The sequence below is a fragment of the Elephas maximus genome, chromosome 5 (genome assembly GCF_024166365.1).
Source record: "Elephas maximus indicus isolate mEleMax1 chromosome 5, mEleMax1 primary haplotype, whole genome shotgun sequence".
Classification (NCBI taxonomy): domain Eukaryota; kingdom Metazoa; phylum Chordata; class Mammalia; order Proboscidea; family Elephantidae; genus Elephas; species Elephas maximus.
In genome coordinates, this window is record NC_064823.1 from 156279896 (window position 1) to 156568253 (window position 288358).

At 44.8% G+C, this 288358-nt stretch overlaps 1 protein-coding gene across 1 annotated transcript; it reads left to right on the forward strand.

Moving 5' to 3' along the window:
- The first annotated feature begins 44081 nt into the window (after window positions 1-44081).
- Window positions 44082-235133, forward strand: SLC2A9 (solute carrier family 2 member 9). The gene is given in 14 exon segments (XM_049885313.1): window positions 44082-44107; window positions 44939-45138; window positions 47873-48036; window positions 76173-76221; window positions 76224-76332; window positions 89067-89191; window positions 118367-118494; window positions 119116-119124; window positions 151358-151366; window positions 168707-168740; window positions 168743-168838; window positions 190841-191027; window positions 209759-209870; window positions 235029-235133. Coding segments are annotated over 14 exon segments (1353 nt in total).
- Window positions 235134-288358: the final 53225 nt, after the last annotated feature.

Below are 288358 nucleotides of genomic sequence, written 5' to 3' on the forward strand. Positions count from 1 at the left end.
CCCCCAGAAAAGATATGTTGAAGTCCTCATCCCTGGTACCCATGAATGTGATCTTGTTTGGAAATAGGGTCTTTGAAGATACTATCAATTAACACAGAGTCACACTGAGTAGGGTGAACCTCAGCCCAATCTGAGTGGTATCCTTAAAAGAGAGAAGAGACACGGAGATACACAGAGGAAGACTGCCATGTGGAGAACAGAGGCAGAGATGGAGCTATGCTGCAGCTACAAGCCAAGGAATGCCTGGGGCTCTTCGAAGCTGGGAGAGACAAGAAAGGATCTTCCCCTCGAGCCGTGAGAGAGAGCATAGCCCTGGTGACACCTTGAAATCAGACATTTAGCCTCCAGAACTTTGAGACAGTCGATTTTGTTCTATAAGCCACCTACGTTGTGGTATTTTTATTATGGCAGCCCTAGGTTTGTGCTGGACTGCTAGCCTAAAGGTTGGTGGTTTGAACTCCTCCAATGGTGCTGCAGAAGAAAAGTCCTGGAGATTTGCTTCAGTAATGATGACAGTTAAGAAAACTCTACGGAGCAGTTCTACCCTGTAACACATGGGGTAGCCGTACATCCAAGTCAACTCGATGGCAACTAACAACAACAGCAACAGAGGTAACTAATATTGGGGACAGTGGGGCTCAGTGGTAGAATTCTCATTTTCTGTATGGGAGACCCATGTTTGATTCCCGGCCAACGCACTTCATTCATAGCCACCACGAATCTGTCAGTGGAGGGTGGTATGTGGCCACGCTACTGAATAGGTTTCAGCGGAGCTTCCAGAGTAAGACGGACTAGGAAGAAAGGCCTGTCGATCTACTTCCAACAAACCGGCCAATGAAAATCCTATGGATCGCAACAGTCGCTCCGCAACCAATTGTGGCGTGATGCAGGACCGGGTGGCATTTCGTTCCCTTGTGCATGGGATTGCCATGACAGCAGTCAACAACACCAAGGTGAAGAACACAGCTATACAGAGTCTCCTCTTCCTGAGGAGGGCAAGTAATTAGGTGAAGAGCATGAGGCAAATTCAAGGTGGAGCCACTCTGAAGAGACAGATTCTGAGATAGCGCATTTTCCAGTTTGAAGTAGGTCAAAAGAAATGATTTTAGAAGCCGCAAGTTCAAGAGTCCTTCGAGTCATACATTCAGCACCACCCTTGGAGACAGCAGTTTGTAATGTGTTAATTATTGCCAAGATGTGAAAGTATGTCGTCAATGCTAACAATAAGCTTTCTTCATCCAGGCCTCCTCGCGTGGACTTTGTGATACTCCTGGTCAGAGGCTGAGCTGCAGTTCGTCTTTTTATTTAACTATCTCATAAAAAGGTGTCGTCATTATTAAATATTTAAGATTTGGTATTAGCAAAGCATATCTGAACATGTTATACCAACAAAAATTATCGTCATGGGCTCCAGAGGATTGTGGAGCCAGTAAAGTGCAGAAATGACTTGGCGAAGACTTGGGAGGCGATTTGGAAACCGCACATTCTTGTAATCACCTTATTTGAAAATAAAGTTTAGTTTTCGTTAGAAAATAACGTATGTTTATGATTGTTATTGTTGTTAGCTGTGGTTGTGTCAGCCCCCGACTCATGGTGACCCCACGCCCAACAAAACAAAATGCCGCCCCGTCCTGTGCCATTGCCATGATTGGATGCAAATCAGACCTTCGCAATCCACAGGGCTTTCGTGGGCTGACTTTCAGAAGTAGATTGCCAGGCGTTTCTTCCTAGTGCATCTTAGTCTGGAAGTTGTGCCGAAATCTGTTCAGCAACACGCACGCCTCCATTGATAGACAGGCAGTAGCTGTGCTTGAGGTGCATTGGCCAGGATACGAACCTGGGTCTCCTGCATGGAAGGCGAGAATTCTACCACTGAACCGCAAAGTTCAGACAAGTAGAAGGAAGCAAAACCAAACATATTCCTGGAAACTACTCTAAACATTTTTTCCATATCTTCTTCCTAATGTGTGTGTGGTTTTTAATCTTCGGTTTATTTTCCAAACAAGCTGGTTGCCACAACTGAGTAAAATGGATACACTACCCGTTACAAACCACAGCACCTATTCATCACAGCCACTGCCTTGCAGAGGCTAACAAAGGAAGGACTATGTTTGGGCAGAAAGAAGTGGTATATCTCTAATAGTTTTGATTCATATTACTCAGGCAATTTCGACAGCTCTCCAGGCTGCCTCACTTCCGCCCTGCCCATATTGGCCTCCCTCACCGCTCTTCTCTCTCGCTCATTCTTTGCTTCCTTGGGAACCAAGCAAAGGGAAGTCCAGCTCCTGTGTTTGGCACAATTAGTCTGGTTTCTTTTCTAATAAAAAGCCTAAGCAGACGTTTGCCAAGAACCAGGACCGGGAGCCCTTGGTTGATTTGTTCCTTGGTCTAAGAACATTAACTCCCAGTAGTCCTGGTGAGGAACAGCAGATCCCAGGGCTGGAACTCCCAAAGGAAGAAATGATGGGCAGAGCTTTGAGTCTCCAGCATACAGAGACAAGTGCCTGACTTGAAAACCTGGGCCCGAGATGTCACAAAGTTAAGATTTTACTCTGTAAGCATTTCCTTCCAGAAAGGACGGTAGCTCCATCCCACTCAAACCACAAAGGTAGGATAACTGGAAGCGATTTTACTACTGGAAGGGAGAGGTTGCGCTGTGATGTTTTTCATGGTTAGGCCAGCAGCCCCTGGATACTGTATGTAATACAATAAGTCTGCTGCTTAAAATGCGTTCAGAATGCTCCTGACCAGTACAGCGCAGTTGATCTAGGGAAACCCGTTGCTGTCGAATTGATTCTGACTCATGGCAACCCTATGTGTTGCAGAGTAAAGCTGATCCATAGGGTTTTCTTGGCTGTAATCTTTACAGAAGCAGACCTCCATGTCTTTCTTCCACGGCACTGCCAGGTGGATTTGAACCCCCAACCTTTCCGTCAGTAGCTGAGGGCAAACCGTTTGTACCACCCAGGGACCGAGAGATCATTTTCTCCCTTTCCAGATTCTTCTAATGCAAGGATCTCTGAAAGGCCAGAAAGCCCATAGGAGATGCTGGTCCCCAAGACCCCCAGTGTCTCCCTTCCCCCAGCTCTTGTGAATACAAGTCTGTAAAATTCAGAAGTGGAGTGCGGCTCTGCAGTGCTACCGTGTTGATGGAGAGAGAGCAGAAGCAACCATGGTTTAGTTTCTCTGCACCTGAGGGCAGCCTTGTTGTTGTTGTGAGGTGCCATCAAGTCAGCTCTGACTCATAGCAAACCTATGTATAACAGAAGGAAACACTGCCTGGTTCTGCGCCATCCTCACAATCATTGTTATGCTCTAGTCCACTGTTGCAGTCACTGTGTCAATCCACCTCATTGGGGGTGTTCTTTTTTGTTGACCCCTTACTTTACCAAGAATGATGTCCTTCACCAAGGACGGGCCCTTCCTGATAGCATGTCCAAAGTATGTGAGACAAAGTCTTGCCATCCTCTCTTCTAAGGAACATTCTGGTTGTCCTTCTTCCAAGACAGATTTGTTCATTCTACTGGCGGTTGGCGGTATATTCGTTCTTCGCCAATACCATAATTCAAAGGCCTCTATTCTTCTTTGGTCTTCCTTATTCATTGTCCAGCTTTTGCATGCAATAAGGATCACTGTGACAAGGATCACAATAGAGAGTCCTGGACAGAGCTGGAGAAAAATATAGAACAAAATTCTAACTCACAAAAAAAAGACCAGACTTACTCATCTGACAGAGACTGGAGAAACCCTGATAGTATGGCCCCTGGATACTCTTTTAACTCAATACTGAAGTCACTCGTGAAGACTGAAATCAATCCAAAGATTAGACTGGTCCATAAAACATAAAGAGACTAAGTGAGCACCCCAGCCCAGAGGCAAGGACGAGAAGGCAGGAGGGGACAGGAAAGCTGCTAATGGGGAAATCAAGTTTGAGAAGGGGAGAGTGTTGACACTTTGTGAGATTGGCAACCAATGTCACAAAACAATATGTGTCTTAATTGTTTAACAAGAAACTAATTTGCTCTGCAAATCTTCATCTAAAGCACAATTTTAAAAAGTGTATAGAGTATCGAAACACCATATAGAATTATGTTTAGAGTGGAAGAAAACAGTAGCATGGTAATAGTTGTCTTAGTTATCTAGTGCTGCTATAACAGAAATACCACAAGTGGGTGGCTTTAACAAAGAAAAATTTATTTTCTCACAGTCTAGTAGGCTAGAAGTCTGAATTGAGAGTGTCTGGTCCAGGGAAAGGCTTTCCCTCTCTGTTGAAAGGTCCTTCTCATCAATCTTTCCCTGGACTAGGAGCTTCTCCACAGAGGAACCCCGTGTCCAAAGAACGCCCTCTGCTCCTGGTACTTCTTTCTTGGTGGTATGAGGTCCCCACTCTCTGCTTGCTTTCCTTTCTCTTTATCTCTTGTAAGATAAGAGGTGGTGCAGGCCACACCCCAAGGAAACTCCCTTTACACTGGATCAGGGATGTGACCTTATGTTATAATCCCACCCTAATCCTCTTTAACATAAAATTATAATCACAAAATGGAGGACAACCACACAATACTGGGAATCATGGCCTAGCCAAGTTGACACATATTTTGGGGGGACACAATTCAATCCATTACACAGCGTTATCTAAGGATGATGAACACACATCCCACCACCATGGGTTGCCACCAGGTCGACTCTGACTCACGGCAACCCCAAGTGTGTCAGAGCAGAACGGTGCTCCATAGTGTTTTCAGGTCTTCCTTCTGCGGCAACTCTGACAGTATTCAAACATCCAACCTTCTGGTTAGCAGCCAGGCATGTTAACAATTTGCACAACAGTTTATTGATTTGTTTTTACTCTGTCAGCACCGTGCTGAGAAATTTCTTACATTATCTCTTTTAAATTTGATACAATTTTTTTTAGTCAGGTAACAGCTTTTTTAAAATTTTTACAGATGAGGAAACAAATACTCAGATTTTAAGAAAACTTGTACAGGGCCATGCAATTTCCAATTAGCTCTAATCTCTGTGCTTGTAGAAGTTATGCTGTATTTCCTTTCTTTAGTGCAAAATTATGAAAATCTAAAGGATTGGGTTAGTTGTGAACACTGGTCTAATCGTCACAGCTAGCACTTTTCAACAGCGTGCCCCAGTGCAGTCACTGAGCTGAGCCTTCCCCCAAATTCATTCATTCACTTATTCTTCTCAGCCAGTCCACAAAGTGGGGCTTATTGTTATTGTTCCATTTTTCAAATGTACGAGAAAGGGTCAAGGCCAAACATCTAGGAGTAAGAGGGGCAAGCCAGGGACCCCTGCGGGCTGACCTCCTAGACACCTAATGTTCCCCCAAAAGGCAGGAGTGTTTCTGAGCTGAGAGTGTACAAAGGGCCCAGGGCAGGGCCATGGGAATCACAGCTGGCCGGGCACAACCAGGGGAGCCCCAGGCAGCAGGCGGACAAGGGAGGTGAACTTAACACTGCCTTCTGATGAGTCAGTGGAGGGAGGCCCAGCCCAGGACCAAGGGCGCCAGGACCAGGGATGACACAGCAGAAGGAGCTGAGCCTGGGTGCTTAATAAGTCACCCCTCAATGCTGCCAGGCCTTGGCCCTCAGAGAGTCTCATGTCAGCAGTGTCCTTCAGGGAATGGGGCCAAGATGTTAAACGCAGTGAGGGCAAAAGATGTTGTGCAAGAACCAAAACAAAAAATTCCAGTGCCGTCAAGCTGATTCTGACTCATAGCGACCCTATAGGACTGAGTAGAACTGCCCCATAGAGTTTCCAAGGAGTGGCTGGTGGATTCAAACTGCTGACCCTTTGGTTAGCAGCCGTGGCACTTAACCACCATACCACCAGTGTTCAGAAATTCGTTGATTGATGGTGTTCCCACCGAGGCTGATGGTGGAGCCCTCATCAAAGCGATCCCAAGTCCTGCTGGATCAAAGGTCATCAGCAATGCTCTAGCTTTCCTCTCATGTGTCCTGGTTCCATGTCAGGCACTAAGAAAACCCTTCTCCTGAAAGCCAGTGGCCTCTAACACACCTAGAGCAAATGAGGCAGAGGGAGCTGGGCTCAAATGTTATTTGGCCTCTTTCTTACCTTGGGCTAATTACTTCACCTCTCTGGGCCTTGATTCCCCACTTGTTATTGAGCATTTCTAGTGCCAACTGCTGTTCTCAATCCTCACAACACCCCTGTGAGGCTGGTACCATCGTTTTTCCCCATGTACAGACAGCAAACAGAAGCCCGTAGGGGTGAAGGCACTTGCCTCAAGTCATTGTGAACAAGAGGGGCCAGCATTCCAGCTCATGCAGTCTGGTCCAGAGTCCTGTGCACCTCACAACCACCAGCAGTTGCCCTTGAACAAAGACAAGGGGGTTGTGATGATGAAGGCACATAAAATGCTGAAATTACTGGCTCTGGCCGTGGTCTGCATAGTCACCACTGAAGTTAAATGTTGGGCCAAGTTCCCTGGCATCATCAGAAATTCTGAGTCTGTGCTGCTTCCCACCCCCACAGGAGACACTGAAGTTCCCTGTGTGTCAGAATTTTCTGGGCTGAAAGAAGAGGAATCGCGGAAGGGCAAAAGGCTCATCTCTGTGTGAGTCAGAGATGACTCTATTTCAACTGAGTCATGTACTTTTACTATCTCCCGTGAGTCCACGATTCCTCTGCTTTTGTTATTTCCCATACTCCACGTGTTTCCCTGTGGAGACTGAGAGAAAAATCTCAGTAGGGGAAGGCTTTGTGTGTAGGTCAGGAGTGGCAAAAAATGGAGTAGATATGTGTGGAGGTGGGGGGGTGGGGCATGAAAGACTTTTGAAGGGAAGGGGTTATGGAGGAGAAAATTCTCTAGGGATAGCGTAGGAGTGAGAGGTGGGGAAGAAGAGAAGCAAATGAGAGAAAATCCTTGAGAAGGAGGGCAGGATTCTGGGTGAAATGAGACCTAGGGTTTAAGGACAAGAGGTTTGTGTAGCTTGTCAAGGAAAGAACATGGTGGATATGGCCTCATCAGCAGACATCACAGTATGGGCAGATATCACATCATGGGTGGACATCACAGTATGGGCAGACGATACACTATGGACAGACAATACACCATGGGCAGACATCACACCACGGGCGGATATCACACCACGGGCAGATATCACACTATGGGTGGACATCACACCATGGGCAGACATCACACTGTGGGCGCACATCACACTATGAGAAGACATCACATGGGCAGACCTTACAGTATGGGCAGATATCCCACCATCGGGAGACATCACACTATGGGAAGACATCATCGGACCATGGGCAAGCATCACACTAGGATGGACATCACACCATGAGTGAACATCACACCATGGGTGGACATTACACCAGATTTCAGAGAGCACCACGAGGATGCCAGCTCCATGAGGACATGGACCAGACTGGCTTGTCCAGTGCTGTGTCCCCGGCCCCAGCCCTGTATGTATTTGTTGGTATATATTTGTGGAGTGGATGAGTGTAGAGACCTGGTTAATGGAAGCAGGGATCGGCCATAGCTGGATAACCAATAAGGAAAGAGTCAGCCCCTCCGAGACGGAGAAAAGGTGTAGCCATCGAGGAGCATTTCCACACTCATATTTTAAGAATGCCAGGCTTTCAGATGTGCCTGGCCTCTGCTGATTCGGGTAGCTGGACTTCATGGTTTAGAAGCTCATCAGAGACAAAATTGATCCTGTTTTTATTTCTCCCTCTTCTGCTATTGTCACTGTCTCTTATGATTAAAAAAGCAGATCAATATAGTACGAGCCTACGCTTTTAAATTCCCCCGAGTCATGGAACATTTGTGAGGACAAGATGCCAGCAGCCCGAGGGGCAGAGCTCGAGGGTAAGATAAAGAAATCGTGATTTCTGCCTGGGTGCAATGGGTGAACTTAGAAAGAAGGCACGTTTGAATTGGGCACCAGTGGACCAGGTGGAGATGGCAGGGAAGCGGAAGGCTGCTTTGGACAGAAGACAGTGTGGGAAAATGTACAGGGGCTGAGACTGCACCATGCTCATGTAACATAATGGAGACAGCAGTGAGCACAAGCCGGTTGTCCCTCATTTGGCCACTCAGATCCCTGGGCCACAGTGAATGCTCGTTGTGCTGAGTTAAGAAGGATACTGAGGCAGTGTGTGGTTTCAGCAGGAGTAAGTGCTATGATAATTAATAATGTCTGCCATTGTTGTGGGAGAGGAGAGTTACTAGTTCAAAACTCTGTGTTTGCTATTTCTTGGCTAATATATGCTAGAAAGGGATAATGAGCCCATGTGATGAAGGCTGCTGTCTACTGTGCTGAAAAATTTACAGTTGATTGTGAAAGTTGTTAGCAAATGCTAAATCAGCCCCTGACTCTTGGCGACCTCATGCACAATGGAATGAGATGCTGCTGGGTCCTGCACCATCCCCGTGATCAATTATGGATCAGATCATTGTATCTCATAGGGTATTCACTGGCTGATTCTCAGAAGTAGATCTCCAGGCCTTTCTTCCTGGTCATGCATATCAAGGGTTTTAAGCTTAGTTTCTCCTTTTATAAAACAGAGAACCTTATGGTTTTCCCCCATGCATCTGTCAGTTTGTTGAACTGTGGTGGCTTTCATGTTGCTGTGACACCAATATTCAAATAACAGCAGAGTCACCCTTGGAGGACAAGTTTCAGAGTAGCTTTCAGACTAAGACAGATGAGGAAGAAGTCTACTTCTGAAAAGCATTAGCCAGTGAAAACCTTATGAATAGCAGCAGAACACTGTCTGATATAGTGCTGGAAGATGAGCCCGCCAGGTTGGAAGGCACTCAAAAGATGACTGGGGAAGAGCTGCCTGCTCAAAGTAGAGTCAACCTTAATGACATGGATGGAGTAAGGCTTTTGGGACCTTCAATTGCTGATGTGCTGTGACTCAAAATGAGAAGAAACAGCTGCAAACATAATAATTGGAATGTGGAATGTGCAAAATATGAATCTAGGAAAATTGGAAATTTTTAAAAAGGAAGTAGAACACATAAACATCGATATCCTAGGCATTGTTGTTGTTGTTGTTAGGTGCCGTCAAGTCAGTTCCGACTCATAGCGACCCTATACACAACAGAACAAAACACTGCCCGGTCCTGCGCCATCCTTACGATCCTTGTTATGCTTGAGCTCTTTGTTGCAGCCACTGTGTCAATCCAACTCGTTGAGGGTCTTCCTCTTTTCCACTGACCCTGTACTCTGCCAAGCATGATGTCCTTCTGCAGGGACTGATCCCTCCTGACAACATGTCCAAAGTATGTAAGACCCAGTCTTGCCATCCTTGCTTCTAAGGAGCATTCTGGTTGTACTTCTTCTAAGACAGATTTGTTCGTTCTTTTGGCAGTCCATGGTATATTCACAATTCAAAGGCATCAACTCTTCTTCAGTCTTCCTTAGGCATTAGTGAGCTGAAATAGACTGGCATTGACCATTTTGAATCCGACAATCATATGGTCTACTATGCCAAGAATGACAAATTGAAAGGAATGACATTGTATTATTCGTCATCAAAAAGAACATTTCAAGGTTTATTCTGAAGAACAATGCTACTGAAGTTGTCAAGGATTTCATTTTACTTGAATCCACAATCAACACCCATGGAAACAGCAGCCAAGAAATCAAATGATGCATTGCATTGGGCAAATCCACTGCAAAAGATCTCTTTAAAGTGTTAAAAAGCAAAGATGTCACCTTTAAGACTAAGGAACACCTGACACATACCACGGTGTTTTCAATCGCCTCATATGAATGCGAAAGCTGGACAATGAATAAGGAAGGCTGAAGAAGAATTGACACCTTTGAATTATGCTGTTCGTGAAGAATATTGAATATACCATGGACTGCCAAAAGAAAAAAGAAATCTGTCTTGGAAGAAGTACAGCCAGAATGCCCCTTAGAACCAAGGATGCTGAGACTATGTCTCACATACTTTGGACTGGTTATCAGGAAGGATCAGTCCGTGGAGAAGGACATCACGCTTGGTACAGTACAGGGTCAGTGAAAAAGAAGACTCTCAACAAGATGGATTGACACAGTGGCTGCAAGAGTGGGCTCAAGGATAACAACGATCGTGAGAATGGTGTAGGACTGGGCAGTGTTTCCTTCTGTTGTACAAAGGGTCACTGTGAGTCAGAACCAACCTGACCAAGGCAGAACCAATCTGCCTTGGAGGAAGTACAGCCAGAATCCTTCTTAAAAGAGAGGATGATGAGACTTCGTCTCGCTTTCTTTGAACATGTCATCAGGAAAGACTAACCACTAGAAAAGAACACCATATTTAATGAAGTAGAGGGTCAGCCTAAATGAGGAAACACTCCATGAAATGGATTGACAAGGCAACTGCAAAAATGGGCTCAAACACAGCAAAGATTGTGAGGATGGTGCAGGACCAGGTGACGTTTCGTTCTGTTACACGTAAGGCTGCCGTGAGTTGAAGCCAACTCAATGACAATTAACAACAACAACAAGATTTAGAGGGGGTGGTGGCGGTTCAGTGGTAGAATTCTTGCTTTCCATCCAGGAGAAAAAAATTCCTGGCCAATGAACCTCAAACACAACCATCACCCATCTGTCAGTGGAGGCTTGAGTGTTGTTATGATGATGAACAGGTGTTTCAGAGGAGCTTCTAGACTAAGACAGACTAGGAAGAAAGGCCTGGTGTCATGGACTGAATTGTGTCCACCAAAAATATCTGTCACTTTGGCTAGGCCATGATTCCCAGTATTGTATGATTGTCTACCATTTTGTCATCTGATGTGATTTCCCTATGTGTTGTAAATCCTATCACTATGATGTAATAGGATGGATAGTTGTTGTTGTTGTTAGGTGCCGTCGAGTCATTTCCGACTCATGGTGGCCCTGAGTGACAGAGAACAAAACACTGCCTGATCCTGCGCCACACAACCATTGTTATGCTTGAGCCCATTGTTGCAGCTACTGTGTCAATCCATTTCGTTGAGGGTCTTCCTCTTTTTTGATGACCCTCTACTGTACCAAGCATGATGTCCTTCTCCAGGGACTGATCCTTCCTGACAACACATCCAAAGTATGTAAGACGCAGTCTCATCATCCTTGCTTCTAAGGAGCATTCTGGTTGTACTTCTTCTAAGACAGGTTTGTTCATCCTTCTGGCAGTCCATGGTATATTCAATATTCTTCACCAACACCATAATTCAAAGGCATCAATTCTTCTTCTGTCTTCCTTATTTATTGTCCAGCTTTTGCATGTATATGAGGCGATTGAAAATAGCATGGCTTCGGTCAGTCACACCTTAGTCTTTAAGGCGAAGTCTTTGCTTTTCAACACTTTAAAGGAGTCTTTTGCAGCAGTTTTGCCCAATGCAATGCATCTTTTGATTTCTTAACTTCTGCTTCTATGGGTGTTGATTGTGGATCCAAGTAAAATGAAACCCTTGACAACTTCAACCTTTTATCTGTTTATCATGATGTTGTTTATTGGTCCAGTTGTGGGGATTTTTGTTGTCAGAATTAGACTGTCGGGTCCTTCTTCCTAGTCTGTCTTCTTCCTAGTCTGGAAGCTCAGCTAAGACCTGTCCGCCATGGGCGAACCTGCTGGTATGCAAACACTGGTGGTGTAGCTTCTAGGATCACAGCAACATGCAAGCCCCCACAGTATGACAAACTGATAGAGATGTGGGGGAATGAGATGGATTAGTGGCAGTTATACTGATGACTAGATAGTGTCTTAAGCCAATCTCTTTTAAGATATAAAAGAGAGAAGTGAGCAGAGAGACATGGAGACCTCATACCACCAAGAAAGCAGTGCCAGGAGCAGAGTGCATCCTTTGGACATGAGGTTCCTGCACTGAGATGCTCCCAGAACAAGGGAAGACTGATGCATCACAAGGACTTTCCTTCAGAGCCGACAGAGAGAAAGCCTTCCCCTGGAGCCAGCGCCCTGAATTTGGACTTGTAGCCTACTAGACTGTAAGAGAATAAACTTCTCTTTGTTAAAGCCATCCACTTGTGGTATTTCTGTTTATAGCAGCACTACATGACTAAGACACATGATGATCCACTGAAAAATCAACCAGTGAAAACCCTATGAATCACAATGGTCTGATCCCATTGTGCATGGAGTAGCTGCTGACAACAACAAGGTTTAGCGGACAGCCCCACTGCGCCCGACTTTACTTGCACCTTCTTTCATTGTAGCACTTGGCCTGCAAAGAAAGATTCAAATTTCCCTGTATGAAAAAATAAATCATGGCTCAGCATACTTACATAATTGGCCCAAGGTCACGTGGCTACATCATCAGAATTAGAATCCGGTGTGTCTCTGAAGCCAAAGTTCACTTACAATCTACTGTACTACAGAGAGAGTTCCTGGAAAGTTTGAGAGAGGATAGGTCTGAGGGCAGGGCAGGCTGGATGATAACAGTAGCTGACATGTCCTTCTGTTCACCATGCACCTGGATTATGACATCTCCTACGATCCTCGGAACTACCTTATAAGCAATGTATTATCACTGGCCCCACCCTGGAGTCCCGGGGTGGTGCAAATGGCCTCAGAGGAAATGTCTGGCAATCTACTTCTGAAAGGTCAACCATTGAAAACCCTACAGAGCACAGCTCTACAGCTCTACTCTGACACACATGGAGTTACCACCATGAGTCGAAGTCAACTCCATGGCAACTGGTTAGCCCCACTCTGGTCTAAGCCTTCTTCAACTCTTGTACAGTCTTCTTGCTTCCTCACGGACACCATCCAGCCACCTCCCCCAACCCTAACAACCCAACTCTGGAGAGACCTTTGTGAAGACTTGACACCATTATTCCCCTCACATCGACCAAATTTAGAAAATCTGAATACTTCCCAATGCTCTTAGGATAAGATCCCACAACTCTTACCTTGTCTACAAAGCAGCCCTTGCCCTACTCCACAGCTGTCTTTCCCAGTCTCTGGGCTGTAGCCACCCTGGTCTCTCACGCCCTCATGCACCAGCCCCTTCTCACCCCTAAGTCTTTCTCCTTGCTGCTCCTTCTGCCTGGACTGACCACCCCAACCCTCCACCTCATATCCACACATACCAGCCAATTCTTCCTGTTCTGATAGGTCAGAATCTCCCCTCCTTGTATTGCCTCTCATACCACTTGTTATAGATTGAATGGAATCCCACAGAAATATCTGTCAACTTATCATTGTTCTTTGTTAGGTGCCGTCAACTCGGTTCTGACAGAACAAAGCATGGCCCGGTCTTGTGCCATGCTCTCGATCGTTGTTATGCTTGAGCCCATTGTTGCAGTCACTGTGTCAATCCATCTCATTGAGGGTCTTCCTCTTTTTCACTGACGCTCTACTTTACCAAGCATGATGTCCTTCTCCAGGGACTGATTCCTCCTGATAACATGTCCAAAGTATGTAAGATGCAGTCTCGCCATCTTTGCTTCTAAGGAACATTCTGGTTGTACTTCTTCCAAGACAGATTTGTTTGTTCTTTTGACAGTCCATGGTATATTCAATGTTCTTCACCAACACCACATTTCAGAGACATCAATTCTTCTTCCATCTTCCTTATTCATTATCCAGCTTTCAAATGCATATGATGCTATTGAAAATACCATGGCTTGGGCCAGGCACACCTTAGTCTTCAAGGTGATATCTTTGGTTTTCAACACTTTGAAGAGGTCCTTTGCAGCAGATTCGACCAATGCAACGCATCTTTTGATTTCTTGACTGCTGCTTCCATGGCTGTTGATTGTGGATCCAAGTAAAATAAAATCCTTGACAACTTCAATCTTTTCCCTGTTTATTGTGATGTTGCCATTTGGTTCAATTGTGAGGATATTTGTTTTCTTTATGTTGAGGTATAATCCATACTGAAGGCTGTGGTCTTTGATCTTCATCAGCAAGTGCTTCAAGTCCTCTTCACTTTCAGTAAGCAAGGTTGTGTCATCTGCATAATGCAGTTTATTAATGAGTCTTCCTCCAATCCTGATGCCAAGTTCTTCATATAGTCCAGCTTCTTGGATTATTTGTTCAGTATACAGATTGAATAGGTATGGTGAAAGGATACATGCCTAATGCACACCTTTCCTGACTTTAAACCACACATTTTCCCCTTGTTCTGTCCGAACAAATGCATCCTGATCTATGTATAGGTTCCACATGAGCACAATTAAATGTTCCAGAATTCCCATTCTTGCAATGTTATCCATAATTTGTCATGATCCACACTGTCAAATGCCTTTGCATAGTCAATAAAACACAGCTAAACATCTTTCTAACATTCTCTGCTTTCAGCCGGGATCCATCTGACATCAGCCATGATATCGCTGGTCCACGTCCTCTTCTAAATCTGGCTTGAATTTCTGGCAGTTCCCCGTGAATACACTGCTGCAGCTGCTTTTGAATAATCTTCAGCAAAATTTTACTTGCCTGTAATATTAATGATATTGTTGGATAGTTTCCGCATTTGGTTGGATCATCATTCTTGGGAATAGGCATAAATACGGGTCTCTTCCAGTCGGTTGGCCAGGTAGCTGTCTTCCAAATTTCTTGGCATAGACGAGTGAGCACTTCCAGGCTGCATCCATCCCTTTGTTGAAACACTTCAACTGACATTCCGTCAATTCCTGGAGCCTTGTTTTCCACCAATGCCTTCAGCTCGGCTTGGATTTTTTCCTTCAGTACCATTGGTTCCTGATCATATGCTGCCTCTTGAAATGGTTGAATGTCGACCAATTCTTTGTGGTATAATGATCCTGTGTATTCCTTCCATCTTCTTTTGATACTTCCTGCATCGTTTAATATTTTCCCCATAGAACCCTTCACTATTGCAACTCAAGGCTTGAATTTTTACTTTAGCTCTTTCAGCTTGAGAAATGCTGGGTGTGTTTTTTCCTTTTGGTTTTTTATCTCCAGCTGTTTGTACATGTCATTATAATACTTTGTCTTCTTGGGGCTGCCCTTTAAAATCTTCAGTTCTTTTATTTCATCATTTCTTCCTTGTACTTTTAGCTGCTTAATAGTCAAGAGCAAGTTTCAGAGTCTCTTCTAACATCATTTTGGTCTTTTCTTTCTTTCCTGTGTTTTTACTGACCTCTTGCTCTCTTCATGTATGATGTCCTTGATGTCATTACACAACTCATCTGGTCTTCGGTCATTAGTGTTCAATGTGTCAAATATATTCTTTAGATGGTCTCTAAATTCAGGTGGGATACACTCAAGGTCCTACTCTGGCTTTTGTTGACTTGTTCTAATTTTCTTCAGTTTCAACTTGAACTTGCATATGAGCAATTGATGGTCTATTCCACAGTCAGCCCCTGGCCTTGTTCTGACTGATGATATTGAGCTTTTCTGTCATCTCTTTCCACAGATGTAGTCAATTTGATTCCTGTGTATTTCATCTGGTGAGGTCCATGTTTATAGTCACTGTTTATGATGGTGAAAAAAGGTATTTGCAATGAGGTAGTCACTGATCTTGCAAAATTCTATCATGTAATCTCTGGCATCATTTCTATCGCCAAGGCCGTATTTTCCAACTACATATCCTTCTTCTTTGTTTTCAACTTTTGTATTCCAATCACTAGTAATTATCAATGTTTGATCAATTTAAGACTGCAGAAGTTTGTAGATTGACTTCCCTGTGTTGTAAATCCTATCACTATGATGTAATCAGATGGATTAGCGGCAGCTATATTGTTGAGATCTACAATGTTGGATAGTGTCTTAAGCCAATCTCTTTTGAGATATAAAAGAGAGAAGTGAGAAGAGAGACATGGGTACCTCAGACCACCAAAAAGCAGCACCAGGAACAGAGTGCGTCCTTTGGACCCAGGGTCCGTGCCCTGAGAAGCTCCTAGTCCAGGGGAAGATTGATGACAAGGACTTTTCTCCACAGCCAACAGAGAAAGCCTTCCCCTGGAGCTGATGCCCTGATTTTGGACTTCTAGCCTACCAGTCTGTGAGAGAATAAACTTCTGTTTGTTAAAGTCATACACTTGGGGTATTTCTGTTACAGCAGCACTAGATGACTAAGACATCACTGGACACTACTTTCTGGGATTTACCAAAATTGTGTGTATTGGATGGTTGGTGCCTGTCTCCCCACTCAGGTGTAAGTACCAGAAGGGCAAAGACTTTAAGGTCTGGGTCCATGACGCCTAGAACAAGGTGGGCCTGTCACAGAGTGGATGCCCAATGCTCACTATTGAATGAACAAATGGATGAATGATTGAATGGGCAAACATCAGACAACACAGCCTCTGTTAGAGCAAGAATACTGGAATGTTCAGTCTCTGCCTGTGCCCCCTTTCTCCGCACACATCATGGTGTATCCTGCCTCCAAAGTAAGAATAAAAAGCCAGTTGCCGTTTAGTCAACTCCCACGTGAGGCAACCCCATGCGTATCAGGGTACAACTGTGCTCCATGTGCTTTGCAATGGCTGATTTTTCGGAGGTAGATCACCCGGCCTGTCTTCTGAGACAACTCTGGGTGGACTTGAACCTCCAAACTTTCGGTTAGTAGCTGAGTATGTTTACCATTTGCACCACCCAGGGACTCCAGGAACTAAGCCTTATTCATCTCAATATTGGCAGTCTTCAGAACCCAGAAGGAAGCCAACCTCAGGACACGTAGTATCTTCCTCCAGCTCCACTAACCAGCCACCTTCATGCTGAGTCTCGTTTCCCAATTTCTAAAACAAATGAGTTCTGAAACATGATTCTTCTCGTTCCTTCATTGCTTGGGCTCACAGTCTGTGATTTCATAACTGAAAGTATGCCTTTTTTTTTCTTTTTAAATCTAAAATAAATCTTGGGTATTCCTTCAAGCATCGTACTGTGCCCATCAAGGCTGTGCTTTGAAGCCCCCTCCAAGGGTCAACCTTTAGTACAGAGTTGCTTTGGGATGCTGAGAACAGGCAGGCCTCCTTGATCACTCTGGAGAAGACATTATGGATCTCGTTGCTCTCCAGCTGGTCTGTAAATTTGAACTAATTAGCTTGGATCGGTACATACATGGCCTGTTTTCAAACTGTGCACAGCTTTCAGGCAATGAGGCTCTGCCAGGAATTAAAGGTCAAAGGCCAGCCTATTAGCCATGCAAATGCTTGAATAATGAAAAACCTGGTCTTTGTAATGCTAATTACAGCTTGGCTTCCCTGATGGTGTGACTTGTTAGGTGCCTATGAGTTGATTCTGACTCACAGTGACCCTATGTGACGGAGCAGAAAGAACTGCCCCATGGTTTTTTTTTTTTTTTTAATCTTTATGGGAGGAGATTGCCAGGTCTTTGTCCATGTAGAGCCGCTAGGTGGGTTCAGACTGTCACCTATCGGTTAGCAGCTGAGCGCTTAAATGTTGCACCAAGAGGGCTCCTTCTCTGATGATTTAAAAAGCAAAACAAAACTGATTGCCGTCAAGTAGATTCCGACTCATAGCAACCCTATAGCACAGAGCAGAACAGCCCCATAGGGTTTCCAAGGAACACCTGGTGGATTCAAACTGCCTTTTGGTTAGCAGCTGTAGCTCTTAGCCTTTGCAACTTTATTCCTTTTTTTTAATCTTGGAAGAAACCAGAGGGAGCTCATGATCGTGAGCATGGTAAAAGCAGATTGTTCGCAGAGTGATTGCTTACCTGAACACGCTGGGTCCCTGAAGCCGGTGCTTTGGAAAGTCTCTTCTTGGCTGCTGCTACAAACCAGCACAAAAATAGAGTCCTGTTGCCCAGGCCTCGATTCTACCCTGCTGGGGGGCTGGCACTACTCCCTCCTCTGTCCCTGACGTAGCAGGAAAAGTGTGAGTTTTAGAGTCGAGCACCTCTGGGTTTGAGTTCTCTGTAATTTCTTAACTCTAGAAGATTCAGCATAAAAGTACCTCAAAGCCTCAGTTTCCAGATCTGTAAAATGGGTGTGACAATGCCTTCCTGCAGGGTTGCTGTGGGAGATCACGAGATCATACCTTGAAGGAGCCTGGTGAGGTCTACTATACAGTAGGTACTCCATAAGAATTCTGTCTTTTGCTAAACTTGGACCATAAAGGCTGGAAAGCCCTTCATGTCTAGTCCAGGGTTTTTCAAAGTGTGGAACCCAACATGGTTTTTGCTATGTTTTTGTTTTTGTTGTTAGTTGCCGTTAAGTCAATTCCAATTTATGGCGACCCATGTGTGCAGAGTAGAACTGTTCCATAGGGTTTTCAAGTCTGTTATCTTTTAGAAGCTGACTGCCAGGCCTGTCTTCTGAGGTGCCTCTGGGTGGGTTCAAACCGCCAACCTGGCTAGTAGTCAAGCACTTAACCATTTGCATCACCCAGGGACTCCATTTTTGGTATATATATTTTCAAATGTGTAATATTTCCTACTCATATGCACGTGAAAGCTGGACAATGAATAAGAAAGACCGAAGAAGAATTGATGCCTTTGAATTATGGTGTCGGTGTAGAATATAGAATATACATACCATGGACTGCCACAAGAATGAACACATCTGTCTTGGAAGAAGTACAGCCAGAATGCTCCTTAGAAGCAAGGACGGCAAGACTTTGTCTCACATACTTTGGACTCGTTGTCAGGAGGGACCAATTCCTGGAGAAGAACAGCATGCTTGGTAAAGTAGAGAGTCTGCAAAAAAGAAGACCCTCAACGAGATGGATTGACTGCAATAATGGGCTCAAACATAACAACAATCGTGAGAATGGTGCAGGACCAGGCAGTGTTTTGTTCTGTAGTATATAGCGTCGCTATGAGTCAGAATCGACTTGACGGCATCTAACAAGCCCCCAAAGGCATGCTTCTTTCTTTCTCTTAAAAAAAAACATTTATTGTGATGAAATATATGTAACAAAACATTTCAACCATTTTTACGTGTCTAATTCAGCGATATTAACTACATTCACCATTTTGTACAACAATTGCTACTCTCTATTTACAATGTTTTTCACTGCCCTTAATGAAAACTCAGCACCCCTTAAGCAATGGCTCCCATCTCCCCCTCCCACCCGCGTCTGATAACCACTAATGAACTTTGGTCTCTGCATTTACCTATTCTGAATATTTCATATAAGCGGGATCATATGATATTTGACCATTTGCAGAGCCCTGGTTGCACAGTGGTTAAGAGCTTGGCTGCTAAGCAAAAGGTTGGCAGTTCAAATCCACCAGCTGCCCCTTGGAAACCCTATGGGGTAGTTTTACTCTGTCCTATAGGGTCATTCTGAGTCAAAATTGATGGCAATGGGTTTGCTTTTTGGGTCTGACTTATTTCATTCGGCACAATGTTTTCAAGGTTCATCCATGTAGTAGCATGCATCAGAACTTCGCTTCTCTTTATGGCCAAATGGTAACACGTACAGATTTTAATGTCTCTTAGATTTCATGCATATCATTGTTTAAGGCAGCAGTCCTCAACCTTAAGGACACCTTACATTTATCTGCTCAGGGAGGTTTTGAAAATGTTCCCATCCAAAGAGGTGGCCTGCCTGCGGGATGATACAACTTTCTCCACTTGCTGTTAACCAAAAGGTCAGCAGTTCAAATCCACCAGCCACTCCCTGAAAACCCTATAGGGCAGCTCTACTCTGTCCTGTAGGGTCACCATGAGTCAGAATAGATTCAACGGCAAGGGCTTGAGGTCCAAATGGTGTTATTTATTTAATTCCCCAGTCATCCTGCAAGAATGCACTTTAATGGTGAGTTAAGGGGTCTGCTCCTAACTGAAAGGATGGCAGTTTCAACCCACCAGCAGCTCCATGGAAGAAAGAACTGGCACTCTGTTTCTGTAAAGATTACAGCCTACAAAACCCTATGGGGCAGTTCTACCCTGTCATCTGTGGTTACTATGAGTTGAAATCGACTCAACAGCCCACAGTAACAACATTGCTTGTTATAGTACAAGCTTAAGTCAAGGGTGACAATCACTGACTTAGGGGAAGCTAAGTAAAAAATTAATTGTGCTTAATTAATTGCACTTAATTGTGCTCATGAGGAATCTGTACATGGATCAAGAGGCAGTCAAAGACCACAGCCTTCAGGATGGATTACACCTCAACATAATGAAAACAAAAACCCTCACAACTGGACCAACAAACCACATCATGATAAATGGAGAAAAGATTGAAGTTGTCAAGGATTTCATTTTATTTTGCTCCACAATCAAAAGCCATGGAAGCAGCAGTCAAGAAATCAAAAGAGGCACTGCACCGGGCAAATCTGCTGCAAAGGACCTCTTTAAAGTGTTGAAAAGCAAAGATGTCACTTTGAGGATTAAGGTGTGCAGGACCGAGCCATGGTGTTTTCAATCGCCTCATATGCATGTGAAAGCTGGACAAAGAATAAGGAAGACTGAAGAATTGAAGCCTTTGAATTGTGTTTGTGAAGACTATTGAATATCCCACGGACTGCTAAAAGAACGAATAAATCTGTCTTGGAAGAAGTACATCAAGAATGCTCCTTAGAAGCAAGAATAGCAAGACTTTGTCTCACACACTTTGGACATGTTATAAGGAGGGACCAGTCCCTGGAGAAAGACATCATGCTTGGTAAAGTAGAGGGCCAGCGAAAAAGGGGAAGACCTTAAACGAGACGGATTGACACAGTGGCTCCAACAATGGGCTCAAGCACAGCAACAATTGTGAGGATGGTGCAGGACTGGGCACCGTTTTGTTCTGTTGTGCATAGGGTCGATATGGGTCAGAACTGATTCGATGACACCTGACAACAATAACAAGTAAAAAATATATTTAAAAAACAAAAAAAACTTAAAGTGTCACCAAGGTGGCAAGTGAAGGCTGAGGTTGGGAAACACTGATAAGCTGATGGTTTCCTTGACGCTTGCCCCGTAAACTCACGGGGTGGGAGGGGGCAGTACTTGTTAAAATTCAGATGCCCTGGCCCCACAGGTTCCTGGGTGGTGCAAAAGGCTTGCACGTCACTAGTAACGGTTAGCGGTTTGAACACCCCCAGTAGCACCACAGAAGAAAGGCCTGGTGATCCGGTTTCATAAATGTTACAGCCAAGAAAACCCTATGGAGCACATGGGGTCGCTATGAGTTGGAATTGACTCGACTATTTTTGTTCCCCCCACCTCAGATTAAATGATCCCTGGGTGGCACAAACAGTAACCACTTGGCTACTAACCAAAAGATCGGCAGTTCAAATTCACCCAGAGGTGCCTCAGAAGACAGGTCTGGCAATCTGCTTCTGAAAGGTCATAACCTTGAAAACCCTATGGAGCACAGTTCTATTCTGTACACGTGGGGTTGCCATGAGTAGGAATCGACTCCGTGGCGACTAATAACAAGAACAGCAACCGCCAGGTTAATTAAATCAGAATCCCCACCACGTAAGAGGCTGAGAAAAATCCACGTTGTTATCAGCCAACCTGGCATTTAGGAGCCACTCCTTTTACAAAGATCAAGGCCACACTTGGGAAGAAGGGAGACACCCCGGGGGTCTGTCCAGCCCAGGAGACAGGAGGACCTGGGCCAGCCGAGGGTGTCAGCTGACGAAACTTGGACAACTGGGAAAAGTTGGGCCAGCCCTTCTCCCCAGGGCAGAAAGGGAACAGAGGCTGCAGTCCTGGGTGCCCCAGGGGCTCCTCTTCGGTGAAGTTCTGTGCTCCAGGCCGTGATGGAAGGCTGCTCTGTGCATGTCCAGCCCGGTTCCTTAGGGCAGGAAGGACACAGAGATCCTGGACAGACGCCCCTCCTGCATTACAGTGCCAGGGTGAACTTGGGAGGAGTGTCTGCTCGGCTGAGATTTGTGAAGCTTTGTGTTCAGACAGACTGTAGCATGGGGAGTCACTCCCATGTCTAGAATCTTCACTGCTTGCAGCACAGGACAGGTGTGAACATCTCAAGAACCCCACGCTTTCTTACCACTGTGCCCCTTGGCCGTGGCCCGAGCCTTGGCAGACCCAGAAGTGCGGCTGCTCACCCTCGGAGGCTACGGTGACGTAGGTCTCCCTCTGAACCCAGGGCTGGCTCTCCACCTTGAGAGAAGTTGTCCCAAGCCACAGAAATGGCCGTTCACTGGCTGGAGCAGAGTGAAGGAGAGAGTCTGGCGTAGCTGACGTTCACTGAGAGGTGCTTCTGCTTAGTGAGAAGGGCCGCTGTTGCTGGAGAGCCACTCTGTGTTGGGTTTCTCCCTGAGCTGGGTGAGAGTCTCTGCTTCACTGGGCAGAGGGTCACCCTGAACGCTGCGTGCACAACCTGAGAGTACATGCAGCCAAGCAGGAAAGGTGAGGTCAGCAGCTGGGGCTCCAAGGCCCGGGGGGGATCTCAGAAACTTCATCTATCTCGATGGGAGGAAAGTCCTGGGATCCTAAACCTCAGGGTAAGAGCCACAGCATGGAGACAACTAGAGACAGGTGCCTGCTCAGAACTGTAATGAGCATACAGTTCAGAGGGACCCATGGATTCTTCCATTGTTTTGCATTTATGCCTTCTACTCATTCGCTTCAGGAGCCGCTGTGTGATGCAGATGGTTAACGTAATCACAGAAGTGTTGGCGGTTCAAGTCCGCGCAGAGGTGTTTCAGAAGAAAGACCCAGAAATCTTCTTTCAAAAGGTCACAGCCATCAAAAACCTTATGGAGCACAGTTCTATTGTGACACACATGGGGTCGCCATGGGTCAGAAGCAACTTGATGATGGCTTTTTTTTGTCATCGGCTTAATTCATTTGTTTCTTCAAATAAACAAACTGTCTCGTTGTTAAAAATAATCAAAACTCAATGAAATGTGAACGTAAGGTTTATTCTGAGCCGTTATTCTGTATGCATAGAGGGAGACCAGAAAAAGCAAACGGCTTGAAGAAGCTAGGTACAGTGAGGCTTATAAAGAGAAGAGGAGGGAGAAATACAGAAGATTAACCACTGGCTGATCTTAATGTGACTGATTGACCCTGACCTCCCCGCTTTACTGGCATCAGGTCACAGGAAAGTCTCTGGCTCTCCACGCAGCCATGTCTCTTGACTTCAAAATTCAGTAAGCCTGACTTCGTACAGGAAAGAGGATTTGCAACTTTGGGTAAAAGAAAAGCCGTTGTTGGATTAATTTTGGTCAGGGGTTTCTTTAAAGTGAGTATTTGTTTTCGTGGGTCAGAAAACTCCCAAATCAAAGCAAGGTATCTGCTATTAATTTCTGTCTTTGACAGTTCCATTCATTCTTCTATTCATTCCTGTGAGTAGCATATTGATTTCTTCCACCTTTTCTTCTGCTAGTTAATTATTTAAAAATATTTATGGAGCCCCTGGTATGTTTCAGGAGCTATTCTGGGTGCTGGGGATGTATCAGTGAACACGAAAGTCTGGGCCAGGGCTCAGGAGAAAATAGGACATATCCCAGGTGATTTGAGAGGGAAGACCTAACAGAAGGTGACCTACAGACAAATGGGGAGGGGCCAGGAACACACAAGGGATGGCCAGGTTCCCAGTGATAGTGAGAAGCCATTATTTCTAGCACTAAGAAAGCAAGGGGAAGAAATAGTGTCTGGAGAGCCCCTTTAGGGTTGGAACCATGGGGAGGGCTGCCTGGAATAGTTGGAGTTAGTGAAATGCAGCTATTTCCAGAGCTGCTGCATTGGAGCAGGGGGGAAATACCTGATCTCTTTCTCATCCCCTCTTCTGATCTCCTGCCAGGGCTTCTCCCTGGCTAGCTGCTAGGGAGTCAAGTGATGCAGTCCTTTGGAACCAGCCCCCACGGCAAGAGCAGGGCTGGGAACGGTGGATATGGAGCCAGGGTAGCAAGGAGAGGAGCCGGCACACAGACCAAACACCAGCCCTCTGTGCTTCTTCTCGTTGGAGGAGATATTCACACAAGAAATTAAGTATGCACCAGGTGGCTATTGGTGTCATTGTAATGGTGAAGCAGCATAGATGGAGAGTAGGCGGTTGTCATTTCAAAGCACGTGGTCTCTAGTGGGTACCACTGGAGTGGGGACTGGAGGGAGGTGAGCAGTGAGCCATTTGGACATCCAGGGAAGGTGGCGGGCACATGTTCCCAGCTGAGCAGCAGCAGGTACAAAGGGCCCTGAGACAAGGGTGTATTAGGCACGTTTGAGGACAAGGAGGAGACCAGTTGGCCAAGATGAAGTGGGAGAGGAAGGATGGGGGGACTAGAGGGTGGAGAGAGGGGCAGGGTGTGAGTCAGTGGGCTCAGATCCTGGAGGCTTGTAGACCTTGCTAAGAACTGAGGACATCACCCCAAGAGGTTGGAGCCATGGGAGGGGTCTGAGCAGAGGAAGACCCTGATCTGACATCAGTTACAAGAAGCACTCAGGCTACTCTGGGGATCAATGGTGGAGACACTCAGGAGGCAGGAGAGGGGGAAGGAGACCAGGCCAGAGGGGTGGCAGCAGCTCCGCTGACAGCTAAGGAGGTGGCTTGGACTAGGGCGGTAGAGCCGGAATTGATGAGAAGTCATCAGATGCTGGATGGATTCTAAGGGCAGAGGTGGGGTGTTGGCTGCGCCATTGACCTTGAAGAGGAAAGCTGTAGAAGGAGCAGTTCTGGTGGGGAGGGAGAGAGTGAGAGTGCTTTGGATGTGTTGAGTTTGCCATATATATCCTCCATCCCAGTGGAGCAGTTGAGTACAGCACAGATGGGCTGCCCTGGCTTTAAGCGGACAATTGTCTTCAAGTCTTTGCTCTTCCAGGAACTGATTCTGGGTGAGCCATTTCTACCCCCTGAGCCTCAGTTTCCTTATTTCCTCATTCCTGTCTCGTGGACACCAGTAAGAATGAATTTGGTGTACAGTTGTGCACAAAAAATTATTACTGATGACACTGTTGGAATTTAGCACATGTTTAGTCACCCTCCCCCCATAAAAAGCAAAACCCATTGTTGTCGAGTCGCTTCCGACTCATAGCGACCCTATAGGACAGAGGAGAACTGCCCCATAGGGTTTGGTTACCACATGGCTTAAATTTCAGAGAAGTGAATGACAAAATAAGTAACTTTTGATGGGGGAGAGGAAAGGGACAGGAGGAAAGTATGCAGAGAGAAGGCAGGCCCTTGGAGGAATCCATGAGAAGCCTTGGTGGGGTAAGAGAAGAAAGGCCAGGAGGCCCGGCTGGGAGCAGAGGGGTGGGGTGGGAAGGTATGCGGACAAGGGTGAACCACCAGGGATGCAAGATCTTAGGAGGAAGGAAAGGAAGCCACGTTTACTGAACTGCATGTGGGTATTTCACATGATGATTTCATCTAACTCTCACTCTGGTTCTGGGGGCAAGGAATTATTACATTTATTTCATATTTAAGGAAACTGAGGCTGAGGGAGGTGACATGACCAGGCTCAGTGTCATGGATTGAATTATGTCCCCCCCAAAATGTGTGTATTAACTTGGTTGGGCCATGATTCCCAGTATTGTGTGGTTGTCCTCCATTTTGTGATTGTAATTTTATGTTAAAGAGGATTAGGGTGGGATTGTAACACCCTTACTAAGGTCACATCCCTGATCCAATATAAAGGGAGTTCCCTGAGGTGTGGCCTGCACCACCTTTTATCTCTCAAGAGATAAAAAGGAAAGGGAAGCAAGCAGAGAGTTGGGGACCTCATACCACCGAGAAAGCAGTGCCGGGAGCGGAGCTCGTCCTTTGGACCTGAGGTTCCTGCCCTGAGATGCTCCCAGAACAAGGGAAGACACAAGGACCTTCCTTCAGAGCCAATAGAGAGAGAAAGCCTTCCCCTGAAGCAGGCACCCTGAATTCAGACTTCTAGCCTACTGGACTGTGAGAGAATAAACTTCTCTTTGTTAAAGCCATCCACTTGTGGTATTTCTGTTATAGCAGCACTAGATGACTAAGACACTCAGAATTCTACTTCTGGTCTCCAGAACCTGTGCTCTGAGGGGCCAGTATAATTTCTCATCTTGGCCCCAAGTTTCTATACCAGCTGGTGTTAATAGAGGGGACCAGGTACCCAGCCTGTCCAAGTCTCCATCTCTTCCTCAGCACGGAGGGGGGTGTGTGTGTGTGTGTGTGTGTATAGGCGGGTGAGCACCCCATACCCACCAAAATAAAATGTGAAGGGCCTGTATGAGCAGGCCCACCATGCTGCACTAGTAGGATCACTGTCATTGTCATCGTCATGTTTGTTCATGGTCCTCCCATGGACCCTGAGGAATGCACATCCAAGTGCTCCATACATTGTTTTGGGGATGGGATGTAGCTCTCCGCGCCTATTCTTGGCTGTGAAAAACCAGTGTAGCTCATTCCGCCCACCCCCAGTTTTCACTCTTGTGTCAATAAGACTTTGCCCAGCCATACTCCCGTGGGAAAGGCCTTTCCCCTTTTGTGCTTAAGTATCCCCTCCTCCAGGAAGCCTTCCTTGAATTGCTATGACAGGTGTACAGGCTGAACCATGGGCTTAGCTACTTATTAATTTTGTGGCCTCAGACACATTGCCAAACTCTCTATGCCTCAGTTTCCCTCTCTGTAAATGTGGATCATAATAGTACCTGCCTGAGGGCCGGGGTGATGCTTAATAAGTACATACGTACAGGTGCCGCTCGGTAGAGTTAGCTACTGTTAGGATTATCATGATTGTCTTTATCTTAACATGTCACGTGGTTCTTTATGAGTCTGTTTCCCTCATCAGACCATGACTGTGGAGCAGTAACATCTGTTACCACCTCCAGGGGAAGAGTCCCACTAGCATGGAGGATGGCAAAGATCATGGCAACGCCTGCCACCAGGAGCAGTAACATCAGGATGCCAACACACTCCATGGCTTGCAGATGTCAGGGTCGCCAATAAAAACACAACTACACACAGGCACTGGATGGAACAACGCTTCACTCGTTTAGAAAAGAGACAGAGTAAGGTCAGCTTCAACAGTGGGCATCAGTCCCCCTTGGCCAGAGGGTCTCACTCTGCAGCAGCTGATGCACGGAGATGGTCTGCACACACCCCTCTTGTGCAGCAGGAGAAGGACCCTCCTTCCTTCCCACCAGGGATGGACACAGAAGTGGGGTTGACCACTTGGTGTATATAATGAACACACTTAACTAAGCAGTTCCTGGGAATGTTGACGTGTGCTCAGGGCAAGAGCAGAGGGGTGTGCTGGTGGCCCACCAGCTGCCATGAGACATGTTTTGGGTCAAGATGCCCCAGTGAAGGGAGTCAGCCCACATTTTATCCCATCCCAGAAGCCATGCTGATGCTTCTGGTCCTGAGCACAAGATCACGGTGAAAGGCAGCAGGCTGCACTCAGACCACCAAGTCCACAGTGACCATCTGACCCCTCCCTGTCTTCTAAGTCCCTCCATCCTCTGTATGCAGCCTTCGGTTCACCAGAATACATGCTCATCCTCCCTGCACTGAACCACAATGGACACCTGACTCCACCTGGTGCCCACGTGTGGTTCTTCCCCCACTGGGCTCCGAGCAACACAGTAGCTCAGGTGATTTTTTCCAGATCTAAGGGAAATTCATCGAGGTCCCCAAACTTTTCCATTGACATCTTTACTGAGGCTGAGTCTCCCTGGGAATAAAAAAAGTCACCGAGGCCCACTCCAGGCCGCTCCAAGGCTGCTGTGTGCTTGTAAGGCCGCTCTGGCCAAGCTGAACAGGAAACAGGGAGAAGCTCTGAATGAGTTGCTAAGTGTAAATATTTATCTTGGACCTTCTGAATTTCATGAGTGATTGACTTACGGATGTTAAAAATGCTCTGATTTGCGAGTCTCCGCTAGGTGTTGGGTGTTACGTCCACACATCATTATTAACCCTACGCAGGGACATGTTGTCGCTCTTGTGACACCAGTAAGGAGACCGAGTTTTCTTAAGGTCGCACACTTGGTTGGTGGCAGAGCCAGGATTTGAACCTGGGTCAGCAGGGGTTGCCAGGGCTTTGCTCTTCCTACTTAAACCAAACCAGTGAGCAGGAAGGAAGATAAGCATCTTAGACCATCCAATTCTACTTTTAAAATCACTGAAACTCTTGGCAGTCTTGACTACTGCTTTGGAGTTCATTGATTTTTCCCCATCAAAAAGGATTCATGTTATTCCCAATTGTTTTTCCACCAAGTTGTCAATAGTCCCAGAAACTGCTTAGCTAAACGGGTACACTAGATGGCACCTGGCCTATCCCACTGCTATAAAAACCAAAACCCGTTGCCGTCGAGTCGATTCCAACTCATAGCAACCCTATAGGACAGAGTAGAACTGCCCCATAGGGTTTCCAAGGAGTGGCTGGTAGATTTGAACTGCTGACCTTTGGGTTAGCAGCCAAACTCTTAGCCTCTGTGCCATCCGGGCTCCATCCCACTGCCATGCAGAAAAGGAAAACTCTGTTCTTGGTGGGGAAGAAACAACGTCCTTCTCCTGCAGCACCAGAGGGGTGTGCACAGGCCATCTCCCTGCGTCAGCTGCTGCAGAGGGACACTCCCTAGCCACGGGGGACTGATGGACCCAAGGTGTCAAATCTGTATCAGAATGGACCCAAAGCAAAACTGCCTGGTGCTGTGGACTGCCTGGTCCCACCTCTGTTTATAGCTGAGGAAGCTGAGACCGAAAAAACCAAAACCAAACCCGTTGCGGTGGAGTCAATTCTGACCCATGGTGACTTCATGTGTTACAAAGTATAACTGCTCCGTATGGTTTTCTCAGCTGTAATCCCTACAGAAAGAAGCCCTGGTGGCACAAACAGTTAAGCGCTCGGCTGCTAACCAAAAGATTGGTGGTTCAAACCCACCCAGCCACTCCATGGGAGAAAGATCTGGCAATCTGCTTCCATAAAGGTTATCGTCAAGAAAACCCTGTAGGGGGCAGTTCTTCTCTGTCGCCTGGGGTCGCTATGAGTCGGAATCAACTCAATGGCACCCACCAACAACAATCTTTCCAGAAGCAGATTGTCAGGCCTTTCTTCTGTGGAGCCACTGGGTGGGTTCGAACCACCAACCTTTAGGTTAACAGCCAATCAAAAACTGCTTCTGCTGCCCAGGATCCGAGCTGAGTCCAGAGAGGTCTGAGTGCAACAGCTAGAAGGAGCCAAGTGGTCCAGCTGGATTCCTGGTAACAGGGAGCTCAAACAGACCCTGACAAACTCACGTAGAAAAGGAATTTAATGAGACAATAATGGGAGGCTGAATATTGCATATACCACGGACTGCCAAAAGAGCAAACAATCTGTCTTGGAAGAAGTACAACCAGAATGCTCCTTAGAAGCAAGGATGGTGAGACTGCATCTTACATACTTTGGGTACGTTATCAGGAGGGATCAGTCCCTGGAGGGTCATCAAAAAAGGGGAAGACCCTCAATGAGATGGTCTGACACAGTGGCTGCAAAAATGGGCTCAAGCATAACAAAGATTGTAAAGATGGCGCAGGACCAGGATGAGTGTGAGGACGGCGCAGTGTTTGGTTCTGCTGTGCACTGGGTCACTATGAGTTGGAACGGACTCACCGGCACCTAACAACAAGTGGGGAGCTTTCAACAGAACCAGCAGGGAGGCTGCAGGTCCTGGCTCTGGAAGTACTCAGACAACACGGGGATCCAGCACCAAGAAGAAAGTTTGGTTGGGGAATGCCTGACCCATCACTGCTGGGCACTCGGTGCAGTGCCACAGACCCACAGGCTGTCACCTCTGCCACCATGAATGCTTTCTTTGCGTCAGACTCAAGCTCCAGTGCTGGGCTGGACCATCACATGGCCGAGTGTAGTGGCAGTGACCAAGGCTAGGGGCAGGTTAGGGAGACAGCATGGGCCTTGGACCCAGGCCGGTTTTGGTTTTTTTTTTTTTATTTAATTTTTTGTGTGTGCTTTAAGTGAAAGTTTACAAATCAGTTCAGCCTCTCATACAAATATTTACATACACCTTGCCATATACTCCTAATTGCTCTCCCTCTAATGAGATAGTACAGTTCTTCCCTCCACTCTCTCTCCTCGTGTCCATTTGGGTAGCTTCTGACCCCCTCTGCCCTCTCAACTCCCCTCCAGACAGGAGATGCCAACATAGTCTCATGTGTCCACTTGATCCAAGAAGCTTGTTCTTCACCAGTATCATTTTCTATCCCCTATTCCAGTCCAACCCCTGCCTGAAGAGTTAGCTTTGGGAATGGTTCCTGTCTTGGGCTAACAGAAGGTCTGGGGACCATGGCCTCTGGGGTTCCTCCAGTCCCAGTCTGACCATTAAAAAAAAAAAAAAAAAAACATTAAGTCTGGTCTTTTTATGAGAACTTGGGGTCTGCATCCCACTGCTCTCCTGCTCCCTCAGGGGTTCTCTGCTGAGTTCCCTGTCAGGGCAGTCATCGGTTGTAGCCGGGCACCATCTAAGTTCTTCTGGTCTCAGGCTGAGGTAGTCTCTGGTTTATGCCATCCTTTCTGTCTCTTAGGCTCATAACTACCTTGTGTCTTTGATGTTCTTCGTTCTTCCTTGCTCCAGGTGGGTTGAGACCAATTGATGCATCTTAGATGGCTGCTTGCCAGCATTTAAGACCCCGGACACCACTCTCCAAAGTGGGATGCAGAATGTTTTCTTAATAGATTTTATTATGCCAATTGACTTAGATGTCCCCTGAAACCGTGATCCTTAAACCCCTGCCCCTGCTATGCTGGCCTTTGAAGTGTTCAGTTTATTCAGGAAACTTATTTGCTTTTGGTTTAGTACATTTGTGTTGACCTCTCCTGTATTGTGTATTGTCTTTCCCTTCACCTAAAATAAAACTTATCTACTATCTACTTAGTGAATACCCCTCTCCTTCCCTCCCCACTCTAGTAACCATCAAAGAATATTTTCTTCTCTGTTTAAACTGTTTCTCCAGTTCTTGTAATAGTGGTCTCATACAATATTTGTCCTTTTGCAACTGACTGATTTCACTCAGCATAAGGTCTTCCAGATTTCTTCACGTTATGAAATGTTTCATGGATTCAACATTGTTCTTTATCGATGTGCGGTATTCTGGGTGTTTCCAACTTTTTGCTATTATAAACAGTGCTGCAATGAACATGGGTGTGCATATACCTGTTTGTGTAAAGGCTCTTATTTCTCTAGGATATATTCCGAGGAGTGGGATTGCTGGATCGTATGATAGTTCTATTTCTAGTTTTTTCAGGAAGCGCCAAATCAATTTCCAAAGGGTTTGTACCATTTTACATTCCCAACAGCAGTGTATAAGTGTTCTAGTCTCTCTACAACCTCTCCAACATTTATTATTCTGTGTTTTTTGCATTAATGCCAGCCTTGTTGGAGAGAGATGGAATCTCATCATAGTTTTGATTTGCATTTCTCTAATGGTTAATGATCGTGAGATTTTCCTCATGTACCTGTTAGCGGACTGAATGTCTTCTTTAGTGAAGTGGCTGTTCATATCCTTTGCCCATTTTTTATTGGGTTATTTGTCTTTTTGTGGTTAAGTTTTAGCGGAATCATATAGATTTTAGAGATCAGGCGCTGATCAGAAATGTCATAGCAGAAAACTTTTTCCCGGTCTGTAGGTAGTCTTTTTACTCTTTTAGTGAAGTCTTTGGATGAGCATAGGTGTTTGATTTTTAGGAGCTCCCAGTTACCTGGTTTCTCTTCAGCATTTTTAGTAATGTTTTGTATTCAGTTTATGCCATGTATTAGGGCTCCTAACATTGTCCCTATTTTTTCTTCCATGATCTTTATCATCTTAGACTTTATGTTTAGGTCTTTGATCCATTTTGAGTTAGTTTTTGTGCATGGTGTGAAGTATGGGTCTTGTTTCATTTTTTTTTGCGGATGAATATCCAGTTATGCCAGCACCATTTGTTAAAGATACTGTCTTTTCCCTATTTAACTGACTTTGGGCCTTTGTCAAACATCAGCTGTTCATATGTGGATGCATTTATGTCTGGATTCTCAATTCTGTTCCATTGGTCTATGCATCTGTTGTTGTACTAGTACCAGGCTGTTTTGACTACTGTGGCAGTATAATAAGTTCTATAATTGGGTGGAGTGAAGCCTCCCACTTTGTTCTTCTTTTCCAGCAATGCTTTACTTATCCGGGGCCTCTTTCCCTTCCATATGAAGTTAGTGATTTGTTTCTCCATCTCATTAAAAAATGTCGTTGGAATTTGGATCAGAATTGCATCGTATCTATAGACGGCTTTTGGTAGAATAGACATTTTTACAATGTTAAGTCTTCCTACCCATGAGCAAGGTATGTTTTTCCACTTCTGTAGGTCTCTTTTGGTTTCTTGCACTAGTGTCTTGTAGTTTTCTTTGTATAGGTCTTTTATATCTCTGGTAAGATTTATTCCTAAGTATTTTATCTTCTTGGGGGCTAATGTAAATGGTATTGATTTGGTGATTTCCTCTTCAATGTTCTTTTTGCTGGTGTAGGGAAATCCAACTGATTTTTGTATGTTTATCTTGTATCCTGATACTCTGATGAACTCTTCAATTAGTTTCAGTAGTTTTTTTTTTTTAAGATTCTTTAGGGTTTTCTGTGTATAAGATCATGTCATCAGCAAATAGAGATACTTTTACTTCTTCCTTACCAACCTGGATGCCCTTTATTTCTTTGTCTAGCCTAATTGCTCTGGCTAGGACCTCCAGCACTATGTTGAATAAGAGCGGTAATAAGGGGCATCCTTGTCTGGTTCCAGTTCTCAAGGGGAATGCTTTCAGAATCTCTCCATTTAGAGTGATGTTGGCTGTTGGCTTTGTATAAATGTCCTTTATTATGTTGAGAAATTTTCCTTCTATTCCTATTTTGCGGAGAGTTTTTATCATGAATGGTTGTTGGACTTTGTCAAATGCCTTTTCTGCATCAATTGATAAAATCACATGGTTCTTGACTTTGTTTTATTTATACGGTGGATTACATTAGTTGTTTTTCTAATGTTGAACCACCCCTGCGTACCTGGTATAAATCCCACTTGGTCATGGTGAACTATTTTTTTGATATGTTGTTGAATTATATTGGCTAGAATTTTCTTGAGGATTTTTGTATCTATGTTCATGAGGGATATGGGTCTGTAATTTTCTTTTTCTGTGATGTCTTTAGCTGGTTTTGGTATCAGGGATATGCTGGCTTCATAGAATGAGTTAGGGAGTATTCCGTCCTTTTCTATGCTTTGAAATACCTTTAGTAGTGGTGATGTTACCTCTTCTCTGAAAGTTTGGTAGAACTCTGCAGTGAAGCCGTCAGGGCCAGGACTTTTTTTTGGAGTTTTTTGATTACCTTTGCAATCTCTTTTTTTGTTATGGGCCTATTTAGTTGTTCTACTTCTGTTTGTGTTAGTTTAGGTAGGTAGTGTGTTTCTAGAAATTTATCCATTTCTTCTAGGTTTTCAAATTTGTTAGAGTACAATTTTTCATAGTAATCTGATATGATTCTTTTAATTTCAGTTGGGTCTGTTGTGATATTGCCCATCTCATTTCTTATTTGGGTTATTTGATTCCTTTCCTGTTTTTCTGTACTCAGTCTGGCCAATGGTTTATCAATTTTGTGAAATTTTTCAATTGTTAACTCTTTCAATTGCTTTTTTCTTCTCTAATTCATTTAATTCTGCTCTAATTTTTATTATTTGTTTTCTTCTGGTGCCTGACGATTTCTTTTGTTGCTCTCTTTCTATTTGTTCAAGTTTTAGGGACAGTTCTTTTACTTTGGCCCTTTCTTCTTTTTGTATGTTTTGGTTATTGATATAAATTGACCTCTAAGCACTGCTTTCACTGTGTCCCAAAGGTTCTGATAGGAAGTGTTTTCATTCTCATTGGATTCTATGAATTTCTTTATTCCATCCTTAATGTCTTCTATAATCCAGTCTTTTTTGAGCAGGGTATTGTTCAGTTTCCAAGTATTTGATTTCTTTTCCCTGGTTTTTCTCTTATTGATTTCTACTTTTATGGCCTTATAGTCTGAGAAGATGCTTTGTAATCTTTCGATGTTTTGGATTCTGCAAAGGCTTGCTTTATGGCCTAATATGTGGCCTATTCTAGAGAATGTTCCATGTGCACTAGAAAAGAAAGTGTACTTTGCAGCTGTTGGGTGGAGTGTTCTGTATATGTCTATGAGGTCAAGTTGATTTATTGTGGCATTTAGATTTTCCGTGTCTTTACTGAGCTTCTTTCTGGATGTTCTGTCCTTCACTGAAAGTGGTGTGTTGAAGTCTCCTGTTATAATTGTGGAGGTGTCACCCTATATCGCCTTGATTTCTACTCCATATGTAAGATCTATGCCTACTTTATTTAGTCCCTGTTTGTTGATTACTGTCTTCTTTTACATAATGACATCAATGATTCCCTGTTTTGAGAGTTTTTTTTTCTTATTAATCTTATTTTATTTTCTTGATTTCCCTATCTGAGTTGATATCAGGATGTTCTCTTCTGTGTCCTTGTGTTGTGTTGATATCTGATAGTATTGATTTTCTGACCAAAGAATTTCCTTTAGTAATTCTTGTAGCTGTGGTTTGGTTTCTGCAAATTCTGTAAGCTTTGTGTTTATCTGTAAATGACTTAATTTCACCTTCATATTTGAGAGAGAGTTCTGCTGGATATATGAGTCTTGGCTGGCAATTTTTCTCCATCAATGCTATATATATGTCTTCCCATTGCCTTCTTGCCTGCATGGTTTCTGCCGAGTAGTCCGAACTTATTGATTCTCCTTTGCAGGTGACTTTTTGTTTATCCCAGGCTGCTTTTAAAATTTTCTGTTTATCTTTGGTTTTGGCAAGTTTTGTGATAATATGTCTTGGTGATTTTCTTTTGGGATCTACCTTGTATGGGGTTCTCTGAGTATCTTGGGTAGATATCCTTCCATCTTTCATGATGTCAGGGAAGTTTTCTGCCAACAGATCTTCAACTATTCTCTCTGTATTTTCTGTTATCCTTCCCTGTTCTGGAATTCCAATCACATGCAACTTATTCTTCTTGATAGAGTCCCACATGATTCTTAGGGTTTCTTCATCTTTCTAAATTCTTTTATCTGATTTTTCTTCAACTATATTGGTGCCAATTGCCTTATCTTCCACCTCCTCAATTCTGCATTCCAGTTCCTCAATTCTGCTCCTCTGACTTTCTATCGAGTTGTCTAATTCCGTAATTTTATTGTTAATCTTCTGAATTTCTGATTGCTGTCTTTCTATGGATTCTTGCAGCTTATTAAATTTTTCATTATGTTCTTTAATAATCTTTGTAATTTCTTCAGCTGCTTTATCTGTGAGTTCCTTAGTTTTTTCTGTACATTGCCTTATTTCATTTCCGATGTCATCCCTGATGTCTTGAAGCGTTCTGTGTATTAGTCTTTTGTATTCTACATCTGGCAATTCCAGGAATACATCTTCATCCAGGAAAGATCTTGATTCACTGTTTGGGAGCTTGTAGACACAATTATGGTCTGCTTCTTTATGTGATTTGATATCAACTGCTGTCTGCAGAGCCATCTATAACTTATCGTAATAATTCTTCATTTCCTCCATCCCCAAATACATTACTTTCTACGTTTTCTCTAACTCAGTGAATGATAGCTGCCATTCATTGGACACCAAAGATTTGCCAAGTATCTCCCGGGGCTTTTTACATACATTATCTGTCACCTGAAGGAGCCCGAGTAGCCCAAGTGGTTTGTGATCAGCTAATAACCTAAGTGTTGGTGGTTGGAACCTACCCCGCAGCTCTGTGGAAGAAAGGTCTGGTGATCCACTTCCATAAAGCTTATAGCCAGGATGACCCTATGGAAGAGTTCTACCATGGGGTCACCATGAGCCAGTGACAAATTTGATAGCAGCTAAAAACAACAACAATGTCCCTCACACGACAACCATAAGGGAGTGATAATTATCTTCAGTTGATTTATAAGGAAACCAACCCAGAGGTGAAGTCACTTGTCCTGGGTCACAGTGGCAAAGCCAAGAATAGGACTCAGATCTCTTGACTCCAACAGCCTTGCTCCTTCCGCTCTCCCATGTCTTTTCAAATCTTGTCTCTTGACTGATAGTTTGGAGATAATCTTCATCCTCAGGTTCCTACAGGGATACCATGTTGCACAACTCCAGGAGGACATTTCCTTTTTACCTGTGTGAACGGTACTCTCATGAATTAAGTAGTGGAAGCCATTCACATAGACTAAAATGGGAATGCAGCCCTTGGAAGTAGACAATGTGGTGGTTGTGAATACCACCATTCTGGCTTCCTTTGTCCTATCCCATCCCAAAGGCATTCATCTTTCCCCTTCTCTCTCTCTACACCTCGCCATTCTGGTTACTGTCTGCATCCTCTGGCCAGGCACTGTGTTGTACTCTGTGGATAAAGGGATGAATAAGCTACAGCTCACAAGCTTGAGGAAGTCACAGTCTAGGGTGAGCAGACAGACAAGAAACAGATAGCCTATGCAATTTGATTCTTGCTAAGCTAACGGTATATATTATAGGGTGCACAGGGAGGAGTCATTCCAAAAGGAACAGACAGACAACCAGAAGAGGTAAACTTTGAAGGTGTGACAGAGAGAGGTGGAAAGGTATTCTAGGCAAGATGGCCACCTACACCATGGCAGAGAACCCTGAGAATGCACATTGTTTCAGGAAAATGGAGGTCCAGTGGGCTGGAGTGTACTGGGATGAAACAGTTGGGTTTCCTTGGTGAAGAGCCTTGAATGTCACACTAAGGTGCTGGCTACAGCAGCTCACCAACCAATATTCTTGTCAGGCCAGCTAAAATGACTTCAGGGTCTGAATCAATAGCTCAGAGCGTATCACCATATGTTGTTGTTGGTTGCCATCGAGTCAGCTCCAACCCATGGTAACCTTACATATAACAGGAGGAAGCGCTGCCCAGTCCTAAGACATCTTCATGATCACTGGTATATTTGAGTCCATTGTTGAGGCTATATGTCAATCCATCTCAAGTGTTTTTCCTCATTTTTACTGATCTTCTACTTTACCAAACATGATATCCTTTTCTAGTGATTGGTCTTTCCTGATGACTTGTCTAAAGTTGGTCAACAAGTCAAAGCCTTGCCATTCTCATGTCTAAGGATCATCCTGGTTGTGTTTCTTCCATCATCCTATAAGAATTGTATAGTTTTCCAGAATTGTATTTAGGAACCAGGGTATTCAAACATTACTTCTCGTAGGTTACTCAAGACCTATAGGGCTTAATTCTTCAAGTATAGATATTTTTTAATTAAAAAAAACTGAAATAGCTTATTTTACTAATAAGAGTATTTTTTTAAGTTTAGAAGATTGGAAAAGTATTAAAAAAAAAAAAAAGGATAAGAAAAAAATTGTTTAAAACACCACTGCCACATAGTAACTGCTGTGGTGTTTTGCTCTATTTTCTCCAGTCTATTTTCTACGCACATAAATACGTGATCTATTCTCTCTCAATCTCTACAAGCTGGTTGACCTCCAGTTGCCCTCTGATTGTGTACTGAGCTAGCTCACTCCTCTTCAAGATGCTCCCTAAGCAATCCAAAAGCTTTTATTCAATCGTCTTCCCTCCTAGAAGGTAAGCTCCATGAGGGCAGGGCAAGGCCTAGCTTGGTCAGGATTGCATGATCTAGATGTTTCTGTTGTTAGCTGCCATTAAGTCAGCCCCTGACTCATGGTGACCCCATGCATGATGAAATGAAGCTCTGCCGGATCCTGATCCCTCTGCATGGTCAGCTGCAGATTCAACCATTGTGATCCACAGGGTTTCCATCGGGTGATTTTTGGAAGTAGGTTGCCAGGCTTTTCTTCTTAGTCCATCTTAGTCTAGAAGTTCCGCTGACATCTGTTCAGCCTCACAGCAGCATGAGAGGCACTACTGAGAGATATGAGGTGCATTGGCCGAGAATCGAACCTGAGTCTCCAGCATGAAGGCAAGAGTTGTACCAATGCACCACCACTGCCCCCATAACCTCAATACTAACAGCTTAACAAATATTTGTTGCATAAATAATTTATTGCATAAAAATTATATTTTAAATTTAATTTTCAATTAAAAAGCACAGACACATTGTTTAAATACATCTATTCTTTAATAATGAGCATCTATTAATAAGTACATCTATTGTTTGATGTCAAACAAGATATATTCTTTTATATACCTTTCTCTTTTTCTCAAGTAAGAATATATTATTTTTCATGACATTAAATGTTAACATAGATTTTTAAAAATGATATGAGTTTCTGTCATAGGATGTAGCATAATTTAAACTTTCTGGTTAGGTTTTTACTATTGTGAATACCATTTTTCTAATGTGAAAAATGCTGTAATGAAAACCTTGGACTTAATTTTTTTTCGCAAGTTCTATTCCTGCTTTAGGATAATTTTTTATAAGTGGCATTTTTATAACTGGCATTAGTATTTTTATGACTTTAGAAACATATTTCCAAATGTACCTCAGAAAAACAGTACAATTTTCTACTTCTGTCCTGACTGTGGCTGGTGTACAATTTGGGCAATTTTTTCTATTTTGACAGGGGAGATAGAGTTTTAATTTCACTGAGTTTAAATCACTGAGTTTTAATTTCACTGCTTTCATTTTTACATCCTTGGGAACAAAGGATTTCCAAAACAATTCCCATCATAAGAATCCCCACCCGAATGCGAATATTCCAGGGAGGGGCCTGCATTTTTATTAAGTCATGCAACATGTGTGGAAAACAGATGGAATCCAACTCCACCATTTTCACAAATGGAGAAACAGAAGCCAGAGGGGGCTGGGATTTGCCAGGTGTGTCCAGGGGACTGGTGGTGGAGTGAGGGCTCTCTTGTCCCCTGACCTGGAGCCCTGCCAGGGCCCCTTGCAGCAAATATGTCAAAGGCCATTCTGGGTTACCTGCCTGAGTTACCCGTATGTGACAGCACACATCTAATCACTTCTTCCTTTTTTCTATTTCTCAGGAAAAAAAGACAAACTCCTCTCAAATCTGAAAATTAAACCATGAAGCTCAGGGACAAGGACCCCAGGAGATGACAAATAAAATGGTTCAGCAAAAAAGAAATTGGTCAGCTCTTATTTCCTCATCTCTCTCTCGTATGAGTCTTCGGATGACCCTGGGGCAGGCCCTCCTTGTCCCCCTTTCTCCCTCCCTCCTCCCGGGGGAAGCAGGGGTTAAGGCACTGTCAAGCAGAATAAAGAGCAGCGGTGGAAGCAAAACGATATGTATGGGGAGGAGCCCTGTGAACTGCAAAGTATCTCAGGTGACTGAGGGTACTGGTAAACTGACCTGCTGAGACTCTCTGGGCTTGGGGTCTCCATTCTGAAGCTCGTTGCTCACTGAGGGGAAGTTGATGTTAAAGGTGATTACGTCATCAACCTTAAGGATATGCTGAAACACATTCCCCTCCCCAGGTGTCTGGGTGGCACAAACGCTGAAGCACCCAACTACTAGCTGAAAGATTGGGGTTTGAACCTACCCAAAGGTGCCTTGGCAGGAAGTCCTCGTGACCACCTTCTGAAAGGTCACAGCCTTGACAACCTTACGCAGCAGTTCTACTGTGTGCACATGGGGTCGCCATGAGTTGGAACGGACTTGATGGCAACTAACGACACCAGCATTCCCCTCCCCACCACAAGGCCTAGTCTGGCTGTCCCCTCCTTCATGAAGTCCTTGACAGCTAGAAAGGCTCTCCTCTTCCTCAGGACTCCAGATACCCCCTCTTTACGCCAGACTAAAAGCCAACAGCTGGGGAGCTTGATCTTTACACCTGTGCCCTTTGGTTCTCTTGATCAAATCAAGGTGAAAGTATCATGATTCCCATTTTACCGCTGAGGAGCCAAGGCTCGGAAAGGGTTGGAGACACTTGCCCAAGGGTGTCTTAGTCACCTAGTGCTGCTATAACAGAAATACCACAAGTGGATGGCTTTAACAAAGAGAAATTCATTCTCTCACAGTCTAATAGGCTACAAGTCCAAATTCAGGGCATCAGCTCCAAGGGTAGGCTTTCTCTGTGAGCTCTGGAGGAAGGTCCTTGTCACCAATCATCCTGTGGTCTGGGAGCTTCTGTGAGTAGGAACCTCAGGTTCAAAGGGCACGCTCTGCTCCTGGCACTGCTTTCTTGGTGGTATGAGGTCCCCTTGTCTCTCTGCTAGTTTCTCTTTTTTATATCTCAAAAGAGATTGACTTAAGACACTATCTAATCTTTTAGACCTCATCAATGTAACTGTCACTAATTCACCTCATTAACATCATAGTGATAGAATTTACAACACATAGGAAGATCACATTACATGACAAAATAGTAGGCAATCATACAGTACTGGGAATCATGACCTAGCCAAACTGGCAGATACTTGGGGGGACACTATCCAATCCATGACATAGAGGTTAGGATTTACAACGCAGAGGATAATCACATCAGATCTCAAAATGGCGGACAACCACACAATACTGGAAATCATGGCCTAGCTAACTTGACACACATTTTTTGGGGGTCACAATTCAATCCATGACAAAGGTTATGCAGCCAGTACAAGGTGGAGCCAGTCTCAAACTTTGGCCTTTCTATCTCGAAAGCCCAGGCTTTTTTAAATTATTTTTTAAATTTTATTTTGTTGCTGTTGTTAAGAATATACACAGCAAAATATATGTCGATTCAACCATTTCTACATGTACTGTTCACCAACATTGATTACATTCTTCGGGTTGGGCAATCATTCTCACCCTCCTTTTGTGAGTTGTTCCTCCCTCATTAACATAAACTCACTGCCCGCTAAGGTTCTTATCTAAACTTTGCAGCTGCTATTGTCACTTTGATCACATATAGATAGTTCTTGAAAGGCAGACACTATTGTACTAGTTAAGCTAAACTATTGCTTGGCTTTAAGAAGACTTCAGGGGATATTTTTGCTTAAGTTTTAAATATTATCTCAGGGCAGTAGTCTCAGGGGTTCATCCAGCTCCCTTGGCTCCTGAAAATCTGGAGTCTACAGAAATTTGAAATTCTGTTCTACATTTTCCCCCCTTTGATCAGGATTCTTCTACAAAATCTTTGATCAAAATGTTCAGTAATGGTAGCTGGGCACCATCCAGTTCTTCTGGTCTCATGGCAAAGGAGGCAGTTGTTCATGGAGGCAATTAGCCACACATTCCATATCCTCCTTCTATTGCTGACTCTTCTTCTTCCTCTGTTGCTCCAGGCAAATAGAGACCAATTGCTGTACCTTGGATGGCTGATTGCAAGCAAAGCCCATGCTTTGATGGTTGCACTGTGCCTCAACTCCTGTGATGGGTGTGGAGGCCACCATGACCCAGAAGAAACATTGATAGTAAATTTATATCCACATGCCTACTTACCAAACTGGCAGGCAACTGTGAAATGGACAGGCTGAGCCTCACCATCACCATCACACAGGTGTGCACTGGAGGTCAGGAGGCGAAGCCACCTGCCTCGGGTCATGCAGGGGCAAGTCATGTTAAGTGCACAGTAATTCCCTCTAACGGAAGCTATCTATTTTTCCTGGTGCTGAGTCAAGGTTCCACTCTCCAGGCTTTTGGCGTGGTGGAGGAAGGAGTGAGTCATTTCAAATATTCTGCTGAATTACATCCAATAGAAAATTCACCCTTTCCCCCAAACTTTCCTTACTAGAAAATTTTTACCTTGTCCAAGCTTACTTTCTAGCATCATCCAGAGGTCAGTTTGAGTTCGGTTCCAGAAGTATCTACTGGGACCCTTCCATAAAGGGCAAGAAGAAGGTGCGGGAATACACAGATTCTTAGGACCCGTATGGAATGCGAATGGTTAACACATTCGGCTGCTAACTGACGGTGGGAGGTTCGAGTCTGCTCAGAGCTGCCTCTGAAGAAAGGCCAGGTGATCTACTTCAGAAAAACCAGCCACTGGAAACTCTGTAATAGCACAGCTCTGCGCTGATGCACCCGGGGCCGCCCTGCGTTGGAGGGGACTCGGTGGAAACCGGCAGGACGCGCGTAGCCCCTGCCCTCAGGGAGCTCTTGTCTAGAGCGGAAGGCACACGTCAGGACAGACACTTGCAAGAAAGGGTGAAGACGGCTGGGGCAGACAGAACAGCACACGGAGCCCAGAGGCGGGCCAGAGAGAGGTCCAGGGAGGCTTCCTGGAGGGGGTGGTGATGGAGGCCAAATGAAGTGAAGGGTACTGAGTCACCAGGAGGAGCCGGAGCAAGGCCAGGAGTTATAATGAGGTCGCGTATGCCCAAGAATCTGGCATGATAGGAACTCGATAAATATTTGATAACAATGCAATAGCGAAGAAATAAACGAGTGAAGGAGCAGGCTGAATGCACCCAGCCCCGGAACACCTGAGCAAGTTTGTTTCACAACCACATCCGTGATGGCAGCAGGTTTTCCTAGGATCTACCTGAGTGCGCCACCACCTGTCAGCTTGTTGTACTGGGGTGCCTTGAGTGTTGCTGTGATGGTGGAAACTATGTCACCAGTATTTCAAATGCCAGCAGCGTCCCCTGCTTAGCCAGGCTAAGACAGACTAGGAAGAAAGGCCTGGAGATCTACTTCGGAAAATTAGCCAATGATGACATGTACAAGGTCCCTCAGGGCAGCACAGGGGAAGTCCTGGATGCACAAGGATGTTGCTGTCCCTTCCCTCCTCTGGGCCTCCTGCACTTTAAGTCCCAACCACGCAGAGCTATTTCATTTCCCACATACACCACAGCGTCCGGGCCTCCAGGCCTTGCTCAATGCCCTCCCACATCCATGCTCATCTCCGTGAACTTGTTGTTGTGTGCTCACAGTGACGCCACGTGACAGAGGAGAACTGCCCCACAGGGTTTCCTAGGCTGCAATCTTTACAGGAGCGGATCACCAGGTCTGTCTCCTGGTGGGTTTGAGCCGAGAGCTTAACTGTTGCGCCACCAAAGCTCCTTTCTGTGAGCTTACTACTCATCCTTTAAGAGTCTGCTCAGGAGTCACCTCTTCCAGAAAGTTCCCAGTTTGTCCAGGGAATGCCTCAGCTGTGGCGGGTCATACCATCACCCTGTGTTTCCACACGTGATTTCTGCTCAGGACTCAGCTCAGTGCGGGAAGCAGACCAGTTTGCTGGAAGTCAAGAGATGGCCAGTTCTCCGAGATGTATCCCTGAGCGGTCAACATGCAGAATGATTACTGCGGAACAATTCACTTGCTCAGTACGTGTTGTTTTTTCAGTTGCTGTCAAGTCAATTCTGACACATAGTAACTGCATGTGTTACAGAGTAGAGCTGCCCCATAAAGTTTTCTTGCTGTGGTCTTTACAGAAGCAGGTTGCCAGGCCTTTCTCCCGAGGCGCTTCTGGGCAGGTTCAAACTGCCAAACTTTCAGTTAGCAGCCGAGTGCTTAACGCTTTGTACCACCAGGGCTCCTCGTTCAATACATAAACCCCAAAACCAAACCCATTGCCGTCAAGATGATTCTGACTCATAGCGACCCTACGGGACAGAGTAGAACTGCCCCATAGCATTTCCAAGAATGTAATCTTTATGGAAGCCAACTGCCACATCTTTCTTCCACAGAGCAGCTGGTGGGTTCGAACCACCAACCTTTCTGTTAGCAGCTGAGTGCTAAACCACTGCACCACCAGGGCTCCTTGTTCATATACACATAGCCTAATTAATGAGTTTTTTGGGGGATGGGGAGGAGGGGGAGTTTGGTTCCCCACTGGTTCCTAGCCACCACTTTGGCACACCTGTACGTGGTGGGGCAGGACGTGTTCATGTGTATTTGACATTGCACACACCCAGCACTTCTGCTACGTACCATGTCTTGTACTATGATTGGTGCGCTTTCCATTCAAGCCGAGGTGTTGCTTCTCCCCCTCTTTTTTGTGGACTTGAGCCCTGCCCTTGCTGCCGAGACGTTCTGCAGTTTGCGAGCACGCCTTTGCTGCCGCCCCAGCCTCTGCACCTGGGAGCAAATGGCTGAGGTGCTTCTCTGATGTTTGGGATGTGTGATGGAGGAGGGGAACTTGCAGCAAATTAATTCTGGGGGTGATCTAGACTGTGCCGAGGGGACTAGTCTCCTTAGTGCTCTCCTACTAAGCACATAGCAGGTATTTGCTCAGGAGTCCCTGGGTGGGGCAAGCAAATGGTCAGCGCACTCGGCTGCTAACCAAAGCCTGAAGATTCGAGTCGGCCAGAAACACCTCGGAAGAAAAGCCTGGCGATCTACTTCTGAAAACCAGCCACTGAAAACCCTGGGGAGCAGAGTTCTACTCTAACACACGTGGGGTCGCTGTGAGTCGGCCATGGCTCAGCTGCAGCGGGTGGTTCTGTAGGCGTTCGCTCAGCACGTGCTGGATGAGCGGGAGAGAGCAAGGGCCAGGTGGCTAATTCTTTCTCTTGCAAACCTACAGTCTCCCCGCCCCCATTTGTTCTAGAGCTGAGGGACAGACCACGGACACTCCCTACAGGCTGCTTGGGGCTGCGCGGTTCATAGCTGAGCCTCAGAACAACGTTCTAGAACAATCAGGGCAGGGATCAACAGCCTCATTTACGCGGTTGTGGAAATGGCAGTTTAGAGAGGGTAAATGACTAGTCTGGGGTCACCACGTTAAAAAGGGGTGGAGTCAGGGTTGGAACCCCGGGCTTGTACTGCTAAGTCAGGGACCTTCTTATCCGTCCAGTCATTAAGGAGGCTTTCCCGGGTTTCCGCCCGTCGTCCCCCTCCATGCACCAAAAAAAAAAAAAAAAACACAACCAAACCCACTGCCGTTGAATCAATTGCTGACTCATAGCGACCCCTATAGGACAGAGTAGAACTTCCCCACAGAGTTTCTAAGGAGCACCTGGTGGATTTGAACTGCCGACCTCTTGGTTAGCAGCGGCAGCACTTAACCACTACGCCACCAGGGTTGCCCCCTCCATGCACACTGGCCTGTTAAATAAAAATAAAAAGAGGCTAAAGAAGAAATGCAGACCCTGGGTCATGATTCCCAAGAGCACAGGCTTCCCTTTCAGGACTCGTCAGTTGCTGGAATAGGGATAAAAAATGCTGCCCCACATCCTGTTCGGACTTGATAAAAACCACCTCATTGCCCGATCAGGCAGTCCTGCCCTCCTTCCCTGGGGCTCTGCCTCCTCATGCACCCAAATGCCCTGGCAGAGCCAGAGTCCCCAACTTGCTGCAAGCTGAGCTGCCAGCCAGGCCACCAGGGCCAGGCTTACGGGAACAAAAGCATGGACTCCAAGGAGCTGAGCTTTGCTCCGCTCACTCCTGGCACCAGCAGCTCCAGGGCCCCAGGGAGACAGCCACCCAAACGGGAACACCTGAGGAGCAGGATGCCAAGTGGGATGAGAAGAAAGGTAAAAACGTAGCAAGCTGGCTTCTTCATGACCTGGAGGGTTATGGGTAGTCCTGGTGTGGGTAGCAGCCAGCTGGGGCTGTTCCCACTGAAAGGCAGTGGGCTATGGACTCAGGAGGCCTGAGTAAGAATCCTGGCCTCACTTGTGTCATCATCTGGGTCACTTAGGGCACGCTGCTCCAACTCGTGGAGCCTCAGTTTACTGGGATAAATGGCACCTACTTGCAGGGGGGCTGTGCAGATGGAATGACATCTTGGGGAAACCTGCTGGCACATGCTCAGAGTGTCTTTTTTCTTCCCCTCCCCAGGGCATTGGCACAGGCAGCCAACACCTCTGTCAGCTGGACATTTCTGCCTGTGGGGCCTGGTGGTGAAGAGGTAGTGGGCACAGGTGGGCCATGCTGGGCAGGGGCTCCCGGGAGAGCAACTGAGGCAGGAGGAGATGGCCCCCACTTGTTCCTTCCACCCTCTGGCTGGGGGTCCTCTTCAGGAGCTCCCCATCTGAGGGGTGGGCAGATAAGGGAACAGGCTATGTCCTCCAAGGTGATGGGGGCCCAGAAAAGATGCCCAACACAGCCTGGGGGTCAGGAGGTATGACATCTAAGCTGAGACGAGAAGGACAAGTTTAAAGCAAAGAGGTGACAGAGGACGGGAGTTCTCTGGAGGACTTTACCTGCTTCAACACCTTGCTCTCACAGAACAGCCTATGAGCTGGGTGCTATTCTTGCGCCCATTTTATAGACAAGTAAACTGAGTCATAGAGTGGCTAAGTCACTGGCTCGAGGCCACATGGTTGTAAATGGTGGAGCTGGAAGTCAGACAAAGTTGTATCAAAGAGATAAGCATAAAGGGGGTAGGTTTTCACAGAGGATTTTCAAAGGAGGAAACATTTGTAACTAGTCTTAGATAAGAAAGAGTCTCTAGAAAGGAGGATTTCTGGCAGACGTGGCACCACGGGCAAGGTAAAGAGAGATCTTGGCACGTTTCTTTGGGCAGCGGCCATCCTTATGGCTGGGCCAGAAGTGGAGAGAGAACACACAGAGTAAGCACCCTTCTGAGCTCACACTTCGTGCACACATCCCTCTAAGCCTCCCCACCCAGTAACGCATTGACTCCCCAACAGCCTTATCCAGCGAGTACAACTGTTAAGGTCCCATTTTACAGCTGGGCAAGCTGAGGTCTAGAAAGGTCCAGTAATTGGCTGAGGTTTCCACAGCTGTGTGGTGGAGCCCATGCCAGAGGAGGCTCAGGAGGTCAGGAGGTGGGCAGAGCAGGGAATTGGCTGTGGGGGGTCCCACTTCTCTTTCCAGGCAGCATTGGACCAGTTCAGTTTCCTGAACTGTGGACCTCACCTGTTTTGTTCTCTGCTGGGTGCCAGAGCTTTGTCAGGGCATGGCACCCAGAAGACACACACACACACCACATTGGCTCATGTTAAGTGATGATAGACAAAGCTTCTTCCAAGAGCCCCCAGGGACTCCATCTGGTGAGTGGCCACATCCCCTGGCCAGCCAGGGATGCCAGCTAGGGATGCCAGCTGCTCCTGCCTCTGGCCCCTGCCAGCTGACCAGCCTTTGCCAAGAAGCACGGATGTTCCTGTTCTGTAGCCCTGCAGTGGCTGTGTCCATCCTTGTAGGGCAGGATTACATTGAGGCAGGTGCAAGCCAAGCCCTGTACCTCTTGGCCTGTAGCTCCTTGTCCTGAAGTGCTTGGAGGGCACTTGATGCCTCAGCCTGGAACAGTACACGTGTGTGTACGTGTGTGTGCATGTATATGTGCGTCGATGCATGTGCACATGTATGTGTGGATATGTGTGCATGCAGATCACATGTGAACATGCAATATGTGCATGTGGGCATGTCTGTGCGTGTGTGTATGTGTACACTGGTCAGACACCTGGGCTCCAGTCCCAATTCCAGACCACACCAGGAAACAGCTCTGTGCCTGTGTTTCCCTGTAAATCGGGATGAAATGGTACTATCTAATAGGGTCGCTCTGGGGATTCAATGAGACCATACCTGGAAAGGGCTTAGAACAACGCCTGCCACATAACAAGTGCCGGCTGCTACTGCCGGCAACGTCGTCTGGCTTTGCTTTTTGCTCCCCCCGGGTCAGAAACTGGCTGAGCTCAGCTAAAAAATAGTACGTAGCTACCCAGAGAGCATCTATCAAAGGCTTTTAACCAGTTCCTGCGGAGGAATCCCCACTCCTGGCGGCCCCGTGTGTGTTAGAGCAGAACTGTGCTCCACAAGGTTTTCAACGGCAGATTTTCTAGAAGCAGATGGCCAGGCCTTTCTTCTGAGACACCTCTAGGTGGACTTGAACCTCCAGCCTTGGAGTTAGCCCCCACTGTCAAGTAAATTCTGACAGAGGAGAACTCCCCACAGAGTTTCCAAGGAGCACCTGGTGGATTTGAACTGTCAACCTTTATGGTTAGCAGCCTTAGCACTTAACCACTATGCCACCAGGGTTTCCTTCGAGCTAGCAGCCGTGCGTATTAACTCTATGCACCATCCCAGGGCTCCACGAAAGGCGTTAGGCGGGCATTTCATCATCCTCACACAGCCCCATGGCGAAGGCAACGCCATAGCCGCCTGAATGACGGTAAACTGAGGCTCGCGGGGGTGAAGGTTCTGCGTAGGCCGGCAGCCTGCACGCTGCGGACCTGGGACGGGAGCCTGGCCGGCCGGCTCCGGCCTTAAATTAGCTTCCCTCCACCTTCTGCGTCTCTGCAGCGGCCCAGGTGGCGTCGGCTCTGCTCCCGAGTGCCGGCTCTGACATGCCTCCGTTCTTCCCCCAGGACTGGTCCTGCTCGCTCATCGTGGCCTCGATCGTGAGCGCCTTTGGCTTCTCCTTCCTCTACCGGTACAACCTGTCGGTGGTGGACGCCCCCACGCCGGTGAGTGCCCCGCGCCACGGGATCCGCCAGCAGAGGGCGCTGCGGCGACGCGGACGACTTCGGTCTTCCCCCGGCTGGGGGTGCTTATCCCCGTTAGCAAGTTTTGCAGGCCCATCTGTACCAGGCCCTGTGCCAGGCACTGGGGACAGAGAGAGTGAGAGGCAGGGAGGCAAGAGGAGGTGCAGCGGATAAGGGAGGAGCCTGCACTGGTACCGAAGGAAGTGCTGCACCACGTGCACTGGCTTGGTAGTAGGCAGTTCCTGGTGGCTGGAGTGTAGGTGTTCCAGGAGAGTGTCTGAAGGTGAGACGGGGCCAGAGGGCCTGAAGGCCTCAGATGCCAGAGCAAGGGGCATGGGGTCTATTCGACCAGCATCAAGGAGCCACTGAGGGGCCTTATGCATGGAAATGTGTGTGTGTGTGTCCCTTGGTGTCGACTCATGGTGACCTCATGCGTGTCAGAGTAGAACTGTGCTCCACAGGGTTTTCAATGGCTGAAATTTTTTGGAAATAGATTGCCAGGCTTCTCTTCCAAGGTGCCTCTGGGTAGACTCGAACCTCCAACCTTTCAGTTCGCAGCTGAGCATATTAACTGTTTGCACCCCCCAGGGATACTCAACATCAGGCCTTATAAAAAAAAAAAACCAAACCCATTGCTGACAAGTCGATTCTGACTGATGGTGACCCCATGCATTACAGGGTAGAACTGCTCTATAGGGTTTTCTTGGCCACAATTTTTATGGAAGCAGATTGCCAGGTCTTTCTTCCACGGTGCACTGGGTGGGTTTGAACTGCCAACTGCTTGGTTAGTAGATGAGTGCAAACCGTTTGTGCCACACAAGGACCTTATAGAAAAGTGTACATTTTCTTAATTCACTCTTTTGATGTTGATAGCTTTCAGTCATAACCAGAGGCCACCCAGGTACCTGCCAGGTAAGTAAGACTCATTGCTGGTTTTTGTTCTAGCCTGAAATTAGGTTATGTGCACTTCTTTGGCCTCTCTTAGCACCAGCCTGCTGGTTTGCAGGTGAAGGTTTGGTCCCCCCCTCCACCTCATCCTATTAGGTTTAGGTGCTACACCATTCCGGTGGGTGGTGGCTTCTGCTTTGACCTACCTCCACCCTTGGGGTTATGTGAGATGGCGGTATGCAAGGGGAGACTTCCTGGTGGAGGTGTCTCCTGAGCTGAGTCCTGAAGGCTGAGCAATCAGTAACGCATTGTGTTCCAGGTGGAGGGAGCAGCCTGAGCAAGGGCATGGAGGCCTGAGGTGAATGGCACATTTGGGGAAATGCAGGCAGCTGGATGGGGTTGGAACACAGGATGTGCTGGGGGGACCCGGAGCTAAAGGGCAGGTGGGGGCCAGACTGCAGACATTGCCTGGGCGCTCTTCAGGCTTTTCCTTGCTTTGGGGTCTAGCATCACTGTGAGCAAAATGAAGGGGGAGGCTAGACCAGGGGATCTCCAAGGGTTCCCAGGAGCCTTAGGAATTTGCAGAAGTGCCTTAGGGTCTAGACTGCATTTATGCCAAGAGAGCTCTAATTTTATTCTTTTGACTCTTTTGCATTTCAGAGTTTCCAGGTAAATTTATTTGAAAAATTAGTTCCAATGCTAAAAATAGTTTGAAAACCAGGGACCTAGGTGGTTTTAACAGACTCTTGCAGCATCAGTGGTCTTTGATTTTGACATCCTAATATCATCCCATGATGGGGATCTGCCTTGTCCATATCGTCTTTTAAAGAGGACTGCAACTTGGGAACCTTGCTTCCTCTTGGAAGTTCAGCACCCACCAGAGAGGGTGGAGAACGTTTGCACTCACGTCTTGTGGAGTAAAGAGACGTGTACAACTTGAACCTGGAGTAGAATTGTGGGTGGAATCATACAGTTTCAACCAATGAACTATAGAAAGATGAGGAATGAGCATTTCTGTCATTTCATTCAACAAATATTTATTGAATTCCTACCACATGTCCATCACTGGGAATCAGAGATGGCAACCTGGAGGAGGTGGCATTTGGGCCGAGCCACAAAGGATGGCTAGGATTTCCATAGGTGGGATAGGGAGAGACAGGGAGGTTCAGCATACCCAAAAGCCTGGTGATGCCAAAATGGTGGCTTGTTGGGAACAGTTAGTACAAGTGTGATGTGCTGGTATTGTTAGTTGCTGTCAAGTCAACTCTGACTCATGGTGACCCCATGTACAACAGAATGAAATGTTGCCTGGTCCCAAACCATCTTCACAATCATTGGTATGTTCAAGTCCATGGTTGCTGCTGCTATTTCAAGTGCCTTCCAATGTGGGGGCTTATCTTCCAGCACTATACTGGACAATATTTTGTTACAATCCAAAAGGTTTTGATTGGCTAATTTTTGGAAGTAGATTGCCAGGCCTCTCTTCCTAGTCTTTCTCAGTCTGGAAACTCTGCTGAAACCTGTCCACCATGGGTGACCCTGCTGGTATTTGATATACTGGTGGCATAGCTTCCAGCATCACAGCAACATGCAAGCCACAGTATGACAAACTGCCAGAGGGATGGTGGTCAGGGGACATAGGGAGATTGAATGGAGGAAGAAGTGAAAATGCAGAGTGGAGTCAGAGGAAAGGAATTAAATCTTAGGCTGAGGAGGGGAAATTTTAGTCTATAAACACTGGGGAGCCATTGAAGCTTCATGAGGTGTGGGTGATACAACTCACTGTCTATTACAAAGACAATTTAGGTATCAGTGGGAAGGGCAGGAAGGGTCAGGGCTTGGAGGAGGGAAGGTTTTTAATGAGAGAGACAGTGATGAGCTGAGTGGAGAGTGTGTAATCTGCCATCCTTCCATGTCAGGAGAGGAGGATTTCTGAAGACCTACTCAGGTCCAATGTGGTCTTTCCTTCCTTAATATTAACAATAAATATGATAACGAATACATGGAAAGAGCATGTATTAGGTGCCACCCCTTCCTCCAAAGGAGCTCTAGTGGCACAGTGGCTAAGCACTCGAAAGGTTGGCAGTTTGAACCCACCAGCTACTCCATGAGAGAAAGACATGGCAGTCTGCTTCTGTAAAGATTACAACCTTGGAAACTCTATGGGGCAGTTCTACTGTCCTATAGGCTCGGTGTGAGTTGGAACTGACTCGATGACAGTGGGTTTTTTGGTTTGTCTTTCAACCACTTTCCATGCACTAGTTCATTGCATCTTCATGACAACACTATGAGGTATGTATTTTTATTATCCCCATTTTACAGATAAGGAAACCAAGGCACGTGAGCTTACCTAACTTGCCCACAGCCGTACAATGAGTGGGGAGTCAGGTATGCCCTGGGCAGTCTGCCACCAGGGCCGGGGCTCTTGGTTATTACCAGTGTTTTAGGTAAAGTCTTCTCTCTCTGTCTGCTTCCATGATCACATCTTTCTTATCTCTGCCTCTTCTGCCTCCCTCTTTTAAGAACCGTGTGATTACATTGGGCCCATTTGGGTAATCCAGGATATTTCCCCGTCTCAATACACTTAACTTAGTCACATCTCCAAAGTCCCTTTTGCCATGTGAGACAATATATTCACAGGTTCCTGAGATTGGGACACAGACATCTTTGTCATTGTGAGTTGCCGTCAAGTTGGCCCCGACTCATGGCGACCCCATGTACAGCAGAACAAAACACTGTTGGTCCCGTACCATCTTCATCATCGTTGATATTCCTGAGTCTGTTCTTGTGGCCTCTCTGTATTTTGAGTGCCTTCCAACCAAGGGGGCTCATTTTTCTGGCAGTATTTCAGACAATATTCTGTTGCTGTCCGTAAGGGTTCATTGGCTGATTTTTAGACATAGATCACCAGGCCTTTCTTCCTGGTCTGTCCTAGTCTGGAAGCTCCACCGAAACCTGTCCACCATGGGTGACCCTGCTGGCATTTGAAATACCAGTGGCATAGCTTCCAGTATCACAGCAACACGCAGTCTGCCACAGTACGAGAAACTGATGGACAGTGCTGGACATCTTTGGGGGCCCATTATTCAGGGAACCCCAGAGGGTAACAAGGAAAGAGCAGATGGGGTGGAAGAAGAAAGGGAGGCACAACGCACCCCTCCCCAACAGCATCTGGACTTTCTAGATATCACCCAACATCAGCATAACCCTAGGGGACATTCCCACCTGGGTCGAACTGGGCTAAACCCTTAAGGCCAAAGAATTATTAGTGCTCAAAAGGTGACTGGGGACCATTGCAAGTCACAGGTGAGGAGCCCGATGCCCAAGGTAGAGACATCAGCTGGCAAAGCCACGCAGCACAGGGCTTTAATGCTTTGGGGGCTCCCGGGTCTGCTCATGCCCCCTGGCTCCCCTCCCCCACTGAGCACCAAAGAATCATTAGGGTCAGAGATGCCTTAGAAATGATCTGTCTCAATCCTCTCACTTCACGGTAAGGAACCTGAGCCTTGGGGCGGTGAGTTACCTGCTTAAGGACACCTGGTACAAGGGGAAGAGTGGCTCTCTTTTCACTCTACCTGCGCCTCCTGCATGGACAGGGACCTCACAGGCCCTTTGCCAGGTGAGCCCCAGGATCACTTGTCCCTGCCTCTTTCTTTTCTCGTCTGTACAATGGGACAGTGGGATCCTGCCTGTTCTTCTTTCCTCTTCTTGTCTCCACGAGGGCAAGGATGGTAGCCGTCTTGTGTGGGAAGCCCAGTCCCTGTCCGGGGGTTGTAGCACCTAATCAAGTAGGTGCTTGTACACCTGTTCACCAAAAGGACGGGCATATGAGCAGCTGCTACCCGCTGTTCTGGCCTGGCTCCTCCTTTCCTTTGCCACCTAGAGTTCAGCACGCTACCTTCCTCCTTCGCCAACACCACAATGGTGTTGAATACACTGGACTGCCAGAAGAACGAACAAATCAGTCTTAGAAGAAATACAACCAGAACATTCCTTAGAAGGGAGGATGGCGAGACTTTGGCTCCCTTACTTTGGACATGTCATCAGGAAACATAAATTGCTATAGAAGAATATCATGTTTTATAAAGGAGAGGGTCAGTGAAAATGAGGGAAACCCTCAGTGAGATGGGATGACACAATAGCTGAACAATGGACTCGAACATACCAATGATCACGAAGATGGCACAGGACCAGGCAACGTTTCCTTCTGTTACGCAGAAGGGCACCATGAGCCAGAGCCTCTGACAGCAAGTGGTGATTCAGGAATGCTTTCGGCAGCCCTCATGGTACGTTTGCCTCGTTTGCATCATGTGGCTGGGTGCTGGGGGTAGAAAGATGAATAGGACACATGTCCCTGTCTTCGAGGTGCCCTCAGACCAGCAGCAGTGACAGATGTCTCCAAATAATGATGAGATAGAGAGAGGCCTGCTGTGTGGAACTATGAACAAAGAACTGCAGAAGGACTTTACCTGGGGAGGTCGGAGGGTCCCCACTGGGACTTGTGGGAGAGCTCAGGGCACCTGGGAATGGTGATGACTTGGTGGCTGGGTGGTAGGGTTCCAGGGATGGTGGGGGAGGAGGCTGGAGAGGGGGCCAGGGGCAGCTGGACAAGGGTCCTGATGCCAGAACCCGAGCACAGATCTAATAGTACTCAGTCCATGAGCACCAGATGGGGGCTAAGCCAGGGCTTATCCTGGGAGGTCTTCCCAGGGCTGCAGCTGCCTCAAGCCAGAGCCAGGCCACCCTGCCTGGGAATCCCAGTCTGTGATGGCTAATGTTATGTTTCAACGTAGCTAGGCCATGATTCTCAGTGGTTTGGCAGTCATTATGTAATCATCTTCCCTTTTGTGATCTGATATGAGCAGCCAATCAGTTGGAAGGGGAGTTTCCTCCTGAGTGTGGCCCACCTCCAGTATATATGGATGTTCTGGCAAAGCTATCTCTCGCTCGATCCTGCATGTGACTCGTCATCATCTGACCTCCAGTTCTTGGGACATGAGCCAGCAGCCTACCACCTGACCTACCAGTCTGGGGCTTGTCAGCCCCTACCGCCATGTGAGTCAGGAGAAGCCTCCAGCCTGCTGGCTGACTCAAAGATTTGGGACTTGTCAGCTTCCACAATCACATGAGCCACTTCCTTGGAATAAATCTCTCTCTATAGGTACTTTTTTTTTTTTTTTTTTTTTAATAGATACATAGAGCTCTGGTGGCACAGTGGTTAAGTGTTTGGCTGCTAACAAAAGGACAGGCAGTTGGAATGTACCAGCCGTTCCTTGGAAACCCTATGGAGGAGTTCTACTCTGTCTTATAGGGTCGCTATGAGTCAGAATCGACACCACAGCAATGGGTTTCTTGGTTTGGTTTTGGTTTGGCTTCACTGGTTTTGCTCCCAGCCTAAGACAGAGCCCCACCATGTAGATTCCAGGGGCCATGGGCAAGAGCCTGGCTCTCTCTGAGTTTCAGCTCCCACATTCACAGAGTGGAAATCACAGCCCCCTGGTAGAGTGGCAGTGAGAATTAAAGGAGCTGCGGCATTGGAAGAGTTCAGCTGGTGTCCAGCAATCACTCTGAATTCATTTGCAGTGGGCATAGGGATAGGTAAGAGAGGCAGCCCCAGGATCAGGAAGACTAGGAACAGAGCTGTGACCCCTGGGAATGGGATTTAACCCAGGCAAGAAGGGCCTGAGCTGGCCACTGGCTGGGATATAGCAGTCAGACTTTACCTGGAACTCCAGCCTCTTGTCTGTCAATTTGTCATACTGTGGTGACTTGTGCGTTGCTGATACGCTAGAAGCTATGCCACTGGTATTTCAAACACTAGCAGGATCACCCATGGTGGACAGGTTTCAGTGGAGCTTGTAGATTAAGACAGACTGGGAAATAGAACCTGGTGATCTACTTTTGAAAAAACTGAAAAGCGGCAGAAGGTTGCCTGATATAGTGCCAGAAGATGAGCCCCTCACATTGAAAAGTGCTCAAAATACAACTAAGGAAGAGCTGCCTCCTCAAGTAGAGTCGGCCTTAATGATGTGGATGGAGTCAAGCTTTCAGGACCTTCATTTGCTATTGTGGTATGACTCAAAATGAGAAGAAACAGCTGTAAACATCCATTAATAATCAGAACATGGAATGTACAAAGTATGAATCTAGGAAAATTGGAAGTCATCAAAAATGAAATGGACTGCATAACATCAATAGCCTAGGCATTAGTCAGCTGGTATGGCCATTTTGAATCAGACAATCATATGGCCTACTATGCCAAGAATGAAAAATCGAAGAGGAATGGCATCACATTCCTAACCATAAAGAACATTTCAAGATCTATCCTGAAATACAACACTATCAGTGATAGGATAATATCCATATGGCTACATGGAAGACCAGTTAATACACCTATTATTCAAATTTATACATCAACCACTATGCCAAAGATGAAGAAATGGAAGATTTTTACCAATTTCTGAAGTTTGAAATTGATCAAACATGTGATCAAGATGTATTGATAATTACTGATGATTGGAATGGGAAAGTTGGAAAAAGAAGGATCAGTAGATGGAAAATATGGCCTTGGTGATAGAAACAACATGGGAGATTGCATGATAGGATTTTGCGAGACCAATGACTTAGTCACTGGAAATACCTTTTTTTTTTTAGCAACATAAACTGTGACTGTACACATGGACCTTGCCAGACAGAATACTCAAGGATCAAATCAACTACATCTGTGGAAAGAAACGATGGAAAAACTCAACATCGTCAGTCAGAACAAGGTCAGAGTCCAACTGTGGGACAGAAAATCAATTGCTCATATGTAAGTTTAAGGTGAAGCAGAAGAAAATCAGAGAGCCAAAGTAAGACCTTGCATATATCCCACCTGAATTTAGAGACCATCCCAAGAATAGATTTGATGCATTAAACACTAATGACCAAAGACCAGAGGAGATGTGGATGACAACAAGGAAATCATACATGAAGAAAGCAAAAGGTCATTAAAAATACAGAGAGGAAAAAAAGATCAAAATGGATGTTAGAAGAGACTCTTCAATGTAGAGTAGCTAAAGCGAAAAGAAGAAATAATGAAGAAAAAGAGCTGAACAGAAGATTTCAAAGTGTGGCTCAAAAAGACAAAGTAAAGTATTATAATGAAATGTGTAAAGAACTAGAGTTAGAAAACCAAAAGAAAAGAACACGCTTAGCATTTATCAAGCTGAAAGAACTGAAGAAAAAATTCAAGCCTCGAGTTGCAATAGTGAAGAATTCTAAATTGAATGATGCAGGAATTATCAAAAAAGATGGAAGGGATACACAGAGTCACTGTGCCAAAAAAAAAAAAAATTGGTTTACATTCAACCATTTCAGGAGGTAGCATATACTCAAAAACTGATGGTATTGAAGGAAGAACTCTAAGCTACACTGAAGGCATTGGCAAAAAAATCAATTGAAATGTTTCAACAAACGTATGTGATGCTGAAAGCACTCACTTGTCTATGCCAAGAAATTTGGAAGACAACTACTTGGCCAACCAACTAGAAAAGATCGTTATTTGTGCCCATTCCAAAGAAATGTGATCCAACAGGATGTGGAAATTATTAAACAATGTCATTAATATCACACACAAGTAAAATCATGCTAAAGATAATTCAAAAATGGTTGCAGCATTACGTTGACAGTGAACTGCCAGAAATTCAAGCGGGATTCAGAAGAGGACATGTAATGAGGGATATCATTATTGACATCAGATGAATCTTGGCTGAAAGTAGAGAGCACCAGACAGATGTTTACCTGTGTTTTATTGACTATGCAAAGGCATTTGACTGTGTGGATCATAATGAATTATGGATAACGTTGTGAAGAATGGGAATTCTAAAACACTTAATTGTGTTCATGCAGAACCTGTACATAGGCCAAGAGGCAGCCATTTGAACAGAACAAGGGGATACTGCATGGTTTAAAATCAGGAAAGGTGTGCATCAGAGTTGTATCCTTTCATCACACTTATTCAATCTGTATGCTGAGCAAATAATCTGAGAAGCTGGACTATATGAAAAACGGGGTATCAGGACTGGAGGAAGACTTCATTAACAACCTGCACTATCCAGAGGACACAACCTTGCTTATTGAAAGTGAAGAAGACTTGAAGGCACTTATTTAGGAAGACCAAAGACTACAGCCTTCAGTACTGATTACACTTCAACATAAAGAAAACAAAAATCATCACAACTGGAACAATAAGCATCATGATAAAGGGAGAAAATATTGAAGTTGTCAAGGATTTTATTTTACTTGGGTCCACAATCGACACCCATGGAAGCAGCAGTCAAGAAATCAAACGATGTGCTTCATCGGGCTATTCTGCTGCAAAAGACCTCTTCAAAGTGTTGAAAAGCAAAGATGTCACTTTGAGGACTAAGGTGCACCTGACCCAAGCCATGGTATCTTCAGTCACATCATAAGCATGCGAAAGCTGGACAATGAATAAGGAAGGCCAAAGAAGAATTGATGCCTTTGAGTTATGGTGTTGGTGAAGAATATTGAGTATACCATCAACTTCCAGAAGAATGAACAAATCTATGTTGGAAAAACTACAGCCAGCATGCTCCTTAGAAGCAAGGATGGCAAGACTTCATCTCATGTACTTTGGACGTGTTATCAGGAGGGATCAGTCCCTGGAGAAGGACATCATGCTTGGTAAAGTAGTAGGTCAGTGAAAAAGAGGAAGACCCTCAATGAGACGGATTGACATAGTGCCTGCAACAATGGGCTCAAATATACTATTGTGAGAATGGAGCAGGACCGAGGAGTGTTTTGTTCTATTAAACATAGGGTGTCTATGAGTCTCAACTGACTTGGAGGCACCTAACAGCAACAGCAACACTTGTCTCTCAAAAAAGAGAAAGGCACTCTAGGAATGCAGGAGATGCAGACACTGGGGGCAGGGGTGCTGCCCACCAGAGGTAACAGTAGGCCTTCTCCCTCCATTTGACTTGCCTCTTCATTAAAGGATATCAGTCATGGGACTGACTGAAACAATGCCAGAGATCGAATGATAGAATTTTGCAAGACCAACGACTTCTTCATTGCAAATACCTTCTTTCACCAACACAAATGGCAACTATACATGTGGATCTTGCCAGATGGAACACACAGGAATCAAATTGACCACATCTGTGGAAAGAGACGGTGGAAAGGCTCAATATCATCAGTGAGAACGAGGCCAGGGGCCGACTGCGGAACAGGCCGTCAACTGCTCATATGCAAGTTCAAGCTGAAACTGAAGAAAATCAGAGCAAGTCCACGAGAGCCAAAATATGACCTTGAGTACATCCCACCTGAATTTAGAGACCATCTCAGGAATAGATCTGACTCATTGAACACTAGTGACCGAAGACCGGACGAGTTGTGGAATGACATCAAGGACATCATACATGAAGAAAGCGAGAGGTCGTTAAAAAGACAGGAAAGAAAGAAAAGACCAAGATGGATGTCAGAGGAGACTCTGAAACTTGCTCACAAATGTTGAGCAGCTAAAGCAAAAGGAAGAAATGATGAAGTAAAAGAACTGAACAGAAGATTTCAAAGGGTGGCTCGAGAAGACAAAGTAAAGTATTATGATGATATATGCAAAGTGCCGGAGATAGAAAATCAAAAGGGAAGAACATGCTCGGCATTTCTCAACCTGAAAGAACTGAAGAAAAAATTCAAGCCTCGAGTTGCAATAGTGAAGATTTCTATAGCGAAAATATTAAATGATGCAGGAAGCATCAAAAGAAGATGGAAGGAATACACAGAGTCATACCAAAAAGAATTAGTCAATGTTCAACCATTTCAAGAGGTGGCGTATGATCAGGAACCGATGGTACTGAAGGAAGAAGTCCAAGCTGCTCTGAAGGCATTGGCGAAAAACAAGGCTTCAGGAATTGACGGAATAGCAGTTGAGATGTTTCAACAAATGGATGCAGCGCGGGAGGTGCTCACTCATCTATGCCAAGAAATATGGAAGACAGCTTCCTGGCTATCTGACTGGAAGAGATCCATATTTATGCCTATTCCCAAAAAAGGTGGTCCAACCGAATGCAGAAATTATAGAACAATATCATTAATAACACATGCAAGCAAAATATTGCTGACGATCATTCAGAAACGGCTGCAGCAGTATATCGACAGAGAACTGCCAGAAATTAAGGCTGGATTCAGAAGAGGACGTGGAACCAGGGATATCATTGCTGATGTCAGATGGATCCTGGCTGAAAGCAGAGAATACCAGAAGGATGTTTACCTGTGTTTTATTGACTATGCAAAGGCATTCGACTGTGTAGATCATGAGAAATTATGGATAACATTGCAAAGAATGGGAATTCCAGAACGCTTAATTGTGCTCATGAGGAACCGGTACATAGATCAAAAGGCAGTTGTTGGGACAGAACAAGGGGATACTGAATGGTTTAAAGTCAGGAAGGGTGTGCATCAGGGTTATATCCTTTCACCATACCTATTCAATTTGTATGCTGAGCAAATAATCCAAGAAGCTGGACTTGATGAAGAAGAACGGGGCATCAGGATTGGAGGAAGACTCATTAACAACCTGCATTATGCAGATGACACAACCTTGCTTGCTGAAAGTGAAGAGGACTTGAAGCACTTACTAATGAAGATCAAAGACCACAGCCTTCAGAATGGATTGCACCTCAACATAAAGAAAACAAAAATCCTCGCAACTCGACCCATAAGCAACATCAGGATAAACAGAGGAAATAGTGAATTTGTCAAGGATTTAATTTTACTTAGTTCCATAATCAACAGCCATGGAAGCAGCAGTCAAGAAATCAAATGACAGATTGCATTGGGTAAGTCAGCTGCAAAGGACCTATTTAAAGTGTTGAAAAGCTGGGATGTCACCTTGAAGACTAAGATGCGCCTGACCCAAGCCATGGTATTTTCAATCGCGTCATATGCATGTGAAAGCTGGACAATGAATAAGGAAGACCAAGGAAGAATGGACGCCTTTGAATTGTGGTGTTGGCGAAGAATATTGAATATACCATGAACTGCCAGATAAATGAACAAATCTGTCTTGGAAGAAGTACAACCAGAATGCTCCTTAGAAGCAAGGATGGCAAGACTGTGTCTTACATACTTTAGACATGTTGTCAGAAGGGATCAGTCCCTGGAGAAGGACACCATGCTTGGCAAAATACAGGGTCAGTGGAAAGGAGGAAGACCCTCAGCGAGGTGGATTGACACAGTGGCTGCAACAATGAGCTCAAGCATAACAATGATTGTAAGGATGGCGCAGGACCAGGCAGTGTTTCATTCTGTTGTGCATAGGGTCGCTGTGAGCCGGAACCGACTCAACGGCACCTAACAACAACAACAGCAACAGTCATGGGATTTAGTACCCACCCTAATCCAATATGGAGCCTGGTGGCATAGTGGTTAAGAGCTCAGCTGCTAACCAAAAAAGGTCAGCAATTTGAATCCACCAGCCACTCCATGGAAACCCTATGAGGCAGTTCTACTCTGTCCTATAAGGTCGCTGTGAGTCGGAATAGACCCAGTGGCACAGAACAACAACTAATCCAATATGACCTCATCTTATGCTGATTGCGTCTGCAAAGGTTATATTTCCAGATTAGGTCACAGTCACAGGGACCAAAAAAAAAAAGCCTGTTGTTGTCAAGCCTATTTCGACTCATGGCAACCCTAAAGGACAAAGTAGAACTGCCCCATAAGGTTTCCAAGGCTATAATCTCTACAGAAGCAGAGTACCACATCTTTCTCCCTTGGAGTGGCTGGTGGGTTCCAACCGCTGACCTTTCTGTTAGTAGCCAAACACTTAACCGCTGTACCACCAGGGCTCCTCACAGGAACCAGGGTTTAGGAATTGTACGTACCTTTTTTAGAGACACAGCTCAACACACAACGACCACTATCTACAAAAAGAATTGTGAGTGTTTTACTCTTATAATGAATTACTCACCCTTTCATTGATTTCTAAGTTGGCAAACATTTTGTCTACTCTCAGGGGGGAAAACAGAATCTCACCTCCCTGGTATTATTATTTAAGCCTGAGGTTTCAGTACAGCAATTCTTCTGACTCCCCCTAAATTTTCAGCAGCAGCAGTAGATTCCATTTCTTTCTTCTTCCCTCCCACCCCTGGGGCAGGCAAACAAATGGTGGTTAAGGGATAAAATCAACATCTCTCTGTATAAGGTAGAACTGCCCCAATTAGCCACAGATGTGCAAAGCTGGTCCAAGGAAAAACTCAAAGGAACCCACAGAGAGCCCAGAAGTGAGTCTGGCCCTTTCGATTAGTCCCAGCGCATGCTGGAGTCTTGCAGACTGTTCTGGAAGCCCAGGTGCTCTTCAAGAAGCATTTGCATATGGTGGGCTCCTCTGTGTGGCCCCGGGCCTGCCCTCCAGCCAGCTGGGAGGAGATGATGAGAACAGCTGTGCCAGAGGCCTCAGCTCCGGTCGGGCTGATGGGGAGGTACCTCAGGTCTCCACGTGTTGGCAAGAGGGCTGAGATTTCGGGAGGAACTCCCACATCCTGTCGTTACAGAAACAACTAGCCATTAACTTGATGAAACGGAATCTCTGGCTGATGGAAGCGTGGAACAGGACTGTCTCCGATTTGGAGGTTGAAAGTCTCTTTTCGCCCTTGCTCTTTTTTTTTTTTCCTTCTTTCTTTCGTTTTCTTTTTGCCTCTCCTTGTATCATTGGGGAAACCCTGATGGCATAGTGGTTAAGGACTATGGCTGGTAACCGAAAGGTCAGCAGTTCGAATCCACCAGGTGCTCCTTGGAAACTCTATGGGGCAGTTCTACTCTGTACATAGGGTTGTTATGAGTAGGAATCGACTCGACAGTGGTGGGGTTTTTTTTTTTTTTTTTTTTGGTTTTATCTCACTGGGAGCCCTGGTGGTGCAGTGGTTAAGAGCTGGGCCACTAACCAAAAGGTCGGCAGTTCAAATCCACCAGCTGCTCCTTGGAAAATCTGAGAGGCAGTTCTACTCTGTCCCGTAGGGTCGCTATACATTGGAGTCGACTCGATGGCAATGGGTTTGGTTTGGTGTCTCATTAGCTATAAAAACCGCTCAGGCTTCTATTAGGAAAAGTGAACACCACAGACAAATTTGAAAATACAACAACTACTATGAATAATGTTTTCTGAATCAGTGGCTGTATCTCACATTTATATACCCGCTAATGAGATAATAACCCATTTTACAGATAAGGGAACTGAAGGGGAAGAAATTGAGTTACCTGCACAAGGGCACCGAGGGCCTGAACATGGACTGTGAAAACCTTCATCCCACCCAGAGTCTACTAGGAACACTTATCATCAAAATTCACTCTTTTCCCACACAATGTTTTGTATCACCAAGGTCATTTATATATGCTGCTCCATAGCCTCTCTTTGTGTTTTGGCTTATTGTTTATACTGTCAGCATCTTCCCAGGGTACCGACAGCTCTACACCACCAGGATTTTGAAGAGCTGGGTAGTGCTGCATCGTGGGGCTGCTCCGCCTTCCTAACTCGGGCCTTTTGGGTTCTCTCCAATTGTTCTCTGTTATGAGATGCTCCTGCATTTTTTAAATTGGGAGCTGTGAGTCATTGTTTGGTTTGTTTGGTTTTAATCAGAGCTGGCAGGGCTGCTCACTCAGAAGAGGTGGGGGCCTTTCCAAGCCTGGGGTCTGGGTGTCTGGGTGTTCCAGGCTGTGGGTGCCAGATACCCTGCCCTGCTCCAGTGCCTGGGGACCTTTGTATATTAGAGTTGGGGAGCCTGTATCTTTGATTCAGAATCTTCTCATTTCATGAAATTCTTCTGGGGGAAATATGTCCTAGTGGAACCTACTGGGGAAAGGACCAAGTCTTGGGGAGCTTGACCTAGAGGGTGGGGGCAGAGGCTGTGGCAGCCAAAGAGCCTGGGAAGGCCCTGTCTGGTGAGGGGGCTAGGGGAACAACGTGGGAGGTGCTGGATGGAGGCTGCTGTGTGAAGAACCCCAGCGCTGAAGGGCTGCATTGACAAGTAAAGCCAGAAACATTCTCTGACCATGGGCAGGGAGTGGGGGGTGTGGGGACCTGTTGCTGCCGAGTTGATTCCGACTCATGGTGTCACAGAATAGAACTGCTCCATAGGGTTTTCTGGGCTGTAATCTTTACGGGAGCAGATTGCCAGGCCCTTTTCCATAGCGCCTTTGGATGGGTTTGTACGGCAAACCTTTAGGCTAATAGTCAGGTGCAAACCATTTGCGAGAACCAAAAGGACCTGACCACAGGGAAAAGGCACTGAGATTAACTCAGCACCTAATGTATGCTGGACATTAAGCTTGGGACTTCACACACCCTCGTTTAGTCCTTCCAGCAGCCCCCTCTGCAAGCTTCCAGTACTCAGTGCCGTCAAGTCTGCCCTGACTCATGTCGACCCAGGTGTGCGGAATAGAACTGTACTCCCCAGGGTTTCCAACAACTGGTTTTTTGGAAGTAGATCACCAGGCCTTTCTTCTGAGGTACTAATGGGTAGACTTGAATCTCTATCCTTTTGGTTAGCAGCTGAGCGTGTTAACAATTTGGCCACCCAGAAACTCCATCTGCAAGCTACCCATTGCTGTCGAGTCAATTCCAACTAATAACGACCCTCTAGGACAGAATAGAACTGCCCCCATAGGGTTCCCAAGGAGCGGCTGGTGGATTCGAACTGCCGACCTTTTGGATAGTAGCCAAGTTGTTAACCACTGTGCCACCAGGACTCCTATCTGCAAGCTAGAGGTCAGTATTTCTGCTCCACAAATGCTTTATTCCAGAATCAGAGCACACGACCACCCCCCTGAACTTGACTTCATCTGATACCCTTCAAAGGTCCTGCCCACCCGCCGACTGAGTTTTAGGAGCTGTGAGCAATTTGACCTGTAATGAAAACGCTCATGCTTTTCATAAACACAGCTATGCAATCTCTCAAAGGAATGTTCCAGGCAGAAGCGAATAGGAAGGATGTTGGGAGTGTATTCACTTCTCTGCTCCTGCCTGGGGCCAATAGAAAATGAAATCTCTTCCTTTCTGTCATGTGTAATTGAAGCCCAAGGGGCAGCTGGCCCCACATTACAAAGGCTGTCGACGGGGGATCCCAGAAGGTTCTGAAGCCTTACTGGCCTGACTATTCCAATTGATGCGGCTTCTTTGAGAGTGTCCAGCTTTCATCCTGAATGCCGGCTGTGGGAGCAAATATTCTTGGGTGTTGTTGCTGATCGAATTGTGTCCCCCCAAATCTGTGTTGGAAGCCGAGCCTCTACACCTGTGAATGTGATCCCGTTTGGGAATAGGGTTTTCTTTGCTTCGTTAACGAGGCTATAGCAGTGTAGGGTGTGTTTAAGCCAATCATCTGTGAAATACAGAAAGGGCAAATGTAGGCACAGAAGCAAGGAAGCACAGATGGGGAAGGATGAATGTCACGTGGCCATCGCCTAGGCCCAAGGACGAGAAGCTGAAAGGGACAAGGGTTTTCCTCCAGAGTAAACAGAGAGCCTTCCCCTAGAGCCAGTGCCCTGAATTCAAACTTTTAGCCCCCTGAACTGTAAGAAAACACATTTCTGCTCACAAAAGCCACTGTGACATTTCTGTTAAGGCAGTACTAGGAGACTAAGACAGGTGTCTGGGAGTACAGGGCCTTTTTCCCACCCAATGCCAGCCAAACCCTTCCAGGGGAGTCACACAGAGGGGACAAGAAAACCCCCACCAACGTGCAGACTAAATACCAAGTCCGGTCAGGATGGGAGCCAGGCATTTTCCTCAGGGCCTGGGAGGTGTGTCAGGGTCCCCAGGACCACCCCCCAGGCTCAGCGATTCACTCAGACGACTCAGCATATAGTCATACTCTGTGATTTATTCCACTGAAAGGAGGCCAAACAAAATAAGCCACAGGAACAGTCACACAAGGTGAGGTCCAGAGGGAACCAGGCTCCCGCTTCCAAGGGTCCCCCTCCCTGGGGATCACACAAAAAACTAAACTAGCTGCCATCGGGTTGACTCCAACTCCTAGTGACCCCATACACGTCAGAGTAGATATGTGCTCTGTGGGTTTACGATAGCTGATTTTTCAGATGCAGATCACCAGGCCTTTCTTCTGAGGCATTTCTAGGTAAACTTGAACCTCTAACCTTTTGCTAAGCAGCCCAGGACAGCCACTGTTTGTACCACCCAGGGACACACAGGGTGCACTTAATTCCCTTAGCAGTAAGTTGTGACGGCTGGTGTGAAGTGTCATCTGCCAGGAAAGCCCACTGGAGACTAGTGTCCTGGGGTTTCACTGGGTACTAGTGATATAGGCACCCTCTGCCTGGCTCCTACCAAAATTCCAGACTTCCAGAAGCAAAATGGGTATTCGGCATAAACCACATTGTTTGCACAAACAGTTGAGGCACTCTTATCGTTTAGAGTAGTGAGAACCTTCCCAAAATCTAAGTTCCCAAACTCCAGCCCAAGGCTAATCATTGCAAGCAGGCCTTTCTAAGGACACCAGCCTCAGATCTGCTGTGTTAACTCTTTCTGCACAGGAGGGCTTAGCTCTGAGAGTCAAGTGACATTCGGTGGCACAGCTGGGCTTATGGACTTCTGTCCCTGTGTGATCTTACTTCAAAAAGCCCGTTTGGTGGAGGGCACTTGTGTAAGGACGTCCACTAGTTCGGACAGTAGTCACAAATCCTGAAGGTGTTATGGGCATGACTAGCCCCATTATGCAACCGTGTGCGTACTGGAACCCATCCACAAAAGGCTCCCGTTTACGTGTCTTTTGATAGCACTCCTGGGAATGATGTTAGATGAATTCACGACAGGCTGTGTGTGAATCTGTAAGGGCCATTTATATCGTAAAACAGGCTACGAGATAATTTGTCTCCCACCGTCTGGCAATTTCCTGCCATCGTGTGGAAGCGCTCTAAGTCAGCCTTCCTGGCTGGGAATTGCAGAATTCAATTCACTGCTAGAAACTTGGCCCCTGATTTCTTGGCTGGAGTGATAGTACTGAATTATTCATGGACTTGTGGGCCTGAGAAATAAACAAACGTTGTTGTTAGGTGCGGTTAAAACGGTTCCAACTCATAGCAACCCTGTGTATAACAGAATGAAACACCGCCTGGTCCTGCACCATCCTCACAGTTGCTATGTTTGAGCCCATTGTTGCAGCCACTGTGTCAATCCATCTGGTTGAGGGTCTTCCTCTTTTTTGCTAACCCTCTACTTTACCAAGCGTGCTGTCCTTCTCCTAGGACTGGTCCCTGCTGATAACATGTCCAAAGTACGGGAGATAAAGTCTCACTATCCTTGCTTCCAGTAAGCATTCTGGCTGTGCTTCTTCCAAGACATATTTATTTGTTCCTTCTTCTGGCAGTCCATGGTATATTCAATATTCTTCGCCAACACCGTAATTCAAAGGCATCGATTCTTGTTGGCTCTTCTTTATTCGTTGTCCAGCTTTCATATGCATATGAGGCGATTGAAAATACCATGGCTTGGGTCAGGCCTATCTTAGTTCTTAAAGTGACATCTTTGCTTTTCAACACTTTAAAGAGATCTTTTGAAGCCGATTTGCCCAACGCAATGCGTTGTTTGATTTCTCGACTGCTGTTTCTATGGGCATTGATGGTGGACCCAAGTAAAAATGAAATCTTTATTTCATTTCAGGCCCTTATTTTATAGATATGGAAATAATGACATCTGCACCACCAGTAACAACCACTGGGTTGTCTTGGCACCCCAGCCCTTCTCGGCTTCCTGCTATCTCAGCACTTTTCACCCTGTATGATTGTTCTACGTGTACTCGGCCGTTTTCTCCACTAGCTCTTGAGTTCTTGAAGGCAGGAAACAGCAGAACTTACGTCTAGGAGATGGGATGGGAAACTAGGTCCTTGGAATTAGGAAGCAGGTATGTAGAGAGAGGTAGAAAATAGACACAGGAATGAGCCTCCTCTGGTAACGTAAAACATGGAATCCACGAATAAGATATCCCAAAGGGGCCTGGAGACTAGCTAGCACAGGGATCTTAAAACTATTTTTTACTGCGGAATGCTTTCTTCAAATGCAATCTTACAAGTTCCCCCAAAACATAGAAGGAAATCTCTAGTTGAGGATTCACATATCCAAACGCTACTCATCCTTCATCCCTTTTTCTAAATCTATTCCTCCTTCGTCAAGTCTCCAGTCGTAGCGCAGTTGTCATGGCTTGGGTTTTGGAGTCAGGTTGATTGTGTTGGAATAAACTAGCTGCTATAACAAGGGACTTCTAAATCTCAGTGGCTTAACACAGTGAAAGTTCATTTTTCCTTCATGTCACCATCCGGTAAAGGTAAGCAGGGGTGTTCTGCTCCACGCAGTCACCCAGGGCTCCAGACTCCTTCCATTGAGCAGCTTCATCATTCCCTAGGGATTCAGCGCCCTCTGCTGGTCTTCTGAAAATGGTCAGCTGTCAAGGAAAGAGTGTGGAGAAGGCACATCCACTCTTAATACCCCAGTGGACCTGACACACATCACTTCCACTCACATTCCTTAGGATGCAAGGGAACTGGGAAATGTGGTCTGGCGGTATGGCCGGGAAGAGCAGGAGAGCACAGACAGAGCACTAATGGGGTTGGACATGATCCTAGCTCTGCAGTTCCAGGAGATACTGTGTGGTTTGGGATGCATTTCTCAACTCTAGTTCACTGCAATGTGTGAAACTTCATGGGATGACTACAAGAGTGAAATGAAATAAGGTATGCAAATATCCCGCCACTTGTCCATCACTTTGTCACATTGTGGTAGCTTGCAGTTTGCTGTGATATAAAAAAAAAAAAAAAAATGCTGTAAGTTATTCCACTGGTATTTCAAATGCTGGTGGGGTCACCTATGGAGAACAGGTTTCAGCAAAGTTTCCAGACTAAGACTAGGAAGAAAGTCCTGGCAACCTACTTCTGAAAATTAGCCAGTGAAAACTTTATGGAGCACAACAGAATATTGTCTGATATAGTGCTGAAAGATGAGCTCACTAGATTTGGGGGAAGACAAAACAAAAAAAAAACCGTTGCTGTCAAGTGCAACCATCAAGTGCCAACTCATAGTGACCCTATAGGGCAGGGTAGAACTGCTCTACAGAGTTTCCAAGGAGTGTCTGGTGGATTCAAACTGCCCATCTTTTGGTGAGCCGTCATAGTTCTTAACTACTACGCCACCAGGGTTCCCCTAGGCTTGAAAGCCCTCAAAATATACAATGGCTGCAACAATGGACTCGACCATACCAACGACCACGAAGATAATGCCGGACTGGGCAACGTTTCATTCTGTTGTACCTGAGGACATCATGAGTCGAGCCAACTCAACATTAACTAAATAACTTAGAAATGTCTGCTGTACACTTGGCAGTCAGCCAATAGTCGTTCTCTGTCTCTTCTTCTCCCAGGTGTAGGGTCTTTCAGCGTGCACCAGAGGTATGGATTTGATCATCTTTGTATTTTCCACACTAACAGTCAGCATAGAGTCGTGGATAAGAAGACGGACTCGGGGGCCAAACTGCCTAGATTTCAATCCTGGCTAACGACCTGCCAACAGTGAGATCTTGGAAAAGCTCCTTAGCCTTTCTGTGTCTCAGGATCTGCATCTGTCAAAAGGAGAAGGCAAAACTATAGAGACAGTGTAAAAAAAAAATCACTGGATGCCAGGGATTCAGGGACAGAAGAGGGGAGAATAGGTGGACCCCAGGGTGTTTTTAGGGTAGTGAAATTATTCTGTTCAGTACTGTAATGAGGGACACGTAACGCTATGGACTTTAGTTAATACTCATGTGTCAGTATATTGATACATTGTTTTATCAGTTGACATAAATGTACCATAGAAAAAACCAAACCAAACCAGTTGCTGCCCGGCCAATTCCAACTCCTGGCAAACCCAGTGTGTTAGAGTAGAACTATGCTCCATCGGATTTTTCAGCAGCTGTTATCTTTCAGAAGTAAATCACCAGACCTTTCTTCCGAGGCACCTCTGGGTGGATCTGAATCATGAACCTTTCAGTTAGTAGCTGAGTGCTTAACCAGTTGTGCCACTCAAGGGCTGTATGTAAGATGTGAATAACAGGACAAACTGTACCGGGAAAAAGAGGGTATATGAGAACTGTGTGTATTTTCTGCACAATTTTGATGTAAACCTAAAAGATCTCTGAAAAATAAAGTCTATTTAAAAACAAAGAGAGAGAAGTAAAAAAACAGTGCCCATCTCATCAAATTGTCGTTGTTGTTGTGTGTCTTGGAGTCGATTTAGATTCACAGCCACCCCACGTGACAGGGTAGAAGGGCCCCATGGGATTTTCTAGGCTGTAATCTTCAGGGAAGCATATTGCCACATCTTTCTCTTTGAAGCCACTGGGTGGGTTTGAACCGCCAACCTTTTGGTGAGCAGCCGAGCACTTAACTGTTACACTACTGGGGCTCCTTCATCAGAAATATCTGATAGAAATACCACAAGTAGGTGGCTTTAAAGAATAGAAGTTTATTTTCTCACAGGTTAGGAGGCTAGAAGTCCAAATTCAGGGCACTGGCTCAAGGATTCCAATACATATTTGGGGCTGGGGGAACATGGGGCTCCTTCTTCAGGTTGCAGAGGGGATGATATGAGTTCATAGCATCAGGTTCTTAGACTAGTGCATGGCACATTATAAATATGATATATGGGCTACCTATTTTATTATATGGCACTGACATACAATGGAAATTCCATTTAAAACACAAACATGTATTTGATCACCTTCTGTATCATGCATACAATTCATGTGTTCTCGTATGTTAGCTTAATGAATCTCAAACTCAGTGAAGCTGTCTTAGCTCCCTACTGCTGCTCCAGTGGAACTACCAAAAGCGGGTGGCTTTATTTTTTTTTTAAAGAACAGAACATTTTCTCACAGAGGATTTCTACCAACAGGGATGTCACAAGGAGGAAATGAAATTATGTGTGTGTTTCAGTAGTTGTAAGCAACAACATGGTGAAGAGATTGACGTTATCGAGGATTTCCTCGTACTTGGATACACAACACCCATGGAAGCAGCAGTCAAAAAATCAAATGACGTATTGCATTGGGCAAATCTGCTGCAGAAGACCTCCTTAAAATCTTAAAAAATGAAGACATCATTTTGATGACTAAGGTGCGACTGACCCAAGCCGCGGTCTTTTCACTCGGCTCATACGTATGTGAACGCTGGAGAGTGAAAAAGAAGATCGGATGAGAACCGATGCATTCAAATTGTGGCGTTGGTGAAGAATATTGAATATACTGCGGACTGTAAAAAGAATGAACTACCAGTCTTGGAGGAAATACACCTAGAAGACTGGGCAACATTTTGTTCTGTTATACATAAGGGGGTCATAAGTCAGAGCCAACTTGACAGCAACTAACAACAACAACAACAACAACAATTTTATTTGATTGAAGCTAAAAGAGAAGTTGTTGAAGAAACAGTGAGTAGCTCACAGCACTGGACCGCTACAGAGCCAGGCTAGAGAAGCTACACAACGTGGAAGAGTACCCCAGATCACACCCCAGCGCTGGCCCTGTGGGATCGCCGAAGGTGCCACCGCTGTCCACTCCACTGTGGGCACAGCTCACCACTGCCACTGTTGCCCCAGGCCGTCACCCTGCCGGAGCTCCACTGCTGCCAGAGAATCCCTCCTCAGCCCCGTTTCTGTGTCACTAGCTCCTCACTCAGAGTCTATGCCTTCAGCCCATGTCCGCTCTTTAGCTGCAAGGGAGGCTGGAAACGAGAGTCTGGCATTTTCAATGGCCATCACAATAAGTGGATTCTGTTTCCCATTAAGGCTCTGAGGCAGGAATGTCTTCAAATGGGCAGGGGGCTTCTGATGCTGGGTAGCCAAAAAGGAGGAAGTATATCTACTAGATGTTAAAGCCTGTCACTGACTAGGTGCTCAATGTTAGCTAAATGTCCAGCCCCAGGCAGGAGCATGATACCAGCTCAGAGAGGTTGGCCATAGTGACTTGGTGAGGGCTAAGAGAGTCGGCCATCATGGTAGCCCAAGTGAAAGGAGATGATGGCTTGGACTAGGTCTAGCGGTAGACATGGTGAGAGGTATTTTGGAGGAAGTTGTTGTTAGGTGCCGTTGAGTCAGTTCTGACTCATAGTGGCCCCATGTACAACAGAATGAAACGCTGTCTGATCCTGTGCCATCCTCACAATTGTTGCTATGCTTGAGCCCATTGTTGCAGCCACTGTCAATCCATCTCATTGAGGGTCTTCCTATTTTTCGTTGACCCTCTACCAAGCATGATATCCTTCTCCAGGGACAGAGCCCTCCTGATAACATGTCCAAAGTATGTGAGAACTAGTCTCCTCATCCTTGCTTGTAAGGAGCACTCTGGTTGTACTTCTTTGAAGGAAGAGCAGGCAGGAATCAGGGCCTGCTTGTGGTTTGGATGAGAGGGCCGGGGCAAGGGCAGGAGTTAAGGGTGAATTCGTGATTTTGGCTGAACAACTGGGCATGGTGGTGCCACTTACTAAGGTGAGAGGAGCAGATGAAGAAATGGAATTCAGGGGCAGAGGTCAGGCTGATGACTCCCATCCTACTTTCCAGGGATTGGTTTAGTAAGGCAGCTGTGCCCCCAGTGTGGCCAATAAGACACAGAGGTTTGCTAGAGATCTCGGGGAAAGTTCTTTCTAGCACCAAGAGATCTTAGAGGCGCCAGGCTTATGCTCTCCAGCCACACATGAATGAGAAAGCTTGTGGCTAAAATTGCTCCTAGAAGCCGTCCTATAATCATGAATGCATGCCTTAGGACCAGGTTAGTGCTATGGATAGCAAAGAGTCCCTAGGTGCTACAGATGGTTAATGCGCTTGGCTGCTACCTGAAAGGTTCAAAGTTCATTTTTACCCAGAGGGCATCAGAAGAAAGGTGAAATGCTTCTGAAAAATCAGCTACTGAGAGCTCTGTGGCGCACAACTCTATTCGGACACACGTGGGGTCACCATGAGTCATAGTCAACTCAACTACAATTTTTTTTTTTTAATGGATGCCAGAGTGAAGCTTCAGGAGTATCTTGACCATGTTACTGATTCACGACATCAACTGCCTTTGAAGCTCACCACTCCTATGAATTTGCATTTATGTGAACTAATAAGTGGTGCCATTGCTTAGCCATTGTAAGTTGGGGCTTTCTGTTACTTGCAGCCAAGAGCATCCTTAAATGATATAACACCTTTTTAGCCCCAGTGGACCAGAGGTCAGGGACCATGTTTGGTTGATCTGTGTGTCCATTTCAGGGCCCAGTACCCCGCACATATTTGTGGAATAGTCAGTGGATGGTGGTAGACTGGAGTCTCCTGTGTGCTAGGCACAGAAATTTATCATCATTAGGAACCGCTGTAGTTGTCGATAATGCTTACTGGCCTCACTCTATACTTTGAGCAAGAAGGTTATGGAGCCAGAAGGAGAAAGCAATTTGGGAGAAGGATAAATGCCTCCCAGGGAGAGGCCATCTTAGTCATCTACTGCTGCTATAACAGAAATACCACAAGTGGATGGCTTCGACAAACAGAGATTTATTTTCTCACAGTTTAGGAAGCTAAAAGTCCAAATTCAGGATGCTGGCTCTACGGGGAGGCTTTCTCTCTCTGTCAGCTCTGGAGGAAGGAGGTCCTTGTCTCTTTGAACTTCTACTCCTGGGCAATCCTCATGTGGCTTGGCATCTCTTGTCCCCCCATCTCTGCTCTGCTCACTTGTTTAATCTCTTTTATATCTCAAAAGAGATTGACCCAAGACCCACCCTACATTATTACTGTCTCGTTAACATAGCAAATGAAACCCATTCCCAAATGGGATTATAACCACAGGTGTGTTTTTGTTGTTAGGTGCTGTCGAGTTGGTTCCAACTCATAGCGACCCTGCATACAACAGAACGAAACACTGTCCTGTCCTGTACCATCCTCACAATTGTTGCTATGCTTGAGACTATTGTTGTAGCCACTGTGTCACTCCATTTCGTTGAGGGTCTTCCTCTTTTTCTCTGACCCTCTACTTTACCAAGCATGATATCCTTCTCCAGGGACTGGTCCCTCCTGATAACATGTCCAAAGTATGTGTAGTCTTGCCATCCTTGCTTCTAAGGGACATTCTGGTTGTACTTCTAAGACAGATTTGTCCATTCTTTTGGTAGTCCACGGTACATTCAGTATTCTTCAACAACACCACAATTCAAAGGTGTCAATTCTTCTTCAGTCTTCCTTATTCATCATCCAGCTTTAATATGCATATGAGGTGATTGAAAAATATGGTTTGGATAAGACGCACCTTAGTCTTCAAGGTGACACCTTTGCTTTTCAACACTTTATAGAGGTCCTTTGCAGATTTGCCCACTGCAATGTGCCTTGATTTCTTGACTGCTGTTTCCATGGCTGTTGATTGTGGATCCAAGTAAAATGAAACCCTTGACAACTTCAATCTTTTCTCCATTTATCATGATGTTGCTTATTGGTCCAATTGTGAGGATTTTTATTTTCTTTATGTTGAGATATAGTCCATACTGAAGACTGTGGTCTTTGATCTTTATCAGTAAGTGCTTCAAGTCCTCTTCACTTTCAGCAAGCAAGGTTGTGTCATCTGCATAATCCAGATTGTTAATGAGTCTTCCTCCAATGCTGATGCCCTATTCTCCTTCATATAGTCCAGCTTCTCGGATTATTTGCTCAGCATACAGATTGAATAGGTATGGTGAAAGGATACAACCCTGACACACACCTTTCCTGAATTTAAACCAGGAAGTATCTCCTTGTACTGTCTGAACAACTGCCTCTTGATCTATGTACAGGTTCGTCGTGAGCACAATTAAGTGTTCTGGAATTCCTATTCTTTGCAATGTTACTCATAATTTGTTATGATCCACACAGTCGAATGCCTTTACATAGTCAGTGAAACACAGGTGAGCATCTTTCTGGTATTCTCTGCTTTCAGCCAAGATCCGTCTGACATCAACAATGATATCCCTGGTTCTGCATCCTCTTTTGAATCCTGCTTCAATTTCTGGCAGTTTTTTGTTAATGCATTGCTGCAGCCACTTTTGAATGACTTTCAGCAAAATTTTACTTGGGTGTGATATTAATGACATTGTTTTATAATTATGCATTCAGTTGGATCACCTTTCTTGGAAATAGGCATAAATATGGATCTCTTCCAGTCAGTTGACCAGGAAGCTGTCTTCCATATTTCTTGGCATAGACGAGTGAGCACCTCCAGCGCTGTGTCTGTTTGTTGAAACATCTCAACTGGTATTCCATCAATTCCTGGAGCCTTGTTTTTCGCCAGTGCCTTCAGGGCAGCTTGGACTTCTTCCTTCAGTACCATCAGTTCCTGCTCATATGGTACCTCCTGAAATTGTTGAAGGTCAACCAATTCTTTTTGGTATAATGACTCTGTGTATTCCTTCCATCTTCTTTTGATGCTTCCTGCATCGTTTAATATTTTTGCCATAGAATCCTTCACTATTGCAGCTAGAGGCTTGAGTTTTTTCTTCAGTTCTTTCAGCTTGAGAAACACCGAGTGTGTTCTTCCCTTTCGGTTTTCTATCTCCAGCTCTTTGCACATGTCATTATAATACTTTGTCTTCTGGAGCTGCCCTTTGAAATCTCCTGTTCGGCTCCACAGGTATTAAAAAGAAAAACAGTGCCGTCAAATTGATTCCGACTCATCACAACCCTATAGGACAGAGCAGAACTGCCCCGTAGAGTTTCCAAGGAGCGCCTGGCGGATTCAAACCGCCGACCCTTGGGTTGGCAGCTTTGCCCTTAACCACTACGCCACCAGGGTTTCCTCCACAGGTATAGGGGTTAGAATTTCCAACACATATTTTGGGGGGACATAATTCAGTCTGTAACACTGCACATCAGAATCATCCAGTCCTGGTGCCTGGTGCCAAACCCACTGAACCAGAATTGACAGTGATGGGGATCTAGGCATGCGTATTTGTAACTTAGCCATTCTAACCAATGTAAGGTGATATCTCATTGTGGTTATACTTTGCATTTCCCTCTTGAGTAATGATGATGAGCATTGTTTCATCACTGGTATTTTCTTTGGCTTCTGGTTAAGTCTTTTGCTCATTTTTATTGAGTTGTTTGTCTTCTTATCGATTTGTTGGAGTTCTTTGATGCTTTCTGAATGCAACTCCTGTGTAGTGATATGTGTTGAAAATATTTTATCCCTGTCTGTGGTTTGTCTTTTCATTTTTTTCCCCTTTGAGGATGTCTTTTGAAGAGCAGAATACTTTGATTTTGATGAAACCCAAATGATCCCGTTTTCCTTTATGATCGTATCTTTCTTCTGTTACACACGTGCAGCTTTAACACACCTACCAGGTGATTCTGTTGTGCGCCAAAGTTGGAGAAGCCAAGGTGCACTTGTTATCATAGTGTCATGGATTGAGTCATGTCCCCCAAAAAAGTGTGTCAACTTGGCTAGGCCGTGATTCCCAGTATTATGTGGTGGTCCACCATTTTGTAATCTGATCTGTTTGTCCTATGTGTTGTAAATCCTAACCTCTATGATGTTAATGAGGCAGGATTAGAGGCAGTTATGTTAATGAGGTAGGACTCAATCTATAGGATTCGGTTGTATATTGAGTCAATCTCTTGAGATATAAAAGACAGAACTGAGCAGAGAAGAGAAGGACTTCATACTACCAAGAAAGAAGATCCAGGAGCAGAGTGCATCCTTTGAATCTGGGATCCTTGCACTGAGAAGCTCCTAGGCCAGGGAAAGATTGATGGCAAAGACCTTCCTCCAGAGCCAACAGAGAGAGAGAGAACCTTCCCCTGGAGTGGTCCCCTGAATTCGGACTTCTAGCCCTAGCCTGTGAGAGAATAAATTCCTGTTTGTTAAAGCCATATAGTTGTGGTATTTCCGTTGTAGCAGCACTGGATAACTAAGACACATAGGCTCAGAGTCAGATTTGAGTTTGACCTCCAGATTTGTCACTTCCAGAGCAAGTCACTTAGTCGTTCTGAGTCTCGGTTTCCCTATCTGCAAAATAAGGTAAAAACAGATCCCATCACAAGAGTTTGTTGTTCAAAGATATAAAGCTCGATCAAAACTTAGCAGAGTTTCTCGCATGACGAAAGTGCTCTGTAAAATCTGTTTTGTTTTATGCACTGGCTTGCTTCAAGCAGTGGGATGAAACAGAAGGCAATAACAAGCTTTGTTGTTTATTTTCAGTACATCAAGGCCTTTTACAACAAATCCTGGGAAAGAAGGCATGGCCATCCAATGACTCGGACACTCTGACGCTGCTCTGGTCCGTGACAGTGTCCATCTTCGCCATTGGTGGACTCGTGGGGACACTGATGGTGAAGCTGATCAGAAAGGTTCTGAGAAGGTCAGTGGGGGCTGTCTCTGTTTGGGACTCACCTACATAATGCTCAAAACGTATTTATACCATAGTCAGAGTCTCAGCAGGAAACATACGCCAACTAGACAGTTCAACAGAAGAGATTTTAATGAAGAGGCTACTGGCTGAAAGGGACAAAGAAAGGAGATAGGGCACCAGAGTCCTGGGAGAGCTGAAGGCATGGACGATGGGAGATAAGCAGGAACCGAGGTTCTAGGGGAGGTAGACCTTGTCAGAACCATACCACCCAAGCTGGCAGGGAGCAGGGAAGAAATACCCTAGCCTCTCTCTCCACCTGCCCTCTAATCTCCTGCCAGTGCCTCCATTAGTCAAACCCAAGTGGAAGACAGAAAGCCAAATAGTCTTGTTAATGCATTCCAGGAGGGTCAGCCTCCCAGGGGTCAGAGCAGGGCAGAAAGGGGAGAAAATGGCCTGGGTTTAGGGGCAGATGGAGAGCAGTGAGCACAGTGCCTTAGAGATTGTTCCATGTAAGCACATACTTGTTCTTAGTTGCCACTGAGCAGGACTAACTCATGGCGACCTTATGTATAATATAATAATATAAAATCTTGCCCACTCCTACATGATCTTCAAGATCGTTGTTATATTTGGGCTCATCTTCCAGCAGTATATTAGACAATGTTCTGTTGTGATCCATAAGGTTTTCATTGAAAGTAGATTGCCAGGTCTTTCTTCCTAGCCTTTCTTCACCGTGTGAGCTGGCTGAGCTCAGGTTGGAACTTCCATATGACAGCTGTAGCATGGCAACCTTTCCACTATTCCAGGCAGTTCTTAATCAGGGTTCTACTTGCAATGGTACTGCATAATCCACAACTGTTTGACAACAGGCAAGTGACTGCCTGGCACCCAGACTAGTCCCCCAGATCAGGGTCTCTGGAGTGTTGTCACTAAGCTTCTGGTCCAAGCCAGATTCCTTCTATATCTGCTGATATGTCTATCTTGGCTATAGGGAGTACCCGCCCCTTGCCCTGGGCTCCATGCCTTATGCGTACCTTATACCTGGCTAAAAAAAAAAAACAAACCAAACCCACTGCCGTTGAGTCAATTCTGACTCATAGCGACCCTACAGGACAGAGTAGAACTCCCCCACAGGGTTTCCAAGGAGCACATATACCTGGCTATGGGCACTTATACCCCAAGGTTGTTCCATATGGAGGTTCTGAACCCAAATGGATGGTATAGAGAAAAGAGCCCTGGAATCGGGGACACACGCTGTGGCACTGTGGATCCCCAACGTACCAGGTGTATGACATGGGACCTTGTACCTCACCTCTCAGTTTTTCTCACCTGTGAAATGAGGGCATAATAGTGATTTTACTAACCTAATAGCATAGCAGCAAAAGAAAACCAAAAGGGAAAATAATGTGTTTGAGAAAGTCTTACATATCAAAGTGACAGGTAAGTCCTCACACCAACCCAGCAGGGCTGAAGAAGTAAGGGTCTGTTATTCCTTTTTTTCCTCATTATGGGAGTAAAGTTGAATTGGGATGAAGGATCAGCTTGAGTAGTAACTATGCAGAGGAAAAGGAGTTGAAAATGAAGAAGGCTACCATTACTCACCTCCTGCTATGTATCAGTGGTTGACTTCCAGTATGTTATTTATTTGTTACAACTCTCTGTGATACTATTGTCCCTATTTTACAAATGAGGAAACTGAGGCCCTAAGGGGGTCAAACAACTTGCCCAAGGTTCCAAAGAATGAGGTTGAACTCAAATTCAAATGTGACCTGTTAGATCACAAAGCCTGTGCTATTTCTGTTGCATGATGCTGTTGAAATTGTGTCTTGATACCTCGTTCTGCCTCTCCCCATGGGGCCATACAGGAGGAAGAGGAAGCTGGGTTCCATGTAAGAGGCTGGGGGAGCACAGTGGCTACCTGGGTGGTCCAACAGAAGCACTCAGAGGTGTGATTGGAGAGAAGTTTGGGTGGAGCTGGGGGTCCTCACAGTTGGCAGGACCTTCACACTGGTTGGCTCTGTGATGGCGCTGTTTATAGCTTGCTGTGGTTAGTTGCCATCGAGTCACCTCCAACTTATGGTGACCCCATTTACGACAGAATGAAATGTTGCCTGATCCTACACCATGTTCATGATTGTTGCATGTCTGAGTACCTTCTAACCTGGGAGGACTCATATTCCAACACTATAGGGGGCAATGTTCTGTTGTGATACATAAACTGTTCCTTGTCTAATGGAAATAGATAACCAGGCCTTTCTTCCTAGTCAGTTTGCCTTGGTCCTGAATCTCCACTGAAACTTGTCCACCGTGGGTGACCCTGCTGGTATTTGAGATAGTGAAGCATAGCTTCCAGCATCACAGCAACACACAAGTCACCACAGTGTGACAAACTGACAGATGGGTGGTGGTATTCATACCAAGGCAATGTTGAACTCATCTGTGATTTGGGAGAGCGATGAGACAGGGAAGTGTAAAGGGCCAGAAACAGTCTCTGAAGATGAGCCATCCACATCATACGATCTTAGGGATGCAGGAATTTCTGGCTTGGAGAACTCTGGGCTATTGTCCCAGCCCCCTCATTTGGGAGGTTTCCATCTTCTGCTTACATAGCTCCAGTGACAGACCCCTCCTACCTCATGAGGCATGATAGTGATGCCGCTTAGTGCGTGGACCTTGGCTACAGGTCCAGCTTCAGGTCTGAGCTCTGATGCTTATAGCTTATGGAGCTGTTTATAAGCCACTTGAACTCTCTGAGTTTTGCTTGACTCACTGGGCTGAGTAGTGTCCGCCCCAAAATTCATGTCCACTCAGAAACTCAGAAATCAGTTATTGGAAATAGGGTCTTTGAAGATGTGATTAGTTAAATGATATTATACTAGATTGGAGTGGGCCCTAAATCCAATGGCTGGTGTCCTTATAAGAAAAGGAGAAGAAACACAGACATAGAGGAGACAGACACAGAGGGAAGATGGGCACGTGAAAATGGAGGCAGAGATTGCCAAGGTGCAGCCACAGTCTAAGGAATGCCGATGAATATCGGCACCCACTGGAAGCTAAGAAGGAAGGAAGAACCATACCTTAGATAATTCAGAGGGAGCACAGCCCTGTTGACATCTTGATTTTGAACTTCTAGCCTCCAGAACTGTAAGAGAATTAATTTCTGTTTTTATAAGTCACCCAATTTGTGATACTTTGCTATGGGAGCTCTCAGAAACTTAGGTTGTTTTTGTTAGGTGCTGTTGGGTCAGTTTTGACTTACAGTGACCCCACTGTACAACTGAATGAAACGCTGCCTGGTCCTGCACCATCCTCACAATCATTGCTATGTTGGAGCCCATTGTTGCAGCCACTGTGCCAGCCTATCTCATTGAGGGTCTTCCTCTTTTTTCCTGATCCTCTACTTTACCAAGCATGATGTTCTTCTCCAGAGACTGGTCCCTCCTGATAACAGGTCCAAAGTACATGAGATGAAGTCTCACCATCCTCGCTTCTAAGGAACATTCTGACTGTACTTCTTCCAAGACAGGTAAAACGGAGATAAAGCAATGGACATGCCAGAGGGTTGATGTGAAGATTAAGTGATGCTGGCTATAAAATGTTCATTCTGGTGACTGATACAGAATCAGTGCCCAACTCATGTTCACAACATCATCATCACCACCATCATCATCATCATCACCATTGTCATCATCACCATCATTATTATCATCATCATCACCATCACCAGCAGCCCTCCTTGAGGTTGGTGAGTCCATCAGGTGACAGAGCTGATTGTGAATATGTCGTTTAAGTTTCACTGAAATCTTCCTCCTTCCACATGCCATTCATCAATTTGGATCCAGTTTTTACCTCTAGATCACAGCAGAGAACATCTGTAAGACTCTAGTGAAGGACACAGGCTTTGAAATAAGATCTGGGTCAGAATTTTGGGCAAGCCACCTCACCACATTCATCCATTCAGTAAACATGTTTAAGCACGTACCATGAGCCAGACACTGTATTTGGCACCTGAACTTCTGGGGTGAACAAGAAAGAGAGACACAATGCTTGCTGCCTAGGGTGGAAAAAAGCTGGCCACAGAACAATTTATTATGCAAGTCATAATTACGGGAGTGTCCCTGGAGAAGGACATCATGCTTGGCAGAGTACGGGGTCAGCAGAAAAGAGGAAGACCCTCAACGAGGTGGATTGACACGGTGGCTACAACAATGAGCTCAAGCATAACAACGATTGTGAGGATGGCTCAGGACCGGGCAGTGTTTCGTTCTGTTGTGCATATAGGGTCGCTATGAGTCGGGACCAATTCAATGACACCTAACAACAACATGGAAGGGTAGAAGAGGTACAAGAAGAGTCAGCGATCTGCTCCTTAATTTGTGCAGATAAGCAAACCAAAGATGAAGAAATTGAAGATTTTTACCAACTTCTGCACTGTGAAATTGATCAAACATGCAATCAAGATACATTGATAATTACTGGTGATTGGAATGCAAAAGTTGGGAACAAAGAAGAGGAAAATATGGCCTTGGTGATAGAACCAATGCTGGAGATCACATGACAGAATTTTGCAAGACCAACGAATCTTCATTGCAAATACCTTTTTTCTACAACGTAAGTGGTGACTATACATGTGGACCTCACCAGATACAGGAATCAAATGGACTACGCCTGTGGAAATAGATAATGGAGACAGTCAATGTCATCAGTCAGAACAAGGCCAGGGACCGACTGCAGACAAGACTATCAATTGCTTTTATGCAAGTTCAACTTGAAACTGAAGAAAATCAGAACAAGTCCACAAAAAAAGGCAAAACGTCACTAAAAATACAGGAAAGAGAGGAAAGACCAAAATAGATGTCAGAAGAGACTCTGAAACTTGCTCTTGAATGTCAAGTAGTTAAAACGACTGAAAGAAATGATGAAGTAAAAGAGCTGAACAGAAGATTTAAAAGGGCAGCTGGGGAAGACATGTGCAAAGACCTGGAGATAGGAAACCAAAGGGAAGAACGTGTTCGGCATTTCTCAAGCTGAAAGAAATGAAGAAAAAATTCAAACCTCGAGTTGCAATATTGAAGGATTCTATGGACAAAATTTTGAATGATGTAGGAAGCATCAAAAGAAGATGGAAGGAATATATAGAGACACTGTACAGAAAAGAATCGGTTGACATTCACCCATTTCAGGAGGTAGCATATGATCAAGAACTAATGGTACTGAAGGAAGAAATCCAAGCTACACTGAAGACACTGGCAAAATACAAGGTTCCAAGAACGGACAGAATACCAACTGAGATGTTTCAACAAACGGATGAAGCGCTGAAAATGATTCATTTTGTGAGAGAGATAAGCGAAGGGTAACACTAACTGCAAGACATATGTTAATGTTTTTTGACATAGGGAAGCCATGGAAGGAACAGTGTTATGTTTTGTTTTCCTGGAGGTGGGCAATATTGGGAGCTTGGTTTTAGGTATACTAAGTGTGAAATACCCATTAGACTTCGTAGTGGAGATGTGAAGTAGGCATTTAGGTATATGAGTCCAGTGCTCAAGAAAGGTCAGAGCTGGAGATATAAATCCGGGAATGGTCAACATATGAGTGGTACTTAAAGTCAGGATCTCAGAATAGATCACCTAGGAAGTGCTTATAAGCAAAAATAAGAGGACCAAGGCCTAAGCCCTGGAGCCCTCCAGTGCTCAGCAGGTTAGGAATAACTAGTTTTGGCCAATGAGGTAGAAGTGGACCTACAATTAATTGAGGTTTGAAAACCAAGCAAAAAAAGGAAGTGGTAACCAACCATGTCCAATACTGCTGAGAAATAAAGACAAGGATGAAGCATTGGTCAACACTTAGCAACATGGAGGTCTTTGGTTACCTTGACAGTAGCTGTTTGAATGGGGCAATGGAGCAAATAATAATTGGATTTAAGAGAGAGGAGGGAATAATTGGAGACAGTAAGTATAGACAATTCCTTTTGAGAAATTTTACTATAATGGGGAGCGAAGACAATGGTGTGCTAGCTGGGGGAATATGTGGGATCAAGATCTTTTTTTGTTTTTGTTTTTATAAGATGGGGGCTCTAACAGCAGGTTAATAAGATATTACAGTAAAGAGAAAAACTTACAGTCAGGATCAAGAGATGAAACTTGCTGAAATACTATCATTGAGTAGGTAAGAGGGGATGGGGAACTAGTAGATAATCGGAGGAATTGAGTTAAATAGGAATAGAGACAGTATTTACATAGGAACAGGAGGGAAGGAGAGTGTATGGGCACAGATGCAGGTAGCTTGATACGTGTGGAGGGGACATGTGATAGGTCTCTGCAGGTTGCTTCTGTGTTCTTAATGGAATAGAAAGGTCATCAGACAAGTATGAGGACAAGGGAGGAGATGTTAAGAATTTGAAGAATGAGAAGAGGTAAGAAATAGTCTTCTAGGACAGCAGCAGACTGAATGAACTGGGTAGCTCTAAAGCCCACTTGAGGCTGGTGGTCATGAATTTAAAGGCAGACCAGTCAACAGGGTTGTATGATTTTCTCCAGCCAAGCTGAGCTTTGTGGATGTATATGCGAGGTAGGCAGAGATTTAACCAGGGCTGGGGTTTGGCAGGCACATATAGTGAAATGGGTTGGGTAAAGGAGTTGAGGGTGTATGTGTATGAGTGTTCATAATCATGGATGATGGAATTCACCTGGATAAGCAGGAAGGGAAGGACACAAGGAGGGTGACAGACAGTGGAGACATTGTACAATCTTGGCCTCTAGGCTTAGTCAAGGTAAAGAATTGTAGGCAGGGTATATGGTGGAGACCCAATACCTCCAGAAGTACCCCATTTCACTAGGGCTTAATGAAAAGTGGGTTAACTGCATACAGTTAAGTGCTTGACTGCTAACCAAAAGGCTGGCAGTTTGAATCCACCCAGAGGAGCCTTGGAAGACAGGCCTGGTCAGGCTTTAAGACCTATGAAGTGCAATTCTACTCTAATACACACATAGGGTCGACATAAATCAGAATCGACTCGATGGCACCTAACAATAATGAAAAGTATTCTCTAAATTCAAATTGAAGTAGTGTTCTCTGCAACTTCCACCAATCAATCCTGGTCCTAAGTATCAAGTTAAATCATAACATAGTGCAAAGCAACTCTCACACTTTCTCTGAGCCTTCTCACTTTCCTGGAGCCCTGGTGGCACAGTAGTTAAGAGCTCGGCTGCTAACCAAAAGGTCTGCAGTTCAAATCCACCAGCTGCTCCTTGGAAACAGTATGGGGCAGTTCTTCTCTGTCCTATAGGTCGCTATGAGTCTGAACTGACTTAACGGCAATGATTTTTTTTTTTTTTAATTCTTATTTTCAGGCTAAATGAGAAATTCCTTTGACAATTTCTCAAGGGACATGGTCTTCAATCTCCTCATCACCCCCATCACTCTTCCCTGTATTTGACACCTTCTGTCTGAGAACCGATGATCTTCAGAGTTGCACGGGGAAGATTCTGTACTATTGGAAAAGCTGAAAACCATGAATTCAGTGTCCAGGGTGGAATTCCAAGGGGGTGCTGGAGTTTTACTTTCAGACATGGAATGATGTTGATCTACCTTGCTTCTTTAGCTGTGTTCATCCCTGGGAAAGAAAAACAGAAACACAATGGTTAAAATCCCTATCTCTGAACCCCAACGAGCCAGCTTCATGAATTATTTGCAGATAAAGTTTCCATCCTCTCTGGAACACTGTTGGGCTGTGCGTTATTTTGGGAAGGAATATATTAGTATGACGAACTTGTTTAGAGGATGTACAGCCCTATTTGCAAATGTGTCAAGTCAGACTTTAATGTGATTTTAATATTCCCTGTGTAGCACAAAATACCCCATCATGCTCAAGGCAGGAGCTCAGGCCAAAGTCCTTGGAGGCATCCTTGGCTCTTCTTTTCCTCGCCACTCCTGTCCAATCCACCAGCAAATTGTGTCCACTTTGTCTTCAAAATATGCCAGGATATGACCACTTCTCACTACCTCCACTGCTACCATCCTGACCCAACTCACCATCAGCGCTTGCGATTCCTATTGGTCTTCCTGCTTCTACACCTGCCCCCTACAGTCCATGGTCAACATAGAAGACAGAGTGGTCTTGTTTATGTATAAATCAGGTTATATCATTCCTTTCCTCAGAATCTTCCAGTGGTTGCCCATCTCATTTGGGATAGAAGTTCTTATGGGGGCCTAAAAGACCCTTGATGCTCCCCCTGCCCTTCCTCCACCTTCGTCTTCTATGACTTGGTCTCTGGTCCTCCACTACCTCCGAACATGCTGGTCTACCTGATTGATGTTCCTCAAACAGCCCAAGTCTGGCTTTTTATACCTTTCTCCCTGGATTGCTTCTTTTCAGATATCCAAATGTATCTTTTTATGCTGTAATGTCACCTTCTCAGGGGGACCTTCCCTGTCCACCTGTGTAAAACTACACCACATCCCTGCTTTAGTTTTCTACGTGGTGTTTATCACCATCTGACATGCTACATGTGTTTTGCTTATTTATTGAGAAGAGCATAAGAGCAAAGACTTTCTCTTGTTTTTTGCTATAGTGTAGAACCTAGAACAGTGTTCATTACCCAGTCCACATTCAAATGTGTGTAAAATGATTAAGTGTTGGCTGAATGAATGAATGATTGTTGAAGAAATGAGTGCTATGAGTAAAAATAGCAGCTACCATTGCAAGTAGCTTAATACCATGGTTACTGGAATACTAGATCTTCAATTAATAGCATGTGACCTTGACTAAGTGCCTTGACTAAGGCACTTAACTTCCAAATCTCAGTTTCTTCAAATGTGAAATCCAGTAACACTGTTACCTAACTCATAGCGTATAGCAGAGATTCAATGAGGACAGAACAGTGCTTGGCATAGAGTAAACACTCAGTGAACATAGCTATCATCTTTGGTTTTATTTTATTTCTTTTTTGAGATTCCAGATAAGTTCTTGGTGCTTTCCTAAGCACCTTAATAAATCACCTAATTATCATAAAAATTATCATAGGAGCCGTACAAATAGGCATTTTACAAATGAGGAAACCCAGGCTCAGAAAGCACAAGAAACCTTCTCAAAGCCATTTAATTGTTATGTGGTTGGGCTGTCCAAGTGAGAGCATTATTGACGATGGATTCAGGAGAAGAGCATTTAACCCCAACACAGCCTACAGACCTAGAAGTGAAAGTGATACTCAGGACAGGCCAGTGACTGGCACACAGAAGAAGCCTAGGTCAGTATCACTCGCATCTAAGAATTAATTCTTTCATGTATGCAACAAACGCATACAGGCCACCTGCACGCGCCAGGACCTGGTTTAGTTGCTGGGACTACAGTGACAAACGAGACAAATTCTCTGTCCTAGTGGTGCTCATATTCTAGAGTGGAAAAATAGACAACAAACGTGAAAATAAATCAACACGGTGGATAATTTTATATGGTGCTGGAGTGTGAAGAAAATAAACAGAGGTTAGGATTGGAGGGATGGGTACTGGAGCTGGGGACAGCAGCCATTTCAGATAGAGTGTCAGGAGGTGACATTTGAGTTGAGACTTTAGTGAGATGAGACCATCATGCCATAAGCAGAGGGGAGAGCAATACAGGCAGAGGGGACAGCAAGGGTGAAGGCTCCTAGTAGAGAACCAGCCTAGCATGCCTGAGGCATCATGGGAAGGCTCATGAGCCTGGGGTGGCATGAATAAGACGAGACTGTCAGATGATGTGGCAAAGACCATCTCATGCAGGGTTCTAGAGAGGCCCTGGAAAGGAGTTTTGCATGTGAAATCTGGACAATGAAAAAGAAAGATCTAAGAATTGATGCAATTGAATTGTGGTGTTGGTGAAGCATATCAAATATACTTCAATATATTGCCAGAAAAACAAACAAATCGTCTTGGACAAAGTACCGCCAGAATGTTCCTTAGAAGTGAGAATAGTGAGACTTCATTTTATTTACTTTGGACATGTCATCAGGGAAGACCAATGATTAAAAAAGAGTACCATGTTTGGTAAAGTAGAAGGTCAGCAAGACAAGGGAAACCCTCCATGAGACAGATTGACAAGATAGCTTCAATAGTGGACTCAAACATACCAACAATCATGGAGGTAGCATAGGACTGGGCAAAATTTTGTTCTGTTTTACAAAAGGCCACCATGAGTTGAAGCTAACTTGACAGTAATTAACAACAACAGGTGAGGAGTTTGAAGTTTATTCACATCACAGGAGGAAACCACTGGAAGATTTCAAGCAAGGGAAAGGTATATCAGTGTACGCTTTGAAAAGATTGCTGGAACTGCTTTGTGGACACAGAACTACAACAGGCCTGAGTGGAAGCAGGGAGCTGCTCAGGGCTACTGCAGTCACGTGGCCATGAGATGCTTGAGGCATGGACCACGTCCATACTGTAGGACTGGAAATGGGGGAAAGTGGTTCGATTTGGGATACATTTTGGAACTAGAGTAGATAGGACTCAGTGATGAAATGGATATGATTTGTAAAGAAAATAAGAGATTTAAATATTAACCCCAGATTTTTGACCCATCCTTAGGTAGGTAGAGGATTTATTTATTTATGTAGATGGGGCTGACTGTAGAAAGAGGGGTTTGGAATGCACGTGTTGAGGGGATGGTTAGAAGTGGAGATTTAACAGTTTTAGTTTGAAAACCAACTAAACCTGGAGCTGGAAAACCAAAAGGGAAGAACACGCTTGGCATATCTCAAGCTGAAAGCACTGAAGAAAAAATTCAAGCCTTGAGTTGCAATTTTGTAGGGTTCTGTGGGCAAAATATTGAATGACACAGGAAGCATCAAAAAAAGATGGAAGGAATACACAGAGTCACTGTACCAAAAAGAATTGGTCAATGTTTAGCCATTTCAGGAAGTAGCATGTAATCAAGAACCAATGGTATTGAGGGAAGTTCAAGCTGCTCTGAAGGCATTGGCAAAAAACAAAGCTCCAGGAATTGACGGAATACCAGTTGAGATGTTTCAACAAACAGATGCAACCCTGGAGGTGCTCACCTGTCTCTACCAAGAAATCTGGAAGACAGCTACCTGGCCAACTGACTGGAAGAGATCCATATTTCTGCCTGAGCCAATGGAATATGGAAGTTATCAAATGATATCAATAATATCACATGCAAGTAAAATTTTGCTAAAGATAACTCAAAATGGTTGCAGCAGTAAATTGACAGGGAACTGCCAGAAATTCAAGCTGGATTCAGAAGAGGACATGGAACAAGGGATATCATTGCTTATGTCAGATGGATCTTTGCTGAATGCAGAGAGTACCAGAAAGATGTTTACCTGTGTTTCATTGGCTATGCGAAGGCATTTGACCATGTGCATCACAACAAATTATGGATAACACTGCAAAGAATGGGAATTCCAGAACACTTAATTGTGCTCATGAGGAACCTGTACATAGACCAAGAGGCAGTTGTTGGACTAGAACAAGGGGAAACGGCATGATCTTAAATTAGAAAAGGTGTGCATCAGGGTTGTATCTTTTCACCATACTTATTCAATCTATACGTTGAGAAAATAATCCGAGAAGCTGGACTATAGGAAGAAGGACACAGCATCAGGATTGGAAGAAGACACATTAACAACCTGCGATATGCAGACGATACAACCTTGCTCACTGAAAGCAAGGAGGACTTGAAGCACTTACTGATAAAGATAAAAGACTACAGTCTTCAGGATGGACTACACCTTAACTAGAGAAAACAAAAATCCTCACAACTGGACCAATAAGCAACATCACAAAAAGCGGAGAAAATATTGACATTGTCAAGGATTTCACTTTACTTGGATCCACAACCAACACCCATGGAAGCAGCAGTCAGAAAATCAAATGATGTATTGCATTGGGCAAATCTGCTGCAAAAGACCTCTTTAAACGTTGAAAAGCAAAGATGTCACTTTGAGGACTAAGTGTGCCTGACCCAAGCCATAGTATTTCAATCGCCTCATATGCATTTGAAAGCAGGACAATGGATAAGGAGGGCCAAAGAAGAATTGATGCCTTTGAATTACGGTGTTGGCAAAGAATATTGACTATACCATGGAATGCCAGAAGAGCAAACAAATCTGTCTTGGAAAAAGTACAGCCAGAGTGCTCTTTAGAAGCAAGGGTGGCAAGACTTGGTCTCACATATTTTGGACATGTTGTCAGGAGGGATCAGTCCCTGGAGAAGGACATCATGCTTGGTAAAGTAGAGGATGAATGTAAAAAGAAGAAGACCCTCAATGAGATGGATTGACACAGTGGCTGCAACAATGGGCTCACACATAGCAATGATGGCTCAGGACTGGGCAATATTTTGTTTTGTTGTACATAGGGTTGCTATGAGTCAGAACTAACTTGATGGCACCTAACAACAACAACATTTTGGTTTCAGAAATGTTAAGTGATGGTCTTAGAGTCAATGAAATAAAATACTGCAGCAGGGAATTCATAGGATGTCCAAGGGCTGACAGTGCCTTTGGAGATGACCTACTCAGTACCATTCGTGAGCCTAAAGAGAGGACCTGCCTTTCCTTGCTCAAAGTCATACTGCCAGAAGATGACAGCAAGGGGACTGTAACACACCCTCCTTTTTTCCTTGGGCCTGGATCTCACTCTACTGATGCTTCTGAAGGGCCTGCCCCCGTACTCCTGGGATAGACAGGCCAGTGATTCATCTTATAGTGGACATCCTCATCAGACTCCTCCTTTTTTTCCAGGAAGAACACTTTGCTGGTCAACGATTGGTTTGCGATTTCTGCTGCATTGCTGATGGCCTGTTCTCTTCAGGCAGGAGCCTTTGAAATGCTCATTGTGGGTCGTTTCATCATGGGCGTGGATGGAGGTAAGACTTTGCCAGGAGAGGAAGGAAACATGAGGGGTATTTGGGTAGTCATAATGACTGGGGCCCACTGCTGGCAATTAGTTAGTCGGCACCAAGGATGCTAGATACCCTGTGTCTTATTCATCTAGTGCTGCTATAAGAAAAATACCACAAGTGGATGGCTTTAACAAAGAGAAGTTTATTCTCTCACAGTCCAGTAGGCTAGAAGTCCGAATTCAGGACACCAGCTCTAGGGAATGCTCTCTCTCTGTTGGCTCTGGAGGAAGGTCCTTGTCTTCAGTCTTCCCTTGGTGTGGGAGTATCTCAGTGCAGGAACCTTGGGTTCAAAGGATGCACTCTGCTCCCAGCACTGCTTTCTTGGTAGTATGAGGTTCTCCATGTCTCTCTGCTTGCTTCTTTCTTTTATATCTCAAAAAGATTGGTTTAAGATACTATCTAATCTTGTAGATCTCATCAATATAACTGCCACTAATCCATCTCTTTACATCATAGTGATAGGATATATAACACATAAGGAAATCACAACAGATGACAAAATGGTAAACAATCACACAATACTGGCAATCATGACCTAGCAAAGTTGACAGATATTTTTGGGGGACACAATTCAACCCATGACACCCTGTATAAAGTGAGATAGGCCCATGAGATGAATCATTCCACTGACAATGCTGCAGCACCCTAATTGAGAAATAATGACTGGGAGGGCTGGACCCAAGTCCATCCCAAAGACTAGGATGGTCTTTAGCATGTAATATCTTCTACTTTGTCACTTTCACCATAAAATTCTTATTTCAAGGTTATCTGTGATTTCCAGGGAGCTTTTGCGAGAGTTGTGTTTCCTGTCTGTGCCTCTGAATCACTCATCCTTCCATTTATTCACCAAATGTTTACAAGTGCCTGCTCTGCCAGCCATTCTTCTACATACTGGGGCATAATGGTTAACAAGGCACTCAAGTCCTTACCCCTGAGGGTCAACATTCTAGTTGGGTGGACAGATACATAATTAGATACATAAGACAGGTAGTGGCAAGTCCTAAGAAGAAAACCAAGTAGGGCAGGGAGATAGTGAGGGCTATTTTATGTAGGCCAGTCAGGGAAGACCATTCAGAGAAGGGACCATATGAGCAGAGAAGTGGATGAATCAAGGACAAGAGCCAAGCAAATATCTGGGGAGTTGGGTTCCTAGCAGAGGGAATAAGACAACAGCCCAAATGCAGAAGTGTCCTTGGCATGTTTGAGGAAGAGTAAGGTGGACAGTGTGGCGGCAGTTTGGTCATGGGGAGAGTGTGGAGAGGAGCCAGTGGTAATATGTTGGGCTTTGTTGGTCATAGTCAGGACTGTGGATTTATGCTGAGATGATGGGACGCCAGGGGAGGTTTGGGAGGAATGTGACATGATCTGCTTAATATGATTCTTCCTGCTCCTTTGTATAGAAGAGAGTATAAGTGGGCAGGCAGGAGTGGAATCAAGGGAACAAGTTGTCTGGGGGAGATGGGCTGTGGCTGGGACAACGGCAGCAGTGGAGGTGGTGAGATATGATAAGATTTTTGCCATTAGGTGTGAAAGTAGAATACACAAAATATATTGTTGAAAAAAAAAAGAGGTATTGAGGTATCTGTGGAAACAGTGCAGACTTTAAGATTAGAAATACCTGGGTTTGAATCCCAGCTCTGCCATTTACCAACTGCTGCTACTACCAACAAGGGCCCTGATGGCACAATGGTTAAGTGCTTGGCTGCTAACCAAAAGTTGGCAGTTCAAACCCACCAGCCGCTCCATGAGAGAGAAGACCTGGAGATCTTTTTTTCTCCAGAAGACCGGGAGAAGAATTTTTATTGGTAAAAATAAAGGTTGGTGTTTATGTAACGTTTTACGGTTGATCCATCATGTTCATGTGTCTCGTCTCCTTAGATCTCCTACTAAATGTAAAGGGAGTTATTTCGTTCTCATTTTGTATATGGGGAAACCAAGACTCAAACTGATGTGCCAGTAAAGTGGTTAAGGGTGAGGGCTATGGGTTCAGACTGTCTGGGTTCAAGTCTGCCTCTGCCATTTACCTACATAATTTTACTGTCTTGTCTCTATCAGTTAGGTTTTGCTTCGTTAAAAAAAAAAAAAACGTAGCTCCATAAAACAATAGCCATTTTATTGAGAATCCGATTCTGTGGGTTGGCTGGGTGGTGGTTCTGATGTGGGTGGCTCTGCCGATCTCCGCTGGCATCTCTTACATGTCTGTGGTCAGTTGCAGGTGGGTAGTGGCTGGATAATCTGGCAAAAGGACCTAAAGATAAGGCCTCCCTCGTTGGGTTGTGTAGGAGTCCCTGAGGGGTGCAGACAGTTAACATGGTCAGTAGTTAAACGAAAGTTTGGAGGTTCAAGTCCACCCAGAGATGCCTTGGAAGTAGGCCTGGCGATCTGTTTTCAAAAAAGTCAGTCATTGAAAACCCAATGGAGCACAGTTATACTCTGACACACAAGGGGTGTCTATGAGCCAGAGTCAGAATTAACTCGATGGCAACTGGTGTTGGGTTATAAAAAATTAAATGATATACTACATGTGTGATGGAGCCCTGGTGGTGTAGTTGTTAGGAGCTTGGCTCAGTGGAAACCAGCCGCTCAATGGAAACCCAATGGGGCAGTTCTTTGTCCTATAGGGTCACTATGAGTCAGAATCAACTTGACAGCAGTGGGTGTGGTATGAGTACATGTGTGAAGCAGTTGGGACAGTTCCAGGTACTTAGTACCCCAGCCCCATCCCAGGTATGGTGGTGGCATTATTTTCATTATTGTTGTTGTTTTTATTCTTAGTTAATAAGGGCCGGATCCAGGATTTGAACCCAGGTATTCTGATTTCAGATGGTGTCTATCTGATTTCAGACTACCTGGATTCAAATTCTGGATCTGCTGCTCATTAACTAAGAAGGGGCCCTGGTGGTGCAGTGGTTAAGCACTTGGCTACTAACTGAAAGTTTGGTTATTTGAACCTACCAGCTGCTCCTCAGGATAAAGATATGGCAGTCTGATTTCGTAAAGATTACAGCCTTGGAAACCCTATGGGGCAGTTCTACTCTGTCCTATAGGATCACTATGAGTCGGAATCCACTCGACTGCAATGGATTTGGTTGGGTTTTTTTAGTCTGGTTTCAAAGACCCTGCCTACTCTGGAGAGAGAGCACATAATATTGGCACATATAACCTTGAAAATCCTTTCCTTCCTGGGAGGTTTCTATTTTATCCCTTCAGCCTTTTTCCTGTTGCTTTGACTGTCTAGCTCTCCTAGGGGAGGCGGCACCTACTGCGCACAACTGGTTGTTATCTGAATGTGCTACTTAAAAAGACGCTGCATTCAAAGATAGATGCCGTTTTTACAAAACCACATATTCAAAACAAATGTCTTGGACCTTTTGTTCCTGTGAGTTCTTCACAATGAAGCCCAGGAAAATAAAAAGAAAGGAAGAAAGAGCAAGGAGCGGGGCGGGGTTGGCGGGGTGGTGGGGAAGGACTCCTGACTTCTGGAGCGTAGCCTGTTGGACTAGCACCAAGGCGTGGAGACTTTATGCCATTTTTTTTTCACAGAACGCCCTTAAAGCAGAGCGAGAAATTTAAGGGCATTTAAGGTGAGGTGAACTCTGTGGGGCAGTTCTACTCTGTCCTATAGGGTCGCTATGAGTCGGAATCGACTCGACAGCACTGGGACTGGGTAAGGTCAGGTGATTGGTCAAAAACAAAGGAAAATTACTGGCCGTACACTGAATAGCCTGACCAACTTAAAATAAATAACTTAAAGCCAAATGACAAGCCTGAAGGATTTTCAAGAACTAGGAGGCTCTAAGATGGTGCTGCTCAAACTGAGCTCTCAGTCTGTGAATTTGAACAGGTGAGGAGCAAGGAGTAAGGTATTCAGAAGACGCGTATTGTAGTCTTCCTGCTCCTTACTAGCTGAGTGGCCTTAGACAAGCCTACGGCCACTCTGAGCTCAGTTTCCTCATATGTAAAGTAGAGATAATGATACCTATCATTTGTTTCAAGACTAACATTAGTCAGTGGAGATTCAGTGGTAAAATTCTCACTTTCCATGCAGAAGACCCAGGTATGATTCCCGGCCAGTACATAGCAACCACCCGTCTATCAGTGGAGGCTTGTGTGTTGCTCTGATGCTGAACAGGTTTGAGTGGAGCTCCCAGACTAAGATGGACTAGAAAGAAAGGCCTGGAGATCTACTCCCAAAAATCAGCCAGTGAAGACGCTGTGGATCACAAGGGTCAGATCTACAACCAATCATGACGATGGGGCATGACCAGGGAGCATTTCATTCCTTTGTGCATGGGGTTGCCATAAGCCAGGGCCTGACTCGACAGCAGCTAACGACAACAACATGCAGAATAAACAGATGTATTAACTTGAAAGAAGCAACAGTAAAATCGACAGCTGGCTTTTCAACAACAACAAAAATGGATGACAAAAAACAGAAGAACAATTTTTTCAAATAACTGCCAATCTAGAATTGTCTACCCAGTGTAAATACCTCCAAAAATAAAGGTGAAATGAAGACACTTTTTTTTCTTATCAAACAGAAACAAATAAAACTACACAAAAGCAATTTTACCTGTTCTTCGGGCAAATAATAATAATAATAATTCCAGATGGAAGCCTGGAAATGCTGGAAATGCCTGTATTTATATGTGAGGAGCCTGAGGCTTAGAGACTAACAGCTCAGCGTGTCACAGTCAGGATGCAGCTGGGCTGAGATGGGAGCACAGTCTGCCTGACTCCATGCATCTTCTATGCTACAAGGCTAACAGGAACCAGGGAGATACTGTGGGTCAGGGAGTCCCATTGTTCAGGAATTCCTGCACCTTCCTCAGGATTCTTCCATCTCCCTGTTTCACCTGTGCAATGATTTACCCACCACCCTTCTTTAAATGATGTCCTCTGTTGCATGAATGGTTTGCGCTCAACTACTAACTGAAAGGTTGGGGTTCTGAACCCAACCGGCAGCGCCTGGAGCAACGTCCTGGCAATCTGCTTCTACAAAGATTACAGCCAAGAAAACCCTACGGAGCACAGGTCTACTCTGCAATGGGGTCGCCGTGAGCTGGAATGGAATGAATGGCAAGAGATTTGGTTTGGTTTGGCTTCTTTAAATGGACTTTTTTTTTTTAAGTTAAATAAATATATTTGAGAAGAAAATAAAAGTTTACCATAGTCTCTTAAGACACTAGGTTCTCTCCCCTACCTGTTCTCACTCTGATCTTCTCCCCCGCCACTTCCCATTGCTCACTCCACTCCAGACACACTTCTGCCTTTAAGGTACCGGTCCCACTTCTGCCTCAGGGACATGCCCATTGTTCTCTCCCTGGAGCACTCTTCCCAGAATTTCCCTGGCTAGCTCCCTCACCCTCTGCAGCACATTGGTTGAGTTTCCCTGACCACCCTATTTCATATGGCAACGTTCCCCACCTCCGAGCACCCCATTTTTCCCTCTTGCTTTGTTTCTCTTCAGAGGAACCATTGCCTTCTATTATACTGAGTATTTGTCAGAAGTCTGCTCAACCTCCCTCCAACACCACCCCTCCCCAGACTGCAAGCTACCTGACAGCAAGGCTGTTTATGTTTCATTCATTGCTGTTGTCTCAGTGTCTAGTGTGGTGACCACTACAAAGTGTACACTCAATAAATATTGTCTAACGGATGAATAAATGGAAAACGAGAATCCTTTGCCACAAGGGAAGGGTAAAGATAGATAGATAGACAGACAGACAGACAGACAGGTAGATAGTGCCCTGGCGGCACAGCAGTTAAGTGCTCAGCTGCTAACTGAAAGGCAGTGGTTTGAACCCACCAGCTGCTCCATGGAAGAAAGATATGGCAGTCTCCTTCTGCAAAAATTTACAACCTCGGAAACCCTATGGGGCAGTTCTACTCTCTGCTATTGGGTTGCTATGAGAATCCCTTGTCATAAAGGAAGAGTTCTGCTTTTGGAAGTAATTATAGAAAGGATCTGTTTAAAGACGCTACCCAAGTAGAAAAGACTTATAGGACCACAATACAGAAAAGAAGAGAAACCAGATAGGTAAGCCCTTCATTTGGGGACACTTTTCCTCTAAAAGTATCTTCCAATTCCAGTTCCAATTAGAACTTTCAACAGGTTAATGGGGGCTGAAGTCCTGCCAAATAGGAAGGTTACAGGTAACCCTAGGGCTACATCATAGGAATAAGGTGAACCATATACTCGAAGGAGTAAAGCCACCTTCGAAGTATTTCAGTCTCTCTGACTGGATAGTGGTGATCTGGGATTGCTAATGCTTCTAGCCTACCACCCTACCAGAAGCAGACATCCAGAACCTCAAATTATTTCTGCAATTTTCATATATACTCTGGCACTCAATTAAAGAATAATCAGGCATACAAGGAGAAAACCAAGAGAGATAACAGAAAAAAGAAACAGACTGCCAGGTGATTCTGAGAATGATGACATCCCACGCAGACTTTAGTTATACCTAATATGATCAGATAATAGAAAGATAAGATTGGGAATTTTGGCAAAGAAAAGGAAACTATAAAAGGTACCAGATCAAAATTCTAGAACTAAAAAACACAAAAGTTGAAATTAAGAGCTTCATGGATGGTTTTATCAGAAGATTGTGTGCAACTGAAAGGAAAATCAGGGAGCTAAAGAATGAATGATCAGAAGAAAATGCTCAGACTGGGGAATGGAAAATACAAAAAAAGAGGGTAAGAAGTGTTCGGGAAATGGTGTAAGTGTGTAACATGATCACTGGAGTACCAGAAGGAGAGAAGACCTAAGAGAATGGAGAAAATGGGGAAAAAGCAATTTTTGTGAGATAATGGCCAACATTTTTTTTTCCCCCAAAACTGATAAAAGATTTCAAAAAGCATTATGGACCCTAAGGAGGATAAATACAAAAAAAAAAAGACCACCAACCACCGGTAAACACCTCCTATATGTGGGCATGTCTATCGAGGGCAAATGGAAGGTTATTTAAAAAAAGAGTCAGAATAAGCACATGTATTACCTTCAAAGAAGCAATGGTGAAATGGACAGGTGGCTTTTCAGCAGAAAACAATGGATGACAAAAAACAGAAGAATGGTATTTTCAAAGAGCTGGAAGAGAATAACTGCCAATCTAGAATTGTCTACCCAGTGTAAAATACCTCCAAAAATAAAGGTGAAATGAAGATTCTTTCTTTAATCAAACAAAAACTAATAAGATTGCACAAAAGCAATTTTGCCTGCTCTTCAGGCAAAAAAATAATCCCAGATGGAAGCTTGGAAATGCAGGAAGGAATTGAGCAGCCTAAAGGGTAAATAATAGGGTAAATCGAATAGATATTGAAGATACAGCTGGGACCTGTGCAAGGCGGGAACCTCTCAGAGAATGAACACTCAAATATTTTCCACTAAGTAGAAAATGATAGAAAAGTGCTGACTGTACCCTGTCAAAGGCGGAAAACTCAAGAGACCTAGAAAAACAAGGCCATCCCATCGAGTTCTGTCTCTCACAGTTTTTGCTGTAGAAAACAATGATAACGCGTGTGGTGGGATTTCGTGTGTGTGTGTGCGTGCGTGCACACGTGTGTGTGAGTGTGTGCAGAGAGACAGAGAGCTAAAATACACCACTACAACAGTGTATAGATCAAGTAGGCACTAAATGGAATCAAAATGTTTTGAAGTCTTTGCATTGTCTGGGAAGTGAAAAAATTACTAATTTATATTAGATTTCAACGAGATACAGATATGTGACATATCTGTAGGGAAACCATTAAAAAATAGAAAATACTTTATAACAAGCAAATGATATAATAAAAATACTTAACCCAAAAGAAGGTAAAAGAGAGGAGAGAAAACAGATGCTAAAGGAGTGGGACATGTAGAAAGCACATAGTAAGGTGTAATATTTAAATACAGGTATACCACTAATTGCTTGCTTAAAGCGAAGAGGACTTGAAGCACTTACTGATGAAGATCCAAGACCATAGCCTTCGGTATGGATTACACCTCAACATAAAGAAAACAGAAATCCTCACAACTGGACCAATAAGCAACATCATGATACCAAAAAAAACCCAAACCCAGTGCCGTGGAGTCGATTCTGACTCATAGCGACCCTGCAGGACAGGGTAGGACTGCCCCATAGAGTTTCCAAGGAGTGCCTGGTGGATTTGAACTGCCGACCCTTTGGTTAGCAGCCATAGCACTTAACCACTATGCCACCAGGGTTTCCAACATCATGATAAACGGAGAAAAGACTGAAGTTGTCAAGGATTTCATTTTATTTGGGTCCACAATCAATGCTCATGGAAGCAGCAGTCAAGAAATCAAATGACATATTGCAACAGGCAAATCTGGTGCAAAAGACCTCCTTAAAGTGTTGAAAAGCAAAGATGTCACTTTGAGGACTAAGGTGCACTTTAGAAAGCGAGGATGGCAAGGCTTCTTCTCACATACTTTGGACATGTTATCAAGACAGACCAGTCCCTGCAGAAGGACATCATGCTTGGTAAAGTAGAAAACAAACAAACCCATTGCCATGGTGACCCTGTAGGATAGACTAGAACTGCCCTCATAGAGTTTTCCAAGGAGTCGCTGATGGATTCAAACTGCTGACATTTTGCTTAGCAACCATAGCCCTTAACCATTGCACCACCAGGGTTCATGGTAAAGTAGAGGGTTAGTGAAGAAGAGGAAGACCCTCAAGGAGATAGATTGACACAGTGGCTGCAACAATGGGCTCAAACACAGCAGTAATTGTGAGGATGGCGCAGGACCCGTTCTGTTGTACACAGATAGGGTCACTATGATCAGAACCAACTTGACAACACCTGATGACAACAATAACATGGCATTAATTAAGGAGCTCTGGTGGGGCAGTGTTAAATGCTCAGCTAAGCAAAAAAGGTTGGCAGTTCCAACCCGCAGCTGCTCCGTGGATAGGAGAAAGATCTGGCAGTCTGCTTCCATAAAGATTTACAGCCTTGGAAACCCTATGGGGCAGTTCTACTCTGTCCTAAAGGGTCACTATGAGTCGGAATTGACTCAACAGCAATGGGTTTGATGTGGGTTTTATATCAGTAACTACTGCAAGTGTAAATGGGCCCAGTATTCCAATGAAAAGATAAAAATGGCCAGATTGGATAAATCAAAGACCTAACTACGTGCTGCTTTTACGAAACACGTCTTAAACATAAGGACACAGAAACGTTGGAGGTAAAAGCATGGGCAACAACTATGCCACGCAAACATGAACCCAGACAGCTGGCATAGTAGCAATGCTAGTGTTAGACTAAGCAGACTTTAAGGAAAGGGGGGTTATTAGGGACAATGAGAGACATTTCATGGTGATGAAACCTTCAATTCACTGGGGATACAATTCTAAACTTGTTATAAACCTGATAAAAACATGAAAATATAAAAAGTAAAAGTTAACTACACTAAAATGAGAAGTAGTGTCTCAGTAACTGACAGAAAAATGGAAAAACATCAGTAAGTATATAGAAGATTTGCCAGGAATAAATATGACCTAATTAACATGTATAGGACATTAAACCTCAAGACTGCAAAGCACACATTCCTTTTTAGCAAATATGGATCATTAAAAACAAAACTGACTGCATTCTGAACCATAAAGCAAGGCTCAACACGTTTCAAAGGATTGTATTGGACTACCGTCTCTGATCACCGTAGAATTAACTTATCAATTAATTACAAAAAGATAAATAGAAAACCATTGTATCTTTGTAAGTTAACAGTATACTTCTAAGTAACCAGTGGAGTCCCTGGGTGGTGCAAACAGTGAACATGCTTGCCTGCTAGCTGAAAGGTTGATGGTTTGAGTCCCCCCAGAGATGCCTAGAAAGAAAGCCTCGCTATCTACTCCTGAAAAATTGGCCATTGAGAACCCTATGGAGCACACTTCTACTCTGACACACATGGAGCTGCCGTGAGTTAGAACTGACTGGATGGCAGTTTTTTTTTTTTTTGGTTAAGTAATCAGTGGACAAAAAAGAAAGAAAGAAATCACAGCAGAGATTAGAAATTTTTTTTTTCATATAATTTTTATTGTGCTTTAAGTGAAAGTTTACAAATCAAGTCAGTCTCTCACATAAAAACTTATATACACCTTGCTACACACTCCCAATTACTCTCCCCCTAATGAGACAGCCCCCTCCCTCACTCCACTCTCTCTTTTCGTGTCCATTTCGCCAGCTTCTAACCCCCTCCACCCTCTCATCTCCCCTCCAGGCAGGAGATGCCAACATAGTCTCAAGTGTCCACCTGATCCAAGAAGCTCACTCCTCACCAACATCCCTTTCCAACCCATTGTCGAGTCCAATCCATGTCTGAACAGTTGGCTTCGGGAATGGTTCCTGTCCTGGGCCAACAGAAGGTCTGGGGGCCATGACCACCAGGGTCCTTCTGGTCTCAGTCAGACCATTAAGTCTGGTCTTATGAGAATTTGGGGTCTGCATCCCACTGCTCTCCTGCTCCCTCAGGTGGAAAATATTTTTAATTAAATGATAATAATATAAATGATTTTCAAAAGGTTTTGGATATTGCTAAAACCATGCTTAGAGTAATATGTATAAACTTAAAGGATATACTCTAGAAAGAGGAAAGGCTGAATGAAAGCCAATGATCTAAGCGTCCATCTCAAGAAGTCAGAGACAGAGTGCACATTAGAGAATATCAGCAAAACCAACGTGGATTCTGTAAGAGACATCAAATTGATAAACCTCCTTGGGAGACTGTTTATAAAAATAGAAGGAGTTAATAATGAAAAGTAGGAATGGAAAGGATAGATCCTCAGGCATTCCAAAGAAAATAAGTATATTATGAACAAATTCATATAATATATTTGAAAGCTTTAGATGAAATGTACAAATTCCTAGGAAGACAAAACTTATCAAAATTGACATAAGAAAAAATAGAAAATCTGAATAGATCTATATCTATTAAATAAGTTGAACATGTACTTAAACATCTTCCAACAACAACAGCAACAAAAAAATTCAAGGCCCAGATGGCTTCTTTTAAGAAAGAAAGAACACTAGTGCCATACAAACATCTCCAGAGGGGATATTCCAATTTGTTTTGTAAGATCAGCATGTCCTTGATACCATATCCTTACGAAAACTTTAAAGAAAAATTATAGGCCAATATCATTCATGAGGGTAGATATAAAAATCTTAAACAAAATACTAACAAACCCAACCATATATGTAGCTGTTAGTTGCCATTGAGTTGGCTCTGACTCACAGTGACCTTAGGTACAACAAACAAAACGTTGCTTGAGTCCATCACTGTAACCACTGTATATTTTGAGTGCCTTAAAAAAAAAAAAAATTTTTTTTTTTCCCAACCTAGGAGGCTCATCTTCTACCACTATATAAGACAATATTCTGTTGTGATCTATAGGGTTTTCATTGGCTAATTTTTGGAAGTAGATCACCAGGCCTTTCTTCCTAGTCTGTCCTAATCTGGAAGCTCTGCTGAAACCTGTCCATCATGGGTGACCCTGCTAGTATTTGAAATACTGATGGCATAGCCTCCAACATCATAGAAACATGCAAGCCACCACATCACAACAAACTGATAGATGGGTGGTTATTGTTAGGTGCGGTTGAGTCTGTTCCGACTCATAGCAACCCTGTGTGTGCATGAAACACTGCCCGGTCTGCACCTTCTTCACAGTTATTGCTATTCGTGAGCCCATCGTTGCAGCCACTGTGTCAATCTACCTCATTGAAGGTCTTCTTCTTTTTCACTGACCCTCTACTTTACCAAGCATGATGTCCTTCTCCAGGGACTGATCCATCCTGATAACACGTCCAAAGTATGTGAGACATAGTCTCACCATCCCTGTTTCTAAGGAGCACTCTGGCTGTACTTCATCCAAGACAGGCTTGTTTGTTCTTTTGGCAGTCCATGGTATATTCCATATTCTTCGCCACCACCATAATTCAAAGACGTCAATGTGTCAGTTCTTCTTCGGTCTTTCTTATTTCTTGTCCAGCTTTCACATGCATATGAGGTGATCAAAAACATCATGGCTTGGGTCAGGGGCACCTTAGTCTTCAAGGTGACATCTTAGCTTTTCAACACTTTGAAGAGGTCTTTTGCAGCAGATTTGCCCAATGCAATGCGTCTTTTGATTTCTTGACTGCTGCTTCCATAGGTTTTGATTGTGGATCCAAGTAAAATGAAATCCTTGACAACTTCAATCTTTTCTCCTTTGATGATCGTGTTGCTTATTGGTTCAGTTGTGAGGATTTTTGTTTTCTTTATGTTGAGGTATAATCCATATTGAAGACTGTGGTCTTTGATCTTCATCAGTAAGTGCTTCGAGTCCTCTTCACTTTCTGCAAGCAAGGTTGTTTCATGTGCATGACAACCTGCGTTATGCACATGAAACAACCTTGCTAATGATAAAAGGTAATATGTCAAGACTCGGATGGATTATCCCATCAATAGAAGATTTCATGGACTTTGAAAATCAATCAAGGCAATTGACCATATTAAAGTAAATTTTAAGAAAAATCTTTGATTATCTTGATATATGAAGAAAAGTCATTTGATAAAATTCAACATCCATTTTTGGTAAAGAATAAATAACATATCTCTTAGAAAACTAGGAACAGAAGGGAAGTTTCTTAAACTGATGAAGAGTATCTACAAAAACCTACAGCAATTATCATATTTAATGGTACAAAGTTAACTGATTTTCATCTGAGTGCAAGAGTGAGACAAGGATGCTTGCTCTCACAACTTTAAGTAAACATTGTACTGCAGGTCTTGTTGTAAGCAAGCAGGGCTTAATCACTTCATCATAAAAATCATTAAATACCTAGGAATAAAACCAATAAAACTAATGAGAAATGTGTAATACCTCTACTCACACAGGCAAAAACCCAGTGAAACATTATTGAGAAAAATTAGAGACTTAAACAAATGGAGAGATAGTCCATCTTCATAAACTGGCAGACTCCCTATTATAAAGGTGCCAGTTCTCTCTAAATTGATGTATAGGTTAAAGACAAATGCAGTCAAAATCCAAGCAGATTTTTTAAAATGAAAATTGCAGGATGATTTTAAGCTGTCTATGGAAATACGAAGTGCCAAGAATATCCAAAATAATCTTCTAGAAGAAAAAGTGAGAATCTACAAGATATCAACACCTATTAGAGAGCTACAGGAATTTAAACAGAATGGAACTGCTGAAAGATAGACAAACAGAACAGTGGAATATACCTGAGGCTTCAGATGCAGCCCCAGGTGTATATGGACACTTCATCTAAGGCAAAGGTGTTGCTGAGAGCTGAGAGGAAGGGATGTCTTTTAAATAAATTGTGCCAGGTCAATTGGATATTCTATCAAAAATGAAATGTGCTGGAGGCGGAGCCAAGATGGCGAACTAGGTAGACACTACCTTGGATCCCTCTTGCAATAAAGACTCAGAAAAACAAGTGAATCGATCAATCTGTGAACCCTGAACAACAAACACAGATTTAGAGACGGAGAACGAACAAATACAGGGAAGCAGCGACTGTTTTCAGAGCCTGGAGCCAGCGTCCCAGTCAGGTAACCTTGGCGCTGGGCTTAGGTCTGGGCCCAGGGGAGCTGAACTCAAAATCTTGTGACGGCGCAAACAAGGGGCGCAGCCCTACCCCCCTGAACTGACCCCGGGAGGGGGCCCAGCCTGTCCGCGCGGGCGGCGTGGCAACGCGGCTGGTGGGAGAAGTCCCCGGGAGGCAGCGACTGGTTTTGGAGCCGGGAGTGTAGCGTCCCAGCCGGGGAACCTTGGCACCGGCCTTTTGACTGGGTGCTGTCACGGCGCAAGCACGGGGCACAGCACTACTCCCCTGAACTAACCCCGGGAGGGGGCCCAGCCGGTCCGCGGAGGCGGCGTGGCGATGCGGCTGGCAGGACGAGAAGTTCCCGGGAGGCAGCGACTGATTTTGGAGCCGGGAGTGCAGCGTCCCAGCAGGGGAACCTTGACACTGGGCTTTGGACTGGCAGCGGAGGATGTGACCGTGGCTTCAGCAGGCCAGACCCTCGGGAGCAATCTCCACACAGCCAGCACACATAGGCGACACGCCCCTTGGGAATCTCAGATAAAATAGTCATTCCAAGCAAGATAAGCAACTTTGGCTATATTCCGGAGTGCTACTCTCCTGTTTCTCTGAACCCTCCCCCACCCTTCCCAGGTGGCTTCATTAACCTTGGAATCTCCTGAGCCAGAGGGAGAATGGCTCCGGCTCTACGGCGGCTTTGCTCCCCCCCCCATTTTTTTTGGTCTTTTCCTAACACATTCTTCTGGCCTGAGAGAAGGAACCACAAAAAACCCAGGGACCAAAAATCCATCCCTAATTGGACTAAAAACACAGAATCAGCTACAGCCAAGCATATATGATCCAAATCTTGGACTTTCATCCTTACGGGGAACAAGGTGGCGGTTATAATCCAAAGGCAGTTCTGATAGGGATGTGACTGCATTTTTTTTTTAGCGGATTTTCTGGAAAAACAAGTTTCCCAGGTCTGATATCTCTGCTTATTCAACAGAGCCCTCACTGACCCAGAACAGGGAACTGAGGGCTGAAGCTCCCCCCAGACCACCTAGCCTCTTTAGGGGTCTAAGGAGGGTGACACCTACCAATCAGTAGAGGTACTTGCATTGGGGGCCTAAAGTACACCTGCAGTGCCCTCCCACCAAGCTGCTATAGGAATAGAGACACACCTACCTCACTGACACTTGGGGGAAGCCTGTCAGCATCCTGCCCCCCCTGGAGGGTGAACCCCAGCTGCTAATAGAATCTGGTGCACGCAACTATCACCACTACTTCTCGAGGTGGATAGGTGTTAGGGTGCAGCACACACTTGATGACCCAAAATCAGATTCTACTCAAGAATAGTGAATAGACTCAGGCATATATATCTGGCAACAGTCTAAACCAGCTGGTAATAGGTCATAAGTAAGTCAAGGGCTACAACAAACAAGACAGCACAATCTAGTAGCCCATCCACGTATATTGAAAGAAAACAAAACAAGATAAGACTCAGTGAGCAATTATAGAATAAACCACTACTTTATATCTTAGTGATGGCTCGGAGACAGCAGTCGATATCAAACCACATAAAGAAGCAGACCATGACAGCTTCTACAACCCCCCGAACAAAAGAATCAAAATCTTTCCCAAATGAAGATACAATCCTGGAATTATCAGATACAGAATACAAAAAACTAATTTACAGAATGCTTCAAGACATCAGGGATGACCTCAGAAATGAAATAAGGCAAACCGCAGAAAAAGCCAAGGAACACACTGATAAAACAGTTGAAGAACTCAAAAAGATTATTCAAGAACATAGTGGAAAAAATAAGTTGCAAGAATCCACAGAGAGACAGCATGTAGAAATCCAAAAGATTAACAATAAAATTACAGAATTAGACAACGCAATAGGAAGTCAGAGGAGCAGACTCGAGCAATTAGAATGCAGACTGGGAAATCTGGAGGACGAGGGAATTAACAGCAACATAGCTGAAAAAAAATCAGATAAAAGAATTAAAAAAAAAGAAGAAACCCTAAGAATCATGTGGGACTCTATCAAGAAGGATAACTTGCGTGTGATTGGAGTCCCAGAACAGGGAGGGAGGACAGAAAACACAGAGAAAATAGTTGAAGATCTGCTGACAGAAAACTTCCCTGACATCATGAAAGACGAAAGGGTATCTATCCAAGATGCTCATCGGACCCCATTTAAGATTGATCCAAAAAGAAAAACACCAAGACATATTATCATCAAACTCGCCAAGACCAAAGATAAGGAGAAAATTTTAAAAGCAGCCAGGGAGAAAAGAAAGGTCTCCTTCAAGGGAGAATCAATAAGAGTAAGTTCAGACTACTCAGCAGAAACCATGAAGGCAAGAAGGCAATGGGATGACATATACAGAGCACTGAAGGAGAAAAACTGCCAGCCAAGGATCATATATCCAGCAAAACTCTCTCTGAAATATGAAGGCGAAATTAAGATATTTACAGATAAACACAAGCTTAGAGAATTTGCAAAAACCAAACCAAAGCTACAAGAAATACTAAAGGAAATTGTTTGGTCAGAAAACCAATAATATCAGATACCAGCACAACATAAGGTCACAAAACAGAACATCCTGATATCAACTCAAATAGGGAAATCACAAAAACAAATTAAGATTAATTTTAAAAAAATGCTCATAACAGGGAATTATTGAAGTCAATACGTAAAAGATCACAATAAGCAAAAAGAGGGACTAAATACAGGTGGCATAGAACTGCCATATGGAGAGGGATACAAGGCGATATAGGACAACACAAGTTAGGTTTTTACTTAGAAAAATAGGGGTAAATATTAAGGTAACCACAAAGAGGTATAACAACTCCATAACTCAAGATAAAAGCCAAGAAAAACGTAACGACTCAACAAACATAAAGTCAAACACTATGAAAATGAGGATCTCACAATTTACTAAGAAAAACGTCTCAGCACAAAAAAGTGGAAAAATGAAATTGTTAACAACACACATAAAAAGGCATCAAAATGACAACACTAAACACTTATTTATCTATAATTACGCTGAATGTAAATGGACTAAATGCACCAATAAAGAGACAGAAAGTCTCAGACTGGATAAAGAAACACGATCCGTCTATATGCTGCCTACAAGAGACACACCTTAGACTTAGAGACACAAACAAACTAAAACTCAAAGGATGGAAAAAAATATATCAAGCAAACAATAAGCAAAAAAGAAGAGGAGTAGCATATTAATTTCTGACAAAATAGACTTTAGACTTAAATCCACCACAAAGGATAAAGAAGGACACTACATAATGATAAAAGGGACAATTGATCAGGAAGATATGACCATATTAAATATTTATGCACCCAATGACAGGGCTGCAGGATATATAAATCAAATTTTAACAGAACTGAAAAGTGAGATAGACACCTCCACAATTATAGTAGGAGACTTCAACACACCACTTTCGGAGAAGGACAGGACATCCAGTAAGAACCTCAATAGAGACACAGAAGACCTAATTACAACAATCAACCAACTTGACCTCATTGACTTGTACAGAACTCTCCACCCAACTGCTGCAAAGTATACTTTTTTTTCTAGCCCACATGGAACATTCTCTAGAATAGACCACATATTAGGTCATAAAACAAATCTTTGCAGAATCCAAAACATCGAAATATTACAAAGCATCTTCTCCGACCACAAGGCAATAAAACTAGAAATCGATAACAGAAAAACTAGGGAAAAGAAATCAAATACTTGGAAACTGAACAATACCCTCCTGAAAAAAGACTGGGTTGCAGAAGACATCAAGGAGGGAATAAGGAAATTCATAGAATGCAATGAGAATGAAAATACTTCCTATCAAAACCTCTGGGACACAGCAAAAGCAGTGCTCAGAGGCCAATTTATATCGATAAATGCACACATACAAAAAGAAGAAAGAGCCAAAATCAGAGAACTGTCCCTACAACTTGAACAAATAGAAAGTGAGCACCAAAAGAATCCATCAGGCACCAGAAGAAAACAAATAATAAAAATTAGAGCTGAACTAAATGAATTAGAGAACAGAAAAACAATTGAAAGAATTAACAAAGGCAAAAGCTGGTTCTTTGAAAAAATTAACAAAATTGATAAACCATTGGCTAGACTGACTAAAGAAATACAGGAAAGGAAACAAATAACCCGAATAAGAAACGAGAAGGACCACATCACAACAGACCCAACTGAAATTAAAAGAATCATATCAGATTATTACGAAAAATTGTACTCTAACAAATTTGCAAACATAGAAGAAATGGATGAATTCCTGGAAAAACACTACCTACCTAAACTAACACATTCAGAAATAGAACAACTAAATAGACTCATAACAAAAAAAGAGATTGAAACGGTAATCAAAAAACTCTCAAGAAAAAAAAGCCCTGGCCCGGACGGCTTCACTGCAGAGTTCTACCAAACTTTCAGAGAAGAGTTAACACCACTACTACTAAAGGTACTTCAAAGCATAGAAAATGACGGAATACTACCCAACTCATTCTATGAAGCCACCATCTCCCTGATACCAAAACCAGGTAAAGACATTACAAAAAAAGAAAATTACAGACATATCCCTCATGAACATAGATGCAAAAATCCTCAACAAAATTCTAGCCAATAGAATTCAACAAGATATCAAAAAAATAATTCACCACGACCAAGTGGGATTTATACCAGGTATGCAAGGCTGGTTTAATATTATAAAAACCATTACTGTAATCCACCATATAAATAAAACAAAAGACAAAAACCACATGATCTTATCAATTGATGCAGAAAAGGCATTTGACAAAGTTCAACACCCATTTATGATAAAAACTCTCACCAAAATAGGAATTGAAGGAAAATTCCTCAACATAAAAAGGGCATCTATGCAAAGCCAACAGCCAACATCACTCTAAATGGAGAGAACCTGAAAGCATTTCCCTTGAGAACGGGAACCAGACAAGGATGCCCTTTATCACTGCTCTTATTCAACATTGTGCTAGAAGTCCTAGCCAGAGCAATTAGGCTAGACAAAGAAATAAAGGGCATCCGGATTGGCAAAGAGGAAATAAAATTATCTCTATTTGCAGATGACATGATCTTATACACAGAAAACCCCAACGAATCCTCCAGAAAACTACTGAAACTAATAGAAGAGTTTGGCAGAGTCTCAGGTTATAAGATAAACATACAAAAATCACTTGGATTCCTCTACATCAACAAAAAGAACATCGAAGAGGAAATAACCAAATCAATACCATTCACAGTAGCCCCCAAGAAGATAAAATACTTAGGAATAAATCTTACCAAGGATGTAAAAGACCTATACAAAGAAAACTACAAAGCTCTACTACAAGAAATTAAAAAGGACCTACTTAAGTGGAAAAACATACCTTGCTCATGGATAGGAAGACTTAACATAGTAAAAATGTCTATTCTACCAAAAGCCATCTATACATACAATGCACTTCCGATCCAAATTCCAATGTCATTTTTTAAGGTGATAGATAAACAAATCACCAACTTCATATGGAAGGGAAAGAAGCCTCAGATAAGCAAAGCATTACTGAAAAAGAAGAAGAAAGTGGGAAGCCTCACTCTACCTGATTTCAGAACCTATTATACAGCCACAGTAGTCAAAACAGCCTGGTATTGGTACAACAACGGGCACATAGACCAGTGGAACAGAATTGAGAACCCAGATATAAATCCATCCACATATGAGCAGCTGATATTTGACAAAGGCCCAGTGTCAGTTAATTGGGGAAAAGATAGTCTTTTTAACAAATGGTGCTGGCATAACTGGATATCCATTTGCAAAAAAAATGAAACAGGACCCATACCTCACACCAAGCACAAAAACTAACTCCAAGTGGATCAAAGACCTAAACATAAAGACTAAAACGATAAAGATCATGGAAGAAAAAATAGGGACAATGTTAGGAGCCCTAATACAAGGCATAAACAGAATACAAAACATTACCAAAAATGACGAAGAGAAACCAGATAACTGGGAGCTCCTAAAAATCAAACACCTATGCTCATCTAAAGACTTCACCAAAAGAGTAAAAAGACCACCTACAGACTGGGAAAGAATTTTCAGCTATGACATCTCTGACCAGTGCCTCATCTGTAAAATCTATATGATTCTGTCAAAACTCAACCACAAAAAGACAAACAACCCAATCAAGAAGTGGGCAAAGGATATGAACACACACTTCACTAAAGAAGATATTCAGGCAGCTAACAGATACATTAGAAAATGCTCTCCATCATTAGCCATTAGAGAAATGCAAATTAAAACCACGATGAGATTCCATCTCACTCCAACAAGGCTGGCATTAATCCAAAAAACACAAAATAATAAATGTTGGAGAGGCTGCGGAGAGATTGGAACTCTTATACACTGCTGGTGGGAATGTAAAATGGTACAACCACTTTGGAAAGCTATCTGGCGTTATCTTAAACAGTTATAAATAGAACTACCATACAACCCAGAAATCCCACTCCTCGGAATATACCCTAGAGAAATAAGAGCCTTCACAAGAACAGATATATGCACACCCATGTTTATTGCAGCTCTGTTTACAATAGCAAAACGCTGGAAGCAACCAAGGTGTCCATCAATGGATGAATGGGTAAATAAATTGTGGTATATTCACACAATGGAATACTACGCATCGATAAAGAACAGTGACGAATCTGTGAAACATTTCATAACATGGAGGAACCTGGAAGGCATTATGCTGAGCGAAATTAGTCAGAGGCAAAAGGACAAATATTGTATAAGACCACTATTATAAGATCTTGAGAAATAGTATAAACTGAGAAGAACACATACTTTTGTGGTTACAAGGCGGGGAGGGAGGCAGGGTGGGAGAGGGTTTTTTACTGATTAGTAGATAAAGAACCGCTTTAGGTGAAGGGAAGGACAATACTCAATACATGGAAGGTCAGCTCAACTGGACTGGACCAAAAGCAAAGAAGTTTCCGGGGTAAAGTGAATGCTTCAAAGGTCAGCGGAGCAAGGGCGGGGGTTTGGGGACCATGGTTTAAGGGGACTTCTAAGTCAATTGGCAAAATAATTCTATTATGAAAACATTCTGCATCCCACTTTGAAATGGGGCGTCTGGGGTCTTAAATGCTAACAAGTGGCCATCTAAGATGCATCAATTGGTCTCAACCCACCTGGATCAAAGGAGAATGAAGAACACCAAGGTCACATGATAACTATGAGCCCAAGAGACAGAAAGGGCCACATGAACCAGAGACCTACATCATCCTGAGACCAGAAGAACTAGTTGATGCCTGGCCACAGTCGATGACTGCCCTGACAGGGAGCACAACAGAGAACCCCTGAGGGAGCAGGAGATCAGTGGGATGCAGACCCCAAATTCCCATAAAAAGACCATACTTAATGGTCTGACTGAGACTAGAGGAATCCCGGCGGTCATGGTCCCCAAACCTTCTGTTGGCACAGGACAGGAACCATTCCCAAAGACAACTCATCAGACATGAAAGGGACTGGACAGTGGGTAGGTGAGAGATGCTGATGAAGAGTGAGCTAATTATATCAAGTGGTCACTTGAGACTGTGTTGGCATCTCCTGTCTGGAGGGGGGATGGGAGAATAGAGAGAGTTGGAAGCTGGCAAGATTGTCATGAAAGGAGAGACTGGAAGGGCTAACTCATTAGGGGGAGAGCAAGTGGGAGTACGGAGTAAGGGTATATAAACATATGTGACAGTCTGACTTGATTTGTAAACGTTCACTTGAAGCGCGATAAAAGTTAATTTAAAAAAAAAAAAAAACAAATGAAATGTGCTCCCTGCTTCATCCCATACACAAAATCAATTCCAGGTGGATTATAGCTCTATATAGAAAATTTTAAAACAATAAGTATTCCAGAAGAAAATATATAAAAATATTTTCAACATCTTTGGGTAGAGAAAATTTCTTAAACAGGATAGAAAAGCACTAGCTTAAAAGAAAATGTGGATGCATTGCACTACATTAAAATTAGGGACTTCTGTTTATGAAACAAAACAAAACACAATAAAACACCAAGGGAGTAAAAAGACAGAGAGCAAGAAAGTATTTTCAATAAATAAAATTGACAAAGGGTTCATATCCAAAATACACCAAGAACTCCTACAAATCAATAAGAAGAAAAAAGAAAACCTGTTACAAAAATAGTCAAGGGATTGAACAAGTCATCTTCACAAAGTGGCTACTAGGTATTTAAAATCTCATTAGGAATTAAGGAAATGCAAATAAAACTATGGCTAAAATTAAAAAGACTGACAATTGCAAATATTGGTGAATATGTAGCACAAAGGGTGTCATACATCTCTGATAAAGGTGTAAACAGGTGCAATAACTTTGGGAAAATAGCTTTATCTATCTTGTTGTTATCAGGTATCATCAAGTCAGTTCCAACTCATAGAGACTGTCTTAGTTATCCAGTACTGCTATAAGAAAAATACCACAAGTGGATGGCTTTGACAAACAAATTTATTTTCTCACATTATAGTAAGATAGAAGCCCAAATTCAGGGTGCCAGCTCCAAGGGAAGTCTCTCTCTTTCTGTGGGCTCTGAAGGAAGGTCCTTGTCATCAATCTTCTCCCAGTCTAGGAACTTCTCAGCACAGGGACCCCGGGTCCAAAGGACTCGCTCTGTTCCTGGCACTACTTTCTTAGTGGTATGAAGTCCTTCTCCTCTCTGCTTGTGCTTCTTTCTTTTGTATATCAAAAGGTATTGACTCAAGATACAACCTAATCCTGTAGATTGAGTCCTGCCTTATTAACATAACTGCCACTAATCCTACCTCATTAACATCACAGAGGTTACAATTTATAACACATAGGATAATAACATCAGATCACAAAATAGTGGACAACTACACAATACTGGGAATTACGGCCTAGCCAACTTGATATACATTTTGGGGGGGACACAATTCAATCTATAACAGCAACCCTATGTGGAAACCCTGGTGGCATAGTGGTTAAGTGCTATAGCTGTTAACCAAAAGGTTAGCAATTTGACTCTACTAGATGCTACTTGGAGACTCTGTGGGCGGTTCTACCCTGTCCTACAGGGTCGCTCTGAGTCAGGATCGACTTCACGGCAACAGTTTTTTTTTGTTTGTTTGTTTTTTATGTATAACAGAACAAAACACTGCCCGGTCCTGTGACACTGTTATCACAATTTCATGAGTTAGAGCCACCTGCCACAAACAGCCAATTCTTGAGACAGGAGTGAGGTGGGCAGCAAGAGTTTTATTATATATATCAGTATATGGAGAGAGAGGGGGATGATCTCCTCCTAAAGCTGTCTGTCTCCAGGAACTGCAGTCCAGCTGGGGTTTTATAGGGAAACGGGGACATGGGTTTTAGGAACTTGTGGAATGACCATTTCCTTTCTGTTTGGTTTTGGTCATCATATTTCAAACATGTTGATTTTTTTCTTGCCATTATCCCATCAGCCCAGGGGTGGCTGGTGCCATCCTTGTCCTGTTTAACAGGCTTAGGTTGATTATCACTCATTTTTCAAGGTCCTAGGGAAACATTAGTTAACATTTAACTTATAGGGGAGTTAACAGCAAAATCATACTTGGAGACAGAGACAGGTTAGGGAAAGGAAAAAGGGCGCAGGTTTTGTTCAAGATAGGACTGAGCAGCCTGTTTCAACATCCTTACAATTGTTGCTGTGTTTGAGCCCATTGTTGCAGCCACTGTGTCATTCCATCTTGTTGAGGGTCTTCTTCTCTTTTGTTGACCTTCTACCTTATGAAGCATGATGTCCTTCTCCTGGGATTGGTCCCTCCTGATAACATGTCCAAAGTAAACAGGAAGTCTAATCATCCTTGCTTCTAAGGAACATTCTGGCTGTGCTTCTTCCGAGACAGATTTGTTCGTTCTTCTGGCGGTCCGTGGTATACTCAATATTCTTTGCCAACACCACAATTATGAATTGTTAATTATGGTGTTTATCTATCTTATGACCCAGCAACATATGTATGCATAATATTTGCATACATGTATGTATATGTGTCTTTGTGGTTAAGTGTGTGTGTGTTGTCAAAAAATAAAGCACAAAGAAACAAAAGCATACAGGGTTTATTTGAGCAGTTAATTTGTATGCATACAGGGAGACCTGTCTGTTCAGAAAGAACAACAGAAGGCCCGTATTAAGCCAGTTACAATGAGGTTTACAGGAGGAAATAGAGTAGGAAATGAACCATTGGCTAGCTTTGTAATGTGATTGAATTGTGCACACCCCCCACCCCTTCTGGAGTTCGGCCGACATGAGGTTACTAGGTAGTCTCTGTGGCATAAATCCTCACGTGTAGTCCGGAGGTTTTAAAAAAGGTAAAAAGCACTTCAGCTACTCAGGAAATACAAAGTTTTGGAATTATCTATCAGGAAGCAAGAGAAATTACCTAGAGTTAAATTCTTCTCACAAGGCAAACTTTAAATGAGTTCATGATTGACAAATGTCACAAAGGGGGTTTGTGGGATACGTCTCCAACTTGTCTTCTTTGTTCTTGGTTGTCTGTTCTTAAGTACATGCCACATTGGTCAGTGACCTTTGTGAAATTTCCTAAGCTTTCAGAGGGATCTGACACTCTGTGCCTCAGTTTCCTTATTATTAACAGTGTGTGTGTGTTCAAAATCTAAGCAGCTTTATATATAATCTTTCATGCATATTCATGGGCATCAAAAGATTTGTAGAAGAATGTTTATAGCAGTACTATGTCTATTTCTTCCGTGTTGGAAACCCAAAAACCCAGTGCCTTCCAGTCGACTCTGACTCAAAGCGACCCTGTAGGAGTAGAACTGCCCCATAGAATTTCCAAAGAGTGCCTGGTGGACTTGAACTGCAGACCCCTTGGTTAGCAGCTGCAGCACTCAACCACTACGCCACCAGGGTACATATCTAGTGCTGTTACATCAGAAATACCACAAGCAGATGGCTTCAACAAAGAGAAATTTATTCTTTCACAGTCTAGGAGGCTAGAAGTCCAAATTCAGGGTGCTAGCTCCATGGGAAGCCTTTCTCTCTCTGTCAGCTCTGGGGGAAAGTCCTTGTTATCAATCTTTCCCAGTCAAGGAGCTTCTCAGCACAGGAACTCCAGGTCCAAAGGACACACTATTCTCCTAACTCTTGTTTCTTGGTGGTATGAGGTCCTCCTGTCTCTCTGCTCACTTCTCTCTTTTATATCTCAAAAGAGATTGGCTTGAAACACAACCTAATCTTGTAGATTGAGTCCTGCCTTATTAACATAACTGCCACTAATCCCACCTCATTAACATCATAGAGGTAGAATTTACAACACATAGGAAAATCACATCAATCACATCAGATGACAAAATGGTGGACAATCATACAATACTAGGAATCATGGCCTAGCCAAGTTGACAAAGATTTTGAGGGGACACAATTCAATCCATGACAGTCTACCTGGGGGTTCCTTGGTTCCTTGGCTTGTAGATAAACCTCACATGGCATCTATCTTCCCCCATGTGTGTGTGCCTCTGTGTCTAATCTGCTTTTTCTATAATTCAGGAGTGACCAGGTTTAGGACATGCCCTACACTGATACGGCCTCATTAGGATAACAAAGAAAACCCTATTTCCAAACAGGATCACCTCCACAGGCACATGGGTTAGGATTCCAACACATATTTTAAGGGGACAAAATGCAAGACCTAACACTGGATTAAATCAGTAACAGTAGTGATAGTGCCTTGAGGAATCACTCAACAAATGTTAATTGAGCGCACACTCTGGGTCTGGTACTGTCCTCTCAAGGAAATTCAGTGAGGGTAGAAGTGGGGAAACAGACAATATACAAGGAAATAAATAACAAGATACATTCAAACAGCGATAAGTGCCTTGAGGAACATAAAGCAGAATGAAGAGATAAAGAGTGATGGGGGAGAGACTCATCTAGACAGGGCTGTCAGGGAGGACCTCAGTGAGAAGGTACATGAGTATCCTCAGGCTGCTGTAACAACGTACCTCAGCCTGGGTGGCTTGAAACAACAGAAGTTTATTCTCCCACAGTTCTGGAGGCCAGGAGTCTGAAATCAAAGTGTTGGCAAGGTTGGTTCCTTCTGGAGGCTCTGAGGGAGGATCCGTTCCATGCCTCCCTTCCAGCTTCTGGTGGCTGCTGGCAGTCCTTGGCTTGCAGCTGCATTACTCCCATTTTCGCCTCCATCATCTTTTGGCATTCTCCCTGTTTGTCTCCGTGTCCGTGTATCTTCATTTGGCCTTCATATAAGGATACCAGTCATTGGATGTGGGGCCCACTTAATCCAGCATGAACTCTCCAAATTTGATCACATCATCAAAGACCCTATTTCCAAATAAGGTCACATTCACAGGTACTGGAGATCATGAAGGACTTCAGTATACCTTTTTTGGGAGACACAAGTCAACCCACACCGGAAAGTGACAATGAGTGAGAGAGGAAGACTAGGAGCGAGAGTCAACCTGTGAAGCTTTGAGGGCAGAAGGGTCTAGACCAATGGAACAGCAAAGACCACTGTCTTAAGATTAGATGAGCCTGGAGTGTTCAGTAAACCCCAAGACCAGGGCACCTGGGTTGGGGAAAGTGTGACAGGAGGTGGGGTCAGAGGTTGGGAGAGGTCGCTTTGATGTGTGGGATTTGTGGTGTAGTACTGTGGACCTAGGATGACCCACTTTTTCGATTTTTCCAGGTTGGAGGCGGTTCCTGGGACCCAGGATGTTTAGTGCTAAGATCAGGATAGTTCCAGGCAAATCAGGATGAGTTGGTCACCCTACAGCGGGCTTTAATACGGACCTCCTCCTGATTCACCTCTGAATTAGCTGCCAGGGTCTGGCTCTTCCATGTCATTTCACAATTGGAAAGAAAGAATAGCCACCATTCACTGACAGCTTAATATGAGCCAGGCACTTTGCTAAGCATTTTGCGTGTATTCGATATCTGCACAGCACTCACACAAGGGAGGTTTTATTACTATCCCAACTATCCCCCTTTACAGATGAGGCTAAAGTGTTAGCACTGTGTTCTTCACTACTACCCATGCTGCCTCTTTCCTGTCGGTTTTATCCTTTGTTCCTTACTAGTTTTTTGTGAAACGGTGATCATTATACCCACGGGGTAAGGAAACAAACATGGACCACATATGAGCCAGGTGCCTTACACTTAGTAATTTAATTCCCCCCACAGCATGACTGTTGTTAGTCGACATTGAGCTGGCTCTGATTCATGACTATTTTTGTGTAACAGAAAGAAACATTGCCTGGTCTTGTGCCATCTTCATGATCATTGCTTTGCTTGCGTCCATTGTTGTGGCTATCGTGTCAATCAATCTCATTTAGGTCTCACTCGTTTTCACTGATCCTCTACTATGCCAAACATGATGTCATTTTTTAGTGCTTCGTCTTTCCTGATGATGTGTCCAAATTAAGCAAGATGAAGTCTCACCACCCTTGCTTCTAAGGAGCATTCCAGTTGTATTTCTTCTAAGACCGATTTGCTCATTCTTATGGCAGTGTATGGTATACTCAATAGTATTCACCGACACCAACAGTTCAAATGCATCAACCGTCAACTCTTCTTCTGTCTTCCTTTTTCATTGTCCAACTTTTGAATGCATATAGGTGATCGAAAAGACCATGGCTTGGGTCAGGTGCAACTCAGTCATCAAAGTGACATGAATAGGTAGTAGTTATTACAGATGAGTAAACTGAGGCTAAGAGAGGTTAGTGACTTGATCAAGATCACCTCAAGAGTGACTATGGGTCTGGAACTTAACTTCTACTGCAATTCATTTTTCTCTCTGTTGTTCTGCCTTTTAAGCAACAATGTGCTAAATTATTGGGGGCTGGCCAATTTTTCCATGAGGCCAGATGCTCTCAAATGTGTGTTTTGGATGAAAATTCAAATATCATCTGGTTTATGTTGTGACTTTCCAGATAATTTCCTTCTGTTTGCTTCTCAAGCCTGTTTGTCTTGAGTGATGAACCAGAAAATTTTACCCTGGGCTGAGATGAAATGAATGAGATTCTCAGCTTATAAATTGGTCTGTGTATTCCCCTAACTAGTTTATTTGGGGAGGGACTTCCCTGAATGCAGCAACTGGGGAGAATTCAGCTCAACTTGACATACATTGATTGGTCCCTTATGTGTGTCAGGAAATGTGCAAGTGGCATTGGGGAAAACAAGGCAACAAATTATAGGTATATTTGGAAATAAAAATTTTATGCCCTCACAGTCTGGTGAAAATTGGACAATGATAGTAATTGTTAATAATGGTAATTTGTTTAGTTTTTACTGTATGTGATGAGCACATGTTATTTAACTCTCATAGTGATCCCATAAAGTTAGGCTAAATTTTTATTCCCATCTTGTAGGTAGAGAAACCAAGACTGAAAGAAGCCCAAGGTCTCACAGCTGGTAAACTGCAGGGCTTCAGCCCACCGGAGGCAGTTTGATCCAGGGCATGCCGTCTGTGCTCTAACCAAGTGATGTATCTGCCTGGGAAAAGTGCGTTCATTAGACATTCATAGATCTATAAAGGGCCTGAAGAATAACCCTGCCGAGGTACAGGTGAAACAGAAGGTTTCTTGAAACAGGCAAGGCGTCATATTATTTTTACTAACAGGCCCTCTGTGTGTACAGTGTGTTATGCTTTGCAAAGCATTTTTATAACTATTACTTTTTTTTTTAATCTTAAAAATCTGTTAAAAGTCTCTGAGGATGTAAATTTATCCTAAAGTTTATGAGGTCATATGTGAATGACGTCATCTGTAAAAGGGGTATAATGGTATCCACCAGAGCTGAGTCCATGATTTACGTACCGGGGAAAAACATTAGCTGATGGGAAAAGCTCAAGCCTCAGAATCAGAAGACCCGTTGGGGCTCTATGAGACAAGATAACCTCTTTGGGCATCTTCAGGCATCCCTTGACTTGGGCACTTAACCAATTTCTCTGTGTCTCAGTTTCCTCATATTTATAATGGGTATAATAATGTTAATAGTACATGTACCTGCGAGGGTCATTGTGAAAATAAGTAAGTTAATATATGTAAAGCGATGAGAAAGAGCTTGGCACTTGGTAAGCACTGCATATCTTAGGTATTATTATCATCACCACCATCACCATCCTATCACTACTACCGTCATCACCATCATTACCACCATCATTACCACCACCACCAACATTCACCACCATCAGTAATACCACCGTCACTACCACCACCACCACCACCATCATCAGGTATATCCTTTCCTAATAATTTCACCTCCCAACCATACTTTATGGATTAAATGGTAAAGAGCACGTTAAAGTGTTGGCAGTTTGTGCAGAGCATTGGGAATGATGTTGTGGCTACGGGGTTATTTATTGTCAAAGGCAAAGCAGAGCTAAGGGAGGTGCCATGACCAGAGTGTTCCTCCCTTAGGGAAGCCAGATCTCATACTACCAGAGAGCTTCTTGGGAAGACAGCTCTGTCTCTGACCCAGAGCACTCCTTCAGGAATAGATTTCTCACCATTACCATATTTCCTCTGCAGGCATCGCCCTCAGTGTGCTTCCCATGTAGCCGAGCGAGATCTCACCCAAGGAGATCCGTGGTTCTCTGGGGCAGGTGACTGCCATCTTCATCTGCATTGGTGTGTTCACTGGGCAGCTGCTGGGAAAGGTAAGTGTGGCTCCCCAGACAACCATATCCATTCTCCTCTCACGGTCACCTCGTCAGGAGTAAGCCCTTCCTCCAAAAGCTTGTCCCATGTCTGGGTGTTGCTGGGCGTTCAAGCCTTTGGCTTATTGTTGGTGTGCTCCCTTTTGGATATCTTTTTAACATGCTTAGATCTACCTTACCCTGGATTTTTTCTTTCTTAAATAATTATGTAACTGCACTGTCTTCTGTTTTGGAAACAGGCAGACCTGAGTTTGAATCTCAGTTCAAGCATTTATTAGCTCTGTGGCCACAGCACAGTGAATTCATTTATGTGGCCTTTCACCTTCTTTGGGAGAACTGCTTGGGAGATCTTTTTTTTTCTCTTAAGCCCTGAGGAGTTGTAACCTTTGTCCTACTCCTTTGGAGAAGCAACTTGAGGGGAGAGAGGGTCCCAGGCTGTTTTCTACTCCCAAGGGTTTCTTATTTTTGCCCAGGGGATTCCCTAGGTTGATTGACATTTCCTGGATAAGCTGTAAACAACTTGATAGTTTGATACTTTTTTCTCGCAATTAACAAGACCTGAGTTGATTGACATCTCATGGGTAATTTAGGGTTGGTTGAACTCTGGCCTGGTGATGGAAGCCCCGCCTGGTAAATGCTGAGGATCAGGATATATAGATGGCTGAAACGCAGAGGGTTTCTAGGTGTTCTGGTTGAGAAAGATGCTGAGGGAGAGCTGGGCTGTAGAGAAGCAGAGCCACATAGAACCTGAGTGGCTACAAAGTTGCTACACTGGTTGTGAGCTGTGCCAGTTAGTGGTGGAGAGGCTTGATGGTGGAAAGCAGCAGACAGAATTGAGCAAGCTGCTGCACTGAATGTGAGCTGAGCCAGTTAGTGCCAGATAGGCCAATGGCAGAGAGGTCAACAGCAGGTTAGTCTGATAGGAGAACGACTGATGGTTAAGAGGCCTGATGGCAGAAAGGTTCAATGGCAGAGAGGCTTGGCAGAGGAGAGCTGTTGCTAGGAGAGCAGCATCTAAGAGACCTGAGTGAGCAGCTACACCAGCTACAAGCTGGGCCAGGTAGTGGTGGAGAGGCTGGCAGCAGAGAGGCCTATGGCAAGCTGTCAATATAGAGGACCAATGGTAGAAAGCAGCCGAGAGAGCTGACCTGGTCAGAAGCTGTCCTGCACTAAAGAAGGAAGGGCTGTGCTCTCTGCCTCAGGGATCTTTCCAGACCTTGCCTGTGTGATCCCTGACCCAGATCCCAAGTTCCTGTTATTTCCAAGTTAATCCTGATCCCAAGTTTTAACCTGTTACTTCCCTAGTAAACCACGTAATGGTGAATGTGGTCTGTGATTTATGTATGGCCATTGCAATAAATTATTGAACCCAGCAGAGAAGTCAAGAGTGCCTTGGGGGGAATGGCTGGTGTCAGAAATGGTGGAGGGCAGAGGTATGTCTGACCTTCACCTCTCAGGAGCCAGCTTTGTGCTGATCTTGATTCTTCTTCCTCATGAATTTAAACAATTTCTTTGGCTGCATTACAGTGGCCTTGGGCAAGTAATTTTACCTTTCTGAGCCTCGGTTTGCTACTCTGTACAATGGGTCTCATAACAGCTATTAAAAAGAGTGTGAAGGGGTTGTAGGGATCAAAAGGAGGGGGCAAGTTCAAGTCCAAAGGACTTGCTGCCTAATTAGCCAATCAAAATACTTATTATGGCATGTAAATCCTCACAGCTACTTTGTGAGTTGCTTGTCTCTACAGTCATGGAAACTGAAGCGGAGAGAAGCGAGGTACAGAACAAGTAAAGAATACTGGAGCTGAAACCAGAACCTGGGTCCATGTGCTTTCAAACCCAGATGGGATGAGTGTTTTATAGACAAGAAGACTGAATTTGGGGCTTCTGTGAGGAGGGTCTGATTCTGCACAGAAGGCCCCTTCCCTGTCCCAACTGGCTGAGCCTTACGTAGCCTAGACATTGGCTCCTTTCTTGCTTCATGGAGGGGTTTACTCACGGAGAAATCCAGTATGGTGGCCCCATGATGACAGGATGATGGGAGCTGTTTGGCGTGTACCACTTTTTATATTTCATCCGATCCAGGTCACCTCAAAGGCACCTGCTTCTAATCCTTTATTATCAGCCCTTTTGGGCTATGATGGCTACAATTTTGTTTTTCTCCTTGTAAACACACAGCTTGCACTTTCACATTTGCAGTTGTTCTATACATAACGATTTCTATAATTAATGCAAGCATATTGAAAAGAGCCTCCTTACCAACATGAGTTCCCACATTAAAGAGACTGTTTTGTGTTTTTGCTTTTTAAGACAATCAAAAGCTCTAAAAATAAACACTGTGTGTGTGACAAAAACAATATAGCCATTACAGCCTCAGCTCTTTGGACATAAAAAAATTATTTTAAAGTCAGTGAACAGTACTGAAGTCCTCCAGGCATAACGAAATAAATACATATCTGCCTCGACAACTTTTTTTTCCAGGATAATTTCCAAATTCCTCCTCAATCATCAGACTTTCTTTTGTGCATCAACATCAAATTCTTCCTTCTACTTGAGTCCCCCAGGTCTACCTTGAACCTCTGTGTTTTCCTTCGGTCATTCCACACATTTGTTGCACACTGGTTGGGTGCTGGAGTCCTGGTAGTGCAGTGGTTAAGAGCTACGGCTGCTAACCAGGAGGTCAGCAGTTTGAATCCCCGGAAACCCTATGGGGTGGTTCTGTTCTGTCCTATAGAGTCACTATGAGTTGGAATTGACTCCATGGCAATGGGTTTCTTTTGTTTGCTTGTTTTTTCTATTTGGGTCCTGGAGCTACAGCTTTGACCATGTCAGGTACAGTCTGCACCTTTACAATGCTCACAAGCTAGATGAACTATGTGACCATGGGCAAGTCAAACCTCCTCTCTAAGCCAGTGTCCTCCTGAGTAGCAAGCATGGTCACAAGTCCCAAATCCCCATGCCCCACTCAAGTGTGACTTCCTCTAGGAAAACATAGCGGCAAATGGTGACTGTGCTCTAAGTGTCCTCAGGGCACGTTGCACACAGGCCTCCCCCATGGTGTTATTTTTGTTTGTTTCTGTATCTTTCCCCTCCAGCAGATGGCATCTTACTGATGTGTATGTATACCATCCCCAGAGGTACAAGTTTACTCAATCATTGAACGAATGCTTCGAGACCTCCTACTATATTCCAGAAGGCCCTGAGTGGTGCAAACTGTTAACCACTCAACTACTAGTTGAAAGGTTGACGGTTCAAACCCACCCTGAGGTGCCTTAGAAAATGGGCCTGGAGATCTGCTTCCGGAAATTCACAGCCTTGAAAACCCTATAGAGCAGTTCTCCTCTGCACACGTAGGGTCACTGTGGATCAGAACTGACTCGATGGCAACTAACAACAACATGGACCAGGTGCTGCACCTGTTGCTGTTGATTGAGCAGTCAGGAACACAGACTCAGTTCTGTTCTTGTGGCACTCACAGGGAAGACAACCAATTAACCAATGATCACCAGTGTGATGGGAGAAATAGGCAGGGCACCAACCTAGAGTAGGGTATCGGGCCAATTTCCCTGTGGAAGTGACAGTCAAGCCTGTCTTAGTTATCTAGTGCTGCTGTAACAGAAATACCACAGTGGGTGGCTTTAACAAAGAGAAATTTATTTTCTCACAGTCTCTTAGGTTATAAGTCCAAATTCAGGGTGTCAGCTCCAGGGGAGGGCTTTCTCTCTCTGTCAGCTCTGGAGGAAGGTCTTTGTCCTGAAACTTCCCCTGGTCGAGGAGTTTCTCAGGCACAGGGACCCCCGGTCCAAAGGATGCGCTCTGCTCCTGGTGTTGTTTTCTTGGTAGTATGAGGTCCCCAATTCTCTGCTTGCTTCCCTTTCCTTTTCTTTCTTGAGAGATAAAAGGTAGTGCAGGCCCCATCCCAGGGAAAACTCCCTTTACACTGGGTCAGGGAGGTGACCTGAGTAAGGGTGGCGTTACAATCCCAGCCTAATCCTCTTAACGTAAAATTATAATCACAAAATGAAGGACAACCAGGCAACACTGGGAATCATAGCCTAACATATTTGGGAGGGGACACAATCCAATCTATGACAAAACCCATGCCTTGAAGATGAGTAGCATTGATCCAGGTCAGGACTGGTGGGGGAGGGAAAGGCAGAGGGTAGAGAGGGTGTGCCAGGCAGAGGAAACAGTGCCTGTGAAGTCCCTCATGTTTGTTCAGGGACAGAAAGACCAGGAGACTGGAGCAGTGTGAGCGGAAAGAAGAGGGAGATATGGCCAAAGGTAGGGGCCAGATCGTGCGGGGGCAGAAGGGCCACACCCATGAAGGGTTGGGCAAGACTAGGGGGCATGGTGGGGACTGTGGCAGCTGGGGGGTAGGGGTGCCCTATCCAATGAGGGCAGCTGCTACTGTTACCATGACAGAAATTGGCCTCAAGGTAACAGATTTTCAAGAGAAGTTAGAAATCCACATTTTTATGCCATATTCCTGATTTTTAAATATTGGAAACTAGTTGAGATTAAAAAAAAAAAAATACTACCATCTGCGGACTGGGCTCAGTCTGTGGACCACTCTTCACACACTTTGAAAGGGAGTGCATATATTTGGAAAAGCCCCTGAGTGGTAAAGATGGTTTGTACTCGTCTATCTACTGAAAGGTTGATGGTTCAAACACACTTTGTGACATCATGGAGGAGAAGCCTGGCAATCTGCTCCTGAAAAGATTACAGTCAAAAAAAACCCTATGGAACAGTTCTGCTCTGTAACACATGGGGTCGCTGTGAGTCAGAATCAACTCCATGGCAATGGGTTTGGTTTGGTTTGGTTTTGGTGTGTGCTTATGAAGGTTTACCTTTATCCAAGAGCCATGAGAGACCATTAAAAGGTTTAAGCAAGCTACAGCATGATAACATGAGCACTCTTAAAAAAGACTTGGACCACAAGGTGGAGAAAGGATTGGATCCCAGCCAACACAGGGGGGATTATACTGGTCTAGTCAAGCTAGTTGCTTGGTGTTATAGATTAAATTGTGTCCCCCAAAAAGATATATTGAAGTCTTAACCCCTGTAGCTGTGAATGTAACCACTTTGGGGGAAATAGGTCTTTCTTTGAAGATATTATCAATTCAGTCATAAGAGAGTTGGGTGGGTCCTAACCCTAATCACTTCTGAGTGGTGTGTACAAAAGGGGAGAACAGACACGGAAACAGGGAGTGGCAACAGGCTGAAGTCAGCATGGGAGAATCCCTCTACAAGCCAAGGAATGCCCAAAAATGCCTGGGGTTAACGGAAGTAGAAATGGACAAGGAGAATCTTCCCCTCCAGGCGACAGAACATAGCCTCCTGACGCTCTGGACTTCTAGGATCCGGAACTGTGAGACAATAAATTTCTATCCTTTAAAGCCATCCACTTTATGGTATTTGTTACTGCAGACCTAGGAAGCTAAGACGCTAGGGTGATGGCAATGGGAATGCAGAGAGGTGGATGAGGCTGACTGAGTTTAGTGAGTGATGGGATTATGGGATGTGTCCAGCAGAGGAGGAGAGAAGATGTCTGGCTTATGTCAGCCAGGTAGAGTGGTGGTACCATATGCAAAGGTAGGAAGCCCTAAAGGTGGAAGAGCTTTGCAGGGAGGGGGATGACAAGCTCATGGACAGGAACTTCCCCAAATCACATTGCAACAGAGCTGATCAGAGGACCTTTTGTGTGTCAGTATCAGGCTCTTTCTGCTACTTGAGTCCCTGAGGTCTACGTTGAACCTCTGTCTTTTCCTTTATTCATTCCACACATTTATTGAACACTAGTTGGGTGCTGGAGCCCTGACAGTGCAGTGGTTAAGAGCTATGGCTGCTAACCATAAGGTCAGCAGTTTGAATCCCTGGGTTCCTGTACCCATGCACTCTCTCCCTGTAGTAGCAAGGCACAGCCACCCATTCCCACCTCCTGGCCTCAAGCCCGATGAGAAGCCCCCCACTGAAAGGTGTACTATTGATCTCTCTAGGTTGTCTTTTCCCATCAGATTAGAATTTTCCAGATAGTCTTTGCCCTGGTTAAGATGATGTGTGATCCACTCAGTAAACATCTTTTTTTTTTTCTTTCATGCTTTGGGCAGGTGGATATTGTGCTTGTGGTACAAGAAAGAAGGTTAAATGAGAGATTCTCATTCATCTTTTTCAGGCATGTGTGATGTTCCTGCCAAGTGGGAAGCACAGTTAATTTCATTAAAGTGTCAGAATTTCATTTTCTGTATTTTAACCATATTTCTCATTTACCTTCAAAGACAGAGACAAACTGTCTTTGAAGGTAAATAAGAGACCAACTAAGCTTCTAAAAAAAATTAAATAGAGAAAAGCTGTCTAGATGCAGGCAATTGCTTTGAAATACAAAGGCTGGAGGAAGCAGGGAGAAAGTGGCTCTTACGATCAGCTGCCAGAAGGCAAGAAGGGAAATGGAGAAATAAACGCTGGTGCTCTGAATTTAATCAAAGACATATCATACAACATTGAGGTGAACAGTTCACTTTATGCTTCTGAAGGCGTTAAAAAAAAAAAAATTAAATAGCTGTTTCTCCTGCAAACGTAAAGAAGAAAGACACTTAGATGAGAACTGTAGGCAGAAGTACGGGAAGAAAAACCTGGGAATCACTTGAGACCATGAGTAATTTGCAAAGCTGGGGAGACTATCAATTCCAGATGAGGTATCAGGCCCAGGAAAGACAAGTGGAAGCTTCAAGTTAGTCATTGTTCTAATGGGTATAGACTTCGCAAGATTTCCATCCATTTTGTTCTATTATGAAAACAGTTTTTACCCAGTTTGGGATATTTGGAAAATATGAACAAGGATGTAAAAGCTGCTTGTAATTCTGCCCTTTAAAGGAGGCCAAAAACAAAGCAAACCTGTTGCCATCAAGTCGATTCTGACTTACAGCAGGACAGAGTAAAACTACCCCCACAGGGTTTCCAAAGGCTGTCATTTTTGCAGAAGCAGCCTGCCACATCTTTCTCCTGCAACCACCGACCTTTCTGTTAGCAGCTGAGCACTGTGCCACCAAGGCTCCCCTTAAAGGAGGCAGCCACTTTTTAATATTTTGGTCCATTTCTTTCTAGGTTTACACATATCTATTATGAAATTAAGGAGCCCTGGTGGTGCAACAAGGACCCCTGGTTTTTTTGTTGTTGGCATAACGGTTAAGCACTTGGCTGCTAACTGAAAGGTCAACAATTCAAACCCACTAGCTGCTCCACAGGAAAAAAGACCTGGCAAACTGCTCCTGTAAAGACTGTTGTTGTTATTGTCAGGTGCTATCGAGTCAGTTATGACTCATAGTGACCTCATGTATGCCAGAAGGAAACACTGCCAGGTCGTGTGCCATCCTCACAATCATTGCTGTACTTGAGCCCATTGTTGTAGCCACTGTTTCAATCCATCTCATTCAGGGTCTTCCTCATTTTTGCTGTCCTCTACTTTTTTTTTTTTTTCCTACTTTACCAAGCATGATATTCTTCTCCAGGGACTAGTCCCTCCCGAAAACATGTCCAAAATACATGAGATGAAGTCTTGCCATCCTCGCTTTCAAGGAGCGCTCTGGCTGTATTCCAAGACAAATTTGTTCATTCCTCTAGTTCTTTAATATTCTTTGCCAACACCATAATTCAAAGTCATCAGTTCTTCTTCAGTCTTTCTTATTCATTGTTCAGCTCTTGTAGGCATATGAGGCTATTGAAAATACCATGGCTTGGGTCAGGTGCATCTTCATCCTCAAAGTGACATCTTTGCTTTTTAACTCTTTAAAGAAGTATTTGCCCAATGCAATGCACCTTTTGATTTCTTGACTGCTGCTTCTATGGGCGTTGATTGTGGATCCAAGTAAAATGAAATCCTTAACAACTTCAATATTTTCTCCATTTATCATGATGTTGCTTATTGGTCCAGTTGTGAGGATTTTTGTTTTCTTCGTGTTGAGGTGTAATCCATACCGAAGGCTGTGGTCTTTGATCTTCGTTAGTAAGTGCTTCAAGTCCTCTTCACTTTCAGCAAGCAAGGTTGTGTCATCTGCATAATGAAGGTTGTTAATGAGTCTTCCTCCAATCCTGATGCTGCATTCTTCATAGAGTCCAGCTTCTCAGATTATTTGCTCAGCATACAGATTGAGTAGGTATGGTGAAAAGATACAACCCTGATGCACACCTTTCCTGACTTTAAAATGAATGGTTTCTAGTATTTATTATTGAAATATAACTTGCACTTTGGGTGAACAAACTTCTCCATAAATCACTATTTGACTTTCTAATTATTCATTTATTATAGAGTACCAGAAATGAAAATGATGGACAAAGAACATACATTTATCTAAAGTTTTTATACATTTTGTTCCTTTCCAGTTGCATTAATTTTTTGCTTTGTCGTTTTTACTCACATTTTTCTCTTACTATAGATTTGCCAACATTTCGGAAGTTTTAACATGCCACACTGCCAATGTTACTGTTTTCTAAACGATTTGCCGTTATTTATCTATCATCTGTACAATGAGTGACTTAGAACCGTGTTTTTGATTCACGTATAGATGTGATTTTTGCTGTTACCTGATTATCGGTTTTGTTTTATTGAAGATATGAAAGAGACCATAACCCATCCATTTCTCCTCTGGGGGATGCAGTAAGATTTACTCAGTGGCCAGCTTGTGATCCACCTTTGGCAAGTGTTCCGTGCTCGCTAAGGTTGGCCGCTCCTTCTTAGTGCGTGATAAAATACTGGCCTGGATTACAAAATGGTTGTTATTTCACCGCAGAGGGTCTCATGCTGGAAAATGTCCCATGAACTTACGAAGGGGTGATGAAATGGGATTCTAAATTAAAAGAATGGATTCAGAGAAAAGGGCACAGAGCAATGTCCAAGCCACAGCTGAGGTGAAGTGGCTGGGCCTTCCAGCCCCCACCCACCAGCTTGAACAATTTGTACTGAATCCTCAGAGCCTTTTTTCTGGCATGTGAAATGGCAAAAATAACAAGGGTGTCTCTGTGTTGACCAAATGGTTTAGCATTCAGCTGCTAACTGAAAGGTTGGTGCTTTGAGCCCACAAAGAGGCACCTCAGAAGAAAGCCCTGGCAATCGGCTTCTGAAAAATCAGTCATTGAAAACCCTACGCAGCACAGTTCTCCTCTGACACCCATGGGGTCACCGTGAGTCAGAGTCGACTCAGCAGCACCTGGTTGGTTGTTTTTTATTTCACGGTGGTCTTGCAAGGCTTGAGGATGGACGTAGATGTCAAATACTTGCAACAGTGCCTGGAGCTGGGGCTGAACTGATGTCAGCCATGATCTCCTTTAATTCATGTAGCTGTACTTGGAAATAAAAACCCAAACCCATTGCCGTCGAGTGGATGACGACTCATAGTGCCCCTATAGGACAGAGTAGAACTGCCCCACAGAGTCTCCGAGGAGCGGCTAGTGGATTCAAACTGCCGATGTTTTGGTTAGCAGCCTGAGCCCTTACGCACTGTGCACAATTTCTGTTTTACAGATTAAAAACTCAGTCTCAGAGAGGTTTGGAAATGATCCCAACATGCAGAGCAGGGAGGCAGCGGGGCCTGGTGGGGGCCCAGGTTTCCTGGGTTTCTCTCTGTAGCCCTAGACGGTTGGAACAAGATCCTGACTTGTAGATGGAAAGCAAAAAGGGCATCTCCAAAGTTTAGGGTTCCGGTATAGGAAATCAGACAAAGCAGCCTTTTTTAAGTTTAATTAATTTTAAAATTGTTGCTGTTAGTTGCCATCACGTCAGTTCCGTCTTACGGAGACACCATGTGTTGCAGAGTAGAACTGCTCCATGGAATTTTTTTTTTTTTTTCAGTGTCCACCTGATTTAATTAGCTCACTCTTCATCAGCATCTCTCTCCCCCCACTGACCAGTCCTTTTCATGCCTGATGATTTGTCTTCGGGGATGGTTCCTGTCCTGTGCCATCAGAAGTTCTGGGGAGCATTGTCTCTGGGATTCCTCTAGTCGCAGTCATACCATTAGGTATGGTCTATTCATGAGAATTTGGGGACTGTATCCCATTGGTCTCCTGCTCCCTCAGGAGTTGTCTGTTGTGCTCCCTAACAGGGCAGACATCGATTGTGGCCGGGCACCAACTAGTTCTTCTGGTCTCAGGATAATGTAGGTCTCTGGTTCATGTGGCCCTTTCTGTCTCTTGGGTTTAGTTGTCGTGTGACCTTGGTGTTCTTCCTTTGCCTTTGCTCCAGGTGGGTTGAGACCAATTGATGTATCTTAGATGGCCGCTTGCTGGCATTTAGGACCCCAGGCACCACAATTCAAAGTGGGATGCAGAATGTTTTCATAATAGAATTATTTTGCCCATTGACTTAGAAGTCCCCTCAAACCAAGTTCCCCAGACCCCAGCCCCTGCTCCGCTGACCTTTGAAGCTTTCATTTTATCCCGGAAACCTCTTTGCTTTTAGTCCAGTCCAATTAGGCTGACCTTCCTTGTATTGAGTGTTGTCTTTCCCTTCACCCAAAGCAGTTCTTATCTACAGATTGATCAATAAGAAACCCTCTCCCTCCCTCCCTCCCTCCCTCCCCCCTTTGTAACCACAAAAGTATGTGTTCTTCTCCGTTTTTTCTATTTCTCAAGATCTTATAATAGTGGTCTTATACAATATTTGTCCTTTTGCAACTGACTCATTTCGCTCAGCATAATGCCTTCCAGGTTCCTCCATGTTATGAAATGTTTCAGAGATTCGTCACTGTTCTTTATCGATGCGTAGTATTCCATTGTGTGAATATACCACAATTTATTTACCCATTCATCCGTTGACGGACACCTTGGTTGCTTCCAGCTTTTTGCTATTGTAAACAGAGCTGCAATAAACATGGGTGTGCATATATCTGTTTGTGTGAAGGCTCTTGTTTCTCTAGGGTATATTCCGAGGAGTGGGATTTCTGGGTTGTATGGTAGTTCTATTTCTAACTGTTTAAGATAACGCCAGATAGATTTCCAAAGTGGTTGTACCATTTTACAATCCCACCAGCAGTGTATGAGAGTTCCAATCTCTCCGCAGCCTCTCCAACATTTATTATTTTGTGTTTTTTGGATTAATGCCAGTCTAGTTGGTGTGAGATGGAATCCTATCGTAGTTTTAATTTGCATTTCTCTAATGGCTAATGATCGGGAGCATTTTCTCGTGTATCTGTTGGCTGCCTGAATATCTTCTTTAGTGAAATGTGTGTTCATATCCTTTGCCCACTTCTTGATTGGGTTGTTTGTCTTTTTGTGGTTGAGTTTTGACAGAATCATGTAGATTTTAGAGATCAGGCGCTGGTCTGAGATGTCATAGCTGAAAATTCTTTCCCAGTCTGTAGGTGGTCTTTTTACTCTTTTGGTGAAGTCTTTAGATGAGCATAGGTGTTTGATTTTTAGGAGCTCCCAGTTATCTGGTTTCTCTTCGTCATTTTTGGTAATGTTTTGTATTCTGTTTATGCCCTGTATTAGGGCTCCTAGGGTTGATCCTATTTTTTCTTCCATGATCTTTATCGTTTTAGTCTTTATGTTTAGGTCTTTGATCCACTTGGAGTTAGTTTTTGTGCTTGGTGTGAGGTATGGGTCCTGTTTCATTTTTTTGCAAATGGATATCCAGTTATGCCAGCACCATTTGTTAAAAAGACTATCATTTCCCCAATTGACTGACACTGGTCCTTTGTCAAATATCAGCTGCTAATACGTGGATCGATTTATATCTGGGTTCTCAATTCTGTTCCATTGGTCTATGTGCCTGTTGTTGTACCAGTACCAGGCTGTTTTGACTACTGTAGCTGTATAATAGGTTCTGAAATCAGGTGGAGTGAGGCCTCCCACTTTCTTCTTCTTTTTCAATAATGCTTTGCTTATCCGGGGGTTCTTTCCCTTCCATATGAGATTAGTGATTTGTTTCTCTATCCCCTTAAAATATGACATTGGTATTTGGATTGGAAGTGCGTTATATGTATAGATGGCTTTTGGTAGAATAGACATTTTTACTATGTTAAGTCTTCCTATCCGTGAGCAGGGTATGTTTTTCCACTTAAGTATGTCCTTTTGAATTTCTTGTAGCAGAGTTTTATAGTTTTCTTTGTATAGGTCTTTTACATCCTTGGTAAGATTTATTCCTAAGTATTTTATCTTCTTGGGGGCTACTGTGAATGGTATTGATTTGGTTATTTCCTCTTCAGTGTTCTTTTAGTTGATGTAGAGGAATCCAAGTGATTTTTGTATGTTTATTTTATAACCTGAGACTCTTCCAAACTCTTCTATTAGTTTCAGTAGTTTTCTGGAGGATTCCTTAGGGTTTTCCATGTATACGATCATGTCATCTGCAAATAGTGATAGCTTTACTTCCTCCTTGCCAATCTGGATACCTTTATTTCTTTGTCTAGCCTAATTGCCCTGGCTAGGACTTCAAGTACGATGTTGAATAAGAGCGGTGATAAAGGGCATCCTTGTCTGGTTCCCGTTCTCAGGGGAAATGCTTTCAGGTTCTCTCCATTTAGAGTGATATTGGCTGTTGGCTTTGTATAGATGCCCTTTATTATGTTGAGGAATTTTCCTTCAATTCCTATTTTGGTAAGAGTTTTTATCATAAATGGGTGTTGAACTTTGTCAAATGCCTTTTCTGCATCTATTGATAAGATCATGTGGTTTTTATCTTTTGTTTTATTTATGTTATGGATTACATTAATGGTTTTTCTGATATTAAACCAGCCTTGCATACCTGGTATAAATCCCACTTGATCAGGGTGAATTATTTTTTTGATGTGTTGTTGGATTCTATTGGCTAGAATTTTGTTGAGGATTTTTGCATCTATGTTCATGAGGGATATAGGTCTAAAATTTTCTTTTTTTGTAATGTCTTTACCTGGTTTTGGTATCAGGGAGATGGTAGCTTCATAGAATGAGTTGGGTAGTATTCCGTCTTTTTCTATGCTTTGAAATACCTTCAATAGTAATGGTGGTAAGTCTTCTCTGAAGGTTTGGTAGAACTCTGCAGTGAAGCCGTCTGGGCCAGGACTTTTTTTTGTTGGAAGTTTTTTGATTACCGTTTCAATCTCTTTTTTTGTTATGGGTCTATTTAGTTGTTCTACTTCTGAATGTGTTAGTTTAGGTAGGTAGTGTTGTTCCAAGAATTTATCCATTTCTTCTAGGTTTTCAAATTTGTTAGAGTACAATTTTACGTAGTAATCTGAAATGACTCTTTTAATTTCTTTTGGCTCTGTTGTGATGTGGTCCTTCTCGTTTCTTATTCGGGTTGTTTGTTTCCTTTCCTGTTTTTCTTTAGTCAGTCTAGCCAATGGTTTATCAATTTTGTTAATTTTTTCAAAGAACCAGATTTTGGCTTTGTTAATTCTTTCAATTGTTTTTCTGTTCGCTAATTCATTTAGTTCAGCTCTAATTTTTATTATTTGTTTTCTTCTGGTGCCTGATGGGTTCTTTTGTTGCTCACTTTCTATTTGTTCAAGTTGTAGGGACGGTTCTCTGATTTTGGCTCTTTCTTCTTTTTGTATGTGTGCATTTATCGATATAAATTGGCCTCTGAGCACTGCTTTTGCTGTGTCCCAGAGGTTTTGATAGGAAGTATTTTCATTCTCGTTGCTTTCTAAGAATTTCCTTATTCCCTCCTTGATGTCTTCTATAACCCAGTCTTTTTTCAGGAGGGTATTGTTCATTTTCCAAGTATTTGATTTCTTTTCCCTAGTTTTTCTGTTATTGATTTCTAGCTTCATTGCCTTGTGGTCTGAGAAGATGGTTTGTAATATTTCGATGTTTTGGATTCTGCAAAGATTTGTTTTATGACCTAATATGTGGTCTATTCTAGAGAATGTTCCATGTGCACTAGAAAAAAAAGTATATTTTGCAGCAGTTGGGTGGAGAGTTCTGTATAAGTCAATGAGGTCAAGTTGGTTGATTGTTGTAAGTAGGTCTTCCGTGTCTCTATTGAGCTTCTTACTGGATGTCCTGTCCTTCTCCGAAACTGGTGTGTTGAAGTCTCCTACTATAAATGTGGAGGTGTCTATCTCACTTTTCAATTCTGTTAAAATTTGATGTATGTATCTTGCAGCCCTGTCATTGGGTGCGTAAATATTTAATATGGTTATGTCTTCCTGATCAATTGTCCCTTTTATCATTAAATAGTGTCCTTCTTTGTCCTTTGTGGCGGATTTAAGTCTAAAATCTATTTTGTCAGAAATTAATATTGCTACTCCTCTTCTTTTTTGCTTATTGTTTGCTTGATATATTTTTTTCCATCCTTTGAGTTTTAGTTTGTTTGTGTCTCTAAGTCTAAGGTGTGTCTCTTGTAGGCAGCATATAGATGGATCGTGTTTCTTTATCCAGTCCATGACTCTCTATCTCTTTATTGGTGCATTTAGTCCACTTACATTCAGCGTAATTATAGATAAATAAGTTTTTAGTGCTGTCATTTTGATGCCTTTTCATGTGTGTTGTTGGCCATTTCATTTTTCCACATGCTTTTTTGTGCCGAGACGTTTTTCTTAGTAGCTTGTGAGATCCTCATTTTCATAATGCTTAACTTTATGTTTGTTGAGTCATTACGTTTTTCTTGGCTTTTTTCTTGAGTTATGGAATTGATATTCCTTTTTGCGGTTACCTTATTATTTACCCCTATTTTTCTAAGTAAAAACCTAACTTGTATCCTTCTATATCGCCTTGTATCCCTCTCCATTTGGCAGTTCAATGCCTCCTATATTTAGTCCCTCTTTTTGATTATTGTGATTGTTTATCTATTGATTTCCATGATTTCCTGTTATGTGTATTATTTTGTTTATTTATTTATTTATTAGAATTAGTCTTAATTTGTTTGTTTTTGTGCTTTCCCTATTTGAGTTGCATTGATATCAGGGCGTTCTGTTTTGTGACCTTGTATTGTGCTGGTACCTGATATTATTGGTCATCCGGCCAAACAATCTCCTTTAGCATTTCTTGCAGTCTTGGTTTAGTTTTTGCAAATTCTCTAAACTTGTGTTTATCTGTAAATATCTTAATTTCTCCTTCATATTTCAGAGAGAGTTTTGCTGGATATATGATCCTTGGCTGGCAGTTTTTCTCCTTCAGTGCTCTGTATATGTCGTCCCATTCCCTTCTTGCCTGCATGGTTTCTGCTGAGTAGTCTGAACTTACTCTTATTGATTCTCCCTTGAAGGAAACCTTTCTTTTCTCCCTGGCTGCTTTTAAAATTTTCTGTTTGTCTTTGGTTTTGGCAAGTTTGATGATAATATGTCTTGGTGTTTTTCTTTTTGGATCAATCTTAAGTGGGGTTCGATGAGCATCTTGGATAGATACCCTTTCGTCTTTCATGATGTCAGGGAAGTTTTGTGTCAGGAGTTCTTCAACTATTTTCTCTGTGTTTTCTGTCCCCCCTCCCTGTTCTGGGACTCCAATCACTCGCAAGTTATCCTTCTTGATAGAGTCCCACATGATTCTTAGGGTTTCTTCATTTTTTTTAATTCTTTTATCTGATTTTTTTTTCAGCTATGTTGGTGTTGATTCCCTGGTCCTCCAGAAGTCCCAGTCTACATTCTAATTGCTCGAGTTTGCTCCTCTGACTTTCTATTGCGTTGTCAAATTCTGTAATTTTATTGTTAATCTTTTGGATTTCTACATGCTGTCTCTCTATGGATTCTTGCAACTTATTAATTTTTCCACTATGTTCTTGAATAATCTTTTTGAGTTCTTCAACAGTTTTATCAGTGTGTTCCTTGGCTTTTTCTGCATTTATCCTAATTTCATTTGTGATATCTTTAAGCATTCTGTAAATTAGTTTTTTATATTCTGTATCTGATAATTCCAGGATTGTATCTTCATTTGGGAAAGATTTTGATTCTTTTGTTTGGGGGGTTGGAGAAGCTGTCATGGTCTGTTTCTTTATGTGGTTTGATATGGACTGCTGTCTCCGAGCCATCACTGGGAAACTAGATTTTCCAGGTAATCAGCTAAAAAAAATGCAGTCAAATCCCTATCTGAATTCTCCCTCTGGCTCCAGTTATTCGGATGTTAATGGAGCCGCCTGGGGAGGGTGGGGGAGGGATCAGAGAGCTAGGAGTGTAGCACCACAGAATATAGAGCTGATCACCGCGTTCACACTCCGCCCCCGTCCGCCAAAATCCGGGCGGGATGGCTCCCCGTTTGGGACGCTACTCTCCCCACTCCGAGACCAGTCACTTCCTCCCGGGGACTTCTCCCTCTGGTGCGCGGCACTGCTCGCGCGAACTGGGTGGGCGTCTCCCGCACGAACGGGTGGGCCCGCCCCCAGGGTCTATTCAGGAGAATATAATTGGACCCCATGCTCACGCCCCTCCCGCTTTCGCCAAGATCCCAGCGGGACGGCTCCCCGGCTGGGACGATGCTCTCCCCGCTCCGAGACCAATCACTTCCTCCCGGGGACTTCTCCCTCCAGTGCGCCGCGCCACACGCGCGAACTGGGTGGGCGTCACCCGCACGACCAGGTGGGCCAGCCCCTTGGGTCAATTCAGGGGAATATAATTGGACCCCGCGCTCATGCCCTGCCCGCTTTCGTCAAAATCCCAGCGGGACGGCTCCCCGGCTGGGACGATGCTCTCCCCGCTCCGAGACCAATCACTTCCTCCCGGGGACTTCTCCCTCCAGTGCGCCGCGCCACACGCGCGAACTGGGTGGGCGTCCCCGCGCACGAACGTGTGGGCCCCGCCCCGGGGTCGCTTTAGGGAAATATAGCTGACCCCCCCCGCTCGCGCCCCGCCCGCTTCCCTCCAAACTCCTGGCAGGACGGTTCCCTGGCTGGGACGCTACTCTCCCCGCTCCAAGACCAGTCACTTCCTCCTGGGGACTTCTCCCTCCGGTGCACCGCACCACACGCGCGAACTGGGTGGGCGTCCCTGCGCACGAACGTGTGGGCCCCGCCCTGGGGTCGCTTTAGGGAAATATAGCTGACCCCCCCCTCCGCTCGCGCCCCGCCCGCTTCTCGCCAAACTCCCAGCGGGACAGCTCCCCGGCTGGGACGCTGCTCTCCCCGCTCCAAGATCAGTCACTGCCTCCCGGGTGCTTCTCCCTCCAGCTGCGTCGCTACGCCGCCCACGCCAACCAGCTAGACTCTCTCCTGGCATGGGTTCGGGGGTGTAGGGCTGGGCCCCTTGTCTGTGCCATCTGCCCCCCTGGGCTCTGCCCCAGATCGGGCTCCGAAGGTCACCTGCCTGGTACGCTGGCTCCCAGTTCTGAAAACGGTCGCTGTCTGCCTGTATTTGTTCATTTTCCATCTCTAAGTCTGTGCTTGTTGTTCAGAGTTTGTAGATTGTTATGTATGTGATTGAGTCACTTGTTTTTCCGAGTCTTTGTTGCAAGAGGGATCCACGGTAGCGTCCACCTAGTCCGCCATCTTGGCCCCGCCTACCATGGAATTTTTAAGGCCGTGACCTTTCGGAAGCAGAGCTCCAGGCCTGTCTTCCGTGGTGCCTTTGGGTGGGTTCGAACCATCAACATTTTGGCTAGTAGTCCGGCACTTAACCCTTTGTGCCACCTACCCAACCCAGTGCCATCGTGCCACCTAGGGACTCCTTAAAATTTTTTGGTAGACTTTGTAGAAGCTTTTCAATAGACTTTATATTTAGAGAAGTTTTAGGTTTACAGAAAAAGTGTGCAAAAAGTACAGGGAGTTACCGGATATCCCATTTCCCCTCTCCCCTGTAAACTTTTATTAACGTCTTACATACCTAAGAGACATTTGTCACAATTGATGAGACAATGTTGATACAGTATTAATAACTAAAGTCCGTGATTTACACTGGGCTTGTTCGTTGGTTGTACAGCCTCATGGGTTTTGACATATGCATAATGTCATATGTCCATCATTGCAGAACCATATGGAATATTTTCACTGCCCTAGACATGCCCTGGAAATGCTGGTGGCATAGAGGTTAAGTGCTACAGCTGCTAACCAAAAGGTTGGCAGTTCGAATCCACCAGTCGCTCCTTCAAAACTCTATGGGCAGTTCCACTCTGTCATATAAGGTCCCTATGAGTCAGAATCGACTCAATGGCAATGTTTTTTTTTTTTTTTTTAACATGCCCTGTGTTCCACCTATTCATCCCTTCCTACCTCACTCTTCACCCCTGGAAACCACTCACCTTTTCACTGTCCCTAGAGTCTTGCCTTTTCCAGAATGTCATATCGTTGAAATCTTACAGTGTATACCTTTTGCAGACTGGCTGGCTGCTTTCACCCAGCAGTGTGAAACAGTCCTTTCCCAGCTCATGTTTTTCTCTCGGCAACCCAGACCCTAACTATGTGAAAGGTCTTGTTTCATGTGATTTTTTAGATCAGAATTTCCTGAACTTCACTCAAGCCCAGGAAGAAACAGAGCTTTTTGATTTTTGTCAGGAATGTAAGAAGAAATGTATTCATCCACGTTAAAGCGGTTTCAAACACCAAACAACCCAACAGCATTCTCACCTGGTGAGCATTGTCTTTATTCTCCAGCAACTTGGAAATCATACTTTTCCTCTTTGAAGTGAAGAAGGCCGTTGTTGGGCATGCCCAAACATTTCCTATAGCCCGAGAAAATGTTCCGTCAAGTCGGAAGCCTTCACCCCATGAATTTCCTTTGAAGGGAAATAAGAAAAAGAGAAAATTAGAGATTGTCATCTTTGCTTTCTTCCTGCCACTTCAGAGTTCCTTGCAGGTTGATGTCATACTCCTTCAAATTACATTCAGAGCTCTGAAATTTTACTTTTAGATAATTTAGGCTTTTCAAACGGGATAGGACGAGTCCTCTTAGCTTCCTGCCTCCATCGTAATCCACAGTCTGCCTGTCAAACAATAGGAAGAAGAATCACGATCTTTGTGCAGATGGCTCGCCATTTTGTAAAGTGTTAAGGCTAATGCCTGAAAATTGTAATAGTTAGGGTTTGTAGCAACCACTTCAGCTGTAGGGGAAACCCTGGTGGCCTAGTGGTTAAGTGCCACGGCTGCTAACCAAAAGGTCGGCAGTTAGAATCCGCCAGGCGCTCCTTGGAAACTCTACGGGGCAGTTCTACTCTGTCTGACAGGGTCGCTATGAGTTGGAATCGACTCGACAGCAGTGGGTTTGGTTTGGCTTTTTCAACTGTAGGCAGTACGCTTTTGTACAACAAATCAAACCAACCCAGTTGCTGTTGAGTCAGTCCTGATTCACAGCAACCTCATGTGTGTCGGTAGAACTGTGCTCAGTGGCCGATTTTTCAAAAATTTATCACCAGGCCTTTCTTCCAAGGCACCTCTGGGTGAACTGAAACCTCCAACCTTTCTGTTAGCAGGTGAGCCTGTTAACTGTTCACGTCAAAAAAAAAAAAAAAGAAACCCCAAACCAAACCTGTTGCCATCAAGTTGATTCCAGCTCATGGCGAATGGAACTCCAGAGGGTTTTGGTGGCTGTAATGTGTACGGACACAGATCTCCACACCTTTCTTCCATAACTCCACTGGGTAGGTTCAGACCTTCAACTGGGAGTCAAGAGTAAACTGTTCATGCCACATAGGGCTAGATGAGATCAGGGCACATAGTAAGAACTCAGAAAATGTTGGTTCCCTCCTTCTTTCCTTTGTCCCTTTCTCCCTTCCTTCCTTTCATCTTCCTTCTTCTCTTTCCCCCCTTCTAACTCCCCCTTCCCCACTTTCCTTTTTCCCCTTTCTCTCCTCCCTTCCTCCCATCTTCCCTCCCTCCCTCCCTTCCTTCCATGCTTCCTCTATTCCTTCTTCCCTTCCTTCCTTCCTTCATTTAACAACTGAGAACTTACTAGGTGCCAAGCCCTGGTGCCAAAGTGGTTAAGCATTTGGCTGCTAAGCAAAAGGTGAGTAGCTCCAATCCAGCAGCCACTCCTTGGAAACCCTATTGGCCAGTTCTGCTCCATCTTAGAGGGTCGCTATGAGTTAGAATCCACTCCATGGCAGTGGGTTTGGTTTTGGGGGGATGTTTTGGGCCGGGGGATGGAGCAGTGAAAGGCAGACAGGTTTCCATGCAGTGGTTCTCAAAGTGTGGAAAGGACCTTGTTAGACGTGCAAATTCTCATCCCTGCCTGACCAGTTCCTACCTAATCAGACAGAAACTCTGTGCGTTTTAACAAGCGCTCCAGGTGGCTGTGATGCCCACTCAAGTTTGAGGGTCACTAGGGGACCCTGGGACCAACTCCTGGGTTTGTATCCTGGCTCTACCACTGACTAGCTCTGTGACCTTGTGCAGGCCACGTTCAGAAACTTGATGTGCCTCAATGTGGCCATCAGTAAAATGGGCATAAATATAAACAGCTTACTGGGTAATTGTGAGAATGTACAGTTTTTAGGACAATGCCCAGCTCATAGGAATCACCCACTACATTTAGTTCTTATTAGCATCCCTCTGGCGCCCCGGGTGGGACAAATGGTTATGTGCTCAGCTACCAACCTAAAAGCAGATGGTTGAAACCCATCCAGAGGTACCTCAGAAGAAAGACCTGGCAATCTACTCCCAAAAGGTTAGAAACTCCATTGCCGTCCAGTTGATTCTGGCTCACAGCTCCCCCAGGACAGAGTAGAACTGTCCTGTAAGGTTCCCGAAGCTGTCATCTTTGCAGAACCAGACTGCCACACATGTCTCCTGTGGAACGGCAATGCAGATCGTGGTCTCGGGGAGATCTGGGTTAACTGGCATGACATAGTTCACAAAGAACACCTTCTACATCCTACTCTGCTGAGTAGCATCTGGGGTCTGAAAAGCTTTCAAGCAGCCATCTAAGACACATCTGTTGGTCCCATCCTGTCTGGAGCAAGGGAGAATTAAAAAAAAAAAAAAAAAGACACAAGGAAAATATTAGTCCAAAGGACTAATGGACCACATAACCACAGTCCCCTCCAGCCTGAGCGCAGAAGAACTGGATGGTGCCCAGTTACCACCACCAACTGCTTTGACAGGAATCACAGCAGAGGGCCCCAGACAGAGTGGGAGAAAAACGTAGAACAAAGTTCAGATTCACACACACACACACACACACAAAGACCAGACTTACTGATCTGACAGGGACTGGAGGAACCCCCAAGGCTCTAGCCCTCAGACTCCCTGCTGACTCAGAACTGAAGCCACTCCTGAAGCCAGCCTTTCAGCCAAAGATCAGACAGGCCTGTAAAACAAACAATAGCACACGTGAGGGATGTGCTTCTTAGTTCAATCAAGTCTACGAGGCCAAATGGGCAGCACCTGCCCAAGAGCAGGGACGAGAAGGCAGGAAGGGACAGGAAAGTTAGACGAATGGACACAGGGAACCTGGGGTGGAAAGGGGGAGAGTGCTGGCACGTTTCAGGGAATGCAGCCAATGTCACAAAACAATTTGTGTGTAAATTTTTGAATGAGAAGCTAATTTCTGCTGTAAAGTTTCACCTAAAGCACAATAAAAAAATAAAGCACAAGGCTCAAAGCAGACATAATTTACTAATTAAAAAAAAAAAAAAATCACTGATTCCCTGATTTCTCTGCGGTGAGGTTTAGGATTCTCACCATGGTGTGTTAGGTTTGAGTATTCACTTCAAGTCTGTGCTTCTTGCCCTCCTGTGCCTGCATCTCATCGTACAGCGAAACCCAGTGCTTCCCCAGTGTGGACTGTGGGTACCACTTCAGGGTCACCTGGGTGCTGGTTAAGCTACAGACTTCTCGGTCCCACTCCAGACTTAAATCTGAATCTTCGGGGTGGCTCCCCAGAATCTCCATTCATACCAGACCCCCTGGGGTGAGTCTTACGCATGTGGATGGTAGAGGAAGCTCATACTTTCACGGTCCCATTACTGACCACCAATGAGGGGTCCCTTCTCCCAGCTTCTGCCTTTGCATTTCCTGCCTCCTGATTCTTCTGCCTTCTCTGGTGGTGGTCCTTCAAGGCCCAGAGAAAAGTCCTTCCTGTTGAGATGTCTTCTCTGCTGTCAGCCTTTAGAACCACTTGCTCCCCCTCGGTATCCCCCAAATAATATTCCTCTCTCAGAGACCTTCTTTGATCTGGCTCAGAGTCAAGTCATCATTCACCTGTCTGTCGGTCCTTCCCAGGCACTGAGGCCAAATGTCTAAATGTTGTATCACCATGTTGTTGTTAGTTGTCATTGAGTTAGCTCCAGCTTATGGTGACCTTATATATAACAGAACAAAACGTTGCCGGTCTTGCGCCATGTTCACGATCTATGGTACATTTGAATCCATCGTTACAGCCACTGTGCGACTCATTGAGGGTCTCCCTCATTTTCACTGGCCCTCTGCTTTATCAAACATGATGTCCTTTTTTAGCAATTGGTCTTACCTGATACAGTATCCAAAGTAAACTAGTCAGAGTCTCGCCATCCATGCTTCCAAGGAGCACTCTGGTTGTATTTCTCCAAAGACCAATTTGTTTGTTCTTCTGGCAGTCTGTGGTATATTCGATATTCTTTGCCAACACCACAATCCGAATGTTTCACTTCCTCTTCTGTCTCCCTTTTTCATCGTCCAGCTTTGACATGCATGTGAGGCGACTGAAAAATCGTCACAGAGCAATCACAGAGTGGACAGTGGGGTCTGATCTACACGGCCCTAAATGTGGAGGAATGAGCAAATTTTCCTTCATCTTGGAATTATAATGAAGGCCCCTACTTATGAATTTGCCAATGCTTCTTCACTGCTGAGAACACAAACAGACCCCCACCCTGACCTGCTGTGACACTTGCGGGCAAGCCTCGGGCCACCAAGAACTCACTCAGATTGCTGTGACTCTGGACGAATCACCCTTCTAACTTCGGGTTTGTTGTGGGTACAATAAGGTGCTTGCGTTAGAATAGCTCCAAGGCTGCTGTGTATGTGAGCTTCTGGTTTGACGGCTAGCACTGTGTGGCTCTGCTGCCCCTGGGCAGAGGCCACTTCAGCCCTTGGTCAACTCAGCTGGTTCCTCTGTCTGCAAGCAAGGAAGGCTGAAAGAAAGCAAAGATAAATTTAATAGTTCTTGAAGCCGTGTCATCTGGAATTGTAAAGAAAGTCTTTTGAAGCTCGCCTGAACTTTGCTTCCCTGTCTTCAAGACGGCCTCAGGGGGAAATAATTGGTGCGGGTACCCTGGGAGAGAGTGGTGTGGCCTTGCCTGTTGAAAGGAAGAGAGATTTTCCTGGACCTCACAGAGGGAAGGATGAGATGCCCTGGGGTGATGTGGTATGAAGCTCCTGCTCAGTGACCCTGCAGCCCTGCAGGCTGGCTGTGCCTTGGAGCAAGGCCTTGAGGGCAGAATGAGTCAGGAAAGCTCAGGCAGAGGGCTGGCCATGGAAGCCTCAGACCTGGGCTCTAAGCTCCAGTAACTATACTATTAGCCGATATTCACCGTGGGCAGACCCCGGTCTAAACTCTTCCCACACGTTAACTCATGGAATCCATGCAGTGACCTTGAGAGTAAGGGCTCATTGCTATCATTCCCACTCTACAGATGAGGACACTGAGGCACAGAAAGATCCAGAAGCTATATATATATATATATAGCCTATAGTTAGTAGGAGGCAGAGCAAGGGTTTGAAGGTGTTTGAGGACAGGCAGTTTGGTGCTGGAGTCCCTGTTGTCACCATTTTGACCTTGGCCTTTCTTGGGTAGAACCTGGAGCTCTCGCCTTCCATGCCAGAGATCCAGGTTCGATTCCTGGCCAATGCACCTCAGGCACAGCCACCACTTGTCTCTCAGTGGAGGCTTACGTGTTGCTATGATGCTCAGAAGGTTCCAGTGGAGCTTCCAGACTAAGACAGACTAGGAAGAAAGGCCTGGAAATCTACTTCTGAAAATCAGCCAACGAAAACCCTACAGATCACAATGTCTGATCCATAACTAATCATGGGGACGGAGCAGGACCAGGCAGCCATTTATTCCATTGTGCCCATGGTCTCCGTGAGTTGGGGTCACCATGAGTTGTGGCCAATGCTACAGCAGCCAAAGACAGCAACAACACTGCGCAGGGCAGGAAAACCTCGTGCCACTGCCCCCAAGGCCCAGGGCACAAGGTTTGAGGTACTCAGTGGCAATGCATGGAGACCTGGTCTGTGGTCTGGTACCCGCTAATGTCTGCAGTGGGAAGGAACCCTTACTCCCTGAACTTCGTCCATTTATGCATTCATTCATTCAACAAAGATGTATTGGGCGCCTACTGTGTACCTGGCCCTGTCGTAGGCTTACCCAGCAGTGAACAGGACAGATACGAATCTCTGCCCTCATGAACCTTGCTTTTTAGTGGAGGACACAAATAAGAGGCAAATAAAGATGTAAAGTCAATTACTTACAGAGTGATGTGAAAACAAGTCAAGCAGGAAGGAAGGTGGAAAGTGGGGAGGGAGCCTGTTCTAAACAGAGGTCCAAGAAGCCCTCTCTGAGGAGACAGCATTTGGGCAGAAACCTGCATGAAGAATGGGAATGACGTCTTTGCAGTAACCTGTACCTAACCTGGCTTCCTCCCACTCCCGACTGGTTCCATTTCTATCCCGTAATGCCCCTCCTCTCTGTGCCTGTGGGTTCAGGTCCTCCTCCCCTCTCCTGTTGACCACCGCAGACGCCTTGCTGCTCTCTGCCTTCTGCATCTGTATAAATCCCATCAAATTCACTTCCCTCAATCCAGCTGGTGATTGTTGACTGCCCACAGCACACCAGACCCACAGAGACAGCCAGCTAGAGCCCTGTTTGCACAGTGCGCGCTGCCTGGCAGCAGGTGGAAGAAAGGACAGACAGCGCTCCACTCATACCCCATGTGACAAGTGCAGCCAATTGGAAGCCCAGGGCAGAGGGAGCATGGGAGCATCCCTAGTGCAGCAGTGAAGAGCCAGGGAAGCCTTCCTGGAGGAGGTAGTGCAAGCTTGTGGCTTAGGAGGCAATTAGTTACTCAGATGGAAGGGAAGGGAGACACCATTCCAAGCAGAGGGAACAGCCAGTGCAAAAATAAAAACATCCTGAGATGTGAGAAAAGAGCTTGGCACATTTGGGAACCGAAAGTACCAGTAGTTAAATAAGAGGAGCACCAGGGAGGCCATGACAAGAAATGAGGGTGGACAGGTAAGCCTGGACCACACCCACGTGCTCACATCATGCCTGCCCATCCCTTCTGGCTACAGTGCTTGGCTGGGTCACCCAAGCCCCTCTGTGTGAGGGAGGGAGTATAGCCTGGTGGAAAATCCTGTGGCCTGGGAGTCAGAAAGTTGTAGGTTCGAATCCTGCCTCTGCTGCTTTCTAGCTCGGTTTTTATATCTGTAAAATGGGAAGTATAATACCAAACAAAAAAACCAAACCCAGTGCAGCTGACTCGATTCTGACTCATAGCGACCCTACAGGACAGAGTAGAACTGCCCCATAGAGTTTCCAAGGAGCGCCTGGCAGGTTCGAACTGCTGACCCTTCGGTTAGCAGCCATAGCACTTAACCACTACGCCACCAGGGTTTCTGGGAAGTATCATATGTACTATATAATGTGGCTTAGAGTTATCACCCTTTTCTACCCTTAAGAGGTACTACGTAGAAAGTGCTTAGCACTCTATAGATAGTAGCCATTAGGCCTAGCAACGGGGCCTGTGTCCACCAAACGAAGTCCAAATTCCTTGGCCTGGCATTCAGCTTCCCTGAACTTGGGCACAATCTCCAATCCTAACCCATTCTAACCTCTAGCACCATTCCACCACCCACCATGTCCTGAACACCCCCTGTGTGCTTTCAGCATCCAATAATACTCATGCCATTCCCTCACTCTGGAATCACCTCTCTTCTCATCTCTCTCCATCCACGTTCCCCCGTCCAAGAACAGCTCGGCTCGAACGGCTCCAAACTCCAGACAAAGGAATATGATTCTAAAATCCCTTCTGAAAACAGAAACATGAGGCTAAACTCCCCGCGAGCTTGTCCGGGTGCTCCTGCAAAAGAGTTTGCTCTCGCTGCTGAATTCTTGCAATTAGTGTTGGAGCCTGTAGTCTGGTGGGGTCCATTGGGATGGACCTTCCTTCTTACGCCCCATTCGACTTCATATTGGCTGTAAGCCTTACTTTAAGGGGCTGGCAGGCTTATCACATTCACCTTTCTTTCCCTGCACTGCCTGGCGCAGAGTAGGTTTCCGTAAATACTGTGAACTGACTGAAGAAGTATTTGATCAGGGACGGCCAAACAGCCCCTTTTATCAGACAGAGAGGGGTGTCTGGGGTTAGTGCTGGGGAGCTTGTTTTCAAGGGGAAGTGCCCACTTTGTTTCTTCAGTGCCAATCTGTGTGATTTTAGTGGAGGCTGCGTGACTTCGGTCGGTGCCCTGGGGAGATGTGACTCCAAACACTGCCCTTCCGTAATTGGAGGAGGCAGCTGTTGCTTCTGGCAGGTTTCCAGACCTAACATTTGGAACAATAAGACTCCTGTCACGTGTAACTTTGACCTCTGATCTTCTTGAGCCATGCTCACCGATGCCAATTCCTCTTCGTGCTTTGAACACGGAGTGGAGGATATCACCCGGTTGGCTCTGGTTCCTGCCCAGAAGGCCTTGGTGTTGAAAGTGGACAACTATTTGCAGGAAGTCACCCCCCCCCAACAGAAGGATGTCATGCTCGGTAGAGGGTGGGCAAAAAAGGGGAAGACCCTCGACCAGATTGATTGACACAGTGGCTGCAACAATGGATGGGCTCAAGCCTATCAACGATTGTGAGGATGGCACACACCGGGCAGTGTTTTGTTCTGTGGTACATGGGATCACTATGAGTTGGAACCAACTAGTCAGTACTTAACAACATCATCCTCCCCAACACGCACACGCACGCACACACGCACGCACACGTACACACACACGCACACACACAGCTAGCTATAAATTCATTCCAGGATATGATTCAGCCCCTCCCTGAAAGCCAGAATATTCGGTTTGAATGACTCATCTAGGTTCCTCATGAGCACAATTAAGTGTTCTGAAGTCCCCATTCTTCATAACGTTATCTGTAATTTGTTATGATCCACACACTTGAATGCCTTTACGAAGTTGATAAAACACAGGTAAACTTCTTTCTGGTATTCTCTGCTTTCAGCCAGGATCTACCTGACATCAGCAGTGATATTTCTGGTTCCACATCCTCTTTTCAGTCTAGCTTGAATTTTTGGCAGTTACATGTCTATGTAGTTGTTTTTAAATTATCTTCAGCAAAATTTTGCTGGTGTGTGCTATTAATGATCTTGTACAGTAATTTCTACAGTCTGATCTCCTTTCTTTGGAAGGAGCACGCATATGGATGGCTACAGCATGAGGAAGGAGGCCCGGTGGCACAGTGGTGGCACAGTTAGCAGTGCTCAGCTGCTAACGGAAAGGTTGGCGTTTCTAACCCACCAGCTGCTCCACGGGGGAAAAGTCCTGACAACCTGCTCCCGTAAAGATTTCAGCCTAGGAAACCCTATGGGACGGTTCTGCTCTGTCACATGGGTTTGCTGTGAGTCGGAGTTGTTGACTTGACAGCACAGGACAACAGCGTAACAGCACTGGGATCGTAGAATCCTTGAGCGAAAATTGAATTTAGCAGAGATTTACCCGACCCCCTTACATAATGTAGAAATCTCTGAACAACTCTGACATCTTGATTTCTGGTGTTTATGAAACACTTCTAGAGCACTCACCACATGTTAGCATTTTTCTATTCCTCAGTTTTGCAGATGAGCGAATGAGGGACAAAGAAGTTAAGGAATTCACCTGATTATCACACAACCAGTAAGTGGTGACGCCTCAAACCCAGGAAGTCTGGATCTGGCATCTGTGTGCTTGGCTTCTCGGGTACTGTTGCTGTTGCTGTGTGCCGTCGAGTCAATTCCAATTCCTAGTGACCCTATAGGAGAGGGTAGAAGTGCCCCATAGGCTTTCCTAGGCTATAATCTTTATGGGAGCAGATCACCAGGTCTTTTCTCCCAAGGGCGGTTGGGTGAGTTCGAACCACCAACACTTTAACCATTGTGCCACCAGGGCTCCTTACAGGACATGCTGTGGAGCTTGGAAACCATTGCACTCTCTCCACCTTCTGGTCCACCCTCCACTCTTCTAGTCCATCGGCTCCCTCTCGAAAATCTACTCTAATTCTGCAGCTATTGATTCAAATGTTAAACAGATTAATTATAACTTCCCTGTCCCTTTCTGATAATTTTACTTTTCAAAATTTTTCTTTTTCGGATTCCAAGTTAAAAAAAAAAACTCATACCGCCTATTTTCATTAGTAATAGCATAAAATATTCACAGAATTTGGTTTCTCATTTTTAGCTTAACTGTCAGTCGCTGTGGAGCCAGCTCCAACCCTGTGTGTCAGAGTAGAACTGTGCTCCATAGGGTTTTCGATGGCTGATTTTGGGAAGCAGATAGCCAGGTCTTTCTTCTGAGGTGCCTCTGGGTGGACTCGAACCTTTCAGTTATCAGTCGAATGTGTTAACCATGTGTACCACCCAGGAACTCCATCTTTAGCTTACTCTCCTAGAAAGAAGTCCATTTCTTTTAGATATAAAAGAAAATTTTCAAAAAACCCAACTACCTATAGACAATTATTTTTTTTAATTAAATTTTCCTGAACCTTTAATGACATCTTGACACACACAGCACAAGTCTGTATAAGTGACGTGTGACAGATAGAAATCTTTATAAACAAACTAGACCAATGTAGAGTTTTGCTTTAACTGTCTATCTTTCTCTTGATGTGTGTTTTGATGAAGAATGATTCACAAAAAAAAAAAAAAGGGAGAGAGAGACATAATTTGCTAATCCAATGTGATTCCGAAAGCAAAACAAATATCCCCCAAAGTTCCAGAAAATGACATTTGAGGAAACAGCAACCAGGAAATAGTTTCACTAGCACCGGAGACAGGAGTGGGCATAATTTTTCAAAATCAATTTTGGATTTGTTGCGAGCTGGAACAACAACATCATACTTTGTGGTAAAAGACTGAACACTTTCTCCAAGGTATGGAACAAAGCAAGGATGCCCTCTCTTATTATTCTTATTCACATGGTATTGGAGGTCCTACCCAGTGTAATAAAGCATAAAATAATAATAAAAAAAAATACTAATTAGAAAGGAAGAATTAAAGTTGTCTTTATTTGCAGGAGGCATATTCATCTGTTTGGAAAATTCCAAAGATTCAACAAAAAAAGTTACTAGAACTAATAATTAAGTTTATCCAGGTCACAAGCCACAAGATCAATAGACAAAAACCAATTATGCTTCTATATGCTGTCAACGAACAATTGGAAATTGAAAAAATATATATCATTTGTAATAGGATTAAAATATGAAATGTATGGGGATATATTTATCAAAATATATGAGACTTTACATACAGAACTACAGGACACTGTTGAGAGAAATTAAAGAAATCTAAAGAAACAGATAAATAGCATACTCATGGATCAGAAGACTTAATATCGTTAAAATGTCAATTCTCCTCACAGGTAAGATAGCACACAATACTGGGGAAGCCAGCACAACTTATCCAAGGCAAGGTCATGGAAGCTCCATAGATACATCCAAACTCCCTGAGGGACCGAATTGCTGGGCTGAGGGCTGTGGGAACCATGGTCTAGGGAAACATCTAGCTCATTTGGCATAACATAGTTTATAAAGAAATTGTTCTACATTCTATTTTGGTGAGTAGCGTCTGGTGTCTTAAAAGCCTGTGAGCAGCCATCTAGAATACTCCACTGGTCTCACTCCTTCAGGAGCAAGGGAGAATGAAGAAAACTGAAGATACAAGGGAAAGATTAGTCCAAAGGACTAATGGACCACATCTACCACGGCCTCTACCAGACTGAGTCCAGTGCAGCTAGATGGTTCCCAGCTACCACCACTGACTGCTCTGACAGGGATGAAAATAGAGGGTCCCGGACGGAGCTGGATAAAAATGTAGAACAAAATTCTAACTCAAAAAGAAAGACCAGACTTGCTAGCCTGACAGACTGGAAAACCCTGAGAGTGTGGCCCCTGGACACCTTTTCAGCTCAGTAGTGAGGTCATTCCTGAGGTTCAGGCCAGCTTTGGGAAATATAGCCTAAGAAACAGCCCATTACCCAAACTCCAGATTCTATCCCCACTCATTTAAAAAAAAAAAAAAAGCAGGAAACCTATTGCTTCAAAAAACATGATACCACATCTCTCAACACATTTGGTAGATCGAGAAGGAACAGAGTTTACCTAGTCCTATGTCTTCATTGGGAAGTGACTTACTCAAAGACACCTCTAAAGAGTAGCAGTAATGATATTAACATTGATAGTATCAAACACTTATACAGCACTAACTATACACCCCACATGTCTGTCAGTTTGTCGTACTGTGGGGGCTTGTGTGTTGCTGTGATGCTGGAAGCTATGCCACCAGTATTCAGATACCAGCAGGGTCACCCATGGAGGACAGGTTTCAGCTAAGCTTCCAGACTAAGACAGACTAGAGAGAAGACCCGGCAGTCTACTTCTGAAAAGCATTAGCCAGTGGAAAACCTTATGAATCGCAGCGGAACATTGTCTGATATAGCGCTGGAAGATTAGCCCCCCAAGTTGGAAGGCACTCAAAAGATGACTGGGGAAGAGCTGCCTCCTCAAAGTAGGGTCGACCTTAATGACATGGATGGAGTAAAGCTTTCGGGACCTTCATTTGCTGATGTGGCACGACTCAAAATGAGAAGAAACAGCTGCAAACATCCATTAATAATCAGAACCTGGAATCTACGAAGTATGAATCTAGGAAAACTGGAAATCACCACAAACGAAATGGAAAGCCTCGGATAAGTAAAGCATTACTGAAAAAGAAGAAGAAAGTGGGAGGCCTCACTCTACCTGATTTCAGAACCTGTTATACAGCCACAGTAGTCAAAACAGCCTGGTACTGGTACAACAACAGGCACATAGACCAATGGAACAGAATTGAGAACCCAGATATAAATCCATCCATATATGAGCAGCTGATATTTGGCAAAGGCCCAGTGTCAGTTAATTGGGGAAAAGATAGTCTTTTTAACAAATGGTGCTGGCATAACTGGATATCCATTTGCAAAAAAATGAAACAGGACCCATACCTCACACCAAGCACAAAAACTAACTCCAAGTGGATCAAAGACCTAAACATAAAGACTAAAATGATAAAGATCATGGAAGAAAAAATAGGGACAATGTTAGGAGCCCTAATACAAGGCATAAACAGAATACAAAACATTACCAAAAATGACGAAGAGAAACCAGATAACTGGGAGCTCCTAAAAATCAAACGCCTATGCTCATCTAAAGACTTCACCAAAAGAGTAAAAAGACCACCTACAGACTGGGAAAGAATTTTCAGCTATGACATCTCCGACCAGCGCCTGATCTCTAAAATCTATATGATTCTGTCAAAACTCAACCACAAAAAGACAAACAACCCAATCGAGAAGTGGGCAAAGGATACGAACACGCTTCACTAAAGAAGATATTCGGGCAGCTAACAGATACATGAGAAAATGCTCTCTCGATCATTAGCCATTAGAGAAATGCAAATTAAAACCACGATGAGATTCCATCTCACTCCAACAAGGCTGGCATTAATCCAAAAAACACAAAATAATAAATGTTGGAGAGGCTGCGGAGAGATTGGAACTCTTATACACTGCTGGTGGGAATGTAAAATGGTACAACCACTTTGGAAATCCATCTGGCGTTATCTTAAACAGTTAGAAATAGAACTACCATACAACCCAGAAATCCCACTCCTCGGAATATACCCTAGAGAAATAAGAGCCTTCACAAGAACAGATATATGCACACCCATGTTTATTGCAGCTCTGTTTACAATAGCAAAAAGCTGGAAGCAACCAAGGTGTCCATCAATGGATGAATGGTTAAATAAATTGTGGTATATTCACACAATGGAATACTATGCATCGATAAAGAACAGTGACGAATCTGTGAAACATTTCATAACATGGAGGAACCTGGAAGGCATTATGCTGAGTGAAATTAGAGGCAAAAGGGCAAATATTGTATAAGACCACTATTATAAGATCTTGAGAAATAGTATAAACTGAGAAGAACACATACTTATGTGGTTACGAGGGGGGGAGGGAGGGAGGGTGAGAGAGGGTTATTTACTGATTAGTTAGTAGATAAGAACTACTTTAGGTGAAGGAAAGAACAATACTCAATACATGGAACGTCAGCTCAACTGGACTGGACCAAAAGCAAAGAAGTTTCCGGGATAAACTGAATGCTTCAAAGGTCAGCAGAGCAAGGGCGGGGGTTTGGGGACTATGGTTTAAGGGGACTTCTAAGTCAATTGGCAAAATAATTCTATTATGAAAACATTCTGCATCCCACTTTGAAATGTGGCGTCTGGGGTCTTAAGTGCTAACAAGCAGCCATCTCGTTGAGGGCCTTCCTTTTTTTGGCTGACCCTCTACTTTACCAAGGACGATGTCCTTCTCCAGGGACTGGTCCCTCCTGATAACATCTCTAAAATACATGAGACAAAGTCTCACCATTCTTGCTTTCCAGGAGCATTCTGGCTGTACTTCCTCCAAGACAGATTTGTTTATTCTTCTCGCAGTCCATGGTATACTCAATATTCTTCATCAACACCATAATTCAAATGAATCGAAATAAAAATAAAATTTTAAAAATAAAAAGATTATAAATTATTTTGAGAAAGATAATGGTCTCCTTTTTAAGAACCTTTGAGGAAGTTAGTTGCAAAAAAGGGAAAGGTTCTAGAAAACTGTCATTTAAGCAAAGGCAGGTCCTTTCAAAGCAGGGACAAAATTGTGATTGGGCCATGTGACCTTTCTTTCATTTGTAATAGGTACAAGTGTTCTTGGCTGTACTATGATGAAGTCACAAGAGAACGTGAGTTTGGAAAATACTAGTTAGGTAAGGTTTTTAGGTAGAAGCCCCTGGGGCTGGTCTAGACTGGTTATGGTCATCTTTGGTTGAGACAGGTGAGGGGACCAGGTCCTGGGAGGGGAGGAGCGGTGGACTTCTTTTTGGAGGGTTCAGCAGAGGGGTGCACAGGGGTGTCAGTGGGGCAGACTGAGGAAGGGTTGGAAGCTGAGAGCACGCAGGGCTAACAACCCAATGTCAAGCTAGTAGCCCATCCTGCATCCAAGTGATTGTGCCAACAAGGGTGATGGGTGTCCAGGCTCCATCGTCAGTGGGGCTGACATCCACCATGGGCTGGCCTGAGCAAGTGCTAGCTTGTAGGAGTCAAAGGTAGGAGAGATCAATGGGTGGCAACAGCCAGGGTTTATTGTTGTTATTAGTTGTTGTTATTAGGTGCCACTGAGGTGGTTTCAACTCATAGCAACCCTATGTACAAGAACAAAACACCGCCCAATTCTGTGCCATCCTCACAATTATTGCTATGCTTGAGCCCATCATTGTGGCCACTGTGTCAGTCCATCTCATTGAGGGCCTTCCTCTCTTTGGCTGACCCTCTACTTTACCAAGCATGATGTCCTTCTCCAGGGACCGGTCCCTCCTGATAACATGTCCAAAGTACGTGAGATGAAGTCTTGCCATCCTCTCTTCTAAGGAGCATTCTGGCTGTACTTCGTCCAAGACAGATCTGTTTGTTCTTCTGATAGTCCATGGTATATTCAATATTCTTCACCAACACCATAATTCAAAGGCATCAATTCTTCTTCAGTCTTCCTATTTCATTGCCCAGCTGTTGCATGTCTATGAGGTTATTGAAAATACCATGGTTTGGGGGCAGGTATACCTTAGTCCTCAAAGTGACATCTTTACTTTTTAACACTTTAAAGAGGTCTTTTGCAGCAGATTTACCCAATGCAATATATCATTTGATTTATTAACTGCAGCAGCATAAAACCTAAAAACCAAACCCGTTGCAGCTGAGTTGATTCTGACTCATAGTGACCCTATAAGACAGAGTAGAACTGTCCCACATAGGGTTTCCAAGGAGCAGCTGGTGGATTTGAACTGCTGACCTTTTTGTTAGCAGCTGAACTCTTAACCACTGAGACACCATAATGCTGGGAAATCCATCCGATTTAGCAGGGTAACTGAGGCAGATGTTCTTGTGAAGTCTTGACAGATGCTGGAGGAAGTCCAGTGATTGCACAAAAGGACAAGGTGGGCTGGTTTCTCAGCCTAAGGCACTGCATAGTAACAAAGGGCTCCAAGCTGGGGGACCAGATGGCTAGACAGAAGTCCCAAGGGGTAACAAAGTCCCAAAGGGGGACTTTGCATTGTAGGAGGACAGGCAATGGCTGATGAAATTAGATGTGGGCTCCCTGAGAGTGGATATGACTGTTCTTTAATTCCTGGACTTCCTGCTCAGGTCTAAGTTTCAGACCTGTGCACTGAGTCCATACACCCAGCCCAGACACCACAGTCACCAGGCTCAGGGGCAGCCGACCTAACCCTGACCCACTCTTTGGTCGAAGTGGGCCGTTTAGTTTGGCTTGGGACTGGGACAAGGGAGAAAGGAAAAAAGGAGGAACATTTATTGGCTCCTAGCCACGTGGCAGGCTTATGCTGGTGCTTCACATTTATCATCCTCGCAGCAAACCTGCAAAATATGCCTTAATTCCTGATCTAATTTTCTAGCCGAGAAAATTGCAGTTCTAGAGAGAATAAGTAATTTGTCCAAGGCCACATAGCTAGCAAATGGAAGAGCCAGAATTTGAACTTGGATTGAACTCGAAAGTCCATGCCTTTCCTGTGACTTCGGGGTCCAGTAGTCAGAGACTGACAGCCAAGGTCACAGAGGTCATTGGTAACTGTAGTTGATCCCTTGCCCTTGAAAACCAAGCCTCACACCTTTCACATCCTGAGAATCAAGGTCATCAGTGGGAAAAGTCCTATGCATACAGCGAATCCTTGTGCGTTTGCGAGCCTTAGGACAAACCACATTTCTCTGTCCTCCTTTCTTAAATTCTGTTTGGAGAAGGCTGATTGCACATGATCCACAAAGAGAAATGCTGAAAGAGGTGGTGGACAAAGCAATGGGGTGAATGGGCTGAACTGTGAGAACCAGAAAGCGGAACGCAGGGATCCAGGATGATTCAGCTAAGAAAAGAGAAGGCTGACAAAGGGATTACTAGCGAGCTTTAGCTCCAGGGAGAGTCATTTAGAAAAATAAATGGCGGTTAGCTAATTCCCCAGGGAAATCTCTATAAATGTATGTTGTTTCTTATTGTTAGATGCTGTAGAATTGGTTCCAACTCATAGCGACCCCGTGTACAATGAAACGAAATACTACCCAATTGTGGGCCATCCTCACAATCCTGGTTATGCTTGAGCTCACTGTTGCAGCCGTTGTGCCACTCCATCTCCTTGAGGGTCTTCCTCTTTTTCACTTTCTACCAAGCATGAGGTCCTCCTCCAGGGTCTGAAGGCTCCTGATAACATGTCCAAAGTATGTGAGACGAAGTCTCACCACCCTTACTTGTAAGGAGCATCTGGCTGTACTTCTTCCAAGATAGATTTGTTCGTTCTTTTGACAGTCCACGGTATATTCAATATCCTTCACCAACACCAATATTCAAAGGCATCAATTCTTCTTCCATCTTCCTTATTCATTGTCCAGCTATACATAAATGTATAGTCAGGGAAATTGGCCAACCTTAGCAAAGTGCCACCAAGCGCTGACCTGTTTGTCCATGAGGAGAGCGTAGGGGTTAAGAGGGCAGAACTGGGTACCACACTGCCTGGGTTTAATCCCAGCTCTGCCATTCGTAACATGTATGACTGTGAATGAATTACTGAATGTCTCTGTGCCTCAGTTTCCTCAGCTGTAAAATGAGAACGGGGGCAGGGGTGTTGTGAGGATAGACTTGGCTACTATGTGTGAAGTACTCAGCAAATTCACAAAAGCTCACTGTTGTTCTGTTACAATGCCCTGGCCAGAAGGGTTGCCCAGAAGAAGGGTTAATATGATCAAAAATCTTTAAAATAGGAGAATGGATTTCTCTCTCTCTCTTTGTCTCTCTTCGTTTGTCTGTCTCTGTCTCTTTCTGTTTCTCTATATATCTGTATGGCTCTCTGTATTTCTATTTTTGTCTCTCTGTTTTGCTCTCTCTGTCTCTCTCTTTCGCTGTCTCTATCTGTCTGTCTCTCTCTATCCCTGTCTCTTTCTCTGTATCTCTCTCTGTATAATAGGGAAGGGACAAACAATTTCCTGAATAATTTTGCTGCAGGACCTTCAACGGGTATCTCCACCTTCAGCCTCAGTTTCCTTGTCTGTAAAACGGGGATAATAGCATCTGACCTTGCTTTCCCATAAGATTTCTTGAGGATCAAGTGAGGCAGGGGACATCCAAACCCTTTGAAAAGCAGGAAAACATGATGGGAAAAAGGGAAGGAGCTGGCTTTTCTTGAAAGCCCACCCTGGGACATGGTGTCTCCCTCACAGCTTTCTGTGCTAACAGCTTTCTGTGAGGTGGGTCCTATATCCTTGGAAGGCAATTCCATTATTATTTCTATGAGGAAAATAAAGAGATAATCACAAAAGCCCATGTTCCTGAGATCCCTGTTGTCGTTGTTGCTGAAATAGAATCAGACCGTCAATACACACTAAGCAGCGCCATTCCAGAAAAAACACATTTGCTTCAGAGACGAGTTGTCTTAGTACCTGGATTGTAGGGTCTGTGCGGTCAGAGGATGTTGATTTCTACGTGATCCGGCACGGAGATGGTGACAGACTAACCTGTGATGCTCGATCAGTACAGTGGTGCAGACACAGCCAGCCACACCCTCCCACCCAACCCCCAGTTGCCATCAAGTCGATTCCAACTCATAGCCACCCTGTAGGACAGAGTAGAACTGCCACACAGGGTTTCCAAGGAGCGGCTGGTGGAATTGGGTTAGCAGCCAAACACTTAACCACTGCGCCTTTGGGGCCGGGGTCCCTCCCTGGGAGCTGGATGGCAGGATGGTGAAGTCAGGGGGGCTCCATGAACATCTGTTGAATAAATGAAAAGAAGTTTCCAACTTCATCCAGCCCCGTGCTATCTCCCTTGCAAGCCCCAGCTGTTAAACAAGTGGGGAGAATGCACGGGTTGAACAAAGCTCACCATCCTTCTTCTAAGGAGCATTCTGGTTGTACTCCTTCCAAGACAAATTTGCTCATTCTTTTGGCAGTCCCACATAGAATAGCTGGCTCATGCCTGCACTGAGCCTTGATGAGGCTGTCATCATGTTTTGATGACAGCTTGAGCTACTGGAGCTGAGCTCGAGTGATCTCTGATTAGGTCTGTATGGAACTGTCTGTAGAGGAGCAACACTGGTTCGGGTTACTGTAATCTGCATATAAATTCCCTATTCAGCTAGCAGCTGCCTCAAAGGAAGGCATTGCAGCATTGATTTGCCTCCAGCAGCACATGTTATGAGGAACTGTGTCATGAAAGGAGGACTGCACAGGAATCGGGAGAGCCAGGTTCTCGGTCAGCTGCACTCCCTGCCCTTGTCACGTGACTTGGATGAGATACTTGACATTTCTGGATCTAAGTTTTCAGTTTTATCAACTATAAATTAGAATATGCCTGTAGGGGAATATTATTTATGGTACTGTAAATGTCAAACCTTTAGTAGGATCCCTGGAGTCCCCAGGTGGCACCAAACCTTAAGCACTCAGCTGCTAACCAAAAGATTGGAGGTTCAAATCCACCCAGAGGCACTTTGGAAGAAAGACCTGGCAAGCTACTTCTGAAAGGACACAGCTGCCCTAAATCCTATGGAGCAAAATTCGATTCTAACACACACAGAGTCGCCATGAGTTAGAAATCAACTCAATGGCAACTTTTTTTTTAATAGGATATCATATACGGAATTTTAGCATTTTAAAAAAGTACTTTTTGCAGGGAGGTGGTATTTATTTATATAATTTAGTTGACTTGCACAAATCTCTTCAGAGTACTAAGAAAGCCTTTTTTAAAATTTTTACTGTGGTGAGACAAATGTAACAAAACATTTCAACCATTTTCACGTGCACAGTGACATTACCATCGCCATGTTGTGAGCAATCAACAGTATCTGTTTCCCAATTTTTTTCATCTCCCTTAACAAAAACACTGTACCCCTTAAGCAATACCCCCCATCTTCCCCTTCCCTCCCCCACCCAGTTCCTGGTAGCTGCTAATAAGCTTTGGTCTCTATGCATTTGCCTGTTCTAGGTATTTCATGTGCGTGGGACCGAACCACATTTGTCCTTTTCTGTCTGGCTTATTTCATTCAGCGTAACCTTTTCAAGGTTCATCCATGTCGTAGCGTGCATCAGGACTTCATCTTTCTTGATGGCTGAGTAATATTCCATTCAGCAAGCAAGGTTGTGTCATCTGCATAACGCAGGTTGTTAGTGAGTCTTCCTCCAATCCTGATGCCCGGTTCTTCTTCATATAGTCCAGCTTCTAGGATTATTTGCTCAGCATACGAACTGAACAGGTATGGTGAAAGAATACAACCCTAACGCACACATTTCCTGACTTTAAACCAATCAGTATCCCCTTGTTCTGTCTGAACAACTGCCTCTTGATCTATGTGAAGGTTCCTCATGAGCACAATAAAGTGTTCTGGAATTCCCATCCTTCCCAATGTTATCCATAATTTCTTATGATCCACACAGTCAAATGCCTTTGCATAGTCAATAAAACACAGGTAAACATCCTTCTAGTATTCTCTGCTTTCAGCCAGGATCCATCTGACATCAGCAATGATATCCCTGGTTCCACGTCCTCAATTGCTGGCAGTTCCCTGTCAATATACTGCTGCAGCCATTTTTTAATGATCTTCAGCAAAATTTTGCTTACGTGTGATCTTAATGATATTTTTCTGTAATTTCCACATTCGATTGGATCACCTTTGTTGGGAATAGGCATAAATATGGATCTCTTCCAGTCAGTTGGCCAGGAAGCTGTCTTCCATATTTCTTGGCATAGACGAGTGAGCACCTCCAGTGCTGCATCTGTTTGTTGAGACATCTCAATTGATATTCCATCAATTCCTGGAGCCTTGTTTTTTGCCAATGCCTTCAGAGCAGCTTGGACTTCTTCCTTCAGTACCATCGGTTCCTGATCATATGCCACCTCTTGAAATGGTTGAACATGAACTAATTCTTTTTTGGTATAATGACTCTGTGTGTTCCTTCCATCTTCTTTTGATGCTTCATGAGTCGTTTAATATTTTCCCCATAGAATCCTTCACTATTGCAACTAGAAGCTTGAATTTTTTCTTCAGTTCTTTCAGCTTGAGAAACGCCGAGCGTGTTCTTCCCTTTTGGTTTTCCATCTCCAGTTCTTTGCACTTGTCATTATAACACTTTACTTTGTCTTCTCGAGCCACCCTTTGAAATCTTCTGTTCAGTTCTTTTACTTCATCAATTCTTCCTTTTGCTTTAGCTACTTGACGTTCAAGAGCAAGTTTCAGAGTCTCCTCTGACATCCATCTTAGTCTTTCTTTCCTGTCTTTTCAATGACCTCTTGCTTTCTTCATGTATGATGTCCTTGATGTCATTCCACAACTCATCTGGTCTTTGGTCACTAGTGTTCAATGCGTCAAATTTATTCTTCAGATGGTCTCTAAATTCAGGTGGGATGTGCTCAAGGTCATATTTTGGCTCTCGTGGGCTTGTTCTGATTTTCTTCAGTTTCAACTCGAACTTGCATATGAGCAGTTGATGGTCTGTTCCACAGTTGGCCCCTGGCCTTGTTCTGAGTGATGATATTGAGCTTTTCCATCATCTCTTTCCACAGATGTAGTCAATTTGATTTCCGTGTGTTCCATCTGGCGAGGTCCATGTGTATAGTCACCATTTATGTTGGTGACACAACCTTGCTTGCTGTAAGTGAAGAGGACTTGAAGCACTTACTACTGAAGATCAAAGACCATGGCCTTCAGTATGGATTGCACCGCAACATAAAGAAAACAAAAATCCTCACAGCTGGACCAATAAGCAACATCATGATAAACAACGAAAAGATTGAAGTTGTCAAGGATTTTATTTTACTTGGATCCACGATCAACAGCCATTGAAGCAGCAGTTGAGAAATCAAGAGACACATTGCATTGGGTAAATCTGCTGCAAAGGACCTCTTTGAAGTGTCGAGGAGCAAAGATGTCACCTTGAATACTAAGGTGTGCCTGACCCAAGCCATGGTATTTTCAATCGCATCATATGCATGTGAAAGCTGGACAATGAATAAGGAAGACCGAAGAAGAATTGACACCTTTGAATTGTGGTGTTGGCGAAGAATATTGAACATACCATGGATTGCCAAAAGAATGAACAAATCTCTCTTAGAAGAAGTACAGCTAGAATGCTCCTTCAAGGCAAGGATGGTGAGACCGTGTCTTACCTACTTTGGACATATTGTCAAAGTAGGATCAGTCCCTGGAGAAGGACATCATGCTTGGCAGAGTACAGGGTCAGCAGAGAAGAGGAAGACCCTCAATGAGGTGGACTGACACAGTGGCTGTGACAATGAGCTCAAGCATAACAATGGTTGAAGGATGGCGCAGGACCAGGCTGTGTTTTTTTCTGTTGTGCATAGGGTCACTATGAGTTGGAACCAACTCAACAGCACCTAACAACAACAACAACAATATTCCATTGTATGAATATACCACATTTTGTTTGTCCATTTGTCTGTTGATGGATACTTGGGTTGTTTCCACCTTTTGGGTATTGTGAATAATGCTGCAATGAACATCAGTAAACAAGTCTCTGTTTGAGTCCCTGTTTTTAATTCTTTTGGGTGTATGCCTAGGAATGGATTGCTGGGACATGAGGTAGTTCATAAAACGAAACCAAACTCATTGCCTTCAAGTCAATTCTGACTCATAGCAACCCGATAGGACAGAATAGAACTGCCCCCATAGGGTTTCCAAGGCTGTAATCTTTAAGGAAGTGGACTGCCTGATTCAAGCCATGGTATTTTCAATCGCCTCGTATGTGTGAGAAAGCTGGACAATGAATAAGGAAGACCAAAGAAGAATTGATGCCTTTAAATTATGGTGTTGGCAAAGAATTATGAATATAGCATGGATTGCCAGAAGAACAAACAAATCTGTCTTGGAAGAAGTACAGACAGAATGCTCCTTAAAATTGAGGATGATGAGACTTCGTCTTACATACTTTGAACATGCTATCAGGAGGGACCAGTCCGGGAAAAGGACTTCATGCTGGTTAAAGTAGAGGGTCAGTGAAAAAGAGGAAGACCCTCAACTAGATGGATTGACACAGTGGCTGCAACAGTGGGCTCAAACATAGCAACGGTTGTGAGAAGGCACAGGACAGGGCAGTGTTTTTTTCTGTTGTACACAGGATCGCTGTGAGTCAGAACCGACTCGACGGCACCTAACAACAAGAAAGGTAGTCCTTTTTGAAAAACTGCCAAGCTGTTTTCCACAGCAGCCGGACCACTGTACAATCCCGCCAGCAGTGTAAAAAATACACTCTAAGAGTAGGGATGTCTGTTGTTTCAGGGGTCCCTACCTCCAGCTGCAGCATCTCTTACAGGTGCTATCATTCATCTCAGTCGACACCCATTTATTGAACACCTGCTGTGTGCCAGGCACTGGCGTTGCCTTAGTTACCTAGTGCTGCTATAACAGAAATACCACAGGTGGGTGGCTTTAACAAACAGAAACTTATTTTCTCACAGTTCAGGAGGCTGGAATTCGGAACTCAAGGGGCCGGTTCTAGGGGAAGGTCCTTGTCTCCTCTTTTCCTTGGCTTGCCATCTCTGCCTGCTCCTCTGTCTTAATCTGCTCTTTTTATATCTCAAAGGTGATTGGCTTAAAACACACCCTTTCCTGATATGTCCTCCTAACAAAGAAAACCCATTCCCAAATGGGATTACATGCACAGGTATAGGGGTTAGGATTTGCAACACATATTTTTGGGAGGACACAATTCAATCCACAACAGGCATCAAGGAACAAGGCACAGTGATCGTCCTTGAGGAGTTCAGTCTAGTAGGGGAGACCGCCCGTAAAGAAATTCACTGCTGTGCAAGTAATGGGTGCTTTAGTGGAATTCTCTACCAGGTAGGTACGTCACTTGTAGGAGGGAATGCTGAGTTTGAAGGACAAGTAGATGTTCTATAGGAAAGAGGCAGGCCTTCCTATAGAGGGCCGTGGCATCATGAAGTCAGCATGTTAGACTCGGGGGCGGGGGCTCATAGAGGGTCAGCAAGAAAGAAGAAGACCCTCAACTAGATGGATTGACACAGTGGCTGCAACAATGGGCTCAAATACAGCAATGATTGTGAGAATGGTGCAGGTTTGGGCAGTGTTTCATTCTTTTGCACACAGGGTCACTATGAGTTGGAACAGATTCAATGGCACCTAACAACAGCAACACAGTGACAAGAGCAGAGACGCAGAGGGCTGATGTCTAGCTAGAGGCAAAGCTGGAATCATGGTAGGCTCAGATAAGAGAGGGGCTTGTATTCCTGCTAAGAGGTTTAGACTTTATCTGGAGGGCTCTGGGGAGTTGTTGAAAGCTGTCGGACAGAGAAGTAACTTGTAACATCAAATTGACATTCTAGAAGGGTCACTGAGACTGTGAGGGGAATGGAAAGGATGGTGGGAGGACGTGGGTACAGTTAAGATGCTGTTGCAAAGATCCATGTCCTCCTGGTGGCACGAGTGACCCAGCCAGCACCCTCCCCCACCCCTGCTTCCTGTGGCTGGGTGGCCTCGGGCACACCATAATGTCTTTTAATAAGAACTTGACTTGGGGTAAGATCAATGATCCCAACTGTACGTCAAGATTTTTTGCTGTGTCACTGTCATGGATTGAATTGTGTTCCCTGAAAATATGCATCAACTTGGTTAGGCCATGATTCCCAGTATTCTGCGGTTGTCCTCCACTTTGTGATTGTAATTTTATGTTAAAGAGGATTAGGGTAGGATTGTAACACCCTTACTAAGGTCACATCCCTGATGTGATGTAAAGGGAGTTTCCCTGGGGTGTGGCCTGCACCACCTTTCATCTTATAAGAGCTGAAAGGAAAAGGAAACCAGGTAGGGGAAACCACATACCGCCAAGAAAGCAGTGCCAGGAGCAGAGCGTGTCGTTTGGACCTGAGGTTCCTGTGCTGAGATGATCCCAGACCAAGGGAAGACTGATGCATCACAAGGGCCTTCATCCGGAGCTAACAGAGAGAGATAGACTTCCCCTGGAGCCGGTGCCCTGAAATCAGACTTCTAGCTTACCAGACTGTGAGAGAATAAACTTCTCTTTGTTGAAGCCATCCATTTGTGGTATTTCTGTTACAGCAGCACTAGATGACTAAGACAGTCATCTTGGTTCCAGAGGATATTATTTATGGAAATGACTGAACTCGTCTATCACTTGGGGAAAATACGACCTAGAAGTCTATTTGAAAAACAGAAACCTTGCAGATTGAAGAGCAAGGTAATAGAGTTATTGTGAGACACAGTCACCTTACTTGATAGGGAGTTAAAACTAACTCAGCTGGCGAGAGAATCCACCTACCTGTCTTTCTCCTTGACTAAGATGAGCAGGTATAAGAACTCTGACCTAATACAGAGGGAACCCCTGGGTACCTAACAACAGGCTCTAACTGGGACAACAAAGGCTCCTTTGGGGTTCGCTGTTTGTATCTCCTCGTGGTCTTGTTAGACGAGTAATACATTTTTTAAATGTGCCTTCTTACTTGAACCAAAAAAAAAAAAACCCAAACCTATTGCTGTCGAGTCAATTCCAACTCATAGCGACCCTATAGGACAGAGTAGAACTGTCCCATAGGATTTCCAAGGAGCGGCTGATGAATTCAAACTGCTGACCTTTTGATTAGCAGTTGTAGCTCTTACCTACTGTGCCACCAGGGTACAGTTCCTGAAAGAAAGTCAGGGGCTTCCCTCTGCAGAGAGCAAGGGGCTTTGAGAAAGATCAGTGTGTAAGGATGCCCCCACCCACAGTAATTCATTGATCCAATGCTCTTTTATTGAACAATTACTATGTGCCAGGCACAGTCTCTGCCTCAGGAAGCTCAGAGTCTAAACTATCTAGTGAAATGCTGAGTCCTTGGCCCCACGGTTGAACCAAGTACCTGGGAGCACTGAGGCAGATGGAAGAAGTTTGAACATGGTTCACCTAGCTGTGCCTTACCTGGCGATGCCCCTGGGTCTGGTGCCCTCGTGGCCCCTCCTTGATCGTGGAGGGCCTCGTGGATCAGAACTCAGGTTCTGGGATCCAAGGCCTCGTGCTTAATCCTGCTGCATTACTGAATCCTGGTCTCAGCGAGGCATGTAATAATTAAATCTGCTGCGCTTAATATTTCTGTAAAACGGGGATGATGGCAGACTTTATCTGCAAGGGCTATGCTGAGGATTAAAGGAGATAATCCTTAGCCACACACTTGAGAATAAAAACTGCTCTTTTTCATATCAAACACTCACTACGTGTGCAGTTCTAGGCTAAGCACTTTGGTGTCATTGTTGTGAGCTACCATCCACAGTTAATTGACTCCGACTCCTGCTGGCCCTTGTACAACACAACAAAACGCCGCCTGATCCTGGGTCATCTTCACAATCACCAGCATGTCTGAGTCCATCCTTGTGGCTACTGTGCCAATCCATCTCACCAAGGGTCTCCCGCAGGCTCGCTGAGCCTCTACCTCACCAAGCATGATGTCTCCCTGTAGCAGCTGATCCCTCCTGATGATGTGTCCAACGTAAAACGAATGTACTGTTGTGATCTATAAGGTTTTCACTGGCTAATTTTCAAAAGTAAGTCACCAGGCCTTTCTTCCTAGTCTGTCTTAGTTGGAAGCTCTGCTAAAACTTGTCTACCATGGGTGACCCTGCTGGTATTTGAAATACCAATGGCATAGCTTCCAGAATTGTAGCAACATGTAAGCCACCACAATAGGACAGACTGACAAATGGGCTGTGGGTTAAACACCTTATACATCTATTACCTCGTTTAGTCTTCACAACAATCTATGAGTAGCCGTTATATCCTTAGCCCTATTTTACAGATAAGAAAACTAAAGCACAAGGAGTTAGGTAACTTACCCAGCAAATGGGGAATGGAGGCAGAATTCAAACCCAGACAGGCTCTTTGGGAGCTGTGTCCTTAACCACTATATTATCCTGCCCTGGACTATAGCCAGCACTCAGTAGATGTTGGTGGTTTTATGTCATTACCACTGTTATTAGAAGAAGGGGCATGTGTGTTCACTATTAGAAGTACTTCTGTAAAGCACGTGGTACAGTATTCCGTATATGCTGGCCACCATGATGAAGACATTGAAAGATTTCATTTTATTTGAATCAACAAGTAACACCCATGGAAGCAGCAGTCAAAAAATGAAATGATGTATTACATTGGGCAAATTTGCTGCTAAAAACCTCTTTAAAGTGTTAAAAAGCAAAGATGTCACTTTGAGGAATAAGGTGCGCCTGACACAAGGCATGGTCTTTTGGACCGCCTCATAAGTGTGTAAAAGCTGGACAATGAATAAGGAAGACTGAAGAAAAACTGATGCCTTTGAATTATGGTGTTGGTGAAGAATATTGAATATACCATGGACTGCCAGAAGAAGGAACAAATCTGTCTTGGAAGAAGTAGAGCCAGAATGTTCCTTAGAAGTGAGAATGACGAGACTTTGTATTGCTTACTTTGGATACACCATCAGAAGGGACCAATCTCTGGAGAATGACAATGTGATTGATAAAGTAGAGGGTCAACGAAACCCTCAACAAGATGGATTGACACAGTGGCTGCAACAATGGGCTGAAACATAGCAACGATTGCGAGGATGGTGCAGGACTGGGCAGTGTTTTGTTCTATTGTACATAGGGTCCCTATGAGTCAGAGCTGAATTTATGGCACGTAACAACAACAATAAAAGGCTACTTTTATTATTATTTGGTTGGGTCACACTTAAAACGTTTGCCTACCCACACACTCAGTCACACTTTTCTTGGCAGAAGATCAAGGGACAATTCACTCAAATACAGCTCATCTCCCTACGGTTAGCTGTCATTTCCAGGAAATCTCGAACATTCGTTGGAGAAGGCTAAGTTCACTGACTCTGCTTTTTGCTAAGATCAGTCCCTCCTGAGTACACAGGAGTAAACCCTGACCAGCACCTTCTCCTCTGTCTGGTACCAGGAGGGTGACCACCACCATTCTCCAACCATGGCCCAGAAACCATCAGCGTCTCAGGCTGGGGGTCACTCACCCTGGGGTCAGCATCGCCTTTCTCCAGAGGTGGAGCCCAGACCACAGCTGCCAGAGTGATCTCTCTAAGACAGACTCTACATTCCTCTGAGTTTAAGATACCATCAATCATGGGCTGACTGGACTTGATAACAGCCACTCAAGAAAAAGAGTCATCTGACATTAAAAGTACTCACCGACTGTAAGATGCCAGAGATGTTAATTTGTCCATTTGAGGAAACAGAGTGTGTCTGTATTATTGTCCCAGGGCTGCTGTAAAAAAGTACCATAAACTAGGTGGCTTGAAGAACAGAAATGTATTACCCAGCTGTTCTGAAGGCTGGAAGTCTGAATTCAGGATGATGGCAGGGCCATGTTCTCTCCAAATGTTCTAGGGAAAGATCCCCCTTTGTCTTGCCCAGCACCTGGCAGCCCCAGACATTCCTTGGCATGCACCTGCAGCATAGTGCCCTCATCATATGACCACATTCTCTCTGTCTCTTCCCCTCTTTTGTACGGACACCTCTCAGATTGAATTAGAACCCACCTGGTGGCATAGTGGTTAAATGCTATGGCTGCTAACCAAAGGGTCAGCAGTTCAAATCCACCAGGTGCTCCTTGGAAACTGTATGGGGCAGTTCTACTCTGTCCTATAGGGTTGCTATGAGTCGGAATCAACTCGATGGCACTGGGTTTGGTTTGGTTTGGTTTTGGTGATTGTTAAGATTGTGTGTCAACTTGGCTGGGCCATGATTCTCAGTGGTTTGGCAGTTATAATGTAGTTTGGTAAAAAGGGTAGCTAGTAATAATGTGATCACTTCTATGATGAGATCTGTTATGAGCAGCCAGTCAGTCGAAAGGGAGTTTCCTTGGGGGTGTGGCCTGCATGCAATACAGTTGGACTTTCTGGCAAAGCTCGTTGGCTCCTGCTTGCTCTGGATCCGGCAGCTTGCTCCTGTTCATCTGACTTGAGTTAGCAGCCTTACCTGCTGCTCCTGTGATTCACCAGCCTCGGCAGCCTGTGAGCCAGTGGTGTGCTGTCTGACCTGCCGGTCTTGGATGCACCAGACCCTGCGGCTACGTGAGTCAGGAGAGGCCTCCACCTGATGCATGGATTTGGAACTTCCCAGCCTCTACAATCGCATAAGCCATTTCCTTGATATAAATCTCTCTCTGTGTATGTTATATGTTTCGACATCATGCTTGGTAAAGTAGAGAGCCAGCGAAAAAGAGAAAGACTCTCAACAAGATCGATTGACACAGTGGCTGCAATAATGGGCTCAAGCATAACAACAATTGTGAGGCTGGCACAGGACCGGGCAGTGTTGTGTTCAGTTGTACATAGGGTCGCTATGCGTCAGAACTGACTTGACACCACCTGACAACAAAAACATACAGTTTGCTGGTTTTGCTTCTCTAAAGAACCCAGCCTAAGACACCACCCTACTCCTATATGACCTCATGTTAACTGATAGAGTCTTCAAAGACCCTATTTCCAAACAAGGTCACATTCACAGGTACCAGGGGTTAGGACTTCAACATAAAATAGTGCGGCCATCACCCCTATCTAATCCCAGAACGTTTTTATCATGCCAAAAGGAAACCCTACACCCATTAACAGTCACACTCCATTCCCCTCTCCCCAAGCCATTGACAACCACTAATCTCATGGACTTTTAGACACTAACCCATTGCCATCAAGTCGATTCCAACTCATAGAGTAGAACTGCCACATATGGTTTCCCAGGCTGTAAATCTTTTTGGAAGTAGACTGCCACGTCTTTCTCCTGTGGAGCAGCTTGTGGGTATGAACCATCAACTTTTTGGTTAGCAGCTGAGCACTTAACCACTGTGCTACCAGGACTCCTTTTTGAGAGACTACCTTCCACCAAACTAAAATTACTCAAAGGTCAATGAAAGAACTGTGCTGACTGGTAAAATCAGAGTTTTGTGAATATCCATTTTTAGTATGTACAGAAAACCAGTGTCTTTGTCATCTAGCTCTGCTATAACAGAAATACCATAAGTGGATGGCTTTAACAAAGATAAAATGTATTTTCTCACAGTCTAGTAAGCTACAAGTCCAAATTCAGAGCACCAGGTCTAGGGAAGGCTTTCTCTCTCTGTCAGCTCTGGAGGAAGGTCCTTGTCATCAATCTTCCCTTGTTCTGGGAGCATCTCAGTGCAGGAAGCTCAGGTCCAAAGGATGCGCTCTGCTCCTGGCACTGCTTTCTTGGTGATATAAGGTTCCCATGTCTCTATGCTCACTTCTGTCTTTTATATCTCAAAAGAGATTGGCTTAAGACACTATCTAATCTTGTAGATCTCATCAATATAACTGCCACTAATCCATCTCATTACATCATAGTGATAGGATTTACAACACATAGGGAAATCACATCAGATGACAAAATGGTAGACAATCATACCATACTGGGAATCATGAACTAGCCAAATTGGCAGATATTTGGGGGGGACACAATTCAATCCATGACAACCAGTATAACCAGATGCTATCAGATTGACCCTGTCTCATAGCAACCCTATGTGTGTCAAAGTTGAGCTATGTTCCAGAGAGTTTTCAGCGGTTGGGTTTTTTGGAAGTGGGTCACCAGGCCTTACTTTTGAGGCACCTCTGAATGGACTCGAGCCTCTAACCTCTCAGTTAGCAACTGAGTGTGTTAACTGTATGCATTGCCCAGGAGCTATGTACAGAAAGGGTGGTAGAATCAAAGGTACCTTGAAAACCAGGACCTGGACCAAGCACTGGTCATGTGCCTTTTGGCAAACCATTTCCCTGCTCTGAGCTTCAAGAGTCCCTGTCTGCTCTACCCAATGCCATCCTAGAACTTATATGAGGCATTTGTCATCAAGGCCCCAGTAGGGAGTAATTCTCAGAGAATAGCATATGGAAATTTTGCCTACAAGAGAACAACCATTAACAGAGATGGGGAGACTGACAGCTGAGGTCGCCACCAGTTTTGACTCTCGAGGGTTCTATGGATGCGTTCCCGCAGGATCCCAACCTGAAGCCACCTGAACCTCCGCCTACTGCGGGAAGTCTTTTCAGGTCTGAATGTGTCATATTTTCTCCTTTTTTTTTTTTCAACTTGAGAAGTGAAACACATCAAGAATCTGGCATTGCACCCTTTGCTTTTTATCTTTCTCCCTATCAGAATTGCCTCTTAAGAGATATCCTCTCCTTTCAGCCACACATTGAGAGCTTGTTTGGACACCTGGGTGAAAAAAAAAGACTAGGAAGAATGCTGCCTTAATTGTCACAATAATGCCACTTGGACTGCATTTAAGCAGCATTATACACGAATGTGCTGCCTGAAGTGACTTAAAATGCCTCTTGAATAGTGCGTGTTGTCGGGCCTGCTGGAAAATGGAAGACCTCCCTACCTAAAGGGCAAACTGTGCCCCCAGCCCCCATGGACCCTCATCTTAGCCATCTGTCTATCTTGTATCTTCACTGATGGGTCAAAATGATGGCCCTCAGAGGTGGTCTAGGTGGTGGCACCAACATGAGTGGTAGCTGATACTGGACACCTACTGTATGTTAGGGTCCACATCAAAGTGAGCCCATTCTCACAATACAGTGAGATGGCCCTGGTTGTGCCCATGCTACAGGTGAAGAAGAGATTCCAAGAAGCCATGCAAGTAGTTTCCAAGACCATGCAACTGGGAAAGAGTCTGGAGTCCCTTTATGGGTTGCACCATGGTGTCTGCAGGGGCCATGGGGTCAGCCAGCCCAGAGTCCCTTGCATCCACTGAGTAGTGTTGGGCATCTTAGACCCTTGGCCACCCTGATCTTCCTTCTCAGAGTAACCCCACAGGCCACTATCACACAGGGCTGCGAGAATTCACTGACCTCATGCATGGAAAATGCTGGACACATGGGCTGGTGCTTAACCAAAGGTGGTTGTCTTTCCTCAGCCTTTGTCTTGGGGATCACACTGAGAAGGCGGAAACTCTGCAGATAGCCGAACAGCCCAGTCCTCAGTATAATGACCAAAGGCCGCCTCCCTTCAGCAGCACCTTCCTTTCCCTGCAGGAGAGCACCTGGCCACACCTATTTGGAGTGATTGTCCTCCTACCTTCATCCAGCTGGTGAGCCTGCCCTTTCTCCCTGAAAGCCCGCACTACCTGCTCTTTGGGAAGCACAACGAGGCAGGATCTGTGAAAGGTAGGCATGCTCTCCCTCCCCATGACCTCCAGCCTCTTCACAGGGTCCACGCTGCAGAACATGCTGGGACTCGGGCCAGTCGGGAGCAGGACGGGGTGTCACTATTTCTCTCTGCCAGGCACTGTGCTGAGCACCACAGGACACTTTATCTCATTTACTCTTCCCAACGGTCCTGCTGTGAGTGGCTCAGAAAGGGGACGGGAGTCACACTCTATGCAGCGAACAACAACGGATAAAGTGCATAGGTATTATCTATCTGCTGTCATTATTACTGGAAACCCTGGTGGCATAGTGGTTAAGTGCTACAGCTGCTAACCAAAGGGTCAGCAGTTCGTATCTGCCAGGGTCCGCAGTTCGTATCTGCCAGGCGCTCCTTGAAAACTCTGTGGGGCAGTTCTACCCTGTCCTACAGGGTCGCTATGAGTCAGAATCGACTCGACAGCACTGGGTTTGGCTTTTTTGGTTGGTCATTATTACTGAGGACTCCGTCCATGTTCTTATCCATACCCTGGCTTCTAATCTAAATTTCCCAAACATTTAAGGTTCTCCTATAGGGTCGCTGTGAGTCGGAATCGACTCGACAGAAATGGGTTTGGTTTTTAAATGGGTAGGATCTCTGGAAACCCTGTTGGCGTAGTGGTTAAGAGCTATGGCTGCTAACCAAAAAGTTGGCAGTTCGACTCCACCCGGCGTTCCTTGGAAACCTTATGGGGCAGTTCTACTGTGTACTATAGGGTCACTATGAGTCAGAATCAATGTGACAGCAACAGGTTTGGTTTCGTTGTTGTTGTTGTTGTTAATCTAAATATCACTAATGCCCAAATCCAGGAAAAGATAGTTATATATAGTCTTCAGTGTTTAGATGCAACATCTTTTTAAACCCAATAATGCCCAAGTATTTTTTGCATTAATAATGGCATAATGAATTATTAATAATTCCCTGTATTTCTCTAGCAGTTTATGGCTCAGATCCATTTTCTTGCTTACCCCTTATAACATCCCTATAAAGTGAAGCCAGAAGACATTACCATTACCTCCATTTTGCACATGAAGAAACAGGCTTAAAGAGCTGAAGCGACTTGCCCAAGGCTTGTGGTTGTGAAGGTTTTTGGTTGGGTAGATGCCTTTGAAAATCTGATGGGAACTACAGAGCTTTCATTCTTAATGGTGGGGTAGGACTTGAGCCCTCTCTCTCCAGAAGCCCACAGTTAAAAAAAAAAAAAACAAAAAAAAGCTGGCGTTGAGCTGACTCTGGCTCATGGCAACCCCACGTGTGTCAGAGTAGAACTGTGCTTCGTAGTATTGTCAATGGCTGATGTTTTGGCTGTAGATCACCCGGCCTTTCTTCAGGAGCACCTCTGGGTGGACTCAAACCTCCAAACTTTGGGTTAGCAATTGAGCGCTTAACCATTTGTACCACCCAGGGACTCCAAACAGTTGCCATCAAGGTGACTCCGATTCATGGCAACTCCAGGGTAGAACTGTGCTCCACAGGGTTTTCAATGGCTGATTTTTACAAGTAGATCGTCATGCCTTTCTTCCAAGATGCCTCTGGGTGGACTTGAACAGGGAAACTTTCGGTTAGCAGCAGAAACCCTGGTTGATAACCTCCTGCTTTGATCTCACAGGTGGTGAGTGACAGAAGCAGGATTGGAACCTGAGGTCAACTCTCCCCACCACCTCATACGCAAGGAGACCAGGAAAGGAAAATGGAAGGGTGGTGTTCTAGGGTGGCATCCCATGGGGCCAGTGGAGGCAAGCCCCTCCAAAGCCCAGCTTCGGGGAAGGAAGCTGGGGAAGGCAAGAGGCTGGTTGTCAGGCAGGTTGGAGGCTCTGGAGCTGAGAAAGAGCCAAGGTAATCAGATTCCTGAAAGCAGCTGGCTTTGGATTGCTGGAAGTCAGCCATCCCTCTTGCTCTGCCCCTCCTGGCCTGGCATGGATGCCCTCAACCCCTCTGGCTCCACTTGCAGAGAGCCCTTGGGAAATGCTCCGCTTAGGTACATCTGGGATGGGCAGTGCATGTAAATGCATTCCATTACACAGGAGGGAGGGAGGTAGAAGTACAGTTGTAAAAAAAAAAGATAAATATTGCATGTGCAGTTTATAAAAAGAACCAAGATACTGGCCTGAGGTTGAAATAGGATACTGTATTGAAGTTTGCATTGGTACTAATGTTGTTGTTAGGTGCCGTCGAGTCAGTTCCAACTCATAGCAACCCCATGTACACCAGAATGAAACGCTGCCCGGTCCTGAGCCATCCTTACAATTGTTGTTATACTTGAGCTCATTGTTGCAACCACTTGACTGTGTCAATGTACCTCGTTGAGGGTCTTCCTCTTTTCCACTGACCCTGTACTTTGCCAAGCATGATGTCCTTCTCCAGGGACTGATCCCTCCTGACAACATGTCCAAAGTATGTAAGATGCAGTCTTGCCATCCTTGCCTCTAAGGAGCATTCTGGTTGTACTTCTTCCAAGACAGATTTGTTTGTTCTTTTGGCAGTCCATGGTATATTCAATATTCTACGCCAACACCACAATTCAAAGGCGTCAACTCTTCTTCGGTCTTCCTTATTCATTGTCCAGCTTTCACATGCATGTGATGTGATCGAAAATACCATGGCTTGGGTCAGGCGCACCTTAGTCTTCAAGGTGACATCTTTGCTTTTCAACACTCGTACTAATAAAAGGGCTAATTTCGCTCCAGACATTTGGCAAAAAATGGATACTGACTGTGCTGGGCATTCTGCCAGACAGCGGGGAAAGGGGAGATGATGAGGATCGTCCTGCCCTCGGGAAGCGAGGGTCCTGTTAAGGGAGGTGGATACACTCACCAGTGGCTGGGCTGTATCGAGAACTGCTTCCTTCCAAGCACCTCACAAGCATGAACTCATTAAATCCTCACAACCACCGTGGGATGTAGAGCACATTATTACCCCCATTCAAAGGGTGGGATGGCAGTCTTGAGCAAGGACACAAAGCTAGCAAAGGGCAGAACTGGAATTTGAACTCCCGACAGCCTGGCTCTGGATCCTGTCATTGTTGCGGTGTGCCATTGAGTTGATTCTGACTCATAGCAACCCTGTAGGACAGAGTAGAACTGCCCAATAGGGTTTCCTAGGCTGTAATTATTACAAGAGCAGATCGCCGGGGCTTTTCTTCCTCGGAGCAGGTGGTGGGTTCGAACTGCCGACCTTTCGGTTAACAGCCGAGTGCTTAACCACTGTACCACCAGGGCTCCTTCTTAAAAAGCCATACTTTATCATCTAGCCCCTTGCTTGGCACTGTCAGAGATATATCATCCACAGTCTGTTGGCATCTTGGGTGAAAGGGGTCCTGTAACAGTCAGCTATTGCTGCAATAATGCTATATGACAAAGCACCTCAGAACTCTCTGGCTTAAGACAATTTAAAAAAAAAAGCTTGTTGCTGTAGAGTCGATTCTAACTAACAGCCACCCTATAGGAGAGAGCACAACTGCCCCACAGGATTTCCAAGGAGTGGGCTGGTGGATTCAAACTACAGACCTTTTGCTTAGTCAAGCTCTTCACCACCGCACTACCAGGGCTCTGCTTCAGACGGTAGCACTTATTATTCCTGCGTCAGGGCAGGAGAGGGGGTTGTTTCACAAGGTGTATGACCTTCTGCTCCCGCCCCAGCTTTGTCTTTCCTCTCCTGTCTCCTCTCTGCTGCTGGTGCCCTCAGCCATCCTCCGATGGTCCCTGGAGCTCTAAGTTCTGCTCCCTTGAGTGTGTCCAGCACCTTCCCTCCCCTTCTGAAGCTTGCAGCCAGCTGGCATACAAGTGTGTAGCAAATACCTTTGACTCCAAGCATTTATCAAAATAATTTTCTCAACCAAGACAGTTCTTTCCTTAAGAGAAATTCTGGTGCCAGCCGTTAATTTTCACACTGTTCTTTTCCTCTTTATACCTGGTAACATCACTGCTGAAGGTCTGATGCTCCCCGGCTGTCTGCGAAGGCTGGCCAGGTGCCCTGGTGGTACGTGGACCCAGGGTTAAGAGTGAGAGGAGTTAGGTTCCATCTCCTTTTTCCCACTCTGTAACAATGGGACCCCAGGAGAGTGGCCCGTCCTTGGATAGAGACTAAGTTTTTCGCTCCAATAAAATGGGAATAACACAAATGCCTATCTCAACAGATCGGAACGATGATCAAGTAAGACCGTGGGTGTAAGAAAAGTTTGCAAGGTACAAAAATGCTTTAGCAACGTTAAACCCAAACCCATTGCCGTCAAGTTGATTGCGACTCATAGCAACCCTATAGGACAGAGTAGCAACATTAGCTGTGGTGATATAATCGTGTGGCCAAAATTGACCAACCAACAAACATTTGTTGTATATTAAGTAGGTCTCTGTCCAGAGGGTGAAGGAAACAAAGATGTAGAGAAGAGTGGGCATCCTGGACCCAATCCAGGCCTTGGGGTCACATAGAGAGGTTCTGGGACCTTACAGAAGATACATAGATAGATGGATAGATACACAGACAGCTAGACAGATGATGGATGGATAGACATAGATAGGTAGACATATAGATATATAAATAGTTAGATGATAGATAGACAGACTCATGGCGACCTTATGTACACCAGAACAGAAAATTGCCCAGTCCTGCATCATCCTCACAACTGCTGCCATGTTTGAGTTCATTGTTGAGGCTACTGTGCCAATCCATCTCACTGAGGGTCTTCCTCACCCTCATTGGCCCTCTATTTCACCAAACATGATATCCTCCTCTAGCAGTTAGTCCCTCCTGTCCAATGCAAGCAAGTCAGACAATCTATTGTGGTTCATAAGGTTTTCACTGACTAATTCTCAGAACTAGATTCCCAGGTCTTTCTTTCTAGTCTGTCTTAGCCTGGAAGCTTCACGGAAACCACCATGGGTGACCCTGCTGGTATTTGAAATATCAGTGGCAGAGCTTCCAGCATCACCACAACACGAAAGCCACCACGGCATGACAAGCTGACAGACAGGTAGTGGTTAAGGGAGATCCTTCCCTATAATTTCATAATACAGGTGCCAGTCTCAAAGGGCCACTGAGAGAACTAGAGGATGATGGCGCCCTTGTTGAGATGCCTTGTTCCTCCTTTTGTTCAGCTTGATGACTGCGCACAGCTCCACAGGCGCGTGGATTTTCATAGGTTGGATTTACTGATAGAGTCCATCCAGCTCCTCCAAGAAGCAGACACTAAGATAGAATTAAGGGTGCAAAAGTTTTATTGGAATAAGTTTCCATGAGAGTGTCTTAGTTCTCTAGTGCTGCTGTAACAGAAATACCACAAATTGGGTGGCTTTTAAGAACAGACATTTACTTTCTTACCATTGTGGAGGCTGAAAGTCCAACTCAGGGTGTTGGCCATGATGGTTCCTTTTGTGAGCCTCTCTCCTAGTTTTGGTTTCTACTGGCAATCCTTGTGTGTTCCTTGATGTCTGGTTTCCCTGTGTGTGTCTCCATGCTTATTCTGGTCTTTATATAACTCAGAGGTGATTAAACTGGAAAGGCCTCATTAACATAACAAAAAAATATATATAGTATCACGTTCACCAAAAGGCCACTGGGTAGAGTCAATTCCGACTCACAACGACCCTGTAAGACAGAGTAGAGCTGCCCCATAGAGTTTCCTAGGAGCACCTGGTAGATTTGAACTGCCAGTCTCTTGGTTAACAGCTGTAGGTAGCACTTAACCACTATGCCATCAGGGTTTCCAATTCACATTCACAGATACCAAAAAACCAAAAACCAAACCTGTTGCCATCAAGTCAATTCCAACTCATAGCGACCGTACAGGACAAAGTAGAACTGCCCCATAGGGTTTCCAAGGAGCAGCTGGTGGATTCAAACTGCCAACCTTTTGGTTAGCAGCCAAGGCCTTAACCACTGCACAACCAGGGCTCCAAGGGGCCAGAAATTCAACACATATTTTGGGAAGGACACGACTCAACCCATAACACAAAGAAAATGTTCAAGGACCCAAGGAAGGCTGAGAGCCATCAGACCATGATGCCAGTCTGGCTCTGATGGAAGGAGAGAGGCTTGGATGGAAGCCCTCAAGCCAACATCAGCCTTTAGAGGAGTCCCCTGTCTCCTGGGCCAAGACTGCCTTTGTTTGCCTGCTACGCTCAGCCATTGAATGGGAGCATCCGCTGGGCTGTGTGGCCTAAGCACGCTCACATCATGGGTTTCAGGGATCAGTGGCTGCTGCCGTGGGTCAATCATTCTTGCAGCTGGGGGTCTAAAGGACACACGCTCATGGCCACCATGCTGAAGGAGCCTGAGTGCATCCAGAACAGTGCACTCAATTTGGAAGTGAGGTGGAGTGAAGCCTGCCCTGAGGCCCCCATCCTGCCCCTCACTCCCAGTGTCCTCTCATCTGGGACGATGACACTAATGTCACTGCATGTCTCTGTCTCTCCTTACCTCCCAGACAATGAGCCTCTTGAGGGCAGGGACTATGTCTCTCTGAGCCCCATGTCCCCAGCAAAAGCTTTCATTTACTAAGAGTTGAATAAATAGGAGAATAAATCAAGCCCTTTAAATTGTGCTCTAACACAAACAAACTAAAACTCAAAGGATGGAAAAAAATATATCGAGCAAACAATAAGCAAAAAAGAAGAGGAGTAGCAATATTAATTTCTGACAAAATAGACTTTAAAGTTAAATCCACCACAAAGGATAAAGAAGGACACTACATAATGATAAAAGGGACAATTGACCAGGAAGATATAACCATATTAAATATTTATGCACCCAATGACAAGGCTGCAAGATACATAAAACAAATTTTAACAGAACTGAAAAGTGAGATAGACACCTCCAAAATTATAGTAGGAGACTTCAACACACCACTTTCGGAGGACAGGACATCCAGTAAGAAGCTCAATAGAGACAGGGAAGACCTAATTACTACAATCAACCAACTTGACCTCATTGACTTATACAGAACTCTCCATCCAACTGCTGCAAAGTATACTTTTTTTTCTAGCCCACATGGAACATTCTCTAGAATAGACCACATACTAGGTCATAAAACAAACCTTTGCAGAATCCAAAACATCAAAATATTACAAAGCATCTTCTCAGACCACAAGGCAATAAAAGTGGAAATCAATAACAGAAAAATTAGGGAAAAGAAATCAAATACTTGGAAACTGAACAATACCCTGCTGAAAAAAGACTGGGTTATAGAAGACATTAAGGAGAGAATAAAGAAATTCATAGACTGCAACGAGAATGAAAATACTTCCTATCAAAACCTCTGGGACACTGCAAAAGCAGTGCTCAGAGGCCAATTTATATCGATAAATGCACACATACAAAAAGAAGAAAGAACCAAAATCAGAGAACTGTCCCTACAACTTGAACAAATAGAAAGTGAGCACCAAAAGAATCCATCAGGCACCAGAAGAAAACAAATAATAAAAATTAGAGCTGAACTAAAAGAATTAGAGAACAGAAAAACAATTGAGAGAATTAACAAAACCAAAAGCTGGTTCTTTGAAAAAATTAACAAAATTGATAAACCATTGGCCAGACTGACTAAAGAAATACAGGAAAGGAAACAAATAACCCGAATAAGAAACAAGATGGGCCACATCACAACAGATCCAACTGAAATTAAAAGAATCATATCAGATTATTACGAAAAATTGTACTCTAACAAATTTGCAAACCTAGAAGAAATGGATGAATTCCTGGAAAAACACTACCTACCTAAACTAACACATTCAGAAGTAGAATAACTAAACAGACCCATAACAAAAAAAGAGATTGAAACGGTAATCAAAAAACTCCCAACCAAAAAAAGCCCTGGCCCAGACGGCTTTACTGCAGAGTTCTACCAAACTTTCAGAGAAGAGTTAACACCACTACTACTAAAGGTATTTCAAAGCATAGAAAATGACGGAATACTGCCTAACTCATTCTATGAAGCCACCATATCCTTGATACCAAAACCAGGTAAAGACATCACAAAAAAAGAATATTACAGACCTATATCCCTCAAGAACATAGATGCAAAAATCCTCAACAAAATTCTAGCCCATGTAATTCAACAACATATCAAAAAAATAATCCACCACGACCAAGTGGGATTTATACCAGGTATGCAAGGCTGGTTTAATATTAGAAAAACCATTAATGTAATCCACCATATAAATAAAACAAAAGACAAAAACCACATGATCTTATCAATTGATGCAGAAAAGGCATTTGACAAAGTCCAACACCCATTTATGATAAAAACTCTCACCAAAATAGGAATTGAAGGAAAAATCCTCAACATAATAAAGGGCATCTATACAAAGCCAACAGCCAACATCACTCTAAATGGAGAGAGCCTGAAAGCATTTCCCTTGAGAACGGGAACCAGAAAAGGATGTCCTTTATCACTGCTCTTATTCAACATTGTGCTAGAAGTCCTAGCCAGAGCAATTAGGCTAGACAAAGAAATAAAGGGCATCCGGATTGGCAAGGAGGAAGTAAAATTATCTCTATTTGCAGATGACATGATCTTATACACAGAAAACCCTAAGGAATCCTCCAGAAAACTACTGAAACTAATAAAAGAGTTTGGCAGAGTCTCAGGTTATAAGATAAACATACAAAAATCACTTGGATTCCTCTACATCAACAAAAAGAACATCGAAGAGGAAATAACCAAATCAATACCATTCACAGTAGCCCCCAAGAAGATAAAATACTTAGGAATAAATCTTACCAAAGATGTAAAAGACCTATATAAAGAAAACTACAAAGTACTACTGCAAGAAACTAAAAAGGACCTACTTAAGTGGAAAAACATACCTTGCTCATGGATAGGAAGACTTAACATAGTAAAAATGTCTCTTCTACCAAAAGCCATCTATACATACAATGCACTTCCGATCCAAATTCCAATGACATTTTTTAATGTGATGAAGAAACAAATCACCAACTTCATATGGAAGGGAAAGAAGCCTAGGATAAGTAAAGCATTACTGAAAAAGAAGAAGAAAGTGGGAGGCCTCACTCTATCTGATTTCAGAACCTATTATACAGCTACAGTAGTCAAAACAGCCTGGTATTGGTACAACAACAGACACATAGACCAATGGAACAGAATTGAGAACCCAGACATAGATCCATCCATATATGAGCAGCTGATATTTGGCAAAGGCCCAGTGTCAGTTAATTGGGGAAAAGATAGTCTTTGTAACAAATGGTGCTGGCATAGCTGGATATCCATTTGCAAAAAAATGAAACAGGACCCATACCTCACACCAAGCACAAAAACTAACTCCAAGTGGATCAAAGACCTAAACATAAAGACTAAAACGATAAAGATCATGGAAGAAAAAATAGGGACAATGTTAGGAGCCCTAATACAAGGCATAAACAGAATACAAAACATTACCAAAAATGACGAAGACAAACTAGATAACTGGGAGCTCCTAAAAATCAAACACCTATGCTCATCTAAAGACTTCACCAAAAGAGTAAAAAGACCACCTACAGATTGGGAAAGAATTTTCAGCTATGACATCTCCAACCAGCGCCTGATCTCTAAAATCTATATGATTCTGTTAAAACTCAACCACAAAAAGACAAACAACCCAATCAAGAAGTGGGAAAAGGATACGAACACGCACTTCACTAAGGAAGATATTCGGGCAGCTAACAGATACGTGAGAAAATGCTCTCGATCATTAGCCATTAGAGAAATGCAAATTAAAACTACGATGAGATTCCATCTCACTCCAACAAGGCTGGCATTAATCCAAAAAACACAAAATAACAAATGTTGGAGAGGCTGCGGAGAGATTGGAACTCTTATACACTGCTGGTGGGAATGTAAAATGGTACAACCACTTTGGAAATCTATCTGGCATTTTCTTAAAAAGTTAGGACTACCATACAACCCAGAAATCCCACTCCTTGGAATATACCCTAGAGAAATAAGAGCCTTCACACGAACAGATATATTCACACCCATGTTTATTGCAGCTCTATTTACAATAGCAAAAAGCTGGAAGCAACCAAGGTGTCCATCAACGAATGAATGGTTAAATAAATTGTGGTATATTCACACAATGGAATACTACGCATCGATAAAGAACAGTGACGAATCTGTGAAACATTTCATAACATGGAGGAACCTGGAAGGCATTATGCTGAGGGAAATTAGTCAGAGGCAAAAGGACAAATATTGTATAAGACCACTATTATAAGATCTTGAGAAATAGTAAACCTGAGAACACATACTTTTGTGGTTACGAGGGGGGGAGGGAGGGAGGGTGGGAGAGGGTTATTTACTGATTAGTTAGTAGATAAGAACTACTTTAGGTGAAGGGAAGGACAATACTTAATACACGGAAGGTGAGCTTACCTGGACTGGGCCAAAAGCAAAGAAGTTTCCGGGATAAACTGAATGCTTCAAAGGTCAGTGGAGCAAGGGTGGGGGCTTGGGAACTATGGCTTAAGGGGACTTCTAAGTCAATTGGCAAAATAATTCTGTTATGAAAACATTCTGCATCCCACCTTGAAATGTGGCATCTGGGGTCTTAAATGCTAACAAGTGGCCATCTAAGATGCATCAATTGGTCTCAACCCACCTGGATCAAAGGAGAATGAAGGACACCAAGGTCACACGATAACTAAGAGCCCAAGCGACAGAAAGGGCCACATGAACCAGAGACTTACATCATCCTGAGACCAGAAGAACTAGATGGTGCCCAACCACAACCGATGACTGCCCTGACAGGGAGCACAACAGAGAACCCCTGAGGGAGCAGGAGATCAGTGGGATGCAGACCCCAAATTCTCATAAAAAGACCAGACTTAATGGTCTGACTGAGAGTAGAGGAATCCTGGCGGTCATGGTCCCCAAAACTTCTGTTGGCCCAGGACAGGAACCATTCCCGAAGACAACTCATCAGACATGGAAGGGACTGGACAGTGGGTAGGAGAGAGATGCTGATGAAGAGTGAGCTACTTGTATCAGGTGGACACTTGAGACTGTGTTGGCCTCTCCTGTCTGGAGGGGAGATGGGAGGGTAGAGAGGGTTAGAAACTGGCAGAATTGTCACGAAAGGAGAGACTGGAAGGGCTGACTCATTAGAGGGAGAGTAAGTGGGAGTAAGGAGTAAGGTGTATATAAGCTTATATGTGACAGACTGACTTGCTTTGTAAATGTTCACTTAAAAAAGCTCAATAAAAATTATTATTAAAAAAATAATAAAGTGTGCTCTAAGCTATTGAAGAATTCTCATCTGTGAAAGGCCATTGCAATATTTGGCCTTAGAGCTCCTGGGCAGGGAGAAGGCGGATTGTCCTCTCCAGTTCACAGGTGAGCACCTGCAGCTAGAGTGGACTGGGGAATGCGACATTATCACCCTCCTGTCCAGTATGGATCTGGGGTTCAAAATCTGGGGCTGCGACTACTAGAAGGGAGATGCTTGACAGTTATTTCCCATTTGGCCTTTTCTGTGGCCTCTCATTGTCGTTGTTGTCGTTATTGTTGTTAGGTGCCGTCAAGTTGGTTCCAGCTCATAGTGACCCTGTACAACAGAACGAAACACTACCGGGTCCTGCGCCATCCTCACAATTGTTGCTATGCTTGAGCCCCTTGTTGCAGCCACTGTGTCAATGCATCTCATTGAGAGTCTTCCTCTTTTTTCACTGATCCTCTACTTAACCAAGCATGATGTCCTTCTCCAGGGACTGGTCCCTCCTGATAACATGTCCAAAGTATGTGAGACTCAGTCTTGCCATCCTCACTTCTAAGGAGCATTTTCTGCCTGTACTTCTTCCAAGACAGATTTGTTTGTTCTTTTGGCAGTCCATGGTATATTCAATATTCTTTGCCAACGCCATGTTTCAAAGGTGTCAGTTCTTCTTTGGTCTTGCTTATTCATGGCCTAGCGTACAGATGCATATGAAGAGAATGAAAATACCATGGCTTGGGTCAGACACACCTTAGTCCTTAAGGTGACATCTTTGCTTTTTAACACTTTAAAGAAGTCTTTTGGAGCAGATTTGCCCAATGCAATGTGCCTTTTGATTTCTTGACTGCTGCTTCCATGGGCATCGATTGTGGATCCAAGTAAAATGAAGTCCTTGACAACTTGGATATTTTCTCCTTTTATCATGATGTTGCTTATTGGTCCAGTTGTGAGGATTTTTGTTTTCTTTATGTTTTCACTTTTTTATGTTGAGGTATAATCTATACCAAAGGCTGTAGTCTTTGATCTTCATCAGACAGCACCTAACATCATCAACACAATCAAGGGGCTGAATAAGATGACTTCTGAAGGTTGTCCAGCTTTGGGTTCTGAGGTCAGAGCCAGGGCATAGGAGGATAGGAGCAGGCCTCCTAGTAGCAGGCGTTGGGGTCTGCTGTACCCCACAGGCTCACCCAGAAGGGTCGTGGTGAATGTCATTGTCCAGATGTCCTGCTCGCATTCAAGGGACAGTGAGATTGCATGGAATGGGCCCTGGACTAGGGTCAAAGAAACTGAAGAGAATCCAAGTTATGCCATTAACTGACCAAGCCATTCAACTCTCTGGGCCTCAGTTTCCTCATCTGTTCATGGCCAGAGTGAGGTGGTTTTTGTTGTTGTTAGCTGCCTTTGAATCAGCCCCAACTCATGATGACCCCATGAACAACAGAACAAAACACTGCCTGGTCCTGTACCATCCCCATGATCAGTTGCAGGTTGGACAGTTGTGTGATCCACAGGGTTTTCATTGGCTGATTTTAAAGTAGATTGCCAGGCCTTTATTCTTAGTTCCTCTAAGTCTGGAAGCTCCACTGAAACCTCTTTAGCATCATAGCAGCATGCAATCCTCCACCGACAGGCAGATGGTGGCTGTGCATAAGGTGTGTTGGCCAGGAATTGAACTCAGGTCTCCAGCATGGAGGGCAAGAATTCTACCACTGAACCACCATTGCCTCCTAGAGTCAGCCTTGAGATGGTGAGATTATCCTGGTGGGTCAATGTAATCACAGGGCTCTTATAAATGGAAGAGGGAGACATAAGGGAAAGAGCCAGAGAGATGTAAGTGTGAGAAGGACTTGGCCCAAAGTTACTGGCTTTGGAGATGGAGGAAGGGGCCACAAGCCAAGGAATGTGAGCAGACCATAGAAGATGGAAAGGGCAAGGAAACAGATTCTCCCTTAAAGCCTCCAGAAGAAACATAGCCACAACAACGTCTTGATTTTAGCCCCAGTGAAACCCGTTTTGGACTACTGACCTCCAGAACTGCAATATATTAAATTTGTGTTGTTTGGAGTCACTGCATTTGTAGTCGTTTGTTACAGCCCTGAGAGAAAACTAACACTTCTCAGTATGCAGCATCCATTACCTTAATCCTCACCACAAAACCTAAAAAGTTTCTACTTCTTATCTGATAGACAAGAAAACAAAGACTTAGAGAGGTTAGCTCAAAGTCACAGAGCTCACGTGTTGCTCATTGTTCCACTCGAGATAAATAGAAATAGTATTTCAAACAGAAAGCTATTTAATGCAGGGAAATGCTTAACTAGGAACTCGAAGAGCTAGGGGAGAACAGGGTGTCAGACAGAGTTAGCCACTCGAGGCTGGAGCTCATGACCCACTCTCATTGCTGACCTGCTGATTGCTCAACCACTGCCACTGGGCAGATGCTAGAGCCACTGTCACTAACTTGACTGGTGTCATTGATGCTGAGGATGCTGGAGCCACAGTCTCTGAGGCTGAGCAGGAGTTGCCACCACTGATGGTGCTGGAGGTTTGACTAGAAACAGAAGAGGTTCTTTCTTCCTGCCATCTTCATTGTCACATCAGTACCTCTCATTGGTAGAATCTAACCAGAATGTGCTAACGAGGGAGTCCAGGAAATGTAGTTTGTAGGCTTTTATCCCCAGTGATACAGGAGGTGGTTGTAAGGCTGAATTGCTATCATGGATTGAATCGTGTCCTCCAAAAACGTGTGTGTCAACTTGGCTAGGCCATGATTCCCAGTATTGTGTGATTGTCCACCATTTTGTCATATGATGTGATTTTCCTATATGTTATGAATCCTACCTCTGTGATGTTAAGGAGATAGGGTTAGTGACAGTCATGTTAATGAGGCAGGACTCAATCTACGGGATTAAGTTGTGTCTTAAGCCAATCTCTTTTGAGATAAAAAAGAGAAGCGAGCAGACAGACCCCATACCACCAAGAAACAACAGCCAGAAGAATTGCTTGTCTTTTGGACCCAGAATCCCTGTGCTGAGAATCTCCTAGACCAGGGGAAGATGGATGACAAGGACCTTCCCCTAGAGTTGACAGAGACAGAAAGCCTTCCTCTGGAGCTGGCACCCTGAATTCGAACATCTAGCCACCTAAATTGTGAGAAAATAAATTTCTCTTTGTTAAAGCCATCCACTTGTGGTATTTCTATTAAAGCAGCACTAGATAAGTAAGGCAGCCGTGATGGACAAAATCTGACACAGCTAGTAAATGGTGGAGTGTTCTTAGCACCTTTCATTTTGGGGCCTTCACACTTGCTTCTTCTGCCTGAAAGGCTCTTCCCCCAGATGTCTGCATGGCTCACACCTCACTCACTTCATTTAGTTCTCTGCTCCAATGCCTCTCCTCAAAAATATCTTCCCCAATTAAAGTAGCTAAAATACCATGTTCCCCACTTCACTGTCCCTTGCCCTGATTTATTTTTCTTCTTAGCGTTTATCATTACCTGAACTTCTATGTTCCTATGGTCTGCCCACATTCCTTGGTTTGTGTCTCCTTCCTCCACTAGAATGAAAGCACCACGAGGACAGAGACTTTTTCCTGTTTTACTAATAGCTGAAACCCCAGCACCTAGAACAGTGCCTGATATATAGTTGTTGCTGTTGTTAGTTGCCATCGAGTCAACCCCAACTCATGGCAATCTTATGTATAACAGAATGAAACGTTGCCTGGTCCTGCACCATCTTCATGATCGTTGGTATGTTTGAGTCCATTCTTGAGGCTATATTGTGTCAATACATCCCACTGAGGGTTTTCCTCGTTTGCAGGGAGTCCCTGGATGACACAAACGGTTAAGCATTCAGCTACTAGCAGAAAGGTTGGCGGTTCAAACACACCCAGAGACACTCGGAAGACAGGGCTGGCAAGCTGCTTCCAAAAGGTCACACAGTCTTGACAACTCTATGGAGCAGTTCTACTCTGCCCACATGGGGTAACCCTGAGTCAGAATCGACTCAACACCAACTAATAACAACTCATGTTCGCTGACCTTCTACTTTATCAAACATGATGTCCTTTTCTAGTGATTGGTCTTTGCTGATGACATGTCCAAAATTAGCAAGAGGAAGCCTTACCATCATGACTTCCAAGAAACATTCTGATTGTATTTCTTCTAAGGTTGACTTGTTCTTTCTTCTAGCAGTCCGTGGCATATTCAGTATTCTTCTCCAACACCTCAATTCCAATGCATCAATTCTTCTTCTGTCTTCCTTTTTCATTGTCCAGCTTTCACATCCATATGAGGTGATTGAAATGACTGTGGCTCAGGTCAGACATACCTTAGTCATCCTAGTGACATCTTTGCTTTTTAAAGCCTGAAAGAGGTCTTTTGCAGCAGATTTGCCCAATGCATACATCATTTGTGTCTGTACTCTGCTCAAGGTAGCACGTGGCTTCAAAAAGTCCTGGACTTCATGCTTGCAGTTGTTTGTAGCAATCAGACAGAGGCTCGCTTGCTCTAAGGACATGGAATAATTTGAACAAGAAGAGAGGAAGGCTAAAAGGAAGAGATAAGAGTGAGGAAGGTGTGCAATGCAGCCAGCCATTTATACCAGGGAGATCTTTCTGATGATTGCTTTGGGCTTTTCTATACCCAAGAGGTCGTCCTCAAAATAGGAATTTTCCAAGTCAAAAGCGAAGCATATTTGCAAATTCACCTCATTTTAAGTCTCTTCTCAGTCATTCTCAAGGTGGCAGGGAAGATCAGGCTGTCAGGGATGTTTGAATGTGCACTGAGAGAGAAGAAACCAGACCATGAAATAGTATGAAGTGCTCAATAAAGACGTCGGCCCTTCGTGCTTCTGACGGCTCCAGTTCAAAGCAGTTATAGCCAGAAATGAAGACTGACAATAAATTATGTGAAGGCTGCCCTTCCTATAAAGTCAAATATCAAGCACTAGTAACTGAGATTGGCGCTCACAGAGAGCCATCCCTTGGCATACAGTAGGTGTTCAGCAAATGTGGGTTGAACGAATAGACAAACAAGACCTACTCAGAACACAGAGAGGGCATTCCAAATCTGTGCAGTGGCTTGAGAGGGGCTTGTCACGTACTAAGGACCTGCAGCATGCCTCTATGGCTTTTGGGGGGACACGATTCAACCCACAGCACTTTCTAAGCAACTGTGATTGCTGCCTTAACAATGGTTTGGAGCACTGGTAGCACAGTGACTAACAGCTTAGGCTGCAAAACACAAAGTCAGCAGTTTGAATCCACCAGCCACTCCTTGGAAACCCTATGGGGCAGTTCTGTTCTGTACTGTCGGGTCTCTACGGTCAGAATTGACTCGATGGCACACAACAAGAGTTTACTGGAACAAGAGTGGTAACTCTAAAAGGTGTGTATTCTTACTCCCACTTTCCAGATGAAGAGATAGAGGCTCAAGGAGGTTAGAGCAAGCTGCCAACTAACTTATTCAGTAAATAATGGGTGAGCCCAGTTTTTGAATGCCAGCTCGTCTGGAACCAAACCTGGCTCTTTCTCTATAAAACCACAGAATCTGAGATATACGTGGTATGTCCCAAAAAGCATGAGGACAATATTTGATTCAGGTGGTGTGTGACTGAAGGGAAGTAGCTGCGTCAGCTTAGGCAAGGAAGCTTCTTTTTAGCCTTTAGAAATGAGATGTTACCAAATGCTGATGCAGTGTCTTCATTTTTCAGATGTGGAACTGAGACCCATGGAGGCCTGAGGTCACCAGGGAAGTCAGGGACTGAGACAGTACTGAGCCCTTTTTCTTGGCCGTTGGTGCACTGTGCTTCTCATCACCTGCCCCCACCCCCACCTATGGAGCAGGAGGCTGAGCTTTGGGCCACGTTCAGGGGGACAACTGGCCTGTTCAGACTCCTTCAGCTCTGAGATGCTGAAACTCAGTTGATGGGGGCCTCGGTTTGGTTCTAACCTGGGGCTTCCATAACAAACACACCATGAATGGCATGAGAAATGAGTGGAGGGAGGCTTATCATGTGCTAAGGACCTGTGGCATGTCCCTTTGGCTCACCTATGGTAGCATTTGTCCGTGGTGAGTGATCTTAAAGTTGTTGTCAAGTTGGCTCTGATTCATGGCAAACTTATGTGTAACATAATGAAACGTTGCCTGGTCCTGCACCATATTCATGATCGTTGGCATGCTTGAGCCCCTCACGCAGCTATTATGTCAACCCACTTCACTGAGGATCTCCCTCATTTTCATTGACCCTTTACTTTACCAAACATGACGTCCATTTCTAGTAACTGATCTTTCCCGATGACGTGTCCAGAGTAAGCAAGGCGAAGTCTCACCATCCTCACTTCTAAGGAATATTTTGGCTGTGTATTTTCCAAGACTGATTAGTTCATTCTTCTGGCAGCCCACAGTATATTCGGTATTCTTTGCCAATACCATAGTCTGAACACATGAATTCTTCTTCTGTCTTCCTTTTTCACTATCTAACTTTTGGATTCATATGAGGTGATCGAAAACCTCATGGCTATAATGCAGTATCCCTTAAGTAGCTCCTGATCGGGGGCAGGGGGTTGCAGGCTGGTGGGAAAAACAGGGGGACACATCATTGAAGCCAAAAGGGAAAAGCACCCAAATAGAGACAGACACAAGGTGTAAGACTGGCCCAGAAGAGAGAGGCTTCCAGAAGACATGACGGCTGAGTAGGGTCATGAGGAAAGAATGTTCCAGGCAGGCAACAAAGTGGTGGGGTTTTCCAGGCAGCAGGAACAGCATGTGCAAGACACAAAGGCATATCTGGGGAGTCACTGCTCTGGCGGCCCAGGCTGGAGGGGGAGGTGAAGCAGGCATGGTGGACCAGGGCTCTGCATGGAAGATAAGAACTGGACTGCATCCTGGGGCAGGCACAAGACGGCAAAGGCCAGTATGCAGGAGAATAACAAGACCATCTTGGAGGATGGGGATGGGGAGACTCACGGGACACACTGATGCCATGAGTCAGAGAGAAGCTCATGTCCTACAGATTAAGAAGAATCAGTGGGGCTCAGTGACTATCAGACATAAATGGAAGAGAACACAAATGTCTGTGTGACAGCAAGGTATGCAGTTTAGATGACCTCATGGTAGCCTTTGGCTGCCCCAAAGCACAGCCTGAATCCTTTTGAGTATAGTTTAATTGAGAGAGGAGCCCAGGCAGCATCAGGAGTGGAGCAGGGAAATGGGAGAGGGAAGCCAAAGGAGCAACTGAGGTTCGTTCACGAGCAGGATCTCACTGTGGGCAACTGGGACTCAGAGTCACCGAGGCTTCTGGACAATGACCCCGAGCATCCCCCAGGGCTGAGGAAGCGTGATACTCACCTATTCATCTACTAGCTCCTGCTTTGTTCGTAGTTGAGGGCTGTTCTTGGGGGTGTTAACTCCTGCGGGCTGAGTCCACACCTGCAGCCAGGAAGCCCCCAGGCAGAGGGGCACAGGCACTGAAGGTAGGAGGCTGTCAGCCTGTATAAGGCGATGTGGGGGTCACATCCCCTTATATATAACTCCTGCTACAGTGGGTCAGCAAAAAAGAGAGACCCTCAACAAGATGGATTGACACAGTGGCTGCAGCAATGGGCTCAAGCATAATGATCATGAGGATGGCACAGGACCAGGCAGTGTTTCATTCTGTTGTAGATAGGGTCACTATGAGTCGGAACCCACTCGTCACCTAACAACAGCAGCAGTGACACAAGGAGCAGACAGATGAGGTCAGGAGGAAGAATGGGCTCTTTCTTTGTTTCTTGTTAGTGTAAGATAATGAGGCCAATCTGGGGAGGTTTACTGCTGTACACCCAGCTTCAAGCCCCATGTCCAGCACTTCCGGGCTCTCAGAAATACTGGCTGCCCCTGTGTCCTTATGAGCAGGAACTTCATCTTCTTGTGGGCACCCAAGGCCTTCTCTGGCCTGCTGCTCTTATGAATTCCAGCCGGAGGGGAATCAGGGAAGGCTTCCTAGAGGAGCTGGTGTCTGAGCTAAGGCATAAAGAATGAGGAGGAACAGCCAAGTGCAGAGAGGTCAGAAGAACATTCCAGAGAGAGAAAAGAGCCAGATGCATCAATGTTTCTTGCTTTTCCTGATGTGTCAGGATGTGTGTGGTGGCTTTCTGTCTTTGGGCTCCCTTCCTGGAATGCCCTCTCTGAGTTGACAGCCTGAGAAGCCCCTTGCTGACACTCCCACGGCTCCAACTCAGCTGCCACGCTGTTCCTGCAAGTTCCAAAAGGATATTGATGAGCCCTTGGCCAGAGAGGATAGAAGTGGGATAGGAAGGACCCCAAGACTAATCCTACAGTGCCACTGCTGAGAGTAATTGCAAATAGACGGAAAGAGCAGAGTGGAGGAGTCATGGATGAGGGACATTTATTTGGCAATTAGGGAAACAGAAGGGAGGTGTGCCTGGGCCAGGGTCCCACAGGGCTGTACTGCACTAAAGAAGGAGGGAATGGGGAGTGTGGGAGGGCCCACGTCTGGCATGAGGCCATCTCAGGAGGAGCCAGGAGCCTACAACTCTTTAAGGCCCTGGCTCCTGGCCAGAGAGTCCTTGGGTGGTGCAAATGGTTAACTTGCTTGGCTGCTAATTGAACGGTTGGATGTTCAAGTTGGAGGTGCCTCAGAAGAAAGGCCTGGTGACCTACTTCTAAAAGGGGAAAGACAAAACTCTGTTAAGGGCTGACCATTGATTTTGGCTGAGAGCTTCCTGGCACCCAAGGGAAAAAGGGAAAAAATGACTTATAAACTTATTTTCACTTTATAATAGAAAACACACATGTGAGGGAGGAAAGCGAAATGTTTTCCTGCCCCAGAATTCTAGGATTACTTTATCACTTGAATGTTGCATTTAGAACTTTAAGGAATAAAAGAAAAAAAAAAATTTTTTTTTTTTTTGTTAGAAATACTAGGGTTTAGTGCAGGATGAAGGGGCCGTGGTGGTGCAACGGTTACGAGTTTGGCTGCTAACCGAAAGGGCAGTGGTTTGAACCCACCGCTCCTCTGCAGGAGAAAGATGTAGCAGTCTGCTTCTGTAAAGATTGCAGCCTTGGAAACCCTTTGGGGGCAGTTCTATTCTGTCCTAGAGGGTCGCTGAGTCAGAATCCACTTGATGGGCACACACAACACATACCCACACCCACACCCACCCCCACACCCACCCACACCCACCCCCACACCCACCCACCCCCACCCCACCCACCCACCCCCACACCCCCACACCCACCCACTCGCACCCACCCCCACCCCCACCCACCCGCCCCCGCCCCACCCCCACCCCCACCCACCCACACCCACATCCACCCCCACCCACTCACCCACACCCACACCCACATCCACACAGTGCGTGATGCAGAAGTACATGATTCAGGTACTTTTCCCATTTACCCTTAATAAATGCTGGGAGAAGCATTAAATCATAGCTCACAAAAGAGACTTTCTGAAGCCATTTCCGGTGCACTGCTGGAAATAACAGCCCAGCGCCTTCATGTGCTTGCTTCCTGGACAACCCGGAGCAAGTTTAATAGCTTTCCTTGCTGCTTAAGAAGGGCAATTTCACACGCCCCATGGCGCGGAACAGTGCTTTCAAGGATGATGCCTGCTGGGCCTGGGATGGACTGTCCGCCGGAGCCGTCAGGATGGCCACCTTCCCCTGGAGAAGGATGAAAGTGAGAGCACTGAGTATGTAAATGCACCTTCTAGAAGTGTCTCCTGTGATTAGATTATTATGATCTGAGGGGTCTCATCAGTCAGCCCACCTCCGGGCATGCATCTGTGGAGGTGTACACAGTTAAGGGTCTGGTAAAAAATGACATGTTCTCCAGGGCAGGGAGTTTGCAAGGCTCCCCCAGAAAAGCCCTAATTCACTGGGATGACATTTGAATCCTGGGCACCCTGACATGAGAGGTTTCCACCCAGGGTTTCTGTATTTCAGAGGCCATGTGGAAGGGACCTTAGGGCCATTAGTTCAATCCTCCTTCCAAGGACAGAACTGACTCCCGGGCATCTTAGCTGAGTGATGATCTGGACACTTCCAATGAGGGTGACCACATGCAAGGCGAGGTACGCCGGAGGCATGTCTTAGTCAGGGTTCTCTAAAGAAAGAGGACCAGTGGTATATTCACATACACACCCACATATGTATGTACGTATGTTTATGGAAACCCTAGTGTCGTAGTGGTTAAGAGCTATGGCTCTAACCAAAACGTTGGCAGCTCGAATCCACCAGGTGCTCCTTGGAAACCCTAGGTTTTTATGTATATGTGTGTATGTGTGTGTATATATATATATACACACACACACATATATGTGTAAATATTCATCAGAAAGGTATCTCCTGTGTGCCAAGCTTGGGTTTAAATGTATGATCTCATCCAATCATTACAAGAGTTTGAGGGAGGGATGATTACAGAAGGTGAACCTAAGCCACCACTGCCCAGCAGTAGGGACTGGGCTTGAACTCATTTCTCTGCATGTCCAAACTCTGGGCGTGTTCTGCTCCCTGTGATGGCTGTCAGGCAAGCCGGTCCCAACCTGGCCCCTCTCCTAGCCAGCTGGGAGACCTTGGGAAAGTCATTGCTTCTCTCTGGGCCTCTGTTTTCCTGATTGTAAAGCAAGGGCTTTGGACATCACGGTTCCTAGGGCCCCTGCCAACTCTGTCCCCTGACAAGGGGTATGACTGTCCATGTGGTGGACCTGCCCCTGCAGGCCCAGTGTTAGACATGGCAAACGTCCGAATTCCTGCTGAGTGTCCGTCTTGTCCCGTTTGCAGCCTTCCAGACGTTCCTGGGGAAAAAGCACGTTTCGCGAGAAGTGGCGGCGGTGCTGGCGGAGAGCTGTGTGCAGAGGAACGTCCGCCTGGCCTCCGTCCTGGAGCTGTTGAGGAGCCCCTTTGTCCGCTGCCAAGTCCTCACTGTGATCGTCACCATGGCCGGCTACCAGCTCTGCGGCCTCAATGCGGTCAGGCCTGGGATCCCACCAGGGCGCCCCCACAGACGGGGGAACCAGGGAGGCTGTAGGGTGAATGGTTCAGGCTTGAGCCCTGGGTGTCCATCTAAGTCCCAGCCCGCCATCTCCACAAGCTCTGTGCCACTGGACAACCACGTACCATTTCTGACCCTCAGTGTCCTCATCTGTAAAATGGGATGCAACAATATCTAAAGAAGTCACCCCCTTAAAGCGTTCATCGCAGCATCTTGCACAGTTATCCCTTACAAAATGCTGCTTACCATTATAGTCATTTGGAGCAAATGGTTAAGTACTGGACTGCTGGCTGAAAGATTGGTGGTTCAAACCCACCCAGAGGCACCTCGGAAGACAGGTCTGGCAATCTGCTTCCAGAAGGTCACAGCCTTGAAAACCCTATTCTATACACGTGGGGTTGCCATGAGTCTGAATCAACTTGACATCAGCAACCAACAACAACAATCCCTAGAAATACTTGCAAGTCGTATTTCTCAGTAAAATGGGTTTTGGGAAGTCATAAGTGAGAGACAGTGGGGGCAGTGGTGGTCCAGTGGTAGAATTCTCACTTTCCATGCGGGAGACCTGGGTTGGATTCCCGGCCAGTGCACTTCTTGTGGACCACCACCCATCTGGCAGTGAAGGCTTGAGTGTTGCTGTGATGCTGAGCAGGTTTCAGCAGAGCTGCCAGACTAAGGCAGACTAGGAAGAAAGGCCTGGCAATCTACTTCCAAAAGTCGGCCCATGAAAACCCTATGGATCACAACAGCCTGATCTCCAACAGATCATGGGGAGGACACAGGACCAGGCAGTGTTTCGTTCCATTGTGCATGGGGTCCCCATGAGTTGGGGACCAACTCAGTTAACAACAACAAAGAGAGAGACATGAAGATGATTTTAGTAAATGTACACTTGGCGAGGCTGGTCTCAGCTCATGACTCAGGCCTGAGAAAACCTCAAGGTCTTAAACAAAAAGCTTCCTGGGGGCTGAGCCGACGTGGGCAAGGAGGCCTGAGGACAAGGTCGGTCCATGAGGTTCCCTGAATCTTCTGATAGAGGCGGTCACCCTTTCTCTCCTGAAGGCTCCAGAAGGTAGGCCCCATGAACGGGGGCCAGACCCTGAATCCTTATTGCTATTGCTGCTACTGCCAAATGGAGTAGATTGCCCAGAGGGAGTGAGGTCCCCGTCTATGAAGGTGTGCAAACAGACTGGCCAGCCACTTGGCAGGGTTGCTGCAGGGGAGATTGTTGCACTGAAATGTCCACACTCCCTCTAAGTGGCACCGGTAGCTCAGCAGAAGGCAGCTGAGCCCAGAGGGAAGGGGGAAGGGGAGGCTGCCAGGGACTCCTGACCAGTCAGCCTCAGATAAAACAGCTCCATGTTTATATGCCTGGGCAGGGAGGATGTCTGGAGGTGTCCAGGGAGAGGCGGCGAGGGGACTCGAAGGCAGTGGGCTTTTGGAGGAGAGGGGAAGTGAAAGTGAGGAGTTCCTTTCTGGAGAGAGAAAGCATTGGAAGTTACAATCACCTCATTTCTACTCTGTTTTCAGAAACACTGGGGTGAAGTGAGGTCGTTTTGCTACTTACTTGGTTTTTCATTCATCCTCAGTCTAGTCAGAAGGACGAGGAGGCTTCTGGGTCAATAGCAGGGGTGACCTCGGGCACCGCCTCTCGACAAGACCGAGGCTTTTACTAGCCGGCCTTGAAGCTGCCCTCCTCATTCTAGGACGACACTGGGGGACGTGTCTGCGTCTTAAAGCTCGTGCTTGGAGTCTTAAACATCGCCCGGGGAGTCTGGATTTAACCAGCCATTTAGGTTGAGAGCCATGACGTTCTAAACAGAGCTCTCTCCTCCGTGGGGACACAGTTTTCCGATTTGCATACCCCATATACCTTTATGAATTCTGTGAGGTGCGTCCATAAGCCCTGATGCCTAAGTAGCTGGTGCAGTAAAACCACGTCCTCCGCTCAAAGCCAGCCGTGCCACAGTCTCAGCTTGGGAGAACTCTGACCTCCCGTGGCATTGACTCTTCATCTTTACGTTAAGTCAGCATGCTTTACAGGACACTGAGCAAAGTCACTGTGGGCCAAGAGTCAGCAGGGCTGGCTTCTGGTCTCAGAGTGACCATGAACCGGCAGCAAAAACCTGGCTCATCACTCTCCCTCACCCAGCCCCCATCTGCTCACCTGAGATGATGATAAAGCTCACACTTTCATAGCACTTGGCAGGAGCCTGGAGCTGCCCCCCCCAGCAGCCCTCATGACAGAACAGAGACACTGAGAGACTTGCCCAAGGTCACATAACTAGTGATGGTAGAAAGGGGAAAGGCCTGGCAATCTGCTTCCAAAATCAGCTGATGAAAACCCTATGGAGCACAAGGGTCGGATCCACAACCGATCATGGGGATGGTGCAGGACAGGTCAGTGTTTCATTCCATTGTATGTGGGGTCGCCCTGAGTTAGGGCCAACTCGATGGCAGCTAACAACAGTCTGGCCCCAAAGTCTAGGTGCTTAATCATTGAGCAAGGGGTTCCTGAGGCCCCCTCAGAGCCTCCCCGTCTGTGTCATTCAGGCTTTGTCCCCCGATCACCCATAGGCAGTCACTAGGACAGGTCCTATGTCTTCTGTTTTACACGCAAAGGGCCACATGGCTGGTTGGCAGCAAGGCGGGACCTGCTGCCTCTCTGCCATGAAATTCAAATTCATGAGACCAAGGAGAAGAGCTGTGTAAACTACTTAAAAGAAAAAACTTTAAAATTTGCTGTGTCCCCTTAGTTTTAACAAAGTTATTTTCAGGAATATGGTTCCTAGTCTGAGATAGTTTTAAAAACTACCAGAAACCTCCCATTCTTCACCTTATTCCAGCCCCAAACAGTCCAGGACTATGGCGCTACTCTTATCTGCTAAAACCGGGCACGGCTGGTGCAAATGTTTTGCGCTGAGCTACTAACCTAGAGGTTGGTGGTTGGAATCTACCCAGAGGCGTCGGGAAGGAAAGGCCTGGTAATCTGCTTCCATTAAGACTGTTATGGTGGTGGTTGTTAGGTGCCGTCCAGTCGGTTCCAACTTACAGCGACCCTATGCACAACAGAAGGAAATACTGCCAGGTCCTGTGCCATCCTCATGATTGTTGCTATGTTTGAGCCCATTGTTACAGCAACTGTGTCAATCCGTCTCATTGAGGGTCTTCCTCTTTTTCAGTGACCCTCTACTTTACCAAGCATGATGTCCTTCTCCAGGGACTGATCCCTCCTGATTACCAAGCACGTGAGATGAAGCCTCACTTCTAAGGAACATTCTGGCTGTATTTTTCCTCCAAGACAGACTTGTTCATTCATCTGGCATATTCAATATTCTTTGCCAACACCATAATTCAAATGCATCAATTTTTCTTAGATCTTCCTTATTCATTGTCCAGCTCTCAAATGCATATAAGGTGATTGAAAATACCATGGGTTGAGTCAGGCGCACCTTAGTCCTCAAGGTGACATCTTTGCTTTTTAACACTTTAAAGAGGTCCTTTGCAGCAGATTTGCCCAATGCAATGAGTCGTTTGATTTCTTGACTGCTGGTTCCATGGGCATTGATTGCGGGTCCAAGTAAAATGAAATCCTTGATAACATCAATCTTTTCTCCATTTACCATGATGTTGCTCATTGGTCTGGTTGTGAGGATTTTTTTTTTTCTTTATGTTGAGGTGTAATCCATACCGAAAGCTATAGTCTTTGATTTTCATCAGTCAGCGCTTCAAGTCCTTTTCACTTTCCGCAAGCAAGGTTGTGTCATCTGCATATCGCAGGTTGTAATGAGCCTTCCTGCAATCCTGTTGCTGTATCTGTATTCTTTGTCATACAGTCCAGCTTCTGGGATTATTTGCTCAGCATACAGATTGAGTAAGAATGGAGAAAGGCTACAACTCCAGTGCACACCGAGATCCATCTGACATCAGCGATGATATCCCTCATTCCACGTCCTCTTCTGAATCCAGCTTGAATTTCTGGCAGTTCCTTGTCAATGTTAAGATTACAGCCAAGAAAACCCTACGGAGCAGTTCTACTCTGTAACACAAAGGGTTGGAATCTACTAGAATGGTCAAAGAGGGCTTATCTGCCTGGAATTGCCCTTCCTCCCTTTTGGATTCTTTCCTTCTTGAACAGAGGAAGCTGATCCTACTATCTTCCCTGGTCCTCTGTTTCCTCTGCTAAACTCAGTTTGCATGAGTTCTATTGGGATTATGTATGGAATGTGTCTCAAAGATGGTAACTGCTCAGCTTTTATTAAATCTACCCCTCAGCCCCTCTACCCTATTCCTCTCACCCCTGTTATAAGGTCCCTGGGTAGCACAAAAGGTTAAGTGCTCAACTACTAGCCAGAAGGTTTTCAGTTCAAACCCACTGAGAGGCCCCTCAGAAGACAGGCCTGGTGATCTGCTTCTGAAAGGTCACAGCGTTTGAAAGCCCTATGGAGCAGTTCTGCTCTGCACACATGGGGTTCCCATGAGTTAGAATCGACTTAATACAACAAACGATAACAACAATCCCCGCTGTTATCAGCAAGGATGGGTGGTACTGTCCCCATTGTCTAGATGAAGAAACTGTAGCTCGCAGAGGACCAATGTCTTGGCCAAGGTCACAGGGGGTGGTGTCTGTGCTGTCAAACTCACCAGCTCCAGTACTCAGGTTTGGTTGATCCGTCTCTAAATCCGAGGTATCTTGTACTACCCCAGGGTTTCTTAGCCCCTGCACTAGTTATCTTTTGAACCACAACGTTCTTTGTGGTAGGGGCTGTCCTGTGTGTTGTAGGATGTTTAGCAGCATCCCTGGCCACATGGGGTCGCCATAAGTCGGAATTGTCCACGGCAACGGGCTTAGACTTACCCAGTAGATGATGGCAGTACTCTCCTTCCCCGCCACTTCGGCCCCAGTTGTGACAACCAAAACGTCTCCAGAATCTGTCAAACATCCCCAAGGGCAAAATCCCACCTGGCTGAGAACCACTGTGTTACTCAAACATTACATACTGCTCAGTGCATTTTGGTACAATTTTGCTAAAGAGTAGATGAATGGCTTTCACAGACCTTAGAAATCAAGGGAAAGTTGACTTTAACAACGTTTAGTTATTTTTTGAGTTCCTTCGCAGGTTCAGGTGGGTTTTTTCCTCCCTCTCACAATCTTTTTTTCTCACAATAGCTTTCAAATTCCCTGCTCTAAAATTAGACCTGTTGCTTAAAATTACTTATTTTATGCAGCTCCTTCCTCCTGAGCAGTTCCTCCTTTGCCTGACAGGAGACTTTTGTTCGAGTTCTCAGCCTCTCACCAGCTGGGAGAAGACTCCTCATCGCAAGACCCTGCCCCCTTCCCTGGGAAGGCCACCATGGCTGTATGCCCACTCTGTGGCTAACACCACCCCAACTGTAGTTATTAGAGTCCCCATCCTCGAGGGTGGGGGCCACATTGCATAGTCCATGTGTCCCGAGCACCTAGATGTTGCTGTTACTGCCGTTCTGTCAGCTCCGACTCATGACAACCCCAAGCACAACAGAACAAAATGCTGCCCAGTCCTGCGCCATCTCCATGATTGCTTGCCGATCAGGCCCTTGTGATCCACAGGGTTTTTACTGACTGATTTTTGGAAGTAGATTGCCAGGCCTTTCTTCCTAGTACACCTAGGAAGCCCTGCTGAAACTTGCTCAGCATCATAGCAACATGCAAGCCTCCGCTGGTAGATGGGTGGTGACTGTCCAGGAGGTGCCCTGTCTGGGAATCGAACCCAGGTCTCGCCTCTGGAAGGTGAGAATTCTACCACCACACCACCAGTGCTTCATGGGAAGACACATGGTAGGCACTTAAATATTTAAGGAAGCAAAGGAGCAGGAGTCAGGAAAAACTAAGGGGGTGAGGGAGGGGAGAGAAAGGGAGAGTGCTGTTTCTATAAAGTATTGGGGTTGAGAATTGTTCCAGTACTAATTGTGAAACCAAAAACCAAACCCATTGCCATCGAGTGGATTCCAACTCATAGCGACCCTATAGGACAGAGTAGAACTTCCCCATAGTGTTTCCAAGGAGCTACTGGTAGATTCAAACTTCCGACCTCTTGGTTAGCAGCTGAGCTCTTAACCACTGCACCACCAGGGCTCGAAAACCCAATACAGGGAAGCCTTAATCTTCTGGAACCTTCATGACTCTTCTGGAATGCTGAAGATTATAATGGTACTCTTACCTGCCTTGGGTTGCCCTTCCTTCCTTCTGGATTCCTTCCTTCTTGAACAGAGGAAGCCCATCCTACTAACTTCCCTGGGTCTCCATTCTCCGTGATAAAAAATGGGGATGATAACCCTCAGTTTGCATGCTCACCATGGGGATTATCGGAGGTTATGAATGGTGACTTGCAGATGGTAACTGCTCAGCTTCCGTTAGATCCCTCTCCCTGCTGTGATCAGCAAGATTCTTTCTTTGTAGCACTGTTTTCTTCTCCCTCAGTGCCACACAATTTCAAAATTCACTACTTCTGATGTGCAGTCTTAGCTGGGAGACAAGACATCCAAGCTTGTTAGAGATAAATGTGAAACAAGAATTAAGAGGCTTGGAGAGGGTGCTGTGGATGACCCCTATGGGCCTTTGGCAGCTGTCCTGGGTGCTGAGGGGGTTTTCCTGCTGCCTGTGCTTGTCCACTTGTTGGGTGCTCAATCTTACAGTTCCCAGGTGGATAGCATGTTCCTCTAATCCCTTACTTGTCTAACTGCTGCATAATGCCTCCCCTCCCTGCTACACTAGAAGGTCTGTGAGGGTGAGGATATGTGTGGTGTCGTCCACTGTGATCCCAGTGCCTGCCAGAGCATCTGGGCTTCCTGTTGGTGCTGTTAGCTGCCATCGTGGCCACCCCAGTTCATGGCGACCCTATGCACAATGGAACCAAACCATGCCCAGTCCTGCACAATGGAACCAAACCTTGCCCAGTCAGTCCTGCACCCTCCCCATGATCGGTTGGGGAATTCTTAGTCTAGAAGCTCTGCTTGTTCAGCATCATAGCGACATGAAAGCTTCCATTGATAGATGGGTGGTGGCTGCATATGAGGTGCACTGGCCAGAAATCTAACCTGGGTCTTCTACATGGGAGGCAAGAACACCACTGAACCACCACTGCCCCCACACCTAGACATCCCCATCCCTCAATAAACAACTGAATGGAAGGAAGGGAAGGCAGGAGGAAGAGAGGGAGTGGGGAAGCAAGGGACAGAGACAAGAAAACTCTAGCAAGGAGCCCTGGTGGTCCAGTGGTTAAGTGCTTGGCTGCTAACCGAAAGGTTGGTGGTTTGAACTCACCAGCCACCCCAAGAGAGAAAAATGTGGCGGTCTGCTTGCATAAAGATTACAGCCTTGGAAAACTTATAGGACAGTTCTACTCTGCCCTATAGGGTCGCTGTGGGTAGGAATCCACTAGACGGAAACGGGTTATATTTATAGGAAAACATGATACCTTCCCCCTTTCCCAACTAGCTGGACATTAAGGTGAATCTCATTTGTCAAAACATCATTAGGAATTCTGGAGCCCACGTCATGCTTTGCACAAAGTCACAACTTTGGAAGCATCATCTATAGTTTTTGTTGTGAAAAGCTTTTTCCCAAATCACTTCGTAACTCAAACTAGAAGAATTAAATGTCCTGTTACCCTAATAACTGAGACCATCTCACTGAAAGAATCTACTATGCTCTCCTGGGTGGAGAGAAGCTAAACAGAGATCCTCTGGGTGGCTGCCCACGTGTGGTGGCCAACAGCACGAGTCCTGGAGTCACTGCCTGTGTTCGCCCATCGTCAGACTTGCTAGTTATGTGGCCTTGGACAAGTTACAGAAACTTCTCTGTGCCTCCATTTCCCCAGATGCAGGGACGGATTACCCAGTAAGCAAGGTATGACATGGTGAAAAACAGGTGAAATTATGCACTACAGATTAGTAAGTAAACACAATTAAGCCAGTGCATCCTGGCTTACTGTAAACTGTGCTTCCTGAGTAATCCACTCCCACCAGATGTAAAGTGTTGTTGTTGTTGTTAGTTGCTGTCAAGTTGGCCTTCAACTCATGGTGACTCCGTGCACAGCAGAACGAAACGCTACTCAGTCCTGTACCATCCCCAAGATCAGTTGTGGATGGTACCATTGTGATCCATAGAGCATTCATTGGCTGATTTTTGGAAGTAGGTCACCGGGCCTTTCTTTCTAGTCTGTCTCAGTCTGGAAGGTCCACTGAAATCTGTTCACCATGGGTCACCCTGCTGGTATTTGAAACACCAGTGGCTTCGCTTCTAGCATCACAGCAACACACAAGCCTCCACTGAAGGACAGGTGGTGACTACACGTGCGGTGCATCGGCCAGGAATTGAACCCAGGTCTCCAGCATAGAAGGCGAGAATTCTGCCACTGAATCACCAATGCCCCCATCATATAAGGTACTCATACCTTGTGTCTTAGTCATCTAGTGCTGCCATAACAGAAATACCACAAGTGGATGACTTTAACAAAGAGAAATTTATTTCCTCACAGTCTAGTAGGTTACAAGTCCACATTCAGGGTGTCGGCTCCAGGGAAAGTCTCTCTCTCTCTGTGGGCTCCGGAGGAAGGCTCGCCCTGGTCGAGGAGCTTCTCAGGTGCAGGGACCCCGTGTCCAAAGGACGTGCTCCACTCCTGGTGCTGCTTTCTTGGCGGTATGAGGTCCCCAACTCTCTGTTTGCTTCTTTTTCCTTTTATCTCTTGAGAGAGAAATGTGGGGCAGGCCCAACCCCAGGGAAACTCCGTTTACACTGGATCAGGTACAATCCCACCCTAATCCTCTCAATATAAAATTACAATCACAAAATGGAGGACAACCACACAATACTGGGAATTATGGCCTAACCAAGTTGATGCACACATTTTTGGGGGGGACACAATTCAATCCATGACACCCTGAATGATGATTGTGAAGGTAGATAAAAGGATACACATAACGCTGTCAGCAGAGTGCCAGCCAAAGGGAGTTCTCAATAATCTTAGCTATCTTCTTGGTGGAAAAGCCACCCTGGAACCAAAATGGGCTAGGTTCCAGCCCACACCCTCTGACTTCCTAGCTGTCACCCTGAGTGAAACACTTAACCCCTCTGAGCCTCAGTCAGACGGATGTAAAATTGGTACATGACTCAAAGGGGACAAGAAATGTGACACCCTTTGGTTAAGGGCTAGGTTAGTGTAAGGTTATATTTTGTCTATGAGATGAGGGCGAGATTGGATGAACCAACAACTACTAGAGAAGCTTCTAGAAACTAGAATTCTCTGCTCACTTCGAATTTGAGTTCTTTGTGTTTTTCTGGATTTTTTTTTTGAGAAAAGAGAATGGGGAATAGGGAAGGGAACTACTTCTCACAGTCAGTTAAGAGAGGTGAGAGAGGTTGAGACCGAGTCCAAGAGACCACTGTAGCCATTGCTGGGAGCCGCACCTATTCTGTGCAGCTCACAGCCTCCCATCTTTCCAGCTATAGAACCCAGAATCTCCATCACTGTCTTAGTTACCTAGGGCTGCCATAGCAAAAAAATACATGAGTGTCTTTAAAGAACAGAAATTTATTTTCTCACAGTTCAGGAGGCTTGAAGTCTGAATTCAGGGTGTGGCTCTAGGGGGAGAGTCTTCCTTGTCTATTTCAGCTTCTAGTAGCTTCCAGCAATCCATGGCATTCCTGCATCTGTCTCTGTCATCTGCCTTCCTCTTCCCCCATATGTGTCTCTCTGTGTCTAATCTGCTCTTTTTATAACTCAGAAGTGATTAGGTTTAGGACCCACCCTACTCTGGTGTGCCTCATTAACATAACAAAAGAAAATCCTACTTCAAAACAGGTCACATCCACAGGTACAGGGGCCAGGACTTCAACACTTAGTTTAGGGGACATGATGCAATCCATAACAACCCCACTCAACCTCAGGATCCAAGGCACCCCAGGTCAGGAGGCAGACAGGAGACACCACTGCCATCATGGTTAGGAGCAGCATGGGAGCAGCCTGGCAGTTAGGGTCCAGCCTGGGAGGCAGACATCGGACCCCCAATCTGCCTACACTCCTGACCAGCTGTGCGTCTAGGATGAGTGCCCTCCCTCCCAGCCCCCAGTGTCTTCACCCATGAAAGGGAGCAAGTCCACCTGCTTTGCCCATAAAACAACTTGCCCAGTGCCTGGTGGGTTCTGTTATTTCAGGTCACAATCAGGGGAATTTAGGTTTTAAGTTGCCCTTACCTGGAATTCATCCACGTCCGAGGGCTGATCACCAGCCCAGCTAGCCCTGGGGAAGGTCAGTCACATCTGAAGATGCTGTGCGGAAAGATGAGGCTCACAGCTCCAGCCGGGGCCTCAGCTGGTTCCCCCCAGGAGAGGTGGAGATCAGGTCTCATTCCTTCACCTTCACTGTCAGGGTGAGAAGATGAGGGATGACATTTGCTGAGGGCTTTTGAGGAAGCATTTTGGCCGAGGTCTCGAGCTTGGGCTCTCAGGCTGTGTTAGGCAGCACAAAGCCTCGGTGGAGATGTTGCTTTTATTTGCAGCAGGCCTAGTTATCCTTTCCCATGATGCGTCTGGGCCTCTATGGCTGAATCACCTGCCCCCAGAACCTACACCACCTCAAACCCTCTCAGCAGAGGGGGCAGCAGATGAGTGGGTCAGAACAACCTGGGCTTGAATCCCAGCTCTCACTCAGAGCTGTGTGATCTCGTACCTGGCTGAGCCTCAGTTTCTTCATCTGTTAAATGGGGACAGTGATATTTCCCTCACAGGGTTGTGGAGAGGATGAAATTCGGTCATGTAGTGGCGGGTTTGGGCAGCACAGTAAACAAGCCCTTTTCCACCCCTCCAAAACTCAGAACGAGTGGGACAGAGACGCATGGGAATCAGGCAGACGAAGATCAGTCTATCCCAAGTGAAGCCGAATTAGAAGGTGACTTCAGACGTAGCAATGAGTTCTGCACCCCCCAGATCTAAGGCACCAGCACAGTCATAGGAAGAGGGAAGCAGCTGGCCTCCCCCACAGGGCAGGCTCCTCCTTGCATGAAGAGCAAGTGGGGTGCAAGCTTCCTGTGGGGCAGGTACACAGGGAGCCCGGGAGCTCAGCTGGGCACACGCGGTTCCTTCCTCCAAAAGTACCCACCTATGAGTGGCTCCTCCTCCAGTGGACAGACAGAGAGGCCTATTCTCTAACTTCTGCTGCCCAAGTGGGAACATGTAACGAATGGAGCGGAAGCCCCTGCCAAGAGCAGGTAAAGTGTGGACAGTGTTCCAGGAACATGGGGTTTAATAAATGAGCAAGGTCCCCTGTGTCTTCTATGCCTCGGCTACATTCTGTGCATCACCATTTGTTTGTGTAGACCACCTCTGTGTGTGCTGTCTTCTCTCTCTCTGTGTCTCTCTCACGTACAAACACGGACGTGATATATATATACATGATTGTTGTTAGGTGCCGTCCACTTGGTTCTGACCCATGGTGAACCTGTGTACAACAGAAAGAAACACTGCCTGATCCTGCACCATCCTTACAGTCATTGTTATTCTTGGGCCCACTGTTGTGGCCACTGTGTCAGTCCATCTCACTGAGAGCCTTCCTCTCTTTCACTGACCCTCTTCTTTACCAAGCAGGATGTCCTCCTCCGGGGACTGATCCCTCCTGATAACATTTCCAAAGTACATGAGATGAAGCCTTGCCATCCTCTCTTCTGAGGAGCATTCTGGCTTTACTTCACCCAAGACAGATTTGTTACCTCTTCTGACAGTCCATGGTATATTCAATATTCTTTGCCAACACCACAATTCAAAGGCATCAATTCTTCCTCTTCGGTCTTCCTTATTCGTTGTCCATCTTTCACATGCATATGAGGCAATTGAAAACATCATGGCTTGGGTCAGGCTCGCTTTAGTTCTCAAGGTGACATCTTTGCTTTTCAACACTTTGAAGAGGCCTTTTGCAGCAGATTTGCCCAGTGCAATACGTCGTTTGATTTCTCGACTGCTGCTTACAAAAAAAAAAAAAAAAAATTTTTCTTTTTTTTTGCTTACCTGGGCATTGGCTGTGGATCCAAGTAAAATGTAATCCTTGACAACTTCAATCTTTTCTCCTTTTACCATGATGTTGTTTATTGGTCCAGTTGTGAGGATTTGTGTTTTCTTTATGTTGAGGTGCAATTCCTACTGAAGGCTATGGTCTTTGATCTTCATCAGTAAGTGCTTCAAGTCCTCTTCACTTTCAGCAAGCAAAGTTGTGTCATCTACATAATGAAGTTGTTAATGAGTCTCCCACCAATCCTGATGCCACGTTCTTCTTCATTTAGTTCACCTTCCCGGTTTATTTGCTCAGCATACAGATTGAATTAGGTATGGTGAAAGAATGCAACACCGATGCACACCATTCCTGATTTTAAACCATGCCGTATCCCCTTGTTTTGTTTGAATGTCCACATGTGCACACTTAATTTTATATATATACACACACATATGTTCCATACGAGCACATATCATGCACATGTACGTGTGTGTGTGTGTGTGTGTGTGTATGTGGAGAGAGAGAGAGATGTTGCTGTTGTTAGCTCCTGTTGAGTTGGCCCCCAACTCATGGTGACTCCACGCACAACAGAACCATATGCTGCCCACTCCTGCGCCATTTTCATTAGTAGTTGAGAACGGACCGTTGTAATCCGTATGGCTTTCTTTGGCTGATTTCAGAAGTAGATCACCAGGCCTTTCTTTCTAGTCCATCTTAGTCTGGAAGCTCCACTGAAACCAGATATATAGATATATATTAATTATGTCTTTTTCCAGTGTATCAGTTTCCTATTGCTGTTGTAACAAATCACCACACTCTTTTGTTGTTGTTGTTGCTATTGTTGTTGTTATTGTTATTATGTGCCATCAGCCAATTCTGACTCACAGTGAGCCTATAGGCCCGAGTAGAACTGCCCCATAGGATTTCTACACCATGAGTCAGTATGAGTCAGATTCGACTTAGCTACAATGGGGAATCTTTACGGGAGCAGACAGCCAAGTCTTTTCTCCCACCGAGCAACCGGTGAGTTCGAACCACTGACATTTTGGTTAGCAGCCAAGTGCTTAACCACCATTCCACCAGGGCTCACAACGCAAATTTATTATGTTACAGTTCTGGAGGTCAGAAGTCCTAAAATCCAGTTGCTGGTGGGGCTATGTTCCTTATGGAGGCTGTAGGAGAGAATTAGTCTCCTTGACTTTTCTAGCTTCTAGAGGCCACATGGTGGCCCCTTCCTCTGTCTTCAAAGCCAGCAGTATAGCACCCTCAAATCTTTCTTTCCCTTCCCTCCCCACTTCTGACTTCTGCTTCCAAACACACATCTCCTTTTCTGACTTTGACCTTCCTGCCTCCCCCTTTTTTTTTAATAAGGACCCTTGTCGGAAACCCCGGTGGCACAGTGATTAAGAGCTACAGCTGCTAACAGAAAGGTCTGCAGTTCGAATCCACCAGGTGCTCCTTGGAAACTCTATGGAGTAGTTCTACTCTGTCCTGTAGGGTTGCTGTGAGTCAAAATCGACTTGACACAATGATGGTTTTTTTGGTTTGTTTTGATTGCACTGGGCCCGCTCGGATAACCCAGGATAATCCCCCCATCTCAAGATCCTTAACTATATCTGCGAAGTGCCTTTTGCCATGTAAAGTAACACAGTCACCGGTTCTGGGGATTATGACATCTTTGGGGGCCATTGTTCTGCCAACCACATTCAGGAAGCATTTATTAAGGCCATACTCTATGTCAACAATGGACTCAACCATACCAACAATTGTGAGGATGACACAAGACAGGGCAAGTTTCCCATCTGTTGTACTCAAGGTCGCCGTGAGTCGGAGCTGACTTGATGTACCTAACAACACAGCAACTATGTCAACATCGCCTTGTTCAGGGCAAAGAGAAATCAGAGGTTTTCTTGCTCTCAAGCAGCCTGCAGTTTAGCCAGAGAGATAAAGCCAGTACACATCTCTCAACTGAAGGCCGATTTCGATCAGGACCATGAGTAGATGGAGTGGAAGGGGACAAAGGGATAGAAGAGGAATCTGGAACCCGAAAAACTGGGCTCGAACACCCAGCAAGGCGTGTGCGGTGGGAGGAGCAGCAGCATCATGTCCTTCTCCAGGGACTGGTCCCTCCTGACAACACGTCCAAAGGATGTGAGACGTAGTCTCGCCATTCTTGCTTCTAAGGAGCATTCTGGCTGTGCTTCTTCCAAGACAGATTTGTTCGTTTTCTGGCCACCCATGATACAAAAAAAAAAAAAACATGGTAGAACGCTAGAAATCTGAATTTAGGGTGACAGCTCCAGGGGAAGGCTTTCTCTCTGTGCCAGCTCTGGTGCAAGGTCCTCGTCTCTTTTCAGCTTCTGTTCCTCAGCTCCTTGGTGATATTCGTGTGGCACAGCTTCTATCTTCCCCCATCTCAGCTTCCTTGCTTAAGCTGCTTTTTTTATAACTCAAAAGAAATTGATTTAAGACAAAGCCTACACTAATACTGCCTTATTAACATAACAAAGAAAATCCATTCCCAAATGGAATTATAACCACAGGCATAGGGGCTAGGATTTACAGCATGGGTTTTGGGGGGACACAATTCAATCCATAACAGTGCCACTTTCACCAAGCTGTTGAGAGGGTTGTCTTAGTTACCTAAGTGCTGCTGTAACACAAATACTACAAGTAGGTGGCTTTAAAAGACAAATTTATTTTTGCAGTTCAAGAGGCTAGAAGTCTGAATTAAAAGTGTGGCTCTAAGGGGTGCTTCTCTGTCCATTTCAGCTTCTAGTAGCTGTGGCGATCCTTGGCATTCCTGGACTTGTAGAGGCATCTGCTGTGTCTGTCTTCACATGGCATCCTCCCCTGTGTGTGTCTATTCTCCTGCTTATAACTCAGAAGTGATTAGGTTTTGGATCTACCCTACTCTGACCTCGTTAATGCAACAAAACCCCTACTTCCAAACAGAATCTGATTTAAAGGTACAGAAATTTCAACGTGTATTTTTTTTTGGTTGGGGGGGAGGGCAGTTCAATCCATTACAAGGGCAAAAACAATAACCAATGCTTTGTTTTGTCTGTAAAATGCTATGTCATGAGTCAAAAATGAAAGTTTTAGGATATTAGAGGCAGAAATTTAAGAAGGCCCAAGTCCTTTCCCTCTGTCCAACCCCCCTTTCAAAACACAAGCACACAAACACATCCACTGCTAAGTTCCTCAAATATCCATCAATCAAGGAAGAGGCTGGACTGAGAAGCTGACAGACACGTGCATTCCTCCCCATGGCATTGTAATTTTGGATGATTTTCTTAACCCAGGAGCAATCCCATCTCAATGGAGAGATGGAATCTTTCAGAATGATAACTGCCCTTTGTTATGTACCAACTGTATAAAAACCACTGACCTAGATGCTTTGCTTCATTGTTGTTACCATTTCTGTCTTTTGGAGACGTTGAATCACGTACCCAAGAACACACCGTTAATAAGAGGCAGCGTTGGGGTTGGAATCCTGGTTTGCAGACCTCCAGAAGTGCTGCTCTCCTGACTTCACCATCTCACCCCCGCCCCGTCCCACCCCGGTGAGAGGAGGCTGCTGGGCAACCTGAACCAGCTTAACTGGATCGTGATGTGCTCAACACAAAACACGACCTATGGGAGAGGCCACTGCAAGACACATCCCAAATCCCTGGGGTGCTTCCTGGTTTTTCGTGCTCAAACTGCTCACTCAAATAAACCTCACTGGGAAGAGAAGCAAAGGTAAAGACAGTCACCTTGTGTTTTAGTTACCTTTAAAGTGTCAAAAAGGGAAGACGTCACCTTGAAGACTAAGGTGCACCTGACCCAAACCATGGTGTTTTCAATGGCCTCATATACATGTGAAGCCTGGCCGATGAATAAAGAAGACCGAAGAAGAACTGACGCCTTTGAATTGTGGTGTTGGTGAAAGATATGGAATATACCATGAACTGCAGAAAGAACGAACAAATCTGTGTTGAAAGACATACAACTAGAATGCTCCTTAGAAGCAAGGATAGTGAGACTATGGTCTCACATACTTTGGACATGTTGTGAGGAGGGATCAGTCCCTGGAGAAGGACATCATGCTTGGTAAAGTAGAGGGTTAGGGAAAAAGAGGAAGACCCTTAATGAGATGGACTGACCCAGTGGCTGCAACAAAGGGCTCAAGCATAACAATAATTGTGAGGATGGTGCAAAACCAGGCAGCATTTTGTTCTGTTGTACATAGGGTCGCTATGAGTGGGAATCAACTCGACAACACCTAACAAGTGTTGTTGTAATACATATACCACAAGTGGGTGGCTTTAAGGGAATAGAAATTTATTTTCTCACAGTTCTGGAGGCTGAAAGTCCAAATCAGCATCTCGACCATGTCAATTTCTTCATTATCATTAGCCCCGGGGATGTTTGATTGTAGACGATCTTCACGTGGCATCTGGGTCTTCCCCTGTTTTTGTCTCTGTGAGTGCCTCTGGGTCTATGCCACTCTTTATATAAGTCAGAAGTGATTAGGCTTTGGATCCATCCTACACTGGCATGAACTCAACTAATTAATTACATTATGTTAGATTGCACTGCATTAGATTAGATTTTGGGGGAACACAATTCAATCCATAGCACTTTCCTACTCTTTAATGTAGGGAAAAGAAAATGGCTTCATATATCTAAGCAATAGAAGACTGGCCATCTATGTGATGTCCTGCCCTCCCCCTGGGTCAGGACCAGCCCAGAAATGATTTCCCCTGGGGGACCTGTGCTGGGGCATGGTCTGAGGGCTGATTTCTTCCTACCAATGCATAAATGCATTTATGTATATCTGTCCCTAAATAAGCATATAGTTTTATGAATGATGACTCTCTTCACTACAATTTAAACCTTCCAAGGATGCCCAGGAAACTCTGGTGGCATAGTGGTTAAGAGCTACAGCTGCTAACCAAAAGGTTGGCAGTTCAAATCAAACAGGCACTCCTTGGAAACTCTATGGGGCAGTTCTACCCTGTGCTACAGGGTCGCTATAAGTCAGAATCGACTCAACAGCAATGGGTTTGGTTTTATGGGTTTTAGGGACCCTTTAAGGTGGTGACGCTACAGGAAGAATTGGAACAGGGGGGAAGGGGGTTGGTGTGAAGAGCCAGGAAGATGTTCTGAGAACTATGTGAGAGGCCAGAGTGCACAGTCCATGGAGCACACATTCTGAGAAGGACCAGAGGCTAGAAGGAGCATGAGCAGGGCAGGGCAGGTGGCATGGGGCCAAGGCTGTGCCTAACCCAAAGCGTCAGAGGTTCACTTTACATGGAGGTACCAGGGCAGAGGTGATGGTGAAAGGGGCCTAGGACACCCTTAACTACTTAAATAAATGAATTTGGGTGAGGATTATGAAAGGCTTTAAACTCCCATGAGCCCACCCTGAAGATGAGCTGTTGATCACAGCTAACTTCAAAAGAGGAGGGTGTGGAGAAATTGCCGCTTTCATCCATTGTTGCTCCCAGTAATATAGGAAGCCTGTTAGTAATGAGGAGGCCCTGGTGGCATAGTGGTTAAGAGCTACGCTGCTAACCAAAAGGCTGGCAGTTCAAATCCATCAGGTGCTCCTTGGAAACCCTATGGGGCAGCTCTACTCTGTCCTGTAGGGTCACTGTGAGTCAGAATCAACTTGATGGCAATGGGTTTGGGTTTTTTTTTTTTTTGTAGTAATGATGTAGCAACATCATGATAAATGGAGAAAAGACTGTGGTTGTCAAGGATTTCATTTTACTTGGATCCACAATCAACACCCATGGAAGCAGCAGTCAAGAAATCAAAAGATGCATTGCGTTGTGCAAATCTGCTGCAAAAGACCTCCTTAAAGTGTTGAAAAGCAAAGATGTCACCTTGAAGACTGAGGTGGGCCTGACCCAAGCCATGGTGTTTTCAATCACCTTATATGCATATGAAAGTTAGATGATGAATAAGGAAGACCAAAGAAGAATTGATGCCTTTGAATTGTGTTGGGGAAGAATACTGAATATACCATGGACCGTCAGAAGAACAAACAAATCTGTCTTGGAAGAAGTACAACCAGGATGCTCCCTGGAAGCAAGGATGGCAAGACTACATCTCATATACTTTGGACATGTTATCAGGAGGGATCTGTCCCTGGAGAAGGACATCATGCTTGGTAAAGCAGAAAATCAAACTCGTTGCCATCAGTTGATTGACTCATAGCGACCCTATTGGACAGAGTAGAACAGCCCCATAGAGTTTCCAACGAGTGCCTGGTAGATTCAAACTCCCCACCTTTTGGTTAGCAGCTGTAGCATTTAGCCACTACGCCACCAGGGTTTCCTGGTAGAGGGTCAGTGAAAAAAAGGAAGACCCTTACTGAGATGGATTAACACAGTTGCTGCAACAGTGGGCTCAAGCACAGCAACAATTGTGAGAATGGGACAGGACTGGGCAGTGTTTCATTCTGTTGTGGATAGGGTCACTATGAGTTGGAACTGACTCGACGGCACCTAACAACAACAACAACATTAGTAATGAAGAAGGTGGAAAAACAAGTATTTGGCCACACCAGCACAGCTCCATCCTGTGACTCAGGACTTAGTGGTGAATCTCAGAGACCACCTGGTGCATCAATTCCATTTAGGAAATAGATGCCTCCCACGGACCCTACTTTTTTTTCTTTCCTGCATTATGGATTTGGTTCTACACCAACAGTATCTTTGGAACGGCTGGGATCCCACCGGAAGAGATTCCATATATCATCTTGAGCACAGGTGGCATCGAGACTTTGGCTGCCATCTTCTCTGTAAGTAAACTGAGGGTTATCTCTGAAAACATTCACAGGGTGTTAAACAGTGCTTCAGGGACCACAAGTGAAGAATGGGTATGCCTCTAAAGACTCTTTAGTCACTCCAAACCATCTGGATCTTTGGAGCTGATCATGCAATGCCTCACTGACATCTTACCCAGCTAGAGAATAGTCTTGCCTGTATTTTACTTCCCTGTTCTTGTTGGAAACCCTGGTGGTGTAGTGGTTAAGTGCTATGGCTGCTAACCAAAGGGACCGTAGTTCAAATCCACCAGGCACTCCTTGGAAACTCTATGGGGCAGTTCTACTCTGTCCTATAGGGTTGTTATGAGTTGGAATCGACTTGAAGGCAGTGGTTTTGGGTTTTTTGGGTATTCTTGTTGAATGGAGCCCTGGTGGCACAGTGGTTAAGAGTTCAGCTGCTAACCCAAAGGTCAGTGGTTCAAACCCACCAGCCACTCCGCAGAAGAAATATGTTGCCAATCTGTTTCCATAAAGATTACAGCCTTGGAACCTGTGTGGGGCAGTTCTCCTCTGATCCATAGGGATGCTATGAGTCAGAATCAACACAACAGCAATGGTTGTTTGTTTTTTTTTAAATTGTTGTTGAAACAGTTTGCACTCACCCATTTGTGCAATGAAAGAAAGCCTGGAAATCTGTTTCCATAAAGTTTACAGCCAAGAAAATCCTATGGACCTCAGTTCTACTGTGTAACATATGGGGTTGCCATGTGTCAGAATCGACTAGACGGCAAGAGGTTGTGGTTGTTGTTAGCTGCTGTTGAGCTGGCTCCCAACTCATGGCAACCCCATTGCACATGGAATGAAACACTGCCCAGTCCTGTGCCATCCCTGTGATCTGTTGTAGATTGGACCATTGTGATCTATAGGGTCATTAACTGATTTTTCAGAAGTAGCTCACCAGGTCTTTCTTCCTAGTCTGTCTTAATCTGGAAGCTCTGCTGAAACCTGTTCAGCATCGTAACAACACACAAGTCCCCATTGACAGAAGGGTGGTGGCTGCACATGAGGTGATTGGCTGGGAGTTGAACCCAGGTCTCCTGCATGGAAGGGGAGAGTTCTACCACTGAGCCACCACCGCCCCCACTTTACTTCCTTATAGGCTCTCTTTTAATAAACTGCTCTCTTCTTTGAACTCGTACCTAATAACAAAATGTACAGGAGGGCCACAGCATTCCTGGGTGTTGGCTCGGAGAGTTCATGCGAGCCTCAGATCCACACCCATGGCTTTAGAGATGCTTCGAAACCCTCGGCTGTCATTGCACCACCACAAACGTGCAGGAGTTCGCAAAGCAGAGCAAAGTGAAAGGACATTCGGGTTAATAATGGAAAGGGTGACTTTACTAATAAACAAAAATGTTCAAAAAAGGAGAGACAGACAGCTCACCTTTCTTTCTCACTTTACAAAATAAACGTTTGAGGAGAAAATGTTGGGAGGCCCCAGAAATCTGGCAGAAAATTCACTGTCTTAGTCATCTAGTGCTGCTATAACAGAAATGCTACAAGTGGATGGCTTTAACAAACAGAAGTTTATTCTCTCACAGTTTAGGAGACTAGAAGTCCAAATTCATGGTGCCAGCTCCAGAGGAAGGCTTTCTTTCTCTGTCAGCTCTGGGGGAAGGTCCTTGTCACAATCTTCCCCTAGTGTAGGAGCTTCTCAGAGCAGAGACACTGGGTCCGAAGGATGCACTCTGCTCAGGGCATTTCTTTCTTGGTGGCGTGAGATCACCATCATCTCTGCTTACTTCTCTCTTTTATATCTCAAAAGAGATTGACTCAAGATACAACCTAATTCTGTAGTTTGAGTCCTGCCTCATTAACAAAACTGCCCTAATCCTGCCTCATTAACATCATAGAGGTTAGGGTTTAGGATGCATAGGAAAATCACATCAGATCACACAGTGGAGGACAACCACACAATACTGGGACTCATGGCCTAGCCAAGTTGACACACATTTTGGAGGGACAGAATTCAGTCCATAATACACAGGTTCTGTAGTGAGACCAAACTGGATTTGAATCCTGGCTCTGGCACTCTTGGCTGTGTGATAGTGGAAAAGCACTCGACCTCTCTGAGCTTCCGTTTCTTCTCTCTCCTACCTGGTTGGTGTGTGGTCTGTGCTTCACATATGTAAACAGTAAGCACTGAGGTTCTCTTGCAAATCAAAAGAAAAGAGTTAAAATCAGAGAGCACCATTCTCTGACCTTGACGGAGTAGCTGATTTATTTTTACTCTTTCTCACTGATTTGGACTGACAAGACTGACGCAGGTGCAAACAGGCAGAGGCTTCCAAATGGCATTTCTGATTTGTTTTCAACACAGCCCTTTATTTTGCACCTTGCTCTTACTGGGGTGTTCTAACAAGACGCTTTGTAGACATTGATGTCATAAAGATGAGGAATACTGACACTTGGTCTTCTTTCTCTTCCATTCCACAGTCTTTTTATTAGAGGGAAAATAGTTCAGTGTTTCACAGTCTGGAAGTTTCATAAAATTCTTGTCTCAAGTTAAAAATTCCACCCAGTCTTTACTTTCAACTTGTACATCCATCAGCAGGAGAGCATGTCAGACTGGAAAGAAAACAGTGACAGGAAAAGTACAGAATTTTGGCTTCTTTTTTTTTTTTTTTTTAGTCCTTCGTTGTTTTTAGAAATCAGCATGACATCATTAGAGTAAATTAGTAAAACTTGGAAAAGTAGAAACAAAGAAAAAGTCACCTACCGTCATACTACCCAAGGGAGTTTGGCAAATTCCCTCCTGGTCTTTATTCTAGGAATAAATGTAGGCTTTACTCTCACAGAGTAGTAACCCTATTCTACGTAATAACGTTAATCCTTCTTTCATTTTATAATCTTACATCATAACTATTTTCCACTTTAAAATGTATCGTTTAAGTAAATTTTTTGAAGTATAACGTGTATGCAGAGAAGTGTGCGCCTCCTAACCCCTCCGAATAAATACTGCTTGTAAGATCTGTTGTTGCTGCTGATAGTTGCCATTAAGTTGGCTCCAGCTCATGCCGACCTGATGTGTAACAACAGAACAAAACACTGCCAGGTCCTGTGCCATCTTTGTGACTGTTTTGACATTGCGTTTTGACTACTGTTTGAGGATCTACCAGCCTTTTTTGTTCAGCCTTTTACCGAAAACCAACTGTGTTCTTGGCGGGTACAAGTGAAGCAGGACCACATGCCGCATGGTTGATTCTGACCGAGACGGGGAGAGATACCTAGATAAATAAATGGCTCCATGCTTTGAGACTATAGAAGATGGGCTTAAGGAACTATGGGAAGAAAAAATTAACTCTAGAGGGGCAAGCACTAAAGGCTTTATGGAAGAAGTAGCCTTTAAACCAAGCTGGAGAAATGAAGGTGTGTGCTAAGGCATTAGAAGTTTGTCAAACTGTTGCATTGGGATAATTGTAAAGAGTCTTGATGACAAAGCAGTACTAATCTATTTATAACGTGAGGGTGGCTGTTTTTCTGTTGTTTTTCTTTAAAATCTATGACCCATTTCAGCTACTCAACACAAGGGTTCTTTACAAAATCAGTTTTATTGAAATATAATTCACATCGCATAAGATTTAAAGTGTACAATTCAATGTATCGTAATATATTCTTAAGGTCTTGCAACTATTACAACAATCTAGTTTTAAAACATTTTAATCTCTAAAACAACCCCAGACGCGTTAGCAGTCGTTCCCTATTCCCACCCAACTTCCCTGGCCCCACTGTGTCTTTAGATATGCCTATTCTGGGTATTTTATAGAAATGGAATCATATGATATGTGGTGTTTTGTGACTGACTTCTTTCACTGTTAACGTAATGTTTTCACGGTTCACCCATGTTGTTGCTGTTAGGTGCCTTCAAGTTGGCTCCGGCGCACAGCGCTCTTACGTGTAATAGAATGAAATGTGGTCTAACACTGCGCCACCCGCATGATCGTGAGCGTGTTTGAGTGCAGTTTTAGCTATTCTGGCAATCCATCTCACTGAGGACTTCCCTCGTTTTCGTTGGCCCTCTACTTTACCAGACAGGATACCCTTTGCGAGTGATTGGTCTTTCCTGACACGTGCGAAATAAGCAAGTCAAAGTCCCACCATCCTCACTTTTAAGGAACATTCTGGTTGTATTTTTTTCTAAGACTGATTTGTTCATTTTTCCGGTAGACTAAGGTGTATTCAATATTCTTCCCCAACGTGACAGTTTGAATGCATCGATTCTTCTGTCTTCCTTTTTTACTGTCCACGTTTTGCTTGCATATGAGATGATTGAAAAGATTGTGCTAAAAGTTATACCATTCTTCAAAAATTTGTTATACATGAATTTCCTCAACTGGTGTCTATGGGGTAGCGAGGGAAGTGGTAGAGGATCCCTGCTCAGAGCCTGGACTGAGGAACCACAGTGCCGGGGTCCAGATCCCAGCTCTGTCCCTTACGAGCTGTATGACCCCAGGTAAGTTATCCAACATCTCTGTGACTCAGTCTCCTCATCTCTGTAATTAAAACATCAGTCCCTGCCTCAGATGGATGGAGTGAAGATTTGTCGTTGCTGCTAGTTGCCGTCAAGTCGGCCATGACTCGTGACGATCTTGCTCAGAACAAAACGTTGCCTGGTCCTGCATCGTCCTCAAAATCGTTGGTATATTTGAGCTCATTGTTGCAGCCACTGTGTCAGTCAGTCTTGCTGAGCATCTTCTTCCTTTCTGCTGGCCTTCTACCAAGGATGATGCCCTTCTCCAGTGATTGGTAAAATGAAGTCTCACTATCCTTGCTTCTAAGGAGGGTCTGGCTGTACTTCTTCCGAGGCACATTTGCTTATTCTTCTAGCTATCCACGGTATATTCAGTGTTCTTTGCCAACACCGTAATTTAAATGCTTCAATTGTTCTTCAGTCTTCCTTTATCAACCGACCAGCTTTAACACCCTGGAGTGAGGATTAAATGAGTGAATATACACCAGATGACTCAAAACCAAAACTGAAAACCAAACCTATTGCCTTTGAGTTAATTCTGACTCATAACAACCCTATAGGACAGAGTAGAAATGCTCCATAGTGTTTCCAAGGGGCACCCGGTGGATTCGAACTGCTGACCTTTCAGTTAGCAGCCAAACTCTTAACCACTATGCCACCAGGGTTTGGAAAAGATGACTCATGCAGTGTTCAAAAATGGCCCATCCTCGGTGAATGTTCACTGTTATTGTTCTCCACCACTCATCTGTCAGTTTGTTGTACTTTGGTGGCTTGTGTGTTGCTGTGATGCTGGAAGCTGTGCCAATGATATTTCAAATACCAGCAGTGTCACCCATGGTGGAAAGGCTTCAGCAGGGCTTCCAGACTAAGACTAGGAAGAAAGGCCTGGCATCTCCTGAAAATTAGCCTATGAAAACCTTATGAATCACCACAGAGCATTGTCCAATATGGTGCAGGAAGATGAGCCCCCTAGTTTGGAAGGCACTCAAAACGCACAGTGGCCCAAGCAGTGGACTGAGCATATCACTAATCATAAGGATGGCACAGGAATGGGCAACATGTTGTTCTGTTGTACATGGGTCACCGTGAGTCAGAGCCAACTGGATGGCAACTAACACCACCAACATCATTATTCTATTAAGTAGGTTCCCATTCATCGTCTTTGTAAATAAGACTGTGATGAACATACTTGTGGAGAGCAGGGTTTTGCAGCTGACAGGAACTCGCCCAGTCTTTTCATAACTGAGGAAACCAAGTTTCAAAGAAGTGACTCACCTAGTCACACAGCAGCGGTGTCAGAACCTGAGGCAGTGAGGATAGCTGACATCCCCGAGACCCTGAATTGCTCTACATGGGGTCTCATGAGTGCTTACATCAACCCTGAATCCCTGTAAGAGACAGAAGTAAACTGAGGACCTAGCGACATGCAGTTCCAAACTAAATCTCGCTGACTCCAAAAGCCCTCCCTCCTCAGCTTCTCTGGCTGGGAGATCTTCTTCTTTAAAAGCTGGCAGAATCTGACCAAGTATTCCATGGAAGTACTATTCACAGGAAGGAGAAGAAAGGAGCTGGATCAGTCAGGGTTCTCCAGCCAAAAGGATGGATATATATATATAGCTTTGGAGTCCATGGGTGGTTCAAACTCGACTCCTAACCAAAAGGTTGTAGGTTCAAGTCCTCCCAGAGATGCTTTGGAAGAAAGACCTGGCAATCTGCTTCCAAAAAATCAGCCATTGAAAATCCTATGGAGCACAGTTCTACTCTGACACACACAGGATTGACTCGTCAGAGTAAACTCAATGGCAATTGATAGCTGGTCATATATTGATTTATTTTGAGGAATTGGCTCACGTAATTGTGGGGACCGGCAAGTCCAAAATGGGGAGAGCAGGCCAGCAGGGTGGAAACTCTGGCAGGATTTGATGGTGGAGTCTTAAGTTTCTTCTTCTCCAGGAAAACTGTGTTTGCTCTGATTGTTTGAGACCCATCCACATTATGGGGGGGTAATCTCCTTTCTGTATGAGCACATGTGCATAGACCGAGAGGCAGTCTTTTGAACAGAACAAGGGGATACTGTGTGGTTTAATTTCACGAAAGGATTGCTCCAAGGTTGTGTTCTTTCACCATACTTATTCAGTCTGTATGCTGAGCAGATAATCTGAGAAGCTGGACCATATGAAGAAGCATACGGCATCAGGATTAGAGGAAGACTCATTAACAACCAGAGATATGCAGGTGCAAAACCTTGCTTGCTGAAAGCGAAGAGGACTTGAAACCCTTAACTGATGAAGATCAAAGACTACACCTCAACATAAGAAAAAAAAAAATCCTCACAAGCGGACCAATAAGCAACATCATGATAAATGGAGAAAAGATTGAAGTTGTCAAAGGTTTCATTTTACTTGAATCCACAATCAATGCCGATGAAAGCAGCAGTCAAGAAATCAAACAACATATTGCATTGGGCAAATTTGCTGCAAAAGACCTCTTTAAAGTGTTAAAAAGCAAAGATGTCACCTTGAGGACTAAGGTGCACCTGACCCAAGCCATGGTATTTTCAGTTGCCTCATATGCACGCGAAAGTTGGACAATGAATAAGGCTGAAGAAGATTTGAAGCCTCTGAATTGTGGTGTTGGCAAAGAATATTGAATGTATCGTGGACTGCCAGAAGAATGAACAAATCTGCCTTGGAAGAAGTACAGGGAGAATGCTCCTCAGAAGCAAAGGTGATGAGATTTCATCGCATATACTTTGGACATGTTGTCAGGAGGGATTAGTCCCTCGAGAAGGACATCATGCTTGGTAAAGTAGAAGGTCAGTGAAAAAGAGGAAGACCGTCTATGAAATGGATTGACACAGTGACTGCGACACTAGGCTCAAGCATACCAATGATTGTGAGGATGGCCCAGCACCAGGCAGTGTTTTGTTCTGTTTGCACATAGGGTCACTATGAGTAGGGATGAACTCAGTGGCACCAAGGCTACCCAGGCTGACACATAAAATACACCATCACACACTGCAAAGGGGATTTTGTAGAGACAATTAAGTGAAGGATCCTGAGATGGGCAGATTACCTGGGTGGGCCCAACATTGTCACAAAAAAAAAAAATTTTTTTTTTGTCACAAGGGTCCTTATAAATGAAAGAAGGAGGCGGGGGGTCAGAGTCAAAGAAGGAGATGAGATGACAAAATTAGAGTTTGTAAGATAGAGGAAGTGGCTGTAAACCAAGGCATGCAGGCTGGAAGCTAAAAAAAAGCAAGGGAACGGATTCCCCCTGAAGCCTCCAGAAGGAAGGCGGCTCTGCCTACACCATGATTTTATCCCCATGAGACACATTTTGGACACCTGACCTCCAGAACTGTAAGATAATACATTTGTGTTCTTTTAAGCTACCAAGTTTGTGGGAATTCGTTACAACAGCATCAGGAAACCAACACACCGACGTATAAAACTGTTGAGCAAACAAAACTCAAAGTGTTGACAGTCAATATTCAGTAAATCTGTTGCCCTTCCCAAAGTTTTTATTACCTTGCTTCCAAAAATATATATACTCTTTCATCAATCCCTTGAGGTAATTGCCCATCAAAAAGGACTTCCTTTTTTTTTTCTTTGTTCTTCTTTATGAGATTTTGACAGTCATTTTACAATTTGACAGATTTTAAAATGTCTCTGAGGCCTAATAAAATTGAAAAGGGAGAGAAATTTTTGTTCATTTCATCCACAATATTTGGCTCTGGGCGTCGCTCATCGGCTGGGGCAGCGGTGAGTTAATTGCACCCTGTGGAAGCAGCTGGTTTTCCAAATTGATCGTCGTGGGTGGCATCAGCCTTCTGATGAGCGAAGTTTCAGGGCGCGTCATTTGGGTCAGGCTGAGCACCACAACCACGTGGGGTGGGGGTGCTCTGTGGGACACGAGGCCCATTTTGTTGAGAAGAGCAGGCTCTGTGCTTTCCCCATCCAGGCAGATGGGATTCGCAATAAGCCATTCTTACTCATTACTCCACACAGTAGTATTTTGCAGTTGTCCAGAATGGACGGTGCCATAGGGGTGGAGTAAAAAAATAAACAGTCCTTACAGGTGTCCACTGCCACTGCACGAGGAGAAGTGGGGAGACCTGCTGCTGTTGTCGTTAGTTGCCACGGAGTTTGCTCTGACTCATGGTGACCCCGTGTACAACAAAAAGAACCATTGCCTGGTCCTGCACCATCTTCACGATCGTTGGCATGTTTGAGTCCTTGGTTTCAGCCGTTGTGTGTTTTGAGTACCTTCCAACGTAGGGGCCTCATCTTCCAGCACCATGTTCGACGCTATTCTGTTGTCATCCATACAATTCTTGTCTTAGTCGTCCAGTGCTGCTATAACAGAAATGCCACAAGTGGATGCCTCTAACAAAGAGTTTATTTCCTCACAGTAGAGTAGGTTAAAAGTCCAAATTCAGGGCGTCAGTTCCAGGAGAAAGCTTTCTCTATCAGCCTTCTCATCAATCTTCCCCCAGACTAGGAGCTTCTCTGTGCAGAACCTCAGGTCCAAAGGACATGCTCTGCTTCCGGCACTGCTTTCTTGGTGGTATGAGGTCCCCCTGTCTCTAGGCTCACTTCTCTCTTTTATATCTCAAAAGATATTGCCTCAAAGCAGAAACCAATCTTGTAGATGGAGTCCTGCCTCACTAACACAACTGCTGCCCGTCCACCCTCATTAACATCGTAGAGGTAGGGTTTACAACATACGGGAAAATCAGGTCAGGTGACAAAATGGTTGGCAATCACACAATACTGGGAATCATGGCCTAATCAAATTGACACTTTTTTTTGGGGGGGACACAATTCAATCCATGACAGTTCTCACTGGCCAATTTTTAGAAAATAGATCACCAGGCCTTTCTTCCTGATCTTAGTCTGGAAGCTCCACTGAAATCTGTCCACTATGGGTGACCCTGCTGGTATTTGAAATAGCTTCAAGCATTGTAGCAACAGGCAAGCCACCACAGTACGACAAACTGGTAGATGGGTGGTGGAGCCTTGAAAAGGGGTTGACTTGCCCAATGAATCATCAGACTGAAAGGCGGTCCAAGACTGGAGCCCAAAGGACTGCATTCACACCACTCTTGCGTTGTTAAATAATGATTCTGTGGGGTTCCTGTGGCCACAGAATGGCAGGCAGGAACAACCCCCACCCCCACTAAAATATCAGATTAGGTCCCCAGTTTATTTAACAAAGCTTATAGGAACTTAGCAAAAGGGAGGGTCACATGAAACAAAGGCAGAACCAAATGTGCCCCTTCACCCCCAAACTCCTTGGGAGGCATGAACATCTGCCCCTGGCTCCATCCAAGCTGGGAGGTACCCACCAGGTGTCAGAAACCAAAATTCGCACTTAGCAGCATCTCACGTTCAGTGCTTACGTCATCCCCGAAGATGCACTTGTATACAGTACCCTTTGCCGTCAGGTCGATTCTGACTCATAGCAACCCTATAGGACAAAGTAGAACTGTTCCATAGTATTTCCATGGAGCGCCTGGTGGATTCGAACTGCCAACCTTCTGCTTAACAGCCAAATTTATATACAGTAGTTCCGCCTTATCTGTGCGGGGATACGTTCCAAGACCCCCAGGGAGTGCCTGAAACCGCAGATAATACTGAACTCTATGTATACTGTTTTGTGCTATACCTACCTACCTATGGTAAAGTTTAGTTTATAAATTAGGCACAGCAAGAGATTAACAACAATAACTAAAAATAAAATAGAACTATTATAATAATATACTGTAATAAAAGTTATGTGACTGTGTGGTCTCTCTCTCAAAATATCTTACTGTTCTGTACTCACTTTTCTTCTACTTGTGATGATGTCTTGAACTTTCACCTTTTCATTTAAAGGAAGCATTCACGGATTGTTTCTGGCATATCCAAATTGCCATCATCACTACTATTGAGCTTTGGGGCCATTATCAAATGAAATAAGGGTTACCTGAACACAGGAGCCCTGGTGGTGCGGTGGTTAAGAGTTTGGCTGCTAACCAAAAGGCCGCTCCTTGTTGTTGTTGTTGTTAGGTGCCGTTGAGTCGGTTCCAACTCATAGTGACACTATGCACGACAGAACGAAGCCACTCCTTGGGAACTCTATTATAGGGCAGTTCTACTCTGTCTTACAGGGCCTCTATGGGTCGGAATCGACTCCTCCGCATCGGGTTTGGTTTGTTTTTTGGGTCTCGAACACAAGCACTGCGATACCCTGATAGTCGATCTGATAACCGAGAAGGCTGCCAATTGACTAGTGGGTGGGTGCCGTAAACACTGTGGGTAGCTGGACAAAGGGATGATTGACATCCCGGGCAGGACGGAGCGAGACAGCTCGAGATTTCATCACACTACTCACTTAACATTTTCTGACCACGGTTGACCTCGGGTAACTGAAACCGCAGAAAGTGAACCATGGCTAAGGCAAGACTACTGTAATCTATTCCCTGAGCAGGAAAAGGGACAGATCTATATCTTTTATGTGTGTAGTAATAAACTGGGCTCAAAAAACACCTACAGTCATGAGGATGGCGCAGGACCGGGCAGTGTTTGGTTCCGTTGTGTTTGGGTTTGCATGGATCGGGACCGATTCCACTGCAGCTACCAACAGCATACATACAAAAACATGCGGGGCTTTCCTGGTTCTTGAGGGCTCATCCTGAAGGGGGCAGGGGGGTGGGAGGGGCAAAGAAAGGGAGAAGCAGAGTCAGGATCCTGGCATCCCTGAGCACGAGACATTCGGCCTGGAAGTCCCTGTCCCTGCCCTAACCTGCCCCAAACGCTGAATAGTATCTTTCGATTAGGGTGGTTCTGATCCTGAGTTTGGCCAAGGGTGCGGCCATACATCCATTCTGCAGCCAGCCCTCTGTATTTGGGACCAAAAAGCTGACTGGCATGGGGCGTGTGTCTTTTCTCTAAAAAAAAAAAAAAAAAAAACCAAAAAATTCTCTTGTCTTTTCTCTAGCATGCTAAATTATCTGTACCTTTGGAGGAGGCATAGACTGCAGTCTTTTAACAGACTCAGTTTGCTCCAGTTGATGACTGGCATTTCTTTCCAGACCTGAAATGATCACTTTGGCCAGTAGGAGACCTTCTGGGCATCTTTTCAGGGGTCCTAGCTTTCCCCCACAAACAAGTGATCCAGGTCCATCTTTCATTCCTCCGCCCCAAACATGGAAAGAGCCACTCTCCAAGGAGCCCTGGTTATGTTTAGCAGGATAACATAGAGATCAAGTCTAGTCACAGTGACGCACATGGTGCCACTTCACATGAGCAACAGGGATCCAGAAAAATTACCTTTCTGCCAAAAGGGTGTCAAAAATTGACAGCTCTAATTCACCACCAAAGGAACCCTGCTGGCACAATGGTTAAACAATCGGCTAACAGAAAATTTGATGATTGGAACCCACCAGCTGCTCTGAGGGAGAAAAGACCCAGCAATCTGTGGGGAAGTTCTGCTCTGTCACATGGGGTCACCATGAGTTGAAGTCAACTCGATGGCGCCTAACAGCAACAATTTTCATAATGTTTCTTTGCTCTAACAAGGGCTTTTTTTCTTTTAATTGTGTTTTAGGTGAAAGTTCACAGCACAGATGAGTTTTTCCTTCAAAAATTTATACACAAATTGTTTTGTGACATTGGTTGCCTCTAATAAGGGCTTTCAAAATGAATTTTTCCTTTCTTTCTGCCAGGTTGCCAAGATTAAAAAAAAAAAATCGGGCTTGAGTCGGTTCCGACTCAAACGACCCTATAGGACAGCGTAGAACTGCCCCATAGAATTTCCAAGAAGCAGCTGGTGGATTCAAACTACTGACCTTTTGGATTGCCGTAGTAGCCCTGCCAAATCATGTGTTAAAATTACGTAATCTTTCCTAAAAATCATGAAGTCTTCGTTTTCATTTTCTTGCTTTGACCTCTGGCCAAGCACCCTGGATTGGCGTGAACGTGTGCAGGTTCAGACTCGCCTCCTGTTAGCATCACCCAGTACCAACTCCGTGAATAGAGAAAGCAACCCCAGTCTCTCCCTGAGCAACACCGAAGAAGACCGCGGACACAGAACACTAGCATTTCAGACTGGTCGAGAAATACAGACAAGATAAGCCATTCGATTGTTTCCTAAAATGGTCTTTTTTTTTTTTTTTTAATTTCATGGGCATAAGTTATTATATATCCTTTATCCAATACCTATGAAATGATATATATATATATATATCCAAAGGCAAGACCTCTTTAAAGTGTGGAAAAACAAAGATGTCATTTTGAGTACTAAGGTGCACCTGATTCAAGCCATGGTCTTTTCAATTGCCTCATGTACATGCGAAAGCTGGACAGTGAATAAGGAAGACTGAAGAATTGACACATTTGAATTATAATGTTGGTTAAGAAGAGTGAATATACTACGGAATTCCAGAAGAATGAACAAATCTGTCTTGGAAGAAGTACAGCCAGAACATTCCTGAGAAGCGACAATGGTGAGACTTTGTCTCACATACTTTGGACATGTTACTAGCAGGGACCAGTCACTGGAAAAGGACATCATGCTTGGTAAAGTAGAGGGTCAGCGAAAAACAGGAAGACCGTCAACAAGATGGATTGACACAGCGGTTGCAACAGTGGGCCCAAACATAACAATGACTGTGAGGTGGTAACATTTCGTTCTGTTATACTTAAGATCACTGAGTCATAGCTGACTCAACGACATCAAACAACAACAAATCCAAAGGCAGGTTTAGTGTTGAATTTCGATTCTCTAAAGGCCTTTAGAGAAATGCAATTGTTATATTTTTTTTCAATATTTTGCTAGTCCAATGTTCCAAAACCCAATCAAACTGGGTTGCAGAAAATAAACACAAGTTAACGTCAAGAATGATTGTACTTTTAAAGCTGTACTAGAAGCGTCAGGTAGAAGGATTTCTGTACGCCAATAAAATTTTCACAGTATTTTCTGAAATTCACAAAGACAAACTTACTTGGATCATAACACATTTCAATTGCAGTTTAACATTTACACACACACACACACACACGCACACACAATCAGGTAGAAGTACACTTTAGGATTTTTCTTGTACAGGCAGCCCCTGGGTTATACACAAGATCCATTCCTAAGCCTGTCTTTAAGTCGAATTTGTAGGTAAGTCAGAAGAGGTACACACAGTTCTTGTTTAGCATCAGTTAGTCAAATGCTCATCTTAGTATATAAAACGCTTTGCCGTCAAGTCCATTCTGACTTGTAGTACCCCATAAGACAGAATTCAACTGCTCCATAGGATTTCCAAAGAGCAGCTGGTGGATTCGAACTGCCAACCTTTTGGTTAGCAGCAGTAGCTCTTAACCACTGTGCCACTAGGGGTCCGCCTTAGTGTATAGTATATATTTTACCTTTCTATGCATATTTTTTGTATGCATATAAGAAACTCTTCCAAACCGCGCAATGTTTTCATGATCGTCACAAAGTAGTGTTTGTGTTCTTTATTACAAACCATTGTGTATGTTTAACTCCAATGTTTAATATAATAGGATTTATAGCAGTCTGTTCTTAAATATGAGTTGTCCATAAGTCAGACATTTGTAACCCAGGGACTGCCTGTATAACAACTACAGGAAAGCCATGGAAAGTTCTAGAGCCTAGATCTGACTCCTTGCACGGGCTAAAATGTACCACTCTGTGTCTCCAGCCTGCACTCTGTGTTAACCATAGACAAGAAACACAAAGTCACTCTTTTCTAGATAACTTAGTGAGTAGACTTCACAAGAGGGACTCAGTTTTGCTGCCTCGGGTTTCTGCTTGGATCTGGGTAGAACTAGGACCAGTAACAAACTCTCGAGTGAGTATGATTTACCTGCTGTGGCGCTTGCCCAAGCAATCCTCAAGATCTTACAGTTACCTGTTGCCCTTCTGTCTAGAGCTGTTCACACTAGAGTTCCCCTTTTGCATGCCCCGTTAGCACCAGGCAATGGGATTATATGTTTAAACAGGGAAGAAATAGCCACCTCTAACTTGGGGAAGCCTCCATTGAGAACCACCCAGGCCACTCAGTGTCCCAAGGGTGAGGGGTCCAGGACCTTGGGAAGGACTTCTGCCACCGTCTGTATCTGCAGCTTAGCTTGTTCAGTGGTTCCTCTCATCCTCACTTTTCCCCAAAGCTCCTGATGCTTTTTTCACACTAATTTTTTTCTGATTTCCTCCTCTGTCTCTCTGGTAGCTTCCTTTGTATCTGGGCCGGACCCACAAGCCTCCCCATCAAAAGAAGACAAGCACATGGTTCATAGAGGGTGGCGGGGTTGAGAGGGCTCACTGCACTCCTCTCTGCCAGCTCCAAGTGCCAGCGGTGCCCCTGCCTCCTCCCCTTTGCAGACCCAGCTTCTCTCCACTCAGCTCTCCTAACATCAGAGCATGGACCTCCGAGTCATCCTACCTTCCAGTGTCTCTTCCTCTCCTTCTGTTAGTTGTTGTTGTTAGGTGTCATCGAGTCAGTTCCGACTCATAGCAACCCTATGTACAAACAGATCGAAACACTGCCCAGCCCTGTACCATCCTCACAATCATCATTATGCTTGAGCCCATTGTCCCTGCCACCGTGTCAGTCCATCTTGTTTAGGGTCTTCCTCTTTTTTGCGAACCCTCTACTTTACCAAGCATGATGCTCTTCTCCAGGAACCGATCTCTCCTGATAACATGTACAAGGTACACGAGACGCAGTCTCACCATTCTTGCTTCTAAGGAGCATCTGGCTGTACTTCTTCCAAGACAGATTTGTTCATTCTTTTGGCAGTCCGTGGTATATTCAGTATTATTTGCCAACACCGCAATTCCAAGGTGTCAATTCTTCTTCAGTCTTCCTTATTCATTGTTCAGCTTCCTCATGTATATGAGGTGATTGAAAACATCAAGTCTTGGGTCAGGCACACCTTAGTCCACAAAGTGACATCTTTGCTTTTTAACCTTCAGAGAGATCTTTTGCAGCACATTTGCCCAGTGCCATACATTGTTCAATTTCTTGACTGCTGTTTCCATGAGTGTTGATTGCAGATCCAAGTAAAATGAAATCCTTGACAACTTAGTGCTAAATGTTTTTTTCACACGCCCAAATTGGATGACTAAATTCATGGTCCTAAACCTCCTGAGCCGGAATCGACTTGACGGCACTGGGGTTTTTAAACCTCCTGAAGGAAGTGCAGCCAAAATGCTCCTTAGAAACAAGGATGGCGAGACTTCATCCTGCTTACTTTGCACGTCAGCGGCAAGGACCAATTGCTGAAGAAGGACGTCATGTTTGGTAAAGCAGAGGGTCAGCGAAAAACAGAAAGACCCTCAATGAGATGGATTGACACAATGGCTGTAGCAATGGACTCAGACATACCAAGGATCGTGAAAACGGCGCAGGACCTTATGTTATACATAAGGTTGCCATGAGTCAGAGCCAACTCAAGGGCAACTAATGACAGAAACAAGCCTTGAGGACCGCATTTTCATTTTTTAAGGAGGACAGGAGAATTGAGTGTACTCCATGTAGAAGCTTCAGAACCTATGGCCTCAAGCCAGGATTCTAGTGACCCCAGAGGAAAACCTTCTCCCAGGACACTGATACTGGAAACAGCTGGCCTGCTCATCCTTCCTTCCATTGCAGTTGGCCCCGATCGATGTCTGATTTAGCACTTTGCTTGAAATGTCTCAAGACCATTACGATTTATTATATTTAAGGATCATGGCTCACCCTGGAATGATAATAATTTAAAGAGAAGCTTTTTTCATTTCTCATGCTTTGTCCCAAACAGACATACAATGATCTCTCACATAACTTCCTCTTCTAATTGGAATGTCCATACGAAGTTAATGTCTCAATTAGCTATTATTAATTCTCAATTTAGAGGGAGCCCAATCAAGTGGAAAATTACGTCTGAGGCCTGCCCTGTGAAGACCAATTATAAAACTCCATTAACTTGTGGAAAACCACAGCTTTCCGCAGCTGCAGCTCCTTTTCAAAGGGAGATTTGTAAAAGCAAAGAGGAGCTCTTCCCCATTCAAAACAGAATCACTGGCAGTAAAAATTAATACTGGAACGTGAATTTTCTTCCCTTGTGATCTGCCCTTGCTTTTCTCTTCACCACAGAGAGAGCTGGGTCAGTGAGAATCAAAGGCTCCCCGTTCCGTTCTCCTCCCCTCCCAGAGCTAAAGCTTTGGCAATGATAAGCCGGTTTCTGCCTGCTGGTCTGGCAAGGACTCCCCAAGGACCTCTGCATTGCTGAGTGTCAGGATGGAGCAGCTGTTTGGGAAATTCTGGTACTGACCCGAATCTGGGCCACATCTCTCTCCAGCATTCTCATTCCCTCTGGAGATCGCCAGCTCTTTGACTGGTACTATTGGGGAAAACGGAAACCCTGGTGGCATAGTGGTTAAGTGCTATGGCTGCTAACCAAAAGACTGGCAGTTCGAATCCACCAGGCATTCCTTGGAAACTCCATGGGATGCTTCTGCTCTGTCCTATAGGGTCGCTATGCGTTGGAAGTGACCCTACAGCAGCGGGTTTGGGTTTTTTGGGGGTTTTTGTATCGGGGAAAATCTCTGAGAGTGTGTTCTAAAATGTAAATAAAATTCTATGTGTGTGTGTGTATAGTCACTGGGTGGTGCAAATGGTTAACATGCTCAACTGCTAGCTGAAAGTTCGACTCTACTCAGGGGCACCTCAGAAGAAAGGCCCGGCAACCTACTTAAAAAAAAATCAGCCATTGAAATTCCTATGGTGCACAGTTCTACTCTGACACACACGGGGTCACCATGAGTTGGAATCGACTCAGTGGCAACTAGAATATATTGGGATATCTAGAGAGAGAGAGAGTTGACTACAGCCACTTGTTTGGTGTTTTGGTTTTATGTGTATGTATATAGCACAGTCACTCAGTAGGTTTGTCACACTGTATCTCTGTAGTCTTTAGTCTTCATGTATTCCACTAGGCTAGTTCTTGGCCCATAGCTGTTGTTGTTGTGTGCCGTCAAGTTGATTCCAACTCATAGCAACCCTATAGAATAGAGTAGAACTGCCCCATCAAGGCAGTTCTACCAGGGTTTCCTAGGCTGTAAGCTTTACAGGAGCAGACTGCCAGGTCTTTTCTCCCAGGGAGCAGCTGGTGGGTTCCAACCACCGACCTTTCAGTTAGGAGGCAAGTGCTTAACCGTTGTGCCCCCAGAGCTCCTTTAGCCTATAGCACGTACTCCATACATATATGTTTAATTAAGTAAGGGCTTAAACTGAGCAGAAAGGCTGCCCCACAGCTAAAGCCAGGGCATGCTACCTTTGTCTGGAATCCTCACCTTCTGCATGGGAGCAGTCAGATGAGACCTTCTGAAGGAGGTGGGGCCACCAGGCAGAGCTTCCTCCTATCTGTTCACGTGGCCCACATGCTCACAGGCATCCAGTCAAACCTGGAGAGGACAGAGTTAATGCGAGTCAGTGTAATCAGAGGGACCCGGCCTGGAGCAGGACAGAGAGAACGGGATAGCTTCTCTGATCAAAGGCTCAGCAGTGTTGCTATAAACAAAGATAGAAATGTACACCCGTGTTCTATACAAATATAATAAGCCCAAAAGGAAATATAAAGGCACATATATAAAAAATACACAGTAATGTATACAATACATAGAATATATAAGTTAATAAATATACAAAATAATGTAATGGCACATTAAATCATATTTGGAAACTTTGATCAAGCCGAATTTGAAATAAACGAAATTTTAGGCTGTGTTTTCCTCCGCTTCATCACTCCCTTCTTTCTTCACACCTTCAATCACCTAACAGACGACAAACTCATCCCTGCACTCCATCAGACTTTAGCTCCCAAGGGCAGGAACCCTTGTCTCTTTTTTCTCTGCACCTCAGTGCCAGAGACTCGCCTGCCAGAGGCCCTGGGTGAACATAGGCAGCCTGCACAAATGCAGGAATGAAAGCTTTGGGAATGTGCGTATCCTCTCTTGATAGATCTCTATGTGCAGTTGTCTCACTGACAGCAGTGGTTAAGAGCAAGTGGTTAAGAGCAAGAAAGAGTCTGGAGCCAGACTGCCTAGACTTGAATCCTGACTCTTCCCTGTGTGACCTCAGGCAGGTTGCTAGACCTCTCTGAGCCTCAATTTCTGGATATAATAGGCACTGATAGCAGCACCTACCCCATAGAGATGTCATGAGGAGTAAATTAGTAATGTATATAGGGCATCTGAAGCCATGGCTGGTGCACAGTACTGTAGCAGTGTTCACTACACAGTAAGCAAGAGAGCAGAGTGTTGGTAGAAGGAGAGCCATAGAAGTCAATGGAGCAGAATAGAATCCAGAAATACAAAAGGTACCAAAACAATTCAATGAGAAAAGGCTTGTTTTTTCAACAAATGGTACCGTAAAAGCTAGATAGTCATGTGGAAAAAAATGAAGGGCCACCCTTACTCAAGGCATACATAAAAATAGACCATGAACTTAAACTCTAAAAATTCTAGAAGAAAATGTAGATGAAAGTCTTTACAACCTTGACGTAAGCAAATATTTCTTAGCTGGGATACAAAAAGCTAGAACCATTTAAAAATCAATAAATTGGTTTTCATCAAAATTAAAAACTGGGCTGTTTAAAAGACATAGTTAAGGAAATGAATAAGCAAGCCACAGGCTGGGAGAAAATATTCAGAAAACAAGTACCTGACAAGGGACTTGAATACAGAATAAAGAACTCAGACTCAAAAGTAAGAACACCAACAATCCACTTGAAAATAAGCAAAAGGTTTCTACAGTTTGTAAAAGAAAGTATCAAAAAGATCAATAAATACGCGAAAAGACACTCAACATCATTAGTCGTCAGATAAATTAAAATTAAGCCTATAATGTCACATCACCATTAACCCATTGCCACAAAGTTAATTCTGACTTATAGTGACCCCATAGGACAGAGCTGAACTGCCCCATAGGGTTTCCAAAGCTGTAAATCTTTACGGAAGCAGACTGCCACATCTTTCTCCCATGCAGCAGCTGGAGGGTTCCAACAGCTGACCTTTTGGTTAGCAGCCCAGCGCTTAACCACTGTGCCACATATCACCATTTCAGCACAAAAAAACCAAACCCATTGCCGTCGAGTCGAATCTGACTCATAACAACTCTATAGAGCAGAGTAGAACTGGCCCACAGAATTTCCAAGAAGCGCCTGGTGGATTCAAACTGCCGACCTTTTAGTTAGCAGAAGTAGCTCTTAACAACTATGCCACCAGGGTTTCCATATAGCCATTAGCATGACCGAAATTGAAATGACTGGTAATACTAAGTGTTGGTGAGAAACTGGAGCTCTCATTCACTGCTGATGGGAATTTAAATGGTACAGGCCCTTCATAAAACATTTTGACAGTTTCTTATAGTTAAACGTACTTTACCCATACAGCCCAGCTCTTCCACTCATAACTGTTTACTCAAGAGAATTGAAAGCATATGTTTATACAGAGACTTGGTCATTCATGCTATGTAACTTTATTTATAAGAGTGTGTGATGGTTAATGTCATGTGTCAACGTGGCTGGGCTATGATTCTCAGTAGTTTGGCAGACACTATGTAATCACCTTCCATTTCGTGATCCGATGTGAGCAGCCAATCAGTTGAAAGGGGAGTAACCTTGGGGGTGTGACTTGCCTCTAGTATATAAATGGATGTTCTGGCAAAGCTCAGTCTCTCTCTCAACCCTGCACTCTTCTCGTCAGCTGGCCTCTGACTCTTGGGACGTAAGCCTGAGAAGTCTCTGGCCTGCCGCCTGACCTGCAGATTTTGGATCGACTAACCCCTGTTACCCCCGCAGGCCAGCAGAGGCCTCCAGCCTGCTGCCTGACCTGTAGATTTTGGGTTCGTCACCCCCTGCAATCGCATGAGCCAGTAGAGGTCTTCAGCCTGTCGCCTGACCCATGGGTTTGGGACTTGCCGGCCCTCATGATCGTATGAACCATTTCACCACAATTGCTTGAGCCATTTCCTTGACGTAAATTTCTTTTTATATATATATTCATATGTGCTTAGCTGGTTTTGCTCTTCTAGAGAACCCAGACTAAGATGCAGATTAAGACTGGAAACAACCCAAATGCTCACCTGCAAAGTGGTAGAGAATCAAATTTGATCTATCCATACAATAGATATACTGCTCAGCAATAACAAGAAATGAGTAACTAATATATACAGCAACATGGGTGAATCTCAAAAACTTATGATGAGCAATACGAAACTCTAGAAAAGACCAATCTAACCTATATTTATGGGAAGAAGATGAATGGTTTCCTGGGATCAGGGATGGGGAGGGGTGGTAGACTGGGAAGGGACACTAGGAAACTCTTTAGAGTAATGGAAATGTGGTTACATGAGGGTATAAATTTGTCAAAACATACCAAACTGTACATTTAAAAAGGGTACATTTTGTTGAATGTAAATTATACCTCAACAAAGTAGATTTTTTAAGATCCTAACCCCCCCCCCAAATTACTATAATTATCAATCTTAGAGGAAATACAACCAGAATGTTCCTTAGAAATGAGAATGGAGAGGCTTTGTCTCACTTACTTTAGACATGTCATCAGAAAAGACTAATCACCAGAAAAGGTCATCATGTTTGATAAAGTAGAGGGTCGTTGAAAATGAGGGAAATCCTCCATGAGGTGGATTGACACAATGGACTCAATAATGGACTCAAACATACCAACGATTATGAAGATGGCGCAGGACCAGGCACGGTCTCTTTATGTTATACGTAAGGTTGTCAGGAGTTATGACAACCATGTGATTATCCCAGCAGAGGGCTTAGCACTGTGGGGTGGGCGGTGAGTGCTTGGGAAGTGGCTCTTGAACAGATGAATAACCCTGTGGCTCAGGAGTCACGCAGGGGGGATTTCTGGGGACCATGAGGAGCCTGACAGTTAACCCCCAGTTGACATCAGTAACCTTCAGAAGCTGCTGTTCATCTTGAGTTAATGTCTTCGCTAATGATTTTAATGTTGAGTGGAAACACCGTGTTTGCGCTAATCCCTTATGACAGGCTGAACTTTCATGAGACTTGAGGAAAGGAGGAGGAAGGGTGCCCTGAAGACTGGTTCTGTTTCCCACTAGGGCAGAGAGGGCATCTGGTTTTCACCCTTCTTTCCCTTTCACAGCTCTTTCCTTGGTGTCTTCCTTGACCACCATTATTGACTGTTTCCAAATCAGGGAGAATGTATCCAGCTATCCATTGGCTCAGGTCACAGGTCCACCTGGAGACTTCAGGGGAATGTAACAAGGAGCCAGGTCCACCCCCACCCCCCAACCCCACCCAGTGCACTTGAATGTCAGCAACATGGTGTAAGACAATGGTTCTTACAGTGTTTGGATTTGGGGCACACCTTCTAATGCTGAACTTGTTGGTGGAGCACTTGAAGAAACAAAAGAACTCAAAACAACATTGAAGTCAGTAATAAAAACCAAACAGAAAAACAAACCCGTTGCCGTGGAAAAACTGCCCCGTAAGGTTTCCAAGGAGCAGCTGGTGGATTCGAACCAAGTCTCCGAGCCAAGTTCTTAACAACTGAGCCATCAGGGCTCCAAAGTCAGTAAGCACATCTTCATTTCAGTGTCCACTGCCCGTCTGTCAGTTTGTTGTACTGTGGTGGCTTGTGTGTTGCTGTGATGCTCAAAGATGTGCCACCAGCATTTCTAATATCAGCAGGGTCACCCCTGGTAGACAGATTTCATGGAAACTTCCAGACTGAGACTAGGAAGAAAAGCCTGGTGAGGTACTTCCAAAAATTAGCCAATGGAAACCTTATGGATCACAACAGAACATTGTCCAATATGGTGCTGGAAGATGAGTCCCCTAGGTTGGAAGGCACTCAAAATACACAGGGTGGAGAGTGCTCGGGAGGCCGCCATGGGCCTGCCACTGCCCTGTTAGGCATCTGCATGATTGTGACACCTTTGTCTGGGTTTGAATCCTGGCTTGCCCATGTGCTTGCTATGAAACTTTGGCAAGTCACTCAACTTCTCTGCTCCTCAAGGCTCCATTTGGAAATTGGGCACCCAAAACCCAAACAAAACCCGTTGCCGTCAAGTCAATTCCAACCCATAGTGACCCTAAAGGACAAGGTAGAACTGTCCCATGTGGTTTCCAAAGAGCACCTGGGGGATTCAAACTGCCAACCTTTTGGTTAGCAGCCACAGCTGTTAACCACTATGCCGCCAGGGCAACGTTGCCCTTATATCAAGAGGTGGTGAGAGGATGAAATAATAAAACGTGCCTACAGCCTCTGGAACAGTGCCTGCAGCGCACCAAGTGCTTAGTGAAGGCACGTGTGTGTGTTGGGGGGCGGGGGCGGGTAATTAATCCTTACCAACCAAAAACCAAACCTGCTGCTGTCGAGTTGATTCCGACTCATGGCAACCCTGTAGGACAGAGTAGAACTGTCCACCTTTTGGTTAGCAGCTGAGCTCTTAACTACTGCACCACCAGCGCTATGACCTTTTGGAAGCAGATTGCCAGGCCTTTCTTCCAAAGTGCCTCTGGGTGAGCTCGAACCTCCAACTTTTCCATTAGGAGTTGAGTGCTTAACAATTTGCACCACCCGAGGGCCCTATCTAGGCCTCAGTTAACAGGCTATAGAGCCCTTACCACCTGGTCCAGCGTCATCTCCTGCAGCACCCCACGGCCCACCCCCAGACCCGCCCCCTGTCAGCTCCCCAAGGTGCCTGGCCGTGTCCTCCTTTGCCCTTTTGCTCCTTTGCTCAGCCAGGTTCTCCTTGCATTCTAGACTCAGGAAGGCTGGGATACCTCTTGGATACCTCTTCCTCCAGGAAGCCTTCCTTGTCCCCAGTTCTGGGGGAGGCGCCTCTTCTGTGTTCCCATGGACACCAGGGGTGACCCTGTGAGGTCACTCATCGCAGACCATTGGTATTCTCAGTTGCCTCTTCTCTCTCCCAACAGACAGTGAGTTCTGGCAGGCAAGGGTCACTCTTGTATCATCTCTGCCTTCTGCCCTCTCAGCCCAGTGCTGGCCCCCAGGGGGAGCTCAGAACAGCCTGCTGAATAAATGAATGAACAACTTAGTGCAGAAGTGAGCCCTACAGTGTACAAGAGCCTGTGAAGCTCCCCTCAGTCCCAGATCCTCCTGCAGCAAGATCTGCTTGACTTTGGCACAGAAGGGCAGAGGAGGGAGGGCCCCCACTCTGAGTTCTCAGCTGCTCCCCCATGCACCAAGCTCTCTCTTGTCTCTGAGCCCAGGCTGAGCCTCTCCCTGGATCTCCTGTCCCTCCCTTCCCCACTTGGCTGACACTGGCTCAGTCTTCAGGGGTGATAGCAGGCTCCTCCAGAGAGTCTTCCCTGGCTCTCTCTAGGCTGAATTAGATGCCCTCCTGGGGTACCCCTGTATCCCGACACACACCCCTAACAAAGCGCTGGGAATGCTACACGCTAATCATCGGCAATCAAGTCTGCTGCTTCCTAAACGTCCTTCTGCACTGAGCACCAACCCACCCCCCCTCCTGCCAGACAAGTGGCTTGTTTTTGTTGTTAGGTGCCATCGAGTGAGCCCCAGCTCATGGCGATCCCTTGCAGAAAAGGAAAAAATGCTGCCCAGGCCTGTGCCATCCCCATGATCGGTTACAGATACAACCGTTGTGGTCCACGGGGTTTTCACTGGCTGATTTTCAGAAGCAGACCACCAGGCCTTTCTTCCTCCTCCATTTTAGTCTGGAAGCTCTGTTGAAACCTGTTTAGCATCATAGCAACACGCAAGCCTCAAGCCTCCGCTGACAGATGGGCGGTGGCTGCACATGAAGTGCGTTTGTCCAGGAATTGAACGCAGGTCTCCCACACGGAAGGTGGCAATCCTACCACTCAACCATCCATGTCCCACTACACAAGTGGCAGCCCCTCCAAAAATACTTATTGAAGTGAATTAACTTAGTGCACCCTGGCGGCATAGTGGCTAAGTACTACGGCTGCTAACCAAGAGGTCGGCAGTTCAAATCCACCAGGCACGCCTTGGAAACTCTATGGGGCAGTTCTACTCTGTCCTATAGGGTGGCTATGAGTCGGAATCAACTCGACGGCAGTGGGTTTAGTTTTGGTTCTGGTATACCTTGTCGAAAGAGCAAGGGTAGAAATATGGGGGTTTGCATAGTAATAGTGATAGCTAAGAGAACATTTTTTAAATAAAATAATGCCTATAAAAACGTCTCACATTACCAGCTGCAGAGTAATCCCTCAACCAATACGAGCTGTTCATTTATTTACCACTTGCTGTATGCAGGTCACTATGAGTCGGAATCGACTTGATGGCAGTGGGTTTTTGGTTTTTTGGTATGCAGGGGACTCTACTAAACTTATTGGGGTAACATCACATTTAATCCTCACATCTGTAACGCATTCTGACTCAGAGATCCTATGGGACAGAGTAAAACTGCCCCTAGGACTTCCAGGGTTTGTAAGCAGATGGAACGACTTAGGAGTAATCATCCCCATTTTATGGAAGCAGAAACTGGGGCTCAGAGGTGTAAAGGGTCCTGTCCAAGGTCACACAGATGGATGGAGGTGGAGCTGGGGTAAGGGCCCAGGTCCTCCAGATAAACCGGTGCTTCCTCACCTGCTCTCCTTGCTGTTCCCTTGCAGGACCATGCCACCTGGATCCCTTACCTGAGCATCGTGTGCATCCTGGCCATCATCGCCTCCTTCTGCAGCGGCCCAGGTAAGGCATCTCCCTTTCCTCGCGGCTAGCCCGGGGGCTCACGGGACCACCAAATGAAAGGGTTCTTGTTGTGCAGATGCGGAGCCTGGGGGCCAGGAAGGGCCGAGGCCTGAGTGGGAGGTGGGCTTCCCATATTTCCTGTGGTCCTGTTTCAGTGCAGTTGACTCTCTGCCTTCCAGCCCTCAGAGGGTAGGTGATGTGAGTAGATGGTCATATTTAGCAATATGACAGTGATGATAACAGTGAACACTTGTGAGGCTACGAGGCAGCTACTGCACTAGTTTGTGATGAATCAAAGACCAAGTTATACTCTGCCCTCTGAAAAGTTACAGTGTAGTGTGGAAAAGCTAATAATAGTAACAGTTGCTGCCATGTTACCGGTTGCCTATTGCCACCAAGTCAGCTCTGACCCCTGGCAGCCCCATGGGTGCAGAGTGGAACTGCTCCACAGGGTTTTCAAGGCTGCGACCTGTAGAGGCAGATTGCCAGGACTCTCTTCTGAGGCGTCTCTGAGGGAGTCTGAACCACCAACCTCTTGGTTAGTAGCCGAGAGCTTAACCGTTTATACCACCCAGGGACCCCTAGTGATGTTCGTAGCATCTAAGATTTACTGAGCACTGATTATGCGTCATACTGGGCATTAACTCATTCAAGGCTCATGAACTGGGGGTGACCTGCCTGGAGGTCACATGGCAAGTGGGTAGTGGAGCCTCCCCTCCCCAGGCTTCTAATCACCATGTTACATGGTGCCTCTGGAGTGTGAAGTCTGGAATATTCTGAGTCCCAACCTAGGTGTTGTTCTCCACCCAGGACTCACCTCTAGCCCAGGTTCTGCTGTTTCCTAGCTGTGTGTCAATGGGAAAGTCTGCTCCTCTTTTGGACCTCAGTTTCCTCATCTATAAAATGTTGAGGATAGAATGTGACGTTTCCTGGCTTCACGTTTGTGTTTAGTAGGGTCTCCCCATCAGAGGCCGAGGTGTGTGGGGCTGAGAGGTGGGTGCAGGGTACACGGTCTGGCACAGAGTGCAGGTCTCTCCTTCAGATGATACTTGCAGTTCTTTTTGGTTTTGGTTTCACGTTGATGAAAACCACACTAAGTTTCTATATCAGAACAAACAGAACCAAACTGCCGATTCTTCCTCTGTATTGCTGACTTTCATGGGCCACCATGTTCCATGTTCTGTCACATTTGTGACAGATGAAAAACCTTTATTCCCATCCAGGACGTCAGGATGTTGTATTGAGATGCTGGCGGTGTAATGATATGGGGGGGGGGCGTGGTGAGGGGGCACAGGAACATGCATGTGCACACACACACACCAAGGTGTGATTGTGGTCAGAATGGCTGGAGGAAGAAGAATGGCCCTTCCCAGGTGGAATAACAAATTAACAGGAGGATGAGCCAGGAGAGCATATTTGCAGCTGACAATAGAGTCAAGGAACCAAAAGGTGTTGAGCTCTGTAGGCCTCTGCATTGCCAGCTCCAAGGGCAACATTCACATCATGTCCATGTGATCACTGCCCCTGCACAGCCAATGGCCCTGTGCTAAACCTGGGAAATAATAGTGGATTGAATTGTGTCCTCCAAAACGATATGTCCAAGTCCTAACCCACAGTATGGTGAATGTGACTTTCTTTGGAAATAAGACCTTTGCAGATGTAATTATGTTAAGGATCTTGAGATGAGGTCATCCTGGATTTAGGGTGAATCCTAAATCCAATGACTGGTGTCTATACACAAAAGGAGAGACCTACCAAGTGGCTGAACAATCTCAATCTTTGGTCCAGGTTTAACATACTCAGTCTCTTTAAAAAGATATGCAGGATATACTTATTTTATTTGTGAAACGTCTCCCTTTTATACCCTAATAATTACTAACATTTTCCAGAGGGCTATCCCCATAACTATAAATTCCAAGTTGACCATTCAAAAAAAAAAAACCAAACTTATTGTCATCAAGTCAATTCCAACTCGTAGCAACCCTGTAGGGCAGAGTAGAACTGTCCCAGTAGGTTTCTAGGCTGCAGTCTTTACGGGAGAGGATCTCTAGCTCTTTTCTCCCATGGAGCCTCTGGATGGGTTTGAACCACCAACTTTTCAGTTAGCAGTCAAACGCTTAATCATTACACAACCAAAAAAAACCCCAAAAAGCCAAACCCGTTGCTGTCAAGTCAATTCCAACTCTTTGCAAACCTATAGGACAAGTAGAACTTACCCTTAGGGTTTCCAAGGGTGTAATCCTTATGGAAGCAGGCTGCTACATCTTTCTCCCACAGAGGAGCTAGTGGGTTCGAACCACCAACCTTTTGGTTAGCAGCTGAACACTTTAACCACCGCGCCAACAAGACTCCTAAACTGACCATAAGCAACGTAAGCAGAACGGGCATAGCCTACTTCAAGCATTCCATACATGTGGGCTCTCTCTTATCTTTCCGGTAGTAAATACCACCATGAGGTTAGATCAGCATGTTTTCAAGGCACCAGGCCATTTTTTTTCTTTCTTTCTTTTTTTCTCACTGCCTGCTAACCCTTTCTTTCCCAAATTAACCTTATTCCCATTTTACAGATGAGGAACCAAAGTAAAGATTATTAAGTAATACAACCAAAGTCCTACACGTCACAGGCAAATGCTAGATCTGAATCTACACCATCTTTGCTTTAGGACCTGAGACCTTAACTCTTAAACCTACAAGTGGTTGATGCTCATTAGCTGTTGGCTAACTTGAGTGGAATTAGGCCTATTTTGCCTGTTGTTGTCGTTTTTAGGTGCCATCAAGTCAGATCCGACTCATAGCAAACAGAATGAAACATTGCCTGGCCCTGTACCATCCTCACAATCCTTGTAATGCTTGAGCCCATTGTTGCAGCCACTGTGTCAATCCATCTAGTCGAGGGTCTTCCTCTTTTTCACTGACCCTCTACTTTACCAAGCATGATGTCCTTCTCCAGAGACTGACCCCTCCTGATAATATGTCCAAAGCATGTGAGACATAGCCTCACTGTCCTTGCTTCTAAGGAGCACTCTGGTTGTACTTCTTTCAAGACAGATTTGTCCATTTGTCCATGGTATATTCAATATTCGTCTCCAGTGCCACAATTCAAAGGTGTCAATTCTTCTTCAGTCTTCCTTATTCATTGTCCAGCTGTCACATGCATATGAGGTGATTGAAAACACCATGGTTTGGGTCAGGCACATCTTAGTCCTCAAGGTGATGTCTTCCTTTTCAACACTTTAAAGAGGTCTTTTGCAGCAGATTTACCCAATGCAATACATCATCTGATTTCTTGACTGCTGCTTCCATGGATCCAAGTAAAATGAAATCCTTGGCAACCTCAGACTTTTCTCCATTTATCATGATGTGGCTTATTGGTCCAGTTGTGAGGATTTTTGTTTTCTTTATGTTGAGGTGTAATCCATACTGAACACTGTGGCCTTTGATCTTCATCAGTAAATGCTTCAAGCCCTCTTCACTTTCGGCAAGCAAGATTGAGTCATCTGCATAACGCCGATTGTTAATGAGTCTTCCTCCAATCCTGATGCCCCGTTCTTCATATAGTCCAGCGTCTCAGATTACTTGCTCAGCATACAGGTTGAAATGATACAACCCTAATACACACCTTTCCTGACTTTAAACCACTCAGTATCCCCTTGTTCTCTTCGAACAACTGCTTCTTGAGCCATATACAGGTTCCTTATGAGCACGATTAAGTGTTCTAGAATTCCCATTCTTCACAATGTTATCCATAACTTGTTATGATCCACACAGTCAAATGCCTTTGCATAGTCAATAAAACACAGGTAAACATCTTTCTGGAATTCTCTGCTTTCAGCCAGTATCCATCTGACATCAGCAATGATATCCCTCATTCCACGTCCTCTTCTGAATCTGGCTTGAATTTCTGACAGTCCTCTGTCAATGTACTGTCTGTCAGTTTGTCGTACTGTGGGGCTTGTGTGTTGCTGTGATGCTGGAAGCTATGCCACTGGTATTCAAACACCAACAAGGTCACCCGTGGCAGGTAGGCTTCAGCTGAGCTTCCAGAATAAGACAGACTAGGAGGAAGGACCCAGTGGTCTACTTCTGAAAAGTATTAGCCATGAATAGCAGTGGAACACTGTCTGATATAGTGCTGGAAGATGAGCCCCCCAGGTTGGAAGGCACACAAAAGATGACTGGGGAAGAGCTGCCTCCTCAAAATAGAGTCGACTTTAATGACGTGGATGGAGTAAAGCTTTTGGGACCTTCATTTGCTGCTGTGGCACGACTCAAAATGAGAAGAAACAGCTGCAAACGTACATTAATAACGGGAGCGTGGAATGTACAAAGCGTGAATCTAGGAAAATTGGAAATCGTCAAAAGTGAAATGGAACATATAAACATTGATATCCTAGGCATTAGTCAGCTGAAATAGACTGGTATTGGTCATTTTGAATTGAACAAACATATGGTCTACTATGCTGGGAATGACAACTTGAAAAGGGATGATATCACATTCATTGTCAAAAAGAACATTTCAAGATCTATGCTGAAGTACAACACTGTCAGTGATAGGATAATATCCATACGCCTACAAGGACAACCAGTTAATACGACTATTATTCAAATTTATGCACCAACCACTAAGGCCAAAGATGAAGAAATAGAAGATTTTTTATCAACTTCTGCCGTTTGAAATTGATTGAACATGCAATCAGGATGCATTGATAATTACTGGTGATTGGAATACAAAAGTTGGAAACGAAGAAGGATCAGTAGTTGGAAAGTACAGCCTTGGTGATAGAAACAATGCTGGAGATGCATGATTGAAATTTGCAAGACCAATGACTTCTTTATCGCAAATACCTTTTTTCAACAACAAAAACGGCAGCTATATACATGGACCTTGCTAGATGGAATACACAGGAGTCAAATCAGCTACATCGTGGAAAGAGATGATGGAAAAGCTCAGTATTATCAGTCAGAATGAGGCCGGGGCAGACTGCAAAACAGACCATCAGTTGCTCATATACAAGTTCAAGTTGAAACTGAAGATAATTAGAACAACTCCAAGGGTGCCAAAGTACAACCTTGAATTTATCCCACCTGAATTTAGAGACCATCTCAAGAGTAGATTTGACACATTGAACATGAATAACCAAAGACCAGACTAGTTGTAGAATGACATCAAGGACGTCATACGTGAAAGTAAAGAGATCATTAATAAAGGCGGGAAAGAAAGAAAACACCAAAATGGATGTCAGAAGAGACTCTGAAACTTGCTTTTAAACATCGAGTAGCTAAAGCAAAAGGAAGAAATGGTGAAGTAAAAGAGCTGAACAGAAGATTTCAAAAGGCAGCTCGAGAAGACAAAGTATTACAATGACATGTGCAAAGACCTGGAGTTAGAAAACGAAAAGGAAAGAACACGCTCAGCATTTCTCAAGCTGAAAGGATTGAAGAAAAAGTTCAAGCCCCGAGTTGCGATACTGAAGGATTCTACAGGGAAAATATTAAATGACACGGGAAGCATCAAAAGAAGATGGAAGGAATACACAGTCACTATACCAAAAAGAATTGGTCAACGTTCAGCCACTTCAGGAGGTATCATATGACCAGGAACCGATAGTACTGAAGGAAGAAGTCCAAGCTGCACCGAAGCTATTGGTGAAAAACTTGCCTCCGGGAATTGATGGAATACCAACTGAGATCTTTCAACAAGCAGATGCAGCACTGGAACTGCTCGCTCATCTATGCCAAGAAATTTGGAAGACAGCTGCCTGGCCAACCAACTGGGAGATCCATGTTTATGCCTATTCCCAAGAAAGGTAATCCAACTGATGTGGAAATTATTGAACAATATCATTAATATCATTTTCCCTGGGGGGGTGCAAATGGTTAAGCAGTCAACTACTAGCCTACAGGTTGGCAGTTCAAACCCACCTAGAGGTACCTAAGAGGACAGGCCTGGTGATCTGCCTCCAAAAGGTCACAGCCTTGAAAACCCTATGGAGCAGTTCTACTCTGCACACATGGGGTCGCCATAAGCCGGAATCGACTTGACAACAACTAACAATAACAAAAGGCCAGAAGTTGATTTGCAAGGTTAAAAACTATTCAGAGGAAGCATGACCTATATGGAGAATTTGGGTTAAGAGGAGGAAGCTTTATTTTTATCTTCCCAGGTTGGGGTCAATCTTGACCATCATAAATCAGCCCTGTTTGTGTCTGCATGGAATGAAATAATTTTGTCACTTGTATCTAGTTGTCAGATCCCCTGGCCGGAGATGAGTTAAAAGTGTTTTGATTTTCATGGTTATCAGCATTTCTGCTTCAGGTATTAACACGTAAGCGAGAAGCAGTCTCCCATCTCTGTCTCTTAGACTCACAGACACCTAAATCATAGCACTTAGTGTCGACGCGAAGACTGTGCTGACACCCGCAGAGCTTCACAAGGGATTGAGGCAGAGCGATTTCAGAGCTGCAGGGGACCTCGGAGGTCATTTGGCAGATGGGGAAACATTCCAGGGGGCTGAAATGCATTCGATTGAAAGCATCCCAAGCTTGGAAAAGAACAGAAAGGCTTCCTAATCCAGTCACTCATTGGCAACTGGAATCCTATCCATGATTTCCCTACCAAGAAGTATTCCAGCTCTGGCTTGATTGCTTCCACTGACAGGGAACTCATTACCTTATGAAGCTTTCAATTCTGTAGTCCACAGGCTAACTAACTACTACCCATGGGCCAAATCTGGCCATGGCTTGCTTTTATACAGCCCAGGAGCTAAGAATGATTTTTACACTTTTTAAAGATTATAAAAAACAAAACAAAGAATGAAGAAGAATGTATGGCAAAGACCATATGTGGCCCACAAAGCCTAAAATGTTTACTGTCTGGTCCTTTACGACCCTGCAGAGTTGCTATGAGTTGGAATCGATTCGATGGCAGTGGGTTTGGATGTTTGTTTTTTATTGTTCCCCAGTTCTGGCAGTGGAAGATTTTTAAGCATAAACTTGATGGGTCAGATGCGCAGTGTGAAAAATCAAACTGGAAGGCAACTGGGTGCAGGGTGGGCATACCAGAGGCAGTGACACCAGCCAGGGGGTGCAGAAAATGAGGACCCGGACGAGGACAGTTACCTGGGGAAGGCCATCTGCCTCCTCCCCCTCCCACAAGGAGGCCCATGGTCACCACCTCTGTGATAGGTGCAGGTCACTGAGGGAGGTCCACATTTCCCAGTGTGACTTCAGAGCTCCTCAGGCCACCTTCATCTGTAGCAGCTCTTCTGCCAGGCAGAACAATAACCAAAACACCTAACCAGGTGCAGGCGAGGTGATTCCGACCCACGGTGACCCCATGTGTGCAGCGTAGAACTGCTCTATAGGGTTTTCAAGGCTGTGACCTTTCAGAAGAAGATCACCAAGCCTTCCTTTCAAGGCACCTCTGGGTGGACTTGAACTGCCAACCTTTTGGTTAGCAGCCAAGTGCTTAACCATTCGTGCTATCCAGGGGCCACCAGAGAGAGCAATAAATGTTGGCATTGTATCTCACCGGAAGGGTTGGCCTCTTTATCCCCCCACCCAACATCTCCTCCCCCTTCAACCTCCCACCCCACCCCACCTCCACTTACACAGAGAAGCCAAAAGGTCTTTGCTGACTCAGACCACAAAGCTTTGCCTTTTGGGCTTTTCCCAAGTCCTCACCTACTTGCCCTGATATTGATTCCACCCCCAGTGTTTGAACCCTGTTATGGATTGAATTGTGTCCCCTCAAAATACGTCCTGGACTCCTGACCCCTATACATGTAGATCTAATCCTATTTGAAAATAGGATTTCCTTTGTTATATTAATAAGGCCACAACAGTGTAGGGTGTGCCCTAAACCTAATCATTTCTGGGTTATAGAGCAGCCTAGACACAGACAAGCAAGCACAAACTGGAGAAGACAGACACCACGTGAAGATCTCCAAGAAACGGAGGAAGGCCTGGGCTGGCTACAGGAGCTGAAGGAGATAAGGACCTCCCCGACAGCCAACAAAGAGAGCACCTTTCCCTAGAGCTGGTGCCCTGAATTCAGATTTCTAGACAACTAAACTGTGAGAAAATAAATCTCTGTTGTTTAAAGTCACCCACTTGTGGTATTTCTATTACAATAGCACTAAGAAGCTAAGACAGACCCCCTGCTTTCTTGTGATTGCCAAGCAAGGAAGGTTTCCAGGACTTGGGGTGCTGAGCTCCCCATCACATCTGGAGGACTTCCTAACGGCGAGGCCATCTGCCCTTATCAAGCCCAGATCCTGTTGGCCCCAGCCCTCTGCTTTCCAAACCTCTGTGTTCACCCAGCAGCTGGGGCTCACTGCTGGTGACTACTTGGAGCCACAAGATTGGTCAGAGATACAGCAGGTCTGTGGGTTTTGAAGCTTCACTTAAACTCACATTGACAGTTGCTCAGCTTAAGACCCTGGGGGCATTACTTGTCTAAGGGAGGCTGCCATTGGACTGTGAAATCATCTCGTATCCTTCCAAGTGAGCGGGGAGGAGTAATCACCCTGGGAGGGGTACTTGGAGATTGGAGACTTAGACACTAAAAGACTCCTCATTTGGGGGAGCTGTTCAAGCTTGAAAGAGTAGGATTGCCCGCCCAGGAGAGAAGCCGAGAGTTTGCCTGAGGCAGCTTCTGTGGCGAGCAGATAAATTAAAGGAGACTTGCCAGGAAGTTGAAATTAGGTGAAAGGAAAAAAAAAACACACACAAGGAAGATGGTTTCCTACCACATATTCTATATGTGTGCACAACCCCAAGGCAGCAGCAGAGAAGTGTGATAAATGAGGCACAGTAAAAGGGCTTTGACTTTGAAGAAAACGTCATCAACAAAGCACATCAATTCCATTTTAAAAAATACTATTAAGCACTGGCTGTGTGACCAAAGACCACAAGTATGGACTACACCTTCACACAAAGAGAACAAAACTCCTCACAACTGGACCAAAAAGCAACATCATGATAAACAGAGAAAAGATTAAAGTTGTCAAGGATTTCATTTTACTTGGATCTACAATCAATACCCACGGAAACAGCAGTCAAGAAATCAAACAACATATTGCACTGGGCAAATGTGCTGCAAAAGACCTCTTTAAAGTGTTAAAAAGAAAAGATGTCACTTTGAGGACTAAGGTGTACCTGATCAAGCCATGGTGTTTTCAATTGTCTCATATGCCTATGAAAGCTAGACAATGAATAAGGAAGACCAAAGAAGAATTGATGCCTTTGAATTATGGTACTGGTGAAGAATATCGAACAAATCTGTCTTGGAAGAGGTACAGCCAGAATGCTCCTTGGAAGCAAGGAGGGAGAGATTTCATCTCATGTACTTTGGACACATTATCAGGAGGGACCAGTCCCTGGAGAAGGGCATCATGCTTGGTAAAGTGGAGCGTCATCGAAAAAGAGCAAGACCTTCAACAAGATGGATTGACACAGTGTCTGCAATGATAGGCTCGGGCATAACAACAACTGTGAAGATGGCACAGGAACGGGTGGTGTCCATTTGTTTTATGTAGGGTTTCTATGAGTTGGTAGCAACTGGACACCACCTAACAACAACATGTGCCCTACAGAAGGTCAGGAAAACCCAATGAGATGGATCAACAAAATAGGCACAATGGGCTCAAACATATCAACGATCATGAAAATGGTGCAGGACCAGGAAACATTTCATTCTGTGTATACATAGGGTCGCCATGAGTTTGAGCAATCTCAACTGCAACTAACAATAACAATAAAATTGTCCCAGTACTAAGTTAAGCAGATTAAGGAGGTGTGGCTTAGTGGCTAAGCAGTACAACTGCGAACCAAAATGTCGGCAGTTGGAACCCACCAGCTGATCCTTGGAAACCCTATGGGGCAGTTCTACTCTACTATAAGGTCACTTAAGATGTTTACCTGTGTCTTATTGACTAAGCTAAGACGTTTGACTGTGTGAATCATAACAAATTATGGATAACACTGCAGAGAATGAGAATTCCAGAACACTTAATTGTGCTCATAAGGAATCTGTACATGGCTCAAGAGGCAGTCATTCGAACAGAACAAGGGGATACTGCATGGTTTAAAGTCAGGAAAGGTGTGTGTCAGGGTTGTATCCTTTCACCGTACCTATTCAGTCTGTATGCTGAGCAGATAATCCAAGAAGCTGGACTATATGAAGAAAAACGGGGCATCAGGATTAGAGGAAGACTCATTAACGACCCGTGTTATGCAGATGACACAACAACCTTGCTTGCTGAAAGAGGACTTGAAGCACTTAGTGATGAAGATCAAAGACCACAACATTCTGTATGGATTACACTTCAACATAAAGAGAACAAAAATCCTCATAACTGGACCAATAAGCAACATCATGGTGAATGGAAAAAAGATTGAAGTTGTCAAGGATTTCATTTTACTTGGGTCCACAATCAACGCCCATAGAAGCAGCAGTCGAGAAATCAAAAGACACATTGTATTGGGCAAAATGGCTGCAAAAGACCTCTTTAAAGTGTTGAAAAGCAAAGATGTCACCTTGAGGACTAAGGTGCACCTGTCCCAAGCCATGGTGCTTTCAATTGCCTCATATGCATGTGAAAGCTGGACAATGAATAAGGAAGACCAAAAAAGAATTCATGCCTTTGAATTGTGGTGTTGGCGAAGAATATTGAATATACTATGGACTGCAAGAAGAATGAAGAAATCTGTCTTGGAAGAAGTACAGGCGGAATGCTCCTTAGAAGCAAGGATGGCAAGAATACATCTCACATACTGTGGGCATGTTATAAGGAAGGACCAGTCCCTGGAGAAAGAAAGCATGCTTGGTAAAGTAGAAAAAAAAAGTAGAGGGTCAGTGAAAAAGAGGAAGACCCTTAAGGAGATGGACTGACCTAATGGCTGCCACGATGGGTGAAGCATAACAATTGTGAGGATGGTGCAGGACCAGGCAGTGTTTTGTTCTGTTGTACATAGGGTCGCTATGAGTCAGAACCAACTCAACGGCCCCGTAGAGGGTCAGCAAAAACCAAGGAAACCCTCAGTGAGATGGATCAACAAAATGGGCACAACAATGGACTCAAACATATCAATAATCATGAAGATGGTGCAGGACCAGGCAACATTTCTTTCTGTTATACATAAGGTTGCCACGAGCTGGAGCCATGGAAACTGCAAGTAAAAATAACAGTAAAATTTGTCCAGTACTAAATTAAGCAGATCAAGGGAGGATGGTTTAGTGGTTAAGTGTTATGACTGCTAACCAAAAGGAGTTTAAATCCACCAGCCAATCCTTGGAAACCCTGTGGAGCAGTTCTACTCTCCTATAAGGTTGCTATGAGTCAGAATCAACTTGATGGCATCACATTTGGTTTTTTGGTATGTTCCAGTGAGAAGAACAAATGTACTCAATTTCTACCCAACAAGATGGGGTGCGGTCACTGCTACATCCCATCACAAAAGTATATATTATGATCTGAGAGCTCTAGGAGGAGCGGGCCACTCTGAAGGAGGATATACTGATACTGAGAGCTTACTTAGCACAGTGCCTGGCTTGAAGAAGGTTGTTGTTAATTGCCATCTAGCCAGCTCCAACTCATGGTGACCTATCTATAATGGAACAAAACATCGCCCAGTACTATTCCATCTTCATGATCATTGGTATGTTTGAGCCCATTGTTGCAATCCATCTCACAGAGGGTTTCCCTCGTTTTTGCTGACCCTCTACTTTACCAAACATGATGTCCTTTTCTAGTGATTGATCTTTCCTGATGACATGTTCAAAGTAAGAAAGTTTAAGTCTTGCCACCCTCACTTCTATGGAACATTCTGGCTGTATTTCTTCAAAGACTGATTTGTTCATTCTTCTGAAAGCCTATAGTATGTTCAGTATTCTTCGCCAACACCACACTTCCAAGGCATCAATTATTCTTCTGTCTTCCTTTCTCATTTTCAAATTTTTGCATACCTATGAAGCAAGTGAAAGGACCGTGCCTTGGGTCAGGTGCACCTTAGACATTGAAGTGACATCTTTGCTGTTTAAAACTTTAAAGACGTTTTTGAAGCAGATTTGCCCAATGTAATACATCATTTGATTTCTTGTCTGCTGCTTCCAAGGATGTTGATTGTTGATCCAAGTAGAATGAAATCAATTGACAACTTCAGGGAACACCTACCTGTCACACTGATTTAATCTAGGGAGACCATCCAGACTGCAAACATGTCAGGGGATCTTTACGATCAGCCTCTGCTTGCCAAGCCATACCCTTGTCTACAGCCACATGGAGCCACACATGGTGGCCCCATTGCCCCAGAGGCTCACACGTGCTGACCCCCACCTAAAATGCCCCCTTTACCTACCTGTTTAAGGAATGGCTTCTTTAAAAAGTCAGATCGTGCTGAATCTGTAATCTTTAGAACCAGACAGCCCCTGGCCTGTACCCACAGCCCTGTGGACTTGCTGCTAGGGTAGCCTTCCTCAGCCCATATGGCAATGGACCAAATGGACTTGGTTAGCTCGTTTCTCCTAATATCTTGGAGTGCTTCCAGGGCAGGGACCATGCTCCCACCCCTTCTGTATCTCACACATCAAACGCAGAGCCGGACAATGATTATAATTTTCATCCATTCATTAGAAACATACTCATTGAATCCATTTCGAGTTGTCTAGTGAAAATGAAATGGGAACATCTCACAAACCTAGACCCTGGGCACAGGGAGATAAAGTGTGGACAAGGCAAATAGTGTCTCTGCCCCCACGGAGGAACATGGCAGGGTTATGTGTCTGCTGTCCTTGTTAGCTGCCGCTGAGTCACCCCGACTCATGGTGGCCCATCTGTGCACAACAGAACAAAACACCGCCTGGTCCAGCACCATCCCCCTGAATGACTGCAGATTGATAGCGTTTTCATTGGTTGATTTTTTGGACGTAGATTGCCAGGCCTTTTTTCCTAGTCTGTCTGGAAGGTCCACGGAAGCCTGCTTAGCATCACAGGAACACACAAGCCTCCATTGGCAGACGGGTGGCGGCTGCGCCTGAGGCACACTGTTCGGGAATCAAACCTCAGTCGCCCAGGTGGAAGGCGAGGATTCTACCACCGAACCACCAGCACCCCCGCCCAGAGCTTAGGTGGGAGTCAAATCAAGCGACTCCTTTCCCCCTCAGAATCTACGAAATTGTGTACAGAAGAATTACAAGTAAATCAATTTCTAACTTTCCTGACCAAGCAGAAATTATTGGGTAGAAAAAAATCAGTATATAAGCATTAAGATAATTAAAGCTATAAATTAAGAAACATATCCTGACGCCAAATTGGTGCATGGTCATAATTTTTGAAAAGTTGATCTAATAAAAATAAAATGGGAATGTCTTAGAAACCCAGAACCAAAAAAAAAAAAAAGCCAGCAGTCATTGCCCAGGAAGCAGCCGTGTTTCTAACCTGTATTTCTACGGAAGAGATTTAACCCCATCCTTGCTGGTGCGAATTCTTAGCAGCTCCCACGTATCCTCCACACCCACTTCCAGACAGGATTTTGGGAAAGGGCTTTATGAGCTGACCTTTCTAAAACTACCTGGTAAACTCTAAAATATAAATTTGAAATTGGGTCAGGTTCCAGCAGGTACAGTCAGCTGGGACTTAAAAGGAAACTTCACGCAGGGACTATTTTAGAGATGGAAGCCCTGGGTGGTGCAAATGGCTAAGGCCACTGGCTGCTAACCGAAAGGCTGGAAGTTCAAGTCCACCCAGAAGTACCGTGGAAGAAAGGCCTGGCAATCTACTTCTGAAAAATCAGTCGCTGAAGACCCTACGGAGCACAGCTCTACTTGGACACACACGTCGGTTGCCATGAGTCAGAGTCGACTGACAGCATCTGGTTTGGGGGAAAGGGTAAGGGAGCCAGCCAAGGGGATGAAAGCACCCAGACTAGCAACAGTTGGAAGCCGCTATCATCCTGGTTAGAGGCGGGCCATGGGGAAGGGGTTGCCGCCGCCTCAAGAAGCCAGGAGAGAGGCATGGAACTGATTCTCCTTCAGAACCTCTAGAAGGACCAACCCTGCCGACTCCTTGATTTCAGGCTTTTAGCCTCCAGAACCGTGAGTGAAAAAACATCTGTTGTTTTAAGCCTAGTTTGTGGCAGTTTGCTACAGCAGACAGAGGCAACTAATACAAACACTAAGGTGGCAGGAAAACATTTTTTCACCCCAAGGCAGCTGCAGGCAGGCAAGCAGATTTGAAATGAGAGCTACCCACAGACTAACACCACCCGTATGTCAGTTTGTCGTACTGCGGGGGCTTGCATGTTGCTGTGACACTGGATGCTATGCCACTGGTATTTCAAATGCCAGCAGAGCCACCCATGGTGGACAGATTCCAGCAGATCTTCTAGTCTAAGAAGACTAGGAAGAAAGACCTGGCAATCTACTTCTGAAAATTAGCCAATGAAAACCTTATGGCTAGCAATGGGATGTTGCTGCATGATCAACAATCATGAAGATGGCGCAGGACCAGGCAATGTTTTGTTCTGTTATACATAAGGTCACTAAGGGTTGGAGCCAACCTGACGGCACCTAACAACAGAGATATGTTTGCCAAGGAGACAGCCCAAGAAGACCAAGGGGGATTTTTAAATCAACAATACCATCAATCTTATGTTGAGCACTTATTCAACACTATGTACTTTATCACAATTCTATCTGATCCTTCAATCGACATCCCTACAAGAGAAATACCCTATCCCCAAGGAGGACACCGAGGCTCCAGAGCAGCCCTGCCTTGCGCACGTCACACAGCCCTTAGGTGGCCCACCCAGGATTTGAACCTGTGTCTGCCTAACTCTGCAGCCTCACCTTTCCTGTCATACTCCCTTGCGTTTTTCCGAATATTCAGTTTTCCTTTCTGTTGTTGTTAGTTGCCATCAAGTCGATTCCGACCCATGGGGACCCCATGCCTGAAGGGTAAACTGCTCCATAGGGTTTTCAAGCCTGTGACCTTTCGGAAGCAGATTGCCAGGCCTGACTTCGGGGTGCCTCTGGGTGGGTTTGAACCGCCAACCTCTCAGCTAGTAATCCAGCCCTTAACAGTTTGTTGTTGTTGTTGGGTGCCATCAAGTTGGTTCAGACTCACAGTGACCCTGCGCACAACAGAATGAAACACTGCCCCGTCCTGCACCATCCTCACAACCATTGGTATGCTTGAGCCCATTGTTACAGCCACTGTGTCAATCCATTTTGTAGAGGGTCTTCCTCTTTTTGGCTGACCCTCCACTTTACCAAGCATGATATCCTTCTCCAGGGTCTGAGCCCTCCTGATAGCATTTCCAAAGTATGTGAGATGAAGTCTCTCCATCCTTGCTTTTAAGGAGCATTCTGGTTGTACTTCTTCCGAGATAGATTTGTTCGTTCTTTTGGCAGTCCGTGGTATATCCAATATTCTTCTCCAACACCACAATTCAAAGGCATCAATTCTTCTTTGGTCTTACTAGTCCATCGTCCAGCTTTCGCAGGTACGTGAGGCAATTAGAAACACCATGGCTTGGGTCAAGCGCACCTTAGTCCTCAAGGTAACATCTTTGCCTTTCAACACTTTGAAGAGGTCTTTTGCAGCAGATTTGCCCAATGCAATGAGTCTTTTGATTTCTTGACTGCTGATTCCATGGGTGTTGATTGTGGATTCAAGTAAAATGAAATCCTTTTCAACTTCAATCTTTTCTGCTTATTGTGATGTTGCTTATTGGTCTAGTTGTGAGGATTTTTGTTTTCTTTATGTTGAGGTGCGATCCATACTGAAGGCTGTAGTCTTTGATTTTCATCAGTAAGTTCTTCAAGGCCTCTTCACTTTCAGCAAGGAAGGTTGTGTCATCTGCATAACACAGGCTGTTAGTGGGTCTTCCTCCAATTCTGATGCCTCGCCATCTTCGTATAGTCCAGCTTTTCGAATTATTTGCTCAGCATACATGTTGAATAGATATGGTGAAAGGATACAACCCTGACACACATCTTTCCTGACTTTAAACTGTGCAGTATCCCCTTGTTCTTTTAGAATGTCTGCCTCTTGATCTGGAAACCCTGGTGGCATAGTGGTTAAGTGCTATGGCTGCTAACCTAAGGGTTGGCAGTTCGAATCTGCCAGGTGCTTCTTGGAAACTCTATGGGGCAGCTCTATTCAGTCCTATAGTGTCACTATGAGTTGGAATCAACTAGAAGGCACTGGGTTTGGTTTTGGTTTTTGGCCTCTTGATCTATGTACTGATTCCTCATGAACACAATTTAAGTATTCTGGAATTCTCATTGTTCGCAATGTTATCCATAATTTGTTATGATCCACACAGTCGAATACCTTTGCATAGTCAATAAAACACAGGTAAACATCTTTCTGGTATTTTCTGCTTTCAGCCAGGTTCCATCGGACATCAACAATGATATCCCTGGTTCTGTTAAGCAGCAATGATGTGGAACCAGGAAGTCTTTGATGCTTTTACAGTTTACGTCACCCAAAACAAAAAACTCATTGCCATCTAGTCAATTCCAACTCATGGTGACCCTACAGTAGAGAGTAAAGCTGCCCCATAAGGTTTCCAAGCTGTAATTTTTCTGAAAGCAGACTGCCACATCTTTCTCCCATGGTGTGGCTGGTGGTTTGGAACCGCTGGCATCTTGGTTAGCCAAGTGTTTTAACCACTGTGCCACTAGGGCTCCTTTTGAGCCACCCGGGGACTCCTATAAATTTTCTGCTTACCTTTCTTTGCACAGCCTAAGGCAAAGTGAATTGTTGTTTGTTGTTGTTAGGTGCCATGGTTCTGACTCGGCGACCCTATCTATACACAGCAGAATAAGACACTGCCCAGCCCTGCACCAAAAGTTAATTAGTGAGCTTCTCTCCGGCATTTGAGTATGAAAATGCGGCTGTGTTCCTTGTGATTTTGTGCCAGACCCCTTCCGGAAAGGACCCTCCCTCTGAAGCATTCCCAGGTAAACACCGTTCCGACAAAGAATTTGAGCCCTTCAAGGTTTTCATGCATAAGCTCAAGTTTTCAACAGAAATGTAAAAAGTTCTAAAAACTCTGGTCCAGCAGTCGTTGAAATCAGTGGCAACTGCCCAGTTTCTGGAGCATTCCAGTGGTTTCTGTCATCAGCTGCCTTCCTCTGGGAGACCCTGGGAACCTGTCCTTTATTTCTGTGTCACTTAATTACTCCCTGCAGCCTCTGAGGTAGGTGAGAGTGAGATTCCCTGTCTGGGTGTCTTAGTGTCCTAAGACTGCTGTGACAAATTACCACAAACTGGATGGCTTGAAATAACAGAAATTTATTTTCTCACAGTGCTGGAGGCCAGAAGTCCAAAATCAAGGTGTCAGCAGGACCGCACTCCCTCCAGAGACTCTAGGGGAGAATCCATGCCTTTTCATAGCTTCTGGAGGCTGCCAGCATTCCTCAGCTTGTGGCCACATCACTCCAATCCTGGCTTCTGTCTTCATATGGCCTTCTCCCCTGAGTGTCTTATTCTCTGTGTTTCTGCCCCAAACCTCCCTTTGCCTCTCCCTAAGGACACATGTAATTACATTTAGGGCCCATCTGGATAATCCAGGAAAAACTCTTCCTCTCAAGAGCCTTAACTTAACCACATCTTTTACCATATCACATGTTCCCAGGAATAGAAGATAGACATATATATTGGGGGGGGGGTGCCATTCAGCCCACTACCCTGGAGAAGCATCAGTTTTCCCAGATTTCTAAACACTTTGGCTTATTTTAACAAAAACAGCTAATTCAAGTCAAATTCTAATTCATTGAGTACCTACTGTATCCCTGGAGCCCTGGTGGTACAGTGGTTAAGAGTTTGGCTGGTAACCAAAAGGAAATCCTATGGGGCAGTTCTATTCTGTCCTATAAGGTCACCATGAGTTGGAATCGACTTGACAGCAGTGGGCTTGGTTTGCCTTTGGTACTGTATGCCTCAATGGAACAAATGGTTTGTGCTCAACAATTAACCTAGAGGTTGGCAGGTTTGAACCCACTCAGCAGTGCCACAGGAGAAAGGCCTGGCAATCTCCTGTAAAGATTACAGCCAAGAAAACCCTATGGAGCAGCTATTCTATAACACACGGGCTCGCCATGAGTTGGAATCGACTTGAGGGCAACAGATTTGGTTTGTCTGATTTTTTACTGTGTACCAGACTCTGTGCTAGGTCTAAGTATAAAGAGATGACTAGAAGACAGCCCCAGTGCTTGGGAGAGTGATGAGTGTGAAATCAGATAAGAGCAATATTTGACGCATTGCCGAGCGGTCGATCTGCCTGAGTGCATCAGAGAAGACTTCTTGGAGAAGAAAATACGTGATCCAGGTCTGGAATGATGCATAGGAAGAGGCTCACCAGGCAAACGTGATGGAAGGGCACAGAAGCCCAAGGCCAGAGGCAGGAGGTCCGTGATGCACTTGGAAATGCAATTGGCTAAGTGCAAGTGGAGTCCCTAGGTGATGCAAATGGTTAACAAACTCACTGCTAACTGAAAGGCTGGAGGTTCAAGTTCACTCAGAGATACCTCAGAAGAAAGGCCTGCTGATCTACTTTCAAAAACTCAGCCATTGAAAACCATATGGAGCACAGTTCTACTGTGATACACACGGGGTTGCCATGAGCTGGAGTGGACTCGAGAGCAACTAGTGTGTGTGTGTGTTTGTTGTTTTAAGTGCATTTGGCCATGGGGTCCAGGGGCTGATGATACTGCAGTGGTGGGCAGAAGGCAGACCATGGAGGGCCATGCCATTTAGAATTTTCCTGAAGTCCATGGGAGGCTACTTTGGCCTTTCAGCAGAAGTTCAATGGCCAGATTTTCATGTATGAGAGTTGATTCAGGGAACTGGGTGGAGACAGACGGAAACCTAAGACAGGAGACCACGACTCACCCCCCTGCAGCCATCCCCCAGCCTCCGTCTCCTCGCTGGCAAAATCCAGATACTCACTTATACTCTTTCTCCCTTATAGGATGACTGTGAGAATCAAATAAGATAATACACGCAGACAGGCTTTGTCAATTTACAGAACTTAGTTTATCATTTTCACTGTCTTCATTTATGGGGTAAATAAGCAGTAAAGTAGAAGCCACCACGTAGCCAATTTCTCTTTCATAATTTGCATGCTCACTCCCACCTGGAAGAGCAGGCGACTACCTCGTTAGTGTAGGAAGGCATTCACCTTTGTACTGTCAGGAACTAGACATCCTTTGGGGGATGCTCTTGGAGACACAGAACTGCTGCCGCCCTGGGAGTCTCACCTCTCCTTGAACTTCATACAAACACCAGGAGACCACAGGCTGGCTCAATTATCTCAATTGTTAAACTTGGAGGAAAAATCATATTCCCAAATGCCTGTGTTTTATTGACTATGCAAAGGCATTCAACTGTGTGGGTCATAACAAATTATAGATAACATTGCAAAGAATGGGACTTCCAGAATACATAATTGTGCTCATGAGGAACCTGTACATAGATCAAGAGGCAGTCATTTGAAAAGAACAAGGGGATACTGCAAGGTTTAAAGTCAGGAAAGGCATGCGTCAGGGTTGTATCCTTTCACAATACCTATTCAATCTGTATGCTGAGCAAATAATCCAATAAACTGGACTATATGAAAAAAAACAGGCCACCAGGATTGGAAGAAGACCCATTAACAACCTGTGTTTTGCAGATGACACAATCTTGCTTACTGAAAGTGAGGAGGACTTGAAGCACTTACAGATGAAGACCAAAGACCACAGCCTTCAGTATGGATTGCACCTCAACATAAAGAAAACAAAAATCGTCACAACATCATGATAAGCGGAGAAAAGACTGAAGTTGTCAAGGATTTCATTTTACTTGGATCCACAATCAACACTCATGAAAGCAGCAGTCAAGAAATCAAGCGATGCATTGCATTGGGCAAACCTGCTGCAAAAGACCTCTTTAAAGTGTTGAAAAGCGAAGATGTCACTTTGAAGACTAAGGTGAGTCTGACCCAAGCCATAATGTTTTCAATGGCCTCATATGCATGTGAAAGCTGGACAAGAATAAGGAGGACTGAAGAAGAATTGACACCTTTGAATTGTGGTGTTGGTGAAGAATATTGAATATACCATGGACTGCCAGAAGAACGAATAAGTCTGTCTTGGATGAAGTACAGCCAGAGTACTCCTTAGAAGCAAGGATGGCGAGACTATGTCTCACATAATTTGGACGTGTTACCAGGAAGGATCAGTCCCTGAAAAGTAGAAAGTACTTGGTAAAGTAGAGGGTCAACAAAAAAGAGGAAGACCCTCAAAGAGATAGATTGACACAGTGGCTACAATGATGGGCTCAAGCATAACAACAATTGTGAGGATGGCACAGAACTGGCCAGTGTTTTGGTCTGTTGTACATAGGGTCACTATGAGTCAGAACTGAGTCAAGGGCGCCTAACAACGACAACAATGAATGCTTCAGCATCAGTCCTGGCAATGCTAGGGAGACGAGGGGGTCTGCGATGGGTTTACTAAGCACTCAATGATTCCTACAGGTATCGGACACATGGGTATGTCAGGAGGGAAGGCAGGAAAGCCCGACAGGCAGTGGCTGTTTATACTGTCTACATAAGAGCTGCTCATCAGGTGACTGCCGGGCAGGTTAAGACTCTAGATTATGCCATTTTAGGAAGGTGTAGGTACCCAGGAGGGGTTGGTGTCTGGCTTGAATTTCCCCATCAGGGTAGTAAACGGAAGTCTGAGGAAAAAGCCCTGTTAGCTTGACATTTTAAAGTCAAGAGCTTCCCAGCCAGACAAGAGTTGATCATTATCATGTCATCTGGCTTCTAATTACATCAACTGCCTCCTCATTTCAACAATGCTAATTTCCCAGTAGTTCCAGGAAAGCCAATGGAGCGAGCTAACACCATGGAAACAGCTGCCTGCTTTGCCCCAGTGGAGGTGCTTGGCCTGGCACTCCTGGCAGTCCTGAGATAAAAACCCGCTGCCGTCAGGTTGGCTCCAACTCAGGCGACCTCATCTGTGTCTGAATAGAACTGGGCTCCACAGGGTTTTCGATGGCTGATTTTTTGGAAGTAGATTGCCAGGCCTTTCTCCCAAGGTACTTCTGAGTGGATTTGAACCAATAACATTTTGGTTAGCAGCCAAGAGCTTAACTGTTTGTACTACCCAGGTCTCTATCGTGAGATTCAAAAACGAACATGTTGCCATCAAGTCAATTCCGAATCATGTCGACCCCAAGTGTGTCAGAGTAGAACTGAGCTCCACTGTGTATTCTTGGCTGTAATCTTTACAGAAGCAGATTGCCAGGTCTTCCTTCTGCGGCATCACTGGGTAGATTCAAACCACCACCAACCTTTGGATTAGCAGCCGAGCGCGTTAACCATTTGCACTACCAAGGACTCTATCCGGAGATTAAAAACAAAAACGAAAAACAAACCCGTTGCCATGGAGTCCATTCTGACTCATACCCGTACCCATTGCCGTTGAGTCGATTCCAACTTATAGCGACCCTATAGGACACAGTAGAACTGCCCCACAGAGTTTCCAAGGAGCGCCTGGTGGATTTGGACAGCCAGCCTTTTGGTTAGCAGCCATATCACTTAACCAGTACACCACCAGGGTTTCTGTTCTGACTCATAGAGACTATGACAGAGTCGAACTGCCCCACAGAGTTTCCAAGGAGCGCCTGGTGGATTTGGACTGCCAACCTTTTGGTTAGCAGCTGTATCACTTAACCACTACACCACCAGGGTTTCCGTTCTGACTCATAGAAACTCTATATAACAGAGTAGAACTGTCCCACATGGTTTCCAAGGTTGTAAATCTTTACAGAAGCAGACTGCCACATCTTTCTCCCACAGAGCGGCTGGTGGGTCCGAACCGCAAACATTTGGTTAGCAGCAGAGCATTTAACCACTGTGCTACCAAGCCTCTTTACCCTGAGATTGGGGCTATTCAAATGCCCATGTGTATCCCCAGTGCCTGCTCTGGGCATGACCTGTCAGAGAGGAGTAGAGGGGCCCTCCAGGTGGGGAAACAGAGGGGCTCAGCTGCGTTACACTGGCAGAACAGAAGGCCTGCACTCACGGGTTCAGGCCGAGGGCTCGGAAGACTCAGAGGAGGATGCAGTGCTGTCTCGGGGAATCAGAACCAAATCCACGAAGGAGCTGATCTGTCAGCTGTGCCTGGAAAGGGACTCTCACAGGCGGGCAGAAGGAAAGGCACTCCCAGGAGGGAACTGCAGGGCCGAAGGCGTGGCAGTGTGAGAGAGCAAGGAACATTCTGGGACCGGCTGAAACAGGAATCCCAGGGTGTCAGGTAGGGGAGATGGACAGATGTGTGAGCGTCTACCTACAAACCCGCTACACTCATTGATAGAATAGGATCAAAATGCAAAATATAAAATATGAAATGCAATAAATAAAAAAAAAACCCAGCTGTCATCGAGTTGACCCCAACTCATGGCAACCCCGTGTGTGCAGAGTAGAACTGCTCCATGGGGTTTTCAGTGGCTGCTCTTTTGTAAGGAGATCGCCAGGCCTTTCTTCCAGGGCAACTCTAGGTGAACTCCAATCCCCAGCCTTTCGGTTGGCAGCGGAGCACACTAACTGCTGGGCAAAACAAAATAAAATGCAAAAAGTTTAGCGTTTATCTGTGAGGGAGCTTCCCCACCCCACCCCACCCCCCTACCCCCGGCTCAGGATGACAATCCACCAGGTCTCAGGGTTCTTCTGCTGGCCCCGGAGTCCTTTCAAGCCATTGGTCATCAGCCCATTCCTCTCCCAGCTTCCCAGACCCCTGTCCACGGCATCCCCCACCTCCCCACAGGGAACACTCTGGCTTTCAGAGGGTTCCAGGTGAATCGTCTCTTACCAGGCTTGGCTAAAGTGTGGTGGGGGAGGGAGAACGCTCACAGCTCTGCAACACACCCCCTCCCACCCTCAACAATCTCCTAGACAAAAATACCTGTCATGGTGGAATGTTTATTGTAGTGGAAGGTGACAATGTAAAACAACATAAGTAATTTGCATAGTGGGTTGGAATAGGAAAGTGACAATTCAAGCAGGGAAAGGGAAGGGGAAGAGCTGACAGAAAGGGATAGCAATTAAAGACAGACTTTCCAGGGAAGGGTCCATGACAAGGTAACAATTGAGTAAAGATTTTAATACAGTGAAGGAAGGAGACACCCAGCTAGTTGGAGGAAGAGCACAACAGGCGGAAGGAATGGCCAGTGCAAAGGCCCTGGGGGAGGACTATATCTGGTCTGTTGGAGGAACTGCAAGGGGGCCAGGGAGGCCAGGGAGTAAGTGAAGGAAGAGCAGCAGGGCCCGAGATTGGAGCGCTGTGGCCTTCTCCTTTACCGGACATGATGTCCTTTTCTAACTGTTGATCTTTCCTGATGATATGTCTTTATCGGACAGTGTTCTGTTATGACCCATAAGGTTTTCACTGGCTAATTTTCAGAAGTAGACCACCAAGGCCTTTCTTCCTAGTCTGTCTTAGTCTGGAAGCTGTGCTGAAATCTGTCACCATGGGTGGGCCTGCTAGAATCTGCAAAACCGGTGGCATAGCTTCCAGCATCATAGCCACATGGAAGCCACCACAGTACAACAGACTGACAGACGGGAGGTGGAAAGACTGGGACAGGGATTCTCACTGGGAACTCTTGCCTATGAGGGGAGGAGAGCAAGCAGGAGTGGACACAGGGAGAGGTGAGCTGTGATGTAGACCCAAGGGTGTTCTATAAGTATGAAGCTAGGTAGTCATACGTCCTCAGATAAAGAAATAAACAGTGACAGAACAGAACAGTGGGAAAGGGGTGCATTTTAACCAGGGTTGTCAGGGGAGGCCTCTCTGAGACGGTGACATTTGAACAAAGATCTACAGGAAGTCAGGAGCTGAGCCACGCAGACATTAGAGGAAAAATCTTCCAGGCAGAGGGAATAACTGAGGCAAAATCTCCTTGGTATGTTCTAGAATAGCACCATCCAATAGAAATACAACACAAGTCACAAACAAAAGGCACAGAAAGAAGGTAAGCTTATTTTTAATAATATATTGTATTCAACCTAATATATTCAAAATATTATCATTTCAGCATGTTATCATTATATGAAGTCATAAATGGGGTACTTTACATCCCTTTTTCATACTAAGTCTTTGAAATGGGTGTGTATTTTATACTTACAGCACATCCCAACTCAGACTAGCCATATTTCAAAATGTTCAATAACCATGTGAGGCTGTTGTTGTTGTTTTTAGCTGTCATTGAGTTAGCCCCGACTCATGGTGACCCCATGAACAATGGAATAAACGCAGCCAGGTCTTGTGTCCTTATGATCAGCTGTGGGTTGGACCATTGTGATCCATGAGGTTTTCATTCACTAATTTTTAGATCACCAGGCCTTTCTTCCTAGTCCTTTTTAGTCTGACAGCTCTGTGGAAACCTATTAAACATCATAGCAACACTCGAGCCTCCACTGACACAGGTGTGGTGGATGTGCACGAGGCGCATTGACCAGGAATCGAACCTGGGTCTCCCACATAGAAGGCAGGAATTCTACCACTGAACCACCACATTGGAGAGCACAGTTCTAGAAAGAACAAGGAGGTGTGTGTGGCCGGAGTGTAATAAACAGGGTAGAAGTGAAGAAAGATTAATTCAGAGAGAAGGAAGGGACCAAACTACGTCAGACTTGTAGAACACAGTTAGCTCAGCTGTTAGGTTCCAAGTGCAATGGGAAGCCATTGGACGGTTTTAATCACAGGGCTGACTTAATCTGATTTCTGCTTCAAATAATTGCTTTGGCTGATTGTGGGTAAGGGACTGAAGATGGATCAGAACATGTAATCGTTATATAATTATGACTGGACTGGTGTTCCCCAGAATGTTCTCCTACTGCACAGAGTGCTCTAAGTCCTTTCAGCAACAATAAGCAAGGCTCGAGAGTTTACCAGTCGCTTTCACATCCATCGTCCTACCAGAGCAGCATGCCCATTTTACAGATGAGGAAACTGAGGGCTCTGAGACTACGCAATTGGCCTCACATATCATAGACAGGACCCCACACGTCTGTTGGTTTGTGAGGTCTTGCATGTTGCTGTGATGCTGGAAGCTATGCCACCGGTATTTCAAATACCAGCAGGGTCACCCATGGCAGATAGGTTTCAGAGGAGCTTCCATACTAAGACACACTAGGAAGAAGGGCCTGGCGGTCTACTTCTGAAAACATCAGCCAGTGAAAACCTTATGAATAGCAGCAGAACATTGCCTGGTATAGTGCTGGAAGATGAGCCCCTCAGGTTGGACCGCTCTCAAACTATAACTGGGGGAGAGCTGCCTCCTCAAAGTAGGGTCAACCTTAATGACGTGGATGAAGTAAAGCTGCAAGGACCTTCATTTGCTGAAGCGGTATGACTCAAAATGAGAAGAAACAGCTGCAAACATCCATTAACAATTGGAAAACTGAAGGGTCAGCAAAAAAGAGGAAGACCCTCTGTGAGATGGATTGACATACTGGCTGCAACAATGGGCTCAAGCATAACAATGATTGTAATGGCACAGGACCAGGCAGTACTACACCTAGCAGCAACAACAATATCACAGATAGAGTCAGAGCAAGGACAAGGACCCTTTCCCCTGTGTCCCAAGTTCCTCTCTCCCAGTGGGAGTGTGTAGGGGTCTGACCCAAACCATGATCTTTTCAGTCACCTCATATGTACATGGAAGCTGGACAATGAAAAAGGAAGACAGAATAAGAATCGATGCACTCAAACTGTGGTGTTGGCAAAGAATATTGAATGTACCGTGGACTGCCAAAAGAACAAACAAATCAGTCTTAGAAGAAATAGAACCAGCATGTTCCATAGAAGCAAGGATGGTGGGACACTGGCTTGCTTACTCTGGAGACATCATCAGGAAAGACCATCGCTAGAAAAGGACATCATGTTTGGTAAAGTAGAGGGTCATCAGAAACTAGGGAAAGCCTCAGTGAGACGGATTGACGCCATAGCCACAACAATGGACTCAAACATACCAACGATCGTGATGATAGCACAGCACCCGGCGACGTTTCTTTCTGCTATATATAAGGTCGCCAGGAGTCAGAGCAAACTCAGTGGCAGCTAACAACAGGAGTTTTTCAGGCAGACAGGGTGGGAGGAGAAGTAAGAGGAAGGGAAGGCTGGTGGAAGAGACCATCGGGAGGACCTCCAGAAGGCTGGAGAGAGAGCACGTGCCCTCGGGCACTGCACACAGCCTTCAATCTCTCCTCTGTGGCCTGGCCAGCATCTTTGCCCTTGCCTGAAAAGACTACAATTCGGATGGTGGAAGAACCCCGGGCAGTGGAAATGGGCCTGGTAAGCAACTGTCTGTCAGTCAGCACTCAGTAAGAAGCTTTCTGCTCTTCCCGCCCTCAGAAGCCCAGGGCTGAGCGAGCCTGGAGGGACTTCAGGCTTTTGATCTGGAAACGTTCAGCTGTGAAAAGATCAGTTTGTTCCATCCATGACTGGAAGGAGCACAGCTGGGTCTGTGGAGAGCCCAGCGGACTTCCGGGGAGCTTTTATCTCAGCAGTCACGTTTGCAGCAGTGACTGAGGTGAGGGCAGTGCAAGCATGAGGAAGACACCTGGAAAAAAAGGAAAAACAGTCTCACTTTTCTGCTGAGAGAAGTCAAAAAATAAAGTCACCAAGCCTGATGAAGTTGCACCTGCACCAAGTACTTGAACTTGGCCACTCATCAACTATTCTGACATTCTCTAGGTCCCCATAATGACATAATGCCTTGGGTAAATCTGCTGTAAAAGACCCTTTAAGGCTCTCAAAAGCCAAGATGTCACTTGGATGACTAAGGTATCCCTGACCCAAGCCTCATATGCATGTAAAAACTGGACAATGAGAAAGGAAGACCAAAGAATTGACGCATGTGAATTATAGTGATGGGAAAAGTATTGAATATGCATTGGACTGCCAGAAGAACAAACAAGTCAGTCTTGGAAGAAGCACAACCAAAATGTTCCTTAGAAGTGAGTATGGCAAGACTTCAGCTCTCTCCTTTGGACACATCATGAGGAAAGACCAATCTCTAGAAAAGGACATCATGTTTGATAAAGTAGAGGGTCAGTGAAAATGAGGGAAATGCTCAGATAGGTCGACACAATAGTCAAAACAATGGACCCAAACATACCAAAATCATGAAGATGGCGCAGGACTGGGCAACATCTCATTCTGTTGTACGTAAGGTCTCCGTGAGCTGGAGCCAACTCCGCGGCAGCTCACGACAACAAACGTGGATTTCATCTTCTGTTCTCCCTCACAGCCTCATTAGCTAGCATGGCGGAAAGACCGTGTGTTGAATCCCACCTCTGTTGTCTTGGTTTGCTGGGTCTGAGGGGGTCTCAGGGCCATGGAAGGTTCTGTTTTAAAGCCAGGATGATCTGGTCATCCTCGATACTTCAGCTGTATACGTTGTAAAGCAACAGGAGCCCAGACAAGGGCAAGCTGATGTGGGCTTCACTGCAGGGCAGAGCAGGATTTTTAAAACCATGATTAGGTTTGCTGATCATCCTGGTTTGGATCCCCTAGAAGGAGATCCTAAGACAATGATTCAAGTGAAAGCTGTTTATTTGGGAGATGATTCCAGGAAACACCAGGCAGGAAAGAGAAGGAAGCCAACTGAAAGTGCATAGCTGTTGTTGTTGTTAACCCTTGACTCATGGTAACCCCGTGCACAATGGAACAAAATGCTACCCAGTCCTGGACCACCTCCATGATCAGTTGCAGATCGGACAATAGTGACCCACAGGGTTTTCAGTGGCTAATTTTTGGAAGAAGATTGCCAGGCCTTTCTTCCTAGTCCCCCCTAGTCTGGAAGTTCCACGGAAACCTGTTCAGCATAAGCTCCACTGACAGATGGGTAGTGGCTGTGCGTGTGAAGCATTGGCCAGGAATTGAACCCAGGACTCCCACATGGAAGGCAAGAATTTTACCACTGAACCACCAATGCCCCCAAAGGTGCATTACAGAGCAAGTTACTGCTGTGGGCAACCAGAGCTTAATCCTGCTGGGGCCCTCTGGGAGACTGTATGGAACACACACTTTAGAGTCATCCCATAACCTGTAAGAAAAAAACATACACCCATGCCATTGAGTCGATTCCGAATCATAGCGACCCTAAAGGACAGAGCAGAACTGTCCCATGGGGTTTCCAAGGAGCAGCTGATGGATTTGAACTGCTGGCTTTTGATTAGCAGCTGAGCTCTTAACCACTGTGCCACAAGGGCTCCAGAGCCATCCCATAGGGAGTATTTATACACCAACTCTCTTCAGTCAATCCGGGAGGAGGGGGAGGCAACTCCCCAGTCATCCTGGCTTGCCAGCAGCCAGAGAAAGCGCTCAGACAGAGATGCTGGCTGGCAGTAGATACTGGGCCAGCTGTATTGAAATGGTGAGGGCAGATGGAATAAGGGTGGGTGCCAACCACATCTGCTCAGAATTCCAGGGTCTTGAGCCAGAAAACAACACGAGCTCACAGGAGTTTAGATACTGTCTAGCCAGGATCTCTGGCTCATTCAGAGCTACAGCCCCTGTGCCTAGCACAGTGCCTGATCTGAACAAGGACTCAGTAATTTCTGTTCACTGAATGAGTAAACAAACATGTTCATTCTGCTGGTAAGAAAACCAAGGCCCTGGCAGAGGGTGTGATTGCCTCAGGTTACAGGGCTGAATGGTGTTCTGAATTGAATTGTGTCCCCAAAAAGGTATGTTGAAGTCCTAACAGCTGTACCTGTAAATGTGGCCTTGTTTGGAAACAGGGTCTTTGAGGGTGCTATCAGTTCAGGTAACACAAGGTCCAACTGGTGTCCTTAGAAAAGGAGAGAAGATATGTGTCTATAAGTCAAGGAACGCCAAGGATCGTGGGCCAGCACCAGAAGCTAGGAGAAAGGCAGGGAACAGATTTTCCCTTAGAGCCCTCAGAAGGAATCAGCACAACTGACACCCTGATCTCAGGGCTCCCAGTCTCCAGAACTGTGAGATAAATAATTTCTGTTCTTCTAAGCCACCCAGTTCGTAGTATTTGTTATGGCAGCCCTGGAAAGTGAATGGAGCCCTGATGGCACAGTGGTTAAGAACTACAGTAGCTAACCAAGGGTCTGCAGTTGGAATCCGCCAGCTGCTCCTTGGAAACCCAGTGGGGTAAGTTCTACTCTGTCCTCAAGGGTAGATATAGTCAGAATCGACTGGGCGGCAACGAATTTGGTTTTTAGGCTTTTTAGAAAGCTGATACAAATGGGAACCCAGGTCCCCAAAATCTTTGACCTTATCCTTATAACTACAGTACTCATGCAAATGACCTTTCCTTATCATTGTCCTTGATGGTCAGCACACCCCACAGTGCTCATCTGAAAAAGCAAGAATATTAGAGTGTCAGTGGGAGCTCACTACCAAGACCTCTGACCTCTGTGTTCATTGAGATAGAGTTTTCTGAACCAAGCTTTGTCACAGGATGTCCAGGTGGGGTTAACGCATCAACCAGGATCCATCGCTGTGGATTTGTTCTGATAGATCTTAACTGTGTTTGCTTAGTTACTAATTAGCTGTCTATAGTCATTATGTGGCAGTTCCATATTTTAATGAGAATTAGCACAGCCCCTTTAGCCTTACATGGTCCATTTTCTCCCAAGACTCTTCAAAAATGTCCTCTCTGCACACACTCCAGTGTGGAGACACTCAAGCCTAAGAATTCGACTTAAAAGCACAGATTAAAGACATTCCGCTAAAATACAGTCTATGTCAAAGCATACTAATTGGTAGTCAAGAGGGAGAATTACTTTATATTTCAGTGGAGCAAACTTCAAGAGAGAATTTAACTAGGTTGCATGATTAATGCTGTGTAAATTCAAGTTAGAATCACAGAGTATGGGTGTTAATGACGTGGAGATGCAAGAAGTACTTGTTCACGACATTTCTATAATATTTTTCTGAAGTTCTTGACTGTCTGTTAACCAGCCTCCCTGTCTCCACACTCTTCCTCTGCTGGCCTGTGCTCCCCTCTGCATCGGGGACAGCTGGACCAAACCACAAATCTGATCATGTCTCTCTCCTGCTAAAACCTTTCCACTGGTCTGCTGCTTTTCCTCCATCACCCGTCTGTCAGTTTGTCGTACTGTGGTGACTTGCATGTTGTTTTTTTATGATGCTGGAAGGTATGCCACAGGTATTTCAAATACCAGCAGGATCACCCATGGTGAACAGGTTTCAATAGAGCTTCCAGACTAAGAAAGACTAGGAAGAAAAGCCTGGCCATCTACTGCCAAAAATTAGCCAATGAAAACCTTATGGATTGCAACAGAACATTATCCAACTAGCTTGCTTTGGGCACATTATCAGGAGGGATCAATGGTTGGAGGGGGATATCATGTTTGGTGAAGCGGAGGGCCAGCAAGGGGGAGGGAGACCTTCATTGAGATGGATTGGAACAATAGCCAAAATGATGGACTCAAACATGCTGGCTATTGTGGGGGTGACACAGCACTAGGCAACGTTTTTTTCTTGTTATACATGAGGTCACCGTGAGTGGGAGTTGACTCAATGGCAGCTAACTAACTAAATAACTGCTTTTTCCACCTGCAGACACCTAACCCCCTGGCATGGCAGTGTAGATGCTCTGTGACCCACCCCTGTTGAGTCTACAGACAATGTCACTGCTGTCCTAACTCTTGTTCCTCAACCTAGGTTCCTAAACAGGTGTTCTTCCAACCCACTCCCACGTCCTGCTCCATGCTGGACCCTCAACATGGTTAGCCCTCCATCCCCTTGACCACATAATGAATGTCTGTTGTTGTTGTTGTTAGCTGTCATCGAGTCAGTTCCGACTCATAGTGAGTGACCTTATGTACAACAGAACAAAACACTGCTTGTTCCGGTGCCATTCTCACAATAGTTGCTATGTTTGAGCTAATTGCTGCAACCACCATGTCAGTCCTTCTCCTTGAGAGTCTTCCTCTTTTTGGCTGACCCTCTACTTTACCAAGCATGATGTCCTCCTCCAGGGACTGATCCCTCCTGATAACATGTCCAAAGTATGTGAGATGAAATCTCACCATCCTTGCTTCTAAGGAACATTCTGGTTGTACTTCTTCCAAGACAGATTTGTTCATTCTTCTGACAGTCCATGGTGTATTCAATATTCTTTGCCAACTTCGTAATTCAAAGGTATCAATTCTTCTTTGGTCTTCCTTATTCATTGTCCAGCTTTCACATGCATATGAGGTGATTGAAAATATCAGAGCTTGGGTCAGGCTCTCCTTAGACCTCAAAGTGACACCTTTGCTTTTTAACACTTTAAAGAGGTCTTCTGCAGCAGTTTTGCCCAATGCAATGTGTTATTTGATTTCTTGACTTACGCTTCCATGGGTATTGATTGTGGATCCAAGTAAAATGAAATCCTTGACAACTTCAATCTTTTCTCCATTTATCATGACGTTGCTTATTGGTCCAGTTGTAAGGATTTTTGTTTTCTTTATGTTGAAGTGTAATCCATACTGTTGTCTTTGATCTTCATCAGTAAGTGCTTCAAGTCCTCTTCACTTTCAGCAAGCAGGATTATATCATCTGCATAACACAGGCTGTTAATGAATCTTCCTCCAATCCTGATGCTGCATTCTTCTTCATACAGTCCAGCTTCTCGGATTATTTGCTCAGCAAACAGACTGAAAAAGTATCATGAAAGGAGATAACCCTGACACACACCTTTACTGATTTTAAACCACACATATCTCCTTGTTCAGTTGGAACAACTGTCTCTTGGTCTATGTACAGGTTCCTCATGAGCACAATTAACTGTTCTGGAATTCCCATTCTTTGCAATGTTATCCATCACATTGTTATGATCCACACAGTCAAATGCCTTTGCATAGTCAATAAAACACAAGTAAACATATTTCTGGTATTCTCTGCTTTCAGCCAGGATCCATCTGGCATCAACAATGATATCACTGTTTCCATGTCCACTTCTGAATCAGGCTTGAATTTCTGGCAGTTCCCTGTCACTGTACTGCTGCAACCATTTTTTTTAATCATCTTCACCAAATTTTACTTGTGTGTGATATTAATTATATTGTTTGATAATTTCAGCATTCTGTTTGATCACCTTTCTTTGGAAGGGCATAAATATGGGTCTCTTCCAGTCAAATGGCCAGGTAGCTGTCTTCCAAATTGCTTGGCAGAGATGGTGAGTGCTTCCAGCATTGCATCTGTTGGTTCAAACATTTCAGTTGGTATTCTGTCAGTTCCTGGAGCCCTCTCTTTCACCAGTGCTTTCAGTACGGGTTGGACATCTTCAGTAGCATGGGTTCTTGATCATATGCTACCTCCTGAAATGGTTGAACGTCAACCAATTCTTTTTGGTACAGTGACTTTCTGTACTCCTTACTTCTTTTGATGCTTCCTGCATCATACAACATTTTGCCCATAAAACCTTTCAGTATTGCAGCTCGAGGCTTGAATTTTTTCTTTAGTCCTTTCAGCTTGAGAAATGCCAAGCATGTAATTCCCTTTTGGTTTTGTATCTCCATGTCTTCCCACATTTAATTATAAAATACTTTACTTTGTCTTCTCGAGCCACCCTTTGAAATCTTCTGTTCAGCTCTTTTACTTCATCATTTCTTCCATTCGCTTTAGCTACTCCATGTTTAGGAGCAGGTTTCAGAGTCTCTTCTGGCATACATTTTGGTCTTTTCTTTCTTTCTTGTCTTGTCTTTTTAATGATGTTACTGCTCATCCTCAGAAGACCTTAGTTAACTGTAATCATTTCCTATCACACATCCATGCAACAAATGGCGATTGAGCACCACTATAGCAGAGAGACAATTTGGAATGGGAAAAAGAAACAGTGAGAAAAAGATGCCTGCCCTGAAGCACAGTAAACAAGCAAGAGAATAAATAACTAAAATGACGATGGTGCAGTCCATGAAAGGAAATAAGCAGAAGGCTGTGATAGAGAAAAAGGGGATGGTAAAGGGACTGCCTCCTTCTGCCTAATTAAATAAACCCTCCACAGCAAGGCTCTACTGGAGCCTCCTTTCCTTCCTCTGCATAGCCTTCTTTCCGTTTCATTGGGAAACATGCTGTAGGGGAAGAGACCCCAGGCTGCTCCAGAGAGATCTTTGGCTACCTACCTGGTCAGCGGTTATACCATGAAGAAAGTGAGAAAGGGGTTATATTGTATTCTTAGGGCTGCTGCAATGAAGTAGCACAAATCCGGTGGCTATAAGAACAGAAATGTATTGTGCCACAGTTCTGGAGGCTAGGAATCTGAGATCAGGGTGTCAGCCGTGTTGATGCCTTCTGAGACTCTGAGGGCGAATCTGCTCCATGCCTCTCTCCTAACTTCTGGTGAATCCAGGTGTTCCTTGGCTTGCAGCTGCATCTTCCCATGGCCATTGTCGGTTTCTCTGTATCTCTTTGTGTCTGTTCTCCTCTTTTCTTAGGACACCAGTATGATTGGATTACAATCACCTTACTCTGGTATGACCTCATGCTAATTTATAACATCTTCAACGACCTATTTCCAAACAAGGTCACGTTCACAGGCACTGTAGGTTAGGACATATCTTTTTGGTAGACACTATTCAATCCATAACTGAAGTCATCATTTTTTATCACATTCTGTGAGCCAAGTCCTGTGCTGAGCAAATCTCCTATATCCTCGTGTGCCCTGAAGTCCATCCAAAGCCTGCTAAACATTTCCAGCAGTGGGAAGAGTCTGAGCATGGGCAGAAGCTAAGAATTCCCAAGGAGAACACTGAGTAAAGCAGACAGGCTAGTTCAGAAATTTAGAGGTCCTGGCTTCTACTCTTCTGAAACATTGAGGAGTTTCACTTCAGCTGTCTGGTCTCAGTCTCCTCAACAGGAAAACGAGGATAGGTTAAACTAAGTGGCCTCTAAGGACTTTTCAGCTGTGACTTTTGCCCTAGTGGCACAATGGTTAAGTCCTTGACTGCTAACAGAAAGGTCAGCAGTTCAAACCCACCAGCCACTCCACTGGAGAAGAGATCTGGTTGACCACTCGCTTAAAGATTGCAGCATAGGAAACCCTATGAGGCAATTCTACCGTGTCACGTGGAACTGCTATGAATTAGAATCGACTAGACGGCACACAACAACAACAACAGCTGGATACAAAAGGAGGAAGCTGCCTTTGCTCTTTCAGCAAGGGAGGCAGATTTGCCAATGTTCAACTGCAACATAAGCTCATTGTACCAGCACCGAGAGTGCTAACTGAGCTATCCAGGATTCTTTAGCTATCCAGAAGCACACTTAAGGAGCTCAGTGAAGGTGAAGCACTGGCTCTCAACACTACTTAGGCTGCAGAAGAGGTATGAACTGACCCCTTGGAATAGCAGCAAGGTTCCCAGTGGTATCAGCTTCAGGAGCAACAAGTGTATAACACATACACTTTCTGGCAATGAAATAATCTGCTCTCCATAGACCCGGAGGCTGGTTTAACCCCATTTCAAATTGTTCTCACACATTTTGATAGATGCCTTTGAGATATGCAGAGTCCACTTTCTTTGTAGCAAATGGCACATGGAATCTTCTCAAAATCAAAATTTGTGCTTTTAGTTCAAGTATCGATTACCTACTCTCTGTCAAGGGGACGTTGTTGGTTCAGTGGTAGAATTCTCACCTTCCATGCCAGAGACCTGGGTTCAATTCCCAGTCAATGCACCTCACGTGTAGCCACCAGACATCTGTCAGTGGAAGCTTGCGTATTGCTATGATGCTGACCAGGTTTCAGCAGTGCTTCCAGACTAAACTGGACTAGGAAGAAAAAGCATTTTGTTCCATTGTGCATGGGGTTGCCATGAGCCAGGGGCCAACTTGACAGCAGTTAACAACAGCAACAACTCTGTCAAATATCCCTGGCAAATGGAGGTGGCCCCTGCCTGGAAGTGCTCACAGCCTAGTGGGGGGTTAGGAGACCGTCCATTCTGCGTCATTTTTGAGTTTATGGAATCCAAGGCTTGCTTGGAGCATAGTGTGTTGACAAGAATGAACATTCTAGTTCTATGGCTCTGAGTCTTTGCGCTGCTTGGTTGACTTATCTTGACCAACATCTTGATGCTGAGTGATTGTGGCTATGTGCAATGCTCATACTGAAAGCTATGCCTCCATGGGGTGGAATAAAAAATCCGTTGCCATCAAGTCGATTCGGCCCCTTCCTTCTATCTCCACTGCCCCCATCCTGGCCCAGACAACCATTATTCCCTTCCTGGATTTCCCCAACAGCCACCTGCATTCACTCATACCACCCTACACTCCCTTTTCCACACATCCATGATCTCTATAAAACGCAAATTGATTGCATTAGGATCTCAAGTCTGCTTTCTTCACTAGCAAAACCCATCCCCTGATATACAAGAGGCTGCTTCATAGTCTTGCTCACCTTTGCCTCCTCATTTTCTTATTCCTCTCTACCCTCTATAGGGTTTTCAGCCATATTGATCCCTTTTCTAAACTTTGGCCCAATCCCTGTCTCTCCTTATGGTATCTGTCCTCCCACCCCCAGGTGGCATCTTCCCTAGATGTTCACAAGTTGAAACTCCTCCTTCATCCCCAGCTCTACCATCACCTCCCTGGAGAGCCCTCCATCAACCCTTCCTAAAATAGACCCCTATTGGCCTGTGCATTTCTTTTAGAATGCTTATCACACACCATAAATTACAATGACCTGCTCTGCAACCAGTCACAGGGATGGCACATGACTGGTTGTGCATGGAGTTGCCGTAAGTCAGGGGCCAACTTGACAGTAGCTAACAACAACAACAATCACAATTAAATAAACAAGTGGCCGTGTCTCCTCCACCAAGCAAAGAACTCTCATAAGGGTAGGGACATTGTCACTCTCGTCCATCACTATAGGACTGACTCCAGCACAGGAGACAATCATCAAACGTTGAGGGAATGAATGACTCAGTCTAGTGGTGTCCATACTGTGTTCAGTGTCACCCAAGAGTTTGGTAAAGGTACCACAGGGAATGCGCTTCCACCATATTGTCTTCTTTCTGGAACACTAAGCGGTAGATCTCCTTGGCAGAGTGGTGACTCTGGTTGGGGATGCTTGGGGGTGGAGGTGCAAACAGGACCCCAGCAGTCATACTGAGCCCCAATCCTAGGTCTGGGCACATGGCCTAATCCCAGATCTCACTGACAGGGCACGCAGAAAGGGGAGGGCACATACCTCAGAGGTTCTTAGCCAAATGTGGTACTCCTGAGGGCATTTGGAAATGTGTGGGTGCAGTTTTGGTTATCATGGTGACTGCGAGCACTCCCAGCATCAGGAGGCCAGGAGTGAGAAACATTTGCATAGGACATTCTCAGAAAATATATAATTGTCCCACTCAAATGCCAGCGATGTCTCCATTTGAAGAGTGCTCGGCTGCCAAGGAAGACTCAGGGTGGGGCCCAGGGCACTTCAATCAAGGGAGTCATGGAGGACAAAGGGAGATCAAGCTAGGCAAGGACTTCCAGACTCCCTCAAGCAAACATTAGCAGAAGATTTGGGGCCCGAGCCCTGAGCCTGAGTTCTGACCCTGCTGCTCACAAGCTGGGCAGCCTCGGGCAAGTTGTGCAACCTCTCTGGGCCTCAGTTTTCTCACAAAGGGAATATGGTAGCCAACACCTACCTGATTTGTTATTCTGAAGATTAAGTCGTGAACGGTGCAGTGGTGGCTCAGTGATAGAATTCTCACCTTCCATACTTTTTATACGGGGATACCCAGGTTCAGTTCCCTTTGAGCACAGAGTAGAACACAGAGTAGAACTGAGCACAATAGAGCACAGTTCTACTCTGACACACCTGGGTCACCATGAGTCAGAATAGACTGCACAGCGACTAGTTGGCTTTGGCTTTTTTTAACTGTACACCACATACTGTTTCAGACAATGAGGATGGAGTGGGGGACAAAACCCCAGGTTCTCATGGTCACAGAGCTGAAAAACGGAAGCAGTGGAGGCAGAGACACTATTTTGGACAGGTGGTCAGGGAAGGCTTCACAACAGAGGTGGTACTTAAGCAGAGACTTGAAGGAAGGAAGGGAGCAGCCCAGGCACAGATTAGTCAAGTCCAGAGAAACAGCAAGTGCGAGGGCTCTGAGGCAGCTCCATGCTTGGCCTGTGTAAGGAACAGCAAGGAGGCTGGTGTGGCTGGTCAGAGTGAAAAGGAGGATGGGAGAAGCAGGAAATGAGGTCCGAGAGTTGGCTGGGGTCAAGAACACAAAAGACGAGGACTTCGCATTGTTCTACAAAGAACAAGGGGGCCAGCAGCATTCACAGAAGAAAAGTCAAGCCTCCATGCTCTAGTGCCCACCAAGCTCCCAGCTGCCCGTGACACCAGGTGCGACACCTGATGAAGGTGAGAATCTATCATCTGTATCTAAGACAGAAACTGTTATTGTTGTTGTTACGTGCTGTCGAGTCAATTCTGGCTCATAGCTACCCTATGTACAACAGAACGAAAACATTGTCCAGTCCTGCACCATTCTCACAGTTGTTGCTATGTTTGAGCCCATTGTTGCAGCCCCTGTATCAACCCATCTCATTGAGGGTCTTCCTCTTTTTCACTGACCCTCTACTTTACCAAACATGATGTCCTTCTCCAGGGACTGGTCCCGACTAATAACATGTCCAAAGCATGTGAGATGAAGTCCTCCCATCCTCGCTTCTAAGTAGGATTCTGTCTGTACTTCTTCCAAGACAGATTTGATCATTCTTCTGGCAGTCCATGGTATATTCAATATTCTTCACTAACGCCATCATTCAGAGGCAACAATTCTTCTTCAGTCTTCCTTATTCATTATCCAGCTTTCGCATGCATACGAGGGGATTAAAAAGACCATGACTTGGGTCGGGTACACCTTAGTCCTCAAAGTGACATCTTTGCTTTTTAACACCTTAAAGGGGTCTTTTGCAGCAGATTTATCCAAGGCAATATGTCACCATTTGATTTCTTGACTGCTGCTTGCAGGAGAGCTAATCATGGATTCAAGTAAAATGAAATCCTTGACAGCTTCAATATTTTCATTGTTGATCATGATGTTGCTTATTGGTTCAGTTGTGAGGATTTTTGTTTTCTTTATGTTGAGGTGCAATCCATACTGAAGGCTGTGGTCTTCGATCTTCATCAGTAAGTGTTTCAAGTCCTCTTCACTTTCAGCAAGCAAGGTTGTGTCATCTGCATATCACAGGTTGTCAAACAGCCTTTCTCCAATCTTGATGCCCTGTTCTTCATATAGTCCAGTTTCTTGGATTACTTGCTCACTGTACAGGTTGAATAAGCATGGTAAAGGATACAACCCTGACGGACACCTTTCCTGATTTTAAACCACACAATATCCTCTTGTTCTGTTCAAATGACTGCCTCTTAGTCCGTGTGCAAGTTCTTCATGAGCACAGTTAAGTGTTCTGGAATTCCCATTCTTCCCAATGTTATCCATAATTTGTTATGATCCACACAGTTGAATGCCTTTGCATAGTCAGTAAAACACAAGTAAACATCTTTCTGGTATTCTCTGCTTTCAGCCAGGGTTATCTGACATCAACAATAATACCCTTGTTCCACATCCTCTTCTGAGTTTGGCTTGAATTTCTGGCAGTTCCCTGTCAATGTACTGCTGCAACTGTTTTTTGAATGATCTTCAGCAATATTTTATTTCCGTGTGATATTAATGATATTGTTTGATAATTTTTGAATTCGGTTGCATCACCTTTCTTTGTAATGGGCGCAAATATAGGTCTCTTCCAGTTGGCTGGCCAGGTAGCTGTCTTCCAAATTTCTTGGCGTAGACAAGTGAGCGCTTCCAGTTCTGCATCCACTTGTTGAAACATCTCGGCTGGTACTCCATCAATTCCTGGAGGCTTCTCTTTCACCGATGCTTTCAGTGCAGCTTGGACGTCTTCCTTCAGTACCGTCGGTTCTTGATCATATGCCACCCTCTGAAATGGCTGAACGTTGACCAATTCTTTTTGGTACAGTGACTATGTATTCTTTCTATCTTCTTTTGACACCTCCTGTGTCATTCAATATTTTGCCCATAGAATCTTTCACTATTGCAACTCGAGGCTTGAGCTTTTTCTTCAGTTCTTTCAACTTAAGAAATACAGAATGTGTTCTTCCCTTTTGGTTTGCTGACTCCAGCCCTTTGCACATTCTCAAGGTGACATCTTTGCTTTTAACACTTTAAAAGAGGTCTTCTACAGTAGATTTCCCCAGTGAAAACATAAAGTGAAATTACCCATGTCCCATCACTCAGAGTTTAACTGCCAACCATGAGATGATATGTTTCCATCCTTTCTTCTCAACATATGCAATTTTTTTTATATTTCTAAAAATTAGAATCACTCTTGTGTTCTGCTTTTCTCACCTAGCTATATTATGATATACGATATATTATGACCATTTCCTTAAAGTGCTATTGAAAGCAAATGCCCCAGAGCATTTTAAAAATAATCCCGTGTAAAAGCAGAGTTCATGCCTGTGGGGGTGTCCGCCAGGGTCCCTGGGTTTTCAGGGACTGTGCAGGAAACATTGACAATGTGACTGTTGAGAAACCATCATCAGAGCAGGAGTAACCCTGCTGGACACACGTACAGAGACACCGGACAGGTGGCCCCACCTGGGATTTTGTGAAATGTCGACCACCTGACCCAAGCCAGGGAACACAGCCATGGTTAATTTCCTTTCTGGAAAGAAGATTGCCAAGTCAAAGGGCCAGACGCATGGGACTGCTGGTGGCAATGGTGAATGCGTTAGAAAAAACGCAGGCCTCAGAAGTTCCAGTTCACATCTGCCACACGACACCCACCCAAATGTTCCCAGGAGAGCAATGTCTACTCGCTGCAGGCTTGAGATGAGTCATCTCCATTTCACACCCTCTGAAAGTCCTCTCGGCCACAACCAAAGGCCACCAAGTGCAATGGTTCATGCATAGCGATCCTTTACTTATTCCAGAAAGTATCAGTGGCAACGGTATTCCAACCATCAAATAGAAACCTACAAGGGCCTTGGAATTAGCGTATAATATCTGGGCAAAACACGACTGTGATGGTTAAGGTTGTGTGTCAACTAGGCTGGGCCATGATTCTCTGAGTTTCCCCAAGAAAACAGAGTGGAACTGCCCCAGAGGGTTTCCAAGGAGCAGCTGCCAACCTTTCAGTTAGCAGCCAAGCTCTTAACCACTTCACAACCTGGGATCCATTTGTGTGCTAAAAACCCCGTTGCCATTGAGTGGATTCTGAGTCATAGTGACCCTATAGGACAGAGTAGAACTGCCCTGTACAGTTTTCAAGAAGCACCTGGTGGATCTGAATTAAAAAAAAAGATTAGAATTAGAGTGTTGGAAATTAATCCAACAAAAATTAAGGCGCCTCCCACTTCAATGAAATTTCTAGGGGCCCAGTGGTGCGGGCATGTGGAAATATTCCTTCTAAAGTGAAGGATAAGTTATTGAATCTGGCCACTCCTTTAACTAAAAAGGAGGCATAATGCCTAGTGGGTGTTGGATTTTGGACGTAACGTACACCTCACTTGGGTGTGCTACTCAGGCCTATTTATCAAGTGACTCAAAAAGTTGCTGGTTTTCAGTGGGGCCCAGAACAAGAGAAAGATCTGCAACAGGTTCAGGCTGCTGTGCAAGCCACTCTGCCACCTGGGCCATATGATACAGCTGATCCAATGGTGCCTGAAGTGTCAATGGCAGATAGAGATGCTGTTTGGAGTCTTTGGCAGGCCCCTATTGGTGAATCACAGCACAGACCCTTAGGATTTTGGAGCAAAGCCCTGCCATCTTCTGCAGATAACTACTCTCCTTTTGAGAAACAGCTTTTGGCTTGTTATGGGGCCTTAGTGGAGACTGAATGCTTAACCGTGGGCCACCAAGTCACCATGTGGCCTGAGCTGCCTTCACGACCTGGATGTTGTCTGACATGCACAGCAGCATTCCATCATTAAATGGAAGTGGTATACGTGAGATCGAGCCTGAGCAGGACCTGAAGGCAGTAGTAAGTTGCATAAAGAAGTGGCCCAAATGCCTGTGGTCTCCACTTCTGTCACATTAACTTCCATCTCTCAGTCTGCAGCTATGGGCTCATGGGGAGTTCCTTAATGACCAGTCGACTGAAGAAGAGAAAACTCATGACTGGTTTACAGATGGTTCTGCGTGATATGCAGGCAGCACTCAAAAGTGGACAGCAACAGCACTGCAGTCCCTTTCGGAGACCTCCCTGAAGGACAGTGGTGAAGGGAAATCCTCTCAATGGGTAGAACTTTGAGAAGTGCGCCTGGTTGTTCACTTTGCTTGGAAGGTAAAATGGCCAGATGTGAGATTGTATACCGATTCATGGGGAAGAAGTATGTGGATAGACCTCTCTGAATAGGCCAAAGAAGTGAAGATATTTGTGTTTCATGTGAATGCTCACCAAAGGGTGACCCCAACAGAGGAGGATTTTAACAATTAACTGGATAGGATGACGCATTCTGTGGAAACCACTCATCCTCTTTCCCCAGCCACTCCCATCATTGCCCAGTGGGCTCATGAACAAAGTGGCCATGGTGACAGGGATGGAGGTTACACATGGGCTTAGCAACATGGGCTTCTGCTCACCAAAGCTGACTTGGCTACAGCCGCTGCTAAGTGCCCAATCTGCCAGCAGAAAAGGCCAACAATGAGTCCCCAGTATGGCACCATTCCTTTAGGTGATCAGCCAGCAACATGGTGACAGGTTGATTACATTGGACCATTTTCATCATGAAAAGGGCAATGTTTGATTGTTACTGGAATAGACACTTACATGGGGAACATGGTAAGACAAGTGTATTCCATGAGCATGGGCCCATTTCTGCACTTTATTTGCTGTGAAGGGAGTCCCTTGATGTGAGGTGATGCTGTGCGGGGTACCATGTTCCCCATCATCCTGAAGCAGCTGGCTTAATAGAACAATGGAATGGCCTTCTAAAGACACAATTACAGTGCCAGGCAGTTGGTAATAGCTTGCAGGGTTGGAGCAATATTCTCCAACTGTATATGCTCTAAACCAGTGTCCAATATATGGTGCTGTTTCTCTCATAGCCAGGATTTGTGGGTTCTAGGAATTGAGGGGTGGAAATGGAAGTGGCACCACTCACTGTTACCCCTAGTAACCCACTCACAAAATTTTTGCCTCCTGTCCCCACGATCCTATGCTCTGCAGGGCTAAAAGTCTTAGTTCCAAAGGAAGGAATGTTCCCACCAGGAGACACAACAGAGATTCCATTGAACTATAAGTTAAGAATGCCACCTAGCCCCTTTGGGCTCTTTATGCCTCTGAATCAACAGGAAAAGAAAGAAGTTACTGTATTGGCTGGTACGATTGATCCTGATTACCAAGAAGAAATCGGATTGACATTACATAGTGGAGATTAAGAAGAGTATGTCTGGAATAGTGAGATCCCTTAGGACATCTCTTAATACTACCATGCCCTGTGATTAGAGTCAATAGAAAACTGCAGCAACCCAATTCCAACATGACTACTCATGGCCCAGACCCTTCAGGAATGAAGTTTTCAGTCACTCCACCAGGCAAAGAACCACGACCACCTAAGGTGCTTGCTGAGGGTAAAGACAATATGGAATGGGTGGTGGAAGAAGGTAGTCTAAATACCAGCTGTGACCAAGTGACCCGTTGCAGAAATGAGAATTGTGGTTGTTATGCGTATTTCTTTCTTGTATGTGTGCATCAAATATTTTTGTTTTCTTCACTTGTAAACTATAAGATGTAACCAGGGTTAGTGCGTGTTCAGTTGTATCATGTTAGGCACAAGTGTGACTTTATAATTGTCTTTAATTAGAGATTATGTATGGCTTAAGGAAATTTGTACAGGTGCCAAGTTGACAATGGGTGGACTGTCATAGTTAAGATTGTGTGTCAACTTGGCTAGGCCATGATTCTCAGTAGTTTAACAGTTATACAATGATGTAATCACCTCCATGAGCAGATCTTATATTAGTTATTTGTTTGTTTTTCTGTCTGTATATCCATCCATCCATCCATCCATCCATCCATCCATCCATCCATCCATCCATCCATCCATCCATCCATCCATCCATCCATCCATCCATCCATTTACACATGCCTCACTGGTTTTTCTTCTCTAGAGAACCCAGGCTAAGACATTTGGTACCAAGAGTAGTTCTAGAGAAACATAATTGTGAGAATGAGTTTTCCAGATTGGTTCTCAAGTCTGGTTAGCCTTAAAGATGTTGATGACTCTGCTTCCAGCAGTAAAGAGGGCCCTGCTAATCCATGGCATGAGGTGGCCATTCAAATGCATGAAATATCCTTACCAGTAGCCCAAGTATTGACGAGAGGTGAGGCTCTGGGTGATTGCATGTATGAAACCTTTCTACAGTTTTGTCATCACAAGAAGTGTAAGGAGGCTGGTTGGTTGGTCCTACATTCACTAGACAAAGTGGTGAAAGAAAGATGAGCTCAGGGCCATTCTTTGCAAAGCCTGCAGAAAGAAGCCTCTGACATCACCGCCAATAATTTCTGGTTCAGAGAAAATTGCATGCAAATGTATGCCTGCTGATCCCCTGGAGTTATAAGATTCTGTTTGAGTCCGATAAAAGCTGGAAGGCAGAAAATGATTCTATTTTTTAATTTGAAAAATATTGGGTCATATCCCAAAGGCCTATGCAGAGTGGGGAGCATATGTCTATCATGGGGGCTAAAAGCAAAGCAAAACATGATCCATTTTGCACTTCAAAGAGGTCATAGCCATGAAAACCTTACGGAGCACAGTTCTGCTCTGACACACATGGGGTCGCCATGGGTTGGAGTTAACTCCATGGAAACTGGTTTGGTTTTACCCGGGCTGACCAGTGCAGGGAACTTTGAACCAGGGGAAGTGAGTGGGGGTGGGAAGAGAGGGGTGCACTGCAGGGAGATGGGAGAGCCCCAGGAGATGCCCTGAGGAGACAGAGAGGACACATCTCAGGGATTTAGAGACTTGCAGGTGATAACTGTGAGGGAGGAGAGGGAGGCTGAGGCCAAACCCTCCCAGGCTTAGAGGGCACAGTGAGGATTTGGAGTTTATCCACAGGGCTCTGGGAACCTGCTGAAAGATTTTAAGACATGATCCATTCTGCATTTTTAAAAGACCTCTTTGGCAAGGGCAGGTAGGATGGAGGCAGCATCAAGACTCCTGGTTGTCCTAACAAGTGGACAGGTTCAAAACGCACATGTATGAAGCCACCCCAGTTGCCATCAAGTCAATTCCAACTCATGGAAACCTTATGGGTGTCAGAGTAGAACTTTGCTCCACAGGGCTTTCACTGGCTGGTTCTTCAGAAGCAGGTCACCAGGCCTTTCTTCTGAGGCTCCTGAGTGGGTCCCAACAGTCTTCCGGTTAGTAGCCTGGTGCTTAACCGTTTCTGCCACTCAGGGACTGATAGAAATCACCACAGTGGTTAACTCAGTGTATGTGTGGTGGGACAGGGGTGGTTCAATGGAAAAAGGCCCAGAAAACTTTCTGGGTCGTAGAAATGTCTTTTATTCTGAGAGGGGTGTTGGTTATACAGGTATATACTTTTATCAAAATTTATTGAACTGGACACTTAAGATCTGTGCATGTTAAATCAGTATCAGTTGCCATCGAGTTGAGTCCAGCTCATGGCAACCCTGTGTGCATCAGAGTAGATATTTCAGTAGATATTTCAACACCTGATATTTCAGAAGCAGGTACACCAGCCTTCTCCTGAGGCCGCTCTGGGTAGACTCAAACCTCCAACCTTCTGGTTAGCAGCTAAGTGCTACTAGCTGTTTGCACTACCCAGGGATTCCCTATGCATGCTACCATACGTAAATTTCACGTTGATTTAAAAAAAAAAATTATATATTTGTTCAGTTAAACAAATTCCTTTATGTGGCCTTTTGCCTCGGTTCTTTGGAAAAACAGCTTGAGAGATTTTTTTCCCCTAAGCCTTGAGGAGTTACCTTTGCCCTAGTTTTCTACCTCAGAGGATTTGTTACTTTTGTCCAAGTTGATTGATATTTCCTGGTAAGCTGTAAATAACTTGTGGTTTGATACTTTTTGTCTGGTCCTGGGCTACAGCCTGCCCTGTGATTGGTATGCACCTTGCAGGGATTCGTCAACAGACTATGCAAATGAAGTGACTATCAAAAATACCAAACTCACTGCCATCGAGTCAATTCTGACTTGTATCGACCCTATGGGACAAAGTATAATTTCTCCATAGGGTTTCCAAGGCTAACGTTCTATAAAGTAAATCTTTACAGAAGCAGACTGTCATATCTTTCTTCTGCGGAGTGACTGGTGGGTTCGACCACCGACCTCTCGGTTAGCAGCCAAGCACCAGAGATTCCAAAGAAGATTTCCCAGAAGCAGAAGCTGAAGAGACGAGGACCTTCCCCCAGAACCAACAGAGAAAGAAAGGCTTCCTCTAGAGCCAGAGCTCTGAATCCCGACTTCTAGCTCTGAATCCAGACTTCTAGCCCTGAATCCAGACTTCTAGCCTCTTAAACTATGAGAAAACAAATTGTTATTTGTTAAAGCCACCCACTTGTGGTATTGCTGTTATAGCACCACTAGATAATGTAGAGGGTCATCAAAAAAGAGGAAGACCCTCAATAAGAGGGATTGACACAGTGGCTGCAACAACGGGCTCAAACATAGCAACAAGCGTGAGGATGGTACAGGACCAGGCAGAGTTTCGTTCTGTTGTACATAGGGTCACTATGTGTTGGAACTGATTCAATGGCACCTAACAACAACAACAACAGATAATTAAGACAGAATTTGGTGACTGTAAAAAAAGAACAACTATGCAAATGAAGTTACTATGGCATACTATGCAAATGAAGTGTCTGTGGCCTACCAAGAGAGGATTGGTCAGCTCATGGCCTTGGGGGGAGGGCCATGCCTTGAAATTGGTGAAGAGTTTGTGTATATATATGCAGCCAGCCCCACAAAGGATTTGCAGACAGGAAGCAGATAGAAGCAGAAAGAAGAAAGAAGGGAGAAGAAGCAGAAAGGAGGCAAGGAACCTCCTAAAAGAGCTGTAACACGGGTCAAAGGCTGTGACAGTGAAGACAGCAAGAGGCCTGGAAACGGCCCTGTGGCAGAACAGGCAGTAACAGGCTCAGAAGGGGCCTTCACAGAGTCAGTGGTAACAGACAACAGGGCCGAGAAGAACCTGTCCTCAGGGGGCTGAGAGAAGGCCTACATGCCTGAGAGGAGCTAAGAGAGCTGACTTGCATGAAGAAGGGAGGTATTACCTACCTGCATCCTGATCCTGATCCTACTCCCGAGTTATACCCTGTTGGTCCCGATTCTGAGCTGTACCCTGTTACGTCCTTAATAAACCACTTTAAGTATGGCCTGTGAGTTCCATGTGGCCATCGCAATGGATTATTGAACCCAGAACGGAAGTAGAGAATGCCATGGGTAGGGCAGCTAGTGTCAGAATTGGTAAAAAGATTGGAAGGTGAAGGTATGCCTGACCTCCACCTGGTGAGAATCACCTTCGGGCTGGTCCTTGTCATTATCCCCCATGAAGTTAGACAGGTTCTGACGACACTCCTCCATTCATTTTACAACTTGAAAGACTAAAGATGTTTCAGGGTAACGTAATCAGGACTTAGTGGCAAAGATAGGCAGAGAGGGAGGAAGTAGTCAAAGTGATTCCTAGGTGTCTGCCTTAGGTGAATGGAATGATGGCAATGCCACTTCTGAGAAGGGGTGGAGGGGGAGCAGGCTTGCCAGTGAGAGGAGAGGGTGAGGCTGTGACCAGGGCTGTGAAGCATATGGCTTCCAACAGGGTATGCTGAGCTTAAATGTTGCCGGTCAGCCACAGGGCTGTGCGTACCTCACAGGTTCCTAGGCAGCTATGATGAGATCGCAAGTGTACGTATGAAAGTGGCCTGGAGCCATAACTCACACCAGAGATATAAGTCGTTGCTAAGAGCACTGCTTTCTTGCAGCTTCCCCCAAACATCCTAACGTGTCAGGTCTACTCTGCTCATGAAATAGAACAACCTCACCTTTTAAGGCTCTTCACAGACTAGGAGTTACAAGCTGGGAGAATGTACAGTGCCTAACTTCCCATCAATCATTTCAGTGGCACCCATGACTGATTTATCCAAGAGCTGGGAGTGAATCACCAATGAGCCAGTGTTCCAGCTTCATGGGTGGGGAAGAAACTGAACGAGAGAATTATATTTTTGTCACACCATGATAATCTTCCTTTGACCACTGTTTGTAACTTTCAGCATCTCCACAAATGTCCTCTGATTTCATTTATCTCTTCAACATGCTCTTACTAAGAAAGTCCTTACAATGAGCTAGGGCTGTCTAGGGCTGGTGTACAATGGAGGGCCAATGGCATGGGTCCTATCATCATGGAACTTGCTGTCTAAGAAAGGTCCTGGGTGGCACAAATGGTTTGTGCTTGACTACTAATGTAAAGGTTGGCAATTGGAACCCACCCGGTGATGCCACAAAAGAAAGACCTGATGATCTACTTCCCTAAAGGTTACAGCCAAGAAGATCCTATGGGGCTGTTCAATTTTGTAACACATGGGGTCACCATGGTTCAGAGTCAACTCAATGGCAACAGGTGTGGTTTGGCTTCAAGAAGACTATGAAATGCCCCACACCAGAAATAGTGTTGAAAATGTCATATTATGAACTTTTTCCTTTTTATGAAGAAGGGGTATATAGGTTTTAATCAGATTCTCAAAGAGATATATGGCCCCTGGGATGTTGAGGGTCACTGACCTCACCTGTACAGTTGCTTCCTCCATCAATGAGAGCCCCAAAACAGCTACAGCCTCTGCCACACTCAGCCTTCAAGACTCAGCTCAGAAGTGTCTCTTGAAATGGCAGCTGAGCACACCAGGCTGCCTACCCTGTGCACCCCAAATCCTGGTTGTTGTTGTTGTCAGTAGCTGTTGAACCAGCTCTGACTCATAGCAACCTTATGTATAATAGAAGGAATCGTTGCCTGGTCCTACACCATCTTCTTGATATTGGTATATTTGGGTCCATCGTTGTGGTTATTACGTCCATCCATGTCATTGAGAGTTTGCCTCGTTTTCACTGACCTTCTGCTTTACCAACCATGATGTCCTTTACCAGTGATTGGTCTTCCCTGATGACCTCCAAAGTAAGAGAGCTAAAATCTCATCATCCTTGCTTTTAAGGAGCACTCCGGTTGTATTTCCTCCCAGGCTGATCTGTTCATTCTTCTGGCTGTCCATGGTATATTCAATCTTCTTTGCCAACACCACAATTCAAATGCATCGATTCTTCTTCTGTCTTCCTTTTCCATTGTCCAGTTTTCACATGCATATGAAGTGATTGAAAAAACCATGGCTTGGGTCAGGAGCACCTTAGTCATCAAAGTCATCTCACTTTTTACCAAAGCTTTTTTTTTTTTTTTTTGGATATACTTCAAATAAAGAATCAATGGACAACCTGCCATAAAACAAGAAAAGCTTTCATGGATGTGCCCAAAATTATGAGGGCATTTCTTTTCTTTTTTTTTTAATGGTACATTAGATGAAGATTTACAGAACAAACTAGCTTCTCATTAAGCAGTACATATATTGTTTTATGACATTAGCTAACAACTCCATGACATGTCAGCACTCTATGAGGACATTCCTAAGAAGGAGAGCAGATGGGTGAACTGATGGAAGGAATCTGAGGCCAAAGTGCATCGAGGATGGGCTGCTGAGAAAGGTGAAGAGGTGCTAAAAGGGGAAGAGCAAGAGAGGTCCCTGAGCATCCAGCAAGGAGATTGGTTAGGGCACTTTCCTAGAACAGTCAGAGAAATAATAGAAAATTCCCATAGCCGAAGACAGATCCTCCGCATGAACAGACCCACCTTGTGCTGCGCAGGCTGGGTGCAAAGGACACCTTTCTAGACACACTGATATGGAATTTAAAAATACTAAGGTGAATAAGAAAACGCTGTAAGTTCCCATGGAGAAAACTCAGATAACCGAAAAAGAAATGACAGTAAGACGACATTACATGTCAAGAAGTGTGAAAGTTTGTTGTTGTCGTTAGGTGCCATTCAGTCAGCTCCGACCCATAACGGCCCTGTGTACAACAGAACGAAACACTGCCTAGTCCTTCACCATTCTTACAATTTTATGTTTGAGCCCATTGTTGCAGCCACTGTGTCAATCCATCTTGCTGAGGTTGTCATGGATCGAATTGTGTCCCCCAAAAAAGTGCATATCAATTTGGCTGGGCCACGATTCCCAGTATTGTGTGATTGTCTACCATTTTGTCATCTGATGTGATTTTCCTACACGTTGTGAATCCTGCCTTTAAGATGTTAATGAGGGGGGATGGTTAGCTGTTGTGTTGATGAGGCAGGACTCAATCTAAGGAATTAGATTGTGTCTTGAGCTGGATTTCTTTTGGGATACAAAAGAAAGAAGCGAGCAGAGAGACAGGGGAACCTCATACCACCAAGAAAGCAGTTCCGGGAGCAGAGCGCATCCTTTGGACCCAGGGTTCCTGTGCAGAGAAGCTCCTAGTCCAGGGGAAGATTGATGAGAAGGACCTTCCTCCAGAGCCCACAGAAGGAGAAAGACTTGCCCTAGAGCTGATGCCCTGAATTTAGACTTTTAGTCTACCTTAAAAAAAAATAATAAAAATTTTTCTACTTTACTGTGAGGAAATAAATTTCTCTTTGTTAAAGCCATCCACTTATGGTATTTCTGTTGTAGCGACACTAGGTAACTAAAACAAGGGTCTTCCTCTTTTTCATTGGTCCCCTACTAATTATAATGTCCGTCTCCAGGGACTGATCTCTCCTGATAACATGTCCAAAGTATGTGAGATGAGGTCTTGCCATTCTTGCTTCCAAGGAGCATTCTGGTTGTACTTCTTCCAAAACAGATTTGTTAATTCTTTTGGCACTCCATGGTATATTCTATATTCTTTACCAACACCAATATTCAAAGGCATCAATTCTTCTTTGGTCTTCGTTATTCATCATCTGGTTTTCTCATGCATATGAGGCAGTTGAAAACACGATGGCTTGGGTCAGGTGCACCTGAGTCTTCAAGGTAACATCTTTGCTTTTCAACACTTTAAAGAGGTCTTTTGCAGCAGATTTGTCCAATGCAATGCTTCTTTTGATTTCTTGACTGCTGCTTCCATGGGTATTGATTATGGATCCAAGTAAAGTAAAATCCTTGACAACTTCAATCTTTTCTCCTTTTATCATGATGTTGCTTATTGGTCCAGTCGTGAGGACTTTTGGTTTCTTTACATTGCAGTGTAATACTGGAGGCTATGGTCTTTGATCTTCATCAGTAAGTGCTTCAAGTCCTCTTCACTTTCAGCAAGCAAGGTTTTGTCATCTGTATAATGCAGATTGTTAATGAGTCTTCCACCAATCCTGATGCCCTGTTCTTCTTCATATAGTCCAGCTCCTCAGATTATTTGCTCGGCATTCAGATTGAATAAGTATGGTGAAAGGATACAACCCTGACACCTTTCCTAACTTTAAACCACGCAGTATCCCCTTGTTTTATTCAAACAACTACCTCTGAATCTATGTACAGGTTCCTCACGAGCACAATTAAGTGTTCTGGAATTCCCATTCTTCGCAATGTTACCCATAATTTGTTATGATCCGCACAGTCGAATTTCTTTGCATAGTCGATAAAACACAAGTAAACATCTTTCTGGTATTCTCTGCCTCAGCCATGACCCACCTGACATTCTCAATGATATCCCTGGTTCCACCTCCTCTTCTGAATCAGGCTTGAATTTCTGGCAGTTCCCTGTCAGTATACTGCTGCAGCCACTTTTGTATGATCTTCAGCAAAATTTTACTTGCATGTGCTATTAATGATATTGTTCGATAATTTCCGCATTCGGTTGAAATTACCTTTCTTGGGAATAGGCATAAATATGGATTTCTTCCAGTCAGTTGGCCAGGTAGCTGTCTTCCAAGTTTCTTGGCATAGATGAGTGAGCACTTCCAGCGCTGCATCCATTTGTTGAAACATCCAAATTGCTATTCCATCAGTTCCTGGAGCCTTGTTTTTTGCCAATGCCTTCAGTGCAGCTTGGACTTCTTCCTTCGGTACTATTGGCTCCTGATCATATTCTTCGTCCTGAAGTGGTTGAACGTTGACCAATTCTTTTTGGTATAATGACCCTGTGTATACCTTCTATCTTCTTTTGATGCTTCTTGCATTGCTTAATATTTTCCCCCATAGAACTCTCCAGTACTGCAACTCGAGGCTTGAATTTTTTTTCTTCAGTTCTTTCAGCTTGAGAAATGCCGAACTTGATCTTCCCTTTTGGTTTCCTATCTCCAGTTCTTTGCACATGTCATTATAATACTATGCTTTGTCTTCTTGAGCTGCCCTTTGAAATCTTCTGTTCAGCTCTTTTACTTCATTTCTTCCTTTTGCTTTAACTACTTGACGTTCAAAAACAACCTGCAGAATCTCTTCTGACATTCATTTTGGTCTTTTCTTTCTTTCCTGTCTTTTTAATGACCTCTTGCTTTCTTCAGGAAACGCTGGTGGTGTAGTGGTTAAGTGCTATGGCTGCTAACGAAGAGGTCGGCAGTTCAAATCTGCCAGGTGCTCCTTGGAAACTCTATGGGGCAGTTCTACTCTGTCCTATAGGGTGGCTATGAGTCAGAATCGACTTAACGGCAGTGGGTTTGTTTTGCTTTCTTCATGTATGATTCCCTTGATGTTATCCCACAACTTGTCTGGTCTTCGGTCATTAGTGTTCATCGTGTCAGATCTATTCTTGAGATGGTCTCTAAGTTCAGATGGGATATACTCAAGGTTGTACTTTGGCTCTCATGGACTTGTTCTAGTTTTCCTCAACTTTGACTCGAACTTACGTATGAGCAATTGATGGTCTGTTTCGAAGTCGGTCCCTGGCCTTGTCCTGACTGATGATATTGAGCTTTTCTATTGTCTCTTTCCACAGATGTAGTCGATTTGATTCCCATGTACTTCATCTGTCAAGGTTCATGTGTATAGTTGCTGTTTATGTTGTTGAAAAAAGGTATTTGCAATGAAGAAGTTGTTGGTTTTGCAAAATTCTATCATGCAATCTCCAGCATCATTCCTAACACCAAGGCCGTATTTTCCAACTCCAATCCTTCTTCTTTGTTTCCAGCTTTCAAGTTCCAATCACCAGTAATTATCAATGCATCCTGATTGCATGTTCGATCAATCTCAAAGTGCAGAATTTGGTAAAATTTTTCAATTCCTTCATCTTTGGGCTAGTGGTTGGTGCATAAATTTGAGTAATAGTCGTATTAACTGGTCTTCCTTGTAGATATATGGATATTTTCCTATGACTGACAACATTGTACTTCAGATAAATCTCGAAATGTTCTTTTTGATGATGAATGCAATGCCATTCCTCCTCAAGTTGTCATCCCTAGCATAGTAGACCATATGATTGTCTGATTCAAAACGGCCAATACCAGTCCATTTCAGCTCACTAATGCCTAGGGTATCGACATTTATGCATTGCGTTTAATTTTTGAGGATATCCAATTTTCCTAGATTCATGCTTCCTACATTCCATGTTCTAATTATTAATGGATGTTTGCTGCAGTGTCTTCTCATTTTAAGTCATATCACCACAGCAAATGAAGGTCTCAAAAGCTTGACTCCATCCACGTCATTAAGATCAACTCTACTTTGAGGAGGCAGCTCTTTCCCAGTCGCATTTTGAATGCCTTCCAACTTGAGAGGCTCATCTTCTGGCACGGTATCAGACAATGTTCCGCCACTATTCATAAGGTTTTCATTGGCTAATTCTTTACAGAAGTAGACCACCGGGTCCTTCTTCCTAGTCTTAATATAGAAGCTCAGCTGAAACCTATCTGACGTGGGTAACCCTGCTGGTATTTGAATACTGGTGGCATAGCTTCCAGCATCGCAGCAACAAGCCATCCCCCACAGTATGATCAACTGACAGACAGGTGGGGGACGTGGAAGGTAAGTAGCACTATCTTCAAAGCCTTCAGGCGAAAGTATTTGAAACTAGAAACTGGTACCCAGCCAAATCAGCCTTCCTGTATGAGAGAGGAGAAAAAGACTTGTTCAGACCTAAGAAGACTCAGAAAATTTACCACCCACCCATCATCAGCTAGCCACCCTGAGATACTGCCCCTGCAGGTATGTGTAAAT